The sequence below is a fragment of the Rhamphochromis longiceps genome, linkage group LG9 (assembly GCF_057381845.1).
Source record: "Rhamphochromis longiceps isolate RC_006_pf linkage group LG9, R_longiceps_female_GT1.1, whole genome shotgun sequence".
In the NCBI taxonomy this organism is placed as follows: Eukaryota; Metazoa; Chordata; class Actinopteri; order Cichliformes; family Cichlidae; genus Rhamphochromis; species Rhamphochromis longiceps.
The window spans coordinates 4,760,425-5,015,743 of NC_140565.1; the positions used below are offsets into that span (position 1 = coordinate 4,760,425).

At 40.4% G+C, this 255,319-nt stretch overlaps 1 protein-coding gene and 1 long non-coding RNA gene across 2 annotated transcripts; one reads left to right on the top strand and one right to left on the bottom strand.

Annotated features, from left to right (window-relative positions):
- Positions 1–1,812: 1,812 nt before the first annotated feature.
- Positions 1,813–4,691, bottom strand: LOC146661568 (uncharacterized). The gene is made up of 4 exons (XR_014913182.1): positions 4,305–4,691; positions 3,544–3,709; positions 3,210–3,305; positions 1,813–2,858 (listed from the first exon to the last, which is right to left on the bottom strand). It is a non-coding gene; the product is annotated as an uncharacterized LOC146661568 (long non-coding RNA).
- An 81,805-nt stretch (positions 4,692–86,496) lies between these two features.
- Positions 86,497–199,753, top strand: vstm2a (V-set and transmembrane domain containing 2A). Its single transcript, XM_085417736.1, has 5 exons — positions 86,497–86,834; positions 88,005–88,171; positions 175,978–176,028; positions 178,256–178,589; positions 199,492–199,753. The coding sequence occupies exons 1-5, from the start codon at positions 86,756–86,758 to the stop codon at positions 199,566–199,568; spliced, it is 708 nt and encodes a 235-aa protein (XP_085273862.1). The 5' UTR covers positions 86,497–86,755; the 3' UTR covers positions 199,569–199,753.
- The last annotated feature ends 55,566 nt before the right edge of the window (positions 199,754–255,319 follow it).

Below are 255,319 nucleotides of genomic sequence, written 5' to 3' on the forward strand. Positions count from 1 at the left end.
AGGTTGGTAAATGATAATAGAAGTGGCAAATGTTTGAACATTAAAACTTTGTGGCAGACAGATTTAAATGCACCAATTCCAAACAAAAAATGGATGGGCATTTTGGCGGGAAATGGGATTTATGTTAAGGAGGCGAGGAGCAAATGCATACAATATAAAATTCTGCATAGATATTATCATACTCCAACAAGATTACACCGTATGAAGCTTATGCCTGACTATCTCTGTTGGAAATGTAAAATTGAGGCGGGGACTTTCCTACATCGTTTTTGGGAATGTTCCCTTATAGCTCCTTTTTGGAAGGAAGTCATCACATTCTTAAAAGGTTGTTCAGGATCAGAAGTGCCCTTAACTCCTGAATTGTGCTTGTTAGGAGACCGTTCTCATATTCCAAGAATTCATAATAATATTTTCACGGTTGTTATGGTTGGACTGGTAACTGCATGGAGGATTATCCTTAGGCACTGGAAGACTACAGTACGTCCTGAACTGAAAGACTGGATCGGAGCAATGGCAGAGACTGCTTCCTATGAGTCCATGCTGAATAAACGTAAACATGATACAGAAGTCAAAGATGAACATTGGGACTACTTTTGGAGCTATTTGAAGCAAACAGGAAATCATGACCATATTATCGTAATTTCAAGGACTATTAACTGTGACCACTGTTCCAAATGTTACTTAACCGTCAATTTTATTTGCCCATGTCTGTGTTTCTTCTCTTGGAACCCATTGTTAGTTAGTTTCTCTTTTCTTTCTTTTAGAAAGAAAAGTGGGTGGGTTTTTTTTCGTTGTTTGTTTTTGTTTTGTTTTGTTTTGCTTTTTTCCCTCTTATACAGGTTTAAGTATATGTTGCAAAATCAATAAAAAACTTAAATGTCAAATGTTTTTATTTCTTTTTTTTTAACCTACAAGCAAATATTTAGACCACAGGGTGTTGTGACGTAGAAATGGAATTAAGTTATCAAATAAGTTTAGCAAGCTTGATTTATGAGCTTCAACCAAATGGTGTACTGGTGCGACTCACATATACAATACCTGTTAATTATTGCTAATTAACAAATAAAATTACCTACTGCATTTTCAGTCGCCAAAATTTAAGCACAAGTTAGATGGATTGTACATCAATACAGGCCAATAGTTCCATTAAACTTTTTTGGAAAGGCACTAATACCACAAACATGGTGAAAAATGTCCACTTTAGTGTCTCATCCCATATGGAAAAGATATTTATAAAACTTATAAAGTTTGTATCTGTCTTGTGTGAAACTTGTACGAAAAGCACTCGAGAGTGAAAACAGATATAAGATCCCTTGAAAAATGATAAGAAAAAAATATAAATGAAACTTGTATGTTTTGGATACTTCCTAAAACAATATATGAAAGTAATGGGAAAGGGGCCACTTTCATGAGTAAATCATATAAGCCTTATATGATTCACTATATGAAGAAGGCCACATCTTATCTTATTCCTTTTCCATATGGGAAATTAGCGAGGGTGAGGCCTAGCAGATAAAGCTGTTTCCGTTGCAACCATGCTGCTAAGTTTTAGTATCTATTACACACTGTAAACCCGAATAAGTTACCAGAACTCAAAAAAATTGAGGCAATCGATTGCCTCAATTTTTTTGAGTTGATCAACTCAAAAGCCAAATTTTTCCAGAACATAAAAGTTTGGATTACATGGTACTTGTATCTTTTGAGAACGGTCAACTCAAATATTTGCAGTTAATATGACTTAAAGTTTCAAGTTTACAAATTCAAAGAAATAAGTTCACAGAACTTATAAAAAATAAGTACACAACTACAACATTTTTATGTTAACAAAACTCAAATGTTTATTAGTTTGTGTTGTCATTATTTTAAGTACACGTTAGTCAAATATGTTGACTACTTGATACTTAAAAACATGTGACCCAAAACTTAAAATTTTTGAGGCAATTGATTGCCTCAATTACACTGAGTATCGGTAACTTAATATGCAAAAGTCATAAACATCTGCCATTGAACAGTATCTTGCCTGCTCCCTTTTAGCACTATGTTGAAATTAAATACATTTAAAAAAAAAAAATTACATAAATTAAAAATAATTAACAAAAACATTTATAAATTAAAATAAGTAGACCAAAAATTGTTTAGTCAGGAAAACTGTCAGAGTAATGAAAAATAATAATTAATAATATCAAAATGTGCTTTTGGCTCTCTGGCTAATATCTGAATAAGACAACAAGGCAGCAATTTGAGTGAATTACAATGCTATTTGTTTTACATTAACCAGTATCAAACAGTGAAATTTAGGTCATCTTGCGCAGCCCACAATGTTTTGGAAATAGTATTACGAAAAACATTAAAACATACAAAACATTAGTGTTGCTTTGCATTATGTTAATGAGAACAAAGGCACGTTGTATAGTTTGGACCTATTGGCTGAACACCTGTAGAGTAATCTAATAATGTTTTGAGGCATTATTTAGATGAAAGGAGAGAACTTTGAACTAGCCTTTTATAATGCTTCACCCTGCATCCTTCTTTCAGATGAGTTCCTACATAACCAAGTCATTCTTGAGGGTCTGTAACCTGGGTGACAGTTTACCACTTTCTAGACCAAATAAAATCTTTTGAGTAAATTCTAAAGTGTTGGTCAGGGCTTTGGGGTAGCTGTGGTGAAGTGCATAGATCAGTCCAAACATTACTAGGAAGGCTTCACCAAATCTGGGGAGACTGAACACGGCATCACTTTCAATGACGACAGAGATTTTCACAGGTTGGTAGTGAACTGGACTTGTTGTGTGATGGTCACTGATGACAGTGAAGAGGGCCACTTCAACACCATCAAGCTCCAACTCATCAGATTCGTCCTGAATTAATGAAAAAGAGATACTAATCACAATCTAACCCAAGAAATACAACAGACGACATATAATTTCTCATTTTACCAACTCCCACTGAGATCCAATACCTCTTTTACAAGGGAGACCTGAGTCTCACTGTAAGAGGTGAAAAACAGAAGATCCATGTTCTGCACACATAAATCAGCTAATTCACCAGAGAATCAAGTGGTGTGAGATAGACTGAAACTAAGCTAAAGGAAATACACAGGAGTAGACTAAACAAAGGTAAGTCCAAACAGTGCATCAAAATACATGTTTGTACTTTGATGCACTGTTTATATACACAGTAGTATCTGTTAGATACTTAAGGACACTCACAGTGCAGGTTCTGAAAAATCCAGAGACATCCTCACGCAGATAGACAGGAAGGGCAGGGAGAACGGTAGTGCACTTGGTGTGGATATCATGGATTTCCTATTTCCAGATAAAAACAGAATTTTATATACTGGTGAGTTTACTGAACAACAACAAAAACAACAGTCAAATCAGAACATATGTCCACAAATAACCTGTTCACATCTTTAATACAGTCAGACAAATAGCAAACACAAAGTGGAGTAATAGCAAAATTCAAAAAGCTCATTTAAATCATTGAACCTGTCCAATGTTCCACTGGTTCAACCTATGAAAATGTGTAACAATCTATTATTACCTGTTCATTGTGAATTCTTAGAATTTCAACCAGGGCATCTGCTGTCTTCCCAGTTTTTGATGCCCTGGCTGAATAAGGTCATCAGTCGAGGAAGATGGCGGTCAAGTTCAGCGTAGAATGTATTGGGCAGGTTCTGATTTGTAATCCGCTGAAACTCTGCATACAACTACAGCAGAAGGACAATACAGTTCAATTTGAAGAATCTCGCACATCTTTATAAAGCAGCAAAAAGCTGCCACATGAGTAAGAATTACAATTTTCATTTTAAACAGAGCTGATCCATATTACCTCAGACTCCATTTTTAGAGCAGGCCAGAGGTCCAAGAGCTCCTTCACAACCCTAACCCTGCACATATAGTTTAAAATATAGCGTTTCTAACAAGAAAACTGCTTGAAAGCACTCTCACTGCAGACAGGCATCTCCGTTGTGTAACTGCAGGGACAACGGGCTTGTTTGGACCCAACTATTCTGAGTCATGAGAGGGGGTTTAAAAATTTAGAGAGATTAAAATACTTTGTTTCATACTAGGCGACCGGGCGCCACCTCTAGAGCAAGTAGTATCTAACTTTTTAAACAGCCTGCGACCCTCATTACAACAACTTAATGCTAGCTCTGCAAGCGCAAAGTTTCCTTCGGGGAGAGCAGCAAAGCACATAAAAAACACGGACCGACATTTCTGCTATTCTTTTCGACACGCACCCAAAATACAACTAAATATTCGTATTTTAACAATAAACTAATATCAACATTGAAAACTTACTGTAAGTCCAGTGATGCTAGTTGCTGCCTTTAGGTCCAACTTTCTCCAGTCGTCCGTGTTGCCTCTTTGGTGCTGTTCCCGCCCATATACCTTTACTTCTTCTGTGTTTCGTATTAATGCTCATTAGCGCCGCCTTCCGCTTCGGAGGGTGAATCAGAGATTAACTCGGAATAAAAATTGATTCCTGCAGCTGCTCAACACTTACGGAAAAAATTAAAAATATATATGTAGGACACAGTGATAAAACAATGAATATTAAAATAAATACATTTTGTCTTCCACTAATGCATTTAAGACAATTTGATTTTACTTATTTGGTGAAACACTTTGAGATTTTATTGTATTTTAGCATGTGCTACATAAATTAAGTTTATTATTAAATCCTACCTACTTGAAACAACAAAAATAACAGGACTTTACCATTCTTATATGTCCTAACTTAACTGTGTTACGTTGTGCTTAAGTTATTATTTTAAGTGATGCTTACTTAATATAGAAATAGTTAAATTCAATCAAATATTATTAGTTTCATTTAGTCAAAAAGAAGAACATGTTATACGAACTTGACATATTTAAGTTAACAGAACTTTTTAAAGACTTTGAGTATACACTACTTAATCTGTTTGATTACTTTGAACATTCGGGTTTACAGTGCAGTATCCAAATGAAAGAGCAGGAAAGAAAAAAACAAAAACAGTTATCAAGGGGTGAAGCATCCACACCTGTGGAGCAACGCACCCTTTCATAGTTATAAGCAGGCTGTAAATAGACTCATTAATTCTTTTAGATTTGACATTTCAACATGGGAGTCTGTGGAGACTGACATGCATTTAGAGCCAAACTCAAGTGGCCACAGGAACTGCAGCAGTTGGCACTTGAACTTTGTGTTGCTAACCACGACGAGCGATCTCATTAAGTAGATAATGCCCCCTTGTGCCATAAATTGTAATTTAATTCTATTTCATTTCTTTCCTACACAGAAACTGTGTGCTGCAGTTTCATAGAGTAACACCAAACACAAACCAATCTGTACAGCAATCACGAATGTAGTCATGCAAATGTGAACATTGTACAAAATGCACATTCCTAGGGTTTTTCCAGCCGACCTCTTTAAGGTTGTTTTCCATGGGATGACTTTGGTTACTGTTTGCTCTGCAGAATCTTACAAAAATCATGATTTTCACAATGGTTTTGTATATAAAAAAATCCAGACAGACAAAACACAAGAAAAAAGGAACACTTCTTTTCTTTGCTGTAATGAAAACCCACTCAGCCCCATCAATGGTCTCACAAGTCTTTCTGTTGTCATCACCAGCTGTCATAAAAATTTGATTACTTGGAGTATATGATCCACTCAGTTTCTCTTTTTCTGCTTCACCTTCTCAGTTTGATAGAGAAAAAAACCCCAAGTTTCTCTTATCTGATTGTGTCTGGCCTGAATTTCTCTTCACATGACACCCCTCTAGAAAACCTATAAATGCCACAGGCTTTCTCCAAACACAGCAGCAGTAAACATGTTGCACTCAACCGAGACATGCCCCCTTTTTGACCTGTAATTGCAGTTTCCCCCCTCGGGTGAATCAGTGTAATTTTGGATTTGGCTTACTATTGCATCTCTGAGCTTGCCTCAGTGCATTTCCATCTTGACAGACCTAAGACATAAACCATGTTTGAATACCTTTAAACAGATTATACTGTACATTACTTTATGGTATAATGAGTTACAATGACCACCACCTCTTTTGCATGAGGCTTCTTTTTTAAATAACCTTAAGATGTTGATGCAAGCTGACATGATTAAACTCCTGTCAACAAATCTGCTTCTGATGATAATGAGAGGGGAGCTTGTGGTTTCCCCCCAACATCCAGAGGGATCAGCAAAGTCCACATGGAAGCTTCATTAAACATAAGCTTCAGTAAATTTATATATTTACGCTGAAGCTCCTGATGGCTCATCCTCCTGCAGGTTATTCCAAAGAGACTTGCAGGAGGAATCAAATAGGATAGAAGAGCTAAATCCTCAGACATAGTACATTTCTCATCCTAAAATATTTGCAGTATCTTTAGGAGACATTCACCATGAAGCTAAGTGTGTGACTGAGCCCCTGAGTCTGTGGGCTCGAAGCAGTCGGTGAGTGTTTCTGCAATGACGCATGAGGAGTGTTGACGTCTGCTTGGTGTTGGCTTCCAGACATGGCAGGGACATTGGAGTCCTCCTGGGTCTTGTGAAGCTGGGTTGTTGCTCTATTAGATCAGTGCACTAGTTCTCTGGTATCATGGCATTCACTTCCTGTGAGCTGAAGGCTAGTTTACCTCAAGCAAAAGACAAACATATCAGCTCTGTTTGAGCTATACTGATGCTTTTTTAACTAATATATAATACACACACATTCCCACTGGCTTCTTTTCTTAAGCCTAAAACTACAAACAAGGCAAGATGAACAGTGTATAATAAAGTTATTAATAAAGTTATTAAATTCACATGTTTGTAAACAGTTTTAAAAGCGTAGAAAAAAAAGTCAAATGTCAAAATGATCAATAAATAAAAATTTAATCATAAGTGCAAAAAGCTGTTAATGAATACTTTATATGAAACCAATTAAAAAATGATAACAGGATGGGAGTCATCACTGGTAATGACCTCCACCCGATGCTTTCAGAGTATTTCTTTATTTATTTTCTTCTCCAAAGTCTTGGAAATGAGGGGACAAAAATAAATCATTCTAACTGACATGTATAAAAAACACGTTTTTTTGGCTTTTCTCCAACATAAACGGTTGGGATTAGAGCTCCAGGTCCTGCAACTACCTTACTTAGCTGTGTTTCCTGTGGGTCAGTGAATGCACTGTAACAAATAATTGCAATCGTATATTTTTGCTTTACGTTCTGGGAGCTATCAAACATCCATCTGAAGTTAAATGGTATGGCTATGAAAAAAAACAAAAAAACTCCAGTAGCTTAATTTTCTTTCTGGTGTTACAGGCTCTGTGGCCTAAGTGCTTGATTTACTAAACAGATCAAATGAGGATAAAATCATGATTGCAAAAGTGCACTGAGTCAAAGTTGAACAGACAATACAGTAAGAGAAAGAAACCGCTTCATTTCAATAATGCCCAGAGTTCTACCAAAAGAGGTGCAAATTAAAGCGTTAAAAATAAGCTGACCTGATGACGGTGATTTCCAGATGTGCTTCTCTCTCGAATTCAGATCAGAGAGAAAGCTGAAGAAGAGCCAGTGTTTTTGGTATATAAGCAAACTCTTCTGTTAGAAAGTGCTGGGAGTGGTGTGCGGACTTGTCGAGAAAGCTGGAGTCAATATTACATATTATAATATTCAGATTTGGGTCTAGTACACTTCAGGTCTATCTGTGTGTCATTAATTGCTACATTTTGACACACATTTCAATTTGTTTTAATACCGTCTTAGATTGCTGTTCTTCTCCGTCTCTCTGGTGCTCCGGAGAGAGGGAGTTCAGTGCATATTCAGTGAAGTTCTGCTCTGTTTCATCAAAATACCAATATTATTGAGAAGCAGAAATAACTGGAGCTCATCTCTAAACATGCAGGATGAAGACTCAGTGGAGTTACAGGACAGAGCCAAAGCTTAGGCACCATGCTGACAGCTCTGAGCATCCACCCATGCCCATTATGCATTCATTCTGACAACTTCTCCCCATCTTCTTTCAAAGGGCTATATGAACACTCCTAGTAGCAACATCAGAACTCTGTCATGCGCAAAGTAAGATCTGTTTTTCTGTTTAAATTCCACCAAATTTGAAGTAAATTGCAAGCTGCAAACTTTAGTAAATCATATTTGTCTGATTCAATTATACCCTCCCCTCCCAAAATGTTTGACTCCGAAAGGAAGAATCTACATATATATAAACACCAGCTGCAAATATGCCTGTGTCCACAACAAACTGACACTGTGTGTCTTTAGTAAATAGTGAGAGTAGCTTTTAATCCTAAAATAGGGCTTTGGGTGAGTGGTAAGAGCTCCAAATGTACAATACGAATCACCATTTCCTGGAGTGAAAATAGTCTCAATGTGATATGATGAAAAGTGCTGTTCCTATTCTTGTTTATACAACTCAACCCTTTGTAGACTATCACTTTGCATTACTAAGTCTATTTTCTCAACCACGTCACCATTAACATCACAGGACACTCTGGATAGATCTCCAGTCCATCATAGGACCAACACAAGGAGACAGACAGCCTACAAAAACTAGGAACTGGGAACTAAAAACAAGCTAGTTGGAGATAACAACTTGGAATTTACAAGGGAAATGTGGCACAAAAGTGCCACACATACTGGGGACGACTCAACAACAGGCAGAGGGAGACTGAGGACATAAACGCAGGATAACAAGAGAAGGGGCAACAGATGAAACGCAGCTGGAACTGATAAAGACTAAATGAACACTCTGTACACAGAACAAGAGACTGTCAAAATAAAACAGGAAGTATAATAAACACACAGACTTAACACAGGGACCGGGGGAAACAAATATGGGGAGATGGGGACACCAAATACAACAACAAGAGATTAGCAACATGAAGAAAAGGCGGACTAAACACTGGAGAAGACTAGAGATCGAGGGAGGAAAAACTCTGAAGGCTCACCGAAACATTCTTTATACATGATGTAAAAATAACCATGAACCTAGGAATCACATAGAGTATTCAAAATAAACAGAATAATGTCCAGAAACACAGAAACACTGGGTCAACAGAACAACGTGGGCCACAGTGTCAGGGTTTTGATGTTTGTCTGCACTGATGGAGCCAGACAGGAATTACTTTTCAAGAACGCTATTCCCTCAACCCCCCATTGTACTGTGTAATATATAATATGTTGATATGTAATCTGTCTGGGGACACATCTGCCAGACAATCTGCAGGAGTTTCAGTATTAATCACCTCCATGCTGAGAGAGATTGTCTGTGGTTTACTTCACCTTGCCTAAATTGCTGTCAGGTTATTGCCATTGGTCAGTAACTCCCAATAACAAGACCTCTTTGTAATGATGTCTGATGCGCACACTGAGGCTATCCCATTTCTCTCTCTGACCTTCGTTGCCACACTTTTGCAGGAATTATGTAAATGAGATGTACCCTGTAGTGAGGACAAACATAGCTCATGGAAATCTTTGTGTTCTACTACTGAGTGAGGCGTCACCGCATCAAGGCAAATCAGGTCTCCCACAGTGTGTGTGAGTGACAGTGGGGGTGTTTGGGGAAAAATGCATCTTTAGATGTGATGGGTGATATAAGAAAGCAGTCGTAGTCCTGTGACGTAGTTGTGTTGTGGTTGATGTTTGGGGGAGCCTGGGTACATGACTCGGTGGGGTTTCGACAACTGAAGTGAGTTTACATCACAGATGTTGACACATGTTTACATTCATATTTCCACATAGTTGGCAAATTTCTTTGGTACAACTATACTGAAAACTGAAAGTGAACAACATAGCAATACATATTTGTAATAATCAAATTTAATACTAGATAAAGACAAATAGAAATTGCAGTTTTTTTAATGGTGATTTCAGTAATTAAGGGTGAAAGAAGAGCTATCCAAACATACCTGGCTGCATATGAAAATGCAGTTTCCAGCAATAAACTTAATAGCTGGATGTCCCACTTTTGGCACCCCTGGATGAGGGGATTCGTTAAAGTAGCATAATGTGTTGCTTCGTCACACAGTTTAAGTGTTTTTTGACTCAGGTCAAGAACAGTTCTGACAGTCTCAAAAACAGAAAGGCACGCAGCTTCGGTGTAACCAAAACCTCAGACACGGACTGAGGCAAAGACCAAGCCTACATCACAAATCAGGTCACAGCTGTATACAAATAAAGTTAAGGAATGTTTCTTCATCGTCTGCTGAGTTCTTTCTGAAACATGACGTCTTTATTCAGTTTTTGGTTAGTGTTCACATCCAGTTTCTTCCCATGATGCTGCTCTCGGTCCTGTGATAAGGTTTCTTCCTGGAAAAACTGCATTTTTAGTGAGAGTTAACATGCTTCCCGATTTCAGTGAAAAACTTGTTCCCAGAAAGATAATGTTTCCTGGTGTAGTAATGATGAATCTACCTTCACCGATGACATTTTCACAATCAAGTCAAATGGCCTACATTGGCAAATATAGTGAAGATATCATTAGACCTGCAATGGTAACATGTTTACTTGACATTTTTACAGAGGAAACGTTTATGTATCTGGAGCTGATGCTTCATAGTGTGAATTTATACCATCGATCATTGATCATTCTTCCCCCACCAAAACTAACTGATGCAGCACACTTTCCCTTTTTGTGTAAGTGTCAGCATGATGTGTAAAGGTAAGGTTTGCTTTTCTGTAACTTTACTTCTATTATTTTGTTTTTACAAAAAACAATAAAATTTAATAAAACTACTTCTTTACATATACGTGAAAACACTGCAGTATGGGAAGCCCCCACCAGCTTGGACCTATTGCATCTTGACTAAGGGAGGATTCGGGGTTATCTGATCCTGGCCTAACTGTTGTAAGCCTAATCTTAAAAGTAGAAATAGTGTTTGTCTTCTGAATCCAAATTGGGAGCTAGTTTCAGAGAAGAGGCACCTGGAATCTGAAGGTGCTGTCTCCCATTCTACTTTTAAGGAACCACAAGTAAACCAGCACTCTAAGAGTGAGGTACTCTATTGGGGTGATATCCTCTTTGAAGCCTGCTGCAAGACTTTCCTGCAAAACCTGCCAGCCCACTCTGGGCCCACTTTCCAAAGTTATTACCTGCATAGAGAATAGAACTCAGTTCACAAGAGTGAAAATGTAAAGTGCTGGTTGTAGGGTATCTGCAGGTTTAAGGAAGCCAAATTTAAGACTTTTTAAGAGCCTTTTAAGGCCACTTTGATCAAACTTAAGACCTTACATTCACAGATCGGGAGAAGGGATGTGATAACCTTACCAATAGTTCTCTCCAAACCTTTAACTGCACTTTAATGCTCTGCCGTGCATTAAAGTGCAATACTAACAAGCTCTGTGAACTAAATACTGGTAATTTCAGTATTTAAATAAACTCAGTTAAGTGTATATTGAAAACAAGAACCATATAGTGAATACTGTATATTCCTCTGTTCCTCTGTCCGTAAAACCTGTGTGAACTTGGAGTTTGTATTTAACATGCAAGTTATGCTGTCCAGACACTGGCTCATTTCAACAGCAGGTGTAAACGCGGTTATGTTGACAGGAGCAATATTGTCTGGGAAATATTCAAGCTGTTTAGTATACACATTGTCACTCTTGACATCAGTTAGCATATCAATACTTTGGATTTCATTGACTGCAGAAGAAATTTGCATGAACTGAAGGGGAATCGCCAAACATACCGTGGAAACTATTTAAACAGCTATGGAAAATATTCATCCCGGTACAATTTAGGTGCGATTTTGGAACTTTCTTAGAAGACTAAAGTCAGAACATATTGTTTCTGTTGACGTCTGTATTTTTGTATAAACTATATACTCCAAACTCCAGACTAAACCTCTGATTTAGCATATGTGTGTAGAAAGCACATTCACCAGGAGCAACAAATGTTCCATATGTACCGAAACCTACATCATTTTAATTTTTTATATTATATTTATATATATTTTTCTTTTGCCGGTCCTGTTGACAGATGTATGAAATGTTCTGAAGTGAGATGGGGAAATCTTTACTTCAAGAAGCAAAGATAACGTCACATTTATTGTTTTTCGTCTTTTCCCAGTCCAGTTGTCAAATAACTGTGTGTCAATACACACTGCTTATTTCCAAGCTGGGTTACCTGAAATGGCTGTAAGAGTTTTTTGTTAATGTTTAGGCTTAAATTGTCATAATCCCTACAGTGCATGCTTATTTTCCTTCTGCCTCACAATGAGACAACAAGCAAAAGCTTAATTACTGGTCACTAACATACATAACCTTCCCTGTACTTCAGATTCTCATTGTTTTTCAGAACTATTCCTGTTAAGTGCAAGCTCAAGCCATCTTTTGCATCAAGGGATTTACCAGCCTAGACTCCATCAGGTTTTCAGTAGCAACCTCCAGCCATTCATTGGCTCTGGGATTTTACCATTCACCCTTTAGGCTCATTTTCAATAAACCTTCTAACTCGGCTTCTTCTGTCCAGTGTGTGTCAGTGTTCAATTTCAATTTCAATTTTATTTCTATAGCACATTTAAAAGTCACAAGTACAACAAAGTGCTTCACAAACGAACCATACTTGCAATTACAACAGGAGAAAACAGTTAACAAAGAATAAAATTATAAAATAATAATATAAGAACAGGCATGAATCAGGGAAAATTAAGCTAAGTAGTTTGAAAAGCGAGCTTAAATAGATGGGTTTTTAACCGAGATTTAAAAGATTGGATAGTTTCCGACACACGGACATCAACCGGTAGGCTGTTCCAGAGTTTTGGTGCAGCAAAAGCAAAGGCCCGATCCCCCTTCGTCTTTAATCGAGACATTGGTTGCATTAGAAGCCCCTGATTAGAGGATCTGAGTGCCCTTGTAGGGATATATAGATTAAGAAGGTCAATCAAATAACTGGGTGCCAAGTTATTTAAGATTTTAAAAGTATATAAAAGAATTTTAAAAACAATACGGTATTTGACAGGAAGCCAGTGGAGGTCAGCTAGAATGGGAGTAATATGATCCTGTCTTCTAGCGCCGCTTAAAAGGCGTGCTGCGGCATTCTGGACTAATTGTAGGCGTTGAATAAGAGAGAGTTGGAGGCCTAAGTAAAGAGAATTACAGTAGTCCAGTCTAGAGGTTATAAAAGCATGAATGAGCCTTTCAAGATCTTTATGTCGTAGGTAAGGCATTGCCTTCGAAATTTGGCGTAGTTGGTAGAAGCTGGTTTTTACCACTGCAGCCACTTGCTTATCTAATTTGAGGGAGCTGTCCAGCATTACTCCGAGATTTCTGACAGTGGGCGATAAGTGGCTGGCATAGGAACCTAAAGTCTCCGAAAGCTGTTTCAACGGCATGTGGCTACCAAAGACGATAATTTCTGTTTTGTTTTCATTGAGGGTGAGCGAATTATGCAGTAGCCAGTCTCTGACGTCACACAGGCAATTAAGCAACGGCAATAGCGGGGATTGAAGATCCAAATCCAAAGGGAAATAGATTTGGATATCATCCGCATAGCAGTGAAAAGAGATATTGTGATTTCTAAAGATTTTTCCCAGGGGTAACAGATAGAGAGAGAACAACGTGGGACTTAACACAGACCCCTGGGGAACACCGCAACGAAGGGGTGCGGGGGAAGAGGAGTGATTTCCCATAGAGACAGAGAAAAACCGCTCGGATAGGTATGATTTAAACCATGAGAGTACTTTGCCTTTAAGGCCAACTACATGTTCAAGTCTTGAAAGGAGAATATCATGGTCGACCGTATCAAAAGCAGAGGACAAGTCTAAAAGAACTAAAACCACAGGGCGCCCTGTATCAACAGTTACGAGGAGATCGTTAAAAACTCTCAGTAAAGCTGTCTCGGTACTGTGGTGAGGTTTAAAACCAGATTGGAATTTTTCATTGATTCCATTTGCCTCTAAGAAAGATTGCAATTGCTTGAGAACAATTTTCTCTAAGACTTTAGCCATAAAAGGGAGTTTCGATACCGGCCTATAGTTTGAGAGGACATTAGGATCAAGATTACTTTTCTTGATTACAGGTTGGATAACTGCATGTTTGAACACGGCAGGGACGCAGCCTGATAGTAGTGATGAATTCATTATAAGTAAAATCCAGGGTCCTACAATATTCAGGGCGTTTTTGATAATGCGAGAAGGGAGCACATCATGACGGGAATTGGAATTTTTCGTTTGAGCTATTATTTCCTTAAGGGTCGGAAAGGAAACAAATTCAAACTGTTCTAGTACCGACGAGGGTTCGGATGTTAAAGATGTGTCCTCAATGGGTAGATATGTGGATCTTAGTGCTATAGTTTTATCTGAAAAATAGTTTAAGAATTTTTCACATAAAGGTCTCGGTCTGAGTGGAGAGTGGATTTATTAACGAATTAAAAATGCCAAAAAGGACCTGCGGCTTATGACTATTAGTCGCAATGATCTCCGAAAGGAAGGAGGCTTTTGCAGTTTTAACAGCCTTCTGATATTTCTTCAGACAATTGTGGAGAATGTCAAAGGAGATCTGGAGTTTGTCTTTCTTCCATCTCCTCTCCGCTTGGCGGCATTCACGTCGGAGGGTACGAGTATAGTCATTCATCCACGGTTGACGGAATGGTTTAAGGCGTTTGGTCTTTAAGGGAGCTACAGTGTCTAAAATAGAAATACAGGTGGCGATGAAGGAGTTAGCGAGATCATTAACCGGTGTAGCTGTATCCCAGTTAATTTCGCAGAAGGCAGTGTTGGTCAGAGCCATAGAAAACTGAGCAATAGTCTCTGAGTTAATCATGCGTATATTTTGCACAGGACCCTCACGTTTCAGCTCCATATTGCACACATTGACATTAAACAAAACCGGGAAATGGTCCGATATCCCAGGATTATAAATGTCCGTAATGCAAATGTCCAAACCGTAGGATAGTACCAAATCAAGCGTGTGGCCTTTAATATGGGTTGGTTTACTGACCCACTGAGTAAGGTTAAAAGAGTCTATAAGAGCAAGAAAGTCCTTGACCAGTTCAGTCTAAAAACCTGCATTTATACATTTTAGATGCTTCAAGTTTGTAGTTTCAATTATCGGGTATGGGTGTACTACGCTGAAAGAAAACCATGTCAGAGCTAATGTCAACTTGACATGAAACTTTAAAAAGAAAAAAGAGAAATAAAACGACTTGTTGGTGTGTTGGAGCACTGAGAAAAGTCTGAAGCCTAAATATTTGGCTCATATGCAGAACTTGTACCTTATTATTTGACTTTTTGGCCACATCTGAAATCAACATCTAAGCATTTTAAAGTATATGCAGACAAGGAAAAGAAGAATTAGGGTTTATACCCCTGTGAAGATTATACCTGTTTATACGAGAGTATTTTGGAAGACTGGTGTTCACTCAAAATCTCACTAAGCGGCTCACTCAAACATGATTTATACATGTTACAGGAATACAGCATATGATTAGAAGATTAGGACAAAAAAAGGGAAAACTAAGAGTTGGAAATAGTTCACTAGAAAGCCTAGAAAGCTGGAAAACTAAGCACTAAATCAAAAGGAAAAATTGTGATTGTTTTGCAGTGGTTAAGCTGTAAAAAAACCTAATGAACATGGCAGCATAGCCTGCGTCAGGAACAGCGTTGGGCAAGTCACTTGAAAAAGTAATTAGTTATAGTTACTAGTTACTTCTTCAAAAAGTAATTGAGTTAGTAACTGAGTTACAATACTATAAAAGTAACTAATTACTATTGCTTAACCCTCTGGGGTGCTGGGTATAATTGGCCGTTTTTGACTACTATTGATTTTACCTCTACATTTAACTATTGACCTTATTTTTTCATTTTGACGACCTATATTAACACAAAATCTATAATCAGAAAAAACAACATGAGAGTAGAAAAAAAGTTAGATATTTTACTGTAACAATCACAAAACATGTTTAACAAATCATTTTCATAACTTGAAATGCAAATATAAACTGGTGTTTGCAAAACCTGTGCATATGTTTTAAAAAATGTCAGTTATTTCCAGCTATTTCCCTAAAAATGCAGCTACAGTGGATTTTTTTAGAACCATTTCAAACTATTTACAGAACAATCAGCTGTTCTGCATCAAATAAGATGCCACACAAATTATTTGTGCCACTCAAAAAATATATAATATATAATATTTTTTGTCCACTATAAGAGTAGGAGAACATCACTACCCTGATACCTGCAGGTCTGAAAGCAGGAGGTGTATCCCTCGTCCTGTTTTCCACCTCGAGACGTTACACTGCAGTCTGCTATTTTTTTTAGGTTTTTTTTTTTTTTTTTTTTTGCCTGTCCCGTTTGGCTCTTTTGCCATCAGAATTGTTGTCTAAAGGCAAAGAAAGATGCCCAACGGATTTACTTTACCAAATTGACCATCCCAGCCTTGCCGTAATGGTCCATTTGATTCACCTTTTATTGTTTATTTTATTTTCACTTACTGAATACGGGACAGACTTGACTGGGGGAAAGAAGGGGAGAAAGAAAGAGGGAAAGAGAAACAGCTGAGAAGAGGGACGGGGGAGAAGGGCAAAAGACAAAAACCAACAGAACGGGCAGAGAAAAAAAAGAAAAAAATGCATATATCAATCACCTGGATCACCTGCTGAGAAAGAAAAAAGAAAACAAGCAGAAGAGAACAAGAGTAATAGAATAAACAACATCACAATGATATATGGGAATATGACAGTAAATACTAAATATTAAACATTATTGTGCAGCACATAAGATCAACAGAACACAGTGTGCTTTGAGCTAGGAGCCAAAAAGGGTGTAGTTTGTGGGTGTGATCACCCGTGTGTACACCTGTGAGCATGGACGCGCTTGTTTTTTGTTTTTTAAAAGGTTCCTTCATGTAATAATCTGCTAGAGGGAGTGGGGGGGCCACAGCCCCGTCCTCCAGGGCATGAAGCAGGTATGGAGGAGATCAAAACTCCAGACATCCAGAGGCCCCCAGAACACAAGAGACCAAGGAAGACCAACAGAGGGGCAGCTGCGCCACTGTCCCAGAAAGAGCTGAGGAGAGTCCCAGATGAGGGCTCACTCAGCAGCCGCGGAGCAGAAGCCAGGGGGAGTTGCGGTGACGCGCCCGTGAGCTCCGCCGGCAGCCAGCTGCGCCTGAGTGACCGAGCCCCAGGCCGAGAGGCCGGGGGCACCCCACCTCCGAAGTGGCCCGAGTGAGCCCCAGGCTCCAGGCCCCGATAAGCCGCCGCCAAGGAGTGAGCCGGTGTGTACCTGGACGCCCATCCCCGGACACAAAGAACCACCAACGCACCGATGTCTGAGGGAGTCCGCCACTGGCAGGGGAAGTGGTGGTGGGGGGAGATAGGCCTCCAAACCTTGGAGGGCCTGAGATGTCCCCAGAGAGGTGGCGCCTGACACCCAACCTGACATATAGACACAGACATACAGGCACACACAGATACAAACATCCATTCCCACCCTCATGCTCTCATGAAAAAAAAAAAAAGAAGCTTTTTTTGTTAGTAACGGTAACGCGTTAAAATAGTAATTCGTTAGATTAGTAATTACTAAAAAAAGTTACTTTTAACGCTGTTATTGCCATCACTGGTCAGGAATATCTGAATTAACTAAAATGCTGAAAACATAGATTAGTTCAGTGGTTTAAATGAGCAAATGTTAGAAAGATGTAAAGAGAAAGCACTGGCTTTGTACGTTCAGATGGTAGTTTATATTTACACCCAGAGGCCAAGCATGAGGTAAGCAAACTGTACATACGTCTGAGTGGTATATTTGCTGCAGGTATTGAAAGCTAATGAGTATTCATTAGAAACTGGTCAGAGAGTTAGAACTTAGTCAGACGAGCTGTTTTCTGATTAGGCTTAAAAGCTGTGAGCTGAGAGTCCAGGATTAAGGTCTCCAGAGTGCTTTGAGCCGGTTTTCACATGTGGACAAGCCAGGAAGTAGACAGTCTCTGCTCCTTTCATCAGGGTGCATGATGACTGAACAGAGGGAATAAAGGTCTGGTGACTCTTCCAGTCACCAGATTAAATGCGGGCAAAAGTAGATTAGAATAGGCAGACAGAATTTCGGAGGGTTCTCTGGGTAAAGGAAGAGACGAGAAAATGAATGCAAGCTTGAGCTACATTAAGACAACAGGTTAATGAACTGGATAAAAATGGCCTTAGCTACACTACTATATGAGTAGTTTAACAATCTAGCAAGGAGCAGTAGTGTAGACTGAGTTAAAGTACGGAGCTTGATTGTGGATGGGTGAGAAGTCTGCCAGGGATCTCCAGAAACCAGGACTGGGACAAATAATCGGCCCGGGCATTCTGACTAGAGACCGGCCCAACAGGTATTATAGGAAAAGCCATAAAGCCTTTGAATGAAAACAAACACTGTTGTGACAGTGATGTACACTGTCGTGTTTGTATATGTATGATTTCTTGACCATTTGATCTCACTCTGTGTCTCTCATCTGCCTTTCGTTTATACTGACACCCACGTGTGTTATCTTTACTCTCTGTTTTATCAACAGGAAGAAAATGAGCTACGTAGAAATATACTCTATTATAATATAATATAAGGTTGAGTTATGCATGAGCAGTTATTAAAAATCAATACCTATTATCCATTATCTACTCCCGCATAATGTTTATATGAAAATAAACTAAACTCCCTTAGCAGTAAATATTGCTCAGAGTGTGAGCTGCCTTGGCAGAGGTTTGCACTCTTGAAGGCCTTCTTGTCCACTGCTTTTTATTTAAACATTTATTTATATGTCTATCGTACTGAATTTGGGTGTAATTGTGCATCGCACTAGCTCTCGCTACCTGAACTCGATTCTGATGCAATTTTATTGCATGAATATAACAAAAATTGGAAGCAACACAGTTTTGACTAGCAGTGAATCCCTATTCCTGCCAAACACACAAACCCACCCACACACAATGCCAATGTGGTCCAACATTGGAGGGGATGGAAACTCATTTTTCTCTGGTAAATATGAAATCTTGAATGTGTCACTCCATCTCGCTGGCCGTCTAGCACCTAGCATCTGCTAACGCTGTTTACATTACTCATGCCTGTCCTCCATGACACCAGGCAGAGTGAAAGAGGGGAACAGTATTTACATAATATTCATCTCATGTCAGTCCTAAGATAGTCAACACCAATCTGGCAATTTGCATTTCATGAGATTCACTCACTTTTCTGGTTCCAGAAGGCCATCTATGGAGGAGCCGCAAGGTCTCAGAAGCAGGATGAGAAGTAGTAAAACATTTGACGAATTAGTAATTAACTGTATAATAAAATGATGTTTTAATGAATTCATTTACAAGTTAATCTAATGTCTAAACAGAATAATTCTAAATAATCATCTGGTATTTTAATGTGTGTGAATTCAGAATTAAATTCATTTTTCAAAATGGATGTGAAAATGCAATTTTAAAAGGGAAATAAATAAATGGAATCAAACTGAATAAGGAACACAGTTCTTTTTACACTTTAAAGTAATTAACTTGTATTTTTCAATTAATTACAAAATCATGACATTTTAAATTTCTATTTTTGGGACCCTGCAGACCAGAAGTTTATCTGGAGGATATCTGAGGAACAAATCACCCTCTACAACACAGCAGTGAATGTAAACCTGCAGTTTAGCATCACAAGGTTCTAGATTCAAGATTCTTTATTTGCCACATGCATAGTTATACAACACTCAGTGAAATGTGACCGGATACGCTCCTCGACTGTGCAAAAAAGAGAGAGAGAACTTTATATACACTGAATGAGTCATGAATAACCATCTATGTGGGTGAATGTTAGATTAAAAACACTTAGAAATGGGTGCTGAATGAGTGTATAAGGCATGTTAACTCTTGGAGCGCTGTGGGAGAATAGAAAAGTGCCATATAAGAATCAGTCCATTTACCAAAAAGCAAGTGAAAACACATTCTGCGAGAGAGAATCACAAAGGAATGGCGAGGAACAAAAGGAAAACTGAAGCTCTTCTTCTTCCCCTTGATTTAATCGCACTTGGCAAACCAGCTTAAGGGTGTATTACTGCCACCCACAGGAGTGTGGAGCAGGATTCTTTTTATTAACTTCATACTTACAAATTTTAACAGTTGACCACGACAGCACATTTTTTAAAGCAAGTTTAATGTAATGTAAAATTTATCTTCAGCTCCTTAAAAAATGGTTATTAATGCCGTGCTTTCCTAGACTTTGGGCCAGCCTTCGAACAATTCATGCTGAACAGGTTCCAGTTTATTGGAGTGTCCACACTGTCCAGTTGGTATTTGCCTATTAACTTTAGGGTTTTATTAAAACCTCTGTGTCCTATAACCTAATGTGAGTGATTGTCATTTCATCTTTCCAGTTTCTATCCACTCTTTTTTCCTGTGACCAAAATACTTTTGAATGGTTTATAAATGCCTTCCTGTTGGTGATATTACAGCGCTCCCGTCATATGCTTTGGATTTGACTATTTATAATACTTTTAACTTCAGCTTTGCTTATTGGTATCTGTAGATCGAGTGATTGTAATGTCATTGAATGTTTAACTGAAGCTAGTTTTACACACGGGGCAAATAAAGGAATGCAACACAGCTAGGGAAACTTAATGCAGACATGCATAACTACCGAAATAACACAGAAAGTAACTGACAAATACAAAGGTTAGACTCATACCTACACAGAGCAACTTCACACTAATGGAAACACTTGGGAAGACTGAAAAACATGTGCCAGAAATTCAAACACTAAAAGCATGAAAATAAAACAGAAACGCTCTAAATATTCACAAAATCCAAAAACTCGAATAATAAACAAAATCAGAAAAAACAACTGTGCCACATTATAACATTATGGAAAGAAATCTCATGAGCTGACTGTGTGGTGTGTTTAAAGTGGACATGCAACATGCATAAAACATAATTTACACCATGCAGCTGTGCTGCCATACATTTAACTATATCAGTAAAGCTACATTTAAGAAATAAGCACTTAAATCCAGTTTAAGTTTTTTAGAATATGTTTTGCACCACCAGTATCAAGTAATCTAAGTTATCTTTATTTTTTTTGTCTTTTTTTTCATTTTTTTATTGTAAGGAAAGGAAGGAAATACTGTATAGTGGTTCTAACAATCCTGTGGGACTTCAAGATGCAGACAGACAAACTGGGGATGGCTAACCAACTGGATACAGTCGTAGCGACAAGTGGAGGAAAGCAGTGGTCGTGATAGATGTAGAAGAAATACCAAGGGCTGAGAAAAGAACTCGAGAAGATGCGGAGGGTGAAGGCAATATCTGTCCCAGTGGTAATCGGTTCTCTCGGTGCAGTGACCCCCAAGCTAGGCAAGTGGCTCCAGGAACAACATCTGAGATCTCCGTCCAGAAGAACACAGGAACAGCAAAGATATTGTGCAGGACCCTCAAGCTCGGGTCCTCTGGTAGAGGATGATTTATATTTTTTTTAAAAGTCAGGCTGAATATATAAATATCTGGGTCTTCAGCTGACTTTTGTTCTCTCACACTGGTCTGGCAGCAGTCAGGAGTCCTATAAAATGTGCCCCATCTGTCTCCATTTGAAGGCATTTTAGGGATGACTGGATGATTTCGGGGCTGACCCAGGACATGCATGAGGGATTCAAACTCCCAGCTGGTCTGATCTTGAAAATGTTGAGAAGGAGAAAATATTTTGGCTTCACTTTGGCAATGCTGTTTTTAATACGTATACAGGGATGTAACGTTGCATGACCAAAATTACTTATGAGTCCAAATATGTTGATTCCTTCACTTGTTACTACACTGTCAGACTAATATGCTAGGTTTTTTCCCCTGACAAAACATGTGCTGCTCATTAAAACAGTGATAATATGATGGAAGCTAAAAATGGATGACTCAGTTTGGTGGTGCACTTAAAGTTAACAGCACTCAGTGGAAAACATGTTCATCTCTACAGTTCTGCTCACTTTTACATGCCTGATACTGACACTATGAACTGCAGTTTAACTGGACTCGGGAATCCTCAGATTTTAGAGATTCTAGAGCGACATTTGGCAAATCTGTTCACGTTCTCAAAATCGGAGCTGCCCCCTTAAACTTTGCAGGTAAAGGACAGGGCTCCACTTTCTTCAAAATCTGTTGTTAAAAACACCACCGCTGATTTTTTAATATTGTCCAAAACAAAATGTTGTGAAAAATTATTTTTTGACCCTTTTCTTGAAGTAAATGTGAATGGATCAAAATTAGGGTTCCGGCCTGATTTCTATAACTGATTTGATTCGATTCAGTTTTGACTCAGTCAGAAATATGATTAATTCTGACGATTTATCAGTACATTTCCATATTTTTATATCCATGTATAAAAACAAAGCTGACACTTGTGAGACTTCATCAGAGGTGTGAGCATCACAGCAGATGTCTTTGTGTCAAAGTAAGTGAGGATAAAACACAGAAAAACGTGATTTTCTGGGCCTGGCTTTTATAGCAGATAACCGCCTTAAAAATATTCTGCAGTAGAACAAAAACAGAAGAAAACAATGAATCAGCATATAAACATTACCTGATGCTGCTGAAGGGAAGCAGAGTTACAGAGGTTTGATTACAGACACAGCTGAACATTTTGAAATCTGGCATCATTTTAAAATGTTTACATTTCTTTGCTATTAAACAGCAGACATTCGGCTTTCTTGCGTGAGGTCATTTAAAAAAACAAACAAACAAATAAATAAATAAATCTCCTTTGGCTGCTGGTTCAGTGAATTTTGGTCAGAGAGTGACGAAACCTGCAGTTTCAGAATCTGTGAGGTGTCAGCTTTCAGCTTGTCTGCTTACGCGCTGTCGGGTGATCGGAAAATCGTTTTTTCAAACCCACCCCTAGTCCGAATTGACCAGTAACACCACAGACATTACTATAGTTAATATTATTAATATAAAAATGAATAAGACAAATGTATTTTAGTGATGTGAGAATAGTGAAATAACAAAACTACTTTTTATTTTTATTTTTATAGAATTCTCTTGAGGTTTAGTTTACCATTTATTTAGACTGCAAACGAGAGGTGTATAGTGTAAAGAGAAAGGCCCGGTGGGCCACAAGAAAAATATTAAAACCACAATTCATGGATCAGGAAGCCCAACAAGTTCACCAATAGGTTACAATCAAACTGAATGATGAATTACTGTTTTGATGGTATTCTTTTGGCTGATTTAAGACACGGGTCAAATCGACACATTAGCATAAGAGATAGTAACAGAAAGCTAGCACAAGAGGAAGGTTAAGCAGACAAAGGCAGTGCCTGAAAACAAGTGAGCTTAGAGGAGGAACACAACTGCTGTCAACTAAGCATTCAGTATGACTGAAAGATTCACCAAACCATGTTTGACATTCTGCAGCCCTTTAAACAGCTGATTCATATGTGAAGTCATGGTGTTTCATAACATTCGCTGATGCAGTCGTAATTTTTGTTTGTTTGCTGTGCACATATGGTGGCATGTCATGCGTTAATAACAAACATTTCAAACTGAGCGTCATTAGTGCTTCTAGTTAAGTATCACATATGGCACTGTTTAGAATAGACGCTGAATAACTTGTCTTCCTCAGGAATTTCTACAAACTCAGGAATATGAATACTTGACATCACATTTCTTTTTATCAGTACAATAAGAAATACACAAAACTTGTCCATGTGTAACTGGACTTACTTTCTTTCATTTAAATTATAAGAGATTGCTTCAGGGTTTTTTTTTGCAGAGTTAACAGCAGTTATAGCAAACCTATGTTACACCCCGGCCTAGGCAACCGGCGTGCAACACAGGAAACATAAAGTAAGGAAAAAATGCCCCCACGCTTACTGCTCTTAAGGAGGGCGAACCAACAAAAAAGACTAATACGGGTCTCCACAAAAATCCCAAAACGACCGTATCGACAACTATTTACATCAAAGCACCAAACTATTTACAACCAGGGGGAAAGATCACCACACTGACAAACTGAAACACAGGGCTTAAATACATAGAGGGAGCAATCAGGGAATGGACAACAGGAGGGAAACACAGCTGGGGCAAATCAGAACTGACGAGACAAGGAAGCGTAAACTGAACACACTGAGATAAGACAGAGACCTTCAAAGTAAAACAGGAAACACATAACAGTCACGCCTAAAACAAAACACTGACAACACCGAATCGTAACACCTACATTTACCAAATTCAGAGGCTGCATCCACCTGAGGACCCGGCCTTCGCAGTGTGGGCCGGGTCCTCAGAAAGTCTGGTAGGCCAGAAGTGAGCGACCGTGAAACTGGACGGTCCAGCCTTCAGAACTACGTCACAAGCTCTCTCGTTGGAGTGAAATTAAAATATTAATCTAAGTAGCGAAAGACCGCGGGAGTTGAACACGATGTGCTGGGAGTTTGCTGTTCACGCCGGCTCAGATATTTGAAGTTTACACAGCTACATTCTCGCCTGAAAAGTCAAAAGTTTATTTTTCGACCCAGGAAGAGTAATAAGAGTAATATTAAAACCAAGTAGCTGCCGCTACTTAGTTTTGCTGTCTGGGTGGAAAATTGGGAGAAATTCGGGAAAATGGTGGCTCTGGGAGATTTTCGGGAGGGGCACTGAAATTCAGGATTCTCCTGGAAAAATCAGGAGGGTTGGCATGTATGATATATATATACATCGGTGTGCATGTGTGTGTGTATGAATGTAGTTAAAACAGTAAATATGAATAGATTTGAATATTTATTTTTATATTATTTCTTTATATTTGTTTTCTGTTCTCATTCTATAAATCACGTTTGTTGTGACTGTCCTCTGAGGGCCACATATCTCTGAAAGGAAAATTTGTATTTTAAAAATCTGATGATTTTGTGTGACATGGTTAACTCAACTTGATGTTTCAGTAAAACGGACATGGTCAGAGATGCTTTCTTAATTGTTGTCATAGTGTTCTTTGTTAATCAGAATCAGAATCAGAATCAGAATACTTTATTGATCCCTGGGGGAAATTATTTTTTGTTACAGTGCTCCATTTTAAACCAACATTAAGACAAGACAGACAATACGCTAACTAAGAATAGTACAATATATACATATATATACATACATACATACATAAGTCACTTATAAATAAATATTTGGAAAAGAAACATGTGTAGTTGTAGCAGCAAACAGTGTGTTAAGTGGATGCGTTGTACAGGGAGATGGCCACAGGCAGGAATGATTTCCTGTGTCGTTCAGTGGTGCTTTTCGGTAATCTCAGTCTCTCACTGAACGAGCTCCTGTGACTGACCAACATGTCATGGAGTGGGTGGGAGGTGTTATCCAACATTGTCTTTATCTTGGACAGCATCCGCCTCTCCGACACCACCTTGAGGGAGTCCAGCTCCATCCCCACAACATTGCTGGCCTTACGGATCAGTTTATTAAGTCTGTTGGCATCTGCGACCCTCAGCCTGCTCCCCCAGCATGCAACAGCATAGAGGATCGCACTGGCCACCACAGACTCATAGAAAATCCTCAGCATTTTCTGGCAGATGTTGAAGGACCTCAGTCGCCTCAAAAAATAGAGACGACTCTGGCCCTTCCTGTAAAGTGCTGTGGTGTTTTTAGCCCAGTCCAGTTTATTGTCAATGTGTACTCCAAGGTATTTATAGTCCTCCACAATGTCAACACTGACCCCCTGGATTGAAACAGGGGTCAAGTGTTTCCTGGTCTTCCTGAAGTCCACGATCAGTTCCTTGGTCTTTGCCACGTTGAGCTGCAGATGATTCTGCTCACACCACGTGACAAAGGAGTCGACCACAGCCCGGTACTCTGTCTCATCATCCCTGCTGATGCATCCAACCACCGCAGAGTCATCAGAAAACTTCTGAAGATGGCAGGTCTCTGTGCAGTGGCTGAAGTCTGTGGTGTAGAGGGTGAAGAGGAAGGGGGAGAGGACAGTCCCCTGTGGTGCCCCTGTGTTGCTAATCACCTTGTCAGACACACACTGTGGGAGACGTACATATTGTGGTCTTCCTGTCAGGTAATCAACAATCCAGGACACCAGAGAAGCATCCACCTGCATCGCTGCTAACTTATCACCCAGGAGGGTCGGCCTGATGGTGTTGAAAGCACTGGAAAAGTCAAAAAACATGACCCTCACAGTGCTCGCCGGCTGGTCCAGATGGGTGTAGACACGATTGAGCAGGTAGATGATGGCGTCCTCTGTTCCGAGACGAGGCTGATAAGCGAACTGAAGGGGATCCAGATGTGGTCTTACTATGGGTCGCAGCTGGTCCAGGATGAGCCTTTCCAGGGTCTTCATGATGTGGGAGGTCAGTGCCACGGGCCTGTAATCCTGGGGGCCACTGGGACGAGGCGTCTTTGGTACAGGGACGAGGCATGATGTCTTCCACATCACCGGGACCCTCTGCAGACTCAGACTCAGCATAAACAGTTTATGAAAGACTCCACACAGCTGGGGGGCACAGGCCTTGAGGACAAGGGGACTCACTCCGTCTGGTCCAGCAGACTTGCCTGAGTGAAGTCTCCTCATTTGCATCTCAACCTGGTATTGAGTGAAGGTGATGGGTGGGGGAGGGGTGTCAGGAATCTCACAGGAGGCAACATGTGAAGAGAGAGGCTGGCACAGTGGTGTGGCTCTGGATTCCAGGCTGACTGCAGGTGAGGTTGTGGGGGTGGGAGCAGACACTGTGGTGTCGAATCTATTGAAAAACAGATTCAACTCGTCGGCTCTATTCTCACCTCCCTCAGCTCCCCTGCTGTTGGTTGGCCTGAATCCAGTGATGGTCTTCATGCCCCTCCACACCTCTCTCATGCTGTTCTGCTGGAGTTTCCACTCCAGCTTCCTCCTGTAATTGTCCTTAGCCTCTCTGATCTTGTCCTTTAGTAACACCTGGACCTTCCTCACCTCCTCTTTGTTGCCCCCTCTGAAAGCCCTCTTCTTGTTGTTGAGGAGGGCTTTGATGTCCTTAGTCACCCACGGCTTGTTATTTGGGTAACAATGAACAGTCTGAGCTGGAACAATGGAGTCGGTGCAGAAAGTTATGTAGTCTGTGATACACTCAGTAAGCCCATTGATGTCCTCGGCGTGAGGCTCACAATGTTAGCAGTTATTAACACGTTTGTCATACTCTACATCACACATGTTGGCCAAGGTGGTTAGCAAGAGGAAACTCATGTTACAGTGCTCAATCATTGAAACTTGTTTACCTGCTAATGCTAGCTGTGTGACCACATGAAGTACGGCTAGTAACTGATCTAAGAGCAGTGAAAGCAGAGCAGCAGCAGGTTGCCTCGCACTCTGGTCTCCCTAGAGTTTACCCTCAAAGACCCACAGAGTCTATCCACAATGTGCATGCCAGTTTCCTGGAACTAAGTTTGTATAATGATCTGATTACATCAATGTGAGAATGATGTTGTTGATTGTCCAGCAAATTTACACAAAGTAAATTGGCTTCATGCGTTCAGGCTCCCGTGTACAGGCAGGAGCCTGCCTTAGACCAATGAGTATTAACTGTACTGAAAAAGCATCTTAAATTGCGTGCTACATTGTTGCTAGAAGGGCCAACTTCATAAAATACTTGGAACCAATTCTTCTGACATAAACTATTTTTACACTTGAACTCTGTCTGATGGAAAAAATAGGTCATAATCATAAATTAAAGTGATGTCTGACCAAGTAGTAGCCCAGCAGACAGTAAATGAAGGTTATATCTGTTGCTGTATGAGACATATCAGACAAATTACACATGTTCTCTAATGTGTGTGTGTGTGTGTGTGTGTGTGTGTGTGTGTGTGTGTGTGTGTGTGTGTGTGTGTGTGGATTAGATAAAAAAAATGTGGGTGAAACACTGTCAAAACAGTTTGAAATTATGTGTCAAACTTGTTGTGCCACATCTTGGTGACATTTCAGTTGAATGAAAGAGCATGTTGATAGTGGAAAGTGCACATGCTCACGAGGAGGGGAAACTCTCACCAGCAGGGAACTGGCTGGATGTAGCAATTCTCAGTCACTATATCTTTAGGTAGTTTATGTATGAATCTCAAGATCAAACTTTTGCCTGAGCCATAACAGCCACTGTATCAACAGGAGGCTGTTAAACAGTAACACCTTTTGCTACAGTCAGTAACTAACCCTTCCTTATCCTTGCAGATGAGTCAATTCTTGACTCCATCTTTGCAGTTTCCACACTACTAGTTCTGCAAAAACAAATAAAGTGCATCCCCAGTGCCTCGAACAAAGTGATGATTACATTGTGGCTTTGACATTTGAGACAGCCCCTTGCCAAGTCGGCCCAAAACTCATTGCTCACCCCGTTCATTGCCTCCCATAATGACCCTATTCAGAGACAGCGGGGCCTAGCCTCGGCCCAGAGGCCCGGCAATAATCCTCTGCATTAATTAGATGACCCCCTGAGACGGCTGCTGCTGCATTGGTGGGCACAATGACAGGTTCTCTGCTTATTGTTTATGGCTGGCTATAAAGTGTCCAGCAGTGGGAGTGATGGGTGAGATCAGGGAAAGGGTGGGTGGGTGAGGTGGTCGGCTGGGGGCCAATCAGGCCAGAATGAGCAGTTGTTTGGTTCCTTTTCTCTCTTCCACACTGGGGTTTTTGAAGTCAGTTTGGACTATAGTAAACTACTTTCTCAATTTTTATTTGAAGATAGGTCAAATGTGATTCATCCTGATGAGGGCACTAGAGTCTTGTATTACTTTTGTATTACTAATTTTATTACTAATTCAGATTTTGCTGAATAGACAGATGTGAAATATGGAAAAACAGTGAAGGTGACAAACCCATCAGGAGATGCAAGACCATGAAAAATGTAAGGAATTCCACAGGTACCAAAACTCTTGAAGCTAAACGAGCTGCAGCACCAGGTGTAGCTGGTATGATGGAGTTCAATAACAAGGCCAAATGGTGAGCTCCAAGGGTAAAAGTTTTTCTCAAGTCTTAATTAGCAACATCACATAAGGTCAACGTGACAGCAATCAAAAACATGTTCATTACCAGACAACATATACCCAGCTGCTTCAGCAAAGACATGTCATGGACAGGATAATGGTCAGGTCCTCTCTCTGTTACATCCACATTACAAACCATGAGATTTTGTAGACTGGGGGAGAATACGTATTATGCCAGAAGCCAATGAAAAATGGCACCGAACGGATTCTTTGCACTTAAACTGAATGTGAGACACATGATTTCAATAAAAGCATCCAAGCAATAATAAATTAAAGTGCATCATGTCTCAGCTGTCAGTTTAAAATAGTGTTTAAATTTTCTAGGACAGCCTAGCCGTCATCGTGTGTTCATAAGGGTGGTCTGAGGCAGTTCCAGATTTGTTTGTAGAGTACTATCAAATATATATGAATGACAAAATTGAGCATTAAACTTTTATATGTTTCCAGACATATTTGCACAAAAGCATTTGGTGTGAATTAGGCCCAAAGAGAGGCAGATGAAGAAGAACTGTTCTAGGGACAATGTGTGGGTAAATGTGTGGTGTGAATAAATCTGACAGCTCAGGTGGAGAAACCAGAGAGCTGCATTACTACAAACTATCCAACATATAAACTTGAAATCTGTGTGCAGCCGATGATGTGTAGGAGAAGACAAACATTTCCTGATCCTGACCTATCCATGCGTTAATGTCACAGAGTTAAATGAGTGCCTTGTTCTTTGTTACTATTTTAGCAGGCTGTGTGAGGCTGCAGGTATTTATTAAAATCAATGTTACAAGATTTAACACGAATTACATGAATTACTGAAATACATGCTAATTTTTCAGTTTTGTTCATAACAGATCTGATACCAGGGAATAAGAAACAAACAAAAAGCCATCAGTGTGTCTGTGAGAGCACTGCTGAGAAAACAAATGATACATAACCTTTTCACTGCGTACTGAGCTCTGTGCAGAAATGTGACGAAAAACCAGAAACACTCAAATCCAGCAGCTCAGCGTAAAGAAGAACCTGGCTGCCTGGAAAGCAAGACGCATTTTCTATTCGTCTGATGCTCAGTTTAATTTTGCCCTTTTCATCAAAATACCAATAATGAATTTTATTAATGAGGGGAAATAATTGTTGCGGATTTGTAGAAATATGTTCCCAATATTCAGGGTCAAAACGTAACGAAGAGCGATATGCAGAGCCAAAGCTTTGATACCACACTCACTGCTCTGAGCCATCCATCCAGTTATGCGCTCATTATAACCTGTGGCCCAGCATCAGAATAAATGGACAGTACTGTATAACACTGAGCTACAGGTAAATCTGTGGGTACCTTCACCATATAAATTCATTGTGTTCTTGCAGTTTCTTGACCTGACTAATGAAATAAAGAAATGCAGAACGCATGCTCCGGTGGCTTAGTAGTCCCATATGTAGAACCCTAATGCAGTTAGCAAAGTGGTCCTTCCAGGCTGTGTTGTCTCTGTTTACTTTCTATCAGGCTCATAAAAATAAGTAAGAATAGTCGTTTTTTTGACATCTCGATAGAGCTTGTGTTGGAAGATTTGAGTTTTGTGTTATGTTTATTTGTAGCTTCATTTAAAGGAAGAAGAGCTTATGAGTTGTACAACTGCAGAATATGTTAAACACCTTTTTACTGTTTCAACAGATAAGCTAACGGTCTCTCCTTTTAAGGAATTGTTATTGAGTTCTGTACATGCCACACCTACCAGTTGTGAAAGTGTTTGAGCATAAATAAAGGATGTACGGACAGCCCCGCGCGATTCTCTCTGTGTCACATCTGTTGTGCACACGTTAGTGCAAGAACAGATCGGACCGTGTCGGGGCATCGCCCATGTGCATGTAAAAAATCTTTGAGTCTGTGTTTCTTGCCTCCTAAGAGTTTAGTCTTAGGAGTTTAGTCTATTATAAAGTGAAGTGGTTACTATTATATAATAGTAACCACTTCACTTATTTACTTTTAAATGTTTATGGTTGTTTCTAGGACTGGCAAAACTTTGTTGACTTTCTTGAAACCTTTTTTGAATAGACAAAAATGGAAACGTCCACAAGCACACAAAGCTTTACAAAACATTATTAATACACTGTATGCTTATAGTTTATATTCCCTATATGTAAAATTTCTTTTCTCAGCCAAAGTCTTTCACAAATATATAAAGGTGCAGCATATTCCTACATTAAAATATAAAATTATTTAGAAACACCAATTGAATATTCCCCTGTAGTCTATACAATTCTCATTAACTCGTTTGGTTAGTTTAATTTGTTTACACCATTTTAGCAGTTTTTAATACGAGTCAAATAACCTTACCTCATCATAGTTTAGTCTTTAAACTCCGAATGACACTGAATCAAAATCCAAGCACATTAGCAGTTCAAATACTAATTCAAATTCAAAATTTGTATTTTCTTCACACTGCATATTTTGTATGACTTGGACATATAAAGGAAATGGGAAATTCCGTTTTTGGGATGAAACAGCTTATAACGATTCTGACTGAGTGTCCATTGGCGTACTTTCAACATCCACCCCAATCACCACATGGTTTCTGTGAGACATTTCAGAAATTCAGACTCATATCTAGTTATTCTGTTAGAAATACATTACACTCAGTACCCAGATTTGGATCTGGAACTGGGCCCAAAACATGCCTGTCATTTACACAGCTGACCAAAGTTTCAAATGAGATCCAGTTCAATTAAATTCAGGTTTAGTGATATAGTGTAAAATTAGAAGAAGAGCTGCCTCAGTTCACTTTATATTGTAAGGTGAAATCCTATAGAAAGCCCTCTCAATCAACCAAGCCATTAATGAGCAAACATTTTGCAGTGGTAAGAAGAAAAAACTCCCTTTAAAGAGGAAGAAACCACCAGCAGAACAACCCCCAACATACCATGACCAGTTGGGGTGAGAGGAAATAGAAACTAAAAAAAGCAGGACTTAACACAAACTAAAGGAGAGAGAAGGCGACGATGTAATGACAATAAACACATGGAGAGTGAAAAGACGTGAGTGTGTCTCAGCAGCATAACTAAGGGATGGTCTCGGGTCATCTGAGCCAGCCCTCACTATAAACCCCAACCCTATCAAAAAGGAAAGGTTTGAGTGTGACCTTCAGACTACAGAGGGCATATGTCTTATGGGTTGCACAGAGTGAGTAATTCCTGAATGCCAAAAACACAGCCCCATTTCCAGGGGCAGCCAATCAGAAGAACAAAGAAAGAAGCTAAAACAGCTGGTTTTAGACAGAGGACTGGGGTATGAGAAAAAGGCGGATTATTTTGAACTGACTCGTGCAAAGCTAACCCAGTGGAATCAAACAAAAGAATTCTGGAACTGGAAATGAGCAAAATGGAAGGTTTGGTGTTGCGGATAAATGGTTTGTGTGTCTTTCTCCTCCTATACCAGAATTGCAGCTCACTGTGAAACTGAGATAGCTCGCAAAGATCAAGAATTTAAAAGACATAATGTCACGGTTTGCCAGGGCAAGCCGTGGGGGATGTTGGAGAAAGGACCCAAACGCTGGACTTAGTGCAATGAACAGTGCATTTATTTACAGTGGGGGTAAATGTACACTCCAGAGTGCTCCTGTGTTGTGCCTTCTCCCAAGTGCTGGTATTCCGTGCTCTCTGCTCCTGTGCCCACGCACACCCCATGTGTCATGCAGTCCCGTGTTCCGCTCTCCTGAGGAAAAAACAACAGACGCAGCCGTTATGGCACCAACTCCAGCAGGCATACACTTAACAGTACTTGCGACACTGACATGGAGTCTAACTCAACGATCCTGCGCCGGAGGAAGCTCCATCGCACTGTTAAGTAGCTCCCCCGACGAGCCCGATCAGAAGCAGGTGTGTGAGAACTTAGGCGTGACCGGCAGCCGGCAGGGCCACGCCCATCAGGCCTGCAGGTGGCTGTCCTTCATCCTTCAGCCACACCCGCAGACACCCACACGTACACACACCAACATGGAACACAAGAGCACAGTGCAGCAAACATACAATAACAATAATACACTCAACAAAAATATAAACGCAACACCTTTGTTACTGCTCCCATTCCCCATGGGATGGATGTAGAGACCTAAAATTCATTCCAGATACACAATATAACCATCCCTCCCAAACAGTGGTCACAAATCAGTCCAAATGTATGGTAGTGGGCACATCTGCTATATAGAGATAATCCATCCCACCTCACAGGTGTGCCACATCAGGATGCTGATCTGACATCATGAGTAGTGCACAGGTGTACCTCAGACTGCCCACAACAAAAGGCCAGCCTGGAATGTGCAGTTTTGTCTCACAGCAAAATGCCACAGATGCCACAAGCAATGAGGGAGCGTGCAATTGGCATGCTGACAGCAGGAATGTCGCCCGTGCATTGAATGTTCATTTCTCAACCATAAGCCGTCTCCACAGGCGTTTCAGAGAATATGGCAGCACATCCAACCGGCCTCACAACCGCAGACCTCGTGTAACCACACCAGCCCAGGACCTCCACATCCAGCAGGTTCACCTCCAAGATCGTCTGAGACCAGCCACCCAGACAGCTGCTGGAACAATTGGTTTGCACAACCAAACAATTTCTGCACAAACTGTCAGAAACCGTCTCAGGGACGCTCAACTGCATGCCCGTCGTCCTCATCGGGGTCTTGACCTGACTCCAGCTCGTCGCCGTAACAGACTTGTGTGGGCAAATGCTCACATTCGATGGCGTCTGGCACGTTGGAGAGGTGTGCGCTTCACGGATGAATCATGGTTCACATTGTTCAGGGCAGATGGCAGCTGAGAATGTCCCAGTTCTTGCATGGCCAGCATACTCACCGGACATGTCACCCATTGAGCATGTTCGGGATGTGCTTGACCGGCGTATATGACAGCGTGTACCAGTTCCCACGAATATCCAACAACCTCGCACAGCCATTGAAGTGGAGTGGACCAACATTCCACAGGCCACAATTGACAATCTGATAGACTCCATGCGACGATGTGTTGCACTGCATGAGGCAAATGGTGGTCACACCAGATACTGACCGGTTCTGGGTCCCCAGACCCCCAATAGCGCAAAAAACTGCACATTCCAGGGTGGCCTTTTGTTGTGGGCAGTCTGAGGTACACCTGTGCACTACTCATGATGTCAGATCAGCATCCTGATGTGGCACACCTGTGAGGTGGGATGGATTATCTCAATATGGCAGATGTGCCCACTACCACACATTTGGACTGATTTGTGACCACTGTTTGGGAGGGATGGTTATATTGTGTATCTGGACTGAATTTTAGGTCTCTACGTCCATCCCATGGGGAATGGGAGCAGTAACAAAGGTGTTGCGTTTATATTTTTGTTGAGTGTACTAATAATACTAATGACAACAGCAATAGTAATACTAAAGGTCCACACTGCTCACGGACCCCAAGTCCCCGGAACCGGGTCCGTGACACATAATCCCAAGTCTCGTTTGTTTGCTGCTAAATATACGACAAAAAATCTATTTACAAGAAACATGTTCTGTTGTACACTGTTAGAAAAAGCATCTTGAAAAAACTGTGATATTCCGGCAGCTGGGGCGCCAAAATATGACCGTATAATTACAGAAAATAACTCCCGCATAAAAATACGGTTATTTCCAGTAATGAAAATACAATTAGTTGCGCTAATTTGACATGGGATCTCGCCTTTTCCAAGTGCTTTTAGACATTAAATTAGGAACATTTAAACGTGATCAAACAATATGAATATGAATCATAATACGTAAATGTACAGCAATATACAGTTAACAGTTGGTTTAAATAATAATGGATTGCATGCCCTGGGACAGACTGACAGAAGCAAGGCTGTCATTTCGCACCATCGGCCCCTCTGGCTATCGCCAGTAGGTGAAGAGTCTTGACCACGGACACAATACTGAGAGTGTCCGAGCCGGGGCTCGAACCGGCAACCTTCTGATCACAAGGCGAACTGCCAACTCTTGAGCCACGATCGCCCTAACTAGCAATGATAATAATACTTATGTGATGTAACACAAGCTTATAGGAATCATGTTATATATTTTTCCATAGCATTACATTTGAATTCAACAGTTCAATCTTTCAAATAACGGACAGATATTTGTGAAATCATGATACATTTGTGAATGTATTTTAATCTAAATATGCATATGTACAGACAGATACATTTAATAATCATGAAAATTATGTTGTATTACATTACAGTGATGTAACGTTAATTTACATTCAAAATGTGAAGTCAAAGTCTATTTATGTAACTTTAATGATATTCTAGAAGAACAGAACATTACTGTAAAATGCAGTAAAATACCTTCATATTAGGGTTTTTCCTACAGTCGCAGCGTTACCCGCGACCTTGTGGTTGTTAGTTCACATTCATTGGCCGATGCTTAGCGTCATGTTATTTACATTACTTGCAATTCCTACCTCTACATTTCTTTTTCAAAACATATAACATTAGCAGAGCGTGTCCGTGCAATGTTTTACATTGTGACATGCAGAGAAATCTAAACAAAGAAGCTCACAGACAGAGATTGAGCTTGTTATTCAACCCCAAGCTGGTAGGGGGAGCTCTTTATTAAAACACTTTCTGGTGCTATAATGTGCCTCAATGTTCAACAACAGCACAACAGCAGTCACTCATGGTACAGCACTCTCTCTACCAAACAACAACTGACTCTGCACCACGGCGTAAACACAACATTCAAGATAACAGTTAAAAGTAACGTAACCATAAACAATAAAACAAGAACATCTAAACAGCAGCACGTGTCCCAAGGCATGATGGGAGAGAACTAGCTGTTCCCCCAACATGCCACAATATATTGTTTTTTTTTAGTTTTTATTCCTATTAATTATATTTTCACTTGTTACCTCTGAATTATTGAATCAGACCTAGGTGACACGAAATTTTCAGCAAAATTCTAATTCAAATACTCCTTTAATTATTGATTATTCTCATTAATTTTCAATCATTTTATATATTTTTCCATAGTATTACATTTGAATTTAACAGATCATTCTCTCACATAACAGACAAATATTTGTGAAATGATGATACATTTCTGGATGTATTTTTACAATCTAAATATGCACATGTACAAAAACATATATTTAAAAAACAAGTAAATTGTGTTTTACTATATTTACAGTGATGTTATGTTATTTTACCTTTGGCATGTAGGATCACAGTCTACTTATGTAAATTTAATGATATTCTAGAAAGACAGTACAAAACTGTAAAATATACAGTAAGATACTTTGACATTACTATTTTTTGGAACAGTGTAGCTGTGGGAAACAGTTATTTTAAAGTGTTAGTTTTTCTTTCTAATAATAAATTTTAAATATATCACCAGTCATTAATGATTGGGGAAGCTTTTAGCTTAGGGTGCGTTATTCAGTCTGAGTTCTTTGTGAGGATGAGGTAATGCTGCCAAGCAGCCAATTTTATTAAGTAAGTAAAAGTTTTAGATAATAATACCATAGCTATACCACACACTGAATTCATAACAAATTCTACAATACACAACACTACTCTAAAATTAGTCTGATTTGAAAAGCTAAAACACTGGTGTGGTCTTCAAGGAAACAGAAGGAAACAAAAGTATGGAATTCAGCCACGAGGCGCCCCAGTCATGCTGAGCTGATGTGGAGTAAACATGTGTTTTACAAATAAGATTATTTCTGTTTTATGGTCATCAGACGTGGATTTGGGACCATCGCTAATACCTAACACAGCCTTGAAGAGAGGAGTATGAGAGCATGAATAATTGTAATTGGCCTCAATGACCAGCTTTGGTTGTAAAAAGTACGTGAGGAGGAAAAGGATGTATGATTTTCAAGCGCACATATTGCTTTTTGTTTTCATTCACACAATTAAGCAGGAATACTAAAAGGTTTGTAGAATTAAATGTGATCATCCTGCAGAGACAGTATGCATTATTTCTCAGGCTCTGGCAGACTTTCATCAATAACTAAATCTAAAATATGCGAGTGGGCAATGACATTTGTGCATATAAGTGAAAGACAGGCAGGCTGGAAAAGGAGCTTTTTACATAGTTTTTACTCAACATTGGTAACTTGAAACCATGTATAACTAATCATGTATAGTAACACCTCACAAATAGGTTACTTCAAACTGCATTACCGCTGTAAACGGTCTACAGGCTGTTAAAATGGTGGGATTTAAGCACTGTTAAAAACTGTCAGCTGGCCCAGCCATCTTAGCTAATTACAGACCAACATTCCTATTATGTCAACAAAGCTTGAGTGAGCTATACAGATGATACCCAGTATTATCTATCAATGAAGCCAGATGACACACACCAATTAGTTAAGCTACTTCTAAATTCAGATGAAACATTCAGATGAAACGGAGGTTATTGTACCCAGAAATCTTACAAGCATGGTGTCTAACCAGATACTTACTCTAGACGGGATGATCTTGGCCTCCAGTAACACTGTGAGGAATCTTGGAGTCATTTTGAACAAGATATATCCTTTAATGTGCATATTAAATAAAGAAATGTACCACTGCTTTTTTCTAAAATTACTGTCTTTTTTTTAACTTTTAAGCCTCTTGAGTAAGTCAATTGTATCCTTAAATATTAGTATTTAGTTAACAGCTGACAGATCAGGACAGGATAAATGACATGACGATGGATTTGTAGAAAGCTGGAATAAATACTCTTTAACGGCATAAAAAATGATGGTCTCATGAACAGCAGATTGACTATGAACAACATGAATATGACTAATAACTCACTATTAATGATGATTAAATCTTCCTGATCTACAATCCTGATAGTTAATGGGGTTGAACATAAACTAATTAATGCCTTTTTATGCACAGTCACAAAGTTAAGAATGATCATTCTCGTACCTTTAACATAAAAAGTTACCTTATCATTGGTGTAAATGATAGAAAGTCGGAAAAAGAACCATATTATGTTTTTTTAACATCTTTCTCCACCAACACACATTTAGTGCTTTTATGTGAGCAGCTGTGCCCAGACAGGGAAGGTTTAGTCACACTAATGAACAGAGATCGTTCTCCTACTGTAAAACATTATCCTAGATCCCGAGTACAATTCATTTGTATAGTCAAACACAGGATCTAAGCAAACCAACAGGGCGGAAACGTCATGGTATTGTCCACAATCCTTCATTCCAAAAATCGACACTGACAGTTTTTATTTTCCAGATGTTGTAAGCAGTGCTGTTATGTTTTTACCACTGTCTGTTATATTGTCCTCATTTTGCTTTGAACCAAAGCAATTGGTTCGTTAAAGCATTCATTAATGAATTGCTATTTCTTAATGACAGCAAGAGTTTACTTTTATTTGCACGTAAGGCTTTCCTTCCAGTTTGGAAAGTTACCCTCAGCCATCACTGCAAAAAAACAAAAACAAACAAAAAGAGCAGGTGCAAACAAACAAGTAAAACTTTATTGTTATAGTGCATTTTTATTCCAAGTGCACACAGCACTTCTCCCCCACTCCCTAATGTTTTTGTATACCACTACTGCATGTTATTAACTTTGTTCTTGCACTCATTTTTTATCCTTTCTTCCTTATTTAGTACATTTCATGCCAATCTTCTCATAAACTTGGGTTTTTTGGTTTTGTTTTTACTCCAGTGTGTTGAAATATGTTGTCCTAAGTGCATTATAGCGTTAATTAAAATCATTCTTCACTCTCAATTATTATATTTTTATATGTAAGAAAAAGAAAAAACAGAGAAAACGGTCAAGTTTAAGCAACAGTTGCTTATTTTTTAAGATTAAACATTTATTCATTGTGTGCACACCTCACATAATTATGTTTTGTTTTGTGTTCATGTTTGAATCATACCTGCACTTACAAGGTGTTCGCTCCTTCATGCAACATTACAAGTGCTTCATTTACTTCTCATTAGGGATCATCAGAGTGAAACACACAGAGATTCTCTGAGTAGCTGCTCAGCATGGACACACACACACCTGCTACTCCGACGTCCTCATAATTCACCGCTTGTGTCATCCGTCGCCGTATTATCACGATCGGTGGAAGAGACTCAGTGAAGCATTAATACGAAGCTGTGGTTTTTGTGGAGCACTAGATGACATTTGGTGGTGTGTCCCAACATAATTGAATGTACTCAGAAATCCCTCTTCACGGCCTAATAAAGCACAGAACAGATTTTTGACACATTTTATGATTACATTAAGCAGAAAAAAATGCTTTATGGTTGCACCTCGGCACAGGCTAAAGCCATTAATTGTTCAAGGTTTCACCTTGCAGTAATGAAGTAGTGCAGGGTTTAATGGGCCCAGATCTGCAAATGTTACAGCAGCATAAAATTGGAACGTAATTATTTTGGCCCAATTAAAATATGACAGACTTATTCTGTTGAAATTAGGCAGTGATATTTGAGAGCCTGGAGAGATGTATAGCTCTATTCAGAACCACTTTTATTCATTGCTGAGGATTGTAATATATAGCTCAGTTAAAACCAAGGTGTGTAATAAGACAGGCAGCTCAACCTCAGGCTTTATTCTTCACCTTACACCCCCACAAATTTACATGAATCACAGGAAGAAATGGTCTTTCTTCATGCATACTTTTAATATAAAAGAAATTTAAATGAGGATAGACCTGAAAAAGCAGTTGAATGTGTGGGATGGCAGCAGTGCCAGTGTGACTGCAGACTAACGGTCAGTCTTAATGCTACAGGTGTATTTAGAAGCTCTCCACACAATGATTGGCTGATCAGGGATGCACAACTCTTCAGCTACTGTTTGCTCTACTGTGGTTTAAATTGATTTCTATTTCGAACTGAGCACCTCGCCCTGACAAGAAAAGTAAACTTGAACAGTTTGCAATGAATTAAAGACATAACCAGTTCTTTGTATCTGTTTTTCTTGTATTGTACACACAAATACACAAAATACACAAGAAATGTTACTTGCTCTGCAGCAAAAATCCCTTTGTAGAATATTAAACAGTTAAAGTCTGATATTTTTTACAAGCTGGTAGAGACCAAAAACAGAGCTAAAGAAGCTACCATCCTAAAGTTACATTTTCAATTTCCCTAATCCCTTCAAAGGTGCTATTTCTAGGCTGCTCCCGGAAATCCCGAAATGTGTCTGTGTCAACGCAACAACTTGGATTTCATTTAGCAGATAATGACAAATTCGCATCAAAAACAAAGTATGACAGGCAAAATATGATTTTCTTTTTGTAATGCATTTTGCGATGGGATATGATGGCATGTGTGCAGTTTTTTTTTCAGACACTCTTTCTGAGGCTCTTTGGGAATGATACCTGAGAGAAAGGTGGGTCTGTTTGACCTGCATCTCTTCCAGTTTGACCACTAAGATCATTTGCAGGATTTTCAATGTGCCAGTAATTTTTCTCCGTTCCAAAGGGTGACACCTGTGACTGAAATTTGGGGGGACTTAAAGGTAGTCCAATCAGACAACAGACTAAACATAAAGGCGTCCTAGCACATAGCTTACACATAGTACAATACTGGAAACATACACCTGTCCTACTTAAATTGAAAACAACTTCCATTCCATAAGATACAGCCTTTTAATGGCAATGGCATTTTGCCATTAAGATAACAATAATCAATTCTCCAGCCTGATCCAATGCTGCTTGAGATGGCTTATTGCTGTCCTCACATTGCGTGGAGCAGAGATGGTGCTGCTGGTGATTTAATGATAGATTGACTTGCAGGATGAAGCTGGATCCTTCCAGAATGCTAAGTGGTGCATTTAACCTTTTCATAGCTGATTCGTTTTCTCTCTTGTGGAAACAAATTCTTAAAATAAATCTTCAAGTTCCAAAGTTAAAGCCTCAGCATTAATGAAACAGGGAGCATGGCAAAGGGACGGAAAGGCCACAGATAATTCAGACAAGAAAGTCACTTACAGTAATTGCAGCGTGAAGAAATTAACAGACTGAAATATCTATATGTAATTTACAGCTGGGTAGGTTGTTATTTTTTCACTGCAACATTCTGTCATTGTCCTCAGCTGTAAGGTGAGTCACTGACTGTTGTCATGAATCATCCCTGCTTGCCCACACAGAGAACACACACACACACACACATACAGTACGCACTCATCAGCACTGCATGTTGAAGTTTCAGGGCCAGTTGTTTTAAAGTCAGCACTGTGCTTATTATTGTGCTATCTTGTTAGGCTGTCCTCCCTCTAGTTTTGCCAGCATTCAATCAGAAAGTAAGGTCCCAATCTTTAGTCTTGCAGGGCATAATTATCATAGCCACTGTAACAATCAGTTCCAGATACAGTTGCTGAGAATATGTTAGGCAGTGTGTCAGTGTGTGTGGGTGTGTGGTGATCACACTGAAGAAGAGAACGATGCTTTTGTGGTGCAATTTTCACTTTAAATGATTTATTTTATCTGGCATTAAGAAATAAGAAGCCTCTTATTGACATGTGTAGATAATCATTCACTTGAGCAGATGGCTGAAAACACCATATTTATTTTTAAGTGACCATAGTAATTGTTATCATACCAAACGGAGGACATCACTTGTTACAGAGCCACAAAGGCGTTAACATGTTATTCATGTTTGTGCCATCTTGGGTCGTGGTGAGCGAGGCCTGGCTTTTACAGTGAAACTGCACGCAGCATCTTTCTGACACCCAGTTCACACTTGAACATGCACGCTGTCTTGTTTACCGCCAATACATTTACCTTTGGTGGGTAACTGATGAAGGTCAACAGAATGTCCTCATTTAATAAATGCATAACCAGTGGTGAGATTGTGTGGAAATTACATTTAATTATTTTTGTAGAATCTTCCTGACACATAAAAGGACCAAAATGTATAAAATGGGCTGAATGTTTAATTCTGTATGACGTGAAATGAGCGACGGAGCCCATGAACTCTTCAGGCCAGGGCTGTTGTTGATATTTTCCTTTGATAGGCATTTAAAAGAATAGAAATTTAGGACACTACAGTGTTTGTGTTTGCATCATCTTGGATTTTAATCATAAAAATTCATATCAAACAGACCATAATCATAAGCAAAATGTGATTCATATTCAAGACATACACCTGACCTGCTTAAGTTCAAGGTGATTTTGAAAGTGGCGTGGTTGCTGGTGCCGGACAGGCTGTGCTGTACTTCAGAAACTGCTGATTTACTGGAAATATCCAACAAAACCATCTTTAGGATTTTCATAGAAAAGTCAGAAAATCAGAAAATATATTGTTCAGAGGTGATGATGGTGGTTTAATTGTGTGAGGAATATTTCTCAGCCTGCTTTGTATCAGTTGTGCATCATTTAAACAACACAGCCTACCTGAGTATTGTTACTGGTGTGTGTACCCATCTTCTGATCACTGCTTCTAGCAGGATAACGCAGCACGTCACAGATCTGGCGTCGCTAGAACATGTCAGTATAGAACCAAGATTGTTCTGTGTTCATATCCACCATCAGGTCTTGTTGAGTTTGGATGTTTTCTGAGTGCCTGTGTGGATTCTCTGTGTGTTCTCTGTAAAGCCTCTGGGCTCCACTGTAATCACAACATGAACAGTTTTTCTTTCATCTGATGTTTAGTTTTGTCATCTCTTTCTTAGTCTTACACTGGACGGATGAAAATGATGTGCACTAGCTTGTTTCACTAAAGTGAAACTAACTGAGTAGAAATAATTTGTGAAAGACACGTTAGAGTCATACAAATGATTATAGGGTGTCACTTGTAGCATTTAGCCGTAAAACAACAATTTTACCGATGACTGAGCACAGCGATTGTGCAGATGCTCATGGGCACTCTGGTCACCAAAAGAAAAAAAAAAGTTCAAAGTTCAAACTAAGCTCATCCAACTTAAAAACTTCAAAATTAAAAAAATAAACCTTTTATCTTATTAAGTCCTGATTAGGAGCTTATTACTGTACATGATGACAGCTGGACTAAATTAACCATAGATTAGTTCTTTGTGATGTTAATAATATGATCTGAAAATAATGCCAGGATTTCACAGCAGCTCTTAACATGTCCAAACTTTTGACCATAAAATTCTTATGCAAACTGGAGATGGTCAGGCAGAAGGCCTGTGTTAACTTGACATGTAACATAGTTGTAGTAGTTTAATTATTAACCTTTAATCTTTTTGTGATTAAACTGCTTCTCACTGGAGGTAATTAGCAGATATTTTTCTTCTGTTTCCAAATTGTCTATTTTTGTTTCTCGTTTGCTGCGACTGCAATTTTTTAAATTTGTCAGTAACTTGAAAGGCGCATCCCTATGGCAAAGGTTGTTCAGCAACTCATACTGCATATCTTAAAAAAACCAAGACCATAAACTAATAAAACTTTTTAGTTATTAGTTATTAACTAATTAGTTATCTTTGAATACATTTAAATATTATACAGTACTTGTTAAATACACTTGTTAATTGTGTTAGGTTATGGTGGTGGATACCAGAGCTGGCTGGTCAGCGCAGGCATTAGCTAACAAATCGACTGAGAGCTATTTATATTTAACAAAAATGTGTTTCTGTGTTGAACCTTTCGTGTTAGTTCGTAGCTAGCAACCTTGGCTGCTTGCTCTGTAGATCCCTGTTGCTGGGCTTAGATCAGAGCAATGATATGAATCCATTCCTCTCTTTTTAAAAATGAATTAATGAATTCAAAAATTGGTGCAGCTCTAGTCAGATTAGTGACAAGAGATCAAAGGCTGCAAAGTTGAGGTAAGGGCCATCACTAAAATGAACTTCTTACCACTGCTTGATACATGGTTGCATCATTTTATCCTTTTTTTCTCTTTTGTTGGGAAGGTGGATTAAATATATAATAAGATACAGGAGAGTCCTGCTATCATACGTAAGTTTAAACCTTAATGGAGGAGCCCTTATTTTACCTAGTCTGTCCCCATGGACACCAATCTCCCTGACGATGAAAATACTGTTTATTAAGTCTGTACTGGAATGGAAAATTAATCAATGACATTGCGATGATTGTTATAGGTCGTGTAGTTCTTTTATTTTGGATGATTAAGTTATTATTTTTTTAACATTAAAGCAAATCTTGCTTGGAGTGCATCTTTAACTTTTTGCCTCATCTGCTGAATCCTTGTCTTTAATGGACAGCAGGGGAGGCTGTGTGCTTATCCTGTACAAACGACAGTCTTCCATCTGTTTATCTGAAGCTGTGATAGATGGGCTGTGGAAATTTCCTCCCCCTTGTGTAGCTGCAATCAGTCTCCCCATCACTACTGATAACACAGCTTGCCAAAAACACAAGCTCACAGTGGCAGCAGGTCTTCACAACAAACTGGGTTAATGATTCAGGAGGACTGCCTGTCACCCTCTGGACTCACAGAGGTCCAGCCTTGTATTTGTCTGTCTATCACAAGAATTTTATTCTCTACCCCATTAGTGTGCTGGCCAGAAAGAAGAGAAATGGAACTTTGTTAACACTGTGCTGGAACATGGACACGTGCTTAATGGCTTCTAAAACTGGGAGGAATAAAAGTCAGGCTGAACTGTATAATGGTGAATTAAGATCTCCTCTCTTACACTGGTAGAGTTAAATGTGATGGAATGTTTGTTTGGGTAAAAGCCAAGTTCAAAACCCAGGAACAGACGCATGAAAATGTGGCAGAAAGATTGTTTTCTGTGCTTTTTATAATGCAATGCAGCACCAGTTGGACTGCAGTTTTTCCTTTGCCTTTAGAGGTATTTAAACAGTTGGACTTGTCAGAGTTAGATCAGTACAGATATACATACATGTATAAATATAGTAGCACTGAATCATGAGACTTCTTCTGCTGCAAGCATCTGTCTCCTATATCAGGTCACAGGTTAAAATCGTTGTGAACATGCTGCATGTACAGAAGTCAACAAACGGCTGTGGTCATTTTTAGAGTTTACATTGAAAAGGGTAAGGTTACATTTTTGGCTTCATGAATTTTGTCTTTTTGAAATATTCACTAAGTTTGCATTTTCTTTCTCGTATATGGTGAAACCTCTTCTTTTTTTGTCTGGATTCATTATTTTATTTCATTCCTCTTATTTACTTAACCAGTGTTGGCCTGATTAATCATACAGTGGATGGATGGACTATGACTGAATGCAGAAAATATATAGACAAAAGCTGATTTTGCTTAATACTGCCAGTGTACTATTTTGTTTTATTTTTCAGTGTAACTAGTTCTATCTCAGACTGAACTTCTTCAGATAAGCCCAATAAGACAGTTTTTCTCCCCCGTGGGCCCCAAAAAACATTTGGCTAATAAATGTTGTTGTTTTCTTCTACATGCTGTTTCATATTATTTCATTAAACACACACCAAGCCAAAAGCCTTGAGCTTACAACCCAAAACTAACAAAAAATATAGCGGGCTTGCTGAAATTTACCACAGTGAGACAGGTAATTAGTATTAACTATGCAATTGTGTCACAATTTTCATGCTGCTATTAATTATCTCATCATTTTCATTGGCTGGGAGAAACATAATGCCTAAATTTGTCCCTCTAACTTTGCTGAGGAGATTATTTATCATCATGGGTTGTAATTATACCTGGGGCTCAGCGCATTCAAATGGATTTGCTGTGGTGCTGATAGCATAAATGTTTGATGAGGTGTTTTCATTGATGTGTGACTGGCTCTGCACTATTGCCAGAGAGAGGCTAACAGGTTCCCCTCATCGCTGATAGTGTTTGCTTCAATCACATCTGATAAGATCACCGACTTGAAGAGAGAGTTTTCACAATGTACTGAGCTCACACAAATATCTCATTTGTCAAAGGTCAGTGGTGTGAAAGATGTCTCGAGCAGTTGCTTTCTGCAAACCTGCATTCATTTAAACAAGCCTCCACGGTCATTAATGTGCAACTCTAAAAACAACTGTGTCCTGGGGTTTGTCTCAAACAAGTCAATTTTATTTATAAAGTTTGGTTAAAACTTTGCTATGGGTACCACAAAAAGGAAGAAATTTCAATACAAATAAAAAAGAGCATCGTTGTCTCTTTCAGGGCCATGCTTCAAGCAACGATAGTGAAATTGCTTCCGGGCAGAACAGAGAGCCTTTATATTTAATACACAAGCCACTCTTCCAAATACACTGGCTTCCCTGCTATCAGACCCATAAAGAGTTTTTGATGAGCATCTGTTCAGCCCAACTAATTAACTGTTTAGGAAGCTTTTATTGTGCTTACAGAAGGCTAACATCAGGTTAAGTTGCTCTCTTTTGCTACTTGGAGAAGCGTGGAGTACCTCCCAGCTTACACAACCACAGTCTGACTGGTAAATAAATGTAAAATGCAGTATACTGCAAAGACTAAATAAATGAATTAGCTAAGATGAAGAATAAAAAGATGTTAGATGTGTGTGTGTGTGTGAGGGGGGTTCCAGCTTAGACAGGACTGGAGATTTGTGTAAAAGAACGTTACACAAACTCAAAGTCTTGTCTAATTACTGAAGTGATACCTTTGTGTTCAGAAGTTTACATAAACTCATCATGGGCATGGATGTCCTGATAATTTTGGACTTTTAATGATTTCTTTGAACTGTTCCTTTTGCAAGATGAAAAGATTTTGCAGCATGCATCTTTAATGACTTCAGAATTCAAGAACTTGGTGCATAATTTGACTGAAATTCTCAGCTGCCCACATGTAAAAACCAGATGTTTCTGCAGGAAAAAATTCTGGTTAAATTACACAAAGTTTGAGTCATCTGTTAACAATAACAAGTGTATGTTTTAAGGAGTAAAGGTGAGGCTTTAAACACAAGAACAGGTACCAACTGTCAAGCACGGTGTTAGCATTATGTTCTGCGGCTGTTTTAGGGCCAGTGGTGTTGGTACATTGTGGATGCAGAACGTACCGTGCAAGTTATTACAGAGAAATCTGACACCAGTGTTCTCATGATCTCATGTCATTGAAATTCAATTATTAGGTATTATTTCTGGAGTGAAAAGTGAAGAGGGAAAAGAACAGTGGTGGTGAGTACTGGACCCGATGACCAGCGTGGGACAACGTAGAAATTGGTTTGGGGTGTTTCCCAGTCAGGAGCAGTAAGTGTCACTGTTCTGAGTTTTAATCAGGGGCGATTCTAGGCTCAGAGCTTTTCGGGTGCTGAGCACCCAGAGAGCTGCCCAGCCAGGCCAGATAAACCTGTCTCTGTCAGTCCCTGCATCCTTAAATGTTGTCCCGAGTTCTCTCTGACTGTCACTTTGGTGCATTTAAACCCCTGTACCTCCCTGTCCTCATCGTCTGTTGTCTTCGTCTCCATTATCATCATAATTTTACCATCTCTGTGCAACTCTGCAAATTTCTTTATTAAATCATAAGATTCTTAAATTCATCACGTCTCTCTGTGCCTGGGTTCTCGTCACAAAACATGACATCACTGTTTTGTACATTTTAACACAATTTAATCCCACATTTGTGAAAGAAAAGCAAAACACTTTATTTGAAAAGTCTGTAACAAAACCATCAAATCTGATAAAGGTTATTTAAATGCTGCAAAAAATGCTGGAATAAAAAAAATACATATGCTAACCTTAATTACAGCGTGAGAATAATGAACGATGCTCATAGTGAGTAAGAAGTAAACTGAGTGCATTTTTTGGACAGAGATTCACTTTTAATGTGTATGTATAATATAATACAGATACATAAAAAATACTCCCAAAACAGAATAAATTATTACAAAATATTAATAAAAACTATAAAAATGGAGGCACCTTTGCCTGTGGTAGAATGTATACAATGTATGAAAAAATCTTTACTGCAGATACTAATTTTAAAAAAAAAAGTGTGAGAAACACTGAGAAGTGTCTGTGTGCTTTTGGAAAACATTTAAAGCTGCTGTACAGAATCTTTGAAACAAGCTTAAAACATTTTTAGAAACAGAGCATCTGCTTCTCTTTACAGCTCCTCACTCCACCAGGGCTGTTTGGCTCTTTCTGATAGTGCGCAAATGTGATGTAGGTACTGCAGCAGTCATACAGACAACTGGACGGTCCAAAAGTTGGCCTACCTATTACTGGCTGAGGTTTTAGTAGAGTTGTGGCTGAACCACAGAAAAATATATCATGAATTTTAATCTCCCCAATCAATGATAATGTTATGTTGGGATGTTGTTAAAGAGGGTCAAAATGTTTCAACCCAGTTTGTTTAGCAGATTCTGTACAGCAGCTTTAATATAGAGAGAACACAACTTCCAGATTGTGAGTAAAATCAGGTTTTTCCTCTTTGTCAGTTTAACAGTTTCTGTTGTGCCTGTCACTGCTCCCTGTCTGTTTGCTTACCTGGTTCTTCCTGACCTTGTACTTTCTCCTCATGTTCTCCTCTTTCCTCTCTCCCTCTTTGGACTGACAATCATACACAAATAGATTGTATTCAATTAGATGAAAAATTACATTAATATGAAAAAATTCTATTAAGATCGCTAACAAAAAGTCCTCTCTCAGTGTACTTTTAACCAAAAGGCAAAAACCCAAACCACACGAACATCTGATGAAAGATAGAAATATTGAAACACCTGGTGTAATGTTTTTCAGCTAAAAAGAAACATGGTCTGACTCCTACCTAACTATATAAAGAGCAACTGAAGGTTAAATGCAGCTAATATGTCCTGTGTTAAGCCAGGTACTTACACCTCCACTCCGCTACGTCTCAGACACCATCGGCACTCTGGACGACACCATCGACACTCTGGCCCCACAGAGTGTGGGGCACTCTTATGGGCTCAAAATGTGGTCATAAATATTTTGTACTTGTAAAAAAGATTTGTGTGTGCGTAAAAAAGATTTGTATGTGTAAAAAGAATTTGTGTGTGCGTAAAAAAGATTTGTGTGTGGACTTAGAAAAAAAAAACCCTGCAAGTTACAAGTACGGATTTTGACCCTATTTTTCTTCCTTTCATCTGATTGGTCAATGTCATGTCAATCACAAATGTAACAATCCAATCAGAGAACAGATGGTTTGGCTGTCGGAGGGGCGCTTTTTTGAACTGCAGGTCCTTGAAGGGTGATACAGTTTGAAGCTGGAGGATCGCTATATAAATATCCGATAGCAGCTAGGTCCCCTAACTTTCAGTAGCTGTTGAAAGGAAAAAGTTTTGGTATATCAGTGGTTAGAAATACCGTTATTACTTTAGGATTAGTTTAACACAAAGTCAGGGCTGACCCAGGACCATTGCTGTGAGTCACAGTGCGCAGCATAAAAGTCCTTTCACATCGGACGCAGGACGTGCTGCTAATGCTAACTGCTAACTAAAAGCAAAGGATCCAGAATTTGTTGCTGGCTGCTGGGCTCTGTGGGTTTTTGCAGCAGCTCTACCTGTACTAGATGCACCTGCTCCTTGTCTTTTCTATCTCTGACTTTATGTCCTCTACAAGAGTTTGTTTTTTTTCCTGGTTCTTCAAATGTTCAATAAAAACATGTATGTTAATTCATAACAAAGAAAGCTTTGTAATGAAGACTGTCATTTTCAAAACACTGCCCCCCACCCCGCGGTCCGCAGCGCTGTTGAAAAGGCTGTGGAAGTCCCTGTATTAAACACGTAGACAGGGCTGGACTGGGACAAAAAATCGGCCCGGGCATTTTGACTAGAGACCGACCCACCAAAAATGTGACGTCATTCAGGGGTAAAACCGCAAAGGATTCTGGGAACTTGTGGCAAGAGGTACTAGCGCATGCAGGCATGCATGAATATGACAGGTGTGGTTGAACTGCATGAAGACTCTGAAGCTTCTCTTTTCTTCTGGCAGGACAGGAATGTGGCCTTGTCCTGTGAGCCACTGTAAGGATGTACTTAGAGTAGAACTGGACTGTCACCGGCCTCAGGCTCTTCACCCTTTTCAAAGACAAAGCAGTCATTTAGATAAAATATTAGATATTGTTTACCTGTAAATGCACAAAGTAAATTTAGAAATGTAATTATTGTCAAGAGTGAACAAGCACTGATAGTGTAATCTACAGCTGTGGCCAAACGTTTAGAGAATGAGAAGTGTTGTTTGCTTATTTACAAAGTTTGCTGTTTCAGTGATATTTGTATATCACATTATACCACTTCAAACAGAGGTGATCCAGTAATGCTGCACTAATGAATTAGACTAACTATTCACTTTAGCTAAAGTTATTAAGTTAGCTAAAGAGTTGGGATGCTGTGTAAGACATAAATAAAGCTAAAACACAAAGGTTTGGACACCGTTTTGCATGTTTCCCTACTGTAGGGGTCTCTGCAAGCATACAGAGGGGGTACTCTGAGAGGGTCCAAGATGACAGCTTTGGAATTCTACTAGAAACAGTCGATCATATTTGTTGTCAAAGCTGAATTCAGGGCAAACTACGCTAAATTAGCGTTTTTAGCTAGCAGCTACAATAAGCATAAAAGTTACCGTACGGCTATCATTTGTTAACATGACGCTTGTTCTTATACATGTAGTACATTTATTACCAACCTGAGAGTTTATCCGCTGGTCATTCGACATGACGAATGACTTCTGAAGTCTTAATTCAGCTCAAGACGCTGTAGATTCCCGTCGGTAACACTTTCGGTCCGCTAGTAAAACGTAGTTCTATTAATCTGCGCTTGAACCGGAACCGGATGTAAGTTCCAAAAAACTGAATTTCGGAACTGAAATTGAATTGTAGAACTGAAACTGAATGGTGAGAAGTGAAACTGAAATTATTCGAGAGCTGAATTTTTAAAGGATAAAATGCAGTTTCAAAGCAAATCAATTCATTTTCAAAATATAAATTCAATTTCAATTTAGTGATGATCATTTTCAAACCATAAATTCAATTTCAAATTAGACTAATTCAAATTCGGTTTTCAAAAGCATTTATTCAAGTTACAATTCAGATTGAGCAATTCAAATTCAAATGTAACTTATTCAAATTCAGTTTCTGATGGCACAGATTTCTGCCCATAGTTACCGTCATAGTTCATTGGTCCACTTGTGTCTTCACCCCCTGTGTTTAACCTCCTAGGACCTGGACTCTTTCATGGCATGCACTTTTAATTTATCTTTCTGTCTGGGCTGATTGGGACCTGATGAATGTAAAAACAAAGAATTACCTGATTATTTTATTTTACTTGATTTTTGTTTTTGAGAAAAATGAGAGCCACATATGAGGACATTCATTTTAAATTTTGATAGAACAGTGGCAGTATAACATCCTCGTAAGTGGATATCAGGCCCTTGTAGAACAAAATTTTGTATTTTGGTCTAGACCACCCAAAATGTGATGTCCACATATGTGGACGCCAGGTCCTAGAAAGTTACATCTCCCTCACTCTTCATGTGTTTCATGTCTGCATGTTCTAAGTGTCAGGCTCACGTTGCCATGTCTGCGTCCTGTTATGTTTGTTTTATTTTGAAGAGGTCTGGTGTCCCATGTTCATTGTGGTCAATTTCACTTCCCCTGTGGTGTCATTATGTTCATTCTAATCAGCTGTTTCCCCATGTGTTTCCACTTCCCCTGATCACCTCCTGTGTGTATTTAGTCTGTGTGTTTTCATTCACTCCTAGTCCAAACGTCTGTTATCCTGCCTTGTTTCCACGCCATGCCATGACTTCATCTCAGAGTTCTTTGTTCTATGTTCTTGTTCATGTTCCATGTTTTTTTTTTTTAATGTTTAACCTTGGTTCACCGAGTTTAGGTTCAACTTTTGCCCTTGCCCTGTGTTTGTTTTATTTTTGCCAGCCTTGATAAATGCCTCGTTTTTGTTACATCAAGTTTTGTCTCTTTGCGTGTCTGCACTTGGGTCCACCTCCTCACCCCACACAGTGAGCCAAACTGTGATGGTAAGAGCAAGAGTAGTTTTTGTGGTGTGTGCTGAACAAATGTGGTTGGTGGTTTCACCATCTGACACCATCACATCACAGAATTTGAAAACAATACTGATTTTCCCATTACAGTTTGTCTGTTAAACTGAGACTACATTTGCAATGAAAGAAAATAAGTAAAATGTTATTTCTGTAGTACGTTTCCAGATGAACATTAAAGTCCTTCACAACAAAATGACTGATTATAAAAACAATAGTTAACCAAACGTAAGTCTAAAAAGACGAGTTTTCAGCTACAACAGATCTTTAGCTCAGAGGGAGCGAGTTCCACAGTCTGCAAAAGCTCCGCCTCCTGTAGTTTTCAGCTTTGTGTGATGCACAGCCAGCAGGCTCTGCCCAAATGAACTCAGGGACTTGAACTCAGGATGCATGCATGTAAACGTTGACTGATGTATGCTGGTGCGTGTCCCCAAAGAGCTCTAAAAGTCAGAACTACAATCAAGAGTAACTGCAGCTGGGTCGCAGTAACAGTGTGACATGCAACTATTTGGAAAACTGAAATCTTTGCTGTGACTCAATGAAAATGAACTTGGCAGTTTTTCTTAAGTGATTAAAAACAAGAGCAAACCAGAGATTTGATATTAGCATTAACTGAAAATCATTTGCATAGCAGTGATAGCAAATGTATTTAAGTGGGTTCAAAGTGTTGCTGTAAAGGGAGCACCATGAAAAGAGAAGCGGAAGAGGACCTACACTTGGAAGCAGCCACAGAAAAGGATTGTTCAGATAAATATGATGTGAACCACTTCAAAGCAGACCCAGATACACCCACCAAACATTTCAGCCTACTGAGCATAATGCGATGGTCAACAGTGTCAAAAACAGAGGTATGGTTCAACAAAGGTCAGCAGAACAAAACATTCTTCTGCATCACTTTGCATCAAAATGTCGCTGGAGACTCTGAGAAGAGCTGCTTCCTGTGCTCTATGAAAGCCAGATTTAAATTTATGAAGAACGCTGTATTTGTCCAAGACAGCATGGAACTGTTTAGCCACAATCTTTGCTACAATTTTGGCAAAAAACAATAATTCTGAGATGGAGATAGCTGCTAAGAAGAGAAGGGTCAAGCTTTTTTCTTTGGGTGGATGACAGCATTCTTAAACTAAGCAGTGACTTGACCAGAGACTACTAAGGAGTCTATTATAGCGACCAACAGACTGAAAGTCATGTTTGAACAGAGATGCGGGTAAATGTCGAGAGAGCAAAGGGTGGCTCTCATTAAATTTTCATGTAATTAACACATTTGGCCTTCTCAGATAAATAACTGCAAAAGCTTCTAAAGTAACAGAGTTGGATCAGGAAAAGATATTTCCTGATCAGTGCTGGTGAAGAAATATTATTTCTCACATTAATGATTTTGTCTACTAAGAATAAAAGAAAACAAAGAAGGAAAAGGATCACTGTCATGGTGAAAAAATAAGCCCAGCCACTACCAATCAGATGCTTTCCAGATGATACTCCATGGTGGATAAAAAGCTGGTCGTATTTTTGCTTCAGTTTTCAGAAGATCCCCAACACAGCTGTCAGAAATGCAGCCAGAAATCATGACAGAGCCTACACCATGTTTATAGATGGTTGTAAAAACTCGCTCTTGTACCTTTCTTCTGATCGTAGATATGGATGAAAGCTTGAAAAGAAATGTCAAATGTAGACTGCTCAATCCATAAGACTGCTTGCCAGTGACTTTCAGTCCAGTTAATGTGTAATTTGGCAGAGCTCGGCCTTTTCAGTCCTTTTCTCTTTCTTATAAATGGCTTATTGATAGCCCCCCTTCTCTTGAGCAGGGGACCTTTGGGATGCTGCAAGATTTCAATCATCGTGTCATAGTGTGTTACCAGTGGTGTTCTTGGTCACTGTGGTCCCAACTGCCTTCAGATCACTGCAAAGCTCGTCCCTTGTAGTTCTGGCTGATTGCCCAACCTTTTCATGATCATCCTCACTCCATGAGGCCATACACTGTTACTTCAGACTGCAGTTGTTCAGCAGCATTACTTGAAGAAAGGGAAAGATAGCTTAAAAATAGGGCTGTAAACAGGCAGTCCTTTAATGGCAATGTCTGCGACTGTCACTTGAACTAGAATACAAAGACTCTTTTCTGTAACTTATGCAAGAACCGCCATTCTTAGCTAAATACGAAAGAAACTCTTTTACAAGGAAGACTTGAAAGATGAACAAACACATAAATGAGATTTAAGGATGCGCTTCACATTGAAGAAGAATACGGAAAAGAGAATCTCGACATTTTCCTTAGACAGCATGTAATGTGAGAACAGTTATGAACACATACAGGCTAAATTTGAGGCTAACAGTCTGCTTCTATTGGTTAGAATATTAGCCCACCTTTGCACTGCACAGATGATGATGATGAAAACTAGGAAAACAATTATTTCTGACAGGGACAGATAGGATAGCAGGAGTAGTTAGTCAAGTTAAACAAGCACAGCACATAGTAAGGATTCAGTTAGTTTATATATGAAAACTGTTTTTATTAGTACTGATAGGTCAAGGCAGAAGATTTATCAGAAATCTGTGAGAGATGTTTTCATAGGATATGCACTGGGGTCTTTACTATGAAGTATCTTTAAAATACTCTGGATATGGCCAGTCACAAACATGGACAGCTCTACTAATTATATTTACAATTGCACATTGATTGATTGATTGATTGATTGATCATACTTTATTCATCCCGAGGGAAATTGGGTTAAGGCTGCCATCTTACCCTACCCTTGGTAGTGAGGCACTTCTTGTAGTCCTATGATTATGTTGCCATTTAGCCACATGATAAACAAGAAAGCTTTTAGAAAGTAGAAGATGGCGCTTTTTACAAATCATGTCTCTCACATGCATTTTTGCCTTCCAGTTTTTGTCTTATACAATTTCAGTTTGGGTATTCAAAATAGGCAAAAATTCCATTTAAAGGGAAAGAGGCTGCCTAGCAAAACGATTGTTTACACAGAGCAGAGCAGCAGGAGAAACAAAGCTGGACTGAACAGAGGTTGCAGAATGTGGAGAAGTAATCTGAGCAAAAAAAGAGTGAAATCCAGAGCAGAAGGATGTTAAACTCTGAGAGCTCTAACTCATCATCAGCGATGAACTCAAACCTCATGTTTCAGAGACTAGCTGTGACAAAGTGGGTGAGAACTCCATTTGCCCAGAGTTGAAGCTTGCTATTATTAGTTAACATTCTTGTTTTGATTTAACCATATCTTTATTCTGCAGTTTGCAAACATTTACTATCCCGAGTTTATGTTTTGCACTTTTACAGATTACGTAATAGAACATCTTGGTTTAAATCAAGTTTGTTAAGTTAAAATTTTATTTATTCCAACTGGGAGGTTATCTAGTTTACTGGGTTTAAACTCACCTGACTTTAGTGTGTTTCAGCAGCAAAAAGAGGACGCGCTGGCTCACTTCCTGTATTTATAGCTTCTTGTTTAGTTTGGATGTCACAATTTTAGGATTGAATTTGTTTAAGAGATATTTATTGATGCAACATGTACTGGCTACACCTTAGTGTGTTTTATTGCTAGTAAAGATTAGCATCATAAGATTATGAGAGTGGTAATGTTTATCTTATCTCCTCTGGATGAAATAATAATAATATCCTCCTATATTGTTTGGATAGCTTGAGTATTCAAGCAGAAGAACTCAAGAGGAGAGGACTGAGTCAGTGTACCTGAGTATTTTTGTTGGTTTAAGTTCAGTTATGTATTTTTTTTATTTTTGTAAATATTTTTGGTCACAAGATGGTAAATACATCACTTGCTACACTGGACAGCATCCGTCTCCTGCCCTTTTTTAGCCACTTTGGCCAAGCTATCTCACACTAGCAAAAGCAATTTTTAGTACAAGAAATGTAAATAAAAATTAAAATGTGTTTTTTTTAATTTTCCACAAACATGTTCTGGCACTACAGTATTCATTCACAGTACATGTTAATGCCTGGAACTTTTAATCTGTCTCAGTCGACTCACTGCTGTGAGTCAGTGGTGTTACTGGGTAGAATGACAGGTGTGGAGTTGCTCAGTTAAAGACGAGTTCGCTAATCCAGCAGTGAAGGTGGTAAAGTGGAAGACTTTAAATCAAAACCTGAATGTCAAATTGTAGTCTGGGTATCTGTGAAACACAGTTCAAAATGAAGCAGCTACAAGGAGGACAACATAAAGCTGCTGTAATTTATATTAAAAATGAGTCGTAGGCATTTTTTTTTTCCAGTGGAAAATGAAAATATCCAATCTAAAGGCTTGTATTGCAGTTTTGTCAAATAGGATTTGCCCACTTCACATTTTTGCATATTTGTCACAATTACATGTTTCACATCATCATCATCCTTTAATTTAATATTAGATAACAATATCTGAGTTAAATAAAAAAATCCAGTTTTCATCATTTCATTTCTTTAGTCATTCAGAGGGAGATTCGTTTGTCATCGTTCCATCAGTTATGATAAGTTGTTTAGTCAAAGGAGCTTGCAAAGAAAAGCGTCTGGACTTCTTTAAGTTGCTTGAAGACGTTTCACCTCTCATCCGAGAAGCTTCTTCAGTTCTAAGGTCAAATGGTGGAGAGTCCCAGATATAAACCTAGTGGGAGTGACCCCCCCACAGAAGGACAAAAGGACCCCCTGATGATCCTCTAATTGCCTGAGCCAAGGTGGGAAACTGGGCGTGGGTCTTCAAGCAACTTAAAGAAGTCCAGACGCTTTTCTTTGCAAGCTCCTTTGACTACGATGACCTGGATGACTGAGAACCTTCACAGACAGATAAGTTGTTTAGCTCCATGCCAGCACCATGTTTGACTCTTGGTAAAATGTTCTTTTTATAAAACGATGTTACTCCGGATACAAGAGGACACACATCTGAGTATTGTTTTTGGTCAACAGTGGTTTTCTGCCTTGGATTCCCATGGATGCCATTTTTGCCCACTTTCTTTCTTATGAGGAAGAAACTGTTGTTTTTTGTCAACAGTGGTTTTCTGCCTTGGATTCCCATGGATGCCATTTTTGCCCACTTTCTTTCTTATGACTTTTTGTAATTACTTTTTCACAATGTTGGTTTGGATGTTTTTTTTCCCTTTAGAAAATGAAATCATCAATTAAAAACTGCATATTGTGTGCACTCAGTAATCTTATAAGATTACTTTTATGTCCATCAATCTTCATCCGCTTTATCTGGGGCCGGGTCGCGGGGGCAGCAGCCTAAGCAGAGAAGCCCAGACCTCCCTCTCCCCAGCCACCTCCTCCAGCTTATCCGGAGGAATACCAAGGCGTTCCCAGGCCAGCCGAGAGATATAATCTCTCCAGCGTGTCCTGGGTCTGCCCCGGGGCCTCCTCCCGGTGGGACATGCCTGGAACACCTCACCCAGGAGGCGCCCAGGAGGCATCCTTGTCAGATGCCCGAACCACCTCAACTGGCTCCCTTTGATGTGGAGCAGCAGCTGCTCTACTCTGAGCCCCTCCTGGATAGCTGAACTTCTCACCCTATCTCTAAGGGAGAGGCCAGCCACCCTTCGGAGGAAGCTAATTTCTGCCGCTTGTATCCGCGATCTCGTTCTTTCGGTCACTACCCACAGCTCGTGGCCATAGGTGAGGGTAGGGACGTAAATTGAGAGCTTCGCTTTTACACTCAGCTCTCTCTTCACCACGACGGACTGGTGCTGCGGCCAGTCGCAGCACCAGTCTGTCTATCAATCTCCGGCTCCCTTCTCCCATCACTCGCGAACAAGACCCCGAGATACTTGAACTCCTCCACTTGGGGCAGGAACTCATCCCCGACCCGGAGTGGGCACTCCACCCTTTTCCGGCTGAGAACCATGGCCTCAGATTTGGAGGTGGTAATCCTCATTCCCGCTGCTTCACACTCGGCTGCGAACTGTTCCAGTGCAAGCTGGAGGCCCTCACCCGATGAAGCCAACAGAACCACATCATCCGCGAAAAGCAGAGAAAAGATTCTGAGGCCACCGAATTGAAAGCCCTCCGCCACTTGGCTGCGCCTAGAAATCCTGTCCATAAAAATTATGAACAGAATTGGTGACAAAGGGCAGCCCTGGCGGAGCCCATCACCCACCGAGAGCGAGTCCGACTTATTGCTGGCAATGTGAACCAAGCTCTTGCGATGGTTGTATAGGGTATACCTCTCCGAGAATCACTACCTTATCGTGATGGAGGGGTTTGTGTGTCCCAGGGATCCCAGGGGCTATGTTGACCGGGAGCTTTAGCCCCCTGTAGGGTCTCCCATGGCAAATTGGTCCTGGGTGAGGGACTAGACAAAGAGCGATTCAGAAGACCCTTATGAGGAAAACATTGAGGGAACATGTCTGTGAAGGTTCTCAGTGAGGGAACAGTTTACCCTGCCCAGGATAGGGTTACCGGGGCCCCGCCCTGGAGCCAGGCTTGGGGAGGGTGTCCGAGGGTGAGCGTCTGGCACAGCCCGAAAAGGGGACATGGGCCCATCCTCCCGCAGGCCCACCACCCGCAGGAGGCACGGTAGGGGTCAGGTGCATTGTGTGCTGGGTGGCGGCCAGGAGCGGAGGCCCTGGCGGACTGATCCCAGGCTACCAAGACTGGCATCTTATTTTATGTCTCTAACAAAAAAAAAGAAAGAACAAAAAAGTGTTTGAGTTAAAGTTGAGAAAGCTTTGATAGACTTTAGAGCAAAGCTTAATTATTGTCTATAATTATTATCTTAATAATAATTTCTGGCTCAAACGTAAAACTAAATAAAAAAAAAAATGGTTATCAGTATTCCCCTTACCTAAATCAGCCAGAAAGTGCTCAAATGAGCTGATGTTGACCCTTGTTGATGATTTTGAATGAAACCAAAGAGAGAATAAATTAAACTAGAAAGTGCATTTTCTGAAGAAACTGCAGTGTGAATGCTTGAATCTGAATGTATGCATTGAAATGAAATAATTACTGAATTTAAGTTAAAAATTTTGAATGAGATAAAAAAAAAAACCCGAATTTAACCTGAAAACAAAAGTGCTGAACTGCTAAAAGCTGAAGGTTACACAGAAGAAGAAGTTGGAAAAAAGCTGAAAATGTTTTAATTGTAAATTAGAAAAACCTAAGAAATGAGAAAAGAACATTTAGAGTCAGAAAACATCTGAAAGAATATTAAAAGGTCATATTCTTTGAATCACTGAATGACTAAAATGTGATCCCTCCACTTGGACCCACACAGTTTAAAAAGTTTACATCTCTGAGCTTTGAAAGACAAGATGTTGGAAAAAGAACAACGATGGCGACGTTTTGAGGGTAAAATGATGGCTTTAACACTGTGGACACAGCAGCAGTTGAAAGAGAAGTGTTTAAGATGAATCTTGGCAGAGTGGCAGGCAGAGCTCGTTAAGCAGGCAGGTGTGAGCCTGGTTGCTATAGTGACCGCACCCAATGGCTCCATACACACGACACAGACATGCACCTCACTTTTGCTGCTTAAAATGAACAGAAAAGTCAGGCCGAAACAAATCGTTCCCAAATGAAAAGTACATGTCGTACTGACAAAATTCTTTCACCGTGAGCGACAGCCATGTCTAGTCTACCTAATTCTCAGTTTTCATGCCTGTGGAGCTTATTATATGGACGTGGTGACAGTGTAAAGACACCATGCTCTTCTGATTTTCAAACGAACCTTCTGAGCCATTTTAACATTAGAGTCTATGGAAGAGTTGGAGGGAGGAGGCTGTGCATTGGTGACATTTATGAAAGAACCATAACACCTAGTACAATAGTAAACACATTGGATGAAAGAGGACAGCCATGGCTACGTTTTGAGGGTAAAATCATACCTGTAGAGCAAACGCTGCGGACACAGCAGCAGTTTTAAAAAAGATTTTAAGATTATTTTTTTTGCTCCTCTCACTCTAGCAGTTGAGCTGCCTCACTCTAGCCCCAACATTCCGTCCCATACACACCCATTATAAACTCTGAAACGGGTGAAAAAACATCATGAAACTTAAACTGGAACTGAAGAAAAAGTATAATAGATATTGAAAAGATAAATACAAGTTGAATAGTTGAATGTCTTGTCTTCGTTTTAAAGTTTGAATGGTGGCTCTATGTCAACGTATGTGGAAGTAGTAAGAGTTTAAAAATGAGTGAGTTGAAGGAGAATTTGAAGGGTCTCCCCATTGAAATACATTATAAATTTTTGTTGAATAAAGTTGAATAAAATTAAAAATATAAATGTTAAAAATGAGAAAAATAGAAGCACACCATTCCAAAAGAAGAGGAATCTAATGGTGTTTGAATGGTTTTTCTAAGTTGAACGGTTTTGAAGGAGATAGTCGGCGAAAAACGTACGGAATAGAAAATAATAATAAAGATTAGAAGAACAATACTGTGAATGCTTTTCAAGCATTCACACTAATAATGAGTGAATCTAACTAACTAACTTTACTTTTATATTCAATTCAATTCAAATTCTTCCATCCATCTTCTTCCTCTTATCCGGGGCCGGATCACGGGGGCAGCAGCCTAAGCAGAGAAGCCCAGACCTCCCTCTCCCCAGCCTCCTCCTCCATCTTGTCCGGGGGAACACCAAGGCGTTCCCAGGCCAGCTGAGAGATATAATCTCTCCAGCGTGTCCTGGGTCTGCCCCGGGGCCTCCTCCCGGTGGGACATGCCTGGAACGCCTCACCCAGGAGGCATCCAAGTCAGATGCCCGAGCAACCTCAACTGGCTCCTTTTGATGTGGAGGAGCAGCGGCTCTACTCTGAGCCCCTTAATTCAATTCAATTCAATTTTAATTATACAGCGCCAAATTACAACAGCAGACATCTCAAAGTGCTTTATATTGTAAGGAAGACCCTACAATTCATATGTTTGTTTTAAAGATTTTTTTTGTATTTCATCTTTCAATATCAGCGTTACTGTTAATTCCATTATATGCACAACACAACACTTAACTAAAAACTACAGTGTGATGAAAATGGCTGACATTCAAGGACATTTGGGTGTGTCAAAACTAATTATTTACTACATCATGGGATGCAGTATCCCAGTTTCAACTGTAGAATTGCACAGATTTCATGCCAGTAATTTAGAGTAAAATACAAACAAACCATCAAATTATTATTTGCTCATACTAAGACTGAAAAGGTTTGAAAAAAACATTTCAGATAGGATTTCAGTGGTCGTATGACCATTTCTCCTGTTTTGGCTTCCCTTCATTGGCTTCCTGTTAAATCCAGAATTGAATTCAAAATCCTGCTCCTCACATACAAGGTCCTAAATAATCAGGCCCCATCTTATCTTAATGACCTTGTAGTACCATATCACCCTATTAGAGCACTTCGCTCTCGCTCTGCAGGCCTACTTGTTGTTCCTAGAGTATTTAAAAGTAGAATGGGAGGCAGAGCCTTCAGTTTTCAGGCCCCTCTTCTGTGGAACCAGCTTCCAGTTTGGATTCAGGAGACAGACACTATCTCTACTTTTAAGATTAGGCTTAAAACTTTCCTTTTTGCTAAAGCATATAGTTAGGGCTGGACCAGGTGACCCTGAATCCTCCCTTAGTTATGCTGCAATAGACGTAGGCTGCCGGGGATTCCCATGATGCATTGAGTTTTTCCTTTCCAGTCACCTTTCTCACTCAGTATGTATTAACAGACCTCTCTGCATTGAATCATATAATAATAATAATAATAATAATAATGGATACTTTATTGATCCTCATGGGGAAATTACTTGTTTTTCTCTGCATTTGACCCATTCACTCAGTGAAGCAGTGGGCAGCCCACTAAGCAGGCGCCCGGGGAGCAGTGTGTAGGGACGGTACCTTGCTCAGGGGTACCTCAGGGTAGCCGTTAAGTGGATTCGAACCGCCGACCTTCCGATCATGGGGCGACCACTTTACCTACTGAGCTATCCCTATCTGTTATTAACCTCTGTCTCTCTTCCACAGCATGTCTTTTATCCTGTCTTCCTTCTCTCACCCCAACCGGTCGCAGCAGATGGCCCCGCCCCTCCCTGAGCCTGGTTCTGCTGGAGGTTTCTTCCTGTTAAAAGGGAGTTTTTCCTTCCCACTGTCGCCAAAGTGCTTGCTCATAGGGGGTCATATGATTGTTGGGTTTTTCTCTGTATGTATTATTGTACGATCTACTGTACAATATAAAGCACCTTGAGGTGACTGTTGTTGTGATTTGGCGCTGTATAAATAAAATTGAATTGAAAAATTGAACTAATGTGATATTAATACCTATCAAAATTAATTATACTATATGAAAGGTATCCTTTTAACCTACATGTTGGTACCAGACTAATGACAGTTATGCAGAGTCTGGTGTATGAAACTACCAAGTGTTCCTTGAAAAACAAGTTTTAACTTCCTGGTTAAGCAAAGGTTTAATGAACACATACAAGTGTTAAATTTGTGATTCTTTTTACTCATGGTACATGAAAATACATCTTCTCTGTCTGAAAAAGTTAACATACGCTTTGATTACATGTTGAAAGGGTGTTTTGTGGTTTTCAGTTTGATTGAACGGTGTGACCTGGCGCTGCTGCCATGAGGGATTTTCATCTCAAACGGATTTCCCCCTGCCTCGAGCAGCCAACAAAATAACAGCAAACGCAGGTGTGAAAACAACATGGGGAATTACAGTTTTACAGTTTAAGGTTTCACACGATGACTAAAGCCAATCACAAGTCAAATCCCTTGTTCCTCGGTGGCTGTAACATTGCTTTTGCTGTTTACTCTGACCTTGTCATAGACCCCTTAAATACTGAAGCTGCGTCATTGCTCTCTCATCATGCTGTTTCAGGAAGAATGTTACACTTTGGTTGTAAGTGTAAGGTTGATGATGATAAGGAGTGAGAATGATCCCGCTTGAAAAAAGATTAGCATAATGAAGCACAAAATAAGCACCAAAGGTAAACATATTCCCACCTTAATACACTGAGTCCTAAAAATGAAATTCTAAAGAAGATAAACTGCTTTTTTAGTTATATGTTTGGGGAAACATATTCTATCATCAACACGAGGTGTTAGAACTCAACATACTGACAAAGTACAAATGCTTCATCATTGTACTTATTGTGTATCCATCACTGGGCTTTACAAAGTGATGAAAAAGGCCAAACATATTGTTTATGCACACAAATATACTTACTATTACTACTGCTATTTCAAACTGTACAGCATTTGTGATGCAGATTTCCAGTTGTTCTCAGAGAACTTCAGCATCTAGCTACCTCAACAGAAAAAAAAGAAAAGAAAAGAATTGACTTTTTAATTGTCAGGTAATTTTAAAATGCAACTGTCAAATGTCTTAAAAAATATCAGCAAACACACACAGTTATTAGGCAAGTGCAGTTTATCACACAATGTGTTGCTGCTTTATTTCCCAAGGAGACAAAAGAGATAACTTCACTTTTAGAACGACTGGACAGGAGGGAGAAGAGAGATTATCAGTGACATTTGATAAACCTGAAATAAAACACAGTGACTGGTCAGAGTTAGGTTACATCAAATGTAGCACATGTTCTTAAAAAGAACAACTTTATTCTTTCTCATTTTAATACTACTGTTTAAGTAATGAAAGCCTGTACCTTTGCCACATCTGACCAGCAGACAGATGTGTATGGCTTTCATCCTGAACACTCGAGTTCAACTTTTAGGTAGAATGTTTTTTAAAGTTAGGATACAACAGCAAGGGTAAATGACCTGTATTTGTATAGCGCTTTGTATAGCGCTTTACTTAGTCCCTATGGACCCCAAAGTGCTTTACACTACATTCAGTCATTCACACATTCACACACTGGTGACGGCAGCTACATTGTAGCCACAGCCACCCTGGGGCGCACTGACAGAGGTGCCGGACACTGGCGCCACCGGGCCCTCTGACCACCACCAGTAGGCAACGGGTGAAGTGTCGTGCCCAAGGACACAACGACCGAGACTGTCTGAGCTGGGGCTCGAACCGGCAACCTTCCGATTACAAGACGAACTCCCAACTCTTGAGCCACAATCGCCCCAATGGACTTAGACGGTATCAAGTACCAGTCTGGTACCAATGCTTTCACTGTGAGGAAACAATTTTGAATCATTCTTTTATGTGTGGTGCAAGACCAGGTCTGAATTAATCGTTGTATCATAGATCCAAGAATAAAAACTAACTGAATTGATTCATTTACTTATTTAAGTAAACAATAAGTGTCATAAACCTGGCAGCTTTGCCCAAGGGATGGACTCAAACGCAAACTCATCGGTGAACTATTTACAGAGATTTTATTCAACTGGGAAACTAAACACACACGGAAGGAAGGAGGATTAGGGAAGGAAATAACTGCTGTGACAAGACGGCGACTGGCACTGGATTTGAGGAGAGGAGTGTGGCGACAAGGAACGAAGGAACAAGGGAGGGTCTGCAAGGAGATGGAGAAACTGTTATTGTCACGTGGTAGGAGCTGACTGAAGGGAGTCTGCTGGTGAGTTTTGCTGTCCTTACCTTGCAGGTCCAGTTTTAGAGAGTCCTGAGGAGGGTGGTCCGTGGGAGTCAGCTCACAGCCAGCGAATGTGAGGTGTAGTGGCAGGCCGGAGGGCAGGCAACCAGGTAGGATCACCAGGGCTGAGGAAACTAAGTTCACTCCTGATGGTTCCGTTTATGGAAACTTCAGCCTCTGCACACAGGGAGAAAAGGGTTACTCAAGGAAAAGGCAATTAGTTTAGTTACATGAAAGAGTGGCCTAGTTAACCGGTAGATGGCACACAATGGACTGGCAAGGCATGGCAGACTGCCCTGCTGCTGATTCCATGTACACAAGGCCCAGGTGAGGTGTAGGAGGCTCCACCCAAAAAGGGTGGACAGGATATCGACAGCCACAGATGGCAAACACCCCGGACACTCCCACTGACCATGATAATAAGTGGCAATAGGACCTTATGTAGATTTAAAAAAAGCAAATTGACTTCACCTCAGTGTCAGACTCTGGACTGCACACCGCTGTCCTCTGGATTCACCAGGTTCCTCATTCTCTGCTTTCAGCATAACATGAATGTCCTCACACATGCAGCTTGCATTTAGAGAGGAGCAAAGAATATTGATGGCGTTGACGATAACATATGATGACACTGTAAGTGCAGTAAAAGCTTCTCAACAAATGTTAAATTGCACAATGAGAGTGAGGCATAGAGAAGGAGGCTGGCAGAGAAAGTGCCACTCTGGGGAATTTGAATCATGTAAACTCTTGACCACAGTTTGTGGTTAGGTCAGAAACTATTGGAAAACATACAAAAGTAAAACTGTTGACATCACAGCAGTGCTAGCAACTGCTGCATCGCTGCTGATGTGTGTGTAGAAAGAAAACAACATATAACTGATTTACACAGGTTGACCCACAGATGAGTTTGTTATCACAATGACCTGCTAACTGGCTAGCATGAAGAATCATGAAGAATTATTTGATTTCAGAGTCAGATCTTCCACTCGGTCTTGTGCAAAAGCTCTTCTTGAGGCTTCAGATCTGGCCATCACAAATGAATGTGTAATGTGATGGTGCATAGGTGCTTCTTTCATGCTTTCATGCTATTAACTTATTGAGTGAGCCTACCCTGGATAAATGTAAAACTTCAAATGGCCATCATTGACAAAATGCACTTAATGTATTACCCAGCATGACCTTAACCTCCTAGGACCTGGCGTCCACATATGGGGATGTCACATTTTGGGTTGTCTAGACCACAATACTGCCATACATGCCATGAAAGAGTTGGGACTGAGCCTATACAGTTGAGGATAGTCACTTCACCAATGCACTGTATTAAGGGACTGTTGTCCATGCAAGTTCAAGTTCATAATGGATTATCTGGAGGAAGCTGCTTTAGTTTGAATGTTAAATTGTGGACGTCATCAGAATGGTGAGCTGCTGGGTTGTAAAATGACAAAACCATAATCTTTATTCAATTTTTTATGTAGCAAATGGATGGTTGTTATATAGTGCTTTTGTACTCTGTCTGAGCACTTAAAGCATACATTCACACAAACACTTTCTATCTAACCTAATGTTTAAATGAAGAACCGTTGTTTTTTATGCATTTTACTACATTGCAAATATCAGAAAAATTGTACCACATTAGGTAAAAGTGATTAAAACCTCATTAGGAAGAGACATGTCCTATTCAAACTCATCTGGCGTCTGGTGTTGTCTTTGTCATTGACCTGTGTGGTGTTTAAAGAGCATTATAAGGGCTTCACAATAAAGGTTGTGTGCGTCTAGTCGGGGGAAAGGTGCTTTCTGTCTAACATTCACACACATTCATACTCTGATGGATGCATCGCAGAGGAACTTGGGGTTAGTATTTTTACCAAAGATATTTGGCATGCAGACTGGAGCAGACAGGAATTGAACCACTAGGCTTCTTAGTAGGTGACTTGCTCTACCACCTAATTTACAGCCCCCCCTCCATATATGAGCACATACACACTGATTCTTAACACAGATTTAGAGACTGCTTCAAGAACGAACAAGTCAGATTACACACAGACTGAGACATAAATTAGCACAGTTGTAGCGTCTTGATTTACAACTAATTCTGCTGCTGTTTCACTCAATGCATGGTGTCAAAAGGTTACTGGGAGCTTTTGGGTCTTATTGGTATGCTCACAGTTCTCCACAATCAGATATTATTACCATGAAACCTTGGGAGGCAAGATCACGAGAGATGAGACAGTTTGGTAGACAGCATTATTATTGTGGCAGTCACATTAATGAACATTGCTGAATGCAAAGGCAATTAATTACTGCTTGCATCATCACCCTGGAAAAAGTGTTTAATTATTTTTTGATGCACTCTGTTGCACTCAGTGAGCCTTGTGGAGTGTGCTCAGGCTGCAAAATGGATCCTGGCAGGGAACCAGCTAAACTGTGGTTTCACTGCCTAATGGCTATTGTACTGGCAGTGCAGATGGCGTTTCTTGACAGAGGAGATGCACTGAGGACTGCTATAGCAGAGGTGACACCTCTTCTTTTTAAAGTTGTTGATTTTTCATGTTAATGATGAATATCTACACAGCAGTTCAACGTCAAGCCACAAGAAAATGGTATACTGTCTACACTGCTGAAAGTGAAAGAAAAAAGTCCTTCAGATAATAAAGTATAATAAAGTACAGTGGATTTTATGCAGAATAGGGTCATTCATCCGAGTCCCCTTTACTACCCAGAGGATACAAAATTACAGCCTGTGAAATGCTTTATTTATTGCTTTAATTGTTGTGGTATTGTGTCTGCGTATTTTATTCTGTTTCAATTCTTGCGTGCAGGACTTTTTAAAGTCCTACGAATATATGCAAGGGCACAATGCTCCCAACTACTGTGCAAATTTTTGTGTTGTTGGGGTTTTTTTTTATGCCTTTTCACTCCCTCGTCCTGCAATGCACTGATCACTTTCAGTCCCCAGGAATTGATAGACACTGGCCTCAGCGTGAACCTGGACTTTACTTTAGATCGGACTGATAGTATCCCAACTGAGATTGCAAGACCACCATTGTTTTTCTTGTGACATTACCAATAAGTTTGATGTGTCACATGGTCCTCTTCCTATTGAAAAAACAAAAGTTGTATCCAAGATGGCCGACTTCTAAATGGCCACCATGGTCACCACCCATCTTGAGGAGTTTGCCCCCTCACATATACTAATGTGCCACAAACAGGACTTTAATATCACCAACCATTCCCATGTTATTACGGTGAATCCATATAAATGGCCCACGCTGTATATATCCACAGACACACCAGCAAGCGGTTGATGCAAAACCATGTAAAGGGAAACACAAGGACTGAAAGAGATTACTAAGATCGTGTGCTTTGTGTTAAACCCTTTGAATTTAGTGTGGTGCTATGATTAGTTTGCTCATAACCCAACAATAAATTTGATCAAATATTCTATATCAAAGCAGAGGGTTACAAATGCAGATTTCCACATGACCGTTTGGAAGAGGCTTCCCTGTTCTCACAGCAGGGCTCCCAGATTTTTATCTGGAAAGAATTTCTTAGATCTTATTTTATGAAATATATTTTCTATTACATGGTTGCAAATGATTTTCCTGGAGGAGTTTTACAGCACAGTTAATGAACTGTCACGCTATGAACTGAAAATGGAATGAGTGGAACTTTTTTCCCTTGTTTTAATTAAATTTAAATTAAGTAATTTCCTAAACAATGACTTAAAAAGCTCAAGAAAATAGGCAGCCAAAAAGACAGCAGCAAACTATAACCCACTATCATTTATCAGAGCTTACTCCACATTATACTCTACTTTGTTGCTTTTATTAAACTAAACATCAAATGTATTGAAACTTGAACTTTGTTCTGAAACTCTTATCAAGTGAACTAACTGTGAGCTGCATTAGAAACTTTGCCCCCAAAAAGCAGATGTCGAGTTTCTTCTCTGTTCACTCGGTGATACAGCGAACTTCTCAGCCATAGCTGGAAATCAGATAACATTGTGTGCTTGCCCTGCTTAGATGACTTTGGCATGACAGACAGCAGAATCCGTGAGTGGTAACTAGTTGTTGCTTCACACTGGGGAGAGTGGTGGAGTACAGCCGACCACTGCATTGACTTTGCTGCTGTATACTCACTCACAACTTAAAAAAAGAAGCAATTTTCTGACGGTTCAAACTATTTGAAATAGAACCGGCGATGCATCCCAGACACAAGATGTTTATTTCATGTCCGGACCTTCATTTCCTCAAAAACGCCACACAACCCACACAAAACAAATCATTATTTTTATACCATTAATGTATTTTTTTTTTAATAAATAAGTGTCATTGATTTTTGCACATTTTTGTTTCATTAAGAAATCAGAGCTTAGCGTGTAGTAGGTTGATACTGTGTACTTTGTATACATTTTCTATTCTTACACATAATTCTGCCTCACTCTGCTTCTGTACTGATTTAAGTAGCCTTTGAGTCAGCAAAACATAGATCAAGAGGTGCTGTACATCACAGCGCACAGTGATAAAAGTGCCGTCAGTATATTGAGGCTACTTAACAGAATTTTTTTTTACAAACCTTTTTGCAAATTGCACTCTAATAATATACTTAGGTGGTGGATGTATTAAAAACAAAACAAAATTACAAAATGTTTATCTATTTGAAATCAAAAACCAGTTTAATATATAACAGTGTTTTGTGCCTTATTAATAAAGGCATGGTTTGTATGTTTTATGTTTCTAACACAATAAATGGTTACAGAATTGCTTGTAATCTTTTCCATTCACACTTTCCTTTAAGACACTCAAACCTTTAGAAAAATCGACATACCTGCCTCAATTATTATTATTTTTACATTTAATATCCAAACACAGTAGCCCTGTTAGTAGCTGTAGCTCTTCATCATTATTTTGGTGTCATTTCAGACCTCACATGAGACAAAATCAAATTAATGTAAGAGTAACAGTAGATATTCGAGTGCTTAATCAGCACATAGGGTGTTGGAGCTGTGTAGTTAACGTCCACACCAAACACCAACGTTTCCATGATGAGGTTTGATAAAGACTAATGGAGTCTGAAAGTGGGGGACCTCGAATTCATGTTAAATCCAGTGAGTTCCGTTTTGTAATGATGATGTTAGCACACTGTGTTGCTTTAATAGAACACCTGTTATGAGCTTTTTTTCTGACAGTAAACAAATGTGAATTATAATCTGTGTAGCATGCAGTCTCAACAGGTGTATACTAATGTATTGTCTCGCACACAGTGAGTAAACACACCAGCAAAGCAGATGGGAGTAGAAACATTTTAGCCAAAGCAACAAACAACCTGTATGTTGAAGTGCGGCTAATCAGGCTTCCCCATATACTACACTGCCAACAGAATCTTTACACTACATTTAGAAGAACCACAATAAAGCTTGGAAACAGAGTGTTTTCAATTTTACAGATGAATCTGAGCTTAGATGAATAAAATGATTCTGTTAGTACGTCTAATTTTACAGATACAATTATGTGACATAGTTTTTACAGGATTGCAGAGCATGCTGTGAAAACTAAGCAATCAAATGCAGCTAGCGTAACCACCTTTATAAAAGCTGATGTGTGGCCAGTTTGCAGATCTGTAGCATTTAGGTCTGTCTTAACAGAAAGCCACAATCTTCCCAGGATTGGACATTTCAGCAAATTCAACTTAAGAGCAGACTGTGCGATGTTTAGAGAAACTAAACTAAAAGACACAGCAGCTCTACAGAGATCGAAGAGTGAAAAAGTATGGCATGTTTGGAAAGGTTGCCAGAAGAAAACTTCTTCACTCTAAGAAAACCATGGGAGCATGCCTTAGATTTGCAAAGTTCCAGCAAGCCACGAGCGATCTAATACAATGTTCTTTTTTCAGACAAGATCAAAACGGAGATGTCTGGCCCTGATACACAATGCTAGTATTGGCAAAAACCAAACACAGCATAGCACAAACACCTCATAACAACTGCAAAGCACAGTGGTGGAGAGGTGAGGATTTGAGTGTGTTTTGGAGCCAAAGAGCCTGGACATCTTGCAGTCACTGAGTTAAATGTGAATTATTTTGTACACCAAAGATTTCTAAAGCCAAATGTGAGGCCATCTGTCCAATAGCCAAAGGCTGGCTGTAATTGGGTCATGCAACAGGACAATGATCCAAAGCACCGGAGCAAATCTACAAGAGACTGGGAATAAAAGGAAAATGGGCTAGTCAAAGGCCAGACCTCAACCTAATGATTACCTGCAAACCTGAATAAACTGAGGCAATACTGTTAAGAAGAATGAGCCAAAATACCTCCACAAAGATGTGACGGACTGATAATGTCAAACAGAACAAATATTAATTACTGCTGGTAAAGGCGGTGCCACAAGGTACTGAACCGCGAGCTGTACTTAACATACCTGTATCTGTTTATTTGTTTTGGTCTGCTGTCACATCAGAATGACGTGGTCAGACAAACCTCTAAAAAATAAGTCTAAAAAACGTACCAAGCTTTTTACAGTGAATTACCGTGAAGGATTTTGCCCTGTGACCTCTTACAGATGATCCATTAAAAACAGCACTGAGTTTAAACATCAGCAATCTCTTATCACTGCTAATTATAAAAACATTTAACATTAATGAATAATTGTATCAATGATCAAAATCAGCACAGGATAAAATAACGTACAAAGCTGGATGAGTAATACCTGATTTCATAACATTTTTCTGAGGGATAACTCAACTAATCTCCAGTGATTGTAGATATTATCTGAGGATATTTATTAAAAAGATCTTCTTTGGCTTTGTATGTAAGTTCTGTAGCTAAGGAAATCGTTTCTGGCCTTTAGCTGGACTTGGTAATATCTTTATTGTGTGTTATATCATTTGCTTTATTTTTGCTGCTTTCATCTTTTTTATAGTTGTTCTATAACCTTGTAATAATTAACTTTCTTGGTGAGGTACTCTGAAAATGCAATTTAAAATATGAAGGACCCTCCCAGTCAAACGAATGTTGTATATATAAAATAAAATAAAAAAATTATAGAATTGAATATATATATATATATATATATATATATATATAGCAGCTGGATAGCGTAGTGGTTAGACTACACGCCTTTGGAACAGAGGATCGCAAGTTCGATTCCTGCCTGGGGCGTCTGTATCCAGTAAGGGTCCTAAGGCTAGACCCCCTATGCTAAGCAAGCCTACCGCAGACATGAGCGAGACAGATAAATATGAAGGCATGCCGGCTCGGACGTCGCCCGGATCAACAAGGTCCGCGTCAGGTGTTGAGGAACCAGGGCACCCTGACGAAAAGTGGGCTACTGGAACAAGAAGGCATCGGTGGGCAAGGGACGAAAACAGGGCGTTGTTGGAATGCTACTACGCAAGTAACCCCGGCGGAAGGGGCTACATGAATAGGATGAGGGACCTATGGATTCTTCGATACCCAACATCCACAATGACGGCGAAACAACTAGTAGCTCAGTGTTCCAACATTCGAAAGAAGGGACTGCTCTCACAGCTAGAGATTGACGAGGTACAACACAAATGCTACGGCAAGGAGGAGTCAGGACGCCAGGTCATGGGGGAGATATCATCACCCCCACCCGAGATTGGGTACATAGCCCCAAGTGTGATAGGAGAAGGATCGTTGAGTGCGAGAGGAACTGACCTGAAAAATAGGATCATGGCCAAGCTTGAAACCTGGATCCCCCGTAGCCGGTTACCAAGATTACGTGAAGTACCCTCAGAAGGTCTGCTAGATGATGTTAATGCAGCACTACGGGCAATACCTACAACCACGATTACCGACACTAACAAGCTGATCTACAATACGGCAGCAGTGATCAGTGAGATGCTTGGCTACAAGTTGAACAGCCACAAGGGGCAGTACCCTCCATGGAGAAGGAGGCTAGAGGGCAAGATCAAAGTAGCACGGAGAGAGGTTAGCCAACTAACGGAGTTGCAGAAAGGTGCGACGAATAAGGTGCCTAAGAAATACAGCAAGCTGTCCATACCTGAGGCCTTGGAAACTGCCAAGCAAAGACTCACAGCCTTGGCCAGCCGCTTGAGGAGGTACACCAGAGAGATAGAAGGCAGGAGAATAAACCAGCTGTTCTCCACAGAACCAGCAAAGGTGTACTCTCAGTGGCAAGGGAACAATAAGAGAACAGCACCACCAAGGCTGGAGACGGAGCAATACTGGAAGAGCATATGGGAGAAGGATGCAACCCATAACGGCAATGCTCAGTGGCTAGAGGATCTGAGGGCAGACCACAGCGACCTCCCTGAACAGGGTCCAGTAACCATCACAGTGGCGGATATCCAAGAAAGGGTCTCCAGTATGAAGAGTTGGACAGCACCAGGGCCCGACATGGTTCACGCCTACTGGCTGAAGAAGCTAACTGCACTCCACGAGCGTCTGGCAGCACAAATGAACCAGCTGCTAGTTAACGAGAGACACCCGGAATGGCTAACCGAAGGTCGGACGGTCCTGATCCCCAAGGACCCCAAGAAGGGACCGGTCCCCTCCAACTACCGACCAATAACCTGCCTCAGTACTACATGGAAGCTCCTGTCAGGCATCATATCGGCTAAGATGAACAGGCACATGGGTCAATACATGAACGGGACACAGAAAGGAATTGGCAAGAATACCAGAGGCGCAAAACACCAGCTACTGGTAGACAGAACAATCAGCCGAGACTGCAAGACCAGACTGACCAACCTGTGCACTGCCTGGATTGATTACAAGAAGGCCTATGACTCAATGCCCCACAGCTGGATACTGGAATGCCTAGAATTGTACAAGATCAATGGGACCCTAAGAGCCTTCATCAGGAACTCAATGGGGATGTGGCGTACAACACTAGAGGCCAACTCCAAGCCCATAGCACAAGTCACCATCAAGTGCGGGATCTACCAAGGAGATGCTCTGTCCCCACTGCTGTTCTGCATAGGCCTGAACCCCCTCAGTGAGATCATTAACAAGACTGGCTACGGATACCGACTACGGAACGGAGCAGTTGTCAGCCACCTCCTGTACATGGATGACATCAAGCTGTATGCCAAGAGTGAACGAGACATCGATTCACTGATCCACACTACCAGGCTATACAGCAATGACATTGGAATGTCGTTCGGACTGGAGAAGTGTAGTCGGATGGTAACAAAGAGAGGGAAGGTAGTCAGAACTGAGGGGATTGAACTACCAGAAGGCAACATTGCAGACATAGAGGACAGTTACAAGTACTTGGGGATCCCGCAGGCGAATGGGAACCATGAAGAGGCCGCTAGAAAAGCTGCAACCACCAAGTACCTGCAGAGGGTCAGGCAAGTCCTGAGGAGTCAGCTGAATGGTAAGAACAAGATCCGGGCCATCAACACGTACGCCCTGCCCGTGATCAGGTACCCTGCTGGGGTAATAGGCTGGCCAAAGGAGGAGATAGAAGCCACTGACATAAAGACAAGAAAGCTCCTTACCATGCATGGAGGGTTTCACCCCAAGTCCAGCACCCTGAGGCTGTACGCTAAGCGGAAGGAAGGGGGCCGGGGACTGGTGAGTGTCAGCACCACAGTCCAGGATGAGACAACGAACATCCAAGAATACATTGGGAAGATGGCCCCAACTGACCGAGTGCTCAGTGAATACCTCAGGCAGCAGAAACCCAAGAAAGAGGAGGGAGACGAGGAACCATCATGGAAGGACAGAGCCCTGCACGGTATGTACCACCGGCAGATAGAGGAGGTGGCTGATATCCAGAAATCCTACCAGTGGCTGGACAAAGCTGGACTGAAAGACAGCACAGAGGCACTAATCATGGCAGCACAAGAACAAGCTCTGAGCACAAGATCCATAGAGGCTGGGGTCTATCACACCAGGCAAGACCCCAGGTGCAGGCTGTGTAAAGATGCCCCAGAGACAATCCAGCACATAACAGCAGGGTGCAAGATGCTAGCAGGCAAGGCATACATGGAACGCCATAACCAAGTGGCCGGCATAGTGTACAGGAACATCTGTGCCGAGTATAACCTGGAAGTCCCGAGGTCAAAATGGGAGATGCCCCCAAGGGTGGTGGAGAATGACCGAGCTAAGATCCTGTGGGACTTCCAGATACAGACGGACAAAATGGTGGTGGCTAACCAACCGGACATAGTGGTGGTAGACAAACAGAAGAAGACGGCCGTAGTGATCGATGTAGCGGTTCCGAATGACAGCAATATCAGGAAGAAGGAACACGAGAAGCTGGAGAAATACCAAGGGCTCAGAGAAGAGCTCGAGAGGATGTGGAGGGTGAAGGTAACGGTGGTCCCCGTGGTAATCGGAGCACTAGGTGCGGTGACTCCCAAGATAGGCGAGTGGCTCCAGCAGATCCCGGGAACAACATCGGAGATCTCTGTCCAGAAGAGCGCAGTCCTGGGAACAGCTAAGATACTGCGCAGGACCCTCAAGCTCCCAGGCCTCTGGTAGAGGATCCGAGCTTGAAGGATAAACCGCCCGCAGGGGCATGCTGGGTGTTATATATATATATATATATATATATATATATATATATATATATATATATTAGGTAAAACGTTTATGACAATTATGAAACCATGATAAATGTTCTTGATTATCTTCATAGGGCATCTAAACATACAGTGCATAAATGAAATGTACAGTACAGAATTTAATCAACTAGATTTTCTAAATTCAACTTTTCACTATAACAGTATAAACACTCACTTCAGAATCACTATATGGGAGAAAAAAATCCAACACAACACCAACAACTGATAAAGAAATAAATTAGTAAATATTCTTCTGTGACATTTTACGTAAAATAAATCTTCTTAGGGAACCGTCTAACAACTAAGAACAAAACATATTGTGCACTATGTTATGAGAATGAATTGTGTGGCACTTATATAACAGCACTTTGCTGTGTACAATAGTATACTAAAGTAGCAAAACATTGCAGAATCACTGGACGACCCGAATCTGCGGCCAATAAATGGATCGCCATATCTAGAAAGAACTTGTATTTCATTTGGTTCAGGAAGTTTAGCAGGTCATCTACTAATGGAAGGATTGGCTGTTCAGTCACTGCCTCCTGCAGTCCAGGTGCATCCATTAGAGGTGACTGTGTGAGTGTAACTGTTATAAAAATCACTTAAAGGCACAGAACAAAAATTGTGTGATTTGGTTAATGTGAACTTCAAGTTGAGCTTCGAGTATGTCTTACATGCCCCCTGTCAGAAGCTGAAAAAGAAACATTATCTGCGTTCAAATTGTAGACCAGACACATTCAACATGCTGCCCTGGGAGCTGGGATCTTTTAATAAAGATCCCAGCTCCCAGGGGATCCTGATGAGAAGTTGCTGTTCCTGATGAGAAGATGTGGGAAACAACACTGTGAGATGTACAAATCCACTGAAAATATTTCTAGAAGTGTAGAAGTAAATTTATATGTCGTTTGATAAACGAAGAGGTGTTTATGAGGGTTATAGAGCTAGTTATTTACCCATTTGGTGGTTACATGTTTACATATCTGAATGTTTGCACGTGCACTTTCAAAACAGTAACAAGTATGTGTTGAACCTACCTAGTTAGTTTCCCTGCATTTATCCGAATATAGGATTTCCTGGCTTCTGATTGGCCAGTGAAGTATCATGAGGAATGTACAGGAAGTGTTTTGTTGTTGTCGAGGTGTGCAGAGAGTAAAGGAAACATCCACATAACGAACCTTCAAGTGTAAGATATAAGTATAATCATTTAAATCATTCTCCATGTTTCATAGTTGTTTTGTGCCCTGTACAGTAATCTCACTACTTTTAGTAAGACAGCAATGTAATGTGTTATTGTATTATATTCAGTAAAAACATTGCAGTTACAGTTATGTTGTTACTTGCATTACAACGATTCTTCAGTTACCTGCAGAACAAAATAATTCATTTAATTGATTGATTGATTGATTTATACAGCAACAAATCACAACAACAGTCGTCTCAAGGCCATTGGAAGATCAACTCTACAATAATACATACAGAGAAAAACCCAACAATCAGATGACCCCCTATAATCAAGCACTTTGGCGACAGTGGGAAGGAAAAACTCCCTTTTAACAGGAAGAAACCTCCAGCAGAACCAGGCTCAGGGAGGGGCGGGGCCATCTGCTGCGACCGGTTGGGGTGAGAGAAGGAAGACAGGATAAAGACATGCTGTGGAAGAAGAATAAAATAAAATTCAATACAATACAATAAAATACAAGCTCGCCATCCGGGAGGGGCTCAGAGTAGAGCCGCTGCTCCTCCACATCGAAAGGAGCCAGCTGAGATGGTTTGGGCATCTGACAAGGATGCCTCCTGGGCGCCTCCTGGGTGAGGTTTTCTGGGCATGTCCCACCGGGAGGATTATACAGTGGGGCAAAAAAGTATTTAGTCAGCCACCGATTGTGCAAGTTCCCCCACTTAAAATGATGACAGAGGTCAGTAATTTGCACCAGAGGTACACTTCAACTGTGAGAGACAGAATGTGAAAAAAAAATCCATGAATCCACATGGTAGGATTTGTAAAGAATTTATACGCAAATTAGGGTGGAAAATAAGTATTTGGTCACCTCAAACAAGGAAAATCTCTGGCTCTCACAGACCTGTAACGTCTTCTGTAAGAAGCTTTTCTGTCCCCCACTCGTTACCTGTATGAATGGCACCTGTTTGAACTCATCATCTGTATAAAAGACACCTGTCCACAGCCTCAAACAGTCAGACTCCAAACTCCGCCATGGCCAAGACCAAAGAGCTTTCGAAGGACACCAGGAAAAGTATTGTAGACCTGCACCAGACTGGGAAGAGTGAATCTACAATAGGCAAGCAGCTTGGTGTGAAAAAATCAACTGTGGGAGCAATCATCAGAAAATGGAAGACATACAAGACCACTGATAATCTCCCTCGATCTGGGGCTCCACGCAAGATCTCATCCCGTGGGGTCAAAATGATCATGAGAATGGTGAGCAAAGATCCCAGAACCCCACAGGGGGACCTGGTGAATGACCTGCAGAGAGCTGGGACCAAAGTAACAAAGGTCACCATCAGTAACACACTACAATGGCAGGGAATCAAATCCCGCAGTGCCAGACGTGTTCCGCTGCTGAAGCCAGTGCATGTCCAGGCCCGTCTGAAGTTTGCCAGAGAGCACATGGATGATACAGCAGAGGATTGGGAGAATGTCATGTGGTCAGATGAAACCAAAGTAGAACTTTTTGGTATAAACTCAACTCGTCGTGTTTGGAGGAAGAAGAATACTGAGTTGCATCCCAAGAACACCATACCTACTGTGAAGCATGGGGGTGGAAACTAGAGATGGACCGATCCGATATTACGTATCGGTATCGGTCCGATACTGACCTAAATTACTGGATCGGATATCGGAGAAAAATAAAAAATGTAATCCGATCCATTAAATATCACGAAAGCACCTCACAAAACTTGCAACACGCCGTAACTCACCTCAGAACGTTAGCACGTCGGAGCAGTATGCATCACGTGATAGAGCGGCTGTGGCATGCGGGACCTGTCGGTGGTCTGGATAGCAACCCGGCATTTCATCTCCGACAAAGTTATCCCCAAGAGAAGTAAAGCAAGTGTGTAAGTCCATCTCTGAATGTTTGTAAAGCATTCCTGCGTTAAGCTTACCAAACGATATATGGAGCGACTGCCTCTTCTGGCTGCTACTTCAATCATGAAACTGCTTAACGATCAGCTGATCAGCTTTTCTGTCGTGAGTCCGTGTCTCTAGTTTGCTTTTGGCCCACTTTGCACCAGAAAGAGGAAACCAGCGGCTGAACAACAGCAGCACGTTTAAGCTTGATCAGCTGTTGTTAGAATGTATTTATTATTACTTTCTACTCGAGGATCTTTTTCTACAGCTGACGCTGGTAACTGTGCAGGGGCGGATCTAGCAAAGTTTAGCCAGGGGGGCCGATAGGGCATTAACTGGGAAAAGGGGGCACAAAGACATACTTTTCTTTCTTATTCTCATTTAAAATGTCTAGCTTTTAATAAATAATTATCTGACACCCAAAGTTTTAATTTGATGTAAAATGAATAGAAGTCAATTACTGTATATAGTAACTATTAAGTCTAATATATATACCCTAGTAAGCTATAGTACTTTTTCCTTTGGGAAGGTACCATCTGTGCAGTCTGCAATTTTGTTGAAGAAAGATGTTGAATCTATTTAATATTTCTTGAAAAATAATTGATTTCTGTGCATTTTTTTTCACACTGCATCAAATTAAGGTTGATTACGTTGATTAAGCATCATGAGGTGGAGTGTGAGGGGTGGTTCCCTATTTTTTATTTATTTATTTTTGTTGTTGCTGGGAGTTGGAACCCTATTAGTTAGGTTGCTTAATATTTATGCTAAGTACTCTTTAAAATACCAGAATAGGGAGGATGGTGTAGGTTTAAGTTTATTAGATTGATCAGTATTGCTGAACTATGAAATATTTTTTTTTGCATACAGGTATAACAGAATAGCTTTAGTGTAGTTGTTGTTTTAAACTTGAGTATGAACTTATACAAAATGCAGCAAGATATTTAAAAAACAGTTTTGTTGATTAAAAAACACTATATCGGATTCATATCGGTATCGGCAGATATCCAAATTTATGATATCGGTATCGGACATAAAAAAGTGGTATCGTGCCATCTCTAGTGGAAACATCATGCTATGGGGCTGTTTTTCTGCCAAGGGGACAGGACGACTGATCCGTGTTAAGGACAGAATGAATGGGGCCATGTATCATGAGATTTTGAGCCAAAACCTCCTTCCATCAGTGAGAACTTTGAAGATGAAACGAGGCTGGGTCTTCCAACATGACAATGATCCAAAACACACCGCCCGGGCAACAAAGGAGTGGCTCCGTAAGAAGCATTTGAAGGTCCTGGAGTGGCCTAGCCAGTCTCCAGACCTCAACCCCATAGAAAATCTGTGGCGGGAGTTGAAAGTCCGTGTTGCTCGGCGACAGCCCCAAAACATCACTGCTCTCGAGAAGATCTGCATGGAGGAATGGGCCAAAATACCAGCTACTGTGTGTGCAAACCTGGTAAAGACCTATAGTAAACATTTGACCTCTGTTATTGCCAACAAAGGTTATGTTACAAAGTATTGAGTTGTATTTTTGTTATTGACCAAATACTTATTTTCCACCCTGATTTACGAATAAATTCTTTACAAATCCTACCATGTGGATTCATGGATTTTTTTTTCACATTCTGTCTCTCACAGTTGAAGTGTACCTCTGGTGCAAATTACTGACCTCTGTCATCATTTTAGGTGGGGGAACTTGCACAATCGGTGGCTGACTAAATACTTTTTTGCCCCACTGTATCTCTCGGCTGGCCTGGGAACGCCTTGGTGTTCCCCCGGATAAACTGGAGGAGGTGGCTGGGGAGAGGGAGGTCTGGGCTTCTCTGCTTAGGCTGCTGCCCCCGCAACCCGGCCCCAGATAAAGCGGATGAAGATGGGTGGATGGATGGAAAATACAATGAAATAAAGATCAAACATACCTTTTTTTTCTTTTCCTACACTAAAAACTGCTTATTTCACATGTGCAGGGATGAGGAATATGGCAGAGCAGTCTATACAACTTTTGCGGAGTGGAAATGCGGATATTTCTTTACTCATTGCACGAAAGAACAAGATCAGGATGGTAAAGTGCAAACTGGGCTCATGACAGAAACAATGGCATTATACTGTTAACACTGCATCAGCTCATTGCAAGCATCTGCACAGACAGTATTGTAATATAAAGCTAGAGAAGAACCCAGAGTGATGTTATAACTGAGTGCATGCTGAGCCCAGCAGCCTGATCTTCAACAGGTAACAAAGGCAGTGATGAGCAGTGAGGCTTACAGCACTGTACCCTCCATTTCTACTTGGAAGTCTTTGAAGTCTTTTGGGGGCTGCTTTTTTTTAAACATTTCTTTCTGTTGTTGGTTATGTGTTCATACTGAAGAGTAGAAAAAAAAGGTCATGTGTGTATGCTGATTACGATATGGATTTGTGTAATTGTGTGGGACTAGAGCCTCAGCTTTATATGTTTTAAGGCATTATTTTCGAGTCACAATGGCAACACAGTTAGTTTTTGTAGTTGTGCAGCCATCTGTAACGCACATGTAATGTGTCTGTTTTTTTGCTGCTTCCACTCGCTCCATATCAAACAGGGCAACAAGTTGATCTGCAGTGATACATGGACATGTTTGTGCTCTTCGTCTTTACAAAGGAAGGAATTCTGTATAAATGTGAGTGAAAATAATCAGGCCTCACTGTTAAGACTGTGTTTCAAACAAATGACCAAACATCTTTATTGCTGTGATTGACAGGATGTCGGAGGAACATTGGGAGAGCAGCAGCCTTTGACGTATCATCTGTAATGTCTTGATTCATTTTTAACTCTTATAAGAAACAGGTTTTACCGATTGAGAATTTCAACTCGTGGGGAAAATACCAAGGTGACTGAGAAAAAGCTGTAGTACACTGTGAACAGGTAACTATTGCTAAATGAATTCCAGTGTTGGGCAAGTTACTTTGAAAAAGTAATTAATTATAGTTACTAGTTACTTCTTCAAAAAAAGTAACTGATTTACAAGATTCTAAAAGTAATTAATTACTTGAAAAGTAACTATTGTGATACTTTGAAAAAAAATGTTTAACATTTTTCCCAGGGTATAATTTTTACTACTTTTGATGTTTCCTCTACATTTCACCTTTAAAAACGTTTTAGTTTGCCTTGTTTGGTATCATCAGCACAACCTCACGTGTCTGAATTTACAGTTATGTTTACATTTTGACAAACTGTATTAACACAATTGATTTAAAATCAGACAAAAAACATAAAATCTGAGTAGAAAAAGTTGTATTTTTTACTGTAACCACAAACATGTTTAATGCATCATATTTCATAACTTTAAATGCAAATATAAATTGTTAATTTTAAAATCCTATGTACAAGTTTTGCAAACAACAAAGTTATTTGCAGCCATTTACCTTTTACCCTCTTTTTTAATAACCATTTCAAACTATTCACAGAACAATCAGCTGTTCTGCATTCACTAAGAACAGCGGTCCCCAACCTTTTTTGCGCCACGGACGGTTTATGCCCGACAATATTTTCACGGACCGGCCTTTGAGGTGTCAAATACAACAAAATAAAACTAGTACCAGTACCGAAAAAAAGAAGATTTATTCATAACACACGTGAAAAGACCCAGGAAAACCGAGTTAACGATAAAAACGATAACAAAATAACGCTGAAAATCAATAAAAACCCTGAAAACCCACACATTTCAGACCTGAGCCTCAACTCTCACGGCCCGGTACCAAACGACTCACGGGCCGGTACCGGTCCGAGGCCCGGGGGTTGGGGACCGCTGCACTAAGATATCACACAAATTATTTGTGTCACTCTAAATATTTGTGTCCACTATAAAGGAGAACATCACAGCCTGATACCTGCTGGTCTGATAGCAGGTGTATCACTCCTCCTGTTCTCTACCTGGAGACAGCCATCACCTGATTGTTCTGACACCAGTGTTGGGACTAACGCGTTATTAAGTAACGCGTTACAGTAACTACGTTATTATTGTGGTAACGAGCACGGTAACTAATTATTATGCCAAAATCAGGAACACGTTAGTCATTACTGGGATTTAGATAGGGTCGTTATTCGTTACTTCGTGTGGTGGCTATCGCGGAGCTTCCACAGATTCAGTAACATTAGCAAGTGGTGGAGGCAGCAGGTGGATGAAGGAAAAGGGACGCAGAAGGAAAAGAGACCCGAGGCGGCCGAGTGTCAGGTGAACTGAACTTCAGGTAAGAAGTTATGACCTGCAGTCTATCTGGGTCAGATATAAACCAAGTTTAGGTGGAGTTTATTTTCGTTATGCTGACTTTTTAGAGTCAGTTACAATAACTCGTACTGCGTTCTAGCTAGCATGACGGAGTTTCTATACAGCTGGGTGGGTGCTATGATGTTACTGATAGTGAACTTTATTTTGTTCATAAGGTTAATTATTAGAGTTTCCAACCGTCCCCTAAAAAACGGAATTCTCGTATTCAGAGAAAATATTATTTTTGTATTGAGATGAAAAAGGAAGAGTTTGTCCCGAACTTCAGCTACAATGAAAAAGACACAAAGCTGGAGTTATTCTGTCGTTATGCTGCACAGCTGCCTGTTCTTCTCTCATTCTCTCCCTCCCTCTCCTGTTTCTACTTCAATCAAGAAACTGATCAATGATCAGCTGATCGTTTTTTCTGTCGCAAGTCCCGTCTCTCTTGTTTGTTTATCGCCCACTTTGCTCCAGAAAGAGGAAACCAGTGAATGTCGCGTTAAACAGCAGCAGCACGTTTAAGCTTGATCAGATCTGTTAGAATTTATTTAATATTAATTTCTAGTATCAGCTGATGTTTGCTGGAGCCACAGCTGTAAAGCTGCTGGTCATGATGTCGGTTTGGATATGTGGTGAGAGGAAAAACATGAAGATGAAACCAGGAGATGTCCTTACTGAATCATCAGAGCTGAACAGGTGATGGAGAAACAGGTTTACCTTTTAGGTGACATGAATGAGTTGAAGGGAAGTTATGAACTGTTTCTGAGAGACAAATAACACCAGGATCCTTTTTTAGGTAGCTGACAGCTGGTAACTGTGCAGGGGCGGGTCTAGCAAAGTTTTGCCAGGGGTCCAGGTGGGGCATTAACAGGGAGAGGGGGGCACAAAGAAATACTTTTCTTTCTTATTCTCATTTAAAATGTCTCACTTTTAAAAAGTAATTATCTGAATCTTACAACAAAGGATTGATAGATTGATTCATATATACCATCAAAACAGTGTACATCACTGTCACAACAGCGTTTGTTTTCATTCAAAGGCTTTATGATTTTTCCTATATTTTTTTGTCCCAGTCCAGCCCTGTATGCAGCTCATCTGCAGTCTGGTGTTACCTACATCTTCCTACAGAGATTGAAAATGTGACGTCATTTCCGGCGTAAAACCGCAAAGAATTGTAGGTACGAGTGGCAAGCGGTACTAGCGCGCGCAGGCTTTCACAAGAAAACAGTCACACAGCGATAAAAAGAAACACAAAAAATGGCAAGAAGCTGTTGTATTATTAACTGCAATAGCCGGTCGCACGACAGCCACGGGAAGCCGACGGGTAAAGAGATCGGTTGTTATCGGATTCCATCGTGGAAGAGAAATTGTTCAAGCCGTGTTACCGAAGTAACAAAGAGGCGACGGATGGCCTGGATTGCAGCCATTCAAAGACCAAATATAACGTTCCAGAACACTCCAGCTCACAGGTTAGTCTGCTCCAAGCATTCCCACAGAGGTACGTCTTCTGTTGTAGTTATTACGTAATTTATCATAACATTGCGCTATGCTGCTTTGTTCACTGTGGCTTTGCGGGCTAATGTTTGTTGTGTTTTGTAGGAAAACCAGCCTACAAAATGCAGGAATGCGATCCAGACTGGGCCCCTCTATCAGCCTGGGTCAGACCGAGTTTAAAGCTGCTACCACAGCCAGATTTGATCGGTTAAGAGAGAGAGCGAGATCAAAACACGAAACGTCACGCATACATGTGCCCAAGTGTTGTATTGAAGCAAGCAAGTGATGAATAACCATTTCCCAGTATGTTGTTTTGATATGTTTTGTTTTTTTGTTTTTTTTGCATTGTTGATTTGTTTTTCACTGAAGCAGCTAATAAACCACAATGGAATACAATTTTGACTCTTTCTTGTGAGATTCAATAATAGCATGAAGCAATAATGCTAGTTATAAATAATGACAATAAATTGAGTGAATTATGAAACACTTATTTTATTTCTATTAGATCTGAAAATGTTGTGTAATACTACAACCTGAAACGTCAAATACATGCGTTGGCCTGTACAGGAGATAAAGGAAAAGAAATTTAACAACAGCTGTGAGATGGAATCGTCCAAATCACCAAAGTAAACTGCACCTGGGCTTGTTGCAGGGATCTGAAGTTACTAAACATTTTGGACCATATAATAATAAATATGTGTGTGATGAAAGTTGGGCAGTACTTACTCCACTCTGTATGCTCGTATGGGTCTGACTCTTTCAACTCCTTTGATTTTTTCCTCGTACTTTTCTTTTGCCTTTGCGTGAACTCTGTCTCTGTACGGAGCTGCCGTGTTCTCCGTCGTTTTGTATATAACTGTTTTTGGACCAAATAAAATGCAAATAGGGATTAAAACTGCAGAATTAATGATTGCCAGCACTGGAAATGCTAGCGCTTGATGGAGTGTTTTGATTTTGTTGCCACTCGTACCCACAATGCAATGCGTGAATGTCACGTGGTCTGTCAATCTCTATTTGGAAGGCAGAATTTCTGTTCTGAGTACATCGAAAGCACCATGACTGCAGTTTTATTGTTGGATGTAAAAAGCGCACATGACGCTGTGACGTAGGCTAGAATCATGGCGGCGGTCAACGACGGTCCAGGCGTGGGATTTCTCTCGTGGAAATGTGCACATTATTTTTTCCTTTCTGTTGGTAGGTGGCACAGTGCACTTGTGGCAAGATCGTGCTAACATGTAAGCAAGCTAGAAGACTGGCATCCTTGCTGGGTATCCAGTTAGGGAAGCAACACAATATTAAAAACAGAATTCTGAGTAAAAACAAAGTTACTTTCCCTAGTAACTAGTTACTTTGAAAGTAATGAGTAACTTGAAGTAACTGAGTTACTTTTGATAGAAGTAACTAGTAATGTAACTAATTTACTAATTTAAAGTAACTTACCCAACACTGTCTAACACACAACACTACACACCAACTACACAAGACAACACATTAACTACACGCTCCAAACAGCTAAAAATCAGAAATCTCTCTCGCTCTCTCTCTTTTTCTGCTGTCTTTCTCTCTCTCTCTCTCTCTTGCGGTCACTCCTAAAACTTCCCCCTCTTCCTAAACAACCAAATGTCATGTTGGCATATCATTTTTGATTGGCCGACATGGTGCGTTTTTCCACCAACAGGAAGGGGCAGGTTTTTTTTTTTTTTTTTTAACTCTAGCAAGCACTCTCATAAGCAGAGAGTGCTCACTGCACTGTCCTTAGACAGTAAACGTGACGAAACTATTCAGGAAAAAAATATGTATATATTATTTAGCATTACTCTGGTTTTAGGTGGCCTATCAACACAATTTAAAAACTGGTATATATCACCTTGTTGCTTTGTTATCTTTAAGTGGTCAAACAGCAGCACTTATGCGATTGTTTTGCTCCCTTAGCTCCAGGTGTTGTGCCAAAAAGTGATCATCAGACATCAAGCTGCCCACTGCAGCTTAAGCGGGCGAAAGTGATTGTCTACCTAGATTGTCTATCTAGCTGTCTACTAGATTTTCTAGTAGGCAGCTACTTCTGATGCGGTAAGGTGCGATAAGCTGAAGGCAGCTTCAACCGTCTGGTTGTTGAAAAATAGTAAAGCGACCACACCGCATTTTCTTGTTAGTAAAGGTAACGGCGTTGTAACGATAGAAATAGTAATTAGTTAGATTACTGAAAACAGTAACGCCATTAGTAACGCGTTATTCCCATCACTCCTGAATTCTGACTTTATGCCAGTCGACCTATACACACCTGTCCGCCTCCCCAAAGGATGAATGATCTCCATTCACGTTATGAGCAGACATTAGTGGTGCCACGATATGTAAGCACTGCATCAAAGGCCAAAATGTTCTCACTCTTTCCGGGAGACTAATAGCAAATTCCAGCAGGCTCTCTTTTAGCTTAATGACTCGGGACATGTTATGCTTGCCCTGCCATGACCCACCTCCAAACTGTCATCTTTCTTATTTGCTCACTTGTGAAGCTGCAATATTTAGACGAACTCCTGACTGCGTGAGTGCACCAGATTTTGACACACCCACATTTAATACGCGCTCTTGTGCATGTTAGACAAACTTTAAGGTTCTCTTTCACAAAACTGAAGTTTTGTGAATAAGTAGGACCTTTAAAAATCTGTATTCGCATCATTTGGGCATCATTTGCAAAAATGTCCAAATAAAATAAGCTCGTTAAAAAGTAGTAACTGTAAAGCAAACGCTCGGTGCTGCTTTTGTTTAAATTAAGCGGTCAAGGTGACAGGAAAAAAGGGCCGGATGAGGACTAGATTTGCAGAGGTGTGGGGAGAGTGTGGATGCCACAGTGATCCACTAGACTGACGTCTCTCTGGTAGCGCAGAAGAAGACCGCAACACGGTTATTTCACAGACTTCAGTGCAACCAGGCAGTCGACAGTCTCTCCCGCAGAGAGGCACAGAGAAAGAGAAGGAAGGAGAAAAAAAGAACTTCGGCAACGACAAGCTGTAGCTTTCCAGCATGTTCAGCCTTCTGAAATCTCCGTTTAAACACACTCGCCCAGCAACTGTTTGATTTTGCTGGTGTGCAGGATTTTTCCCCCCTCTTCGCCCCCTTGGAAAGATTCGTCTTTTTTCTATCCTCCTCCGGCTGATGTAAAAAGAAAAACGAGCCCCTTGATCTTGGAATGATGTGGACCTCACACGATACTGTTGGATTTGTTTTCTTAACCGGATTTTGCGTTCAATTCGGATTCTCTTTTGAAGGTAAGGATGGCATATTTTCTTAACCAAAAGGGGGGAAAAACAATGTTGGCGTGCGAGCGCGATCGTGTCTGGCTTTGCTGCCCTGCACTGGTGGGAGAAAGTGTTAAAAGTGCGCAGCTTTGCTGGCGGAAAACGGGGAAAAGAGGCTGTTGTGAAGGGATTTTTTTAAGTGACTGGAGAAAAAAGAAAGGGAAAGCGATCTCAGAATGAATGTTTCTCCTGAAGCTGATGACGAAAAAAAATGCAACTGGTGATTGTTTCAGATCAAGTCGTTTCACGTCGCGCTCAGAAGAGAAGGGGGGGCTCCTTCCCCCTCTTCCCCCCCTTGCACCTCTTTCACAGCGACGCTTGATGGGGAGATAAAACTTGTCTTAAAGGCTGCCTTTCATGAGAAGCTTTCAGCACCGCGGACAGCTGCAGCTGCCTGCGTCTGTCCGCGCTCCTGAAAAGCTGACGCTCCGGATTCCGTGTGGCTGCTTGGTGTCGCTCGCCACTTTCAAACTGCGTCGGTGCGGGCTCTCTCACGCTCGCAGCTACAAAGCTCTAAACAGTTTAACCGGGAGTTTGTCGAAAAGGACGTAAACGACGGTTTGGTTTAAAAGTTTACAAATGTCATGTCGTCACCGCTCCACAGAAGGCTATCTTCAAACCAAACTCTTTTATCAATCTGTGCTTTAAAAAAAAAAAAAAAAACACCCGTGGACTGAATCACACTCAGGCAAACACCACGAAGCTTAGTTGGAATTTTTAACGCGGTTTCAACCAGCTCCGCCGTGGCTACAAAGATACACGCATGTATAATAGGAAAGGTTTTTTGCGGAGGGGGGCATGGCTGCTCCAATTTAGTTTGTGAATAATGTAGCAGGAGTGCGTTACGTAAATTCCAGATGAAGACGCGTCATTATATGTGACGGTGGTGATGGTGGTGCTGGGGAGTGTGTGTGTGTGTGTGTGTGTGTGTGTGTGGGGGGGGGGGGGGGGGGGGGGCTCTCTAATTAAAAACAAGAAGGCACCTTTCGTCAAACGTGTGCCTCAGTAACGCAGCTGCTGCGGCCATCAGCGAGCAGGAGACTCGAGTGATTCTGTGCGTGTAGACGACGCACAAACTAGCCTCATCATTATTACCCCCGCCTCACCCCCTCCTCCCCCCGCTCCTTCTCTCATCCGCAGGTCGGTTCACGGACCTGCCCTCCAACATGACCGTCAAAGAGGGTCAAAACATAGAAATGGCGTGCGCGTTCCAAAGCGGAACCGCCTCCGTGTATTTGGAGATCCAGTGGTGGTTCGTGAAAGCGCCGGAGCCGAGTGACAGCGAGGAGGACATCGATGCTCAAGAGGTACAAGGGAATCTCTCCCTCTCTCTCTCTACATCTCTCTCGGCGCGTGCCCTTTCCCTGTCAAGAGTTGTGCGAGGCTTGCTTGGAGCACACCCACTCATGAAGGAAATAAGGGCATCCAGTTTGTATCCCCTGCTATTCCGCACAAGCACCTTATGCTATCAAACCTCGTCCCTCTGTAGCCGACAGAACACTAAGTTTTTGGGTATTTGTTTTCTTTTCTGTAACTTTTTGTTAGCTTCATCCCCCTACCCCCAGCTGCTTCCCCGAAGCGGTTAAACATTTCTCATTTCCATAACTTTTCAATCCGTGGCTCTAAGTTCAGTTCGACTACTTGGGCTTCCAACTTTTCCCTGAAACAGTTAAAAAAAAGCCCTCCGCAATCCAAGCAGGACGCAGCCCCATCAAGAAGAAAAATAAGAGCATTAATCAAAGAAAAAAGTGGAGGGTGGGAAAGGGAAAAAATGAGCTCGTTCTGGATATTAATTACATGATAAATGAAGTAAATGAGCCCAACTATTCATGGATGGATAAAAAGTGGCTGAATCAATACAGCCAAAGCATATTCCTGCACGCTGCCTCATTTAACAGTGCATTGGAGGCTCTTTGGCATTTTGTTATGTATTGCTGCTGCATTACTGCTGGTTATGACAGCAAATAATGATCAGCTGCTTAGTGAATGAGAGTGTTTACTGCATTCAAATGAATGGAAATGACTTGCTTCCATGTTGTGTGGTGAGGAGCTGCGTTTCGTGATGTGCGAGGCCTGTTGTCATGACAGACATCAAACGGTGATCTGTACATTTCTATGACAAAGGGGAAGCGAGAGATGTGTGTGACGGGAGGTAGCTGGATATCCATGTGGCTTTAATTATTGTTCCATTGTTGCCCGGCTCTCACAGCAGCGTCGGCCAGGCTTTGATGTGGGTTTGATCCCACATGACTCTTGGATGTTGGGTTGAAGTGGCCTATTGATGCAGACATCACATTGTTACCCATATTTCTTATCAGGGATGGCTGTGTGACTGAAAGCTGCTGTGTGTGTGTGTGTGTTTGGCCTGCAGTGTTTCACTTTGAATGGCAGTGTGCGTGTGTGTGTGAGAGAGAGATAGTAATAGAGAACGAAGTCACTTGGTCTCCTGGAAATTTAGAGGAAATGAACACAATGTCTTAGAATGCAAATGTTTATGGAAATCCAAGCTGCATGCACGGAAAGTAAGACTCGGATGTTTGAAAGGATGATATGAAAAGACTTGAGAAGACAGACAGCAGCTCAGTGCTGAAATAGTGCAGAGGAAGGGTAGGTGGGCGGACACTTTATCTGCAACTCTTAACGACCCAGGTTTAATTCTTACCCGCACAATTATTCTACTGTGAGCTTTTATTTTTTTAATGCAAATATGCAGTTATTGCCTGTAGCTTTTATTGTGTGACAAGTTTTACAATAGTGGTAAAGGATGGGAAAAATAAAAGAAGCAAGGACATATACACAGAAACACTATATGAACTACACGTCTTGTTTTTTGAACTAAGTCCGTCTGTTTGTAAATGTAGACTGCATTTTGAGGTGCTGGATTATACAGACCTGTGTATAGGCACTGAATTTAAGCCTGGGACTGTAGTAGATTGTCACCATTGTAACAATTCAGTCTGTAAAATTTTCTTCCATCCTAAATGATCCACAATTGAGGGTATTGTTGCAAAGTGTAAGTGTTTCCGCAATTTCACACGCAGTTCAGCCACAAAGTGTCAAAAGTGTCAGGCCATGTAACTTAGAAGTACGTATGTGTTCCAGGTAGGGAACAGGCATCCTAAATACATAGTTTAAAACATGTGCAGAATGTAACAAATGCACTGCTTCTTTGTGATTGTTTTACATGTTAATATATGAGACTGGGCTGGTTGTTGTTCCACCATGGTGCAGTGCTGTTTGAAAGTCATTTTCTATCATTGTAACATTGTGGAGCTTCCTGTAGGATCAGTGTTGGGTTCCTTCATAGAAAAAATGAATAATGCATTTTTTTAAACTTACATATTGGATAGGTAACTCATTACACTGCTAGTTACATTACTTTCATATTACTCTGCAACAGTCTGTCAAGTCGTAACATTATAACCCTCTTCATAAGAGTGACTCATATTTCAGTGTTTGAGCTTTTATGTTATATTTAAATGTGTGGTTTCAGTTAGCACATGCATCTCTTCCTAGATGCTCTATCATGTAAAACAACTAACATTATCAGTTTTTATAATACTTCAGCCATTGTAGAAATAAAAGAAAGACGAAATCAGATGACTTTGTGAGTGTGAAAGTAGGTGTGTTACCCAGAGGCAACACTGCAGAGGGATAGTATCGACTATTCCTACAAATATACATTCAGTGAATAAGTAGAAAGTGGATTCAGGCTGACATGTAGACACTGAAAAATGTAACACAAATCCACAAATTTATGTAATATTTCATAGTAAAACTCAGTTCTTCTGAAGCATTCCCAGGTCCACTCAAGTCAGTAAAGAAAGGAGTTTCTGCCTGCATCAGATCTAACGTTTGCCATATGCAGCAGGATTTGGTAATGGGTATTTTTTGTAAAGCACTAGAATTAACTTCTAACAAAATGCTAAATCAGGTCATTTGTGTACCCACATAAGCACAGTTTTCTCTATTTTTGCTGTTGTTGAAATATAAGTTAAACTTAAACATGTCAGCAGTATTAAACTCAGTGCCATCTATAACCAACACATTATTCAGTTCAATTCTATTTTATTTTAGTGCCAAAACCATAACAACAGTTACCTCAAGGTGCTATATATTGCACTTGTGTATACAGAAATTCTATATGCACAAGTTCTGTCTAAGTGGTGCATTGCTCCACCGATCGCCAGACCTCGTTTTTTTCAGCAGTGCTCACAATAGTGGCTTCTCTGCACTGCAGTATGAGTCCAAGAAACTGGACAGTTCGATTGAATGAGTGACTAGCAGCAGGATCTCCAACCGCTGCACCACGTCTGGTGGTGATTTTGAGGAGCTTTTTCACTGGACAGAGTGCACATGTGGCCTTAGCAGCTCTGAAACACCATCAAGGACAAACTGGTCTGGGATAAAGCAAGACGTGCGCCTCACACATGAAGGAAACACCTTTATTAGAATTCTGCAGTCTACTGAAGAGTCACTGGTGACCCATCTAAGGTCAGGGTTTGATTAATGCCCGCCTCTTTTTGATGCAATTTTCAGCCCATTATCACTCACAGTGTTTAGCACTTGATTTTAAATAGATAAATACCTTTTGTTTTATTAAAATTCATGTATCCATGTAGTATATGCCAAACCCAACCCTAATCACAGAATGGTCACTGTTGAGGTGGTTATTAAATAATGCATCAAAAGCACTGAACACCAAGGCGCCCTGGCAATATTTAGTCTTCTGGAGATACCTGTACCAAGGCCAGCCTGTGTCTGTTAATAGAACTCAAACAGCTGCCATTTTAAAAGGTAGTAGAGTGATGCACTCAGTGAAGAGACCACCTAGTACTACTAGGACTAAAGTGCATCATTTGTGTAACATCATATTTTGCAGAGTTGCAGGCTGAGAATTTTTAGAACACGTTCACAAACCGAGTGACTCCTCTTTATTAGGATGCTATTCATTGGCTCATGTATATTTTTGATATGCGGTAAAAATATATATTTGTGCGTTGACTTTTTCTGATCTTTCCCTGACCCTGTGATGGGGTCTTATTGTATTTCAAATTTTCCCAAGTGTCGCGGAAGCACAGAGCCCACGGTTGTTCATTTTGGCCTTGCAGTCGCTGAGCTGTGACAGAGTGCATCTGAGGCTGCTTTTTCAGGTGAAAATTTAAAGGAAAATAGCCCAGGGGTTATGATGGTTTATTATGGGGGAAATCGTTTATAAACTGCGAGCTCTGATTGCACTGAAGACTTGTTTGGAGTTTTACATGTTTTGAAACTGGTCTTTCGCTTGATTTCGTTGGTGGGAAAGTGGCAGTATGGAGAGATTATTTTAATATTTTAAATGGATTTGAAACATTTTTGACTCCATGAACAGAGTCTCAGACGATAAACATGTAGCAAAAAATGTACAATTGTGTCAACTGCACTTAGATCACTGCCGATAAAATAATGATCTGTCACAGGGCTTCTTCCTGCGCTTTCTCTGTTTGTTAAAGGACCAACATGTGGACTAAGAGTAGATGTAGGGGGCATGTGAATTCTTTGGTGAGATAATCCCTTCAGAAGATGATAACCACTTCTGCTTCCCCCCACTGTTTCCCATTAATATTAAATTGATGCTGCGTAATAATATTTTCGACTATTCATTTGGATCTTCTAAATAATTATTTCTGCATGAGGGCAAACTGTGTTGTAATATAGTCTATAACAATATCATCAAATCCAAAGAATAAAAAATCAATACATCTGATCATTTTTAAAGCTCTGCTTAAGGTTTGTTTAGATTCGTGTTTGACTAGGGCTTAGTAAAGACTATTACATACAGTTAACTGTTTGAAAAGCAAGGAACGATTGTGGTTTGGGTTAAAAGAGATCAGTGTTGAGTGTCAGATGAAAACAGGAGGAAATGGTGCATTTGATGGGGACTATTTTCAGCATTAATCCGCATTTGCTGCTCCAATGGTTATTTCTGACAGAGACTTCTCAGTTAGAACATTTATCTACTTGCAGGTTTTTAGCACCGTGATTAAGATAAGAAAAAATAAACTATGCTCAATTTGTTGCCGTTTTCACTTATCAGCTTTTGGAATAACAAAAAAAATAATATTCATGAAGCGTCTGTGCTCATTGCTTTTCCAAAATTCCCCGAGCCTACCTTGGACACAGATTAGAGTAAAAGAAAGGAAAACAAACATGTCAATAGAGAGAGCTGTTTGGCTTCAGCTTCCACAACAAGTGCTAAATGATTCTCCTCTCAGATTATAAATGACGAGCTGCCAGTTCATAATTATGCACAAACACAGACAGACAGAAACAAAATATTCACACCTCCATGACAAAGAGGAGTCGTGCCGCTGACGGGATTCGCTACACTTGTGATTTTGTTGATTCAAGTCAGAGAGTAAAGACACACAGAGAGGAGGAGAGCGATCGCAGAGCATGAGTGGGAGCTAAACATTTGCTGTTACGGAACAGGAGCAGATTGCTGTGGAAACACGGGGTCATCAGTCTATACGACACTTTGGCTGCCGTTCTCTAACAGAGGCTGTCTCGCCTGTCATTTCATCTATAATTATGCAGCATTGTTTTCAGAATGTTGGGTTATAATCCAAAAGGACTAAAGTGTACCTCTAAAAGAATATAATATGCTGCACATTTATATGAATGGATATGTGGATGCAAGCTTTTAAGCTAAGAGCAGAGGAAAGTAGTTTACTGGTGGTCTTGTGAAGCACTTCTGCCATTTAAAAAGACCAAAGTGCCGCACCAGTGAATTTTTTATTTCAATTTCCAATGCAGGGTACATTTTCCAAATCAGCTCTCCAAGATGGCCATAATGAGCTGGAGAGGACTGGCGTGAGAGTTGTGGTGCATCATGCAGATTTTTCTTCATAGTTCCATTACTCTGCTTTTCATGAATCCAGTTGAACTAACTTCCACAACTGCTTTATTTTTAGTCTCTGAGGCTGTTCTTGAGTTCCCACCAGTTAGCCTCATTAAGACATTAAAACCACATCGCTTTGCTCTACAGGTGCCCTTAGAGTGTCCCTGACCTGGAGGATAAAGGAACCCTGTTCCACTGTGTTTGACAGTGTTGAAAGATTAAAACATTTTAGGAAGAAGTCACTGTGGCGTGAAAACATGCACTATATGGACAAAAGTACTGGACCTTGTTTCTCATCCATTTTTAATCCATTATCACTGGGACCACTTTAGAGTTTTTTGCTCTTCACTGGGATTTCCACATCTGCTGTCTTCTGTTTTTTATTAATTATCAATACGTCTGGTTGGCTGGCCATTTATTACTGTGTAATCATACATTGCCATTAAACCTATTTGTGTTTTACGTATGTAGACCCTACAGTAATAGGGAGAAGCCCCCAACAATCACACGACCCTGTTTGAGCAAGCACTTGGTGACAGTGAGAAGGAAGCCTTTAAGCAGGAAGAAACCTCCACACTCAGAGAGAGGCAGCCATGTACCACGATGTGAGCAAAGACAGGACTAAAAATCCTGTCGTTGCTCACATCGTGGTACATGTCAAAGGTAGCCAGAGATTAATAATACCTAATGATTAAATGCAGAGTGGTGTGCAACCACACAGGGTTAGAAACAATAGAAGCTCCCCCAGCAGCCTAACAAAAGGGGGATTCAGGATCACCTGATCCAGCCCTAACTATAAGCATAATCATGAAAGTAGAGATAGTCCTCTGAATCCAAACTGGGAGCTCGTTCCACAGAAGAGGGGCCATGTACGCTATCGGCTCTGCCTAAGACCGAAGCGCTTTATTGAAATACTATGAATACTATAAATTTGATATATTTGAAATATGTTGTCTTTGTTGTCCCCGTCAGGACTCTTGCTGCAGCATTTTGGATCAACTGAAGGTTTTTAGGGAGTTTTTAGGACATCCTGATAGAAGTAATAAATGCATCAAAATCACTCAGAGACAGGATGCTTCTAATTTTTTAAGGTATTGAGGCAATGTAAGAAAAAACTCCTGCGTGTTGGTTTAGTGTGTGCACTGGAGCACAAAAACGACTCTCCTGTGACGAGTCCTTTTCATCACAATTTTTTTTACAGCTTATTGACTTTGGCGAGATAGATCCGCTTCATTTGGTTCATTAAACTAAATGACCAATATTGCTGTGTGATACGCAAATGTTGGTATCAACACAGACTAACTAAAACAGTTTAGTTAACAGTTAAGGACATGGATACTGTGGGTTTTTTTAGAGACATGGAATGTAAATGTGCCTCCCTTTAACTGACTGTTGGTCAGCTTCTGTTGTTTAAATGTACTTTGGGCTATAAAGAATTAACATGACGATATTTTTCATAAAAAAAGTATATAACACAGTTCAGTGGGATGCAGTGGGGTTAAGTTAACTGGTGATTCTCTGCGTCAGGGTATACACACTCTAAGACAGCTGGGATAGGCTCCAACTCCCCAATACTAATTGCATTAGTATCGTTTAAATACCAGTGTTGATGTCGATACTATCGATATTTGGATCAATCTGCCCACCTCTAATGACCAAAATGTAGCATCACTGCATCAGTTCAACCTCTTGATATTTGAGAGGTTGTTAGTAATATGCTTATGGTTGTGGCTAGGTTTTTTTATATATATATATCCACCACTTTATGTTGATTTTTAACCCATCTGCCAATCTTAGAACAATCCTGTCATGGTCCTGAGTCTGTTGACTCTGTGTTTTTGTTTTGATTAAGACTGTTGTGTGTTTTGGATTAATTCTTGCTAAGATTTGCTTGTTCTTAGGTTTTGGTTTCTGTTTAGTGTCTAGTCTGTGTCTCTGTGCCTGCCCTGCTCCCACGTCTCCTGTCTAAGTTATCCCTTTCCTTGTGCTCTCTCTATACTGTGTCAGTATTGCGATCTCAGTCTGTATCTGTAAGTTCAGTTGGTGTGCTTCCTGTTTTACTAAGGTCCGTGTCGGTATTCTGCGTTGCTTCCCTTGTCTCGTCCTGCCCAATTAGTCCCAGCCATGTTTCCTTTCTGTCTCCCATTTCCTGATTACCCCGCTGTGTATTTCAGTCCTCTGTCATCCCCTGCTTGTTGTCGTGTCGTACCCTCTCCATGCTGTGTCTTGACCTCCGTGTTATGGTAGTTTTCTAGTTCTCCGTTCACAGCTTAGCTTTCTAGATTCTCCAGTTTCCTTGCTAAAGCTTAGTGTTTTGTATTCATGAAGAGTTCTTCTAAAAGCTGCATTTAACTTTCCTTCTCCGAGTCCTGCATTGGGTCCCATCTCCTGCCTGCCAAACACACCTGGACAAGATCTGTAAGACTCAAAAGCTTGTTTAGCGTTTTTTAAATTACACCTAGCATTTTGATGAAAGTGGATATTTCAATTAATACTTAATACCTAAATATAATTCATACCATTATAAAACATTCCAACAAATGTGAATAAGCGTGCAGGCTTTGTTTTCAGATTTCTGACTTCAGCCAGTCATTGCTCACAAAGGATTTGAATTAAACTGCTGAAAACAATATTTGTATTTCTAATTATTTTGGTTTGAGAATTACTTTTGAGCCTCTGGAAATGGAAGCACTATGTATAAATGGTTAATGCAATATTTTGTTAAACCCCTTAAATTAAAGCTGAAGGTCTACACTTAAATGACATTTTGATTGCTTCATTTCAAGTCCATTGTGAAGGCGCAAATTTAGAATATTGGATCTTTGTCTGAATACTGGCTGGAAAGGCTGCTGCTTTGACCTTCCTCATAGATGTACAAAGCCTACCTGAAGGTTATGTCACGCATGACGGACAGGGCCTCATTTCCATGCATTTGAATGTTAAAAAATACATTAACGATTTTATTTAGTTTTAAACTCTAAATCCCTCTTATTCTGAAGAGGTGGATATAAATCTTTTCAGGCTTTGATCTCTTCTTTTTATCCAGCTAATCCGCCCACTGTTGTTTGCCATAAGATCAATTTATTGAGTAAATCTTTACCACCCCGTCCACTGGTAATTCTATTTGGTGTGGGATTATGTTTGGATAAAAGTGAGGGAACGGGAGAAAAGCTGAGTTTTATCTGTGGAGGTAACTGTTCCGATCATTTCAGCCACTGCTCTGTGAGCTCTCGGTTATGTATTATTCCCACAGACGTTGGGAATAAATACATAAAAATAAAAGCAGCTTAAAATCAATGTAATTCTGTGTGTGTGTGGGGGGGGGGGGACAAACATCTTTGTATATCTGGAATATCATAAAGGCCACACCTTGACAGTATGAATTTCTAAGCTGAAGTAAAGGTTTAGAGAAAAAATCGGAGATGATGCTGGAGACCTGGCGCAGATGTGTGCTGTTTAAAAATGTATACTGCATTTCATTACTCAAATACTGCCTGGAGTGCATGAATGGTGAGACTGCTGCTGGATTCAAACCTAGATCTCCATGAAACACATCACAGCACTGGCATGTCTTTCTAAAAGCGAGATGTTTTTTTTTTTTTAAGAAAAAAAAAGGAAGTGGACATGATATGAGGTCACCCTCAGCCGCCAGAGAAAATAGAGATCAGCTGAAGCCTGGGGTAAGAATACAAACGACCATTATATAAAGCATCCACCTGCGCACTTTGACCAAATAACACTCAAACCACTGCGAGCTTTACCTCTCTTAACAAGTGAGTTTATAAATCCACTGGGTGTAACAGCAAGGAAGCATAAAATCCATTGGCAGCCATGCTCTTTGAGTGACCTTACTGTCTGCCTCCCTGCCTCTCCATCATAGTCTGACTGCAGCTTATGCAGCCTCCTCCTCCACTCAAGCTGAGATAACTGCACCCGGAGTCAATACCATGCACCAGGTATAGTCTGCTGACTGCTCTCCTCAGCCATTCTGGCCCCTGCCATTCCCGCACACGCCTGTAATGATCTGCAGTGGTTTGTAAACAGCGAACATGAGTTCTCCACAGGAGCCTGTTGTGTATGTGTGAGCATGCACGAACACATGAAAGAGCTCGCTGCTTTGTTATTCCACCTGTGGACTGTCAAGCGATCCACTGACAGGCTCAGCTGCAGCGGCGGAAGAAAACCAGGCTTTTGAAATCACTGGAATTCACTGCAGAAACGACCGAGGGCTGTTTCCAGTATTGGTAAGGGGGTGGCAGGAGGTTGTTTAAGGTGGGGTGAGTGTCTGTGTGTGTGTGTGTGTCTGTCTGTGTGTGTCTATTTGTGTACCGGTTTTTCCTACCTTTGTGGGGACCAAAATTTGAAATTTACTATACTTGTGTGGGTCAACAGCCCATGGTCAGGTTTGGGGGGGAGGGAAACTGCATCAAAGCTCCTATGGATGGTACAGTATGAGCCGGCACTTGGTGACAGTGGGAATGAAGAACACCCAAGAAGTTTATGTTCTGCTTTATTTATGGTGAGTGAGTTTCTAACATATTTTTAGTCTCTTACTTGCCCAAATTTATGGATGCAGCTTGCTAAGCAAGCTAGTGTTAGCTAATGGCTTGTTTTATTGTAGGGTCTACCTTATATATACAAAGCACCTTGAGGTGACTGCTGTTGTGATTTGGTGCTATATAAATAAAATTTAATTGACTTAATTGGTGTGTAAACGTCTTCCCATTTCTGTGTCCAGAAAAACTAACATGGTGTGAGCAAGAATGCTAATACTAAGGCTTCAAGATGTAAAGTCCAAAACCATTGGGCAAGTTTATAGTTTAAAGCATCAAATGTGAGGTAAGAGAGCCAACAAAATGAGATGGCAAATAAATGTATTTCATTTTAGAATGATGTTAAATGGTAAACCAAATCACTGAGACCTATATAAAGCATGAGAGTGTATTTGTTTGCATCTATAATTACCACAAAAGCCCCCTGAGCCACGGTCGCCATTGGGGCGACCGTGGCTCAGGGGTTTGGGAACCGTATCTGTAACCGGAAGGTCGCCGGTTCGATCCCCGGGCTCTCTGTCCTGGTCGTTGTGTCCTTGGGCAAGACACTTTACCCTACTTGCCTACTGGTGTTGGCCAGAGGGGCCGATGGCGCGAAATGGCAGCCTTGCTTCTGTCAGTCTGCCCCAGGGCAGCTGTGGCTACAACCGTAGCTTGCCTCCACCAGGGTATAAGTGCGAGTGAATGAATAGTGGCATTGTAAAGCGCTTTGGGTGCCTTGAAAAGCGCTATATAAATCCAATCCATTATTATTAAATTCAAGTGACTTAATACAATTGACATGTTTTCTTCAACTTTATCTTTGTTACTGTCAGGCCAATTTTAAGCATTTCTGCTTAGATATTATGAAATGAAAATTATGAAATGAAATAATGTGATTTCTCAAAAAAGACATAAATCATATACGATTTGTTTCATCATCTTGAACATCAGCTTTACTAAACAGAAACATCTGAACATTTAACTGAAATGACAGGTGTCCTTCCTTCTTGGAGTCAAAATTCATTTTCTTGAGTTTTTTTATAAAACTGAAAGGATGAAAAAAATAAGATCTGAAATGAGAGATTGATCCAAAATAGTCCTTTAGGGTCTGAAGCTCAGGTGTATCTGTTTGACTGACAGCTGACAAGGGCATGGAGAGACAGTGTGAAGGATGCTACACTGAGAAATTCCACCAGCAAGGTAAGCAGCAGGGCTGAAGGATAACTGACAACTGGTTTAAGCTGCAAATAAAGATTGTTACAACAGAGCAGGTAATTAGCCATGGTAACATATTTGCTAATGTGGTATTTTTGCCAAGTCCCCTGAGAACTTGTTGTTAAAACTCTGTGACTGTTGTTCAGATTTGTGCTGATATCTGAAGGCAAGCGTGTCTGTCAGTCTTCCTACAACAGAACATGAATGAGTCCAGTTCTTCACGTACTGTGTCCTGCTCAGTTTATGCACACAGAGCTCTTGGTTCCAGGGCTTATTATATTTGCTTACGGTATTTAAAAGTGAATTAATAATTTTTTCCCCAAAATACTGTGTGAGCTTTAATCCTGGTGTTTTTATGCAAATGTATTTGAAGCTCTATAAGCCTGTTCTGCATGTGTGCTTTCAAATATGCACAAATCTGGTTTAAATGGTTGTTACCATCTATGTGTAACACACAAAAACCAAGTTAATTTGGAGGAATTCAATAATACATTAAAAACTGTTTAGTCAGAATTTGTGTGTATTGATCAAGTCCTTTATGTGAGTGTATGAAAGCATGTCCATGTGAGTGTGGGAGTACTTTTTATACTGTGTTGCTATGGTGAGACTATACGTAATGATAATGGTTTCTTTCATGTTTACTCATCTCCGGTCAGCGCATGTATAGACCTGGATATGTTTTTTGGTACTGCTGCGAACTGGTTAATATATTTGTAGCATTATTCCAAACTTCAATATTTCTAAGCTGTTTTTATAATATCTGTTTTTATGAATTCTGATGTAAAGGGTACAGACAGTGGACTTGAGTTAGCACACACTGAGTACACGGATGTACATGTAAGTCAGGGGGGCTCAGCTCCCAATCATAATGTCATGCATCCAGTGACTTGTAATTAATATTAATGGAATATGCTGTTTGCAGATGTAATCAACGCTTCTCACATTTGCAATCTTCAATACAATTGGATAAAAATGACAAGGATACATTTAAAAGCAACCTAATTAATTGCATGACCTGTTGTAGTGTCTAAGAATATTTCAGAGTGAATAATCATAGATTTCAATCTAGTCCACCTGTTTTAGGGTGGAGCCTTTAGTTATCAAACCCGAGGCAAAGTGTCAGACATTAATCACAACAACGCCAAATCACAACAACATTCGCCTCAAGGTGCTTTATATTGTAAGGTAGATTGTACACAGTGTTGGGAAGGTTACTTTTAAAATGTATTCCATTACAGAATACAGAATACATGCCCCAAAATGTATTCTGTAACGTATTCCGTTACGTTACTCAATGACAGTAACGTATTCTGAATACTTTGGATTACTTAATATATTATCATGCTTTTTACAACTACGTGAATGTCCTATTGCTGTGTGATTTATTACTATTACTGAAGGTCCGCAACTCCGAACTGTAGGAAAGGGACCTCTGACTAATACGGCGGGGTCCCTGTTGTCTTGTAGCCGAAAACTAGCTTTACTTTGTTGTGTGGGTCAACTTTTCTTACGAGAGACAGAGAGAGGCGTTGAAAGGCTGCTCCAACGGAACTTATTGTTTCGGAGGAAAACACAAACACAGCGTACAGTCGAGTCTTAATAGCTTACTTACAACTGGGCTCGTCAGGCTCTCTTCTTGGCTGAAGTGGTTATTATTATATTTACATGCTTCCAGCTCCCGTTTTTCCTCGATGACAACTCGTACCTTTCCACTCCCCTTTTTCTCCCTCCTCGCGCTCACAGACACATAACGTGTATGGCAGTCCATTCTCCCTGCAGCACGGACTACACTGCCCATGATGCTACATTCTTTAGAGCTATGCTTGTAGCATTCTGCCTGTTAGCTTAGCACAACAACAACAACAACAACGAAAAGGCGCTCTCTCACCCAGGAAACACACAGTCGCAGAGAGAGAGAGAGAGCGTCGCCCTGTAACCATGGCAACCGTAACGCTGCCGCCTGGAACAACAGAACGTAGCTGTCAAACAAAACCCAAACAGTCCTGTCCCACGACAAAATGAAACAGGAAAGTACCGCAGTGTAATCCATTTATTTCAACAAAGTAACTGTATTCTGAATACCACCTTTTTAAACGGTAACTGTAACGGAATACAGTTACTCATATTTTGTATTTTAAATATGTAACAGCGGTACATGTATTCCGTTACTCCCCAACACTGATCGTACAATAATACATACAGAGAAAAACCCAACAATCATATGACCCCCTAGGAGCAAGCACTTTGGCCACTCCCTTTTAACAGGAAGAAACCTCCGGCAGAGCCAGGCTCTGGGAGGGGCTGTGATTGGTTGGGGTGAGAGAAGGAAGACAGGATAAAAGACATGCTGTGGAAGAGAGACAGAGATTAATAACAGATATGATTCAATGCAGAGAGGTCTGTTAATACATACTGAGTGAGAAAGGTGACTGGAAAGGAAAAACTCAATGCATCATGGGAATCCCCCGGCAGCCTACGTCTATTGTAGCATAACTAAGGGAGGATTCAGGGTCACCTGGTCCAGCCCTAACTATATGCTTTAGCAAAAAGGAAAGTTTGAAGCCTAATCTTGAAAGTAGAGATAGTGTCTGTCTCCTGAATCCAAACTGGAAGCTGGTTCCACAGAAGAGGGGCCTGAAAACTGAAGGCTCTCCCTCCCATTCTACTTTTAAATACTCTAGGAACAACAAGTAGGCCTGCAGAGCGAGAGCGAAGTGCTCTAATAGGGTGATATGGTACTACAAGGTCATTAAGATAAGATGGGGCCTGATTATTTAAGACCTTGTATGTGAGGAGCAGGATTTTGAATTCAATTCTGGATTTAACAGGAAGCCAATGAAGGGAAGCCAAAACAGGAGAAATATGCTCTCTCTTTCTAGTCCCTGTCAGGACTCTTGCTGCAGCATTTTGGATTAGCTGAAGGCTTTTCAGTGAGTTTCTTGGACATCCTGATAATAATGAATTACAGTCATCCAGCCTGGAAGTAATAAATGCATGAACTAGTTTTTCAGCGTCACTCTGAGACAGGATATTTCTTTGTTATTTCTTTGTTTCGCAAATGGAAGAAAGCAGTCTTACATATTTGTTTAATATGTGCATTGAAGGACATATCCTGGTCAAAAATGACTCCAAGGTTCCTCACAGCGTTACTGGAGGCCAAGGTAATGCCATCCAGAGTAAGAATCTGGTTAGATACCATATTTCTAAGATTTTCAGGGCCGAATACAATAACCTCAGTTTAATCTGAATTAAGAAGCAGAAAGTTAGCGGCCATCCAGGTCTTTATGTCTTTAAGACATTCCTGCAGTTTAACTCATTGGTGTGTGTTATCTGGCTTCATAGACAGATAGAGCTGGGTGTCATCTGCATAGCAGTGAAAATGTATGCTATGTCTTCTAATGATGCTGCCTAAGGGAAGCATGTATAATGTAAACAGAATTGGTCCTAGCACTGAACCCTGTGGAACTCCATAATTGACCTCAGTGTGTGAAGAGGACTCTCCATTTACATGAACAAATTGGAGTCTATTAGTTAGATATGATACAAACCACTGCAGTGCAGTACCTGTAATACCTACAGCATGTTCTAATCGTTCTCCATAGACCTGTAAATGAAGCAAACTGGTAAGGGATTTGTTTTATATTAAAGTTTTCGAATTCATACCAACCCTCCCTTTATTATGCAGACTCAGCACAGAGCATCATGTCAACCAGTTTCTCGACTGCAGAATAGATTTTTTAGTCTGTCACATGAAGGTAGTGACAGCCATCCTGTTTAGAGTGGTATGAACCCTGTACAGTGCTGCCATTTCATATTAATATGCTCTATTTCGTCCACTGGCATTATTTAAGTTTGCTACTGGAAAGCATACAAAGCATCCATGAACTACATAAAAAATAACTTTTGTTTTTCCAGCTAACTTCACTATCTTTACTACTTGTACAATCTCTCTATTTCTCCATCTCTCTCCATCCTCCTCACTCAACTAGACACTAGAAAATGACTAAAGTATAATTTTATAATAATTATTATAACAGCAAGTGGGGGATCCACAATTGACAACAGGACAACAATGTCTAATTATGTGAAATCATCATCAATCAATGTGGATAAAACAGAAGCTACAGTTTTATCATTTTTGATAAATGTAAATGTTACAGTGAATAAAAGGAATAAACTGATCCATGCCAGTTTATTGCAATATTCCAAATGAATACAGGCGCTGCTGGACATAGACGGGTAACATCATTTTGACTTCCTGTCACCTGGATCTGGAGCTGGACGGCAAACAAAAACTGAAGCCAAGTTTGATCAGAATAGGAATAGAAATTTTTAACAAACTAAAATAATAAAGTACAACAGCTGCTTGGCTGACAACTCATGATGTATTTAGAGAACAACTAAAAGTAAGCAGACACTTTATAAGTCACAGCAATATCCCCGCATTATCGAAACAGTTTGAAACTCAGAACTTTTACTGTATTTCAGTTAAAACGTGTTTTTAATCTGCATCAAAGATGTTTGTCATAAAATTATTTCTGAGTCTTCTTTCCGCCGCTGCAGCAGGAGTCTATTATTGATGACAAGCCACGCCTCTGTGTGAGCACGCGACATCAACAAGACATAAAACCTGTTTTCATCCTGTACTGTCGCCAATAGAAAGGTTAGGAAAAAATAACATTTGAAGATAATTCCACGAAATAATGCTACAATTATTAATACTATTAATAGCTATTTTTAGGCGTGCTCTGATAAAATTTGAAGGCTCTTGAGCACCCCCAAAAAGGGTCTAAACTCACCTAAGATGTAAGTATATGTGATTGTTCCTGTTTATGTGAAGTTTTTCCATCATTTTTAATTCTAATACACAACACAGAGTGACTCACATATCATACTTGTTACAGTTTGGGATGGGGTAGAACTCCTCACACTTTTTTTTCCATTTAAACCCAAAATAATTAGTTTTTTTTCCCCTTACTCTAACCAAAATTTTTTGTGGCTAAATTTTACAAAATTGAGTGAAAATTATTAATTAATTGACGTTAATTCTTAAAAGTAATTGGGAAGAATAATCAGACATCTATGTCTTTACCGCAGCATCTGCCATCCTGCACGAGCTCAGCTATTTTATACCAAATATATTTCATTTAGTTACCCACTTTCCAAATAAGCAAGAAAGTCCAATTCCTTGGTGCATAGTGGGATGTATCCAATTCTACAGCTGTGTCAGTGCTCATGTTAAAGTCAGGTGGAAGTCATGCTGGCCAGCTGTTGAGATAAATATCTGTTGCTGCTTCATTATATCTGTTTTTTTCACCTGCAGGTTACATTTGGCTCCAAAGCACTTGCATTAAGGCCTTTTGAAGAAGAGAATGATGCCAGTGTTACAGCTCCAAAACTGCTGGCTTTTACCTCAAACTGTTTCTCCAGTTTGAGATAAAAGCCAGGATTCTTACAAATGGACAATAATTGTACAGCAGGCTACACATGCTTCTGGCCAGTAAAACTTATATGACTAAGCTAAGTGCAGAGTGGAGTTTATTTTTGGTTCTCTAACAAGCTGTTGTCCACATGACTCCTTGTGTTACATTATATTATGGATTGCATTTTAATGGTAGTAATCTTGTAATGTAGCAAACGACTTTGAAAAGAAACATTACCCAACACATAATGTATATACTGCTGTTTTCTACACATAGACTTAACTTGAAGGGGTTACTCAGGTTCATGACCACCCACTGGGACTCATTTCAGCTGTCGGGGAAACAATGCCAATCGCGATCCACTTAGTAGTAAACCATTCTCTCACTCTTATTTTGAAATCCCGGTCTCTGCTAACCAGAAAACCTGGGTCCTTCCTGTGTTTCCTTACTGGCCAGCTGCTGAGATGTCTTGAAAGTGTCTTGCCTCACAGTTGGACAGGCTTCTGCTCGACTATCTTTGGCTGCAGCTGGTGACAGTTGTCTGACTGGTTATGAGCTGGAGGACCACTCTAACCAGAATACTTTGTAGATGGTGAACTGGCTCATGTGCTCACTGGGGCTGCAGAGCAGCAGAATTACAACCAGCCGCAGTTCAAGATTATGATGTTTGAGTCCTTCCATGGGACTTGCTGAAGATGGAGATGACTATTGCATCATTACTTTTTGTCACAAAAATGCATATTAATTTATTCAAGAACGTGCTGGAGTGTATAACTGTGGCAGAAACTGTGCTGTATCGTGAAAGTACACATTCCAGAATTCATGAATGAGAGCAAAAACTTTCAAAGCAGAAGCTTTGAAATATGGGAAAAGGCATTTGCTGCAGGGTGTATGCCTTATAGTAAGTTCAGCAAACTTAAGTATGCAAGTCCTAAATCACACCGGTTTAACAAATAGTGTAATTCTCTGCCTTTGAAATGAAAACCTCGTGGCTGTTGCAGTTTTATGATGTACGATTCTGAAAACACACAGACTTGTGTACATTCAGCAGAGCCCCAAACTAAGCTAAATATACACTGTTAGCTCCTCTTCCTACATCACGGTGGTGAAGCAGCAACAGCTTGCATCAGTGAAGCATTAAGTCCCAGCTTTGCGAGTCTACGCTGTTCATGTCATACAATCTGGCCAATATACAGGGCCATTCAGAGACACACGGGACAGTAAATGAGGATTTGTTTTGCATGCACGTATGAATCTCGCCCACATATTTCCCCGGAGGCTTCCTGTATCCTTATTGCATCACACCTCCCATATGTTTTTTCCATCTGCCCATCCCTTTTATCCCTCCCTCCATCATCTCACTGCCGCGGAGCAAATGAATAGACTCAACATGGCTGAAGCCACCCTGGCTGTAACAACAGAGCCATTTAAAGTTCCACATCAGGGTTTTCCTGTCACGTTGGAAAGGAGAATTTAAAGGAGAGTGACACAGCTGGCAGAAGCAGAAAAACCCTACTTTACTGGTTAACCTTATTTACTGGTTCAAATCTGTGATACGTCTGCAGTTTCTGAATAGTTATCACTCATTTTGCCATTCCTAAGCAAAGACAATCACATCTTCACGAGGGACCAGAGCCTAATAAGACAACCGCAAGGCTGGAAAAATGCCCAAATAATTCAAACGGCCAAAGTATAAGGGACAGCAGTTAAAATCTTTAAAAGAGCAAAAATCTGCTCTGTCACCTTCACATTTCAAAACGCATCATGTTTATATTCTGACAGTCCAATGAGTCACTCCATCCCTTTGATTTTCCAAGAAGAGAAAAGCAGGCAGGCATCTGAATCTGATTTATCGATATGGAGGAGTAGAGCTGTGGATTTTTTTTCCCTTGGAGATATTGCAGAGTCGCTGACAGAGCTCCTATCATTCTCTTTGACACCAGAACAGTCAGTCATATTCCCTATCGCTCACTCACAATCCCATCATGAAAGAATAAATGCCCACTAAGGAGAAAACCTTGGCCTAGCTTTTATTCTGTATTTGCTTTGTATGGTATTCATCATTTATCAAATATTAATGTGATTTTAATTGTTTGGTTATTCTCCATGTAACAAAAGAGTCTGAACGTTCAGTCATTCATTGTTGCAGTGTTCCGCTGCAGTATGGTGCATGTACAGGTCCATACATGTTTGGACAATGACACATTTTATTATTTTGCCTCTGATCTTTTTTTTTTAAACTGCTGTGGTGATGTAAAAGCAAACTGGCACACTTGAAGCTTAAGCTGGTGTAATAGCTTTAGTATGCCATTTAACATATTGTTGCTACCAATTTCTGACACTCACCGGTCCACAGCCCCCTTCTGTCCACTGAATTTTGGGTGAATGGTATGGTGCTTCCTTGTCTTGATGTCAGTAGCTTCTATCCTTTCCTTTGGCCAGCTTATTTTCCCAGCAGGGTGTCTAATTGCAGGTGTTGATTGCCCAGATCTTCCTATTTCACTTACTCCTCTGGATTTGCCTTCATCTCTGCAGGTATCTCGTAGTTGTGTCTTACAGTACTCTTTATGGTTCCCATTTGCCTGTGGGATTCCCAGGTAGCTGAACTCAGCACCTGCAATTTTGCCTTCTAAGAGTGCAGTCCAGTCAATTCAGACTACATTCCCTCTCTTTTTTACCACCTGACTGCACTTCTGCGGTCCAAATGATGTTATTCCTGTAGATTCTAGTGGTGTGGATCAGTGAGTTAGTCTCTCATTGACTGCAGCTATACAACAAGGTGGCTAACGATTGTGCCACTCCGTTGGAATTCAGTTGGTACCCATATCCAATCTTGTCAATGATCTTACTGAGGAGGTCTATGCAGAACAGCAGTGGGACCAAAGCATGTCCTTGGCAAATCTGCTCTTGATGGGGACCTGTGCTATTGTCCTCTAGTGTTGTTCGCCAGATCCCCAATGAATTCTTGATGAAGGAGTCCCTTTGACCTTCTATGGCTGTAGACATTCCAGGATCCATGTATAAGGCACTGAGTCATAGACTTTCTTGTAGTCAATCCAGGTGGTGCATAGGTCAGTCAGTCTGGTCTTACAATCTCAAGCAACTGCTCTCTGGCCCTCTGGTGTTCCTTACAATTCCTGTGTGTGCCCTGCTCATGTATTGAGCCACGTGCCTGTTCATCTTAGTTTCTATGATCGGTAGTTGGATCGGTCTGGTGCCTTGTAGGGATCCTTGGGATCAGGACTGTCCACTCTTTGGTTAGCCATTCTGGGTGCATCTCATCAATTAACAGCTGGTTCATTTGTCCACAAATTACCATCAGGTAAAACTATGTAAATCATGGTAAATTGGATCCTGATTTTTCTGCATTTTATTTTCCAAATGTACTGATAGGCACTAATAATGTCTAATGACCCAGTGGATCTTTTGTCTGTCTCATCTACATTAGCAATATAAATGCATAATTTCCTGGGGAAGATTTGCTAGATAACAGTTCCGGACATCACCAAAAAAAAAAAAAAAAGAAAGAAAAGAAAGAGTTTCTTGGAAAAGTGAGGCTGCTGCAATAATGAGGAAAGGAAAGGAAATGACAATGATGATTCTTTGGGTTGTTTTGTTGTTGTTGTTTTTATTGTTGTTATTTATGTCTTAAAAACAACAGCAACTCTTAATTCCAACCACTTAGCCTTTGATTTAGCTACTTCTTATTGATTCACAAACAAAAAGTAAAAGTCTATGCAATGCACATTAATCACCACTCCCCCATGTCTGTACATTCACTGCAGCTAATACAGAGTATTTACCAACAGCTTCCCCTTAATCCACCATATTCCTTTTGGTGCTTTAATCAGCAGCAGATAATGACCAGTGATGACAGAAAAAAGGGCTTATCTACATCACAGTGGGACCGGAAATTAAACATGGATTAGGTGGATGGTTTATCCTTGCTGTTTGATAGGAGAGGCAGATTATAATACATGCCTAATGATGGAGGTTTTAAGGTTGGCTGTAACTTTAACATCATGGAAATCAGCTTTTATACACTGGCGTTTTTTCAGTGTTGATCTGAATGCATGAGCTCCGCTTTCTGTCTTTTATTGCCACTATGGGAGTCATGATTATATTGAAAATAGGACCTGCTCCTGCTACTTGATCACATGCACATATTCATTCCAAAAGATCATTGCTTCTCTCTTACATTGGTTTTAGCTCCACCTTAACAACCTTTGGATCTTTTTCCTTTTCAATAGCAATAATTATGAAGAATGTTTGAAAAGTACTTGTCCCGTGTTGCTAGTGCATAATCAGAGCAGAGCTACACACATTCTGTTCTTTTTGATCTGACACAGACTTGTTATTTTCCATCTGAAGGGTGACATTACATTTGTTCTTATCGTACACAAGGGTGGAGAATCCAGAGTCAGACACACGGTCATCAATAGCAATCGGACTTTATTGCTTTTTGTGTCAGGGGGGATATGGGGATGGCGGTGTGTGGTGGGAGATGGCATGTGCCGTTTTCTAACAGTAGCCCCTGATAATTCAATCAGGCGATCCTTTGCTGTCACTGGTCTTCTTGACCTCTCTGTTCCACTATCACCAAAAGGATATTGAATTCATTTGGTGTCACAACAGCAGTTGTCAGACACAGAAGTACTTTTTCCAATTGAATCTGATGTTTTTCTAAATGCCGTCAGATGATGCCTTTGATCTCAGCCCTATTGGAGTGCTGTGCTGGAAACATTGCCAGATTGCAGGCCTTTATTTGCTCTGGCTCCCCATTTTTGCTATATAACAGAAAATGTTTATATGCAGAATGTGTTCTTCAACATGGCCACAGCCAATTTGGTTAAGAATATGACCTATTAATAATAATGCAGTCTTATGGTGAAGATTTGTTTTCAGTACCGTATTTTCACGACCATAAGGCGCACTTAAAAGTCTTAGATTTTCTTCAAAAAGTGCGGCGCGCCCTATAGCGCGGTGCGCCCTATGTGTTGTAAGGAGGACGTAGTAGAGAACACCATGAGAACGTTAAAGGGTGAAGTGTGGGCGTTGATCGTATATACCGGGACAATCGCACATACCTGTATAAAAGGACAGGTATGTGCATTATGCAGGACATCGTTGTTTTAACAACCCTGAAAATGGCAAAGAGACACGCTTACGAAGCACAGTTTAAACTGAAGGCCATCAGCTACGCGGAGGAACATGGAAATCGAGCAGCGGCGAGAGAATTTAAGATTAACGAATCGATGGTTCGCAAATGGAGGAAGCTGGAAAACAAGCTCCGGCAGGTCAAGAAAACGCAGCTGAGTTTCCGCGGACATAAGGCGAGGTGGCCCGAGTTGGAGGAAAGACTCGAGCGGTGGATCATCGAGCAAAGAGTGAGCGGGAGAAGCGTTTCGACGGTCACCATTCGGCTAAAAGCAGTTTCACTAGCTGAAGAGATGAACATTGAACATTTCCAAGGAGGTCCGTCTTGGTGCTTTCGTTTTATGAAACGGTGCCATTTTTCCATCCGGACCAGGACTACGATAGCGCAGCAACTTCCAGCGGATTATAAGGAAAAGCTGGCCATCTTCCGCTCCTACTGCAGCAAACACATCGGCGACAAAAACATCCAGCCCAGCCACATCATAAACATGGACGAGGTCCCGCTCACTTTTGACATCCCGGTGAGTCACACTGTGGAGAAGAAGGGGACCAGCACGGTAGCGATACGCACAACGGGGTATGAAAAGTCTTCTTTTACTGTTGTGCTTGGCTGCCATGCTAATGGACAGAAACTGCCGCCTATGGTGATTTTTAAGCGAAAGACTTTGCCTAAAGAGAAGTTTCCAGCAGGAATCATCATTAAGGCAAATGAAAAGGGCTGGATGGATGAGGAAATGATGAAAGAGTGGCTGAGGGAGGTGTATGTAAGGAGACCAGGTGGTTTTTTCCACGCATCACCATCGCTGTTGATCTGTGACTCTATGCGTGCCCATCTCACAGCCGATGTGAAAAAACTTGTGAAGCAAATGAACTGTGAGCTTGCTGTCATTCCGGGAGGCCTGACAAAGAAACTCCAACCGCTGGGCATCGGTGTGAACCGCCCGTTCAAAGTAAGGCTGCGAGCGGCCTGGGAGCGATGGATGACCGATGGGGACCACAGTTTCACTAAGAGTGGAAGGCAGCGCCGGGCGAGTTACGCCACAATTTGCCAATGGATTGTAGATGCTTGGGCTAACATGTCTGCTGGCACTGTTGTTCGAGCTTTCGCAAAAGCTGGCATCATTTCCGAGGAGCCGCACGGCACGGAAAGTGACTCTGACGGTGAAGACAGTGAACCTGGCATGTTTGATGGAGATTTAGCGCAGCTGTTCAATTCAGACACAGAGGATGAGGACTTCGATGGGTTTGATTGATGATAAAAATGTGAGTACCAAACTTTGTTTTGCTCCTGCTTTATTTTTAAATACGCACACTTGTATGCTTGTGTGTTGTTGATGATGACGATTACTGGTAATAGAAATGTGAGTAAGGTACCGAACTCAGGTTTGCTCCCGCTTTATTTTTAAATACGCATACGGTACTTGTATGCGCCCTGTAATCCACTGCGCCTTATGTGTGTGTTAAATACAGTAAGGGCACACATAACTGAGACTGCGCCTTTTAGCACAGTGCGCCTTATGGTCGTGAAAATACGGTATATATTTTATTGACAATGAAATTCCAGCTGTACATAGTGGGAAAGCTTAGCTGCAGCCATTTTTCCACAAATATACACAGCGTCAAATATACACCCTATCATATTAATCTTGTAGGTGGTTCTAATTAACACTTAAGTACATGCAACAAAGCTATGGTAAGGTTTCTCACTCTTCTTTTCAAGCAGCAACTTCCTGGTTCAAAAATGAAGAGTCAAAAACTACAGTTTGTATAGTAGACACTTGAGGGTAAGTTCAAAATCAAGTCAGTCCCTACAGTCTCTCATATTAAAAGGATTGAAGTCATAGAATTAACATTTTAATTTTAACATACAGCCATAAACCAATTTCAAATCTTTATAATTAACTAATTATACATTTATTACTATTTAAGGTCAAGATTGATTTTGACAGCTGTCTGATGCTTCACCTTTGCTATTTTGAACCAATGAGCTACGTCTCATCCATGTTTGTGCTTTTAGTGCTCATGTTAGTAGCTTTTTTAATGGAATTGCTCAACAAGTTTGGCTTCCTGTGAGGTAGACACAATTTACAGAAAATTGTGCTTTAGTTTAGGTGAGTGAAAATCTAATTGTTGGTTTATTGTCTGTGACATTATTGGCATTAATTATCAGATATCTGTGTCTTTACCCATAAAGCTTATGGATACAACTTTCTAACAAAGCTTGGTGGTATTAGGCAGTAACTTTATACCATTATCCGGTCAAATTATCTAGCCAAAAAGCTACCATTAACAACTAGAAGGCTGTTAATATTAGTCAGTTTTATTTAAATATCCAATCCAATCCAATTTTATTTTTTAAAGCACTTTAAAATACCCAGCACAGGAACAAAGTGCTGTACAGAAAATAAGTTAAAACAATAGAATAACAGAAAACTGCAAAAATACATAAATAAAGCACATAATACATAAAATTAAAACAGCCCTGTATTAAAACAAAAACAAGATAAAACAGCATAGAAACACCTAAAAACAACTAAAATAAAAACCAACATCTCACGTGGTGTCAAAGGCCAGGGTAAAGAGGTGGGTTTTCAAGAGTGACTCAAAAACAGGTAAAGAACTGGCCTGTCGAATCTCTAAACGAAGCTCGTTCCACAGTTTTGGAGCTGCTACAGCAAAAGCACGATCTCCTCTAAGTTTATGCCCAGTCCTGGGTACATTCAGGAGCAGCTGATCAGCTGACCTGAGAGAGCGGGTGGGTGTATAAGGGTGTAGCAGCTCAGAGAGATAAGATGGGGCTAGGCCATGGAGAGCTTTAAAAGCAAATAAAAGAATTTTAAAATGAATCCTAAAAGAAATGGGCAGCCAGTGAAGTGAAGCAGAAATAGGGGAAATGTGCTCAAACTTTCGAGTGCCAGTTAAAAGATGAGCTGCGGCATTTTGCACCCTCTGTAGATGACTAATATATGATGCTCTGACCCCAATATAAAGTGCATTACAGTAATGCAGCCGAGTGCTAACAAAGGCCTGGATCACTGTCTCAAAGTGCTGCCGTGAAAGAACTGGCTTTATTTTTGCAGCTGCCTGAGGTGAAAGAAGCTAGATTTTACCACTGCCTTAATTTGACTGTCAAGCTTCAGTTCACAGTCCACTTTGACCCCCAGGTTTGCGACAGTTGGCTTAACATACTGGGCCAGGGAATCTACATACACATTGGGGGTCTCAGTGGGGCTACCAAAAACCATCACCTCGGTCTTTTTATTATTGAATTTTAAAAAGTTAACAGACATCTAAGTCTTAATGTCATCGAGACACTGAAGTAATGGCTGTGTAAGGTATCTGCCTTTTTTCTTTAGAGGGACATAGATCTGACAGTCATCAGCATAAAAGTGGAAAGCAATGCCGTGCTTTCTCAGTACAGAACCAAGAGGAAGCAGATATAAAGAGAAGAGGAGGGGGCCTAGAACTGAGCCCTGTGGGACACCACACAAGAGGGGAGCGGAGGACGACACATAGTCACCGAGGCTGACACAAAAAGTTCACCCTGCCAAGTAGGACCTGAACCACTCCAGTGCTGTGCCCCTAATGCCCACCCAGTGCTCCAAACGAGAGAATAAAATGGCATGATCCACGGCATCAAACGCAGCTGTCAAATCTAAAAGCACAAGAACAACACAGTCCCCAGCATCAGTCGCTAAAAATATGTCATTAAAAACTTTTAAAAGGGCTGATTCAGTGCTATGAAAGGGTTTAAAACCAGATTGGAAAACCTCTAACACATTTTGCTTTTCCAGGAAGGCTGTTATTTGGCTGTAAACTACCTTTTCAAGAATTTTGGAAAGAAAAGGTAGTTTGGAGATAGGCCTGTAATTTGCAAGAACCGTAGGATCAAGAGCAGGTTTTTTAATCAGGGGTTTGACAACTGCATGTTTAAAATCTTTAGGGACAACACCTGACATCAGACTATGGTTTACCAGCTCAAGCACCAAAGGACCAACTGTAGGTAACACCTCTTTTAAAAGTCGAGGAGGGACAGCATCATTTGGAGACCCTGCAGGCTTAAGATGACCAACAGTCTCCTTTAAAAAGGACAGAGTCACAGGCTCAAACCTGTCAAAGACAGCAGAGCAGAAAACAGAGACTGAGAGGTCATAAGCACAAGGACAGATTTGAGCCCTTGTGGAGGAGACCTTCTCAATAAAAAAGTGTAAACAATTTTCACAGGCTTCTGATGAGGGCTCGATACAGTCAGTATATGGTGCATTAAGAACAGAGTTAATAGTTTTAAATAAAACACGCGGGTTGTGACAGTTTGACAAAATAATGTCAGATAAGTGTTTTCTTTTGGCATCTTTTACAGTTCTTTGTATTGACGCCAACAGTCCTTCAGCATCTGGAACGACACTTGTAGTTTGTCCTTTTTCCACTTGCGCTCAGCTCGACGGCAGTCGCGTCTGACAGCTCGGGTCATGTCGTTCAGCCAGAGCTCAGATTTAGTTTTAGGCAGTCTGTTTTTTAATGGAGCCACAGTGTCCAAAGCTGAGCTCATGGTTTTATTCTACCTGTCGTCCGACAGGTAGAATAAAACCATGAGCTCAGTTCCTCAGTCTGGCTGCATAAAAAATCCGGGATCTTACAGATCTGGTCAAAGATTGTTGAAAAGTGTTCAGCAGTGGACGAGTTAAAAACACGACAGCGCTGAGCAGCAGCGCGAGATTTAACTGAGGCACAGGCGAGAGGAACTTCAAACATCACAGGACTGTGGTCAGAAAACAGCATCACAAATTTCTATGTTAAAAACAGAAAAGCCATGAGAGAAAAACCAGATCAAGTGTGTGTCCACGTTCATGTGTGGGACCTGTCACACATTGCACCAGATTAAACAAATCAATAAGGTTTAAAAAGCCCCCATCGGCATATCAGGACAACACACGTGAATCTTAAAATCCCCAACAATAAGAACACGATCATATTTTGGCATGAATTCAGCCAAGAAGTCAGCAAAATCACTCACAACAAAGTCCTTATTAAATTTTGGAGGCCGATAAACCACCGCACACAACACTGTGTGAGAGCAGCCCAGCTCAAACACAGACAGTTCAAAGCTGGTGAATGACGGGGTTGATAGTTGCTTACATTTAAAATGACTTTTAAAGATCGTAGCTATTCCTCCTCCTCGGCCCAACATACGCGGGGAATTAAAATAGCAGCAATCTCCAGGTAGAAGATCTGAGAAGATGCTGCACTCACCGGCGCTCAGCCACGTCTCGCACACACAGAGAAAATCCAGTCCTCGGGATGTGAAAAAATCCTTCAGGATAAACGTTTTGTTCGCTAGGAACCTAGCATTTGCCAGGCCAATCCTGGCGGTAAGTGGCGGATCCCCATCGCTAGCCGTCCTAGAAGCCCGACACAGAGGCCGCAGGTTCTGCAGATTCACACCACGCCGGCGGGGAGGAGAGCAGGGTTTTCGGGACTGGAACATCCCATCCAGGCCGATGACGGGTACCAGCCAGGCACAGACAGGTTCCAACGATCGCCGAGAGAAACAGAAGTTTGGCACCGCTCCTTGTTTTCTGGATCAGGGCTTAAGCGAATACCTTTCAGCTTCACCAGGAAGCAAGCCCGGCGACCCCGGCGACAGCACTTATGCCGGAGTGGTGGATCTGGAACACGGCACAGGTGAGCCGGGATCTCCGACATTAGCGGGGGCAAAGTTTTATGTCCAGCTTGGTTCCACTTTGCCCAGCCTTTGGCAGAAGGTCGGAGATCCAGTAGGGTTAGGCGATCATACACCAAGAGAGAGTTGGCATTTATTACAATAGTCAATAAAATCAAAACAAACAAACATAACACTGGCAGTGACAGATGGCAAGCCACACGCACCGGCGCCATCTTGAAACATCATAGCAGAGAATCTAAAGATTCACATTAGCAACACAGCCTTGCAACGCAGCCATCCGTTCCTCTCGACACATATGCTGTCTTGCCAAAAGTATTCACTCACCTATCCAAATCAAGGTGTTCCAAACACTTCCATGACCACATGTGGGTTTTAATCGAGCATCTAAGGCATGCACACTGCTTCTACAAACAGTAAATTCAAGTGTGGTACTGCGATAGGATGAAACCTGTCCAGTTGGTCCAGAAACACTGGACACACACACACACACATATATATATGTATGTATGTATGAGGAAGACAGTATTGCTTTACGTTTTACTCTAGATCATAATGGTAACAGCGTATTGCCAAAGGAAAAGAGGAGGATGATTTGTTTCAGCTTACAGGACTCATGGCCCATAATGCTTTCCCTGAGGAGCTTAGATCTAATGTAGTGGACATTTATTGGCCATCATGATTAATTTCTCTAATGGCTCAGAGTCCTCTTATTCACCTACCATCACTGAGATTTAGATAATTACATGCCAACTGCCAGATTTTAGATCTCCTACTCTATTGTTCCTTATTTAGTAGAAAGAATGACTTTTAACCCTTTACATTCCACCTATACCTTTTGAACATGATATATCTTAACTAAAATGGCTACGTCATCTGAATTACAATGAGTAGAGAGGTATAAACAAAGTCTTGGCAGTAAGCCTGCTGTTAAAGGTTTCAGGATAAAGATTTAAATTTTTTTCCAAATCCAAGCAAACATTTACATAATTATCTTTGGCTTTGTCTAGACAAGTTTGAGACAGTGGAGCCATAGAAAGAGACCTACCACAAAGACGCTTTTTTTTTCTCCACATGTGCCCCAGTGACTCAGTGGAACCTTTAGAGATACCATAAATAGTGCAAAGTCATTTCTAATGACTAACAGAAGTAGAGCTGGATTGACCCAATGGGGGGGCTGGGACTCTTGGCCTCAATTGATCATCTGGTTTTCTTCCCCTCTGTGTGAATTGTAGGAGTGTAACTGAACAGGAATACATTACTGAGATAATGTGTTCTGAAAAGCATTCAACTGATATATGAACCTGTGTAGGGAAATGGTAAATGGTAAATGGCCTGTATTTATATAGCGAAAGGTTCACATTATCATTATTATTATTATTATTATTATTATTATTATTATCATCATGCTCTTGGGGGTGGTATGTGTGTGTTTTGCCAGCTTGGGTCCTTGAGGAGAGGCCTGGGAGTTTGAGGGTTCTGCACAGTATCGTAGCTGTTCCTAGGACTGCACTATTAAACACAGAGATGTCTGATGTTGTGCCTGAATTCTGCTGGAGCAACTCTCCTTGTTTTGGGATTGCTGCTTCTATTCCCATTGGCGCCACTTTGGACTTTACATTCTACATCTACTTTACTATTTTCTTGTGCTAATTCTTCACGAAGCTGTCGGCTGGGATTTCCAGATTTTTCACTGTTCCAGTCTTTTGTTTCTTGTCAGGGGCCACGATGTTTAGTTGGTAGTGGTTGGTGGGTGTGTAATCATATATCACTGATTCACCTAACTGTTCCTATTTCAGGTGTAAGTTCCCAGGTGGAAATGTTATGACGGAAAAACAGAAAAAAAAACTTTGAGGGCAAAACTTGTTTCGTGAGTTAAACTCTTCCAGTTTCTGAAACTACGAGAAGCCCTTAGCATAATTTTTTTACAAAACACAAACCTAAACATTGTGTAAAAACAGAACAAAGTGATGTGAAAAACACAAAAGCTCCTCACATAAATATGAACTGCAGGCTTGTGATTGGCATGTCTGCAACCTACAGTACTTCCTTATCCATGCTTTGTCACTCTTTCAAGTAAGAGAATTTGCAATTCAATATTGTGTCTAATATTTCCAAGTCTGGTACCTCACAGCTCCAGAGAACACCTTTTGCAATATGTCAGTGACATCAGTGAATTTGGAAAATTTCTGCCAGGAAGGAGAACAAGATTTACAAGCCACATGTAAACTGCAAGGATAAAGCCATATCTTTGATGAAAAACGTCACTGTTTTAATCCAATTACTTATCTTTATATGGTGCACGTAGTTTTACAATATTTCTGTGCATGTGTCATTGAACTTAACTAAATAATCTGATATGTTCTGCAAATTTAAATTTGATAAAAGATTTGACTTTTTGAGGGTTTAATATCATTTAAAAATTACAAATTGGGCTCAAATCAAAAGCAGCCAATGATTTTAGCAGAAATCAGCAGCTTTTCAGGTTCGTTGGAAAATCTAAACAAGACCACTTTACAACCAAATAAAATGTCAATCAAATGTTATAATAAAAAAAATAAAACAAAGACACAATTCTTTCTTTCTTTTTGTTAGCATGCGTCACAGTTTTTTAAACAACAGCTGGTCAACTTAAACCAATGATTTTAGACAGCTTTTAGACATTTTGCCAAATGAAAATTTGCTCAGTTGGTAAATAGGAATAACTAAGTAACTGAAATTAGATCGTATTCATGTCTTTGTAATTGGCTGAAAAAACCTTCAACCTTTCACATTTCAGCCAAATTAGACGAAATGTAACCCAGAAATCATGGACATCTGGCATCCAGTTGTCCATGAACCATCCAGATGGAGGGCAGCAACCCCTCCTCCCTCCCTGACGACCTCAACGCTTTCTACAACAGGTTTGAGACAGACAACATCATCCAGCTTGAGGAGTCCAGATCCTCACTCAAACCTGGTAGCTCTGCACTCACCTTCAGCACTGAGGACGTGGTGAGAGCGCTCAGGAGGACCAGGGAGAGGAGCTCTCCCGGGCCTGACAACATCAGCAGTCGAGTTCTGAGACACTGTGCAGGGAAACTAGGAAGTGTGTTCAAGACTCTATTTCAACACTCAGTTGACAGTCACACCGTCCCCCAGCTGTGGAAACACTCCGCAGTCATCCCCATCCCCAAAAGAAACAACCCAAAGTCTCTGAATGATCTTCGTCCTGTGGCCCTCACCTCCCTGGTGTAGTGGAGATATCAAAGATAGGCACGGCTGTGGCACTGATTCAGTCTTAGAGCAATACGGTCACCCCGGTGTGTCGGCCAGAACACCACTTAAGGCCAAATTGTCCCAGAGTACGAAAGAAGGAGGGAGCTTGAGGTTCCGTTTGAGGCACTTTATTGTCACCACTGAATGTCTGGGGCTGTAAACACAGCGGGTGTACATAAGTGTGTGTCTGTGTGTGTGATTTCCTACAAAGGAAATAAACAAGGGAAATAACGATAAATAAAGAGAATAGACAAGTCAAATACTCAAATATAAACATAATACAACATAGTTAACATAATGACATATAAAGATCAGAAAAATATAATACACTTCAAACTGCTCACACTATGCAACTAAATCCGGTTGTTCAGTGATGACGCGACGAATCCTACTTCCGGGCCTAATGTAGTCTGCGTTTAATATGGCTTTTGTGTTGTTAACATGTTTAATGTTATGTATGTTCTTCTATTTGATCTCAAAAAGGCCAGCCCACCTTACTAACCGGATGATGTCACTAGAAGGTGGGCTGGCCCAAACAGACAGAAGACTGAATATTAAATGAACTTATATAAACTTATAAGATAAGATAAGATAGAACTTTATTAATCCCTCAGGTGTGTCCTCTGGGAAATTCGGTTTCCAAAAGCACAGCACCGACAGAAGTTACAGTTACAGAATATTATATATATATATATATATATATATATATATATATATACACACACACACACACACATATATAAATACAGAGACAAGTATAAATAAAATATACAAAGGGGATAAATAGAATAAATAGGAATAAAAATAAAAATACAAGTGAATTGCACATTTCAAGTATTGAGTCTATTGCACCATTGACTATTTACAAAAGTATTGCACAAAGGTATTGTACAGTGAGGTGAAGAGGCACTACAGCTTAGTTGTTCCCCCCTCCTTTGCCCTCCTGTCTCCCCTCCCTCTCCCCTCCAGAGAGGAGTTAAACAGTCTGATGGCGTGTGGGACAAAGGAGTTTTTAAGTCTGTTAGTTCTTGTCTTGGGGAGAAGCAACCTGTCACTGAACAGACTCTTCTGGTTGTTAATGGCCGTGTGCAGAGGATGCCCAGCATTGTTCATAATGTCCATCAGTTTTTTTAGTGTCCTTTTCTCTGCCACTGTCACCAGAGTGACATATATATAAATACCAGTAAAACTATTCTATGAACTTTGGGGCCTTTTATACACCTGGTGATGAAGGCCATGGAGAAGATCATAAAACAGCACATTGTAAGAGCAACTGACCGCCTGATGGACCCACTCCAGTTTGCTTACCATGCACGCAGAGGTGTCGATGATGCAAAAATCTTCATCTTGGACTCCATCCACAAACATCTGGAGCTCCCTGTCTCTGCCAGACTTCTGTTTGCTGATTTCTCATCAGTGTTCAACACTCTGCAGACTCATATCCGGGCAACTAAACTTTCCTCCCAATTTCACCTGGATGATCAGCTAATCCTGTGGATATTGGACTTTTTGACCAACAGGACTCAGAAAGTTCAGGTCAACAACTCTCTTTCCGGTCTCCGTTCCACCTCCACTGGCTCCCCCCAGGGCTGTTTGCTCTCCCCCCTGCTATTCATCCTCTACACCGATGACTGCAGATCCACACAGCCCAACTGTCACCTGGTTAAATATGCTGACGACACAGTTCTCCTGTCACTGCTGTCAGGCCCTCACAACACCACGGGCCCGTTCTGCAGGAGTTTGTAGAGTGGTGTGACAGCTCCAAACTTGAACTGAACGTGAGCAAAACCAAAGAAGGTGACCTTCTCCAGTAGGCTGGGGGATCTGGTTGCTTCAGTCACCACCACCATCCACGGAAAGCCAGTGGAGGTAGTTGAGGAGTACAAATACCTGGGAACCATCTTTGACAACCTCCTGAAATTCTCTGCCAACACAGAGGAGATTCTCAGGAGGTGCCACCAACGGCTACACCTCAAGAACAAGAACAGACTGCAGCACACTGCATCAATGTGCTCTAAAATCATTGGCCTGCCTGTCAGAACTCTGGCACAGGTTTCCAGCCAACAGGCCCTTAGACAGGCATCAATGACCCCTCTCACATTCTTCACCCTGCATTTCAATGGCTCCCCTCTGGGCTGCAGGACTGACAGGAGGAGAGCCACCTTTGTCCCCAAAGCCACTCTGCTTTTTAACTCCAGCCGATAAGAACATTTCCCACACCAGAAACATAAACTACACTCTTCTTATACTACCGACACTTTATTCACTTTTAGTCACTTACAGTTATTTATTCACCTATTCAGTCACTTTAATTTTAAAGCTGTGTAATTTTAAAACTGTATATACTGTATATTCTGTGTATGTATTATCTCACTCTTATTGCCTGTTCTTATTGTCCTCATCTTCAACGTTATGCTGCTCTGTTGTTTGTTAATTGCCCCTTGGGGATAAATAAAGTCTTCTGATTCTGGTGAAAATTACAGCTTTAACCCTAGAGCTGTGATTTAAATACAGCTTTAAGGTTACACAAATAACTCTGACAAATTTCACATTTTAAGATATTTCCGTGTGGACTAAAGCTGTGAACTCTGTCATCCCTGGAGCTGCTATATGAACCTTTCCACATTACTTTTCATTCTCTGCCAAAGGATAAACTAAACTTTTCAAAATGTATCCAAATGTAGACGGAACCATCAGATTCAATGTGTTTTAAAAACGTTCTTGTGAAATTTCTGCACATTCTCATTGCATAATTAAATGATCTCATCTTCCTCAAGCTTTGAATGGCATGAGGACTAAAACAAAATTGGTTCTTAGGATTGCACATCAGTAAACACTCAACATCACTCTGTGTTGTCACTTGTGTGAGGTGTCTCTTGAAGAAAGGAGACAATAGACCATCATGCTATCAATGTGGCAGGATGGAACGTTTTGAATGTCAAGCAGGGCGTAACTTGAGCTTTCATCAGAGATGCTTTTTAAGCTCACAATACTCACGTGTGCGGTGATGCTGGCAGCTGCAGGACCTGATACACTTCATTTGAACAACCAAGTGACAGCTGAGTGACAAAAACATGTAGGAACTCTGCATTAAGTATTCCTTCCTGAGGCAGCATCCTCATCAGTCATTCCTGTCGATCTGCAAGCATTAGGCTTACCGACAGCTCTGACGCCTTACTGTGTTGATGGACTGCTGAGACAAAGCAGCACAGGTGAGGCGAGATGAACATGTGTGCCTGGTATTGGTAATTTTACATTTGATACACTTGTTCGCATGTTTGAGATAGCTATTTTCCCATCAAGAAGCATGAATTTATGCATATTGTTTCACAGTGGGTGAAGTGATACTGGAGTTTGGCCTTCATTTCAGTGAATAAATGGTGTAGAACTTGCAGAGGGATTCGATGGGATATTCCGCCAACATTTACATAAAATACCTCTTAAAATAGATACGACAGGAGATATTAACAATTTAGGAAAGTAACTGCAGAAAAAAATGCTCAGACTTAGTATGTCAAATTTGACCTGCTCTACGACATATTCAGGCACTGCTGGGCCTTTGTCGAGCATCTGTGGCTGATTGCCGCCTTCGGCTTTGGCAGCATGTTTGGCATTGTCTGTTGGCTGTAGTCACCCCTCATCAGTGGTCATTTTGGCAACCCATTATGTTGAATCAGCAACAGCTGTCCTACTGGCTTTTCAGCACAGACAGTTTACAGATTTGTGAAATTTCAGAGGAAAAATGTGAACAACATGTTACACAGAGCTCTGTTTAACAACCGCCAGCTCACCTAGTAGAGTTCAACAGCACTGAGCTTTTCTTTACTTCAATTTAAGTTTTTTTTAGCTGTGCCAGAACTACATAGTGAGGTCTGAGGCAAAGCCGCTTTGGTACAGGTATAAAAACTGAATAGATTGAATCCTAATGACTTTTTGATTCCCTTTACAATGTGGCTGGCATTTCCAGCATGAAATATGTCAGGGGCTTATCACTCTTCTTTAAGAGATCATTTTAATTTGAGTAGGATGCCACGTATGCTGATAAACTACAGTCAACATTAAATTTTATAACCTGTGCTTACAATGGCATTTCTTTTTTGTGTCACTTACTTATGGTGATGTCTTGTCAAATAAAGGTTAACCTTTCTTAATAATGCCCTGGTTAACTGTAACGTTTGATTCGTTTTAGGATAAACTGTGGCCCATATGCCGACAACATATGACAACTACAAATGGAACACATCTCACCACCATGATTACATGCTGCATGTGGGTCAAACAAAAGTAGTAGATGTGGGCCAGTGCAGGACAAGAATAACTTTGCTATCTTGGGACTAATGTATGAAGGTATTCTTCTCTGGTAGCATGCAGGGCCAAAACACCAAAGAAGGTGAGAGACAAATGGATAATCTATTTGCTTTAAGTTATCTCACATGCATGTATCATTATGTATCTATGAGTAAAATGAGCTCAGATTATTTCAGTTGTGGCTGTGCACAGCCACTTCAGTTAGAAATTTATGCAATAAAGTGTAAGAAGAACACTACTGTAGATGGCTTTTTAAGTCACTATAAATGAAATAATGCTCTCAAGACAAGGAGTTACTTTTTTAGGCATAGTGTAGATTGTTTTATCTCCACTCAGGTTCAGATAAAAAAAATTGTTCTTGTAGCCTGTTCCAGTGGAACTTCTAACAAAAGACACAACAATGTTGGTTCCAAGGCTGCAGTTAAAGCCTTTGAGATACCGACCTTTTGAACATCTCCTTCCTTCATAAAATAAAGATTTAGAACATTACATATACTAGTAAAAAGCCATCATAGAGGTGGTTTGTGCCAGGCCTGCAGTGCCTTTAGTGGATTCTGGATGCTAATTTTGGTGACTGCTGAATGTGGTATGTGAAACAAATGCAAATGAGTAACATAACATCACATTCGTGGAGGATGATGAATATGAAAATCAAAATAAATGGGATTTATAATAAAATTTAAAAAATATATATAGATGTTTTGTTGCTGTATGTGTGACAATGTTTGTGCAAAGGCAGAGATTGTATACACTACAGTCATAGTAGTAGAGAGAGTAGTACGTTGACTTTCCTGTATTTCTTTGAGTTAAACACTCACTATATTCCAAAACACCAAAATTAAAATTGCAGTCCTGAAATATTTAATTGCATTACTTTACAGGTATCAAGGGTATCCATCCATCCATCTTCTTCCCCTTATCCGGTTCAGTCACAGATCCCATAGGGTCAGAGGCGGGGCTAACACAGAGAGAAGTTAGAATCACCAATTAACCTAACTCCTCTAAGGGCATGTCTGTGGACTGTTAAAGCAAGCCGGAGAACCCAGAGAGAACTGGACACAGCACGTAGACTCTGTAAGAAAGGTGGTGGATTTAAATGCAGGACCTACTTGCTGTGGCACAACAGTCCTAACCACAATGCCACCATGCTACCCGGTATCATAGGTAATATTTATTTATTAAAATGTTTTGTAAAGGGAAAAAAACTTCAGATATATTATAAATGCATATATAGAAAGAGTATAAGGTTTGAGACCACAGTATAGAAATATAGAATATAGAAAACATCACGAAACAGTAGCTTTTTACATTAAGATTATTGCATTAATATAAACCGTATCTCTTTTTTTGTCCTAGCAGTGCACAGACCATTTTCTCTATATATACAGCAATTGCCTGGCTTTCACAATGTGACCCATTCGAAATGAATGTGCAGCTGTTAAAATAAAATAAGGATTCATTAGTCCTTTGATGACCATGTGAAATGTCCCAATTAAAAATCTTTTTAGCGATTCTCTTTCCAGACATCTTCACAAGTCTATTCCACAGCTGAGAGACGTGACATTTATATCTGATTTATGTCTCCACTAATGGCCAAAACTGAAGTCAATTTATGGACTTGTGAAAAAGATAAATAATGCACAGTGTAACAACTTAACTTGGTCACAGTACTCTGAGTCACGAGAGGCACAGTGAGACACAGGACACACTTAACTATGTTCATCACAGATCTCAGGGCTCTAACATAAGATTTATGCAAAACTCTGACAGTCATGTCGTGTGCTTGAGCATCATCAAGCCTAGAGATATACTCTTCAGCATATGCTTGTGGTATTAAAGCAATGCACCCTTTTTTAAAAACGAGGTTTCTCATTTGTGTTTGGCATGATTCTCTGATGATCACCATCACGTTTGTGCTGCAGTGTTTAATATTCAGATGATTTTTTTTTTCCGGAAAAATAACATAATAAAAAATAGTCAAACGTGAGCTTATACCAAAATTTGTTTGACTTATACTCAATGACTAAAAGGTGTTTTTAGTCTTGTTTAAAAACACAGTATAGATGGAAGTAATTTCATAAAAGATATGACAAATACAAGCCTTATATGCTGTGTTGTCATATATTTCTCTCTCTCTCTCACACACACACACACACACACACACACACACACATGCATCACCTCTCTCAGCAAGAAGGTCCTGGGTGGACTTTGCATATTATCCCCATGTCTCTGTGGGTTTTCTCTTCATCCCACAGTCCAGATACATAGGGTTTAAAGTAACTGGTGACTCTAAATTGCTCGTGCGTTTGAATGGTTGTGTGTCTCTATATCAGGGTTGGGCAACTCCAGGCCTCGAGGGCCGGTGTCCTGCAGGTTTTAGATGTGTTCTTGATCCAACACAGCTGATTTAAACAGCTAAACAACCTCCTCAACATGACCTGAAGTTCTCTAGAGGCCTGGTAATGAACTAATCATGTGATTCAGGTGTGTTGACCCAGGGTAATATCTAAAACCTGCAGGACATCAGCCCTCGAGGCCTGGAGTTGCCCGCTGTGCTCTATATGCTACCCCTGCGACAGATTAGCGACCTGTAAACTGCATTGCACGCTGAGGCAGCTGGGGTAGGCTCCAGGGCATCTTTGACCCTGAACTGGATAAGTGGAAGAAAATGGACATATATGTTTGCGTGTGGTGATATACAATGTTCACTGTTAGATGATTCTGATTATCCAGGGAAGATTTTCAAAGAAAATTTCTTTGAATTTCTAAGCAGCACTGGAACAGCTGCTTAGAAATTCAGCACAATGAACTAATAGTTTGAACTTAATTTCCTACATGAAATCTCTAAGGAAATTAGTAGGGAATGATGGGTCTTCAAAAAAGGGTTTTCATATTGTCTTCTGACAACCCCTCTCCCTCTGCTAGAAACAACATCTTGGTGGAAAAAACTGAGCCCTATAAACTGGTAATTAGCCTGAAAATGAGACAGATTTTAACTGTGGAAAGTAGAATATGCGAAACCACCACATCCTCAGAAAGAATGACCTGAATGTCCTAAATAGAGGTTAGTTCTTTGGTTGGTTGGCTGAGTGTATCATAGCCCCAAGTGCTGCAAAAAAAGTGAGAGAATGCAATTTCAAACGATTTATTTGGGATAATTTTAATCTCGCTGTAGCTACACTGGTCAATGAAGCAAAGTATTATGTGTCAAAAAGAACAAATGCAGCCAAAAATCATTTTACCTGGGATACCTCGGAGGATTAAAAGAGCCCGAGAACATTAAAGAGTGTGATTAGATGAAAGCACTGTCAGTCCTGATGTTCGGTTGACATTGATGGGGTGAATTCCAGCAGCAGAAGACTGCTGCTGACAGACAGGGAGACAGAACAAGGAGAGGCAGGTAATGATGGAAAAAGTAAGAAAATACGAGAAGGGATTATTTCAGACGGAAAGAATTTTGGAGAAAAGAAGAGTAAAATGGCTGAATATGGGAAAGGTCGGTGTATTATGTGTGATAGCGCGCCACTGTACCCACTCCACTGCAGATAGTTAAAGATGGATGCGAGAGAAAATGTCTGTGTGGGTGTGTTTGTGCACCATGCAACAGGAAGAGGGAGAAGCGGAGAAATGGGACTCGACTAGGCCTCCTATATCCAGGGATAATAGAGCTGTCACAGTGTTTTGACTCAGGGCATTGATTCTGCCTTTAATTGCTTTAGGCCTCCACTGGCAGGATAGCAGTCTGAGGATATTAAATGCAATGTATTGTTGCACTAGAACAGTTATGACACTGATCACACACTGATATGTACTCATGTGTTGTCAGTGCCAATAATCCTTTTATCGATTGGGGCCGCCACCAAACAATTACAGCGATTGTGTTGTGGCATAACTCAGGCGGGGTAGCACTCTGTGTCCATCCAGCATGGGTATTTTATTGAGTTAGACTAATGATTTCCTCAGTTTTTTATTTATTTTTTAAAAGAAGTGTTCCACAGTTTCAAATCGCTTTTGTTTGGGCTTCTCTTAGGAAGAGAAACGCCGAGAACTTCATTCTGTTTTGACATGGCATGCTTAACCCAAAACCTTTGACTGGTAAAGGGAGAGAGTTGGCTGATACAATAGCGAGGAGGAAGGTAGATGTATTGTATGTGCAGGAGACACGATGGAAGGGAAGCAGGACATTGGGAGTGGATTAAAGCTCTTCTACCATCGTGTAGATAGGAATAGCAATGGAGTAGGGGTTATCTCAAAGGAAGAAAATATGACAATATTGTGAAATGAACAGAGTATGGAAATCGAAGGGGCGATGTTGAATGTTGTGAGTGTGTGCACCTCACGTGTTGTCAGTTTAAAGGAAAGGAGGAATCCTGAAGTAAGTTGGATGAAATGCTAGGGAGTGTCCACAGGGGAAAAGAGACTTAAGTGGACATGTAGGTGAAGGTGATCGGGAAGTGTTGGGTAGGTTTTATGGAGAAATACAGAAGGACATACTTTAAGAAGAGCTAAGGTGGTGTTATGGGAGGCTGTAGCTAAGCAGCATGGGATGACTCTGGGCATCGAGAAGAGGAAGCGAGTGAAGGCAGCGGCAAATATTAAGTGGTGGAGTTGAAGAAGGGAGAATGTTGCACAAACTTGGAAAAGGAGTTAAGTTAGACGTTGATTTGTAGAGACAGGCTGACTGATGACATCAGGCAGAAGTCTCCATGGATCACAATGTTTGCAAATAACATTGTGATCTGTAGTGAACAGTGTTGGGATTAACGTGTTATTAAGTAACGCGTTACAGTAACTACGTTATTATTGTGGTAACGAGCACGGTAACTAGTTATTATGCCAAAATCAGGAACACGTTAGTCATTACTGGGATTTAGATAGGGTTGTTACTCGTTACTTCGTGTGGTGGCTATCGCGGAGCTTCCACAGATTCAGTAACATTAGCAAGTGGTGGAGGCAGCAGGTGGATGAAGGAAAAGGGACGCAGAAGGAAAAGAGACCCGAGGCGGCCGCCGGTCCAAGTGTGAACTGAACTTCAGGTGAGAAGTTATGACCTGCAGTCTCTCTGGGTCAGACAGTGCCGTAGCTCCGCAAACGCACATAACGCACACTGCGTAGGGCACCAAATGGCCGGTAGGGCACCAAAAAAATCAGGGTCGTAAAAAAAAAAAAGTAAACCATATTAATACTATAAATATCATATGCATTAATATGGTTAAACAATACAAAAGCAACATAAAACAATTTTCCCGAGAAAAGGGGTGAATCTGCTTTGTGCCCTGTCTCCAGTCTCCTCCTGGTGCCCCCCCACTCCCAGTGGTCTGTTCTATAATTGGTAAACACCTGTTTGAACATGGCCTCGAAACGGCAACAGGAGTCGGGAGCGGAGAAAAGAAAGAAGAAGAGGAAGCGTGATGAAACTCAGGCGTCGCTTGCCGGTAAGGCAATGTTTAAATAATAATAATAAAAAAAGTTCATTATTGTAGCCCTTGCTTGCACGCTCATGTCCGTCAACTCTGTGATAGCTCCTGTTAGCAGTGTTCATACTGTGTTAACAAATGTTGCAAATGATTGATGTTGGGTAGTTTGTTTACGTTGTGGATATGAATATAGAATGGACTACTAAAAGCAACTCATCATGGTCACTCAATTGACGGTTTTCAGATAACGTTAGCAATCGTCACGATTGCTAACGTTATCGTGATTCGTGAGACTAGCATTTCCCTCCTCAGGTTGCTAGCTGGCTAACGTCATGCATGCTACTGATTAACCTTAACTTTGGGATAGGTCAGTGATGCAGTCAAGTATTATTATCAGATTAGACAAGATTACTTTGTATGTTGCTGCATTTCAGGATATCTATAAAGACGCATATCTTATTTATGCCATTGACGTCTGAACACATAAATAGTTCTCGTCTTTCTTTAGGTTCATAGATCAAGGGCGACATCTGTTGGTGAAACTGTAATATGAAACCTATATCTTCCAGTAATATAGATTTCCTACTTGCGCATTTATATCAAATTATGTACAGCATGTTTATATTGCCATTTGCCATTATGAAAATCTATACATGTAAAATATAGTTAGTAATTTTTAAATGTACCAGTGACTTACTTAATTTATTAGTCTTATAATGCAATCTTTCGTAGGCCTACTGTAGATTCAAAATTGTATTTCTGTAAAATCCCTGAATATTTTCTCTTGTATGCAGGGTCAATGCTTAAATATGTTCAAGGAGGATCTCAAGGACAGGATGAACCATCCAGTAGTAGTGCCATCCCTGGACATCAACCACCAGCCATTGTAGACCCTGCAACAATCCCTAGCCAAGAAGAACAAGAACCATCAACCACCAGTTCAGGTACAGTTCCATACACAAGTACCACTGAGAGTCCTGTCACTGAGAGACTATCAGAAAGTGACACTGTGGAGACATGTGTGCCCCCTTCAACCGATCCTGCTCTTTGGCCAGCTCACATTGTAGATGCTGATCGTGTTGAAATTGTGCGGAGAGGTCCTTTTAATGTCAGCTCTGATTTTAATTTTCCAAAGGGGCTTTTGTGTTCAAATTCTTATTTTTCTTATTTAAGTTTCTTATTTAAATTCTATTGTGAAACTATTTGTAAATATATTAATAATAATACTATTATATTATATATATTATTTTTTTATAAAAAAAAATTACACATTATTGCCAGGCTCTTTGTTCTTGTTCCAATGTTCAATTTTTGTTTCAGTATTTATTTGTAACAGTATTTTTAACCTCCTTTAACCTTATTTATTTGTTTAACTGTCATGTTTGTTGTTATTTAATTAAACAAATTCCACTGAGAAATTCAAAAGTATTAATGTTTTTTTGTTTTTTTTTCAGTGGCGGGGGGGGCACCATAAAGCATTTGTGCTTAGGGCACCCAAATGGCTAGCAACGGCCCTGGGGTCAGATATGAACCAAGTTTAGGTGGAGTTTATTTTCGTTATGCTGACTTTTTCCGTACTGCGTGCTAGCTAGCATGACGGAGTTTCTATACAGCTGGGTGGTGCTATGAAGTTAATGATGTTGAACTTTATTTTGTTCATAAGTTATTAGAGTTGCCAACCGTCCCGTCTGGTATTCAGAGAAAATATTACGCGTTTCTTATTGAGGTGAAAAGGAACAGTTTGTCCCGTAATTCAGCTACAATGAAAAAGGCACAAAGCTGGAGTTATTCTGTGTCTTTGCTGCACAGCTGCCTCTTCTTCTTTCATTCTCTCCCCTCCCTCTCCCGTTTCTACTTCAATCATGAAAACTGATCAATGATCAGCTGATCGGCTTTTCTCTCGTTTGTTTATCGCTCACTTTGCGCCGAAAGAGGAAACCAGCGGATGTCGCGCTAAACAACAGCAGCACGTTTAAGCTTGATCAGCTGTTGTTAGAATTTATTTAGTATTAATTTCTAGTATCAGCTGATGTTTGCTGGAGCCACAGCTGTAAAGCTGCTGGTCATGATATGCAGTGCCGTAGCTCCGCAAACGCACATAACGCACACTGCGTAGGGCACCAAATGGCCGGTAGGGCACCAAAAAAATCAGGGTCGTAAAAAAAAAAAAGTAAACCATATTAATACTATAAATATCATATGCATTAATATGGTTAAACAATACAAAAGCAACATAAAACAATTTTCCCGAGAAAAGGGGTGAATCTGCTTTGTGCCCTGTCTCCAGTCTCCTCCTGGTGCCCCCCCACTCCCAGTGGTCTGTTCTATAATTGGTAAACACCTGTTTGAACATGGCCTCGAAACGGCAACAGGAGTCGGGAGCGGAGAAAAGAAAGAAGAAGAGGAAGCGTGATGAAACTCAGGCGTCGCTTGCCGGTAAGGCAATGTTTAAATAATAATAATAAAAAAAGTTCATTATTGTAGCCCTTGCTTGCACGCTCATGTCCGTCAACTCTGTGATAGCTCCTGTTAGCAGTGTTCATACTGTGTTAACAAATGTTGCAAATGATTGATGTTGGGTAGTTTGTTTACGTTGTGGATATGAATATAGAATGGACTACTAAAAGCAACTCATCATGGTCACTCAATTGACGGTTTTCAGATAACGTTAGCAATCGTCACGATTGCTAACGTTATCGTGATTCGTGAGACTAGCATTTCCCTCCTCAGGTTGCTAGCTGGCTAACGTCATGCATGCTACTGATTAACCTTAACTTTGGGATAGGTCAGTGATGCAGTCAAGTATTATTATCAGATTAGACAAGATTACTTTGTATGTTGCTGCATTTCAGGATATCTATAAAGACGCATATCTTATTTATGCCATTGACGTCTGAACACATAAATAGTTCTCGTCTTTCTTTAGGTTCATAGATCAAGGGCGACATCTGTTGGTGAAACTGTAATATGAAACCTATATCTTCCAGTAATATAGATTTCCTACTTGCGCATTTATATCAAATTATGTACAGCATGTTTATATTGCCATTTGCCATTATGAAAATCTATACATGTAAAATATAGTTAGTAATTTTTAAATGTACCAGTGACTTACTTAATTTATTAGTCTTATAATGCAATCTTTCGTAGGCCTACTGTAGATTCAAAATTGTATTTCTGTAAAATCCCTGAATATTTTCTCTTGTATGCAGGGTCAATGCTTAAATATGTTCAAGGAGGATCTCAAGGACAGGATGAACCATCCAGTAGTAGTGCCATCCCTGGACATCAACCACCAGCCATTGTAGACCCTGCAACAATCCCTAGCCAAGAAGAACAAGAACCATCAACCACCAGTTCAGGTACAGTTCCATACACAAGTACCACTGAGAGTCCTGTCACTGAGAGACTATCAGAAAGTGACACTGTGGAGACATGTGTGCCCCCTTCAACCGATCCTGCTCTTTGGCCAGCTCACATTGTAGATGCTGATCGTGTTGAAATTGTGCGGAGAGGTCCTTTTAATGTCAGCTCTGATTTTAATTTTCCAAAGGGGCTTTTGTGTTCAAATTCTTATTTTTCTTATTTAAGTTTCTTATTTAAATTCTATTGTGAAACTATTTGTAAATATATTAATAATAATACTATTATATTATATATATTATTTTTTTATAAAAAAAAATTACACATTATTGCCAGGCTCTTTGTTCTTGTTCCAATGTTCAATTTTTGTTTCAGTATTTATTTGTAACAGTATTTTTAACCTCCTTTAACCTTATTTATTTGTTTAACTGTCATGTTTGTTGTTATTTAATTAAACAAATTCCACTGAGAAATTCAAAAGTATTAATGTTTTTTTGTTTTTTTTTCAGTGGCGGGGGGGGCACCATAAAGCATTTGTGCTTAGGGCACCCAAATGGCTAGCAACGGCCCTGATGATATGGTTTGGTTATCTGGTGAGAGGGAAACATGAAGATGAAACCAGGAGATGTCCTTACTGAATCATCAGAGCTGAACAGGTGATGGAGAAGCAGGTTTACCTTTTAGGTGACATGAATGAGTTGAAGGGAAGTTATGAACTGTTTCTGAGAGACAAATAACCCCAGGATCCTTTTTTAGGTAGCTGACAGCTGGTAACTGTGCAGGTGCGGGTCTAGCAAAGTTTTGCCAGGGGGCCAGGTAGGGCATTAACAGGGAGAGGGGGGCACAAAGAAATACTTTTCTTTCTTATTCTCATTTAAAATGTCTCGCTTTTAAAAAATAATTATCTGAATCTTACAACAAACGATTGATAGATTGATGCATATATACCATCAGAACAGTGTACATCACTGTCACAACAGTGTTTGTTTTCATTCAAAGCCTTTATGATTTTTCCTATAATGGTGGGCCGGTCTCTAGATTTTTTTGTTCCAGTCCAGCCCTGTATGCAGCTCATCTGCAGTCTGGTGTTACCTACATCTTCCTATTCATAAGGCAGAATTTCCGAGTTCTGAGTACATCGAAAGCACCACGACTGCAGTTTTTGTGTTGGATGTAAAAGGCGCACATGGCGCTGTGACGTAGGCTAGAATCATGGCAGCAGTCAATGACGGTCCAGGCGTGGGATTTCTCTCGTGGAAATATGCACATTATCTTTTCCTTTCTATTGGTAGGTGGCACAGTGCACTTGTGGCAAGTAAGCAAGCTAGAAGACTGGCAAAGTTATGGAAGCAACACATTAACAAGAGAATTCTGAGTAAAACCAAAGTTACTTCCAGTAACTAGTTACTTTGAAAGTAACGAGTAACTTGAAGTAACTGAGTTACTTTTGAGAGAAGTAACTAGTAATGTAACTAAGTTACTATTTTAAAGTAACTTACCCAACACTGGTAGTGAACAGGTGGAAGAGAGCCTAGAGAGGTGGAGATATGCACTGGAGAGACGAGGAGTGTCTGTGTAAGCAAGACTAAATACAGCAGTATGAATTAGAGGGAAAAGATATTTGGTGACACTGGTGAGCTAGGGTCAACCATCCAAAGGAGCAAGCAAATGCACAAGGTGAAGGAGCGTGAAGATCCAGTAGGGTTGAGTGGAGACAAGTGATTTCTGACAGAAGGATGGCAGCAAGAGTGAAAGGGAAAGACATTAATTTAAGTAATTGTGACAATATAGAGAATAAATAATGTTTCATGTTTTCACATTTTCCTGCATTAAGAGTCCAGAATCAGTTCAGGAGATGAGGCTTTAAGCTGAGGAGGGTGGGTCACTGATGTCGGGCCAACACAGCGCCCAAGCCTGTGTTTTTTTTTAATGGATTAATTCTAAGGTTATGAGAATGCATCATTTTTCTGCAGGACATAATTACACTAATTGATGTACATTTATGAGTACAGCACTTTTTTATATTAAATAACTTTATTAAGCTAATGTGTTTCTCTCACCCTAACTTTCATTTTTATCGCGGGCAAACCCAGGCAGTTATTAACTATGACAGTGACTTATAATTAAATGGTCAAATAAAACATTTTCTATAATATCATCTCAATTAGTTTGAAAGATTTGCTGCAATAACCCTAATACAATCACCACCATTGTGGGAAAACCTGGCAGCACAGCGTGCTGTAGCTAGTGTAGATGTTAAGTTCAAATTTTCTGATAAAAGATGTTAAAAGAAGAAAAAAGGGACAATTTTCTCCCTGATTCCATGCTTAGACATCTCTGTAGAGGATGCACAGAGATGAAAATGATATCGATCGTCTCATCTGACTCTGAGTAAGATGGGAATCAATGCACATTTCCCCAAATGTCATACTGTTTATTTTAAAGCTGCACTATAGCCATGCCTCATTTTAGTGGCCCCAAATGACAGCAGGAGATAGCAGCTGGTGTTTTAAAAGTTCTGATGGATTTTATTTCCCAGAACCGCTGTGAGGTTATTAAGTGTCCTTTTCTCATATAGTGTCCGGCGGCACCAGAGTTTATTTTATCTATTCCTGATAAATCCATTGTGTGCTAGCTGGTGGGCTAGAACACTTTAGGTTTTAAAGACTAGCCCTTTCTTCTGTGTTGTTGTCGTACTTTTCAGGACCAAAATGAAGAGATAAATGCTCTTTTTGATTTCACAGTGGTCTCTATTGTTGCCAGATGTCTTAATAATGAATGTAAATGCAATGAGTAATGACATCATCTTTCTTTTTTTGCTCAGTATCTGACATTTCGATACATTTGTTATAGCAGCCTTCTTTCTTGCTTGCTTTCTTATGTTGACTGCACAAGATGGAAGCTGTTGTTTATTATGACGATGATTTCCTGCTACCTATGTTTACCTGAATCCATTGATAGGCTGGAGAGGGATTCTTTTTTGAAGTTGCTCTCTTTAATCAGATTGTTAGATTGGACTGCTCTATATAACTTCCATTGAATAGTGTGTTTTAGCTATTTATTAGTTTATATTTTAGGGTTACCAAAAAATGTGTGATAATCATATCTGATAATATAGAAAAAAAATCGTATTTAAGAATATTTTATTGAGGCTTAAAAATTGCAGCATTGAGTGTAAGTAAATAAAGGGCATTTTTATCTTTCTTTTACAGTGACGTACTACCTAATTTTGAGAATGATTGCATTGAGGTGCCAGCCACATTACAATGCAATAGTAATGACACAGCATGAGGCAAATAGTTACAAATACAACCTAGGTAATGTTTTTCTCTGGAAACTTTACAATATAATAACTAAAATAACGTCACCTTATAACCCTTCAGGAGCCTGCACAATATTGCAATGTAGTAAAAGTGAAAAATATGTTTTACCTGTGATGTTATAACTTTAATTGAGCTTTTTAATCAGCTGCTTAAATCCCTGTTTTTCCTCTTTGTGGTTGCATGAGTATTTTTCCATCCACTGTTTGCTCTTCCTGTCATATTTAATGCAGCTAGCTTATTCAACTGGTGAATGCTCCAGCTATGCATGGCTGGTAGCAGCACATCACCAGCTGCTAGCATCTCTTCCTTCATAGACTAGTTGGACTTGACGGCCTTGGCCATGGAACACTGGAAGAAGGTATTATGGACTGATGAATCAAAACTGAAACTCTTCGGTTCATCACACAGGATCTTTTTATGCCGTCGAGTAAGTGAAAAGATGGTTCCACAGTGTGTGGCATCAACTGTCAAACATGGAGGAAGAAATATGATGGTCTGGGGCTGTTTTGCTGGATCCAGGTTCGCTGACTTGTACAGAGTGAGGGTCACCCTGAACCAAAACAACTACCACAGCAGTCTGCAGCACCATGCAATACCCTCTGATATGTGTTTAGTTGGTCAGGGGTTCATCCTACAACAAGCTAATGACCCAAAGTCCAAGCTGTGTCAGATCCACCTCGGGAAAAAAAGAACAAGATGCTTGAATACATGGAGTGGCCAGCACAGTCTCCAGACTTAAATCCCAACGAGCTGGTTTGGGATGAACTGGACAGAAGAGTGAAAGCCAAGCAACCTACAGGTAGGGATGGGTATCGTTTAGGTTTTATCCGATACCAGTGCTCGAACCGGTGCTTAAAGAATGGAGAACACAAACTTTGTCCTAAAACCTCTCAGGTTTAGCTGCTTTTTTTGTAAAAAGATAACAATGTTAGCCTTTTCTGCAGCTATAGGGATCATATATCATATATATCATATATATGGTATCAAGTCAAGTCAAGTCAAGTTGGCTTTATTGTCACTTCAATAACTCACTCTATCAAACAAGAAGACAGCCACATGTAACTACGACGGTGTTTGCTAGTTCACCTTACATGCATTAATGTAATAACGTGGTTAGCCTACTCAACGTAAATTGCACACGAACAACATTAAGCTACTCACGCAGAGAAGAACGGCTGCTGCTGCATCATCATCATCCGTCATCATTTCTGCTACACTGGCAGGGCTAGGGGCCAGGACTCTCCTCTTCGGGTTCTTGGGGTATGTTGCTAACTCTGGGTCCGATAACAGGTACCACACCCACAGTAGATGTGCACGGTGTGAGGTCTTGCAGCAAGCTATCAAATTTTTAAAAAAATGCTATACGTCGCCAGGTGTTTCATCAGATTCGAGGTGCTACCTCCTTTGCACAGTATCACCTTAAAGCACGTGTTGCAGACTGCTGAGTTTGCATCTTTTGCTGTGAAGTACAGCCAGACTTTTGACTTTTTAATCTGTAGCTCTGCTCTAAAAGAACGTACGTACCTGGGCCCGCCTACTATCCTTGGAAGGGTAAAATGATTGGCTAGAATCCAAAGTGTGTGACATCTCAAGAAAAAAAAAGCACCGAAATGTGCGCTGCTTTTCGGTCTGGTTAATACCGTTTATGTCAGATACCGGTACCCATCCCTACCTACAGGTGCCACACTTCTGCAACAGATATGGGAGAATATTTGATTTCTATTGTAGAAAGAATGCCACGGGTGTTTTCAGCTGTTATATCTGCCAAACGTGGCTACTTTGATCAGTCAAAAGCTTAGAATACATTTTGGGCTATAAACTGATTCCATGATTTCTGTTTTTTTTTTTTTACTCCAATTGCAATGAGACATTAAACTGCATAATTTTCAGTAAAAAAAAATGGAAAAATTGAGGTGTTCTGAAACTTTTGACCGGTAATATAAACTATATTACCAGAATGTTGTTTGCAATGGACAAAATGACAGATAGACCTGCCTGTGGACTGTGACATTTGTAGATGACGTTAGTATCTATAGTGAAAGTTGGGAGCAGGTGGAACAGACCCTGGAGGAGGTAAGCACTAGAGAGAAGAAGTGAAAGTAAGACAGGATACATGTGTGAATGAGAGGGAGACAGGTGTAATAGTGAGGAGTGGAGGAAGTAAAGGTAGATGAGTTTAAATACCTGGGCTTGACCATGCAAAGCAATGGACAGTGCACAATAGAGGTGAAGAAGAAGAGAGTACAGGCAGAGTGGAGTGGGTGGAGTGTCAGGTGATTTGTGCTGGAAGGATAGCAGCAAGAGTGAAAGGGAAGGTTTACAAGATGGCAGATAATACCTACTATGATGTATGGTTTGGAGACAGTGACAGTGACAAAAAAAGGTGGGAGGATAAGCTGGAGGTGGGGGACTTGAAAATGTTTAGATTTTCTTTGGGAGTGCTCAGAATGGAGAAGATACATCAGAGAGGAAACTTGTTGAGGAGTTTGAGACAAAGTTAAAGGGCAACAAAGAGATGCTTTGGAGATGTGCAGAGGTGGTAGTGGATATAAAAAAGACTCATGGAGGTAATGAAGAAGGACATGCAGAGCATTAGTACAGCCAGGGAGGATGCTACAGACAGGGTGAGATGGAAGCAGCTAACAGAAGATGTTTTTCACTATATCACAGGAATGTAAAAAAAAAAAAAAAAAAAAACAGAAAGGGAAAGGGAAAAGTTTATCCCCCTGCCAAAACTGTGGCAGAGAGCTGGGCTCAACAATATATTGTCTGGTTCCCAGGTTTGCACGTGGCCTCAATATACCTCAAACACATCAAAACTAAGCTGTAGACAAAAAATAAATTCTGGGTTTATTTCTTTCTTTAGAGTACTGTTCATGTAGTGAGTTTGTTTTCTTATCTCTGACCTCAGGAATGAAGAATATGGTTTATATTGGCATGAAATTCCAGACAATGAGCCAAAAGTATATACCGTATTTCCCGGACTACAAAGCGCACCTGAATATTAGCCGCACAAGCTAAAATCAGGGGAAAATCCTGTTTTGTACATACATTAGCCGCACCTGACTAAAAGCCGCAGGTGTTTCAATGTTGACTCATCATATGTAAGAGAATATGCACAAAGCGAATTGTCAGGAAAGAGATGGCTGTTTGGAGACATCACTTTTATTAATATTTTGAAAAACAAGTTATGGGTACATATTTGCACATGTAGTACATAACAGTAGCCTACAGCACACCAGAACAATAGATTCGGACTACCTTTTAGGCTCAGGTGCAGTGACACAGCTTTAACAAGAAGAAAAGTCAGTCATTCACCATCTTTCTCTTCTTCCTGCGCACTAAAACCACCAAAGTCCTCTCCTCCAGTGTCGGATACAAACAGGCTCAGGATGGCTTCGTCATCCACTCTCCGCTTCTCTCCTTCGTTGTCACTTTCAAAACCAAAGAAATCCTCATTGTCAGTGTCAGAGTCGAACACCCTCTGAAGGGCCGTGGCGGTGTCCTCCTCTCCATCATGCAGCAGTCCAGCCCTTCAAAATCCGTTGGTGATCGTGGATGCTTTCACACTTTTCCACGCTGTCAGAATCCACCGGTGGAGTTGAGCATAACTTGCTTTTCGCAAGTTTATCGCCGCTCATCATCCACGCCTCCCGCTGAACGCGTAGCGCTACTTTGAAGTTTGTTTTTCGCGCTACTTCGTACGGCACTACGTTGCCTGGCGGACGGACATGTGACTAACATACCACTCTTGAACCCCGATCCTTCCGCCAGGCAACGTAGTGCCGTACAACAGCGGAACACACAAAACAAATCGTCTTACGATATGACAAAAATCATGGACAATCCATAGAAAAGCCGCACCTGACTAAAAGCCGCAGGGTTCAAAGCTTGTGCAAAAAGTAGCGGCTTATAGCCCGACAATTACGGTATAAGCTGCACAGACCTGCAGAGCCAGCTGGCCGTCAAATTCAAAATACCACCAGTCCAATTTTTTTTAAAGCCAGGATTAAAGAATTAATGAATCTTTAATTTAAAATAAACAAATGTTTCTCAGTGGGTCAAAGTTACCTGAAGTTCTCTTGTTAAAATTCCATCATTTTGTATATCTGTTTTAATTCCAGCCCACAGGAATGTGCTCATTTAAAACCCACCTCATCCTGTGGAGCTGCTTCATCACCTGAGACTTCACATTCATTCCACTCTAACTCCTTACAGCTAATTTAAAATGGCCACTTTAATCTTGAGTCATCCTGTGGGTTTTTGTGTGAATTACTTCCGAAGTCTGATTTCTTTCTTTTTTTTTTTCCTTTTTGTCCTTGTTGTCCTTTTTGTTTTGTCTGAAACTGTAATGTTACAATGGCACCTGGAATAACTGCCTGCAGACACAGAGAGAATAGAAAGAACAGGCTTGCTCTCAGTGTGGACGCGTATAGTGGAGTTGTCACGAGCTTGTACAACAGTTGGATTAACATTTAGGCAATTTTCCACAGAGTGCTCGAGATGATTAAGCAGCTGCACTTTTACATTCGGGGCCCAAAAATTACATTTCCAACGATGCTTTAAGTATTATCTGTGTTCTTAACTCGCACAACCGTGGATGTGATGCCACAATACTGACATGTGTGTTTCCAAGGTGCTGCTGCAGAGCAGGATGTGATGGTAAATTGCAAAACTACATGACACTGCTTTCTGCATCTACGCAGAGAAAATTGAAGAAATAATTCAGCGCAATAAGTTAATGCAATCATGTCCTCCAGACCTTGTTTATTCAAAATGAATGAATCGTGGCTTGCTTATACAAATTGAATCCTCCCACACTGCAGATATTCTATTGAGAGGGTTCTATCAGTCTTGGGTCAATGACAGTCTGAAGGCCAGTACAGAGTTTGAAGTCAGAAAGGAAGACATTCTTTACATCACAAATCATGTGTGTGTTTGTGTATGTGTGCTTGGAGTGGAAAGCGGCTGCTGCAGGAAAGACTGATTCAATATTCTCAGGTAGAAGCAGACAGAAAGCACTTTGGGAGAGTAAAGAAAGTCATTTCGAACTGTCAATCAAAGAGAATCACTGACATCTGCCTGAAGATGGAGGTATCAATCATGGAGAGTGCACCACCGTTTATTTTGGTAATGCAGTGACATTAGACCCAAACCAAGGACTGGTTAGAGCAGATAACTTATGGGAATGGTGACTGAGGCTCGTTGCAGACTTTGAACCAAATCGCTCTAAAGTTTTCAGACTGGAACTGATGCTACATCTACGAGCTTAAGTGGTTCCTGCTTTTTGTTATCCAGATGTTGCCATCAAAACTGAGAAAAACAACAAACACTAAATTATTTATTGCTCTTAGACAGTTCTATTGCATTGCAGTGTGCCCTCAGTGAAAAATACTAAGGTTTTAAATACTACTTTTTGCACTATGCATCTTTTTCTCGGCGTCATCGTATCACAGCAGTTTAACTTAACGCCACAGCCATAAAATCTGAGCCTAACTATGTGTGTTGTCTGTGGATTAATCTCTAAGAAGGTCATGAGAGCCTTAGTATTTTCTCCCAAGTTACACATAAATGCGAGTCCATTCCTCCATCCATCTCTTTCACATTTATTCTCTCACAGTGGATTTTAATGCTTTTTCTTTTCAATTAATCAGTTTAACAGTGGGACTGGTTGAATCTAAACAGAAGCTTTTAATGTCACAAACTTTCTGAAAGTGTCAGGGTTAAGTGATGCAAATGAAAAAAAAGCTTTATTGACTATAAAAATAATCACAGAGGTTCTGCGCAAAACTGGCAGGAGAACCTGGGAATCATGCACAAAAGGAAACTCACCGAAACTGAAGAAACTAAACTGACTGAAGGACAGAAAACAGGAGAGGAGAGGAAAAATGAAGCAGAATATGAGCTATAGGAAAACATGTAGACACGTGACCGTGAACAACAGACAGTCTGACAAAGAAACTGATGAAGAAATGACTACGAATTCATTGGGAACTGATTACAAGATGAGACAGAGCAGGGAGTCAAAGGTGAGAAAATCAAGAAAAGGTAAAGACAGTTAGGAACAATGATAGAGAGTAAAATTAGAATAAAACACAACAGAAAACTAAACTGCAAAGTAAAACAGAAAATAACCCAAAAAATACAAATAACACTGAGATATCAGGCCACACAAAACACAAAGAAAGAGAGGAGAAGACACGGGAGAAAAAAGGCACAACATAGAAACCACTATTGGTCACTTTAGACCAGGATGTCCTGCAGGTTTTAGATGTGTCCTTGATCCAACACAGCTTTAATGGCTAAATTACCTCCTGAACATGTCTTGAAGTTCTCCAGAGGCCTGGTAATGACCTAATCATTTGAGTCAGGTGTGTTGACCCAGGGTAAGATCTAAAACCTGCAGGACACCAGCCCTTGAGGCCTGGAGTTGGACACCACTGCTTTAGACCAATAAAGCACTATATAAATTACCGTCTATTTCCATATTTGATAATCCATTTTAAATCAGATATAAGGGAATAGATTTTTTCACTGGCAGGCTTGTGAAAGAATCAAATGTTGACTTGTGATCATAGGTTAATTATTCTTTTTAGGCAACCAAGAATTTCAAGTTGCCAAGAACACATATTTTTCCATATGTGCATCCTCTGAGGGCCCTGAACAAGCAGAGTCTGCATTTTCTAAAAAAAAAAACAACAACAAAAAACATAACCATAAATTAAATAAAAGTAATATAGTGTACAGTATCCAGGGGAATCTCCAAAAGTTGATTCTGTTCATCTGGAATGTAGCGTTTGTGGGAGAAACTTTTCGTCACTCATCCAAGTGACGTCTTCAGTCTCAGCTGACTGTAGGTCTCCCCAATCGTAGAAAAAGTACATTTGGATAATGACTGAAACCAGCCCACTGAAGGAACAATGGGCTGGGAGGTCAGTTCCTTAATCTTAATTATGCAAATTCTCATGACCATTGAACAACAACCACTGACCAAAACCCACTGATCAATGGCCATGAGTACCATTCACAGAGAGTTGGGGAATGGCTGCAATCACAGCGTTGTAAGATGGTGACAGATGTACCCTTAGGCCCCCTACTCGATTCAGAGATGGTCTTTCCCTTTTCACGTAAATGGCCTCCTTGACTCCGCCCTCAAACCAGCGTTCCTCCCTGTCCAGGATGTTACATCCTCATCCTTGAAAGAGTGTCCACTGGCCTGTAGGTGTAAATAGACTGCAGAGTCCTGGCCTGACGAGGTGGCTCTTCTGTGTTGTGCCATCCGCTTCGCCAGAGGTTGTTTGGTTTACCTGATGTATAAATCCTGGCACTCCTCCTGGCACTTAACAGCGTGCACTATGTTACTCTGTTTGTGTCGGGGGAGCCGATCCTTGGGGTGGACCAATTATGGTACGTCCTGAGATTTGATTTTCACCCAGGTGTCATCCACATACCTGAACCAATGGCTTGGTGGTGTTCCAGGGTAGGATAGCAAAGCCCTCTTTTCCACTTCTTCCATGTACAAATTGGCCACGATGGGTGAAACTGGGGAACCCACGGCACACCCATGTTTCTGCCTGTAGAACTGACCCTTGTATGTGAAGTAGGTGGAATGAAGACACAGTTCCAAAAGCAAACACACTTGGTCGATGCTGAGAGTGGTCCTGTTGCTGAGGTTGGGGTCATCCTGTAATCTCTTACGAGCTACCTCCAACGCCTCTGTGACTGGGATGCATGTGAAGAGAGATGTAACGTTTTCGGTTTCATCTGCCTCCATAATGACATCTCTCACCTTCTCAACAAAATCCAGGGTGTTCTGGATGTGGTGTTCAGAGCTGCCCACCAGCGGGTTGAGGATCGAAGCCAGAAACTTGGAGATGTTATAGGTGATCGAGTTGATCATACAGACAATCGGTCTTAAAGGTGCACCCTGTTTATGTATTTTCGGTAAACCATAAAGACTTGGTGTAGACTCCCCTGGGTACAGCCTGTGGTATGAGGTCCGGTCAATAGCCTTGGCTTGTTCTAACTGCTTCAGACAGTCTATCACCCACTTCCTGTAGCCACTTCCTGGGTCTCGTTTCAGGGGCTCATAAGTATTTTCATCACTGAGTACTGACAAAATTTTCTCATGATAGTCTTTCTGGTTTAGCAATACTGTGCACCTACCCTTGTCTGCCGGAAGGATGATAATGTTGCTGTCATCACTAAGTGATGTGAGTGCCTTCCTCTCCTCCATGGTGATGTTGGATGCTGGGGGCTTTGCATTGCTGAAACAGGCCGGAACTTTCATCCGTAGTTGCTCTGCTTCCACTTCTGCAATATTGTTGTTACGAATATTGCAGAATATTGAAATATCCAGGGGAATGGTGTGTGTTCTGATTCTTCATGTAGAGGCTGTGAAAATCCACAGCACATTCATGGATCGCTGACTTGTCTTTGTTGAGATAATGAGCTTGATGAAATGTTGGACAGGCCAACAAAAATGAAAAACGGAGCTGTAAGATTAGCTTAAAAAGTTTCTTATTAATTTAATTGTGAAATTGAGAAAAAATGAATTGTTTAACAGTGTTTAACATACACCCCTCTGTAAGTCATGGATAAATGATTACAGGATAATGCAGGACCCCATGGATATTGTGCTTCCCAATTCCTAAACAAATTAACAACTAATAAAATTAGCAGAAAACAACTGGCACGCGGTGAGTGTAGTTTGTGTTCTTGATCAGCGTCTCTTCCAATCGGCTCCTGAGAGCACCTTAAGCCAGTGTGAAAAGAGGCAAATGTGGTTTTTGTCACACGATTTCATTACAGCGGAGTCGAAGCCTGAGCCCGGACAGCTGAGTAACTTTGGGGTTTTATTGAAAAAAAGAAAGAGAAGAGACGTAAAGTCACTTATGTGCAAAGCTGCTCCAAGTGGAGTAATCAAGTCACTACACTCAAGGACAGTTAGATCACTGTGAGTGCAGAATTTCCTTCTTCACACGTGTTTGTTTTGGATGTTTTGAGTGAGATCATGCTTTAAAGCTGGCTGCGCAGCCTGATGGATGACCTCCTTTTAGCTCAGGGTCAGCCACGCTGTGTAGAGTGAGACTGTTTGCTGCTCTGAATAACAAAAAGCACAGCTTTAATTTTTTGGGCAGTTTAGTCACATTTGAACAAAATGATTTTCTTCAACGACACAATCTACAGTGGAAGTGATAAATTAAATGTATATAACAATTTGCATCAGTCTTATGGCATTTATCTAATACCTTTATTAGAACAGAAGGGAAATGTGCTTATGTGAAGCTTCGCTCTGCTGCATTTAAGGAATTACGTGCTTCCAGAAGCCCAATATTTACCTCATTATTTCTCACATTTTCCACATTTGTTCTACTTCACATCAGCAGTCCCGACAACAGCAGACACTGCCTTGACATACTGGTAGCAAATGAGTAATTAGCCACATAATTATGTGTGTATGTGCTTGGGAAGTCCAATATAATGGTAAATAAGTTCCATGTTATAATTCTCAAGATATCAGTGCACAGCATCAGCCCAGCTAATAAACATAAATCAGAATTATTTCTTTAATAAAATAAATCATTATCGATGCTTCTGTTTGGATTCATTGTATTTTGAGAATAAAGGTCACTTTAAATCAGGCATAAAAGAAAATCAGTAAAATAGTCTGAAAATTGAAGGCACACTGTATACAATAGAAATGACTATGAGTGTCAAAGTTTTAAGTTAATCACCTCAAAGAAGTTTGAGATTAAAATCTGCTGCCTCTGTCCTTTTTCACTTGAGTGTTAGTTATCAGGTTATCAAGTTAAGAACATAGTCATCACTCATAATTTAAAATTTTTTAATCCAAAGGGGAAGTGGTGTGAAGGGTGTATTTTAACCGAAACCTAGACCTAATAGTTGATTAACCTAACCAATCACTGAATTAGACACTAAAAATTGAGTGCAACCCAGAAATAGTAAAAAGGCAGAGATACAAACATTGCTCTGCTAGATTGTAACCCACAACCTATGCTACTGCCACTACGCCTTTTTGTTTAAAAGGGTAACTTCATCTTTCTGTTACAACGATTGGCACGAAAAGATGCCCTTTGTGTAAGATGAGACGACAGTGGATTTTGGGAAAGCGTCGATAAGCACTGCACCTAGAGTACATGCAGCCAATGGTGCCTTGCTAATCACAAAGTAGTTGTGTTTTAAAGCGTCCTTCTGCTTTGTAATTTAGCTCACTCTGTGAAACCATAATTTACTGATTATTTTTATTCAATAGGACCTTAAAAATGTAGCCCACAAACTTATCAGGAAAAACCAGAGAGTATACTGATATATATCTATGCAATCAAACTTATTTTTATACCCAGTGAGTAGCCAGTTGCTGACCACTGAAAAAGATACACATTTCAGACACTTCCAAACTGTGTCCAACTGTCAAAGTCCTTGGTTAAAGGAAGAGGCTACAAATGTAAAGTATATTAGACGTACATTAGGAGACCATACACTATAGACACAGATGGCCTCAGTGTGAATGTAAAGCTGTGGCTCATGGGCACAAACTCCAACATACAAGCGTCAGAATGTATTTTTCTTACATACATTTTGATTGATCGATGGCACTGTAGTAAAGACAAGATGGTGAACTAATATCATTTTTTTCCATTGACTATTTTACCTCAGCAGAGGCAAAAAAGTTAAGAGGATAATTCAGGTTGATTGCGGTGTCAAAATGATTGCCAGGGGAGGTCGCTAAAATGATTATGATTTATCTTCTGGGGTCTATAAAAAGCCACAGCACTTGAATTTACTGAATTCAGACTAGATGGAAAGATTTTTTGCTCTGGACCAAATTTTGTACAAGCTGCTAATTGAATCGAGCATTTTCACACTCAGTACGGGGTATTGTCATATTCCAGTACAGTTGCATCATTAAAATCACACATTTCCAATCATAACTGCAAGTCCAGTTATTTATCTCTCGCCATCAGTGCCCACAAGCCTCAGCTGGCTGCTTGGTGCGCTTACCTCAAGAAACAGATGAAGATACTAATGCCTGCTGCTGAGAGATTTGAAGAAATTGTCAAAGGTTGCTCCTCAGATTAAAACCCCATCCATTAACCATGAGTAACATGCAATTAAACCTCACAGATTGAATGGCCGTATGTCAGCTTGATGGCTGTGTGATTTGTGGGTCTAAAGTGGAAAGGCAGGACTGAGTGAAAGCTTTAATACTGGCAGCATGACTGTGTCCTCTGATTTATGAAAATGTTTTACAAATAATGTCTTAATATTGTAATATAAGCTTGATATACTTTATCCCGGGAATTAATTTCTTGCATGAGAAATCAAGTCCAGTTTTTGCTGTTTCACGCTTTTAAAGGAACATGACATCTAAGTGAAACTTCTCCCCTTCTGTGCCTTCATTTCTTCCTTTTAACTTTGGGGAAATTTTTTGATAACTATTTCATTACTTTCTGAAGCCAGACATCTGAACTTCAAAGCTGATATGGATTCATAGCAAAGTATTCTGAAGAGAGTCTCTCTTGCAAACTTTTTTATCTGCGTAAAGAGGTCTATTGCTTATAAAATCAAAGCAAAATCAAAGCCCAGCATCTCAATAATGCAGGACTCACATTTTCCATGACTGTTTTACTGGGAGAAAAGTGAAACAGTTTGATTTTAAACTTGAGGCCAGTTGTTAAATAAGGCTGATTTAAGACACCGTTGGTGTTTTCAATTCATATCTGCTCTGACTGACAAAAACACCACCCCTTTATCCACTTCCCAATCCCCCTGTGTTTTTCGTCACTCTGTGTTGCATCATAATTAACCTTGTCACTGTATAGAGAACCCATTAATACTCCTGATGGGGAAATAACAGCATGTATGATTGATGGGTCAATTCATTTCTGTGAAGTAAAATCATATCTTACATGCATACTCTGCACGGGTTACAGCTATTTAATCATTATAACAATTTTTCATGATAAAAGTGTCAACTGTCTGCCCTGAAATATTGTTATTTTACAGAAATGGAATGACACAATACAACTTACTGATGTTCAGGATGTCTGAAGGTTTGGGATCAGTTTGTAGCTTATATTTACCCGCCACACCCCTTAGACTAGAAGATAGAATAATCCTTTAATTTTGGTTGTAACAGCAGCAAAAAAAAGCACACAAACAGAACTGGACCCAGAACAGAAACACACACAATTTTTATAGAAAAAAATTAGCTCTTTAGTCTAAAACGGTTCACTTCTAGTTACAGAGGGTGGAGTGCTGATGCTAGAAAGCTACATTCATAACACAAGCACAAACCCAAATACAAATAGAAAGATTTGATTCCCCAAATTTGGCTGACCGAAACTATGTTGACAAGGACAAAACCAGTATCTTTTAACTTATGACCACAGAGGGCATCATTTTGACGCCATGGCAATGAGTGCAGCCATGTGGGGGAATCGTAGCTGAAGGTTTGAAGTCCAGGAGAACAAATCCGAGCAAATAATGAGCGCTAAGCAGGAGGAGGGGGCTGTTCCTGTCAACGAAGTTGGGAAACTGAAACTGTGAAAGTGGGAAAACTATGTTTGGTCTGATTAGTTTGAATTTCTGCTACACTGAAATGGTACGGTCAGAATTTGGCACAAACAATAGGAAAGCGTGGGTCCTGTATCAACAGTTCCACCTGTCCCATAATGCACCCACTATCACGGCAAAGTGTGTAATAGATATGTCAGTCCACTGCGACCATTTCACATTTTCTCTCCACATGCAGAAGTTGAAGTAAGTTGCAGTAAGCTAGAGTACCATATAGGGAGACATTTTATTTCAAGCCAACATGACAGTAATCACGGCAAAGCGTTCAAAGCCGCCTAGCTTAACCTTCCTGTTGCATGCAGGGCAAATCTGTCCTATTTACAAGTTAAGACACTCATAAATATTGTGTTTTACATCCTCCACACTAAGCACTCGAACATACAAAAGTGGTGATCACCTCTTTTTATTGAATTTTGAGTTTTTTAATCAACTTTGTTACATCTGTGGTGTTTACGCCATAGGAAATGAATGGGAATCCACCCCCACCCCCCTCTTTGGCCTCTGAATGACTGCCTGAACGACCCACTGAACAGAATTTGGTGGTGAAAAATGTTTGTTATGTTTAAGAGCTGTTAAAACAGACTGGAGGGTTTAATCAATTCTGGCGATTAATGACCCTGGAATGCATTTCAAACCTTCAAAACTTCTTGGCTTTAAATATGTTATCTCCCCCTGCTGGTACTGCAACGTCTGCATGCTTGTCCATTCATACTTTGGAGAGGCAAAGTGTGAATGGACATGGTGGACCTGCATGCAGTCTTTTGGGTTGGACGCTGAACTCTTACATTATATTGTTAATCACAATAGGGTTGTACTATTCCAGAAACTCTCAGATACCCCAGCTCATCACAACCAGTTTCAAAAACCAACTTCACCACATCTCTCATAAACATCTACGTATCTGCCTTGCTAAATCAGGCTTTATTATATGTATTTTTTTTTTTTATTAGTTTGGCTGTTATTTACACGCGGTAGTATTGAGAGGTACTTCACAGCTACAGTTCCCTGATGTTAACACATTAGTCAAGCTATGTCCATTAATAGTGGATGGTTGCTGTTAGGTAAAACTGAAGATGTAGACTGTAGATTGATAGCTTTATTTTGTGAGGTGCCAAAATGTGTTTGTATGGATTTTGGAGTGCACTTAAACACAGATTTTCAGACTTTGATTTTTTTTTCCAATGCTAAGCTCAAGGCTTGGGGAGAAAATCTAAACTCAGTTCCAAAAGAAATGAAACAAAATTTAAAAAAACCCTTCAGATGCCTCTGTGTCGCTCACAATGAGCAACTATGCAGTTAACACCCAGAGAGCCATTCTCAGATTTAAAGCCGACACTTTTATCACAGCTCTGGTCCTCACACAAACCCTTGATGAAGTGTTTCGTCCTTTGTGTTTTTATTGATTTTGTTTTTTTATTTTTCCACGATTTTCTTGATGTGCTGCTCCATTTCAGTTCTTCTACATGCTGTAGAGGTTAGTATGGGAACAAAGTTCTTTATTGTAAATATCTTCATGTGGTTCATCAGGGGACCTGCAGAACAATTATTGTATCAATTTTAAAGAAGTGACTATATGAAACAATAAATGGGGAACCTATGAGACCGGTCTGTGCAGCTGACAAGTTTAAGCAGGCCAGAATCAAAAAGGAACCTCATAAAAAAAAAGAAAAAAAGAGAAAAAAGAAGAAAAAAGAAAAAAAAAAGGAACCTCATATAATCTGAACAGCTCTAACATGTCTAGCCTAACACGACAGATGGTTTGTTACACAGAACTGTCAGAGAACTTATTTTTGGAAACTGATAAAAGAGCACTTTTAGAAATTTTTTTGATAGGTGACTGGATCAACCATCTGTCTGTCATCATCATCACAGGCTGAAACAACCATGGGCATGTGCCTCATTGGACACTGATTGGTCTGACAAACTGTTTGACAAACTGTTTGACCAAAGGCCCAGAGCTTGAAGCCTCCAAAGGTAAAAAAAAAACAGAGAAAAAGACAGTAATTCTGTCATTAAAACATTAGATGTTGACATGCAGACAGGATGTCTGCAACAATACTGTCGGATCCACCTGATCTGATTAGACCAATATGACCTAGTCTGAGTTAGATCTCAGGTCACGTAGATTAAGTATAAGATTAAAATTCACAGGGTCATTCAGCTGTTTATTTTCCCAAAAGGACAGTGAGTCATGTCTGCATATACAAAAACTGAATTATCTTCAAATACTGTCTACTAAATTATGTTTTAATCCTCTGAACTGATACCTTTAAGCTGCTGCAGTTCAAACTGACAACAGACCATACAAATACTGACATTACTGAAGCATGACACTGCACATGTGACAGAGATGATCCAATAAATGTGAGACGCGTTTCCGTCCACTGTTGGAAAGCCTCCTCAGAGAACAGAAAGTATTTGAGTGAATATAGAAGAACGAATAGAAACAAATACACAAAAGCAGGATGAATGTGAGAAACTACCTTTTCCATATTTTTTAGGTAAATGATACATGCTTTCACTCTCTTTTCCCTTTGAAATCCTTTTGCTATGAAGCACCAGACTTTGGGCTGGCTGCTACACATGGGCATGCTGTGTGTGCTGTGCCGCGGTTTTCAATGAAGAGTGAAACACTTAGCTCTTTTGGGTGCTGAAAACTGCCTTTTGCAGCTTACGTTGTGAAGTTGTGGTGAAAGGTTTGGTTTTACTTTTCAGAGACATAAATATTTGGATTAAAATGTGCCAGCAGTTGATCCTCATTTCTCTCTGGTTACTGTCAGACATCAGGTGTTTCATCAGGGATGTTGACCCTAAACTACTTTGTGAACAGCAGTTTTGAAGAGGTGTAGAAAGATTGCTTTCCTGAAATAAAAATGGTTACTCATAACTCTCGAACATATTTATTTTCAGTGTGACCCAATAGTCTGCTCTGCCCATATTAGGTTTAGCAATTTTCTCACCCACATAAATATAGTGAACTAGTTCACTATTTATGGTTTTGAGATTTTTTATTGTCTCCCCAGAAACACTTCCCCTGTGTTTTTTCCTATTTCCATTGTGTTTTGTGTGCTTTTGCAGCGTTTCAGTCCGTTTGGCCTCTCAGGGCCACCGTAGTTTTTCCCTTCAGTAAGGCAAATTTCAACTTTCAGGGAGAGTCATAATAACATATAACAAGCAAAAAAGGGGTTAACTTGTCAATGTGTTTTTCCCCCTCCATGGTACTGAGGATAATTTGCCTTCACAAAGCTCTGTTGATAATCTGGCTTTACATGTTTTAACTTGTTGACTGTAGAAGTAGTGACTGCCAAATTTTGCCACATTTGTTCTCTCCTGACACAGCGTGCTGCTTATTGTCATTCATTTTGATACAACTTGGCTTGCGGGGCTGCGCCTGTAATTGTGATCTAGTTTATTTCAAAGACCTTTTTCGTGTGCTGCCTCCATTATTGTACCAACCTCATGACGCTTCTTTAACAGTCTCGCACCATTACTGTAAGCAGACTACAGTCATCTGTAGTGCTTTGAAGCCAGACTGCTGTTTTCCTGAAGTCTTATGGGGTGCAGATCTAATCTTTTCAACTTTTTTTGCACTCATTATGAATCTACCCTGAACACATCAATACATTTTGACCATATTGTGTTACCGTCACCTGTAGGTCTGAAATAAAACAAGTCTTTAAAAGTAATCTCTACCAAGACTGTTGACATGTTATAATGTGTCCATCAAAGACCAAAGAGAAGTTGATTGCATTGCTATTGACATCAAACTTTAATGAATTAACCCAAGGTTGTCAAACATAAGGCCCCCCACCCCCCAACCCCCATTGCCATTCATGCTAAATTAAGTAAATTAAATAAAATATAAACAATTAAATTACAGAAATTTCCAGTTTTTCAGCTACCTTCTCTAGAAATAACAGTTTTTTTTCTGTGAGTTAACGAAAACTTTCAGGCACAAATAAGATCAAAGCGGCCGGTGTTTGGCTTACGATGTAAAATGGCTTTGACATCTCTGGGTTAAACACTGGTGGGCTGGAGCTTGAACAAGATGGGGTTGCGTATTAGTTGAGCCTATATAGACTGACTTTTTTTTTTCAAAATTAAATGTGATTCTCAGTGTGGACACTGATAAATATAAATCTCCAAAGGCTTCGCTCGTTGTTGTAGCTGAGCTTTAAAAAATTGTCTCAAGCCGTTACAATTTAGGGATGTCCTGAAATGTCACCTCTCGGCTCTCATTAGGATTCCCATTGGGGGTGGTAAGTACTTTGTCATTCTGTTAGCCGTCGACTTGAATTGGCATTTCACTCAGTGTCTCTTACTCCATTCAGTATGCTTCAGAGGCTGCCTTTGCCTTGGTCCCCTCATCCCCAGCTGTGCCATTTCACCTTTTTGTCTCTCTGGAAATGGATTAGCCAGCCACTACAAAAATTAAACTGCCAAATCAATTAGTGCTGCTCAAAGGTGCCGATTCATTTTCATGCTTGTTCATCACGCCCTTTTCTATGCTTGTCTGTTTACATCCTTGGATTATTGGCTTCCATGTGCCAGCCTACAAAGGTAAACAGTTAGGAGAAGGGGAATGAGATTTTGAATAAGAAGAGAATTTCCCTGCAGGTTTACAGAAAATAAATGAAAGAATCCAGAGGGACACTAAATGAAAAGTAGAAGTGCAAATTTTTTATACAGTATAACAAATTAAAACTTCTACAATCCACTCATAGCAAAAGTACTTGGTAAAATAAACATGTACACAGAGAACATGCAGTATAAGCTGTTGAACACACATCTGTATAAATATGCACAATTCCCCATTCATTAGCTGAGATGCAAATACATTAGTGTGAACTGCAGTTTTATTTTTTTAGGCATCTTTTTAATTTTTGCTTTTGTGGTTGATTTTTTATATTTTACCTTTCCTTTTTGCCCTTAGAGTCAGTTTTTTGTTCCTTTTTTCCTTTAGTAATTATTCTTCTGTTTATGATTTCAGAACAACAAACCTGAGTTTCATTTTCCTCCCTCTGCAGGTCCAAGTTAAATCAACGGTCTTTCACTCTATCCATTTATTTTCTGTCAACACCTCAATAAAAGGAGCACGCTTACCCAAGGCTTTATAAATATGACAAAACAATTGTGTTCACACGTTCCTACACAGTTTTAGTCCCGAATCTACATGTAGATGTGCAGACAGTTATAAAATGGTCACCATTTCATGCACATTTTGCATCTCGTTATGTTTAAGCGATGCCCCAGATATCTGGACTTCCATGAAAATGTCTGCAGACACTATTGGTCCCCCGAGGATAGAGCAAGTGTGGGCTTTGATGATCATCTTGCATGACAGAAAGTTGACATTTTTAGCTTTTAGTGAAATGATGTGACAGCTATTGGATGGATTGGCAATAAATTTTGGTACATTCACTCAAGCTTCTCTGATTACCCCCTTTAGTGATCTCCTTATAGTTGACATTTGTTTTTCTATGACTACTTAATTTATTGCAACAAATATTTCATCTAGCATCTTCGTTTGTTTAAAAGTAGCCCATTACTTTGATTTTTGAACAAATATCTACAACGCTTATGACAACTTGTCACTCTCAGCTGTATAGAGGTTAGTAAGGAGTGTCAATTGCAAAGTGGTTTTTTCTTTGCATCACACCATGAGTAGTGTTTAACTGGTTAGCATTTGTGCACCAGTGTATATATGCAACTATATGCACCCAATAAAAAGAACTCTCCATCATATGACAGCCAGTAGTTTTAAGAAATGACGTGAAATGCAAAATGTGGACCTGAAATGCAGATTGAAAGTAAGACAGAGGTCAATACAAAAGATCCCTTTATTATGGTCAATGAGAAGATCAGAGTAAAAAACAGCCCATGAGCACAAACAACAAAGTAATTCCAAACTGGCAGCAAGATCACAAGGAACATTAACCGATGCCAAAACAGAGACTGACGGGAAGACAGAAATATAAATACACAGGAGCGCAACTGGGGAAGTGGACAGAGCTGTGGAAAACAAAACACAGGTGACAATTATCAAAGACATTGTGAGAGGAGGGGAAAGGAATGCTAAACACAAGATACAAACGTCAAGCAGCTATCAGAAGGTGAGAAACATAAATAAATGGGAGTTTCAAGGAGAGTTGACACAATAGGATCGGACAGGGAGACATTACTAACTGGCATATATTAGTATGCTCCATTTAATGCCTGTGGAATCATGCCTGACTGTTAAACAATGGAGCATATACATGCACATCATAATAAATGTTCTGTGCCCACCACTCATTCATGCCTCCATGTAACAAATAGGAGATACTGATCTTTCCGGCATGGTGGTAGACATGTACAAGGCACCAACAAGGTCAAGGCCACGAGAGTTTAACCTGTTTGGATATATCTTTGACCTTTTCATCTCAGACCGCTGTGTTGTCTGTAAGAGAGACTTTACCCTGGTGAACAAAAAAAAAATCTTAAAAGGTTTTGCTTGCAGTTACCCACAGTTTGAAGCAAGTCAACATGCCAGGTCTTGCGATGTTTCAGAAAGAAACATGTCAAGACCCTCAGATCAGATGTGAGTTAGCACAAGTCCAGACATCTGACATTTCAGTGAGACAGGTTGGAATGGTGCTACCTCTGTCCAAAGCATTGAATAGAATAGAATAGAATAGAATAGAATTCAACTTTATTGTCATTGCACATGCACAGGTACAGGGCAACGAAATGCAGTTTGCATCCATCCAGAAGTGCTTTAGTGATATAGATATATTACAATATATATTAGCAATAATATAGATATGTGAGTATATTACAGAAATGGGTCTATTATGGTATGTTATAATGTACACGGTATGAAGTATGTTGTGAATATTCTATAACTATAAGTATGTACAGGCTGTAGTGAGTACAAGCTATGTACAGGATATGAATATAAATATGAAAAACTATACAGAATATGAAATAAATAACTTTACAGAATCTGGGATATACAGCTATACAGAAATGGGAACTATGCAAGTTGTAAACAGTTGTAGGATTAAAGATTATCGAATGTACAGAATGATTATTTACACAGAGCTATACAGTAGTGCAGTTAAGATAAGTGAGGGTGTAGATAGTTTCTACAGAGGCTATATAAAGTGCTAGTGGTTGTGAGTGGTGGTTCAGTCCATGTTATTATTGTGTGTTTGAGGGTACAGTTGTCCATTGTGGGTGTGTGTATGTTCAGTCCATGAGTTTAACGTGGGTCAGATGTCAGGAGGCAGAGTTCAGGAGTCTGACAGCTGTGGGGAAGAAGCTGTTCCGGTACCTGGTGGTCTTAGTCCGGAGGCTCCTGTGGCGCCTCCCAGAGGGCAGGAGGGTGAAGAGTCCATGTGATGGGTGACTGGGGTCTTTGATGATTTCCCAGCCCTTTTCAGACACCGCTTCCTGTAGATGTCTTTTATGGCAGGAAGTGGTGCTCCGGCGATGCGCTGGGCAGTTTTCACGACCCTCTGCAACGCCTTCCGGTCCGAGGCAGAGCAGTTCCCGTACCAGACTGTTATACAGTTGGTCAGGATGCTCTCGATGGTGCAGCGATAGAAGTTCACCAGGATGTCTGAGGACAGGTGGTTCTTCCTCAGAGTCCTCAAGAAGAAGAGGCGCTGGTGAGCCTTCTTGACCAGCTTGGAGCAGTTGGTCGTCCAGGTGAGATCCTCGGAGATGTGGACTCCCAGGAACTTGAAGCTGCTCACACGCTCCACAGCCGTCCCCTTAATGTGGATGGGTGGATGTGGGTCAGCATTCCTCCTGTAGTCCACGATGAGCTCCTTGGTCTTCTCGGTGTTAAGCAGCAGGTTGTTTCTGTCGCACCACTCAGCCAGACGATCCACCTCCTCCCTGTAGGCGGCCTCATCGTTGTCACTGATGAGGCCAATCACCGTGGTGTCATCTGCAAACTTAATGATGGTGTTGGAACCATCAGCAGGTCTGCAGTCGTGGGTGAAGAGGGAGTAGAGGAAAGGGCTCATCACACAGCCTTGTGGTACACCGGTGTTCATTGTGATGGTAGATGAGCAGCGGTTATCCAGCCGGACATGTTGGGGGCGGTTGGTCAGGAAGTCTAGTAACCATTTGCAGATGAGGGAACTGATACCCAGGTCTGTCAGTTTCCTGATGAGTTGTGAGGGGTGGATTGTATTGAATGCTGAACTGAAGTCTATAAACAGCATTCTGGCGTAGGTGTTGTTGTTGTCCAGGTGTGAGAGGACAGAGTGCATTGCGATGGAGACTGCATCCTCTGTGCTCCTGTTCCGGCGGTATGCGAATTGGTGGGGGTCCAGGGTGGGGGGGAGACAGGATTTGAAGTGTGCTAGGACCAGTCGCTCTAAGCACTTAGTGATGATGGGGGTGAGTGCTACTGGGCGGTAATCATTGAGGCAAGATGGGTTGGAGTTTTTGGGTATCGGGACGATGGAGGTGGATTTGAAGCAGGCCGGTACCACAGCGTGGGCCAAGGACAGATTGAATATGTCTGTGAGCACTCCTGCAAGCTCCCCAGAACACGCTCTGAGAACACGCCCGGGGATGCCATCAGGGCCTGCAGCCTTGTGGACATTGATGATTAGTGATTGGTGATTAGCAATCGTAATCTGGCGGTGAAGATGAAGATGCCTCAATCCAGAGATACCAGGTTTAGGTGAAGATGAAGAGAAGGGTGGGTTGCACAAATAACAGTGTGAGAGGGAGAATGACAGAAGAGCGCAGAGATTTAAAGTTGCAAAGTGAAGGCTGATTCACTTGGAGAAGTTGGGCGAGAAGATTACTGGACTAGAGCAATGATGTCAGAACTTAGTTTGACAGTGTGGGAAAGTGGAAGTGATGTAAAGAACAGACAAGAGTCAAACACCCAGGAACGCAGCCAGAGGAGTGATTACCGATCTTCCGTATTGAGCTTGCGCATAAGTGTCATTATATAAGTCTAATATATGCATTATTCAGCTGGCAGCTGATCTTCAGCCATTGCACATCACAGGTCTTTATGCCTACATGTCTGTTTACTCCCCAAGTAATCACTGCACGAGCTTGTATGAAGCAAACACCTTTGTAACCGTTTTTGAAAAAGAGAACAAACATATTTAATGTTTCTGCCTTTTTTTCTGACTGTTAATATGACTGACTTTTAATTGTTTTTATCGGCGCTATACAATGAAGGGAAGCAAGCAGTTTGTGTGAGCAGAAGGGTAAATAACATGCTGCAAACCCCTCATCAGGGTCCAGATGTTTCAAGCTCTGTATTTTAAACATTGAGTTATGGTGATGCGACTTCCCTGTGCTTTACAGGGGTAGGCAACTCCAGGCCTCGAGTGCCGGTGTCCTGCAGGTTTTAGATCGCACCCTGGGTTAACACACCTGAATCAAATGATTAGTTCATTACCAGGCCTCTGGAGAACTTCAAGTAACGCTGAGGAGTCATTTAGCCCTTTAAATCAGCTGTGATGGATCATGGACACATCTAAAACCTCCAGGACACCGGCACTCGAGGCCTGGATTTGCCTACCTCTGTGTTAGCAGTATGGGGGCCAGACTACTTAATGTATGCACATTCAATGCTAAAAGCTGCACAGACCACTGAGCCATTATTTATTAATATATTCTTGACCTGTTATTGTGTGATTGTTACCATGTGGATAATGAAAGAATGCAGTTTGGGATGAGCAAAAAGCACCTCATTGCTTTCAGTCTTGTACTATTTTAATTTTCAAAAGAGACAAACAGACAAAGAACATGTTAAAGTATTGCTGGATAAAGCAGGTTAGGAAAGATGAACTATCATAAACTAGAATAAAATATGCAAAAATAAATAAGCCAAATTATTTACATCAAATAAAAAAATGGAGGAAAACGTCATAAAACAATAAGAAGAAGAAAACTAAAGCATATGTTATACACAGGCAGAAAAGCAAATGTGACCGTATGACTACAGTAAAATAGTTTCAGATTGCATTTACAGGACAATAACCTAAATGTAAAAACGGAATTCCTACTTTTCAACCACTTTAGTCCAAAAGGTTACGCTTACATGAATTATGTAAATATTTTTGTTGGAAATTGTTATTTTTAGGGTAATTATATTAATTAAAACAATTACAATACCATATACCTGTCTGGCCATCTGTTCGTGACCTCAAGCTGAAACGCACTTGAGTTCTGTAACAGGACAACGATCCAAACCACATCACCAAGTCCACCTCTGAATGGCTTAATGAAAACAAAATGAGGACTCTGGAGTGGCCAACTCAAAGTTCTGACCTGATTCTGATTGAGATGCTGTGGCACGACCTTAAAAAGGCAGCTCATGTTCAAAAACCCTCCAATGTGACTGAGTTACAACAATTCTGCAAAGATGAGCTGTGGCTTGCTTATTGCAAATGCTTGAGTGCAGCTGTTGTTGGTGAGGGTGGCCCAACCAGTTATTATGTTTCAGGGGAAATTTTTTTCAAACAGGCTCATGTAGGTTTGAATTGTTTTCCCCTTAAAAATAAACACCTTCATTTAGAAACTGTTTTGTGTTTACTTGTGTAATCTTTATACTGTATAATATTTCAATTTGTTTGATGTTCTGAAACACAAGTGTGACAAACATCCAAAAAAATAGGAAATCAGGGAGGGAGCAAACACGTTTTACACCACTGTATGTTTAAGTAAAACTACAATCGCCTGCTTGTTTTTTACATTACTGATTTGAATGTTTTTTAAACAAAGTAAGAAGAAGAATATTTAGTTCTTTGTCTTTTTTATGTATGCATGCCATATTGCTCTTCATGCATAAAACTGATAGTTTGTTTGTGTCAGGGATTTTGAAATCTGAAGAAAAAAGCCAAAAGTAATCCAGCAGCCTCTCTGGCCCGTAATTCATTGAAGATGTCAGCGCTGCTGGATTCTGGTTTGGAAAGAGTCGAGTGCGTGTCTGAGAATGTCTGCATGGGCACTCTCGAGGAGATGAATCTCTGATTTTTGACCTTGCTGTTGTACACAGGGGCAGCACGGTGGTTAGCACTGTTGCCGCACAGCGAGAAGGTTCTGCGTTCAATTCCACCATCAGGCCGGGGGCTTTCTGTGTGGAGTTTGTATGTTCTCTCCGGGTACTCCGGCTTCCTCCCACCGTCCAAAGACATGCAGCTTGTGGGGATAGGTTAATTGGATAATCTAAATTGTCACTAGGTGTGAATGTGCGAATGAATGTGAGCGCGAATGGTTGTCTGTCCCTGTGTGTTGGCCCTGCGACAGACTGGCGACCTGTCCAGGGTGTACCCCGCCTCTCGCCCTATGACAGCTGGGATAGGCTCCAGCGCCCCCCGCAACCCTGGAAAGGATAAGCGGAAGCGGATGGATGGATGGATGTTGTACACAGGAACTGTGTCCTTATTCCAATAGTTGTGACAAAAGTCATGAAGAGAGCTGAAAGCAATGATAGTAAAGCATGTCGCTGCAGTGACACTTTTAATTTCAGCTTAGTGAAGCATAGTGTAAATCTTTTTTATGCTGTATTTGTGCTTTGAAACTATTTTACAGTTCTACAGTTCCTTCCTTCATTGGATAAAGTAATCGAAAAATTGTAGACAATTTGAGCACTTTCATGTGTTCTACACGCACAATTGCAGACTTTACATGTTATTAACATAGCTCTTGTCATAAACCAATGGACCGTGAAGGGGATTAGCGTTTGCATCTTAATGGGACCCCTGTCAGCTGTGGGATGTAATTAGAGTTAACAACTAAGCTTAGAACCAAAACATCTTCAAGTGGGAGTCAGTGAGCTTTGTAATTAGGAAACACTTTATAGGGTGCACTACTGTGCTTTATGTATTTTACACCCACTGTGGCCTCACTTTGTTCTTCACGAGGAGCCATATTGCTCCCGAGGGCCGCGGCTAGAGGAGACATTGGATTGGAAATGCGTGCAACATTCAAAATTCATTATCAGATATGATTAAGTTGTCCTGGCTGTAATGCATCTTGAAGAGAACAAACAAACACATCCATCATAATTGGAGATATGTCATTGAGTATCAATACACCGTCAGTTTGTAAGGGCCTTACACATGCAGCGTTCATTTCTCTATTGCATTGCCCTGAGGTTTTGTTGATATGTATTTAACAAGATGAACAATCTTATTTTAAAGTGGTTAAACAAACGTGTGAGATTCTGGCTGAACTGAAAGTGTTTAAAAAGAAGCTGAAGAAAACGCACACTAAATACAACCTCTATACTTTCAAGCTATTTTATATGCAAGGTGTCCTTGTTATTTTGAAGAGATTATGGAGGTTCAGGTTTTCAATGACAGAACACGTGTAGCAAACATAAATCTCTCTGTATACTAAAGCTTCAGAATCGAGGAAACATTCACTCGCCATGAACCCTTTGATGGTTTCTCAACCATCTGTCATCATGAGCTGAAGAAGTAGTTTTTAATTACCGCTTATTTTTGTTAGATCAGTTAAAACAAACAAACATATGATAAAAAAAAAACCTTTAATGATGTAGAATGCTGTGCAGCTCAATACAAGAGAATAAAATATGACCAAACAAAAAAATCTAATCAGAAATCTAAATAAATGCGGTGAAGTAAAAAAATAGCATCAAACTAAATACATGTATTTAAGTAATAAATATGGCATATACCAAAGTAACAAAGAAAACACATTTTGAAATGGATTACTACTCATTATGTGTGTAAAGTGCCTTAGTGTGTGTTCAGAGCTGTGATCGTGCTGGGCTGAAATATATTAATAATATGACGTGAGATTTGATGATGATAATAATGATGGATTGCATTTATATAGCACTTTTCTAGGCACTCAAAGCTCACATTCACACACTGGTGGAGGCAGCTACAGTTGTAGCCACAGCTGCCCTGGGACAGACTGACAGGAGCAAGGCTGCCATATTGCGCCATCGGCCCCTCTGACCATCACCAGTAGGTGAAGTGTCTTGCCCAAGGACACAACGACCGAGACTGTCCAAGCCGGGGCTCGAACCGGCAACCTTCCGGTTACAAGACGAACTGCCAACTCTTTGAGCCACGATGATGCATTAAAAGAACACATGATGGATGAAGGAAATTCTTGACTGGTTGGTCAAAGAAATAAAAAAATCAAAAATACAGGAATAATAGACAAAGACAAAGTGATAGGTCAAAGGTCAATGAATGGTCTTCGCGGGTCCCATCCACTTTGCCAGCAGGTATTTCACCCGTAGTCACCAAATATCCTTCCCTCTCTGTGCTCTGAATTGAATGACTTCCAGTGTTTATGCGGCTTAAGCTCTAAGGTAATCTTCAAACAATTTGTTTTTAACAGGTTATCCTGCTACATGGTCGAAGTCGGAAATAAATAAATATATTGTGTGAATGCAGATGATAAATACAAAGACAGTCTTTAAGTCGTTCGCTTGCTTTCAAAATAAAATGATCATCGCAGCACCTAAGTCACAGATTTGGTGCAGAGGATCATTTCCCTCATACTGGAAGAGGCTTCATGACAACAGCTCTACAGCTGAACACATACACAAAGGTTACTTTAAATAAGGAAATATCTGTGCTGGATCCATGAATCAGATCCTTTCTTCATTCAGAGCACGAGAATGATGGAGCGTGTTCAAACGAAATGAGCTCCGGATGGGACAAGGGTCAAGACAAATGTCAAGAAGACAGCAGTGTCAAGAGAAGAATTCAAGGCTTTCTCATTTTAATCTTGAAGCATTAAATATGACATCCATCCTTTGTATCAGTGACCAAGCTACAATGACTAGTTAACCTAACATGTATGTCTGTGGGAGGAAAGCATAGAGGAAACTCAGAGAACATGCCAATTCAGGGAACTGAACTTGCAGTTAAAATTAGAACCACATTCGTACTTTGTGTGATACAATTGCTAAGCTGTTGTACTGTATTTGTGCAATCTTCTTCTGCAGATGGAGTTTACCCAGTGGTTCAGGTCGTTGCTATTTACGTTTTATGTGAAATATCATAATATAATATAATCTGTGTTATGTTTTAAACATTACTCGCCCCTGAAAAATATAAATCTTTATAAAGAACTTACTCCAGATATATCTTACCAACATTTTGTAGGAATGAAATGTTACGTTGTACATGGAGACTGTAGCTACAGGGATAGTCTCTTCAAGCAAAAATAAGAAATATATAGGTTTTTTAATGACTATTCAGATGCCAGAAATCCGATCATACCTACTACAACACGTCTCTTTGCTGAGTTTGAAAAAGTCCAAATGCATTGTAAACAAATGATCATGTGTTCAACTTTTTACACAACGTTTTCTGTGTGAATTCAGTTATACAAACGATGTCATCTAATCCATCCAACACAACGATCACAAGGTGTCATACATATTCAAGACTCCTTTTTATTCTTTTGTCAGATGAATTGTATTTTTAGACAGGCATTTACTTTCAAGACAATCACATGCCTTGCGGTTCAAGCTTGAGTTTGGAGATTTGTAATGTGATGTGCAGATTTGGGTCCATTCGTGTCTTTAGTTTATCTCTATTTCTGTAGCAAGTCTGCTTGTCTTGTTAGTTACTATCTCTTTAAAGCGACAAAAAGAAATAGAATCATCGAGTCAAAAAGCCCTTTACTATATTCTCACGCTGAGCTGCATTTTGCAAATGTACAACCCCAGACATGTTACTTACATGTTACCAAAATCTCATATCCTGATATATATCGTTATATCGAACAGCCCTAGTGCAAGGGCATATTATTAGTTCCAAAGTGTGAATTCTGTTTGTGTTACACAAAACATATCCTCATGTTGCTCCATTGAATGCTTGTGTATTTCCTGTCGCTGTCATTGAAGAGACTTTTCTATCATCTCCAGTCCATGATGGATTTCTCCCTGTATCATTATTGAACGTCAGTGCAAATGGCGGCTCTACAAAGAAAGCCTTGCTCTTTCGGGTCTTTGATACATTTTCTATCCTTCTCCAGTGGTGCAGCATAGGAAATACCCTGACATTATGTCACATTGTGCACATTTAGTCAGTCATATTACGAAAGACACATTTAACACAAACAGAATGGATCGAACTCAGTCAGAGAGTGTTATTATAGCTTTTAAAGCATGAGGATATTTGAAATACAGCAAACATGTTTGAGAATTCTTCCATCATTATATATTTTTTGCTTGTTTTTTGGGAGGGGGGCAGTATTTACAGATGTACAAAAGACCAGATAAATCAAATCCAGATCATCGTATCTTCTTCCAGGAAGGAAAGAAAAATGTGCTTATTGTAGACACCAATCGATAGATCAGAAATGCTGAGCTTATGAGTCATATGCACCCCTATTTATTTTACATACAGTCGACCACTAGTCACTTTGCAAGGCACTTGTGATTAGCACAAAACAGCAAAAAGACAGGCATGTAAGATACAATGACACAATGGATGTGTCATTGTATCTTACGGATTTTCAGTCCTACCTTGGTGGGAATATTGCTCAGATGCCAGAGAGTTGAGTTGGTTCATCTGAATGTCGTGTTTTCCATGGGTGAAATGTTTTGTGTCACTAATCCACTGCAGGTTTCCTCGACGTTATAAAGACTACATTTGCATGTTGAAAGCTGTGAGGTCGGTTTTATAATCATTTAATGATCATTGATGTACAAATTATCATCACTGTTGATCAATAGCCATGAAGACTATTCACAGAGAGTTGTGCTGTGGCTCCAGTTACAGTATTATGGTGAGCAATATATCCTTTGGACCCTTACACAGTTCAGATATTCCTCTTCCAAGTAAATTACGTGATTCCTCGCTCAAACCAGTGTTGCTTCCTGTCCAGGATTTGCGTATCCTCATCACTGTTAGTGTGGCCATGAGACTGTAGACGCACAGTCCTGGACTGGTGAGGTAACTCTTCTGTGTTGTGCCATCCACTTAGTCAGAGGATGTTTTATCTGATGTATAATTCACAGCAGTCACCTTAGCACTTCCATATACACTATATTACTGTGTTTGTGGCAGGGACCCAATCATTAGTGTGGACCAATCTTTGATGTAGCATGTTTTGGGGTTGAAAAGCCACAGAGTCACAGTGTTTAGTGAGCTTCAACCTCAGTTGTTCCAATACTCCTGACACATAAGGGATCGTTAAAGGTGTTCGCGTAGGCGTCGGAAGAAGTCAGTTGTATGCAGTAGTGAAGCTGTGGCTCGAAAGTAGATCGGGTCCTCTACTAGTCCAGTCCACATGTGTACTGATGCATCCACTGGTGTAAAAGTAAAATGTCTTGAATGCAGCTTGTGTTGTGAAAATGCTTTGTGACAAAAAAAATGCTATATTAATATTTATTTACCATTTTTACAATGTCTGCTGATGAAGAAGCAAGCAGGAAAAATGAAGTTCGTAAGCTGCATCAATAAACTGTAAAGGTGCTTTTGAGCACACACAACATCCATCCCAGAAAAAAACAAAATACTAGAATTATACACAGTAAAACTTAAGCATGCCTTATTTGGAATAGCTATACCACAAATTATTTATTACATAATCCAATAAAAGTGCAAAAAGCACCAACAGCACACACACTGTGTCAATTTAGCTAAGGCTAGGTATGTCAGAGAGCTAGCATGTACAGATGCTTTCACATATTTAGTTTCACTTTTTGTTGATTTTCACTTACAGTGGTGACAAGTTCTGCCTATTCAGAACTTATCACCAGTGCACATTTAATAACAAGAATGCTAAATGTTGCTTAACTTGGGACTGTAGTTCAGCTTGCACCAACAGCATACTTGACTACTTTTTCAGGTGGGGAGAGCTGTTGTTTTACATGAAGTTTAACTAGTTTTGAACAGTCTTGAAGTAATTATGAGGTAATTATTAGCATAATGACTTAGCAAGAGTGACATTCCCTGCTGATTAAGAAAAGTGGCTTTACTCATAAGAGTGACTGGATATACATCACAGAAGCATTTAGGTGATATGTTGTACTTTAATGTCATATATAAAGATCGGTTTAGGGCTATTTTTCTGTGTATTTCAATACTACTTCTAAGCTGTAGTTATAAATTGCAGACTGGTTATGAGAGGCTTTTCCCCACAGCATGTGGTATAGCCTGAGATTAAAGGGTTTAATATGTCATATGAAGTCCACGACCTGAGTTTAACCTTCTTAGATTGTTTGTGTTTGTAAAGCTTATGATTGCTGGGTAAACTCATTTAATATTTTGTTGCCTGAATATGTTTTCTTTGCGGGTGCATGTCTATCATGCAGGGTCAGGGCTCTAAAATGAGATATTGTCCCATCATAGTAAGAGGTGCAATGCAATCACAGCCGCAGCGATGGGTGGGCTAGTCTGTATTTCGCTTTAAATGATGACCATTTTTCTTCATGTGACATTAATTTAGTTTCAAAAAGTCAATGAAGCTTCTTTGATGCACAATAATTGCAGAGCACATTTTACAAGAAGTCAATTTGAGATTTGCATGAAGAATGGCAGAGTGTCATGGTGGAAGGGTTTTGCAATAAAAAGACAAGCGATTGAAATTGAGATACTCGTGAATGACCGCGGCTTTGGCTCAGAAGGCACCCATGTGAAAGAAATGAAATATAAATGGGAAAATAATTGAGGTTTATCCCGACAGTGTCAGGGAAAACTTTTGCATTGCTGTCAGGCTGGAAACTTACTTCAGAGAACATCTGTCAGGTAGACATTCAGATAAGTTGAAACAGTTAAAGGCAGCACAGATAGTTAATCTCTTTGAAAGGTTTCCTTTTATTTGACATGCACAGCAACATCTTAGTGCCAGACAAATGTCTTTTTACAGCAGGTGATAAATGCAGGGATTCTGAATTGATATTGGACATTAATTATGTCACAATTGCACTTGTACAGCACTGGGTGACTAATGGGTTCACGCTCATAAAGTAAGTCAGTTTGGATAAAATATTTCAAAATATCTGAAAGATGGGGTGAACCCAGACATAGATTTTTCTTAATATGTGAACAAGGACAGCACATTCAGTTGACCAAGAGTCAGTGCAGAGATGTATTGTCCTGAAAACAAATAAAAAAGATGCATAAAAAGATTTTTGTCATTTCTTTTATTCTCCCAAACAAAGTCAAAGAAGATGGTTCTGTTTTCTGTGATCAGTCTTTGGATTGTGATGCTGTCTTCTTACGATGTTACACAGTTTATATAAAGCCAAACATGCATGCAATTCTCTAATCCTGATGAAATTCTGTAGCAGTACATGTTCACATCTGTGGCTTTGTTCAAAGTGTTTTTGTACATTTAAAAAAAAGAATCCTTTGAAATGCATTATTGGTTCTACATAAATATAATATATGAGCTCATATTTACAATACCAGAGACCATGGGAAGTCCTTGTATTCTGGAAGAAGTAGCAGTGAAAGCCAAAATAACCATTAGTGATATATATATATATATTTATAATAGTCACAATGTTTACCTTGTGAGATTTGTCAGTGCCATATAACAACGTTTTTTTACATATCTGTTTAAAGTGGCTGTTTGCACATTATTTTTATTCCTATTTATTCTATTTATCCCCTTCGTATATTTTATTTATATTGTCTCTGTATTTATATATATGTGTGTGTGTGTATAACTCTGTAACTTCTGTCGGTGCTGTGCTTTTTTGGAAATCGAATTTCAGTTCAGTTCAGTTCAGTTCAGTTCATTTTTATTTCAAACATTTCAAACATGTGCCTTCACAATCATTACAAAATATCATTCCATTATTTGTTTGAAAAGGAGTAGGCTGAAGTATTTACTTATTTGTCCCTACCCCCTCAAGTTTTACCTCTCATTCATTTAATTTTTTTTTGTCTTAAATTAAACAAACAACATATGAAACATATAAACATATGAAGTAAAACAAAACATAACATACATAAATCAAAAACAAGAAATTAGCAAGCCCCACCACAGTATAGTTTCTTTCATATGAAAAATACAGAATGTGTATATTTGCAGATACACAAGTTATGGAAAAACAACAAACCAAAACAAAACAAAAAAACAAAAAAACAACCAAAAAAGAACCGCAACACCATTACCAGCAACATTACCGTCCTGGGTTAACCCCATTTTCTTCATTCTTATACTTATTTAAAATTAGGTTTTTATATTTTACTTTAAACTGTTTTATGTTTTGACTGTCTTTTATTTCTTCTGTTAGACTGTTCCATAATTTAACTCCTGCAATTGAGATTGACATAGTTCTTAAAGTTGTTCTAGCACTTTGTATTTTTAAATTCCATTTCCCTCTTAAGTTATACCCACCTTCTCTTTCTATGAACAATTTACAAATTTCTTTGGGAAGCAATTTATTTCTGACTTTATACATTATCTGCGCTGTTTTAAGCTTCACCAAGTCTTGGAATTTAATAGCTTGCATTTTGACAAAGAGTGCATTTGTATGGTCCCTGTACCCTACATTATTTATTAATCTAATGGCCCTTTTCTGTATTATAGTTATTGTTTGTGTGTTACTTTTGTATGTGTTTCCCCAGACCTCTACACAGTAGCTCATATATGGCAGTAGTAAAGCACAGTATAAAATGTGCAGTGCTTTCTGATCCAACATATGCTTTGCTTTTCCCAGGACGGCAATGCCCCGTGCCAATTTCCCCCGAACATAAGTAATGTGTGGCTTCCAACAGAGCTTGTGGTCAATGATCACCCCAAGAAATTTTATTTCATTTACTCTTTCTAAATATACATTGTCAACACATATTTCTACTTCGATGTTTTTCTTTTGGTTTCCAAACAACATAAATTTGGTTTTATCTAGATTCAATGATAATTTATTTATATCAAACCACTTCTTTAATATCGTTAATTCCTGTGTGATCATTTCCAAAACCTGTGGCAACTCCACACCTGAACACAGTATATTTGTGTCATCTGCAAATATTACAAACTTTAAAATCTCAGATACTCTGCAGATATCATTTAAGTACATAATAAACATTTTTGGACCCAGTACTGAACCTTGAGGTACTCCACAAGCTATAGCCATCAAATTAGATTTATATTCATTTATTTGTACATATTGTTGCCTATTCCCTACATAGCTTTTTAACCATTCCAAAACCACTCCCCTAAACCCGTACTTTTCCAGTTTTTTTAATAGAATTTCATGATTAACAGTATCAAACGCCTTCTTTAGATCTAAGAAAACTCCGAGCGCATACCTCTTATTATCCATACATTCCGTTATCTTTTCCATTAAATCTATCAGTGCCAAAGCTGTTGATCTGTTGTTTCTGAACCCATACTGACTATCTGTCATTAATTCATATTTTTCCACAAAACTGTCAAATCTTTTTATGAAGAGTTTTTCCAGTATCTTAGAGAACTGGGAGAGTATTGACACTGGTCTATAGTTAGTAAAATTATGTCTTTCACCGGTTTTGTAAATGGGAATAACTTTAGCAACTTTCATTTTTTGTGGAAAAACTCCTTTTTGAAACGACAAGTTGAATATATATTTTAATGGTTTTACGATACCATCAATAACTGTCTTTACCGTTACCATATCAATATCATTCCAGTCTGTACTGGTTTTGTTCTTAAGTCCTCTAACCATGTCATAAATCTCTTTCTCTTCCACTGCTCTTAAAAACATTGAGCTACTATTCCTTTCAATATTTTCACCAGTGTCCCTTTCTATTCCATCAACCTTTATTTCTTCTGCCAGTTTTGGCCCTATGTTTACGAAGAATTCATTAAAGCCATTTACTATCTCCTCCATGTTATTAATACTTCTTGTCCCTTCTATAAAGTACCCAGGGTAATCATTATTCCTTGATTCATTTTTGATTATTCTGTTTAATACATTCCATATATCTCTTGTGTTATCTTTATTGTGTTCTAACCTTTTAATGTAATACTCTCTTTTACAGGATCTCATTATATTAGTTAATTTATTTTTGTAAGTTTTATACTTCATTTCAGTTTCTATTGTTCTCTTTTTTATGAATTCTCGATATAGGGTATTCTTTTTTTTGCTGGCATTTTGTAGTCCTTTTGTCATCCATGGTCTTCCTGCATAGTTGTGTTTCCTATTGATTTCAATTACTGGGCAGTTTTTATCAAGTAATGTGTTAAATGTTCTTAAAAATCCTTCGTAAGCTTTATTAACTTCTGTTTGTTCATATACAATATTCCAATCTTGCTTTAAAAGTTCATTTCTAAGACAATTTAAGGTCTTCTCTGTTCTTATTCTTTTGTAAATAATCTTATGTCCATCGTTGTTCACTTTATAATGGCAATTATACGATGCAAAGACTGGTAAATGGTCACTTATATCATTGATTAACAGCCCACTTTTTATCTTTCCTTCTATTATATTTGTAAATATATTATCTAATAGAGTTGCACAATGAGATGTTATTCTGGTCGGTCTTGTTATCAGTGGAAATAAACCGATGCTGTACATGGAATCAACAAATTCTTCTGTACTCTTATTATGATTTGGATTCAATAAGTCAATATTAAAGTCCCCACAAATAAACATTCTTTTCTGATTTATATTTGTAAATAAGTCCTCCATATTATCCTTAAATATCTCAATCTTAGATCCTGGTGTTCTATATATACAACTGACAATTAGGTTTTTCCTTTTTTCTATAATTATTTCCACTGATAAACATTCCATCACTCCATCAATAACAGTTGTCATTCTTCCCATTCTTTTGTACTTTAGGTTCTTATCAATGTAAAGTGCCACCCCACCTCCTTTCTTGTTGATCCTGTCTACATGAAGGAATTCATATCCATTTATTTTAAAGTCTTCTTCTTTTCCAGGAGTTATCCAGGTCTCCGATATGGCTATCACATTGAATGGCTGTTCAAACTGTGTTATGTAGTCTTTGATGGATTGAAAGTTTGCATATAAGCTTCGACTATTAAAGTGAACCATTGTTATACCCTGTTCTACCTTGAATTCCTTTTTAAGTTGCTCATTTGTATAATAATTGCATTCATTTGTCTTATTGTTAAAGAAATTACAATCAGGATCTATGTTGCTGTCATACATCAATGTCTTATTTTCAATATCTATATGAGTTGTTAGTTGAAAATTGTCAGACATCTGCGTTGGTTGTGCACTTGGACGGTCCCATCATATTTAGCACTGCTTTGCATTTATCAGTTATATTTTTCTAGTTCAGTCATCTCTTTGATGACTAGAACCTTAGCCTGCTCTGGTGTTCCATTTAACTTAATGAATATTTTACAGTCTGACGTCCAAGTTGACTGTATTTTCTTCTGTTTTCTTAATATTCTTGCTTGTCTTGCAATGTCTGCATTTTTCTTGATTAGGTGTTCATTTAAATAAACATTTGTACCTTTTAGCTTTCTTCCTTGCTTGAGCAGTTCTTTTTTCTGTTTTCTATTAACAAAACGAATGATAATGGCAGGTATTTGATTTTTTCTCGGAAGAGGATGGCATCCTTCAATATTTTTACTGTCCATTTCTATACCTTTGCTTTTAAAGAAGGCCATTACCTGCTCTTCCAAAGAGCGTAGCTCTTGCTCGGGTGGCTCCCCTCTCTCTGCTGCTGCTACCCGTGCGTATGTCTGATGCTTGGTTTCCAGTCCTGTCACTATCACATCATTTACTCTTGAATATTGTTCCAGATCTGACACCCGTCCTTCCAGCATAGCAATCTTCTTGTCCTTTTCCTCGCTCTGCCTTCTTAGTTCTTTAATATCATCCATTAAATTGAGTATCAGTTTTTGTTGTTTTGAAATTGTTGTTATTTCTTCAGACATAAAGTTTAGGGATTTCTTTATGTCCTCCAGTTCCTCCTCATTAACGTTTCCCAGAGGAACCCACCCGAGGGATTAATAAAGTTCTATCTTATCTTATCTTATTATTGAAACTGCAGACATTAAGGTGCTATTCATCATATCTCAATGTGCCAAGAACACAAAATCTGAAATCCTTTTAAAATTATTTATTTATTTTTACATAGTTCAGTGTGGAGGTAAAGGTGTCTGTAAGAACTGGTATTACCAATCAAGCTAGACTGACTCATGTACAGATGAGGACAAAATTATTAGGCTAACTATGAAATTTTACGTTTTTGTCAAAATGTCTCCATTTGCAAGTGATTTTCCACATAATATTTCTAAAAATGCTAGTTTTCTTAGCATAACAATAACAGAATTATTTTAAAAATAGAGAAATGACATGGTTCAGTATTATTAGTCCTCTGAAACACTGGCCTTTTGAATTTAGCCATAGCAGAAACCCCTGCTGTATAATTGTGCTTTCACTGTGTAATACTTCAAGCTCGTAAAGTCAAGTTAAAACTGTAAGTTAACTTTCAATTTAAAATGTTGGCAAGGGTTTGACATGTCAAGTGACAAAACCTCATGCCAAAACCAGACAAATCAGTTTAGACATGAGAAAAAAAGAATCGTTGATATGCGCTAAGAAGGAGATGGATACACAAAGTTATCACAGCATTTCCAAGTGTCAAGAACTGAAGTGATGAGTATCACTGATAAATTCAAAGAATGCCACAGAGTACAGAACAAGCTTGGAAGAGAGAGGATGTGAATAACTGGTAAAGAACTACCTCTAGAAGACCAAAGTGATTGTTACCGAGTGGCCTCAGTTTACTTTCTGTGAACTGAAGGTGCAGATTAATACCAAAGACCCATCAAATTTGGAGTTTGGGAGATTCACCAAAGGACTATGGGTGGAACTGCTCAGCAGACCTGTGAAACCCTTTAAAATTACAATAACTGACTGAAGAATGAAGCAAAAAGGGTCCACCATTGACTATTAGCCTCAGAAGGGCTCGTAAGTTTGACCTTGGTAGTGTTTGGTTTTGGGTAAATAACTTTGTTTCTGTGTGCAAAGTACAGTAATGTAGAAACTAGGATGTTTGGAAAAGCTGTGTAAAAAAATTCCTCTTTTTAAAAACACCTGTGGCTCTGCTTTCTGTGATTAGTATTCGGACTTGTGATGACGCAGAATCGAACTGGTCTGATTTGACCAGATGTCTAATCTAGATAGACTGATGCTTCAGTGGTGCTTTTCTATCCCAACTGAGCTCTCACGGCACATTATTCAATTCTTTTAAAAACTTTCTGTCAAGCTTATTCTTTAACAGATTCTGGCAATTTGGCTTCAACATCCTACACAAACCAAGATGCTCAAGGTCTAATCAGCAAACAGACTAGGGCAGCTGGGAGTTAAATCACCAACCTTCCAATTGGTCAACCCAATGAGCCACAGCCACTCCAAGTTTACAGCACCTTGTAGTCTCAAACAACCTCCCATTCAGGCAGTAAAGAGCCCCAAACTTGGCTTCCAAGATCTGACATAGAGGCGTGCTCAGAGTAGTATGGCTGCAAGGCATATGGTGGCTTCTGATCAGAAATTGAGCATTCAGTCTGTTGTGGCTTGTCACACATGCTGTTGACCTCTTACATCCACAAGCAAGGGAGTGCTTTCAATAGATCATCACCAGAGAGTGATAAGACGAACCCAAACACTGTCTGCCAGCAAACAGGGAGACTCTAAGACTCTGCACTTAAGATAAGATGAGACTACACAGAATTAACGGTGGATAGACTCAAAGTAAATTATAATGTCACCATTGAACTACTGATTGACAACACCTGAAGAAGAAGGTTATAATGTGAACAGAAGGAACCTTATGTAAAGCTCTATTCAGAACCATGATTAAATTGTTGACTCAGTTCTGTGGCTATTTAATAGGTAACTTTAGCTGTTGCCTTGAAAGCTGAAGCTAATTTTGCTAGCATGCAGGTGTGTAATGTATTTTACCATGATTGTGTTATATGTGGGCTTTGCCTGGGAAAACAGCTGCATAGTTTCTTATCTTATTGGGAAAATATGAAATTTAAAGAACTGTTCAGTATGTGTAAATTCACAGTTAATTTGGATTATAAAGTGCTTCACCCTTAGTGGTTTTCCTCAGTTAGCCAAAGAAGAATAAAGATTGATAAAGATAATGTCAAAATCAAAAAACTGAAGTAGGCTGATTTCATAGACTTCATTATCAGTAGTTAAAGATGTTATTGCAGAAAGCTTTGATCAATCAGAACAGAATATTGCAAATGATGATAAAGATACTAATTTTTAGGTCTTCCTAATGTCAGTGCTGCAAAGCTTGAGCTCCAAAAGAAAATGTTTCATATGGTATGTCTTTTCAACTCCTGCGCCTGGGTAAAAACCTTACAGTTGTCAAAATCTACTCATCCTAATCTGTGGCTTTCCTATTTACAGAGGATAAGACTGATCACACTGTCAGACTTATTGCTAATTTATATCTGATGATTATACTGTGTGTGGATGTTAAACAGTTCAAACGAGGCAAGAGGAATGAAGGCAGTCAGGAACAGTTTATTAGCTTTAACTTTAGAAACCATCAGAAGAAAATCCGCACGAGACGCTGTGTGAATGTTTATCCTTTCATTTTTCGTTCCATCGCTTCTGTTTGGTTTGGTTTAAACAAAAAAGAGCTGAGCACCAAAAGAGGTGAGGTTTCAAAAAAGACTGTGGCTTGAGTTAAAATTTTACATTTTGAAAACTTGATTTTCTGGGTTGGTGTTTAATGCTTGGCCCTGCCACATGCCAGAGTGTCCTCGGCTGTGAATTTCAAGTGTCTCTGGATGGCTGGTAACAACATGCCATGATTTATCTACTGTGTATGAGAACAGGTGAATATGAAATGCATTGTAAACATTTTTTTAGAACTGTGTAAAGGTCAAAAGTCACTTTATAAACATAGCTCTGCTAGAAGCAAGTGGTGTTATTATTAGTGTGTGCTCAAATATGGGACTTTGCAGGAGTGCTGGACTTTTTCATATTTTAAGTAGCCAGTTATCAGACATTTTTAATCTACTGGCCCCCATATTTCACATATTTTAATTTTGATCATAAGAAAGGCCAGTGAAAATTTCCAGGTTTTATCTTTAATAGTTTTTGAGATATTCATGTTTAAACACTGCTTCAGGTTTCAGTGTGTGAAAAATGGCTTGAAACGTCATAAAATTATTTGAAGTATATGAAGCTAAAATTTCATAGCAATCATTTTATGTCCACACTTTGTGACATAGATTTTTATGCAGAGATGGATGAGCTAAAAGCCCATGTTTATTTGAAATTAATTGAAGCTAGTCTTTCAGCACTGATACGTTTCCCGATGTGCAAGTTGCCAATTCCATAGTGCCATACTATCAGAGACGCAGAGTCTTAAACGAACCCCTGATAAAAAGTTGGGTGATCACTGTACTTATTAGTTTGAAGGATGCAGTGTCCACGTGTTCAGCAGAGGTGAGTGGATGACAAAGGCAGAATGATGAAAAACAGGGCTGAGACAAGACAGACAGGACATGGAAATTTGCTGATGAGTGGTTAGGCTGGTAGCTAATATTGGACATTAAGTAATAATTCTAGAAAGCGGAACAATGAGAATATGGATATCCCCAACAAGGGATACAAATTAAAACAAGGAAGAAGTGATTTTACATTACATAGTTACAGAATTCAACTTTGAGTCTATTATCCCTACAGGAGATTCCACGATCAAATATTGGAGAAGTCATTAAATCATTCTTCATCCACCATGTTTCCTGAACACAGCAGCCTCCCTGGTATGGCAGAGCAGAGCCTTTTTCTTCTGCTCACAGTCTGACTTGATCTTCCTCAGGTGACATATATAGACTGCACACGCAGCCCATATAACCACCGTTATAGTGGTTTGTAAAAAGCAGGGGCTGAAATTGATGACTTGAACCAGTCCCAACATTGAGGCTGAGGACAATTAATCGTGCCTCGTCGTTAAAGACATCTTCTTGTTACAATAGAGCATGCCAAGTCTATCTGTGAAGTCACAATGTAGGAGCTGTGCATACATGCAGGCAGAGAAAGCTATGGCTCCTAATTCTTCTCATTAATCACCTGTCTACTGCACATCCTCTAGAGAAAAGCGCCCTGGTTCCTCTGAGGTAATTACAGCACTTGAAGGAACGCTCTCTGCAGCAAATGCTTATAAGTAGCCATCTTATCCCTCAGTCCTCCTGCCCTTCATTTTTTGTCTGAACCGTGGAGCCAATAGCTTCTATGTCCTCTGGAGAAACTCATTCTGTATTGTGCAGCTCTTGCTCCTCCTCAGCTTTGTAGTCAGCAGGCTTTTCTTTTTTTATTTGCTTCTTTTTTTTTCCAGGCACGCATCCATTTGGCATCCGATGTGGGATAAATAAATTATAGCCTCTAAAATCAATGCTCAGTCCATGATGTAGGCTGTAGGCTTAGTGCTTGCCACCATGCTAGAATTATGCTCAAACAGAGGCATTTTGTAAGCCCAGGAGCCACACTGCTGTTCACTGTTTTTTGTGCCATTGTGAAAAGTTATTCTCGGCTGTCTGACATTTTATTATTCGTCATAAGTTTTCCTAGGCGGTATTACTTTTCACTGCAGAAGCTGATAGAGGTTTTGAGGTGTGATTTGTCTCAGGAAGCTGTTCATTTGTTACACATCATCCTCGTTTGAACCGCTTTTGTTTTCTTTTCCCACTAAATTCACAGCAGCATCTGGAAGCTCTCTTTAATTTCTCCACAGAAGCACTCAGAAAATCTAAAAATAAATCAGAAACCGTGGCAAGAGTGGCATTTACTTTTAAAGACAGAACAGTAGCGATGCAGTCACTCAGTCCGTACGCTGTGTGTTGATGTGGTTTTGAAAGATTTATAGCCTTCGGTGCATAGATCATGCCGTCTCTCAAGGTTGTCGTAGGACTGTCAGAGTTGGTTTTAGGGTTTCTGACACTGGACTCGCATAAAATGTATCTCTAAACATGTCCTGAAAGTGGCAGGTTTCTATACTTTGCTCATGCTCCCTTTCTCTTTCTCTGCATTTCCAGATGGAGATGATACAAGAGCCCGATCCTGATGACGAGGGGACGAAAATAAGTGTAAGTACAAGAACACATCACGTAGGCCATTGCTTCTCGGCCATGTGCCGCCGTGACCAAAGTTGGCAGTGTTTCATTCCGAGCAAACACAACAGCAGCTGATTTTCTCGAATAATACACCTTCAACCAGAGAAAGGAGCTAATCAGTGAAATCAGTGGCAGTGTATTATTACTGTCAAAGTGGTTCCCTCCCTGCGCTCATGCTCCACCAACTATTCCGCCCCTTTTCCTGACACTCTGTATGCGCCTTCTGTGCCCAGTGCACCACACAGCCTTCCTCTAAATGACCTCATTGGAGCCCTCAGACACTCAGGCAGGCATGTGTAATGGAAAGTGACAGATTTACGATCAAGCGAAGTTTGTAGATGCTGGTTTCTTAGAAATTGGGTCAGTGATTTTCTGTGTTATACACGGTCCTTGCCTGTATGACAGTCTTCTAGCAGAAGACGAGTATTTAAATATTCTTTCATTTCAGTAATTAATGTGTTATTATTAAAGGGAACTTATTATGTCTCGTCTTACATTCTGTCATATACATACTCTGAAGTATGTGTGTGCTCTTATGTGTAGTGGTTAATACTTATGGTAGAAGTTGGCAAAGTGTCAAATTATGGGGTCATTTTATGTGAAAGTGAGTCAAAAGCTCAGGCATCCAAGTGGCCTGTTTAAGAAGCAGCCAATCAGAGAAAAAGGTACTCAAATTATGAGTCTCAAATTGAGAACTGGAATACAAAAAAAGTCTCAAACAAGAAGGTTGAGCCAGTATAACTACACAGAGAATCTGTGACCCGAACATGTTATGTTTCCCCATACAGTGTCAGTGTTAGTAAGTATATTTGAAGTTTTGTTAATGTCTGCTGACTGCATGCAAGTATACATTTGCGTCCGACAATTTTGATTGTTAATATTTAGCGCAGGCACAGCTTCTGAAGCAAAACTGCCACAATAACATTTCTAAAATACCCAATTAAGCTGATTGTAGCATAAGACTGAGTTTGTGTCATTCTTAAAATAAAACAGCAACACAAAAACAGCGATACCATCCTGTTCATCCCTGTACTGGGACTGAAGCATAGAAATGTAGCAACAGATGTAGCAGTGTTGTTCTTTTTTCTGTTGCAGTGCTTTCAGAACAGATTGGTTGTAGGGATGGCATTTAGTCTTTGATTTACCTTTTTGTTAGCACTGAAGTAAAAATGTCATCTTTTTCCCAGAGGCTATTTTCCATTGTGACGTTCTCCCTAAAGCCAACAAAGAAACATACTCTATCCCATCTATACAAATGATGTCCAGTCCCATAATGAACTTGACAGTGTTTTTTTTTCTTTGTGATAATGTCATGTGAATCAGAAGATGGAAAATTTACATGTGCCTGCACAAAGCTCTACGCTTTTACCAGCATATAAAACCGCTTCTCTTAGATGCCACCAAAATTGTTTTTCATCAACATAAAAACGTTTTTCATTAAACTCAGTCTGCAAAATCACAAAATGTTCATACCGAAAGTGTGTGTACTCGTCCATGTTAACCATGAATTGAAACACGGACCACAGTATACTGATGTTTTCAATATTTAACCAAGAAAAAAGCTTTTACCTTAATCCTAATCTGAAGTGCTTTTTTGTCTTGATTGAGAGAACATAGCGATATGTCTGTCCTTTAAAAGTATATAAAAATTATACGTCAGTATAAGGAGAAAGAGGGTTGTGAAATGAGCCGAGCAAGAATCTGCCTGTCATGTGTGCCACCCATACGACTAGTTGAACTGCCGTGATTAACGCGCTTGGCTGACTTTGCTGCCCTGCTCTCAGAGCCGTACAGAATCACTCCTTCACCCCTTATTAACAAATGCACATTTGTGGGTTTTAGAGTGGTTCGTAGACTTGACAGATGTTTTCGTCCTTGGCGCTTAATTATTTACCATCAACCTTAGGAAAATGGATGGTCGTGAAATAAAGCGTACTGTCAAACAAATCAGTTTGTTTGACAGAATGGGTACAAAAATAAACTATATAAAAAAGTACAGTTTATTAGAATAAATGACACTGAATTTGTGATTTTATTTTTTTAATCTTATTATTTCCACATTCGAAAAGTAAAATTAGGATATGTTCATGTCAAATTTTGGGGAAAACCCAGAGTGTGAGAGTTATGTGTTGTGCAAGCAACTTGTGGTATTCATCATGCCATCAAATGTTGTGACAGTCTTTTTTAATTACTCTAACAGACTGTGAAAGTCCAGGGCAATGACATCTCACACAAGCTGCAGATCTCCAGAGTCAGCAAGAACGATGAAGGTCTATACGAGTGCCGTGTGACACGAGCTAACTACGGAGAGATTGTGGAGTACAAGGCCCAAGCCTGGTTGAAGGTCAACGCCACGTCCAGGCCCCAACGACCACTGCCACCTCCTGAGAAGAACTCCCTACGGCACCTGAAAAACAAGAAGCCAAGAAAGTCCAGCTCATCACTGGGGCAGGACATGAGTTCAGACCAGAGGGTGGTCTCAACTTCCACCTCTCACACATCCTCCAATACAGCTAAACACAACCCCGGCTCAGGTAAGGCCCACAGGGAGCGTTACATAAAAAACTGTGGAACACACAAAAAACCCTCCCATCACTTATGTTTTCACTACCACCATGAAATCCTGATTTGCAATGCTCTTGACACATTTGTGAGTCACCTACTTTGCTTAAAAAGTCTGCTTGGTTAAAATTCAAGATTACCAAGGATAGAACTTAGAATGAGGTTATTCAGCAACTGAGCTTACAATCGACTTCAGTTTTAAGAACTAACGTGCTCTCAGTGGAGTAGGAAAATCACCAGCACAGCTGTAATAGCTCAACATGACTACTAAAACTACATGACTTAAAATACTGTATGTGTGCACACTAAAAATACACCATTGATTACCATGAGCCTTTTCACAAAGCTGCTAGCTTCCCCTGAAGGCTAAAGACTGACAACATTTGCAGCATTAACGCCTGCTTGAGAAATCCAAATTCATCTAAGCAAATATTTAGCATTATGTGTCTACTTTGGTGAATTCAGAGGAAGCAATTAAAGCTTCTCTTTTGCTCCACAAAAGTGACATGATTGGTTTGAATGAACTGAATTGGTAGATACTAAGCTAATGAATTGACTAGCATAATAGCTAATTATTAGCAAAACTTTGTTAGCAGTCAGTTGTCTAGCTCCAATGTTTTTAATGCACAAAATTGTGCAAAAGGCCATGGCAAAGTAAAAAGAAGAAGAAAAAAACATACACAAACTCACTGTACTGCAGAAGACCAGTGTTTTAAATTTTCATATTTTTAGTAAGCACGTATTGAAGCAGAGTGTGATTTATTTAATCTCATGTAGCATGTTATATTTGTCTTTTCTCAGTAGCCAGCTACAAGTCAATCACCTCCCTCTAACATCCCCAAAATGTTGCTTTAGGCTTTTAACAAATTCTAGGAGATAAGAACACTTTCTACTCTTGCATTCTTTTCAGTGAACACCTGTAAGTTTTCAAAATCATTTAAAGACTTTACTGTTAATGTCTAAGGCACTATATAACCCAGCCCCCAGCTGTGTTTAAGAAATGTTCATAAGCAGCCTAAAGTCTCCAGGCAGGACTCCTTGGGGGTCTCCACCTCCCCACACACACACCTTCTTACAGAGTGTCTCCTCGCTGTAGGCTCCAAGCTGCAGGCTCTGTGACTACACAGCTTAGTGTCACAGGCCAGCCAAAGCTGTATTGAATTCTTTTACAGATTTATTATAGTCACTGCAATATCAGTTAATTGTTATAATCATTCCAACATATAGCATTTCATGTTTTTTTTACATCCTCAGCAGCCCATAGCGATATAAAACACAAACACAGAGACAACATTAGGGCTAATCACAACATATAGTTTCACCATAATAAATTTTTTACCCAAAAAAAGATTCGCCATTGAACTGCATAATGCTGGATATTTTAAAAGATGCTTAAATGTTATTATAATGCTACATAAACCAGCTCGAAATTACAATTACTTTCATTTAGGTGTAATATAATATTATGGCTAAGAATATCAACTCTACCTCTTTTCTTTAAGTATAGTGACGCTGAAAATCTTTGTGTACCATGTCATGCCTAAACATCTGCATTGAGCTCCCGGAGAATAGTGATGTTGAGGTCAGCTGAGTTTCCACTGAAGCAGTTAGACAAAAGTGAAGAAAACACAGCAGCCAATCACAGCCAATAGAATTTCTCTTCAGTCACCTCTGTTGCTGAAATTTTATAGATTGTAAATAATTTACACTTCTGAGTAAAGGTTGATAAAAGTCAGCCAGATATTTCATCCAGCATATCCCATTAGACATGCCAACCACGGGTGAACCTAATCAAAAGAAGATTTCTGGCTCTGTCGATCAGCTGGACACCAGCCGCCAACCATGACATGTTAGTGAGAGGGAGAGAAGGTAGGCGACCCCAAAAGCAGTCTCTCATAGCGTATCACTATATATAACCACCTATTAACCCTGCCTGTTTGTTGCTGACCAAAAGAGGATGGTTACCTGAGCAAACCTACCTGTTAAGTTGCTTTGAGTGTCTTTTTAGGGTTTTTTCTGGTAGAGTTTACTTAAAAATGGCTTTAACAAAATGATTGTGATATTAAATCAGCATATTTTGCACGGGTGTTGATTTATCATTTTCACTTCAGTGTGTACAATCGAGGAAACTCATACGTCACCATTGAAACCGCAGGCGCCTCTGTAGTAACCTCCTCTCAATTTTCCCTCATGTGGTTTTATATTAATTTTCTCTCTCTCTTTTTTTTTGACTATCCGACTATGTTATAATTGCGCTGCTCCTCATCTCTAAATGCCAATCATTTCTCCACTGGGCAGACATTTCAAACACAAAGTGGACCCTGCTCTGGGCTCAGATAGCCCTCTGCACCGTGTAGCGAAACACAGAAAGATATTACTTGCCACTGAATAGAGGTAAAAAGTTGAATAATCCCCAGGGCTGCAGAGCCTGATATTATGAGGCAGCCAAATTATGCTGACAACTGTGTTGCAGTGAGTCCTCTGTGTGGTGTGTCTGACACTGATAAATGCCTCTCTGTGGCTGCTCAGGCAGCCTTAGCCCCCTTCTCTGAGCGGCAGAGAGGTGGTACAGCTGAGGGCGACAGAGTTCTATTACAGCCACGCTCAGGTTTGAGGCAGATGAGCCACAATAGGCAAATGGGCTGAGATGAAATTAAACCTGGGAGAGTGCAGATATTTTCCTTTTCCGCATTGCTGCATCTGTAAACAATGAGGCGCTTTCCAGATGGGAGAATGGGACTGAGGCTGGTGGAGCGGCTGCAGTAGCAGAGTGGTTTGTTCACAGCTACTCCCCACCAGTGTGTCAGCTGTTGTTAGATCACAACTCGGCCTCCATCGTTCCTGGCAGTGTTGTTCTGTCAAAGCTCAGAGGTGACCGGAGCAGGGGAAAAAAGGAAAGAAAAATGTCCCCCAAGCCAGACTTGTCCCTCTGCCCCTGAGGCTAGCCTTGTTCCCGCACGGAGGTAAAAACAAATATGGACTCAGTTTGATTGCATAAGCATTCATCCAAAAAAAGAGAAAAAAAATCACTGACCTTGTTTTAAAGAACTACCATATTTTTTTAAACTGCCTCAACTGCGTATGTCTAAGGAAAGAACACCAGTGAGTCATCATTCCAGTAGGTGGTTGGGAACAGCACGACTGCTGTTCGTGGCTGCATTTCTATTGCTCAGGCACTCACATGCAATGGCAGTGTGTCGCTTCAGGTTCATTAATCTAATATGGGTTCTTCCTTACTTGTCTTGTGGGTGCATCTAAATCTGTCTGCTATGTGTGAATGCTCAGCAGGAGGCAAAGCCCGGTCCTGAGCACCACTGAAAATTCACGGTGGATGAATGTAAACGTATTTGTTTTAAATGATACTTCAGCTGTGGCATTTTCAATTTTCAGCTACAGCTTTGTTATTTTCTGCATTGAAAGGGCTTATACTGACATCTACTGATTTGTTAAAACCAAAGTAAGGGTGCTGGGTGGGATGTGATCGTACATGCATATATTAGGATTGCAAGTGGTCCATAAAGGACAGCTATACTGGCCTCAGTCTGGATCAAACCTGATGGACTACACACAGCCCAGTTTTCTAGTTAAAGCCGTTGCTTCAGTGCAGAAATGTTTCTTGCAGTGTGTGTTCCTCAGTACCAAGTTTGTTCCCACATACTTGCTGGTTCCTACTTGAATCTGGAGCCCAGTCTTCTGAGGATGGACTTATATCTGAAGTTGAAATGAAGAATTTTCAACTGGAGCACTTGTTCCTGTTGGAGCACAGTGACACAACAGTCCAAGATGGCAACAGTGCACCAACAACATTAGCAAACTAAAACTTTCATTCTGTATTACTACTGTTACAATGTGACTCGTTAAACAAGCCACACCTACAACAATGACTGGGTTCTATTCATGAGTTTGGTTGCTTCCTTTTTTTGTGCAGTGCAACAAAGTAGTCACCCCAAGAGTGATGTCACTCTCAACTGGAACAGCCAGATAAATGAAATGCATCAACAGCACACAGTGTATATGGAAACTGCATGGATGAGGATAGTTCACAAACGAATGCCGTTGTTGTCTGTGTAACTCAAACTTAACATATTCACACATTTCATAATGATCATCACAGGGTTTAAAATTTATCAGTTTTCAAGGTTTTATTTGGTACCTGGTGCGCCTTTACTATACTACAGAATTAACAGAGGGTGAAGGATGGTCACAGATGGCACAGAGTGGCGAATCCTTCCAGACATTTGCTTGTTACATCCAGAGAAATATGATCATGAATACGAATGAATATGAATATGGCCATTCTTTCCTTTGAGGTAAATTGTTGCCTCACCTTTCCGGTAATTTTCATCTTCATTTCTGTTTACAATTAAAAGCCTTTACATTCTATTGTTTCTTTGAAGTTACACGTTCTTAAGGCATTTCTTGTGGTACCAAATTGTTAGTAATAAATAACTGTATCCGTGCTTTCTTTGAAACTCCAAAGTGTAACTGTACCAAGTTTGATCCAGGCCTGGGTGTTGTTGCCAGTTTTTTCTTTTTTTAATAATAAAAAGCACATAATACACCTAATAGTCTACGCTCCTTTAAAATTCTCTGGCAAGATGCTCAGCTATAAAAGGCCCATTACTGTCAAATTATCATCAAAGGTTATACAACCTGTATTGATTTGGAAGAAGGTGGTAAAGAACTGTACACCAGTATATTAACTTAAATATCACTGATTAAGCAACTGTTCAGTAGAAGTCTCTTAAAGACATTATAGATGTATACATTAGTCTTACTGCTCACAGAAGAAAAAACCCACATAGATTGTGTTATTTATTAATTAATTGAATTTTAGTAGATTTCCAGAATCAGTTGGGACTTTTGGTAAAAACTGCCAGCAAAATCCCGTTGGCGTCGGCACTTTGGTCCATTTATAACAAACGTGTGCTGAGGAAGGCTCGTGTTATTAGTAATTGTTTTAACCATCCACTTCGCAGTGAGTTTGACTTGTTGCCCTTTGGCCGTCGTTTTAGAGTACCTGTGAGGAAGTCCAAAAGTCCATTCATCCCTGCTGCAACCCGTCTCCTTAATGGCAAATAACTGTCTTGTGGCTTTTTATTATAGTTTTGTTTACTCTTATTGTTGCCCTGCTGCTAAACTAATTTCCCTTTGTGGGACAATAAAGTATTTGAATGGAATTGAAAACTGATAATTTAAATATTTCTAGAGTAGGCTTAACATCATTCTTCCTGATGTCCAAGAACAACATCGATATGCTGGTCCAGTGGTTGTTATTGGGACCTGACGTCTCCAAAAATGTTGGAGTAGTTTTGCCATTAGGCTCTTGACAACCAGATATTTGAAGATTATGCCACTACATTCATGCCTTAAAGAAAAAGGTGTGTTTGGTGACACTGAAACAGTCGGATTTCAAAATGTTACTTGCTTTGCTTCATCATTTCTGCACGAGATTTAATTCAAAATACATTCAGGGATACCCGACTGTCGGTCAACATCACTATTCATGATGTACTGAAGCACAGGGACCATGAATATAAATAAATATGCTTTTTTAAATAAGTTAATTATGAGTTAATGATACGTGTTACTTAATTATGCATTTAATAAATTATTTCCACTTTTATTTAATTAATGACACCTTTAATTCTTTACTTATTTGATGATGTATTTATTCATATCAATTTTGTACTTTTAGCCCTCCATAAACCAATCAACTCTTTGAATTTATTTAAAAGATTACAAGATTTCAAAAAATAGTTTAGAATGATTGTAAAGACACAATTTGAGCAAAAGCCATATTACGGTTATGAGAAAACATCAAACTTTTAGAAAATAAAACTACTTTGTAAAACAAGTAACATTTGTAAAACCACTGTTTTTGATGAACAGTGGTTCTTCATCCACTGACTGAGAGGCTACATCAAGGCCCAGAAGAAATAATAAAACATTTGATAAACTGGACGTAAGGAATAATAATAATGGATTGGATTTATATAGCGCTTTTCAAGGCACCCAAAGCGCTTTACAATGCCACTATTCATTCACTCTCACATTCATACACTGGTGGAGGCAAGCTACAGTTGTAGCCACAGCTGCCCTGGGGCAGACTGACAGAAGCATCGGCCCCTCTGGCCAAGACCAGTAGGGTAAAGTGTCTTGCCCAAGGACACAACGACCAGGACAGAGAGCCCTGGGATCGAACCGGCGACCTTCCGGTTACAGATGCGATTCTCAACCCCCTGAGCCACGGTCGCCTGTTAGGAAATTCCACACATTTTGAATGAAAAATGATTTGTAAGTATTTATTTGTATTGATTTGATTTGATTTGATTTGATATACCTTTATTAGTCCCACAAGGGGAAATTTCATAAGGCTGCCGACCTATTGCATGCAATGGCGGCGCCATCTTACCCTCCGACCATACATACATTACACAAACATCACATTGGGGAGACAGGTCAGAGAGGTATAACAATGGAACATGCACCACATGAGGAAGGATAAGGAGAAAAAAATAACTCCTCCCAGACTGAGCTCCAACAGGGAGATCAGTTTGAGAACAGAAAAAAACACCTCTGCACATGAAAAAACTCTTAATACACCAAAGAAACACATGACAAGCAACAGGGGTGAGTAAAGGGTGAGAGACAGCTGATTTAGACAGTACATCCGGGGGTGCGTGCGCTGGTCTCCTTGATCCACCGTCAGCATCGGAAGGGAATAAGCGTCGAAGGCGCTTGGAAAGGGAGGGGGGATGAGTGTGTGCATATCAGTGTATATGTATGTGTGTGTGTGTCCAGAGTTCAGCTGAGACAGTGTCCTTCACCCTGCCAGGCTAAGTAAACAGTCTTCCAGCCAACCCAGGTGGCCTTGTAGGGAATGGGAAGGAACAGACTCAACACAGTCGTTATCAGGGTGTTGTTGTTCAGCTCCAGCCTTGCGACCGCAGCTGGCACCAAAGGGGTCTCCGCATAAGTGATGGTGGTTTTTACTTTAGTGCGAACAGCTCATTTGAATTTCAAAGCAGTTCTACAGTCCAACACTGGTCTCTCAATCTCCCGTTGGATAGCCGCAAGCTTCGCCATACTTGCGTTCTGTGATGTTGTCATTTCTTGTGCTCAAGGAGCCGATTCTGAGAACTCACGGCAATGTGCCTCCCCGAGATGTCATCCAATTTGCGCCCAGAGATGTTATTCCGAGCGAGCCCTTCCGAGATGTATCCAGTATCCATGTATCCTGAGTATTCACAGCAGCCATAGCCTCTCCAAGATCTTATCCGTGCTGACTCAATGAGCCCATTTTGAGAAACTCACGCCTCTCCCATCGTTCCAATCCCAGCGGGCAGCCTTGTGGGGGTTTGAACAGCCGGTTCTGCTTTCTTAATTCTTCAATAAGTCAGGACCAAGCCAGCTCCGATCAGCCAGAACCCTGTTACCATGGTTCCTGTTACCATGGTTCCGAATGCACTCGCTCCCGCTGCTGAACCAGCACCACTGATACTCTCTGAGCATGATGTGAGGAAAGCTCTGAGGGCAACAAACTGCAGGAAGGCAGCGGGACCAGATAGCATACCGGGACGTGTGCTAAGAGTATGTGCAGATCAGCTGACCACAGTTTTCACCAGCATCTTCAATGCCTCTCTGGCCCAGCAGGTAGTCCCCACCTGCTTTAAAACATCAGTGATTGTTCCGATCCCGAAGAACACTCGCCCAGCCAGTCTAAATGATTATCGCCCAGTAGCCCTAACATCTGTAGTGATGAAGGGTTTTGAGAGGCTCATGAAACCCTTCATCAGTTCCTTCCTCCCTCCTGACTTCGACTCACTGCAGTTTGCATATCGGACAAATAGATCTACCGGAGACGCTGTAGCACAGGTCCTGCATACCACACTGAGCCATCTAGATGAGGGATGTGGAAATTATGTGAGAATGCTGTTCATAGATTACAGCTCAGCTTTCAACACCATAGTGCCCCACACCCTCTCGGGTAACCTCCAAGATCTGGGATGTAGTACATCTTTGTGCAGGTGGATTTATAGCTTCCTGACCGCGAGGCCACAGTCAGTGAGAATAGGGGATGTGTACTCCCATACACTCTCACTGAACATAGGGGCTCCCCAGGGATGTGTACTGAGCCCCCTTCTCTACTCCCTTTACACCGCGGACTGCACGGCCAGACACCCCACTAATTCCATTGTGAAGTTTGCTGACGACACAGTGGTGGTGGGACTCATCTCCAGGAATGACGAAAGGGCCTACCGGAGTGAGGTGGATGGACTAGCAAAGTGGTGTGAGGCAAATCACCTCTCCTTGAACATCAGCAAAACAAAGGAGATGGTGATCGACTTTAGAAGACAGAGAGGTGATAAAACTCACACCCCAATTCAGATCAATGGAACCCCCGTGGAGAGAGTCTCCAACTTCAAATACCTCGGTGTTCACATCAACGAGGACCTCACTTGGAGCACACATACGGAATTCCTTATTAGTAAAGGCAGACAGCGCCTCTATCACCTGAGGCGTCTAAAGAGGTTTAAGATCTCCAAGAATATACAGAGGAGATTCTACACTGGTGTCATTGAGAGCATTTTGTGCAACAACATCATGGTGTGGTACGGAAACTGCACAGTACAGCAACAGAAAGCCCTGCAGAGGGTTGTGCGCACAGCTGAACGCACTATGTGAACACCTCTACCAGCACTGCAGGACATCTACGCTGAAAGGTGCAGATCCCGGGCCATCAGGATCACTAGGGACTCCAGCCATCCCGCCCATAAACTGTTCAGGCTGCTGAGGTCAGGGAAACGCCTCTGTAGCCTGAAAACAAGAACAGAAAGGTTCAGGAGGAGTTTCTACCCACAAACAGTGAGACTCCTCAACCAAAAACGCAAACCGGATAATATGCTGGACAATCTCACACATAGTACATAATTCGCACTTTACTTTCTTCTTTCCTGAACCTTATCTTATCTTATCTTATCATATTATATACATTTGTACTTATGTAAATATGTATATTTTTATAGTTTTTCAAATCATTACAGTGCAATACTTTGCACGATTATGGATATACTTATAATCACAAACACATGGCTGTTACACCTGTTACACTTTTTTATATATATTATACAGGATATTATACACTTTTACATTTTTATATATGATTCTTACTCCTTAGTTTAGGTAAAAGTTTTTCTAGTATGTTTCTCACAGTCGGGGGGAGTATTTTTTAGCCAGGAAAAACATTTCACTGTATGTTGTACTAGCTATAACTACATGTGACAAATAAATAAAGAATGAGAATGAATGAATAGGTAGATATCTTCAGCACTCAGGCTCACCCGAGCCCAAACTTCTCGTTGAGAAAGGGGTGTCAATTGCATTTAGGGACCAGTTGATCCAATCCATATTTCTTCTTTTAGGTTTTAGAGAACAGACTGTGAGAGAGTGTTCCAGGGAAAAGTAATACAAAAAACACGAGACTAGACAAGACACCGATTAACACTGACAAATACTGTGAAAGGTGTCAAATTTAGATGGGCATCAGATTTGGATTAGTCATTTCCACAAGGCATATAACAGGAACAATGCTGATAGAAGCTGAGACCAAGTATGTTTGGGTAAGAACCCATCAGAATAAAATATCCCCACGCCCTCATTAGCTGTTTATTCCCCTTTTCAGTGGCTAAATGGTTAAAGAAACACTTGTAGTGTGTGGTCATCCTGGTGTGGTCGTTTTAGATGTTGTGGATGGTCATTTAGAAGCTTTATTCCTTAGACTGTGTTACCACATTTAGACTCATCACAGCTGAACAATCAAGCTGCATTTTAATGGCATTTACACAGTCATGTTAGCTAAGAATCTAACTATGGCTTGGGCAGTCTATGAGTCAGTTAGAGAGTCTATCAGTCAACAAGCAAATCAGAAAGCAAGTTATATACTGGAGCCCACGGACAAATAAGCAAGCGAGTCAAAGAGACGGTCAGCCAGCAAGGGATCAGCAGCAATAGATAGAACTGGCATGAAGCCAGTTTGAGCTCCCTGTGGAGGTGCTGTGGTGAATCACCTCCCTGCCTCACTGAACCTGGCTGCTTCACTGGCCTGGAATCAATATTTCACATCACTGTTTCACCGAGCCAAAAACATTTTGGCAAAATGAGAAGTGTTGTGTTAGGTTAAGTAGGACAAAATGAAAAGTATTCAATATGGGTCTATTCTATCTCAGCATGCACCAAGAAACCAGCAAAAAGGTCTCCGCAAGCTTAGATACTTTCACTCATTATGTTTCCACATGATTCATTCTGCAGTTACTTCGACTTTGGAGGATGGAAAAAGGGAAAACTCAAAGTGGCATCATGTATTGCTTTAAACACTATGTACAGAATTCAGACGACTCAAAATCTCCCCTGGAAACCTTCTTCTCCAAAGCTTCCCTCTTTAGATAGATGATTCCAAATGACATGTAAAGACACAGTGACCTTGTCAAGCAAACGATCACAGGAAGTGGAAGAAAGTGCTTTTAGCTACAGCGATGGTGAAATGAAATAATAAGCTAAAGCTCTTTTTGTGTATTCTCTCTATATATGTGTATGTTCAGTTGTGTTATTAGAGACTTCTTACATTTTCCCCTCTGCTCATCAATTAAAATGCACAGCAGAACACAAAACAACAACAATAATAATTCGCAAATGCTCTTCCTTTGTTGTTTTCTAAAAATAGCACAGGAGCACAGACTTTACCTTTAGTATGCTTGCTGGCAAGGTTAGTTTGAAAGTGAAAAACAGCTCACAAAAAAGCTGAAGGAATCTGTGAGGTTATGAGAATAATTTCTGCAGACGGTGTTGTTTTCCCGTACTATGTGGATTGCTTACATCATTTCAGGGTTAGGAATGGAACAAATGGAAACAATCCTGCACCCAGTGCATGCAAGAAGGTGACAGACTCATATGCAAGTACTGCAGATTTATACAGTCTTTCAAAGTGACTGGCACTGTTGGGAGGAGATAACTGTTGTACTTTAGATACAATTCCCACACATATTACTGTTATCTGGGGATACAATGCCATTATGAAATGGAGGACAAGAGGGTGAGAAAATAAATCATCAAAAGCACATTAACAAGACACGTTAATTTGTATAGCTTCTTTGGACCATAAAACCCATGTAAAGATAAATGCACTAACGTTATGTCACTCGGTTAGTAGATCCCAGTGTAAAGGCTCAAAGTGCTACTATCTTGGTGTTTAGAAACTAAATGCTACACGTGAATAACGGACGGACAGTACATCCTCATATGATAGCAATTGTCCTTGGCAAGGTATGCCCACATCATTTTTAACTCCGATCAGCATCATCATTTAGAAAACAAGAATCATGTTCTAAAATTACAGTTAAGATTTTACCTATTTCAGAATCAGAATCAGAATCAGAATACTTTATTGATCCCTGGGGGAAATTATTTTTTGTTACAGTGCTCCATTTTAAACCAACATTAAGACAAGACAGACAATACGCTAACTAAGAATAGTACAATATATACATATATATACATACATACATACATAAGTCACTTATAAATAAATAGTTGGAAAAGAAACATGTGTAGCTGTAGCAGCAAACAGTGTGTTAAGTGGATGCGTTGTACAGGGAGATGGCCACAGGCAGGAATGATTTCCTGTGTCGTTCAGTGGTGCTTTTCGGTAATCTCAGTCTCTCACTGAACGAGCTCCTGTGACTGACCAACATGTCATGGAGTGGGTGGGAGGTGTTATCCAATTTCACTGTTATTTTATAAAAAAGTGGTCTCACATATCTGATGTGTCCACACACCAGTGAACACACCAGAGAGCAACTTTCAGTTGGTTGCAGACTGGAACAGTGAGAGATTTAACTACCAACCTTCCAACTACTAGATAACTTGCTCTATCTAACGAGCTACAGCGAGCCACATTTGTACCTTTGTGACCCTCAAAGGATGACATGATTACATTTAGCTCTAATAATTTTGTCCCTGTCTGCCAACAGGGACAAAAATAGACTTTTACTAGATAAGTGGAAAAAAGGATGGATGGATATTTGCTTGGGTGTTATTACAGGTTTTCTTTTGACTTTTCCATTGCACCCATTTCTTATGATTCTGTCACAAAAAAATGACTTATTTATATCTCTGTGTTGTGTATTTTTTTTTACTGTTAAGCCATATTGCTCAGGGTTTTCTGTCCTGATGCTTGATTTCTTCAGTCTACCCATCCACGTTTTCCTTTTATAATCAAATCAAATCAAATCACTTTTATTGTCACATCACATGTGCAGGTACATTGGTACAGCACATGTGAGTGAAATTCTTGTGTGCGAGCTTCACAAGCAACAGAGTTGTGCAAAATACAATAATGTAAACAAGCAAAATACAAGAATGGCTACATCTGAAACTAATAAATATATGTACAATATATAATAGTATATGCATTTCTGGATGTGTATACTAAATATTTTTCTACGTGTATGTGTGTGTGTGTGTGTGTGTGTGTGTGTGTGTGTGTACACATATTTTACAAATTAAATAGAGTAAACAATAAATAAAATATATAAAATAAAATATACAGAGTGAGACATGTGCAAAACAGTGGCATTACTGTACAGTATGGAGTGCATAATGTTAAAGTTCCAGTAGTGAAGCTGAGGTGTCTATGACGTGTTCAGCAGTCTGATGGCCTGATGGAAGAAGCTGTCTCTCAGTCTGCTGGTACGGGACCAGATGCTGCAGAACCTCCTTCCTGATGGAAGTAGTCTGAACAGTTTATGGCTGGGGTGACTGGAGTCCTTGATGATCCTCCCCGCTTTCCTCAGGCAGCGCTTCCTGTAGATGTCTTGGAGGGAGGGAAGCTCACCTCCAATTATCCGTTCAGAGCACCGCACTACTCGCTGGAGAGCTTTGCAGTTGTAGGCGGTGCTGTTGCCATACCAGGTGGTGATGCATCCAGTGAGGATGCTCTCAATGGCACAGTGATAGAAGGTCCTGAGGATGCGGGGGCTCATGCCGAATCTTTTCCGTCTCCTGAGAAAGAAGAGGCGCTGCTGCGCCTTCTTCACTGTTTTGTTTGTGTGTACTGACCACGTAAGATCCTCAGCCAGATGTACGCCAAGGAACCGGAAGCTGCTCACTCTCTCCACAGCAGCGCCGTTGATGGTGATGGTGGTGTGTACTTCTCTGCACTTCCGGAAGTCCACTATCAACTCCTTTGTCTTTGCGACGTTGAGGGTGAGATGGTTGTCTTGACACCAGTGGGTCAGGGCGCTGACCACCTCCCTGTAAGCCGTCTCATCACCGTTGGTGATAAGACCCACCACTGTAGTGTCGTCCGCAAACTTCACAATGATGTTGGAGCTGTTAGTGGCTGTGCAGTCGTAGGTGTAGAGTGAGTACAGGAGAGGGCTCAGTACACACCCCTGTGGAGCACCAGTGTTCAGTGTGATGGGGGATGAGGTGATGCTGCCCAGTCTGACCACCTGGCGTCTGTCAGACAGGAAGCTAAGGATCCAGCTGCAGAGGGAGCTGCTCAGTCCTAGATCCTGCAGTTTCCTGTCCAGCTTCGAGGGAACGATGGTATTGAATGCTGAGCTGTAATCTACAAACAGCATTCTCACATACGTGTCTCTCTTCTCCAGGTGTGACAGGGCAGTGTGTAGTGTCAGGGCTATGGCATCATCAGTGGACCTGTTGTGGCGGTATGCGAACTGTAGAGGGTCCAGTGAGTCGGGTAGTGCAGAGCAGATGAAGTCCCTGACCAGCTTCTCGAAGCATTTGCTTACGATGGGGGTCAGGGCTACAGGTCGCCAGTCGTTCAATGAGGAGATGGTGGAGGATTTGGGTACAGGGACGACGGTGGCCATTTTGAAGCAGGCTGGGACTACAGACAGAGAGAGGGAAAGGTTGAAGATGTGTGTGAACACTCCAGCCAGCTGAGCCGCGCATGACTTGAGGACACGGCCGGGAATCCCGTCCGGACCAGTAGCTTTGCGTGCGTTCATGGTGTTATAAGTTATAAGTTATAAGTTTCCTATTTTACTTTTACTAGCTGTGGCTGTGGTGGCTGTGGCTCAGGTGGTAGAGCAGATCAGCTACTGATCGGAAGGTTGGTGGTTTGATCCTAGACTTCCCCAATCTGCATGTCAAGTGTCCTTGGGCAAGATACTAACCCCAAAACTGCCCTCCGATGCGTTCATCGGAGTGTGGCTGTGGGTGAATGTAGATTAGTTTGCACTTGTGTTTAGAAGTGAATGGGTGAATGAGGCATGTTGTATAGAGCGCTTTGAGTACTCTGGGAGAGTAGAAAAGCGCTATATAAGAATCAGTCCATTTAGCTCTAAATTTTAGACACAGCCAACTAGGAGTACCGTCATCTTTTGCTACAGTATTTAAATCTTACTTACAATAAATAAATAAATGAATGAACATCCTCCAAGTAAAATAAAACATAATTTAAGCTTAATTTAACACTTACTTTGATTTTGTGCACATATACTGGAGCATGGGTAGAGAATGGACACAAACACAGTGAGAACATGGACTCAATCGGTAAATATACATGTGAACTGTCTAATTAAACTAAGCCCTAAATATGTATTTTGCTAGTTTTTTCTTTTTGCCAGACTCTCCAAATTGACCAGCAGATAAAAAAAAAAGGTTTTTGTTTTTCTTCTTCTTGTATTGTGGTTTCCATGTAAAAGAAAAAAAATGAAATTAACTTTTGGGCAAACCTCCGATTTACTGGACACAACTGGCAGTCTTTATAACTTATGAAGGACTATGATGACTACAAGATGTTGCTTCAGAGATTTCATATGAACATGGTGCAGTGCTGATAGTGTGGCTGATCTTTTCTTTTACCTGATAGAATCATATCTATGGTACATGTGCCTTCCCTTATTGTTTGTGTTCTCTCAGATAAGCAAACTGAAAAATGGCTTTGGAAATCCCACACGAAACAATGGAAAGCAGCACAACAGCAAATCAATAATGTATGAATAACAATCTCTGTGCTGTTTTGTACGTGGCTTGATCACCAGATTCTGGGGGGACTAGAGCGTAATAATTCAGAGTCAGTTCAGCAGATTTTGAAGTGCATCTGGAAGACGTCACAACTAACACTAAAGAAATGATCCTACGCAGCTGTGCAGGGTGGTGTGCAGTGACCCATCATTGTTGGGTTATATCCAGAAGGAGGTCATCATGACCTAATCAAGCAGCCCTGCCTCACTGCATTATACTGCTGCTGTATTTGGTTGTAAAAATAGCAGGCTGTCTTTTATCAATGCTTCTTGGGTCTTCAATAGGGAGTTCGGCCAACAACTACTTTGGATTTGAATCTTTTGAATTCTATTATTGCTACTTTTCCTTTCCTTTAGGTTGTGTGTATAACGCAGGATGTGAGTTACAAATAAATGCTGTATTGCACACATGAGCTATGTTAGATATCCTCAGAGTTTTTCAGTTTTGTTCAGTTTAGGTTGTGCAATTTTCCCTACTCTATGAATTGAAACATAATCCCAAAGCACAATATTTTTATTCTGGACAGATGGCAAGTGTTTTTTAATCAACTGTTGCTCCATTTTCATCTGAAAAACACTCAACTTCTCCTATAAAACTACTTTTGCTTTGCAAACTTCAAGTGTTATTATTTTGCACTCATTGAGCCATAAATACTGCACTGTGAAACGGAGAATTGCATCTCACCTGTCAGTTAAACCTTCCTGTTAGCTGAACTCTGCTTAAGCTAAACTCCTGTTAACAGTCATTATAAAGAGTTCTAAAGGGGTAGATATCAAGTGACTTTGTTTCAGACCCTTAGTTGCCCTGCTGAAATTAGGAGTTAAAAGATACATGCAACTAAAACATGACAACACACTCTGCTAGATAGTCAGTGTTTTGTGGTACTTAAGAGGGAAGTGTTAGAGCTACAGCGAGATTTTTAATGAGGATGTCTTTCTTCCACAGCAGAACACAGGTGCTGTCTGCAGCCCTTTTCAGACATGACACGCTCAGAATAGTTTACTAATTATTGGATTCTACTAGAGCATCACTACTGCATCATTCATAGTTTAAAATATTTTCTTTCTTACACAGGATCTTGGCACAGCCTCTCATCCTGTATTTGAAACAATCTACCTTCCCTTGCCTTTAAGCCAGCTTTCAGACGGAGCTTTTGTGATCGCAGTCAGAGCTGAGTGTCCATGAGAGGTCCATGTAATGATGGCGGTTTCTTAGTGACATCATACAGAGTCAAGAACAGAAAAAACTAGAGCAGTTTGAAAACTTTGGCAAAACAGTAGATGTAGGATGAACACAGTGGTGCAGCATGGCAACTCAAAGCCCTGAGAAAAACAATCTTTCATGGTTTTACTTTTATTGACAAAGAATGATGAAAAATAGAAAATGAAGTCAAAGGCACATCCTCCATCCTGAGGTAATTAACAGTTTGCAACAGTGAAATCACAGTTAAAGCTGCGTACTTTTATATACAGAGTAGATTATTGTAAAATAGTTCAGTAGATATGCAGATTTTTTTGTCCTGTATCACTGCATCTGTGCTTTTCTGCGGCTTCTAGCTGGAAGCTGATTAATTATTCTCTGTGTGAAGGATGTTTTGGCCTAGAGTGATTGCTGCTCCTCTGTGGCACTCCTGTTCTCTAGATCACCTCGAGCCAAATGAGATGTGGTGGGGAGGAATAAAGGGTCAAAGCCCTCCATCTCTGCACCACCATCCCTTCCTTACGTCCCCTAACCCTCAGCAGCCTTGACAATCCAGAGCTGCGAGGAACAGTGGGCTCCCCTGGTACAGTTTCTTCTTAGAACTGTACCAGTTCTAAGAATGATTCCAGTATGACACAGGAATCTAGTAAATGTTAATATAGTTTACTGAATAATGTGATTTTTTTTAATGAATATTACTGAAATCCTGCTTTATTTCATGGTATTTCTTTCCCTATCTAAGAATTCAACACTAAAAGTGTCCTAGTATTACGTCCACAGACATCTGCTGGGCCGATTGTACAGCTGTCATTTGTTACTTTGCTCTCATCAGTTCTGGCTCAATGTTTCCAAGACGCAAGCGGATCACACTGTAGGCTGAGGAGGTTGTGTTCTAGTTTGCAGTTGTTAGTCATGTCAGATGCTCAGTAAACAGTCAGAGTTGCCCGCAGTGGTGATAGCAGCTTGTCAGGTCTTAGGCAATGCTAACTGCCCATGCAAAATGTTTTCAGAGCAGTCCAAAAGCCTTTATTTACAGTTTTCCAGGATTTCAGTAAAGGTGCTAGAATTAAATGAATGTATTTATAACATCAATCACACATAGATTAACATTCCCCCTGTTTATATAGGTAAAGGCACATAAGACGACTTGGTTTGCATCTCTTTGCAGTCAGTTTATATGTCTCTCTCTTCTCTTTGTCTCTCTGTTTATGTGTTTCATTTGCATTTCTTTTTGGTCATGTTTAGACTCAGTGACACCTTTTTTCTGACTCTTTCCAATCGCTTTTTGGGCTAATTTGCATTTTTTTTCTTTTTTCTGCCTTTTAGTGTTTGGTTTTGGTCTCTTTCTGGTCATTTTCACTTTCTTTGTAGTTGTCTGCCTCTCCTGGTTTAATCACAGCACTTTGTGTTTCTTTGTAGACAATTTCAAGTCTATTTTTGGTCGTTTGAATTTCTTTCTAAAATTCACATGTTTAGAAACAGGTTTTCTGGGATTAGGTGTGTGGAGTATTTGAAACCCTCAGCCTGTGCAGCAGACACTTTCTTTTCCTTCAACCATTACAAGCTGAATCTCTACAATTTTGCTTCATTTTTGTCAATCTCATATTTCAAGTACAGTGGTCCCTCGCTGTAACGTGGTTCACCTTTCGCGGCCTCACTGTTTCACAAATTTTTTTTGTGCAATTTTGCTTTTTTGTGTTTGTTTGTTTGTTTTTTTACAGGGCATTGTGTTCTGCCTCCTGATCGGCTGTAGACCATTGTCAGTCACTCTCCTCCGTGCTGTGTCTCCCATACAGAACAGAATGCATTCAGCTTGTCACATTTACATAAATCTTCGATCGCTAGCAGTGTGACTCTGAAGTGCTGTACTTTATGTCTGCAAGTTTTCTCCCCAACAAACACAACAATGTCGACAAATGTTTTACACGGTCAAAGGCACCTGCGGTAGCACCCAAAAGGGAAAGATGCTACCATCACACAAAAAGTTGGACATCTGGACATGCTAAAGGAAGATAGAAGCTACCGTATTATAAGGTGCCTGAATATAAGGCACATTAAGCGATCAGATATGTCAAACTTTCCCCAACTCATTCTTCTTGCTTCCGTACCATTGATTCATTAATGTTGAATTTTCTGGCAGATTTTTTTTTTTAAATGTCTTTTTAGCTTGACTAAATAAAAACATAAAAGCTTTTTAAAATGGTAAATGGTCTGTATTTGTATAGCGCTTTACTTGGTCCTAAGGACCCCAAAGCGCTTTACACTATACACAATCATCCACCCATTCACCCATTCACACACACGTGATGGCAAGCTACATGTAGCCACAGTCGCCCTGGGGCGCACTGACAGAGGCGAGGCTGCCGGACACTGGCGCCACCGGGCCCTCTGACCACCACCAGTAGGCAACGGGTGAAATGTCTCGCCCAAGGACACAACGACCGAGACTGTCGGAGCCGGGGCTCGAACCGGCAACCTTCCGATTACAAGACGAACGCCCAACTCTTGAGCCACGATCGCTCCTAAAACCTACTCAACTGTCTATATACTGTACGTAGCAGGAGCTGTATGGGCTACATTTAGACTCTACTCCATCTAGACCATATGTTGGACAGAACCTGAAATACAGATGTGGGTGTAAAACAACAAGAAACCACATGTCGAGCAAAATAAACCAGTTGTGTATATATATATCATTCATTTTGAACACACTCGCACAAAATAATAAACAGAAAGAGCTAGCAGGATGACACAGTGTCATAGTTCTTGAGTAAAGCTAACACGAGGATTTCATTGAAATAGAAAAAAAAGATCAGAAGTTAAATTGCTTCTGAGAGTATTTGCAATAATCAGAATCTTTCTTCTAAAAAGTGTCTTGAAGTAGCACTTTCATTTACCACCTTCAACCCACAAGCACCTGCTGTTGCTGCAGAGATCGTGTTGTTTTTCTTTTTCAAATGCCTAACGGTGTTAGACTTATATGTCGGCAGCTATAGTCACACACTATATATACCCAAGTGCGCCTCAGCTTAATGGCACACACTAATGACAGGACATCAGCCCGCATTTACTAAACATGTATGTGCAGATTTGCAACAGTAACTAATTTTACGACTTCACTTTACAACTATTTTTCTTAGTTACCAAGTTGATACTGTAATTACTGCATTACTGCATTGTTGATACAGGGCGATCGTGGCTCAAGAGTTGGGAGTTCGCCTTGTAATCGGAAGGTTGCCGGTTCGAGCCCTGGCTTGGACAGTCTCGGTCGTTGTGTCCTTGGGCAAGACACTTCACCCGTTGCCTACTGGTGGTGGTCAGAGGGCCCGGTGGCGCCAGTGTCCGGCAGCCTCGCCTCTGTCAGTGCGCCCCAGGGTGGCTGTGGCTACAATGTAGCTGCCATCACCAGTGTGTGAATGTGTGTGTGAATGGGTGGATGACTGGATATGTAAAGCACTTTGGGGTCCTTAGGGGTCCTTAGGGACTAGAAAAGCCATTTACCATTTACTGTAGAGATTTGAAAAAACTTTAATCCTCACCTTAAGCTAAGGTTTAGCATTATCTTATCCAAGTCAGGCACCAAATATTATAATTAGGAGCCTTAAAGTAAAACTACAGCATTTTTTTCTTCTTGTATTGAGAAATACCTCAAATTTTAAAAAAAAAAAATAGATCTGTGATATGTCTAAGGAGCTTGGAAAGAAAGGTGACTGGACTTCTTTAAATTTCTTGAAGATGTTTCATCTGAAAAGCTTCAGTTCTAAGAGCAACTGGTGGAGAGAAGACAGATGGTTTGAAAGAGGAGTGAAAGAAGCCATCTATGTCCACTCTGAACGACCATCTTTGAACAGAGGCGGTGGCTTACAACACCAACTGTCTATCATCTATAATCCAGTTCTGAGATCCTTCCAAGATGCCTTAATGCCCACTCACATCCTGGGCCATTTGACCTCAGGAAGTCACATGGTAGGGTGGGGCCAGGCTTCACAATGGATTCACCCAAAACCTTGGCTGATTGTGACCCACACCCATTTTCACACCTTGGCTCCTGTGATTAGGTAGACAATCAATAAGGGGTCCATGACCCTCTTGTGGGGACACTCCCCTAGGGCTTAAATTCTTGGACTCTCCACCACTCGCTGTTCTTAGAACTGAAGAAGCTTCTCAGATGAAACGTCTTCAAGTAAACTTAAAGAAGTCCAGATGCTTTTCTTTCCAAGCTCCTTAGACTACGATGACCTGGATGACTGAAAACCTTCACAGAGTGAATGGTGTGATATGGTAAAAACAAAAAGTATTTAGCTCAAGGAAAGAACCACCATACTTGACAGTATACGTGAGCTTCATTGATGTCAGATTCAACTTTAAGAGAAAGAACATGGTGATTATTTAATTTGATTTGTTATTACATGTTTATGGACAAACTCTTTCTCACTAAGAGCCTTTTTTTAATGCTCCAGTTCTTGTATTTCCAAACATGAAAAGTCATTTTTTCATATGTGCTGTAGGCCTTAAACAAGCTCATAGGAAAGGATTTGTGTTCCTGTAGAGAGTTTTGGTCACGGGGAAGAAAATAGAATAGTAACAGTGTTTTTGTGCTTCTGTTTCTTATCTTTACAGGTACAAGAATATCATCCAGCTATGGACTGGCTGTCCTCCTCGTGGCGTGTGGTTTGGTGAGGAATGCCTTGTTATAATTTGAGGAACTGACATGGTTTGCACCCAGGTCTCTCTCTCTCTCTCACTCACTCTCTCTTTTTCTGTTTGCTCTCAAAGCGAATGAGAAAAAAAATGCCTGTTTTACTCCCTGCCCCTCCCCCCCCCCCCCCCCCCCCCCCCCCTTACCCCACACACATCTCTCCACCATATTGCGGACAGCACAGTTGCCCCCCCCCCTCGTGTCCTAGCCACTACTGCTCTTGCACCCAGCACATTGTTATTAGCCAATGTAAACACCAGTCACATTTAAAGCTGTCGGATTACCTTTTGTACAGACGTCATCCTGACACCACCTGAGGTGCAACGCTCCTATGTGACAACTGGACTCTGTATCTTGTTGGATAAATCTCATGGAAGAATGACTTTCTTATGGTTTCGCTGTTCCAGTTCATGCGTTCATTGCTCAAAAGCGAACAAAAAAAGGAGAGTCTATATTTGTGTAATATATATAATTCTAGATCTGTATCTATATCTGTTTTATTTGAAGCACCTAGAATTACTGTATGTGCTGTATACATAGCTACCACTCACCATATTGACCATGGAACTTCAATGTGAATAGGCACTCTTAGCCCTCTCGAAGAGATAATTTATATTCAAGTATGTGTTAATTTAGACTGTTACCATTAACCAACAGGTTAACGAAAGGTTAAATTTTCCAATTTTTCTTTCAGCTGTATCAGCCACCCAGCTTTCCATTGTGCATAATTTAACATCTTGTTAGTGATCCATCCGGGGATATGCATGCTTATCGGTCTGAAGGCTTAGAAGAGAGGATAACACATTAGTTGACCTACATGAGTCAAACATTTGGAGTTCAGTGTTACGATATTTTGAATTTAGCTTTATTTTAATGTGCTAACTTTGATGTGAAAAAAATGTCCCTATGTCATTTTAATTTGTATCGCATCCTTGGTAGGAATAAAAAAAGGATGTCACAAGTTACGAGTCATTCAAAATTGTAATATGTGACCATTGGATGATTGATGTTAACTGACCTGGACCTTTGCTAAATGACATGCTTCAGATGCTGTGCACCTCCCTGCTATAATTACAGAGGATGAATGAGGATTTGCCCACTTTGGATGATGAGGATAGCTAGCATTTATTGGTTATGATTCCTAATGCATACAGTGACACACATACAGGTACAAGTCTGAGTGGCAGGGTGGTGACATGAGATCCAGTGACACAGAGAGTATACTCATTATGTGAAATACGTTTATTTTTTCTCTCTTAATCTCACATTAATATATTTTTAGCTTTATCTTCAGATGATATATCACAGAGTTTTTTATTCATGCATAGCATTTATTAAAAATATACCGCTTTGACAATCTGACACAAACAGAGGCAAAGGCGTGGTGGGGTTTCATAGTACACATAGCTTAGATCATTAGCATGACTGAGGATAACCTCCAAAAGAAAAACGGATTCTTTCCTTGTTAACTTTTGAGCTGAAAGGACATTGTGCACCAATGTTCCAATTTAAAGTGAAATATTTATGATTAAGCGAATAGCTGACAGATGTCTCAAGAAGGATACTGTAAATGAATGTTATCGACCATAAAATTCAGTGCCAGAGAGCACCAATCACCCTGCAACGAGATCAGTGCTTTATTTCCCATCTTTCTTCTTGCTTAGCCCAACTTTTAAGGTGGTCAAAGATAAAGCATGATAATAGAAGTCATAATTTATTATATGGTGTAAGCTGGCTTTCATGCATAGTATATAAGGAGTGATCAAAAAATTCTGGGAATCCACCCCACACCCCCTAAAAAAATCAACTCTTGGCCATATCATTTAAAATTGGCCAACCTCTTGTTCAAGATCATCTTCTTGTGCACAGGTGGTATTTTTAGATCACCCTGTACATTTATCCCTGGCTTGCCTCTGCAATATGTGCTGATGTCCTTCAGTTTTATTAAAATCGGATTTTCAGTTTCAGGAAAAAGTTACAGGGAGGCAGATAATGCACGTAAAAAGCAAAGATTGTGTTGATGTGGGTGAAAAACTGGAAAGCAATAGCATTTCCCTGAGGCACCTCGCACCAATGCAGGACCAGACACACAGCATGTCATGGTGCACAACCTCATGAATGTCAAAAAAAAAAAAATGATGAGCATGCTTCTTATTTCCCACCTCATCTGATCTGCTGCCTTCAAACTATTGGATCACAGCTGGAAACCCAGATCCCATCACCAGCGACGGCCGAGTCAAGTTGCTGTTTGGTCACCGTGCAAGTTTGAGGTCCACGGTGAAATCACAGGATGTACACGTCATGTGGTAAAAGAAAAAACTTCCAGGGAGTGATCTAAAAATAGCAGCTATGCTGGAAGCTGTCTGGACATTACTGAGAAGATGATGTTGAATGAGAGATCAGAGATGTTTAAATCAGGCAGGGTTTTCAATTATTATGGACCTGATCTCAGGGCGTTTTGATCACACGCATACAGCATTTTGAAATGATTACTGTGTATGTCCCAAAAAAGGTAAATGTTCACTTCACTTTGAGCTTTCATTCTGCTTTGCAGTCAAAGCTAAATCAAATTCTCCCTTGTATAGATGCATTTCCAATAACAGTTGTGTGAAAACTTGTTGATCCAGCTCGGAGCTTCAAAGGCTGACAGAATGTGTCGTGCTTTGGGATAAGAGCAGAGACATCTTCTGATCAGAAGCATCAAGGCTGGGTACAAGATGTGCGGGCGATGGAGGGCGACCCTGTCTAATGCCTCAAGTTTCAAATAGCTTCAATGCACATTTAGACAGTTAATCTAACATCGCTGTCACATATATGCCACTCGACGGATTGTTTTGAAAAGCTATGTAACATGATTTAGTTTACAAGGAGAAAACAATCTTTTCCAGTGTATTGAGAACGAGATTTGAATGTGTGCCAGAGAGTGGACGGTGTGTCCAACCTCATGTAAAAAGATGCAGAACTGTACAACTTGTAAATGAAATAATCAGCATGAGAACATTTTTTAAATCCATTTAAAAAGGCAGAGGCCAGTGATGTTCTGTACTTGTAACAATGGTGTCATGTACTCATATTCAAGTGTAAACAAGTCAAAGTGGGTTTTCATCTCTTCAAAATGAAAATGGGTAAAATGTATTTGACAAAAAAAAAAGTATCTATCTATCTATATATATTAGAAACATCTCCTTTATAAAGCCTTCATCTTAATCTAGGGGACTCACTTCATTGTGGGTCCTTGCAACATACTGAATAACAAAGAAAGAGAGATGGGAGCAATGATTGATTGGTGTGGTTAAAAAAATAATAACTAATACTTGGTATGAGTGTTGGGAGAGGCTGAATTGCTTACAAGCAGCAAGGTCTCTATTACCAAAGAGGAGAACAGTTCACTGTGATGGTAACAGCAGCAGTTCCTACACCCAGGGATGTTATTTCAGAAACATCACACAGCCATTTTTGTTCTGTTTTATATGCCAACTCTTCACCCACTCTAGATGTATTTGTTTCTTCTAATGTATTTCATTTCAATGCGGTCCTGTCTGTTTGTTGAGCTGTCAAAACTTCTGATGAATTATAATTCTCTTTTCTTTGCTATTGTGTGAGGCTTCTGTACTGCAACATTGCAACAGTTTGTATTATAATGACAATACCAGAATAATATTTAAATAAACCATTTTCACAGATGAAATTCAAACACTGAGGAATCCCATCTGTTTGGTTGCTAAAATACTGAGCTTTTTAGTGAGTGAGCTAGAGAGCGCTGACAGTGCTAAACACTGGCCCAGTTTCCAACTTGGAATAAATGTTGGAATTATTAATAGCTTTTTGTTTGATAGCACCGTAGAATCTTGCTTTATATACCATCAAGAGACTGAAAAATGTGAAAAAAGCTAAACAGAAAAAGAAACAAATGTTTGCGATTGGCATCATTTTTGAATTAAATGGTAAATGGCCTGTATTTGTATAGCGCTTTTACTAGTCCCGCCTAGGGACCCCAAAGCGCTTTACACACCCAGTCATCCACCCATTCACACACACATTCACACACTGGTGGAGGCAAGCTACAGTTGTAGCTACAGCTGCCCTGGGGCAGACTGACAGTCTTGACTGAATTACTTCATAATCATTAAAAAAAGTGGCTGATCCAAGTATATAAGAAGGGATTAAAGGTTTTGATCTATTATGATATATCATTCAGAAATGATAAAGGTCATTGTGCTGATATATTCTGCTTACAAAAATGAATAAAAGGGGGGGGGGGGGGGGGGGGGGTTGTCATCTATAGACTGAAAGTTTACTTAAAAACTTAAATAGCTGTTATAGTGGAATGAAATGTTGATGTTGTTGATGCTCTGCTTCTTTGTCAAAGCCCTTATAGAGTCGCGGTATTAATAATGGTACCACTGTGCTTAAATCTAAAGTTCTTCAACATGAAGAACACTGAGGGACATAAAGATTCGAACACAATTTTTTAACAAGTCGTAATCGAGGCACTGTGATGCTGGTGGTAAAAAGAGTAACAAGTATTTAGGCAGTTTGCAATTTGGTCGCTTGCTTTTGGCAGCCTTCATCAGTGCAAAACTTAGTAACAGAAAACAACATCCCAGCTGGTAAAAATGAGCCGTCAAATCTCATCATCCACTTGTCTGTTTGAAAGGTAAGAAAGAGCACTAGCAAATTAAGAGAGCGAGATCCTCTTTCGAACTGCGGAGTGAATTTGGCAGCAGCAGCTCAGCTAATCAGGTTTACTTAATCAGTGAATTCAGAATGCAAAACAGGCAAAGTAGCAAAAGAGAGCAAAAGCAAGAGAGACACATGAGCAGCAATATGAAATTAACCCTCAGCCCGTGTTAGTTATTTCAGCAAGCAATGACAGTTATTTATGTGGAGGCAAAGAAAGAGCAAACCACCGACCGGCCTCTGGCACTCGAATCAGGACACTGTTTGTACTGCTGCATAAAGAAGTAGGGGGAATTATTGTACGTGGAAATTACTGCCCTCTCTGCACCTTGCATATTCAAATATGTTGTGTTGCTGCAGACGATGAATCACAGATGGGTAAGATCTGTTCATCCTTTTATGTGTTTCCATGGAGGAAAAAATAATACTGTTAGAAAGACATTTTCATATGCTCATAAAATATACACGTATACATTGTAGAGACAAGGTCCGTGCTGAGAATGAGAGCAGCTCTGATTCCAGCTTCAGTGTGAAGTACCCCACTGGTGGCACTGTGTGGTGTTTGGCAATGTGCTGTCGGGAACTTCCTCACACCTCAATAACCACGAACACTGCGTGGATGGAATTGTGTAAAGGTTGGAGAAAATAGAAAAAAGGAAACAAAGCATGCTGTCCCATTCTTGAGAACTTTGTAGAGAGCTTCATATTCCTAAAAATATAATATTGTAATTTTTTTCCATCTGTTGTAAATGCTTACAGTATACATTACACTTTACAGCAAACGACTTCCCAACTGTTTGTCATATTTTAAAAATTAGTGCTACAGTTCGATACCTTCAGAACCAATTTTGTGGCAGGTCTCTCAAGTAAAAAGGTAAAGTGCTCATGGTCTCCCCAAGGTTTTGTTCACTAAAACTTCTTAGTTAGATAATGATCAAGATCAGGGTGTATTTGGAAAAGTATGCCATCTGCTATTGAAGTCTTCCAGAAATAGTCACATGCTTTGCTAATTCATTACATTTCTTTCATGCCCTCTCCAGTATAACAATCTCAGTACCGAATTTGAAGGTGGCCTGAGAGACAGTAATCAATATTCTTTTGATAAATAGTCACGACACTAAAGCCTTGAAGACTCTGAACAAAGAACCAGTGTTATTCTTCCTTGTAGCATGGTCTCAAGTTAATAAGATTCCTCTGGTGAGCATGAGTATAAATGTGTAAGTATTGAGTAATTTACTCATTATGTCCGCATAAGGAAATTTATAGTAAAAGTGTTACCAGTTATTACTAGTTAGATAGTAATAACCACTTTGATGAACATAAAACTGCAAATCAATACCAGAACCCAAGAAACATAAAGAAGTTGAGCAGCAGTATTTAGGGACTCTGCAAATAGAGAGATGTTCAAGGGAAAATGTTAAACTGACCAACATAAAGCAGAATGAAAGACAGTGTTTCTCCAAAATTATTACCAAACATCCAATACGGAGAAACACGCCACACAACCCATCTGTATCTTACATGTTTGGAAGCATGAGAACCGTTTGGAATGAATCTAGACATCTACATTTATTTTAGTTTCTCATCATGAATCGCTTTGGAAAACACTATCTAATACAATTAAGGTTGTGGTTAAGGTCAGGGATACGGTTATGGTCAGGCTTAGGGTTAAGGTTAGGGCTGGCATACATGGCTGGAATGTGTGTTACCACCGGGAGCATCATTCTATTGGATTCCATCTACAATCCAGCGTGTATCATAGGGACTCGGTAGGTTACCTTTCACGTTACTATGAGACGCCTCGGGAAGTGACAAATTGTCGGTATGTTATGCGTTGGGAATGAGAGCGGTTTCTCAGCTCGCAGCAATCCATGAAAAGGTTTTGCTGTTTGGTCTTATTTTGATATATCAAAAAGGAATACAGATCTCCTACATGCTTTCGCAAATCCTGCCTTAAGATAAAAGGTCCTCTGATATTTTAATGAGATCAGTTCTACTCAAAGACATTTTAACAAACTCAAAGTAATTGAAGGGCATTAAACTTTACGAAAGTTTCTGTTACCTGTCAGTGTGTGTGTGTGTGTGTGTGTGTGTGTCTGTGAGAGAGAGAGTGTGGACGAATAGTCTTGCATTATTTATTTGGACTCATTAAAAGTAATCAATTGAAACTGACATTGATGTAAGGGTCTTTATTGGGCTTTCAGGAATCCGTCACTGTAATGTACCGCATGACTTTCTGAACCCACCTGATTTTTCTGTTCGACGAGGGGCCAAAAGGAATGGAGATGTTTTTTGTGCAGAGCCGTCAATACGAAGGATCCCTCGATGCCGAGGGATTTACCAACCCCAGAGGCTTTGGAAGAAAATCATACTGGCATATCGGCCAAAAATATACTATGTCAGGCTTAGAATGGCTGTCAATGACTAAATACAACAACAAAGGCAGTGTCACCTTAGAGAGTGAAAATAAAAAGCTATGAGTTTAACCCAACATGAGAGACAGAAAGAAGGGTTTTGAAGACAGTTATGGAATTATTCTCCAGTGGGTGAGTGGGTGTGTTGATTATGAAAACAGAGCCAGGGGAGTGCTATGTTGAATATGTGCTGACAGAATATGAAGCTTGCCTCATTAAACTATGGAAGTATGGACAGACAGCTACTATTGTACCAAGCATTTTCCTTATGTGTAAACAAACAAATTAGTTTCAGTTCATGATAAATCACAGCCGTTGAAAGGTGTGTGTGTGTGTGTGTGTGTGTGTGTGTGTGTGTGTGTGTGTGTGTGTGTGTGTGTGTGTAAGAGAAAGAGAGAATAAGTTATGGTATAAAGCTTTGTCTACATCACACAGACGTGATGCAGTATTATTGTTCCAAAACCAATTGTTATGCTATGGAAGACTCTTCCTTGAGCTGATCGGATGTTTGGTTGGTTCAAATATCCTGCATATATCCTTGGGCAAGATACTACCCTCAAGAGTGTAAATGTTAGGTATGAAGTATAGGGAAAAAAGGTTATTATAAATGTCTGAGTGATTCACGTTGTATATATTGTACTGCTCTGGGAGAGTAGAAACGTTCTTTATGAGAATCAGTCCATTTGTCATGCATTTGTAAACCTGATACAGATTGGGTGAGCGGTCCCCAACCCTTTTTGCGCCACAGATCGGTTTAATACCAGACAACCTTTTCATGGACCGGCCTTTAAGGTGTCGCAGATAAATACAAAAAAATAAAATGATACGACCGAGACAAAAACTGTGGTATTTTGTAGATATAATAATAAACTTGAATTCACTGTGTAACTATGTAACTTTATGAGCAGCGTCCTCCTAAAATGAGCCAACAACATTGAGAGTAACATCCTCCTCTCTGCCCCTTAATGCTCTCTGGTCACTATGGTAACACGTAAATATTTCTTTCAAAATAAGACACACAAAAACACAGGAAAAGGCCCAGGGAAACAGAGTTAACGATAAAAACCCTGAAATCCATAAATTTCACACCCGAGCCTCAACTCTCAACTCGGCCTTTGAATGAAAGCAAACACTGTTGTGACAGTGATGCACACCGTCTTGTTGGTATATTTGTATCAGTCTAATAAACTTCAACCTACATCATCCTCCCTATGCTGGTATTCTAAACAGTACTTAGCAGAAACCAAAGACTGCTTGGTTGATTTAACCTCCTGAACTATCTACAACACATGGTGGAAAACTGACATTAAGACAGAGAAGACTAGAGGTTAGACATGATCATTACTGAATATTAAAAATAATAAATGACAGATTTAGTGATATTTTCATAAACTTCATAGACAGAATAAAACTTAAATGACTTTTTGATGGCATTTTACACCATACTGGTACAGTATTTAGAAAATGTGGGAAAATACTGGCATCATATACAATACTTACTTCTGAAGAAATTACAATGGGACCCTGAAATTTTTTTACTGTGTACAATAATAGATTTTCTATACATTTGACATCACATGACTACTTTGGTTGTACGATTCAGATAATTATTTAAACTTTGCTAGACCCGCCCCTGCACAGTTACCAGCTGCCAGCTGCCTAAAAAAGGATCCTGGTGTTATTTGTCTCTCAGAAACAGTTCATAACTTCCCTTCAACTCATCCATGTCACCTAAAAGGTAAACCTGTTTCTCCATCACCTGTTCAGCTCTGATGATTCAGTAAGGACATCTCCTGGTTTCATCTTCATGTTTCCCTCTCACCAGCAGAGATGGGCAGTAACACGTAATATGATTATTTTTTGGATCATATATCGAGTACGGGAAAGAGTATGAGCGTGCAGCGTTTAAAACGTGGAAGTACTGACCTTACTTTGAGTTTGATTCCGTAAAAAGTGACAAAAACATTAGTGTCTGCTGCTCACTGCGTGGGAACGAAACTTCTTTTTACAGCGAAAAAAAACCCCTAAACTTCTGAGCAAGCACCAAATACGCTGCCGCTGGAATGTGAAACTCAGAGAAACTCCCGGATTCTTCCACTGACCGCTGTGACACACCTGCACCAGGGCAAACCTCCACCTGCCCCACTCCTGCTATACAGGTGAGAATAGAGCAACAGGACTGCTGAGTCTTTGATTTTGTATATTTTGTACTGTGCTTTATGTGCATCTATTTGAAAGAGTGAGTGTAAACACAAAAAACTATTTTATTTTATGTGCTGGAATGTGCAGAAAATAGGTTTAAATGTTAAACAAATTTCTTCCAGTCAGAGAATGTTAAATATAATTTAACTTTTGCTTGATGCATAAAGTTAAAAGATAAAAGACTAATAAAGCAAGTTTTAAAAAGAGACTTTTTAATTTGATTACATTTTATATGATTATGCAGAAAAAGTAGCATTGGGCTGAAAGATCTATCGCTTTATTACCTATTTAGGTAATTACTTTTGAAAATAAGTAATCAGTAAGGTGACAGGATTACTTTTTTTTGGGGGGGGGCGGGGGGGCGGGGGAAGTAATTAGTAATTAGTTACTGATTACTTTTTTCAAGTAACTTGACAAACACTGCTCCCTGGATATCCAAACCGACATCATGACCAGCAGCTTTTACAGCTGTGGCTCCAGCAAACATCAGCTGATACTAGAAAGTAATATTAAATAAATTCGAACAACAACTGATCAAGCTTAAACGTGCTGCTGTTGCTTGTCCGCTGGTTTCCTCTTTCTGGCGCAAATTGGGCGATGAAAAAACAAGAGAGAATGTAAAAAACAAAAATAAAAAATCATCGGCCCATAAAACGAAAAATCACCATTGGCCCATTTATGGCCACCATATATACAAAACTCCAAAGCAGAAAGACGTAACAGCAAATATTCTGAAATGAGAGGGAGCAAAACAGACGGGCAAAGGCTGAGAGGACAAACACCGACTACTAAGGAAATCTAAAAAACTGTGAAATTAACATTAAAAAAAAAAGATGATGTAACCTGAAAGGGGATCGAGACCAAACTCAGGCAACAGAGACCAGAGGAAAGACATGGAAAATCAAAACACAGTGGAGCAGAACAACAATACCCCAAACTGAGAATTACAACAGCAAACCACCACAATAACAAAGACTGTGGCAAACATCCAAAGACCGGTTGTACAAAGAAGGCTTAGCAAGGTAACCCTGGGTTTTCAAAGGTATGAAGTTTGTTCACTTCTTACTGGGTTGCATCTCCATAGTAACTTATTGTGAGCTGCATGCATAGCATGCTCCAGAGCAGGCTATGTTTGAGAGAAGAGGTAAAAGCCACCATGTATAACCAATCAGTTCACTGGAAATAGTGTCAGAACTTCTGAAAGACTCCTCCGACTGCAGTATGCATACATAAGAGGGTTTTGTTGTTTTTCTACCATGACTATCAATAAGAAATGTAGATTTTAAGGGAACTCTTCATTGTTTTTTCCAAAATCTCTTAAAAAAAGTAATTATATTTTATATAAGAGTTATATAAAACTATTAATCTGATCTCTTGTTGAGATGAAAATGTGCAGATATACATACTTAGGTTTGAATTATGATTTTATATTTGGTCTTCACTTGCTGTTGTACCATTTAATACCGGTAACACAATATGAGTAAAAGTGTCTTAAACAGAAATGGACAGTTCATGTTCATTTATATTAAACCTTATGGAAATTGTAATTATAGTCAGAGCTTTGGGCATTGGAACAATGGTGCAGTGATACCAATAAGTCAATAAACGGACACTGTCAGCCTTTTTTGTCCTGCCCTCTTTGCTGGCGCGACAAAAGGTTTCTCAAATCTCACCATCCCGAGCATTTAAAATGTGGAAATCTCTCAGATTTGATTCAGGAGAGAACCCCTCTCTCTAGATCAAGCCTGACCCTGGCCTCTTAGATAATTTGGTATTTATTTTATAAGATAATCACTTAAAGCAGACAATAGCCTTATTTAGTGAACAGTGCATTATTGAGCTTATGACACATTCAGTTCCCTCGTATCTACCAGTAAGCCTCACCTCTCAGTAGTTTAATCCGCCTCTGAAGCATTGTCAGCTCATAATGACGGTAGCACAGTTGGATCTTCAGCTAGCTGGCCTGGCCTTTACTGCTGTGAAGCAGCTTATTGTCTCTGAGTCTGCACAGATAATGTGATTGACTGCACAAACAGGGCAACAGAATAAAATTGTAATTGGCTGTGCATGGTGTTTCTTAAATCAGCTGTTGTTTGGGTAGTTTCTCAGAGATTCACACATGAACACACCTGCTTAAATTAAAATCATTTCGTTTGTAAGTACACTTAACACAGTTAATCTGTAATGTCTGGCTTTTGGTGTGGCTATTCATCAAAACACTTACAAACTTAGTGCATTAAATTATTATAGATTTTTGTTGATAAAGCTTATTATTCCAGGCTAAGAGGAACTATATTATAAATGTATAAGAAACCACTGCCCGTGTACAACTATATTAGAATATATAACATACCTACCTTATAGTTTATACCAAACCAACAGCACTGTCATTAAAGATAATCTTGTAATTATTTGTGCCTACATTTATTCCTTTTTCTTATCATTGTGTTGTGATTAATTGATCCAAATCTGACAGTCTAAAAACTGGCAGAGAAAATGAATGTGTTTATTGCACAGAAACAGACACAACAGAACAATGAGCAAAGATAAAATATTCTGGTCTGCCGGCTAATTAGATTGTTATACAGACGAGTGCTTATAATGATAAACAGTCACAGGAAAAATAGTCTAATATAAAAACGTAACTTAAAACCCTGCCGGGGGCTAGAAGTAATTTACCTCTTGTACCCGATGGTCTGTGAGCCAAGATGCATGCTAAAGGGGGAAAAGTGATAAGAGACTTAAAAACAAGATTTTTTTTTCTGAAGAAAAAACTGAATTTTGTGACAAAGGGTTTTGCAGTTACCAAACATCCAGTCAATTTAATCACTCTGGTAGGAAACATAACATTTGAAAAAATAACACATTTAATCCTGAGTTGGTTTCATTCTTATAGGATAATATGTAAATGTCTGTCATATTGTTACCCTTTGTAATAATAATAATAATAATAATAATAATAGTATAGTTTAAATGAACTTACTTTACCAGGTTCCTTTAATGGGCCATGTCACCAAGAAAGCTAACTGCCTCACAGCTTCACTGCACCCCTGTCGTGTTTCTAGTCTCACTCACTACCTCTGTGTCATCTAACTACCTTCATAACAGGAACACATAAAGAGGGAAATCCTTAATATGGTAAATGGCCTGTATTTGTATAGTGCTTTACTAGTCCCTAAGGACCCCAAAGCTCTTTACACATTCAGTCATCCACACATTCACACACTGGTGATGGCAGCTACATTGTAGCCACAGCCACCCTGGGGCGCACTGACAGCGGCGAGGCTGCCAGACACTGGCGCCACCACCAGTAGGCAACGGCTGAAGTGTCTTGCCCAAGGACACATGTAGCAGTGCAGTGAGGGGAAAAATGTATAACATTGGACTTTATAACATTATGTTTTAATGGAACATTGTTAGATTAATGCCTGAATGATGCAAAGTAACACCATTAATTCCAGATTCAACAGAGAGAGATCGCTGGCTGTGAGAAAAATAAGCACATTTCAATTCACGTCTGTATGTTTCATGAAAACAGTATTAATCAGGACCACGAGTGCAGATTGAAGAGTTTTATAACCAAAGTGCAATACCAGCTTTGCACATCGACAGAAAGTGCTGATTACACACTCGTTCTGAAAACATCTTCCCCTCCTGAAAACAATACGCACTTTTTACGTTAGTTTGTGGAATTTGCAGTAAATTATGCTCCATGGACTGTATGTGTGACTCATTTAAATATTTTTCTCCTGGAAGTTAAACTGAAAAATCCATATGCGACATTACAAAAATACTTTTAGTCACAACATATGACAAATGCCTCTGTCACAAATCCACTGTTTTTGTATTAGACATAAGTAAATCTGGCCTCAAATCTTCCTTCTTTAATAATTCCAACTCTTTGGAATATTTTTCACAGGCTGTTTTCATTTGTTTGACTTATATTAAAACAACACTTTGTGACAGAGGAAAGGTAAACTGTTTTTACCCGCAGCCTTAAAAGATGGATGAGGTACAGCTGGTTGAGTGGGCGACATGGACACCCACGTTTATGAATGTGACACAAGAACAAAGCAGTTTTACATTGATACTACAGCTGTAAGTACTAAATCTTGGATGAGTTCAAATCTCAGTGATCTCGACCTCAAGGTCACGTTTTGCGATAACATGAGAACAATGTCGAATTTTGAAACTGATGCCATAGGTGCATCTACTAGGAGGCTGAGGGGTAACCACAGGTAAAATCCAGAGTGGTCAAAAGTGGACAGTTGACTCGATGGTTATCATCATGAGAGAATGGTAAATGGACTGATTCTTATATAGCGCTTTTCTACTCTCCCGGAGTGGAGTACTCAAAGCGCTCTATTCATTCATCCTCATTCACCCATTCACACTCATACAAGCACTTCTAAACTCAGGTGCAATTAATAAACATTCACACACATTCACACTCCGATGAACGCATTGGAGGGCAATTTGGGGTAAGTATCTTGCCCAAGGACATTTGGCATGCAGACTGGGGGAGCAGGAATCAAACCACCAACCTTCCGATCAGTAGCTGATCTGCTCTACGATCTGAGCCACAGCCACCCTTGTCCTAAAACTTAATAGTTAAAACTTACTGCAGATAACAAGCAATGTGCAGTGTGATTGATCACAGAGATTTAGTGCCAAGCTAGAACAAACAGCATGCCTTTTATTATCAGACTAATGCTACTGAGCTTGAGTTTTGTATACTTGCCTTGGAAATGCAATGCGCCCTGTTGTGCCTGATGTTGACTGTGATTGGCCCTTGTTCTTCCTCGAAATGAGGTATTGTTCTTTCTGAATTTTCCCACCTCCACTGTGATTATCTGGAAGTAAACATTAATACTGGTTGGCCTTATAAGGTCTGTCCATCATTCTTTGTCCTGGTTCAAACTGGGATTGGCCACTCAGTTTTATGTATACGGTGCTTAAACACAACAACTCACCTCATGGTCTTTTATATTGTAAGCTAATATTTTCTTTCCAGAAAATGACGTTAAGTGATATTGATTGTAATTTTAATGATGTAAGCTTGTAATTTCACAGGGATCAAATATTTATTGTGCAAATGCATTAAATGTATGAATACCTTAAGAATAAGCCATATAAGATATCAATTTTATGATCACTTTTATGTAATTTTACCATTTTTGATCAACAATTTTAAAATATGCACAAAATTTACCGTCTGTAAAATGACAGCTACTAAAGCTGTCAACTGGGTTTTAAAGGTTTGTAATATTAGTAGTGGTTATATACTTTTAGATAAATATTTACAGCATAAAACTAGAATTTAACAGTTTAAATGAATTAAATAGACATTATTCAATCAAATAACATTATTGTGAAATAATGTCAAATTTGATCAAAGTTTTAAAGTTTTTGTACATCACTTACATTAACCACAACTTTATTTACACCTGTATCGTGAACATGTCACAGGAATAAGAAGAACAAAGGGTGTGTTGAGGGTTTAACCGGACTGTGGGGTGTCTTCTTCCTGTATGTGTATGCCATCACCACACCAGGCTGCAGCAAACAAACAAACTTGTTCAACAGTGATACACACTAACATGCTGATTAGACTTAATTACATCGGGAATTAAAAGATAATTGGGATAAGATATTTTGATGAGTAATGTCAATAAAAAAATTATAAAAACCTCTTTGGACCTTTGAATACTGTGTGAGCTCCACCATTCAAAACAGGGAGTCTTCTAATTACCTGAGTGAATTTTTTTAGTGCACAAAACAGGTTCTAATGACACATGTACTGGTTACTTCAATGGCACTTCAGTGAAATGACACAATCATTGATATTTTAGAAAACAGGAGGAATAAATTATACTCTTGACAATTTCTGCAGCTGCAGAATACCAACAGAATACAGCGCTGAGAAACAAGACTCCAGTTTGGGGAAAACTGTTTTGAAGAAAAAGCTTGTTTTTCAGTGTAATTGTAGGTCAAAAGGGGTCAGAGTGTTTTTCCACTGCTCTGCTTAGGTTGCAGCTTCATAAATTTAAAATGAAAAGCATATTTCTACTGGGATTCAGCAGCAACAAACACAAAAAAACAGAAATAAAGGCTTTTCTTTTAGGCTGGAAATGGCTTCTGCTTTGAGCGCCTTGCTTCAAAGTTTATTTAAGATGTATGAGAAATGAACCTCCTCACATCCTGGGAAGATACAGCTAAAAATATGCGAGCATTTAAGGCTACAGATCGCCACTGGTTAGGGAAATTCAATTTCCTATTCAGACCTATTGGATATTATAATATCTCTTCTGCCTTAATGATGCAGTATTATAAGGTAGATCTTTAACTAATTCCTAACATCATTATTCTAGTGCCAGCATGAAATTATCTTTTTTTTTTTTTTAATAAATAAGTTATTTGAAAAAGAAACCTGATACATGCAGATGTGGAACAGCCACTGGCATCTGTCAGAGGCCATCAGTAGAGGTGACTCCAGCACAGGTGCACTTAAACTATAATATCAAGCTATGATGAGATTCACAGCATCGTGAACTAATTTGCAGAGGCAGGTGAAGCTTGTTATTTTAAAACTTCACCTTTTTAGTTTGCGGCACTGCTTTTGCCTTTATCAGTGATGGGTCCTTGTGATGTAGATGACTCATAAGTCAATTAAAAATACTGGTTGTGTGGTTATGTCAGACAGCATCTAAAATCTGTTTTGATATCAGCAAATCAACTTGTAAAACAGACCGTCTCACAAATGAACCAAAAGGTTAACTCAAACAAATTCTCTGACATCTCTGTTCTCACACTGAAAAGAAAGACCTTGACATGTGGGAACACCTTAACAGAGAATCATTATCCACTCTCTCTCTCTCTCTCTATTAGCCCTTTATTGATGGTGGGCTCGTCTTTACAGGAGCTCTTTAAACGACTGTAACACCATCATCATTCATGTTAGAGAGAAAATGCAAACTGCTTCGAAAAGCAGAGAAGCTGCACTTTACGGGGATATTCGGTGCATAGCATGAAGCGTTCACAAGCTACTGCCATCTGAACCCAGAAAGAAAACTCAGCCAAGATTTTTGCATGTGCGCTTTGCACTACCTTAAGCCACCAGTGACTTTTACAGAAAGGCACGCAATGATCCTGAAGAACAATTGTAAAATATTATGAGTTGTGCACTAAATATTTACTTCAAGTCAAATCTCTTCAAAGGCCATGTGTTCGTACATTTGGTCCACCAGGTGATTTGCTAACCTGAAAGTTTTGGCTGAACCTGCGCTTGTTCTACTGGACTGACTTTAAACTTGTTGTCTATTTGACTTGAGTGCTTATCTCTGCTTCATCATGAATGGTTTCCTTGCTAACGAAGGTTTAATTAGCCCTCTCAAGGCAGGCGTTGCAGATTTGCAACCCCACATACATATTTTAAGAGTTTTTTTTTACTCAGAAGTACCACTGCAGGTATTCTTTTGTGCATTAGCAACAAAAACTTAATTTTGAGCCTGAGAGGCTTAAAAACGTTTTCACCCCACCTTCTCTACATCACATGTTGGTGGAGTTGGTCAGTAAGAGACAACGTATCAGTTGCAATGATAAATCACAGAAGAAAATCCAAAAATTGATTTGCTAATGCTAGTTCTGTTTCAAGACAGAGTTCATGACTGATCTCAGAGCAGTTAAAGCAGAGCCAGTGTTGGTTTGTCTGTCATGCTAATCATGCTAAGTCCCTAAAATGTAAATACTATACGCTGTTAGGTGTCTCTAACAGGTGGATTTAGTAGCAGAAACACACACGGGCTCGGGATTGCGGTGAATGCCGTTTTATTTACAGTGATAGGGGATATTTACAAGGAACGAGGCTATGTACAGTGATTGGATAAACGTGTGAGGAGATGGAGCCGAGGGGATGGAACAGAGCCGAGGTATGCGGGAGGATAGGTGGCGCACCGGAGCGACCTGAGGATGAGGGACAAACAGAGGTAGGGGATAGCACCGAAAGTCGAGAGTTACATTTAGGTAAATGGGAAGAGTTGGAGAGCTTACTTGAAATACAGAAAATACCGGTGTCGGCAGTGGTCACATGCAGGCGCGAGGTAAATCTCCGTCACCGATCCCAGAATTGCAGGCGAGCAGGCGGTGAGGTTAGTGCAGAGGAAAAACAGGCAGTGAGACGGATCTTGAACATAGAGTTCAGTAGCATTAATCTGGAGACTCGTTCTGCAAATCACGTTACCACTTGTGGAAGCGACAATACTCCGACACCAGACGTCTGTCGCACAGCTCTTTAAATGCTCCCTCTGATGACGTCTGATGCGCCGCAGGTGTGCCATCACCTGTGCCGAAAAGGGGAAACAAAACCCAAGAACACAACACACATGCCCACCAGCTCCTAATAATCTATATCCTCAGTAGAATATCTTCAGTCCGTCTCAATGAGCCCTTGTTATTGCTAGTGTTGTTATTGCTAGTGTTTGGCAGGACTTCCTAGATGCATGTGATTATTAAGTTGTGGGTAGAAATAGTTCTAATAGAATTAGTGCAGTGCCAGTAAGAGATGATAAAAAACAGAAGGCATTGGCATGTTTAAGGTCCTTTTTTTGCAGTCTCATAAGGCTCATTTTATTTTCTTCCATATAAAACAATTTTCAAGAACTTCCCCTAACAAATGGAAGTTACAATATGAAAATACATTCCTAGTGGTGGAGAAGTGCTTTCTCATCCAGCAAATAGGTTCAGCTGTAACTTGGGCAACTCAGTGTTCACTTACAGAACAGCTTATTGGAGTTACTCAATACTGATTGAACTATCTTCACCCTGAATTAACAAACCAGCAGAGAAGACAGGCAAACATTCACTGCAAATCAAATAATCTTAACTTAATAACAAAAAATGAAAGCATGGGGAAAAAAAGCTAATACTCAAAAAACAAATTCCTAAAGGAAACTGTTACAGCAAACATGACATTTAACTCACACTCCTGAGGTATTTTTTACTGTTTACTTGAGTGGCTGCCATCCTTTGCCAGAATATCCATATAATGAGAGATGAAAGGCATCGACCTGAACTGCTTACATCACAGACCCTGAACCTTTTACTGACAAGTCAGCTGGAGAACTTCATGAAAGTTTAGGAGAAAGGAAAAAAAACAAGTGTGGGGCAGTTTCTTATGAAGTGTTACAGATTAACAAACAAACACCCTCAGAAGTGACCTATTTAAGTCTCTCAAGTGGAAATAAAAAGCATCCCTAGAGACTAAGGCTGTCCCTAATACCATCCCTTGACCTCCAGAGTTTCGGCTGAAATTAACAGCAAATAATTTCAGCAAATAAAACAAACTTTGAACAAGAGCAGGGAGAACATGGACTATATGCCCATGAACTCAAAAAACAACACCTGTTCTGGGTTTCAGTTTGTTCCTAAAATTCACCATAGAAGTATTGTGCTTTGATTAATTTTGTATAAAAGGCAGACGTGGATGTTTATGCCTGTTTAAAATGTGTATTGATAAAATGTCATCTTTTAGGTCAGGAAGGGTTTATTGCAGGTTTGCTCACCTTGTATCATTTTCATGTTATTTTAACTGTCTGCAAGATATTTTATGAGATTTACATCCAGACAATACAAATAAAGCATCTGTGACAGATCAGAGCTTCATATGTGAGAGAAAAGTGCCAGACAGGACAGAACAACAACAAAAGATTTATAGGTTTTTGTTTGAAGTTTACATGCATCAGTATGTTTTTATTTATTTTTGATATTCTATCATCCACACAGCATCAAAACTATACTTACAGACAAAAATATATACATACACTCAAATATTTTCATAAATGGTGCTGAGGATTTTATAGTGCCTTTTAACTTTTTAAGAACAATTCCTATTTACAACTTATTAGTGATCTTTTTATAACTGTTCTTTTCTTTTAAGTAGAATAAAAAGGATTGCTTTGACCGCACTTGTTGCAATGAACAGTTCTCAAAACAATGGGGCGAAGCTTTAAGGAGAACTGTGGGCTTAAAATTAGAAATGTTTTTAAATGTTCAGGAACAACCAGGAGCCACAGAGGCTTGAGATCACTATACTAACCATCACACATGGGGCTGTTTTGTTGCCCGTGATTTTGATACATTAGACAACGTGAATGAAATAATGAAGAAGGAGGACTACCTCCAAATTCTTCAACATGACCTCAAATCAACAGCTAGATGGTTGAAAATGGGACTCGGTTGAATGTTCCAACAGGACAAAGATCCCAAACGCGCATAACTGTTTTTGGATTGGCTAAAATTACGATTCTCTCATTAACAACCAAAAACTTACCTTTAAAAATATAATTAATCATCTAAAATATTTGCTTTATGAAACGGTTGCACAGTAGCCTAACTTTTTTAAAGCTAATGGAGGCCTTCAGGCTTCAATTCACAAAATATCAGCTTGCAGTTTTTAAGCATTTATGAGATGTTAAATTCCTTGTAAACATACTAAATTGAAAAAGACAGACGAGTGGAAGATTTTCTAAGTGGAAATGAGAAGCATGTCATTTCTATAAAGTGAGCAGAGATGAGAAGCAGCTTTTTACAGATGAAGCTCATATCGCATGTGAGAGCCATTCCAGATCTTGTGATTTGTTTGTAACACTTAATTAAAGCGATAGGAGCAGGGTTCGTTTTTCTTCTGCGCTTTGCCAAGCCACTGCTTTACACACAGGCTGATGAAATATAATTGGCACCGTCATTTTGTGGCCCGGCAACAAATGGCTACTTGAAGAACTCCCCCTCACTTTCAGGCCGCCCGTCACCTCGAGCACGGCCTATTGCTCCCGGTCTTTATGCCTTTTAATCATTCACTTCATTGCAACGATAGAAGGGCTGACATTGGGAGAATCTTTTATTGCCACTTTGTGAATGTCATTGAGTAGTATTGTAATGGATGTCATATGGCAGGATGGAGGACAGGCTGAATAGGTCTGGCTGAAAAGGACAGTAATATGTTTCTTTCCCTGTCTAGAAGCTGAGTTATAGTGTGCACCAGTCTACCTCACAGTTGACTTTAGGTTTGAGATCATCATTTTTGACACAGCTTAACAATCTGATCATGACTGTAATGAACTGATTACAGTGATGTGAGTAATAGTTTCATCAGATCCAGACAATTAAGTATTTATATTCATCTCTGTGTGAGTACGTGAGTGTCTAACTATGACTTACTGTGTTGGTATCGCATCTTGGTTTCCAACATCTCCATCTAACACAGAAATATAATAAAGCCTGATCCTATCGTGAGTTGAGTGCTTATTCATTCAAATAATAAAAATAGTGTTTTTCTGTTGTGTATTCTGCCTCTTTGCTTTCAAACAGAATAACTCCAGAACTCACATTCTAATTATAGTTGGAGAATCGAAACTACAGGCATTTAGTACTAAATAAAGCTCGTCTATTCTGGTTGTCCTCATGTTCATACATGTTTCAAATATCTAATCACACAATCAAATGGCAATAGCACGTCTGATACTGGCACTAAAGTTCGGCAGAGACTGGTGATCTGGAGGGTGTTCAAGGGTCGACATGCTGCCATTACCTTGGTTGTAACACAGCAGACCATGCCAGGTGCCAACGCTATGAGTTAAAACAAGAAACTAACGCTAAAATTAGTAGCAGCTTGCCACAGTTGGAAAATGAGTAGAAGGTTCCTAATATGATAAGACCTGATTTCTGCTGTGACATTTAAATGGTGTTACGACCCCTTCTGCTAGGCGACAGGAGGGGAGTAACATACACAAGCCCCCACGCGAAAACTGAGTAAAATGAAAGGTTTTATTTCAAACTTTAAACAGAAAACCGACAGGGCTGTTCAACAGACCACTGGGCAAACAATTAATACATAAAGAAAAAACAGTCAAGAGTAAAAGCTAAGGGTTGACTAAGGCAAGCTGGCGGCACAAAGCTCTAATAAAACTAAGTTTGGCAGTATACCGAGTTTAACACAAAATGCAACACTGCGAACAGGTTTGGCAAACAAAGTTTAAAAGCGAGGCAGATGAGGAGGACACTGCATGTTCACTTCTAAGCAGCAGTCCCCATAGTGTGAAGGATCTTCAGCCTTTTATACCCACAGGTGCACACAGTCAGCCAGTCATTTTCTCTTTAGTGTCATGGGATCTCCTGCGTGGTCTGGCACACTGCAATCTGCATAGAAGAGGGCCGGCACAGGTCTCCAAGTAACCAGTCATCCACGAGTCATAGCACACTTGGATTTGCATGAACCAAAAAAGGCCGTCTCACTCCCTCCAAGGCCCAGGGCTGTAACATATGGTGTTCTCAGAATTTCAGCAACATGAAAGCATGGATCCATCCTGGCTTCTATCAATGGTTTTTGATTTCGGTGTTGATGGCACGCTATACAGTGATCTTTCAACAATACCACCTGTGTTACCCCACTGTGTTGTTTCAAAACGGCTGCCTATCTGAATGGATGTCAATCCTTTTATGATCACGCTGGGCCCATCTTGTGATAGCTCTTTCCTGCAGGCTAACCCACCATGTCACAAAATTCATATCATCTGCTTTTTTTAACAAGAAAATATTTTCACTGAACTTACATGACCTCCAGAATCACCAAATTTAAATCCAATAGACTCACTCTGTGGTGGAACAGGAGATTCACATCATGAACCCACTAAACATTGGATGTTGGATAGACGTACAGATGTACAGTTCCATGACCAATTCTGGGCATCTATACAACGTCCAAATCAGATCCACAATTTGGACGTCCAGCTGTGACCTTGGAGGTGTTCAACATTTCAAATCTGGACTGGGTATTTTTTTGGACAAGTCCAGGAAATTTACATGATTAATACATGTAATGTTTTTTTTATATTAACACTATTGTGATCAATATGATACATATAAATATGGATTGTGTATTTATCTTTACTATGTGCAGGGCAATTTATTTACTTAGTACAGTGGATATTTTTTTTTGGGGGGGGGGGGGGGGGTACTTACTTAGTACTTAGTTCCTCCTACGCCGAGCGGCGCATCGGGCAGCTAGTGATCTCCATCGATGTCGGTCAGCAGCGACTGCTTCAGCTTCGTCCCAGGCAATGTCGACAGTTCTCAGGTCGTCCATAAATGTTCGACGCCATGTGGTCTTTGGTCGGCCTTGCTTTCGCTTGCCAGTTCGTGGACGCCATGTCATGGCAATCTTAGCTGGGCGATGAGGGGGTAGGCGTAAAATATGTCCCGCAAAGCGAAAGCGTCTTTCTGCAACAACATCGGCTAATGGGCGGGTGCCTGCTCTTCGTAGGACCTCCTCATTTGTTATTCGGTCCCGGTAGGAAATTCTCAGGATTCGCCGCAAGCCACGTTGTTGAAGCACGTTCAGGTGTTGAATAGTTGCACTTGTTGAGCGCCAGGTTTCACTAGCGTAAAGTGCAGTAGGGAAGACGATAGAGTTCAGTAGTCTGATCTCGACCCTTACATTCAGGGAGGTCGAGTTCCAAATAGGTTGGAGACGTCGCAGGACACCAACTGCCTTCCCTACTCTGGCGTCGACATCCCGATCAGAGACCCCGTCATTCGAGATGATGCTGCCAAGATATGTAAAATTCTCCACCTCTTCAGCACGTTGTTGGTTGATCATGACAGGAATGCGGGCACGTGCATAGCCAACTCAGAGTACCTTGGTTTTTTTGGCGCTGATTCTTAATCCAACTTTCGTTGCCTCCCTCTGCAGGGCCACGGTCAACCTTTGGAGGTCTTCCTGAGTCGAGCCCAGCAGGGAGATGTCATCTGCGAAGTCCAAGTCAGTGAGATTACGCGCTTCGTGCCAGGGCACACCGATGGCAGCTTGGTCAACTGATCGTCGCATGATGAAGTCAATTACCAACAGGAAGAGGAAAGGGGATAGCACGCATCCTTGTCGGACGCCAGTATTGATCTTGAAGAAGGCTGTGCAGCCGTCATCCGTCCGGAAGCAGCAACGGGAGTTGGAGTAGAGACAACGAAAGGCATCTACAAACTGCTGAGGGACTCCATAGTGGCGTAGGATAGCCCATAGAGTCGGCCGGTGGACGCTGTCAAAAGCCTTCTCGAAGTCAATGAAATTAATAGAAATCTTCTTTTGGTATTCCAATGTTTGTTCAATGATCATGCGGAGGGTGAAGATTTGCTCGACGCATGACCGGCCACTCCGAAACCCAGCCTGCTCTTCTCGCAATCGTTCGTTCACAGCGTATCGTAGCCGATTCAAAAGAGCGAGGCAAAACACTTTCCCGGGTACCGACAGCAACGTGATGCCCCGCCAGTTGTTACAGTCACCCAAATCACCTTTTTTTGGAAGTTTGATAATGGTGCCTTTTGTCCAATCATCGGCTACATGTGATGTTGACCAGCAGGCGTTTAGGAGTCTTGTAAGGGCGGCTTACAAGGGGGGGGGGGGGGGGGGTATTTTACATTTTCCTGTTCATTTTTGACTGCTTTATTTATTTTAGTTAATCAACTCATTTGTTTGTAACCTGTTTAAAAATGTAATTTATTAGAATGTGTTGAAATATTAAAAAGGTCGAAATCCACCAACACTAGACGTTCAGCAGATGACCAAAAAAAAAGCCTGGCTTTACAAAACAGCCCATTCAGTGGACCAAAATTGGAAGTCCAAAAATGACTTATAAATGTCACTTTTTGCAGCAGGAATGGGCGGCTGACAAATCTGCAGCAAGTACAGGATGGTATGATTTAAATATGGACAAAAACCTCAAAGGAATATTTCCATTCCTCCATTACTTCAGGAGTCTGTGTCAAGAAGAATTTGGGTGGTTCTCATAGATAGACAGACAGAGTAGCAGCACATTTAGCAAAATTAAAAATTGTAATTTAGTTAAGTAAATGTAGTAAAAATGTTTTATACGAGAATCAACTTCAAAAATGAGAGGGCTTTGGAAATATGGAAAACACTGTGCATTTTCACATCCTCTGATAAGTGTATCTCAAAATTTTGGGAGCTTTTCCACTACACTGTGCAAAAGTAGGGCTATCGTTTACCCAGGATGTTCAAACTTACACACTACCCTGTCCATTCAAATGTAATCCCAATAGGTCAAGTCATGCATTGCAGTGGGAACTGTTGCTAATCAAGTAAAGGCTTCTTTGTAGCTATGTGTCAGGCCCGTGTGTGAATTGACTGTTGGCAGTAGCGGTTTTAGATACAGGCGACACGGGCGGTTTCCCGGGGCGGCATCGTGGTGGGGGGCGGCATCACGGGCATCGGCAAAAAAAAACAATTATTGATTTTCCAATGCCTGACTAAAGCTGGCAAGGAAACAAAAAAAATTGTCTGCACTTTGTGGAAAATTGTTTATTTTAGCATTTTAGCATTGGTAGATTTTTTTTTTTTTTTTCAGCCAGCGCATACTGGGAATGGTACAGGCACCGATCGGTTTTCTATCGCCCATTTGCTGGGAGTAAGGGCGCCCTCCGTTTGCGAGGTGCGCCTGCTGCTTGCGGCGCAGAGAGGAGAGGGCGGGGCGGCGGGGGATTCTCTGGCTGGCTGGAGCAGCATCTAATAATCAACTCACAAAATAAAACAAAATAAAAACAAACCAACAAACACAAAAACACCAGACATCATGATACAGACTTATAATTTGCACCAATGTTTTTTCAAAATTCTGTACACGAAAAGTGAGCACGAGAGCCCTCGGTGCGCCTGCTCGCTGCTGAAGTCAAAGTAAACGTTATTGTCATTTCCGTTACAGTCCAGCATATAGAGACGAGACGACGAGGCTCCAGTTACAGCAGTGCAAGTAAACAAACAATATTTATAAGAAGAGTAAGAAAATAAATAGACACTTTAGGACTCGGGGTAAAGGATCAATAACAATTTAAAATTTACAGTTTGATGATTTAAAGTCTCACACAAGCCGTCGAAAGCGGAGGGGCCTGCTTCCAAATAGAGCACATTTCATTTATAATGTTGTAAATCCAAGCCCATTATGTATTCATGATTTGAATCCTGGGTTGTGTGAAATCTCAGAAATACACCTTAGACAAAGTGAATCTGTGAACTAAGGTGTAGGTCTAGTAGGTTAAGTTGTGGTGATCCTCGAGTTGGGGGATTTGTGTTCATACTGGAGTGCAAAATTAAAACCAATGGAAGATGGACAAGAAAAGTTCAAAGCCATCAGGTCCTCAGTTTAGAAAAAAGAAAAAAGAAGAGGAGGAGAAATGAGCAAAAGATGCAGGTAAGCAGATGTGTCATTGGATAATGGCAGCTCATCCTGAAACAATCAGAATCAGAATATTATGTGAGTTACAGTTGCTCCAAGAAGAAATGGTAAAAATAGCAACAGTAACAGACTAAACTCCAAAGGAGGGACATGGGAAGATGGGGTAAGAGAGACAAACAACCATTCACGCTCACATTCACAACTATGGGAATTTAACCTGACTCCACTAGACATCATAGTGGCATGGTGGTTAGCACTATTGCTAAGGCAGCACACTATAAGCTAATTGAGGCAAAATATAACAGTCAAGCAAAGAAGCAGGTGTCCCATGAAACATGTTACAAGGAAAAGCCTAAAATGCCTTCAATACAGAAACTGGCAAAGAGTGAAGGGCAGACACAGACTAAATATCCGAATATCCAAGATGGCGCCGCGTATGGATGCCCTGGTGCTTCAGTGCGTTACTTTTGTCTTGTTTTTGTGCATTTCTTCTGTGTCTGGGCACTCCTCTGGATATTCTTACACCAGAGAAGAGCTCCTTAACTGCAGGACTACAACGCCTGTGGATTTATTTCCAATATTTGTCGCATCTGCGGCAGATTTACTGCTGACTCTGATCAGGAAAGTGAGACGTCGAAAGAGAGGTAAGCGAGCCGGCGTACTCGTGCGTTTGAGGAAACGCGGACTGAGAACGGCCCTTCCTGGGATCTTCCTTTCTAATGTACGCTCACTCTGGAATAAGATAGACGAACTGGCCCTGATGAGAAGCATGAACAGAGACTTTGCCTCCTCCTGTGTCTTATGTTTTACGGAGTCGTGGCTCAGTGAGGACATCCCGGACTGCGCGCTCAAGCTGGAGGGCTTTCATCTGCTGCGCGCGGACCGGCAGGCCACTCTCTCCGGTAAAACCAAAGGTGGAGGTGTCTGCTTCTACATCAATAGTGGCTGGTGCACAGATGTAACAGTGATTGCTCAGCACTGCTCTCCCTCTCTGGAATATCTTTTTATTCACTGCAAACCGTTTTATTCTCCGCGGGAGTTTGCTTCATTCATCCTGGCCGCTGTTTACATCCCGCCAGACGCGGATGCGCGAGCAGCTCAGTGCGCACTCGCAGAGCAGATTCTCCACACGGAGCGGACATACCCGGACTCTCTCATCATTGATCTTGGGGACTTTAACAAAGCCAATCTGAGCCATGAGCTTCCCAAATACAAGCAGTATATTAAATGCCCGACCAGAGAGGAGAGGACATTGGACCACTGCTACAGCACGATCAGCGGGGCCTATCGTGCGGTGCCCCGCGCTTCACTCGGACTTTCTGACCACATCATGATCCACCTAATCCCCGCGTACAGACAGAGGCTGAAGCTCTCCAAACCTGTCGTGAGGACCAAAAAACTGTGGAGCAACGAGGCTGTGGAGGAGCTTCGCACGTGTTTGGAGACCACAGACTGGGACACATTGAAGGCTGCTTCTAACAGCTTGGACGAGTTTACGGACACTGTCACCTCCTATATCCACTTCTGTGAGGACAGCATTGTGCCATCACGCACCAGGGTGAGTTATAACAATGACAAACCCTGGTTTACCCCTAAACTCAAAAAGCTGTGGCTGGAAAAGAGTAAGGCGTTCAGAAGCGGAGACAGGGACTGCTACAGAGAGGCCAAGTACAAGTTCACTAAGGAAGTGGACATTGCCAAACATCAGCACTCTGAGAAGATGCAGCAGCAGATCTCAGAGAATGACTCGGCCTCTGTGTGGAAAGGTTTTAGGAATATTACAAACTACAAGCCTAAAACCCCCCCACTCCACTGATGACTTGCTCTTGGCCAACACCCTCAACGACTTCTACTGTCGTTTTGACGAGCCATCAGGCAGCCTTCACACCTCCAACGACCCCAACAATAGAGGCACTTTGGACACTCATTCCCCCACCTCTCCCCCCTCCATAGAGCCATCACCACCTTCAAACTGTTCACCTACAACACCCCCCTCCTCACCCCACACAAAAGAGGATTTCACACCACCTCCTCCGACCACAACTCTTCATATTCATGAAGCAGATGTGAGGAAGCAGTTTAAGAATCTGAATGCTCGGAAAGCTCCCGGCCCAGACGGTGTGTCTCCTGCCACCCTCAAACACTGTGCAAACGAGCTGGCCCCAGTGTTTTCTGGCATCTTCAACTCCTCACTGCAGGCATGTCATGTGCCTGCCTGCTTCAAGTCCTCTACCATAATCCCTGTCCCCAAGAAACCTAGGATCACTGGACTAAATGACTACAGACCCGTGGCTCTGACATCTGTGGTCATGAAGTCATTTGAGCGCCTAGTTCTCTCCCATCTCAAGACCCTCACGGCCCCCCTCCTGGACCCCCTGCAGTTTGCATATAGAGCCAACAGGTCTGTAGACGACGCCATCAACATGGCCCTACACTTCATCCTGCAGCATCTGGACTCCCCAGGAACCTACGCCAGGATCCTGTTTGTGGACTTCAGCTCTGCCTTCAACACCATCCTTCCAGACCATCTCCGAGGCAAGCTTTCCCAGATGAATGTGCCTGATCCCATCTGCCGGTGGATCACTGACTTCCTGACGGACAGGAAGCAGCACGTGAGGCTGGGGAAGAATGTCTCGGACTCCCGGACCATCAGCACCGGCTCCCCTCAGGGCTGTGTTCTTTCTCCTCTGCTCTTCTCCCTGTACACCAACTGCTGCACCTCCACCCACCAGTCTGTCAAGCTAATCAAGTTCGCAGATGACACCACCGTCATTGGGCTCATCTCTGACGGGGATGAGTCTGCCTACAGGAGGGAGGTTGAACGTCTGGTGTCCTGGTGCAGCCACAACAACCTGGTGCTGAATGCCCAGAAGACAGTGGAGATTATTGTGGACTTCAGGAAGCACACAGCCCCACTCCCCCCCATCATCCTGACTGACACCCCCATCACCTCTGTGGACTCATTCCGCTTCCTGGGTACCACCATCACCCAGGACCTGAAGTGGGAGCCCACCATCACCTCCGTCATCAAGAAAGCCCAGCAGAGGATGTACTTCCTGAGGCAGCTGAAGAAATTCAACCTGCCAACACGGACGATGATGCAATTCTACACTGCAATCATCGAGTCCATCCTCACCTCCTCCATCACCGTGTGGTACGCTGGAGCCACTATCAGGGACAAACAGAGACTGCAGCGTGTTGTGCGCTCTGCTGAGAAGGTGATTGGCTGCAGACTCCCATCTCTGCAGGACCTGTACACCTCCAGGACACTGCGGCGTGCAGCCCGGATCTCAGCTGACCCTTCTCACCCTGGACACAGTCTGTTTGACCTGCTCCCCTCAGGCAGGAGGCTCCGGTCCATTCGCACCAGAACCTCTCGCCACAAGAACAGTTTCTTCCCCTCTGCTGTTGGACACATGAACAATAACCACATGACTGTCCCCGCCACTAACACATGACCCTACGCTGTGTCACTGCATCATTTCATGTCTGGCACTGATCACCACCTGCACTCATGTATATATCTTTCTACGTAGCACTCTTAATTCTTATTCTCATGTATATATCTCATGTATATCTCATGCACATATCTTTCTTTCTACATAGCACTTTAATTCTTATTGTTTGCACTGAAGCACCGCAGCAAATTCCTAATGTTGTAAACCTCAACATCTGGCAATAAACCCATTCTGATTCTGATTCTGATTCTGATAAATACACTGGAGGGAGGCGGATAATAAGACACAGGTGACACAAATCAGGGTGTTGCAGGCAGTCACAGCGGAGGGAAACACACAAGGGCATGATGTGACAACTGGAAAGACAAGGGAGCTGAATATGTCAAAATAAAATGGGAAACATGTCAAGCAAAGCATGGAAACAAGGAAAATATCAAGAAGAGTGTGTGAGATGATGTGTGACAGGCCATTTATCATAACTGAATGCAACTTTTTTATGATAAAATGGAAAATGATGATACTTTTTAAAAATTTGGGCTCAAATACACAGTTCTGTGATAAGCTTTTTAAAGCCCTCCTTCAGTATATAGACGATGAAGAAAATCTTCCTATGAACCAGCTTTTCTTAATTAAAATGAGCTTTAAACTCACATTCCTGACATGTGTCAAATCTTGGATATGAGGAGACTTCAAAGCTTCCTCCCTGCTGTTTCTTGACATTTGTGATGTCCAAGGTAGGTCAGATGAAGTGTAGTGGGAAAAAAAGCACAGCGACTCTAGTTCTTGTTACAAGGGTAGTCTAATTAACATTTTAATTAACACGAAATATTCTTAACTCAGGGCCATCCTTGGAGCCATGTCTGGGAAAGATTCATTACATTCAGTGTTAGTCTCTCTACCGCTGCCCTGTGACATTTTACTTTGACAAATGTCATCTTCAGGAAGAATAAAGAGATTTCAATGGATTACCCTCCCCGGTGTGCAAGCCAAAATGTTTTAGTTACAGTGGAGAGCATGTAGTTTTCGCAGCAGGCAGACTGAGTTGACATTTAAAAATAAACCCAGATGTTTGAAAATTGAAGTCATTTTGAATATGGATTTCAAACCATTCATTATGAAACAAACATGATGTGGAAGTACTTGATGTGGAGCTTGACATGAGACACAACTTTACATGTCCAGTGGCTCAAAATAAATGGACTTCTAAGAGAAAAAAACGTAACTCTGAGACGGGATTGTTTTTCGTTTTATAGGTATTATTCACATGCAAGAAACTATCCCTGCATACTTGTTAAATATGTGCATTGAATTATTGAATGAAAGTATTTTTGGAACTGAGTACAATAACCTCTGTTTTATCTCAGTTTATTAGAAAGAAATTAGAGGTCATCCAGGCCTTTAGGTCTAATACTAATACTGTTTCTGTGCTGTGAGTTCCGAATCATCTCCAGATCAGCCAGTCAACTACTCTTTGAAGATTTTTTTTTAGAAAAATGGGTGTTTGGACATTGGCCTATAATTAGCTAAGAAAGCTGGGCCAAACAATGGCTCTTTAAGTAATGATTTAATTAGTGCCACCTTGAAGGTCTGTGCTATGCCATTAATAGAGATACATTGATTATATATAAATGGTAAATGGCCTGTATTTGTATAGTGCTTAAGACTGCATTAATTAATGGTAGGATTTGTTTGAGCAGTCTTGTAGGAATCAGCTCGTTGACTGTTTGGACACAGTGGTTACTGAAGTTAACTCAGAAATGTAATGATATGTCTGTGAAATGGAGTGAATAATTTTGTGCTTCAGCTTGGGGAGGAAAATTCTAGTATTTTATTAGTCTGTTTACTTTGCACTAATTAGCAGGTATCTTTCTAATTCAATTAATCGGCTTGATTTCTTGCAGTGGACACCATGCACCATGTAAAAACCACCATTTATGCTCCACCACACATCAGTTCCTCACAGACTCATTGCAGCGCTATGAGACCTACGTGTTTCCAGCTTAATTACTTCAGCAGAAAATGTAGCCTGTATATATGTGATCTGCACAGGGCATGCTCTACAAACTACTTCTCACAGCTTGACGTATGATTCTAAATCCAAAAGTCCTCAACATTTGCTGTAATTATCATTAAAGCCACAGTTCACTCATAAACATAAAATGTTCATGCTACCAATCTCGCCCCATAGTAATACTGGGGCTTTGAGACACCAGCTCAGTGAATCGCTAAATGAACATTTGTTTTATCTACAACCTGCCAGCTACCTAATGACTTAATTATTAATGTTTAATAAATCTTTAATTGCAGCCTCAGGTGGTTAATGCATCCACATAAGCCTCCTCACTCAGGTACCTGTACCAGGTTAGGGAACCAGGTTTACTGCATTACGACAGATAACCAGTTGCATATTTAGGCCAACAGGCAGTTTTCAGTACTCCTCACACCCCGACTTTGAACAAGGGGAGAAAACCCACACTGACACAGTGAGCTCATAGAATCAAACCCAGTATCCTCTTCTTGGTTTTATCTTCACTGAGCACCTTATAAACTTTACTTCCAGTCCTCATCATTGCTACCTTCTTGGTTTCTCAGACACAAACTCGTATACTCACCTAAAACCTTACATTCATATGACCAGTATTATCTGGGGAGCTCTAGTGAGCTGTAATAACTGTGGAGGTCACACTTATTGAAAATTCTTCTACCGTGACCTACACTGGTTTTGTTATCATTTTGATAGGAATTCTTCTTAATTGTAACCATCTCGTGAGAGAAGCCCCAATTTAACATTGTTTAAGTTTGAGGATTGTTTTAACTGAAACAGTGTTCATACATAGGAGGTCAGAGACCGTTTGACAAGTGGGAGGTGAAATTTAAATTGCATGTCTTTTGTCCTGTCTTCTTTCTCTCTCCCCAACTGGTCATGGCAGATGGCCCCGCCCCTCCCTGAGGCTGGTTCTGTCGGAGGTTTCTTCCTGTTAAAAGGGAGTTTTTCCTTCCCACTGTCGCCAAAGTGTTTACTCATAGGGGGTCATATGATTGTTGGGTTTTTCTCTGTATGTATTATTGTAGGGTGTACCTTACAATATAAAGTGCCTTGAGGCGACTGTTGCTGTGATTTGGTGCTGTATAAATAAAACTGAATTGAATTGAAAGACAAGATACATATACGCTGGGAGGTCTAACGCACACAGCTGCAACTAATTAGGAAGTAAAGCAAATAAAGCCTCAGCTTCTAGGACCTGAAGAAGCTTCTTAGATGAGAGGTGAAACATCTTAACAAAACATAAAGAAGTCCAGTCGCTTTCTTTCAAAGCTCCTTAGACTACAATGACCTGGATGACTAAGAACCTACAGAGACACAGGAAAATAATACTACACTAAAAAGAAAAAGTACTAAAGGACTCGCACAACCCAAAAATCAATAATGAATCTACCAAAACAAACCATATTGTCACTGACTCATGGACCCTAATAGCTGTCCATCATCAGGAAAAGCAAAATAACTGATTTTCTTCTGATGTGTTACACTGTGCTAGATTGATGACAAAAATGTTTTCTTTCTATTCTTGCTTAGGATGAGTGCTACATCTCTGAAGTGACAACTTCAGTCTGTTTCCTCCATCTAGAAGTCAGTGAGTTTTTCGACCAAGCGCTAGACAGTTTCATATTTTGCTCTACAATATAAATATGTTGGCTATTAAGCAGCTGTTCCCATAGATGTTGTTTACTGACATGTGGATAAATGCGACTACAGAAGTTGCCAGAGACATTCATCATCTCCCCTCAAAGCAAACAAAAGAAGTTTAGTTGTTGTGTCAACGTGATCATACAACTGTGGCTTAGTTTGTTAATAGCCTAACGGTTGCATTTTACTTTACAAAATGACAAAAATAAGAACACCTCAAACACATTTGCTACAAACTACATTATAGTTTGTAACAAACTAATGTTACATACAAGAAAACTGCTTATAAATGAAATAGGTTGAAAGGGGGAAAAAACTTGACTTTAATAGAAGATTCTCTTTAGTGTTGCCTCACTGCTTATCTCCCCAGATGTGATACAAAATTAAATAACAGGACTCTCCTGGCACACGCTCTAGCACTACAAAGTCAGCTTTTACCACAATCTTTATGCTCAGCATTATAATTCTTGGTCTTTATTTAAGATTTATGTGTACATGTTTTTTTTTGTTGTCTCCATTGTTATTAATGTTTAGTGAGGAGGAAGCAGTGAAGACATTCTCTGTAACTCAGTGCAGAGAAACTATGACCCCAGCTCTGCATCATTTAATGCATTGTTGGAGTAACACTGCTGAGCCAGCTGAGCTGAATGAACACATCTGTGTTATATAAACAATGGTGTGTGGATACAAGCAGTCTAAAAATTTGTTCTATTATTATGAATGTAAAAGTAACCAGTTTCTTACAAAAAAGAGCCAAGTTCACTGGAAACAGTTCAAACCTGAGCTTAAATGGTGGATCAACTCACCCGTTGGTTAAGGAGGTTCCTTTTTTGTTGCAGTTGTTGTTGTTACCATCTCAGTGCTTTTAAAGCAGATGTCTACATAGTAGCAATTTATCAATCACCGTGTAGGCCTTCCATAAAGCAAAGCTTGCTTTACCCTCCTTTTTGGTGAATGGGCACCATAATTTACAAAATAGGTGTTGTGTTGTATTGGATAAGACTTGAAACTAGAGACTATAAACTCATCAGGAAAGTGTTTACTGAGGTCATAGAGCAAGGAGTAGGCACATAGACTGCTACACAGCTGGATGCTAAGTACAGGACCCCCCACCCACACTCCCTGCAGGCCAGTAGAACGAATCCAGAATTAATGCAGGCTGTGCTTTTCAAAGCTACAACCATCTTTTATTCAGTATTTTAACATATGGGAATAAGAACATGCTGGCAAAGCATACAGTGCATTGTATTTTATTACTGTTTTTGACTTTTATCCACAACCCCTAGAGTCATCTGTTTAAAGTCAATATAGACACATATGCCACAAATATTAATACAGTGAATGCAGACATACATCACAAAAAGAAAAGGGAATAAAGACCAGGAGAGAATGACGCTGAAGAATTTACAGAAAAATAAAACCGAGGCCACAGTGCCTGCCGACTGTATTCTCTGTATGTCTGAGCCACACTATAGAATGGAGGTAACTATTTCCATTGCCTTTTCTCCTTAGGATATACACTGAGACTTTCCATTTGCAGCTAATCGTTTTGATTCAAACATGAATGAATAGTACGAAAACCCGATCAGCAAGAATTGATCATATATGAGGCAAGAGTGCAGGAAAGAGATGAAAGTGGCAAGTAATACTCCAACTAAACAGTGCTGTCATTATTGATTAGCCCACAGCTTTCTTACCAGTCTTTAATCTGTAGCATTATACAAATAATGCTACAGATTAAAGAATGCCGGTAGTAAGATCTCCTAGAGACGGAATTAATGTCTAAATATTATGCACATAGTGTTTGTGATCAATTTTAGAAGCTATGGTAATGATGGAGGTGTCAGGCGCGGAGCTCTGAATGGAAGCAGTGTGTTTATTTACAGTGAAACAAGGGTTGACAATAGTTCAAATGTGCAAATAGTGGTTAGTCATGTCCTCCTTCCCATGCTCAGACTGTGCGTGGTAGTGAGTATCTGTTCCTCCTCCAAGTGTCTTCTCATGCTCGTGAATCTCCTCTGTCCCAATTCCTAGTCGCACACAGACAGCAAACGGTAAATCACTTGATAGAGCTGACAACACTTTGCAACGCGAATGGCTTGTAAACACTACCAGGCTTAGTCCCAATACTCCAGCGCTCTCTGTCGCTCAGCCACACCATTAAATTGTCCAGCCTAAGATGGCGGATGATTGGCAGCAGAAGATGGCGGATGATTGGCAGCAGCTGGTGATGAATTGGTCTTAGGTGAGGCAGCTCAGAGCAGGAGAGGGGATTCTGGGAAGATGGCGGAATGAGCGGTTCAACTTGAGTGGGCTCCGAGGCTTATCCTAAAAAGAACCTCTTTTATGTCTAGACCACAGTCAAGTAAACCGGAATTAGAGGCAGACTAGTTATACTTGATCTCTAGAACTCAAAAACCTCCTCCCTGTGTTTCTCTCCGTCATTCTCGGCCACCTTCTCCGAAGCGTCGAAATGGCCAACATTAACAAAGATCATGGCTACCACCTAGCGGCTCTTCGCCAGGCGTGCGACGAAGAAGATATTGAATGGATGGAGCAGCAGCACGACTTATCACAAGACAGACCGCAAGTTGATCGTCACCACACACCGGCTAAAAGTCCAAATCCTAAAAAAAATCGAAGGCTAACGAATCGCAGAAGCAAAACAAAGTTTCAAACACAGTTCTCCTCAATGCTATCCAAAAACTGGTATGTAAATTCGACACCCAAATGAACATTTAAAGAGTTATAAATTCTAACTGCAAGAAAACACAGACGCTGTAAGAAAAGTAAAGGAGTCCGTCGATGATAATATGGAAGCTGTTAAATCTGTGGTGGAAGATGTGAAACGTATTAAAATGCAGATGGCTACGCTGAAAAAAGAGAACGAGGCTCTACGAGAAATGTGTCTGGAGCACGCAAGATATAAGCGGAGATGGTCTTTGCTGCTAACTGGCGTTTCCAAAAAGGAGGGGGAGAACACAAGAGAAGAAATAATCAGAATTCTGACCAAGACAGTTCCTGCGAATGCCGAGCAGCTATGCAACACCGTGGATATAGTGCATTGGCTGGGTCAGAAGGGACGAGTCGGCGACAAACCTAGGCTGATCGTCACAAAGTTTCCCATGAGAACTGTTTGAGACCTAATGTGGAAGATGTCCAAGGAGGTGAAGTTCTGCAAAGAGATGAAGATTTGGTTTAGAGAAGACTGCAAGGAAGACAGAGAAGCCCGCAAACGTCTGTGGCCGAGGGTGGAGGAGGCAAGAAGCAGATGGCTCAAAGCTTTCCTGACTATAATGACTATAATGAAATGATTTAAAGGCTTCTCTCTGCATTTTCGTGTGCTTACAAAGAGAAAAACAAAGACAATATTTTTAGATGTCATGGTGAAATTATTGGAACATTAACCGTTTCTCTAAGAGATGCATGTTGGTACTGACAAAATGCCTCTGACAAACAAAACAAATCCTCCCCATAATATCAAAATATACTGAGTGATATAGAAAAATATCAAAACATTATCAGAGTAAAAACAAAAAATATTCCACTGTAAGAAAGTGATTGGATTGATGGGCAAACTTGTTGCCCAGTCCAGGCTAATTCATTCACTGCTTACTTAAGTAGCCTAGCTCGTATCTCTGCAATACGTGGAGCCAACATCTGTGTTGCAGACAGCTGCTTGTATGAAGACATACATGTTGTGGAGCGTTTGATTATAAACATTTCCAAATATAAAGTGAGCCTTGAAAAGCTCATCAAAAAGCTCCAAGTAAACTGGTTGACTTGCCTGCTTGTCTAGAACTCCTCTTTGTTCCAACAGGTAGATAGGGTTGCATAGTGGAGCTGATGGCATGTTCCTGGATGCTTGTTCCACTCTGAGTATGAAAAAAATGAAAATATGTTGAATTACAAAATTTCTATTCAAACGCAATTGGTACAGGCTTTCCCCATCAAAGTTCAAATCTATATTTTAACCAACATCCCCCGCCCCAAACAAAAGAATACATGGCAACAACAGCAATAAAATGGGTGTCGCATATTAAAAAAAAACAAAAACAAAAAAAAACAATGCAACTAAAAGAATGCCATTACTTTAAAGCCACTGTGCTTTACAGGTAGGAGTGAGTTTAAAAAATTGATTTCTCCAATTCAAATCAATTTTAGTTTGAATAAAGCAATATCGATTAATTAAATCCTGAATCGATCTTTAAATGTAAATGCATTTGAAAGAAACCCCAGAATCTCAGGTTAAATCTTATGGAACTATTTCAACAACTGCCAAACAGCTAAAAGTGCAAATGAGAGCATGTAAACAGATTCCGCACAAAGGCAAGGCAAGTTTATTTATATAGCACAATTCAACAACAAGGTGATTCAAAGTGCTTTACAGAGACATTAAAAAACAAAAACAATAAAAAGCATGATTTGTTGTTGATGAATTGCTTTTGTTTAGCTGGAGAAAATTGTGGCACAACCAGTCATTAATTTCCTCACTGCATTTACCAAGAGCCTGTACAGGGCCTTGGTCTCCTGGTGACATTGTGATATATATCTGTGTGTCATCTGCATAGCTGTGATAGTTTATTTTGTTGTTCTTTATAATCTGTGCCAGTGGGAGCATGTAAATGTTAAACAGAAGGGGTCCCAAGATGGAATATTGGGGAACTCCACATGTGATACTTGTCTGCTCAGATGTGAAGTTACCTATTGTTACACCCCGGCCTAGGCAACCGGCATGCAACACAGGAAAAATAAAAATAAGGGAAAAAAAAACAAAACAACCACTACGGTTTTCCAAAAAACATATCCCAAAACGAAAGTATCGACAGCTATTTACATCAAAACAACAAACTATTTACAACCGGGGGGGGGGGGGGGGGAGATCGCGACCATGACAAACTGAAACACAAGGCTTAAATACATAGAGGGAGCAATCAGGGAATGGACCACAGGATGGAAACACAGCTGGGGCAAATCAGAACTGACGAGACAAGGAAGCGTAAACTGAACACACTGAGATAAGACAGACTTTCAAAGTAAAGCAGGAAACACATACCGTATTTTCACGACCATAAGGCGCACTTAAAAGTCTTAGATTTTCTTCAAAAAGTACGGCGCGCCCTATAGCGCAGTGCGCCCTGTGTGTTGTAAGGAGGACGTAGTAGAGAATACCATGAGAACGCTAAAGGGTGAAGTGTGGGCGTTGATCGTATATACCGGACAATCGCACATACCTGTCTAAAAGGACAGGTATGTGCATTATGTGGAACATCGTTGTTTTAACAACCCTGAAAATGGCAAAGAGACACGCTTATGAAGCACAGTTTAAACTGAAGGCCATCAGCTACGCGGAGGAACATGGAAATCGAGCAGCGGCGAGAGAATTTAAGATTAACGAATCGATGGTTCGCAAATGGAGGAAGCTAGAAAACAAACTCCGGCAGGTCAAGAAAACGCAGCTGAGTTTCCGCGGACGCGGGCGAGGTGGCCCGAGTTGGAGGAAAGACTCGAGCGGTGGATCATCGAGCAAAGAACGAGCGGGAGAAGCGTTTCGATGGTCACCATTCGGCTAAAAGCAGTTTCACTAGCTGAAGAGATGAACATTGAACATTTCCAAGGAGGTCCGTCTTGGTGCTTTCGTTTTATGAAACGGTGCCATTTTTCCATCCGGACCAGCACTACGGTAGCGCAGCAACTTCCAGCGGATTATAAGGAAAAGCTGGCCATCTTCCGCTCCTACTGCAGCAAACACATCGGTGACAAAAACATCCAGCCCAGCCACATCACAAACATGGACGAGGTCCCGCTCACTTTTGACATCCCGGTGAGTCACACTGTGGAGAACAAGGGGACCAGCACGGTAGCGATACGCACAACGGGGTATGAAACGTCTTCTTTTACTGTTGTGCTTGGCTGCCATGCTAATGGACAGAAACTGCCGCCTATGGTGATTTTTAAGAGAAAGACTTTGCCTAAAGAGAAGTTTCCAGCAGGAATCATCATTAAGGCAAATGAAAAGGGCTGGATGGATGAGGAAATGATGAAAGAGTGGCTGAGGGAGGTGTATGTAAGGAGACCAGGTGGTTTTTTCCACGCATCACCATCGCTGTTGATCTGTGACTCTATGCGTGCCCATCTCACAGCCGATGTGAAAAAACTAGTGAAACAAATGAACTGTGAGCTTGCTGTCATTCCGGGAGGCCTGACAAAGGAACTCCAACCGCTGGACATCGGTGTGAACCGCCCGTTCAAAGTAAGGCTGCGAGCGGCCTGGGAGCGATGGATGACCGATGGAGACCACAGTTTCACCAAGAGTGGAAGGCAGCGCCGGGCGAGTTACGCCACAATTTGCCAATGGATTGTAGATGCTTGGGCTAACATGTCTGCTGGCACTGTTGTTCGAGCTTTCGCAAAAGCTGGCGTCATTTCCGAGGAACCGCACGGCACGGAAAGTGACTCTGACAGTGAAGACAGTGAACCTGGCATGTTTGATGGAGATTTAGCGCAGCTGTTCAATTCAGACACAGAGGATGAGGACTTCGATGGGTTTGATTGATGATAAAAATGTGAGTACCAAACTTTGTTTTGCTCCTGCTTTATTTTTAAACACACACACTTGTATGCTTGTGTGTTGTTGATGATGACGATTACCGGTAATAGAAATGTGAGTAAGGTACCGAACTCAGGTTTGCTCCCGCTTTATTTTTAAATACGCATACGGTACTTGTATGCGCCCTATAATCCAGTGCGCCTTATGTGTGTGGTAAATACAGTAATGGCACACATAACTGAGACTGCGCCTTTTAGTACAGTGCGTCTTATGGTCGTGAATATACGGTAACAGTCACGCCTAAAACAAAACACTGACAACACCGAATCGTAACACTATTGATACAAAGTATTTCCTGTTTTCTAAGTATGTTTTGAACCAGTTTAGTACAGTTCCTGGAAGACCTGCCCAGTTCTCCAGTCGTTTGAGTAATATGTTGTGGTCGACTGTATCAAATGCTGCACTGAGATCCAGCAAAACTAGGACTGACATTTTTCCACTGTCTGTATTCATACATATGTCATTAAACACTTTGGTCAGAGCGGTTTCAGTGCTGTGGTTCTGTCTAAAACCTGACTGGAAGGCATCGTAGCAGTTATTCTGTTTTAAGAAGTAACTGAGCTGTTGAGAAACTGCTTTTTCAATGATCTTACTTAAAAATGGGACATTTGAGATCGGTCCGTAGTTGTTCATTTGTGTCTTGTCAAGATTGTCCTTTTTCAGTATAGGTTTTATTACAGCAGTTTTTAGTGGTTCTGGAAACACACCTGACATTAAAGAAAAGTTGACGATCTGTAACAGGTCTGACTCTAAAGTCTTTGAGACCTTTTTGAAAAAACTTGTTGGCAGGACATCTAAACAGCAGGAGGAGGAGTTCAGTTGACCTACCAGGTCTTTGCTGTTAATAGGGTGAAACTGTTTCATGGTGTTTAAACAGTTTTTCGGTGGACACAGTACATATCCTGAATCTGCTGTTGATGTACCAAGTGCTTGTCTTTTGGATTTTTTCTGTGAAGAATTTGGCAAAGTCATTGCAGGCCATGGTCGAATGAAGTTCAGCTGCCACTGACACAGGAGGGTTTGTTACCCTGTCAACTGTAGAAAATAAGACCCGAGCATTATGGCTGTTTTTGGTGATGATGTCAGAGAAGTAGGACCTCCTTGCACTCCTCAGTTGTAAATTATAATTGTGAAGTTTCTCTTTATAGATGTCATAATGAACCTGGAGGTTTGTTTTTCTCCATCTGCGCTCAGCTTTCCTACACTCTCTTTTTTCATTTTTCACCAGTGTGGAGTTTCTCCATGGAGACTTTTTCCTTCCAGAGATAACCTTCACCTTAATGGGAGCAATAGTGTCCATTACATTTAACATTTTAGCATTGAAGCTATTGACGAGCTCATTGACTGAACCTCTGGACAGATCAGGTGTTAATGGGAAGACCTGGTTAAAAATTGCACTACTGTGTTCAGTTATACACCGTTTTGTTATCACTGCTGTTGACGTATTTGTGTGGGCTGAGATTTTACTTTCAAAGAAAACACAGTAATGATCAGACAGGCCCACATCAGACACAGTAACCTCTGAAATGCTCAGGCCCTTGGAGATCAGTAGGTCAAGAGTGTGTCCTCTATTATGTGTGGCCTCTGTTACATGCTGAGTCAGCCCAAAGTTGCCCAGAGTGTTACTCAGGTCTTTAGTCCCTTTGTCCTGAGGGTTGTCCACATGGATGTTAAAATCCCCAGCAATAATTACACAGTCAAAATCAACACAGATCACAGACAGCAGTTCACTGAGGTCATTAAAAAAGTCTGTGCAGTATTTGGGAGGCCTGTAAACATTAAGAAACATAACTTTGGATGGGGCCTTCAGCTGTAAAGCCACATATTCAAAAGACTGAAAACTTCCAGGAGATAGCTGCTTACATTGAAATGATTCATTAAATAAGACAGCGACCCCTCCTCCTCTCCTGCTCACCCTGACCTCACTGATAAAACTGTAGTTAGGAGGGGTCGTCTCGATGAGAACAGCTCCACTGTTACTTTGGTCCAACCAAGTTTCAGTTAGAAACATAAAATCAAGGCTGTGCTCAGTGATTAAATCATTAATTAAAAATGTTTTCCCAGCTAAAGATCTAACGTTTAACAAAGCCAACTTAAGTGTTTTAGAGGCATTACTTGTCCCCTCGTGTTTGGGAGCAGTCTGTGACACACAAGGTATGTTTACTATGTTTAAAGATCTTTTAGAGTGCAGCTCTCTGTGTTTTGACCAGGCCACATGTCTCCTTCTGTCACCTGAAAGTACAGAAATTTTAAAACCTTCTATTAAACAGGGTCCCAGCTTCTCCTGGGAAAAGTCATCACTGCCATAATCCTCGCAGCCCGGACCCTCCACACATCACACATCAGACTGCGGAGACAGGGCATGAAGGTGGTAAGGAGGAACTAAGGGGGGGGGGGGGGGGGGACTGCTTTCAGTCAATTGCAGAGTGTCACCAAAAGATTGGTGATTTCTTTCTTCAGAAAAACTTTAATTTGGATAGTTAGCTATACAAGTACCTAAGTGCTCGCTGAAAATACATCATTTGATTGTTGCGATTTTCTCAGTATTATTCCAAGGTGACAGTGTAAAGTGTGTTTGTACTATATGAATAAAATTGAACTAGATCAAATTTCACATTCTTTTGATAGCTTTCATTCTTAAATATTTTCACCTGTTAACCTGCAACTGAGTATAAAACAGAAAGATAAAAGTGTACAGTCTGTGTGATCATTCACACATTTTGCACTGCAGATCACCAAAACTATTCCCAGTAAACATTACTTCATTCATCAGTTTAATCTAGTCTAATAAACAGATACTGTCATGCGCCGTGGTGCGCGGGCACGAAAGGGTCCAGGCGCAGACTCCGAGCTAACAAAAAGACACTTTATTAAAACAACGAAAGGCGACCCGGGGAAAGTAGAGAGCAAAACAGAAACTAAAAATCCGGGGAAACAATGACACGAGGAAGCCGGGATCGGGACGGCGGGGGGCTGCAATAGAAAGGAGAGATGATTACTAGGGAGCCAGGAAGCGGGGAGAACATATCAGGACTGAGTTAGAGTAGGGGCTTACGATAGAACGGAACCGTGGGAGCTCGGGAGGGAAGTGTGGCAGTCCGTGGGGGCAGGAAGTCCGTGGAATGGCGAGTGGGCCAGGTGAGCACCGCGAGATCCAGTTGAGCCGGAGGACAGGCAGGTAGCAGACGCCGAGTAGAAACCTGGACAGAAGTAGGCAGGTTAAACAAAGTTCCAAGCAGAAGAGAATGCACACTTTTCGTGGAAGTCTGGTTACCACTGTGGGGATGACTACGGACTGGCGTGGAGCATCCGTCAGCACCGGATTAAGTGGATCTCCGTGTAATCACCGGGATGGAGAGCAGGTGTGCTGGTGATGGCCCAGCCCGGGGGTGTGGCTACCCGAGCATCACGCATTCCACAGACACAGGACCACGGACCATGACAGATACAGTTTAAAAGAAGTTAAATGAGTTTTTTTTGCATACAAACTTTGTGAAAGATCCAAAACTAGATGTGGGGGTTACATCTCAGATAGGTAGAACTTTGTTGTTTGCTGGGTTGTTACTTGTTTAGACTTCTGTTTGAATTATCATCATGACCTACATGTTTTCTGTTAGGTTACAGCATATTATTTTGATTTATCATTTACATTTCTTTAAACTGATAATGATAAGTATCAGCTATCATTTTTCTATATTTTGAGCAGGAGAGTTTTTACTTGTGTGCCAGTACAGAATGTCTTGCGTGCTCAATCATCCAGGAAAGTAAATCTCCAAAAAGTTGATTCTGTTCATCTGGGCGTAGCGTTTTGTGGGAGAAACGTCACTTGGATGAGTGACGAAACGTTTATCCCACAAAACACTACATCCATCACCTAGTTGGTTGGTCAGTGTCTGCTAATAGACGTGCATTAGTTTATGTTAGCTAACTAGTGACAAATCCAATAACTTAATGGAAAACAGGGACACTAAAAATAAGAAACAGTCCAGGGTGCATAGCTGGACAGGCTGGTATGCCCGATGTTGATTTTTAGTTTTTATGGGCCGATGTTTTTTTTTTTTTTCCATAACGGTATAAACAGTGAAAGGTGGTGGATTGGCCAGATGCTGGGAGATGTGTAAAAATAACTCAGTTGTTTGGTGGTGGCTATTGCGGAGCTTCCACAGATTCAGTAACATTAGCAAGTGGTGAAGGCCAGCAGGTGCAACACGCTGGCAGGTGGATGATGGAAAGGCAGGAGGAGCAGAGACCCGAGGCGGTGAACTGAACTTCAGGTAAGTTATGACCTGCAGTCTATCTGGATCAGATATAAACCAAGTTTAGGTGGAGTTTATTTTCGTTATGCTGACTTTTTACAGTCAGTTACAATAACTCGTACTGCGTACTAGCTAGCATGACGGAGTTTAGACGGAGTTTATATACTGCTGGGCGGGTGCTATGATATTAATGATGTTGAACTTGTTTTATCTTATTTTATTTGTGAGGTTAGTTATTAGAGTTTCCAGCCATCCTGTAAAAAACGGAATCGTCTGGTATTCAGAGAAAATATTGTGCGTTTGGTATTGAAGTGAAAAGGAACACAGTTTGTCCCAGATTTCAGCTACAATGAAAAAGACACAAAGCTGGAGTTATTCTGTGTCTTTGCTGCACAGCTGCCTCTTCTTCTCTCATTCTCCCCCCTCCCTCTCCTTTTCTTTCTTATTCTCATTTAAAATGTCTCGCTTTTAACAAATAATTATCTGAATCTTACAACCAATGTTTTCATCTGATGTAAAATGTATAGAAATCCATTATTGTACATAGTAATTTTTTTAGGGTCCCATCATAATTTCTTCAGAAGTAGCTAAGTACTGTATATGATGCCAGTATTTTCCCACATTTTCTAGATACTGTACCTGTACTGTGTGTAAAATGCCATCAAAAAGTCAATAAAGTTTTAGTCTTTGTCACCTGTCTTTCTGTCTCCTTTCACTTTTTAAAGGTTGCCATGTTAGAAAAATTATTTTGCCCTGCCGTGCTGTTTATTGATGTGGTAAATGAATGGTTTACGAAAATATATCTAAATCTGTCATCAGTAATCAGTAATGATCATGTCTCACCTCTAGTCTTCTCTGTCTTAATTTCAGGTTTTCACCATGTGTTGTAGATAGTTCAGGAGGTTAACTCGACCAAGCAGTCTACTTTCGGGTACTGTTTAGAATACCAGAATAGGGAGGATGGTGTAGGTTTACGTTTATTAGATTGATACCAACAAGACAGTGTACATCACTGTGACAACAGCGTTTGCTTTCATTCAAAGGCTTTATGGTTTCTCCTATAATACCTGGTGGGCCGGTCTCTAGTCAAAATGCCCGGGCCGATTTTTTTGTCCCAGTCCAGCCCTGGCAGGGGGGGGGGGTCACTTTTGTTCTGCCACTAGCTGCAATAATGACTTTTATGTTAAATACCCAGGATATACTACGCAGTTTCACTCTCTGGCTCTTCAGCAGTAAAGGACAGAGCTAGCAGCACTGAAACGGAAAAATCTAACTGTTAACTGTAAAACTTTAAACACGTGCTTCTTAAATCCAGTTTCACAGAAAGTATTAAAGTTTTTTAGAGCAGGGTTCCATGGTTTAAATTAGCCTACATGTACTGTTGGACACATGTTATGTGTACAGCTGTCTGGACTGAGGACTGTGGGGGCTGTGATAATGTATAGAAATGTGCAACAGGACTGAGCAGCACTCACAAAGCAACCTTAAGGTGCCTTCCAGAAACTGGGACGTTAGAAACTTACCAATAAAATGATGTCTAGACTACTTTATAAATTTCATCAATTTAAAATTCCCCTGCATGACTCAGTTTTTGTTGAAAAACTCCTCTCTGTAGGAGAATACATTGCCTCACAATTAACAGCAGATAACAAGTGTAATGTTTTTATCTAGTGATGTTTAGGTGTATGTATGATTCCTAAAAGAGGACCGTGTATTGTGTTAAAATCAGAGCCAAGCATAGACAGTGATATTTGGCTGTGGTTTGGGCTTCTGCAGACGATCGGAGATAGATAATTGTCACCTAGTTTTTTATTGTCATATTCACAGTAAGGAAACATGTTTCCCAGTGACAATGAAATTCTTCTTTTGCTTTCCATGACAGATGCCAAACAGAAAAGAAATCCACATATAAAGTAGAGAAATAGATCATTTAAAAACAGTAAAAGCAGGTATAAAGGACTACATGAAATACAATAAAAGGAATACAATACAATATAATTAAAAAGAAAACGTACGCAAAACACTATGTGTATACAATTAACAATTTACAATTCTACATCAGAATGTGCAGTAGATAGAAGCGAGTGTACAATTATGCATGTGCACATACAGAAAAAGTAAACAGACCATATACACTTCTTTCAGATGTTTACTGTAGGTGTCTAATGGCAGTGGGGAAGACTTCTGAAGCTCCAGTCTGAGAGTAGGAGTGTGAACAGTCTGTGCTGGGGATGAGTAAGGTCTTTAAGGATGCAGGCAGCTCTGTGATGGTAGATACACTGCAGAGAGGGCAGTGGAGTTCTAATGATCTTTTCAGCAGTCCTTACCACTCTCTGCAGGCATATGTGGTCCACAGCACTGGCGTTCTTGTACCACATGGTGATGCAGCTGATCAAGATGCTCTCGACCGTGTAGCTGTTGAAGTTGCGGGATTTTTGGCAGCGTGCCAAACTTCCACAGCCTCCTCAGGAAGTACAGCCACTGCTGAGCCCTCTTCACGAACTGTGTGGTTTTAAATGTCCAAGTGAGGTCCTCACTGATGTAGACGCCCAGGCATTTAAACCAGCTCACCCTCAGCACTTAAAGCTTGTTGTCCTTGCACTGTGACACCAGATCAGCCAGCTCTCTCCTCACCGCTGTGTTGTCCACATATTTTAGGATGTTATTCTTGTGATAGGTGACACAGTCGTGATAAAACAGAGAGGATAGGGCCGAGGACACATCCTTGTGGTCGGCCCATGTTTTAGAAATCCTGATAGATATTACAGTATTACCTTTTTATTCAAAGGTGTGAACACTTTTTTGGCATACCGCTGTCAGAGCGCAGAAGGAGAGCTGGTTCACAGCCGGCAATTTACGGTTATGAAACTATGCAGTTCAGTTCATTTCAGTACAATTTTATTTATATAGCAGCAAATCACAACAACAGTTGCCAAGGCACAAATCAATATATCATTAGTGAAACTACTGTTAAGACATCCATGTACTGCATTTTACAAATAGTGTTATTAATGTGTTTGTTTATTTAGTCATTTTCAGTTTTAAGAAAGCTAGAAACACACTTTCACATCCATTTTGTGTGTTTTTTCCCTACATTCAGTAAAAATAACTAGTCTGTGAAAGCTGGGAGTGCTGTTTGCATTGTTGCTCAGTAATTTTCTCTTACCTGTCAGCATGCTGAGTTTTGGCTCCCAGAACTAAATAAATAAATCCTGCAGTATTAGGTTGGATACTTTTTTGTAGGACATGTACCTGATGTTGCATTTGGAGAGTCTCTTTCACAGCTCAAAACTTTTGAAGTATAGCATTAAAATAAACACAAAGGGGTGGTCCACTGAGGAATGCATGCTGGGAGCGTCACACATCCCTCTCCTACAGCAGCTTTTCACTTTTTACTTACCTGAAATGTTTAGAACAAGGCACCACATATTTCTGGCTTTTTTCTTTAGAGCAGAATACACACATAAACACATTATTGTTGCACACATGACTGACACATCTCGCAGATTGCTCTCTGACTGCACTTGAAATGCACCTCTCTCTGACAGAACCCAGCATTTCACTAATTGGAGATTATGTATCGGAATTTCAGGAGCAGGACCACGCCTCCAAACACTCTCCTTTGGTTGTCATCTACTGTATATAGCGTCCCCCAGTTCTGCAAACTGTTCATTCTCGTCTACGTGCCCCACCCTTCCTCCCTTCTTATTCTCAGTTCTTTAACTCCTTCTATTCTCTAACTCCTATTTAATACATGGGGGTCTGCCAGAGACGGGAGCCGTCGCCAGTCCCCTTCAAGGCCTTCCCCAAACCACAGCTCAATTCATGTCCAAGTATCACCTTTACCTACTAAAAAACGCTGTCAAACCTCAAATGAGGACGTGGGCCCAGCTACTGAATTCAGGTTTAAATTTTTGATTTAAAATTTTGTTGAAGAACATTAGCAGTGCAGTTAAATTCAAATAATTGATTAATGCTTTCATGTTCAGAACTATTAGGCAGCAATAACCATGGAGTGCAAGCATCGCTTTCTGTCTTCTGTCTTGCTTTTTTGGTGTGCACAACCTGTATTTAATTATCTAAATCAGTGTTTTATAGAAAGGTTCAACATTATAGTTCTGGTATATTCATAGAATTCCTGAATAAATTCAAAAGGCACGACTATAGACTATAAACCTGTAAATAAACCCACGTCAACACTGCTCCCCCGGGTGGACACAAAGACATTATCACCAGTTTTCCCAAATGCTACTTATGGGCGTTCCTACTCTCCGATGTGTCGTCTACGTCAGAGATAAGGGATATAATTAATATCAAAGACGAGCCAAGGACCAGTCAAGAATCAGTCAAGGACATGCCGTGGTCCTTGACAGGACCAGACACCATTTTAAGTGATTGATGATGCTCAATTTAGAAATACATGACGCAGGGAGGTTAATAATAATAATAATAATAATAATACATTTTATTTGAAAGTGCCTTTCAAAACACTCAAGGTCACTGTACACAGTAGAATAAAAGCAGTTTACAGAATCAAAAAAGCATAAGACATAAACGAATAAAATAGCAGAGTGGAGAGGTTATGTGGGATAAGCTATTTTGTACAAGTGGGTTTTGAGTTTGGACTTAACCCTTGTGTGGTGTTTGTATTTTTGTTACTCAGCCAGTGTTCATGGGTCTGGTGGACCCGCTAGAGTTTTGGCTTTCCAAATTAACACTATCAAACAATTTTATGTTAAATTACTCAACAGATGTTTACTTCATCCCAATTACAAGACATATGAACAGCAAACATGGTTAATTTTTTCCCTTTACCTTTGTTAGATCACATTTATGAATTAATGTGCTTCTCGTTTTTCTTTTATATAAAATGTTATAAATAAATCAGTTATAATCAAGTGGAGTGAGTGGAAAGACACAACACATTTACACGTGAAAAAATAATTAATTGTTTAATTTTTCTTTTGAAAAAAACTGAACACGGGTCTCACAGACCCGAACACCATACAAGGGTTAAAGAGTGAGAAGGAAGAGATATTTCTTAAATCAGGAGGTAGGGAATTATAGAGTCGTGGAGCAGAACAGTTGAAAGCCCTGCTCCCCATGGTTGCAAGACGGGGGGAAGGGACGGAGAGTGAAAGGGAAGAAGAAGATCTGAGACAACGAGATAGGGCGGTGATCTGAACCAGATCAGAGAGATATGGAGGAGAGAGATGATGAATAGCCTTAAATGTGTACAAGAGTATTTTGAAATTCATGCGATATTTGACCGGGAACCAATGAAGCTGCTGCAAGGCAGGAGTGATGTGGTGGACAGAAGGGGTCCTGGAGATGATACGGGCAGCAGAGTTCTGGACGCCTTGGAGTTTGTGGATGGATTTTTGAGTAAGACCAGAAAGAAGTGAATTACAATTATCAATCTGGGAAGTAGATTGCAGTAATGCAGACGCTGCACCGGTCTGTCGTGGTGAAGAGGGAGCTGAGTGTAAAAGCGAAGCTCTCAATTTACCGGTCGATCTACGTCCCTACCCTCACCTATGGCCACGAGCTGTGGGTAGTGACCGAAAGAACGAGATCGCGGATACAAGCGGCAGAAATGAGCTTCCTCCGAAGGGTGGCTTGCCTCTCCCTTAGAGATAGGGTGAGAAGTTCGGCCATCCAGGAGGGGCTCAGAGTAGAGCAGCTGCTGCTCCACATCGAAAGGAGCCAGCTGAGGTGGTTCGGGCATCTGACAAGGATGCCCCCTGGGCGCCTCCTGGGTGAGGTGTTCCGGGCATGTCCCTCCGGGAGGAGGCCCCGGGGCAGACCCAGGACACGCTGGAGAGATTATATCTCTCGGCTGGCCTGGGGACGCCTTGGTATTCCCCCGGATAAGCTGGAGGAGGTGGCTGGGGAGAGGGAGGTCTGGGCCTCTTTGCTTAGGCTGTTGCCCCCGCGACCCGGCCTCGGATAAAGCGGATGAAGATGGATGGATGGATGGAATCTGGGAAGTAACAAGGCTGTGGACAAGAATGGCAGTGGCATGTGGGGTGAGAAAAGGACGGAGACGATTAATGTTGCGCAATTGAAAATATGCAGACCGAGTAACATTATTAATGTGTGAATTGAAAGATAAAGTACTGTCGAGGATGACACCCAAACTTTTCACAGAGGAAGAAATGAAGACCAGTGAGTTATCGATAGTAATAGAAAAACTGTTGGTTCTGGATAATGTTGATTTAGTCCCTACCAAGAGGAGCTCGGATTTATTACTATTGAGTTTGAGAAAATTAGAAGAGAATCATGAATTTAGTTCAGCTAAACAGAGGGTGAGGGAGGATGGGGTAAGAGCAGAATCAGGTTTAGTGGACAGATAAAGCTGGGTGTCATCGGCATAACAGTGAAAATGGATATTGTATTTACGGAAAATATGTCCAAGCGGTAGAAGGTAGATAATGAAAAGAAGGGGCCCCAGGACAGATCCCTGATTTGAGTTGAATGAACTGAGTGCTATCAGACAGGTACGATTTAAACCAGGCTAGTGGAGTATGGGGGAGACCGATGGAGGCTAGCCTACTGAGAAGTATAGAGTGAGAAATAGTGTCAAAAGCAGCGCTCAGATCGAGGAGAATAAGAATGGAAAGTAAACCGGAGTCAGCTGCCATAAGAAGATCATTGGTTATTTTTATAAGTGCTGTTTCAGTGCTATGGGAGGGGCGAAAACCAGACTGGAACTGTTCATACAGATTATTATTAGTTAAATGTGAGTGGAGTTGTGTGGCAACTATTTTCTCAAGAATTTCTGAAAGGAATGGTAGATTGGAAATAGGCCGAAAATTCTCAAAATTATTGGGATCTAGACCAGTTTTTTCAATATTGGGGTGATGGCGGCAATTTTGAGGGAAGCAGGAACAGTTCCAGTGGTAAGTGAAGAGCAGATGATAGCAGATATAACATGCCTTAAACAAAACTGTAGGAATGGGGTCTAGCTGACAAGTAGAAGGTTTTGACTTACAAATGAAATCTGAAATATCAGTAACCGAGGGGAGCTGGAAAGCAGAAAAAAACAGTGTGATGGGAGATGAATTACACAGGAAGAGCTAAATGGAACCTCGGAAACCAGTTCTTTCTGTATCTTGTGAATTTTCTTAATGAAAAATAACATTAATGAATCACAAAAGGAGGATGAGTAAAGATGAGCAGGTAAAGAATCTGGTGACCTGAAAGAAGAGTTGAACAGTGAAAACAGTATCTTGGTTGAGTCATCTTTTGAACAGATAATGGTGAAGTAATAAGCAGATTTTTTTTGATTAATACACTCCTTATAATGCATAATATGGTTATTAAACATTTCCTTGTGGATATTCAGACCAGTTTTCTTATAAAGGCGTTCAAGTCGCCGTCCTTTTGCTTTCAGGAGCCCGAGTTCAGCTGTAAACCAGGGTGCTGACCGAGAGAATGATACAGGTTTGGTTTTGAGTGGGGCAACAGAGTTTAGACTACTGTTGAGACTAGAGTTATAATAGGAAACTAAGTCCTCTTGGGTAAGCAGGTCATGAAAATGCAAATGAGTAGAGAAAGCAAAAGAAAGAGTATCAGGATTGATTTTCTTAATATTCCGAAAAGAAATGGTACGAAGATTCTTTGTTATAGAAAAGGTCATTTTGATATTGAAAGAAAGAAGCAAGTGGTCAGAAATTAGCAGTTCATCAGGTTTGCAATTAAAAGGAGTAAGTCCAGAGCAACAAACTAGGTCCAAAGTATGGCCCTTAGTATGAGTAGGAAAGTTTATGTGGTGTTTAAAGCCAAAACTATTGAGGTAGGATGAGAAGTCTTTGGTGAGTGGATGATCACTGTTATCCATATGAATATTAAAGTCTCCCAGGAGTATTATATTAGGGAAACAGTAGTTATGTGAGTCAGGAGATCAACAAAGTCACTTATGAAGACAGAATTAGACTTTGGGGGGGGGGGGGGTTAAATGACAGCTATGACAGTTAGAACAGGTCCTGAGAGTTGACAGACAATGGATTCACAGGAACTGTAGACAGGTACAGACAACGGCGTGACTTTCCAGTTCTCACGATAGATTACCGCAAGACCTCCACCACGGCCGGACTTACGAGGTTGGCCGGTGTAAACAAACCCCGGGGGGGGGGGGGGGGGGGGGTGCAGTCATTGAGCGGCGAATGACTGTTGCCACGTCTCGATCTGTGAGTAATCCCGAATTAGATGACCCTTGCTCGTAAGCGAGCGGATGTTAAGGAGGCCGAAGTTGACATCGGTGTTGTCAGACTGGACAGAGGTGTTAGCCGACCTGGGCAGGGTGGCTAAAACACTGTGGTCAGCAGCCCTGTCGGGGTTCCGTGGAGGACGACGGACGTGAAGTGGACCAGAGGGACAGTATTGACTTAGAGTCGTCATGGTGAAAATTCCGACGAGAGCCCCGGTGGATGTACTTTCGGCGAGGGAGATGGAGATGAAGCACAGCCAGCGGTGGAGAAGCCAGGGGAAAGCGGAGACGGAGAGGCTCGTCACTTGAGTATTGGTGAAATCCAGTAATGGGTCGATAGACCAATGACATAAAAATCCAGACCCACACGAGCAAGACGCAGATCCTGCCAGGCCACATCACGCACAGTCAGGTAAGCCAAACAGTCAGGTGTACGGATCCGAGGGAGACAACGGCCAAAACAAACAGGCAGATGAAAGAAACTCAGGCACTTGCAAAATTTGCTGGATCACCAGTAGTATCAGTAGAAGACAAGGTTTAAAATTTGTTAAGATGTATCAAAGAATATATAAATAAAATAAAAGATAAATAAAAGATAAAAAAGATACCGGTGAGTAGCGGCAGCAAGTTGCGCCAGCGTTCACTCAACCGGAAGCAGACCGGTTAAATAATATTTTCAATACATTGGAGTCACTGTTGTCACCATGATTGGAAATTCCAATCATGGTGACGTAGACGACAAATTGGGGAATTACCAAGAGCCATGTGTAACTAATGGCTTATGTTACCCATAAAAAAGGTAACCGCAGTGACAACTTTTGTAAAAATGCTTTTTACAAAATTGCTGCTACAGGGCATCAAACCACCTGCTGCCATCCATACTGTACTCTCAAAATTATGTAATTTAATCCATTTGTATTTTGGTATGATCCCATGGTGGGTAATACCAGCAACTAGAAGCTTCATATGAAATTATGAGATAAAAGACAAAAATTCTGCCAAATGAAAAGAGACATTGGACTAACCATGAGCCATTTTTATAGGAAATAGTGATGTCATCACTGCCATATTTTGTTTCAAACAGATTGTCTTAATTGGAGGCACCAGAGAGAATTCCAGGGGACCATTACTCTACTCTCTCACATAATAATCATTATAATTGTCTGTGAAGGTTCTCAGTCATCCAGGTCATCGTAGTCAAAGGAGCTTTCGAGGATGCCAATGTTCACATTTTGGACAGAGAGGACAGATGGTTTGAAAGAGGAGTGAAAGAAGCCATCTATGTCCACTGTGAGCGACCATCTTTGAACAGAGGCGGGGGTTTACGACACCAACTCTCTGCCATCTATAATCCAGTTTTGAGATCCCTTCCCAGACGCCTTAACGCCCACTCACATCCTGGGCCATCTGACCTCAGGAATTCGCATGATAAGGTGGGGCCAGGTTTCACAATGAACACACCCGAAACTCTGGCTGATTGGGACCCACACCCAGTTTCACACCTTGGCTCAGGCGATTAGAAGATCATCAGGGGGTCCTTTTGTCCCTCTGTGGGGGGAAACTCCCACTAGGTTTATATCTGGGACTCTCCACCATTTGACCTTAGAACTGAAGAAGCTTCACGGATGAGAGGTGAAACGTCTTCAAGCAACTTAAAGAAGTCCAGACGCTTTTCTTTGCAAGCTCCTTTGACAATCATTATAATTGTAATAATAATTCTAATAAAAACATACTTGTTTTACAGTAAGTAATTTAGCAGAGCAGGATATTTTATGGTAGAAAAAAAAACTAACCTAATACAAACAATGCTCCTGTTCATGCTGTTTTGAAAAAAAAGAAAAGAAGAAGAGCTGGAGTGTATGAAAACATTACCACTGATGCAAGTGTCATTTCTGTGCACAGAGAATCAGTTAGAAATGTCACTGTCATGGTTGGAATCTTTATCACCTTCCTTCACCAGAACTCTTTCTTCAGATCGGTCTAACCACTCGAGTTGAAAAGACTCCTTTTTGTGTGTCACATCAGCAGTGGGGTTTCAGAGGCGGCAGCAGTCTGGCTGCACAGTGAGGTCTGCGTGAGCAGGGAGGCCAGCTTTAAGATGAATAATTTCTGATCTTGGCTGTGGTTCAAGCGGCGGTCACTCAGACTGCACCGCTGAGAGCAGTTTTAAAGCGCTGGGAGATAGCACAAACAATAAAAATAAAGCCATGGTACTGGATAACAACTCAGGGGAGTAAACAGGCTCCATGCAGCATACTGCGCTTCAGTAATTACAGTCATTACAGTCAAGGTAAAAAGTGAAATATCTTCTCTGTTGTGCATATTTGTCCATTTTTGAAAAAGGAATTAATACCAATATTTATGAAAGGAGAGCCAAGTTTCATGACTCTAGGTGGACAGTTAAATTATATCTACATAAATCATAAATTGGATTCTGTAGACTTCTGGACCAAATGAGACACACACGAGGAACTATCAAAATGAAAGGGCAAATGAGTAATCACCTAACACTGAGATGGAGATATAACCCTTTAAGGCAACAATAACGATAATGGTTTTCTTTCTTTTCTTTTTTTTTAACTTAAACAGCTCACTGTATTAGAGGAAACCAAATCAGAATTCTGGGACTCTTAAATCTTCACAGTAAAAGCCATAAATCTTCCTCAAATGCTTATTAGTGCAACAGAACCACCTGCAGCTGCAAGTTTGGGGGCTTTAGAACCCTTTATGCATGGTTAGTGTTAAATCCTCCCAATTCTTTTGATCTTTGGGCTGAAGGAAGGACAATACTCGGTGTATAATTGCTCAATCAACAATCTTTTATTTCATAAAATTCAACACTTTATGAGCATAAACCATCCGGAGGGGAGATGAGCGCGGGAGGGTGTCCATCTGATCTCGAAGTGTCTGAGCATTCCTCACATTCTTATAGCTTCAGCCCCCCTCCAAAGTCATAAAACCTAAACATTCACATTCTTTCTCTCTCTCAGTGAACCTGAGTTATGACCTTGGCTTCCTGTGCAGTATGTTCTGTTCTTTTCTAATCAGACAAATACGGCGATGACTCTCTGAAAACAGTATTTCTTATACCTCAGCAGTATAATGCATCATAAAACAATATCATTCATTCACAATAAATCAGCAGTCTAATGTAATACAAATCCGTTTAATAAGTGTAATAGTTATCACCTTCTTCTAAGTCAGGAGAATAATGCAAACTAAAACTACATAATGTTTTCACAATCTTTAATTAGGGGTCTAACGTGGCATAAGATAATATAATAATCTCACAATTCCCCTTTTGATCTCTTTTTAAAGAGATCACTTACACCTTATAATCCAGTTTTGCGAGGTCCATTTCTTCTTACCCCTAAGGCCCTCTGTCCCCCTTTAACGGGTGGAGCATATGTGTGAGACGACCTCTGTGTTTGATGCAATTCAGATGCAAGAAAAACTATGATTACAACAACAGTACAGATGACACTCCCATCACTCTCCAGTTTTCCCACAGCTTTATGTTGGTGCTCCCGTTTTCCCCAGCCTCATCCTGGTGCTACCTTGTACCTTTCAAACGTTCTCAGACTAGAACCTCTGTCTAAGGAGCTTTTAACCTTTATTTTATTGCTGCAGCTACCAGTATCTTCCAGTCGGGTGATTCTCTGCTTCTCTTCTTTCTTCGACCTAAGGGGTTAGACCACCCTTCAGTCGTTGCACAGATCAGGGGATTATTCTGCCCCTATTTCAAACAACGATCTGTGTATTCTGGGGTCACAGCCGTGTCCCCCTTTTTACCAAGAGCCTCTCGAACCTTGTTGGTCTGGTGTTCCTGGATTTCTGCCAACCCCTTCATGGTTATTGCTGTGTTTATGGGATCCATCCTCTTGTGGTGACTAGTCGGAGCTCAAACGCCGTGACTCTTCACCCCAGTTGTTGTCTTGGCAGTCTCTATGTCTGTCTCTGCTGCAAGGTTCCTCGTATCTCCGTGACCTCGTCT

Excerpts from the sequence above, each read along its gene's own strand:
- vstm2a (XM_085417736.1), top strand. The coding sequence starts at position 86,756 with ATGATGTGGACCTCACACGATACTGTTGGATTTGTTTTCTTAACCGGA. Across the intron at positions 86,835-88,004 it reads ATTCGGATTCTCTTTTGAAG|GTCGGTTCACGGACCTGCCC; the intron begins GTAAGGATGGCA and ends TCTCATCCGCAG. Across the intron at positions 178,590-199,491 it reads TAAACACAACCCCGGCTCAG|GTACAAGAATATCATCCAGC; the intron begins GTAAGGCCCACA and ends TTATCTTTACAG.